General features: G+C 25.6%; 62 protein-coding genes across 64 annotated transcripts; 18 read left to right on the forward strand and 44 right to left on the reverse strand.

Moving 5' to 3' along the window:
* Nucleotides 1-963: 963 nt before the first annotated feature.
* OCT59_023578 (uncharacterized protein) lies at nt 964-1,930 on the reverse strand (the record flags this gene model as incomplete). Its single annotated transcript, XM_066134806.1, has 9 exons — nt 964-977; nt 1,063-1,131; nt 1,200-1,277; nt 1,357-1,404; nt 1,480-1,545; nt 1,606-1,647; nt 1,721-1,732; nt 1,830-1,843; nt 1,923-1,930. 9 exons carry the CDS (start codon nt 1,928-1,930, stop codon nt 964-966), a joined length of 351 nt encoding a protein of 116 aa, XP_065990892.1.
* A 3,054-nt stretch (nt 1,931-4,984) lies between these two features.
* On the reverse strand, nt 4,985-6,227 carry OCT59_023579 (uncharacterized protein; the record flags this gene model as incomplete). Its single annotated transcript, XM_025323689.2, has 1 exon — nt 4,985-6,227. The coding sequence occupies one exon, from the start codon at nt 6,225-6,227 to the stop codon at nt 5,313-5,315; it is 915 nt and encodes a 304-aa protein (XP_025164744.2). The 3' UTR covers nt 4,985-5,312.
* Nucleotides 6,228-6,852: 625 nt separating this feature from the next.
* OCT59_023580 (uncharacterized protein) lies at nt 6,853-8,044 on the reverse strand (the record flags this gene model as incomplete). Its single annotated transcript, XM_066134807.1, has 1 exon — nt 6,853-8,044. One exon carries the CDS (start codon nt 8,042-8,044, stop codon nt 7,046-7,048), a length of 999 nt encoding a protein of 332 aa, XP_065990893.1. The 3' UTR covers nt 6,853-7,045.
* A 458-nt stretch (nt 8,045-8,502) lies between these two features.
* On the reverse strand, nt 8,503-9,198 carry OCT59_023581 (uncharacterized protein; the record flags this gene model as incomplete). Its single annotated transcript, XM_066134808.1, has 1 exon — nt 8,503-9,198. One exon carries the CDS (start codon nt 9,196-9,198, stop codon nt 8,503-8,505), a length of 696 nt encoding a protein of 231 aa, XP_065990894.1.
* A 9,116-nt stretch (nt 9,199-18,314) lies between these two features.
* On the reverse strand, nt 18,315-19,720 carry OCT59_023582 (uncharacterized protein; the record flags this gene model as incomplete). The annotated part of the gene is made up of 2 exons (XM_025328885.2): nt 18,315-18,808; nt 18,922-19,720. The coding sequence occupies 2 exons, from the start codon at nt 19,718-19,720 to the stop codon at nt 18,315-18,317; spliced, it is 1,293 nt and encodes a 430-aa protein (XP_025164745.2).
* An 8,173-nt stretch (nt 19,721-27,893) lies between these two features.
* Nucleotides 27,894-28,133, forward strand: OCT59_023583 (uncharacterized protein; the record flags this gene model as incomplete). Its single annotated transcript, XM_066134809.1, has 1 exon — nt 27,894-28,133. One exon carries the CDS (start codon nt 27,894-27,896, stop codon nt 28,131-28,133), a length of 240 nt encoding a protein of 79 aa, XP_065990895.1.
* A 3,164-nt stretch (nt 28,134-31,297) lies between these two features.
* OCT59_023584 (uncharacterized protein) lies at nt 31,298-32,281 on the reverse strand (the record flags this gene model as incomplete). Its single annotated transcript, XM_066134810.1, has 1 exon — nt 31,298-32,281. One exon carries the CDS (start codon nt 32,279-32,281, stop codon nt 31,298-31,300), a length of 984 nt encoding a protein of 327 aa, XP_065990896.1.
* Nucleotides 32,282-37,524: 5,243 nt separating this feature from the next.
* On the reverse strand, nt 37,525-38,505 carry OCT59_023585 (uncharacterized protein; the record flags this gene model as incomplete). The annotated part of the gene is made up of 1 exon (XM_066134812.1): nt 37,525-38,505. The coding sequence occupies one exon, from the start codon at nt 38,503-38,505 to the stop codon at nt 37,525-37,527; it is 981 nt and encodes a 326-aa protein (XP_065990897.1).
* Nucleotides 38,506-40,540: 2,035 nt separating this feature from the next.
* OCT59_023586 (uncharacterized protein) lies at nt 40,541-41,329 on the reverse strand (the record flags this gene model as incomplete). Its single annotated transcript, XM_066134813.1, has 1 exon — nt 40,541-41,329. The coding sequence occupies one exon, from the start codon at nt 41,327-41,329 to the stop codon at nt 40,541-40,543; it is 789 nt and encodes a 262-aa protein (XP_065990898.1).
* Nucleotides 41,330-42,149: 820 nt separating this feature from the next.
* Nucleotides 42,150-42,938, reverse strand: OCT59_023587 (uncharacterized protein; the record flags this gene model as incomplete). 2 transcript variants are annotated; one of them, XM_066134814.1, is made up of 3 exons in its annotated part: nt 42,274-42,281; nt 42,377-42,809; nt 42,924-42,938. In XM_066134814.1, the coding sequence occupies 3 exons, from the start codon at nt 42,936-42,938 to the stop codon at nt 42,274-42,276; spliced, it is 456 nt and encodes a 151-aa protein (XP_065990899.1). The 2 variants fall into 2 exon arrangements, with proteins under 2 accessions (XP_065990900.1, XP_065990899.1); XM_066134815.1 differs by having other exon boundaries at nt 42,150-42,809.
* Nucleotides 42,939-44,545: 1,607 nt separating this feature from the next.
* OCT59_023588 (uncharacterized protein) lies at nt 44,546-45,861 on the forward strand (the record flags this gene model as incomplete). Its single annotated transcript, XM_066134816.1, has 10 exons — nt 44,546-44,548; nt 44,644-44,664; nt 44,745-44,785; nt 44,882-44,933; nt 45,015-45,068; nt 45,150-45,163; nt 45,357-45,412; nt 45,494-45,534; nt 45,605-45,650; nt 45,734-45,861. The coding sequence occupies 10 exons, from the start codon at nt 44,546-44,548 to the stop codon at nt 45,859-45,861; spliced, it is 456 nt and encodes a 151-aa protein (XP_065990901.1).
* Nucleotides 45,862-46,450: 589 nt separating this feature from the next.
* OCT59_023589 (uncharacterized protein) lies at nt 46,451-46,657 on the reverse strand (the record flags this gene model as incomplete). The annotated part of the gene is made up of 1 exon (XM_066134817.1): nt 46,451-46,657. The coding sequence occupies one exon, from the start codon at nt 46,655-46,657 to the stop codon at nt 46,451-46,453; it is 207 nt and encodes a 68-aa protein (XP_065990902.1).
* A 412-nt stretch (nt 46,658-47,069) lies between these two features.
* On the reverse strand, nt 47,070-48,059 carry OCT59_023590 (uncharacterized protein; the record flags this gene model as incomplete). The annotated part of the gene is made up of 1 exon (XM_066134818.1): nt 47,070-48,059. The coding sequence occupies one exon, from the start codon at nt 48,057-48,059 to the stop codon at nt 47,070-47,072; it is 990 nt and encodes a 329-aa protein (XP_065990903.1).
* Nucleotides 48,060-54,672: 6,613 nt separating this feature from the next.
* OCT59_023591 (uncharacterized protein) lies at nt 54,673-55,660 on the forward strand (the record flags this gene model as incomplete). The annotated part of the gene is made up of 3 exons (XM_066134819.1): nt 54,673-54,675; nt 54,875-55,468; nt 55,550-55,660. 3 exons carry the CDS (start codon nt 54,673-54,675, stop codon nt 55,658-55,660), a joined length of 708 nt encoding a protein of 235 aa, XP_065990904.1.
* Nucleotides 55,661-56,871: 1,211 nt separating this feature from the next.
* On the forward strand, nt 56,872-57,835 carry OCT59_023592 (uncharacterized protein; the record flags this gene model as incomplete). The annotated part of the gene is made up of 5 exons (XM_066134820.1): nt 56,872-56,927; nt 57,005-57,227; nt 57,306-57,363; nt 57,462-57,560; nt 57,639-57,835. 5 exons carry the CDS (start codon nt 56,872-56,874, stop codon nt 57,833-57,835), a joined length of 633 nt encoding a protein of 210 aa, XP_065990905.1.
* A 511-nt stretch (nt 57,836-58,346) lies between these two features.
* Nucleotides 58,347-59,879, forward strand: OCT59_023593 (uncharacterized protein; the record flags this gene model as incomplete). The annotated part of the gene is made up of 2 exons (XM_025308697.2): nt 58,347-58,850; nt 58,944-59,879. 2 exons carry the CDS (start codon nt 58,347-58,349, stop codon nt 59,877-59,879), a joined length of 1,440 nt encoding a protein of 479 aa, XP_025176038.2.
* Nucleotides 59,880-61,100: 1,221 nt separating this feature from the next.
* Nucleotides 61,101-61,435, forward strand: OCT59_023594 (uncharacterized protein; the record flags this gene model as incomplete). Its single annotated transcript, XM_066134821.1, has 2 exons — nt 61,101-61,248; nt 61,314-61,435. 2 exons carry the CDS (start codon nt 61,101-61,103, stop codon nt 61,433-61,435), a joined length of 270 nt encoding a protein of 89 aa, XP_065990906.1.
* Nucleotides 61,436-65,499: 4,064 nt separating this feature from the next.
* OCT59_023595 (uncharacterized protein) lies at nt 65,500-65,845 on the reverse strand (the record flags this gene model as incomplete). Its single annotated transcript, XM_066134822.1, has 2 exons — nt 65,500-65,747; nt 65,818-65,845. 2 exons carry the CDS (start codon nt 65,843-65,845, stop codon nt 65,500-65,502), a joined length of 276 nt encoding a protein of 91 aa, XP_065990907.1.
* Nucleotides 65,846-66,601: 756 nt separating this feature from the next.
* OCT59_023596 (uncharacterized protein) lies at nt 66,602-68,152 on the reverse strand (the record flags this gene model as incomplete). The annotated part of the gene is made up of 5 exons (XM_066134823.1): nt 66,602-66,922; nt 66,991-67,107; nt 67,184-67,589; nt 67,661-67,783; nt 67,875-68,152. 5 exons carry the CDS (start codon nt 68,150-68,152, stop codon nt 66,602-66,604), a joined length of 1,245 nt encoding a protein of 414 aa, XP_065990908.1.
* Nucleotides 68,153-70,881: 2,729 nt separating this feature from the next.
* Nucleotides 70,882-71,623, reverse strand: OCT59_023597 (uncharacterized protein; the record flags this gene model as incomplete). Its single annotated transcript, XM_066134824.1, has 4 exons — nt 70,882-70,979; nt 71,067-71,237; nt 71,333-71,531; nt 71,594-71,623. The coding sequence occupies 4 exons, from the start codon at nt 71,621-71,623 to the stop codon at nt 70,882-70,884; spliced, it is 498 nt and encodes a 165-aa protein (XP_065990909.1).
* A 2,625-nt stretch (nt 71,624-74,248) lies between these two features.
* Nucleotides 74,249-75,897, forward strand: OCT59_023598 (uncharacterized protein; the record flags this gene model as incomplete). The annotated part of the gene is made up of 8 exons (XM_066134825.1): nt 74,249-74,322; nt 74,405-74,768; nt 74,836-75,069; nt 75,152-75,240; nt 75,307-75,398; nt 75,477-75,583; nt 75,661-75,678; nt 75,748-75,897. 8 exons carry the CDS (start codon nt 74,249-74,251, stop codon nt 75,895-75,897), a joined length of 1,128 nt encoding a protein of 375 aa, XP_065990910.1.
* Nucleotides 75,898-80,453: 4,556 nt separating this feature from the next.
* OCT59_023599 (uncharacterized protein) lies at nt 80,454-81,553 on the reverse strand. The gene has a single exon (XM_066134826.1). The coding sequence runs from the start codon at nt 81,548-81,550 to the stop codon at nt 80,522-80,524; it is 1,029 nt and encodes a 342-aa protein (XP_065990911.1). The 5' UTR covers nt 81,551-81,553; the 3' UTR covers nt 80,454-80,521.
* Nucleotides 81,554-82,510: 957 nt separating this feature from the next.
* On the reverse strand, nt 82,511-83,428 carry OCT59_023600 (uncharacterized protein; the record flags this gene model as incomplete). Its single annotated transcript, XM_066134827.1, has 1 exon — nt 82,511-83,428. The coding sequence occupies one exon, from the start codon at nt 83,426-83,428 to the stop codon at nt 82,511-82,513; it is 918 nt and encodes a 305-aa protein (XP_065990912.1).
* A 3,110-nt stretch (nt 83,429-86,538) lies between these two features.
* Nucleotides 86,539-87,664, reverse strand: OCT59_023601 (uncharacterized protein). Its single transcript, XM_066134828.1, has one exon. It carries the CDS (start codon nt 87,626-87,628, stop codon nt 86,717-86,719), a length of 912 nt encoding a protein of 303 aa, XP_065990913.1. The 5' UTR covers nt 87,629-87,664; the 3' UTR covers nt 86,539-86,716.
* Nucleotides 87,665-92,689: 5,025 nt separating this feature from the next.
* OCT59_023602 (uncharacterized protein) lies at nt 92,690-93,948 on the reverse strand (the record flags this gene model as incomplete). Its single annotated transcript, XM_066134829.1, has 4 exons — nt 92,690-92,887; nt 93,065-93,112; nt 93,197-93,302; nt 93,872-93,948. 4 exons carry the CDS (start codon nt 93,946-93,948, stop codon nt 92,690-92,692), a joined length of 429 nt encoding a protein of 142 aa, XP_065990914.1.
* A 1,668-nt stretch (nt 93,949-95,616) lies between these two features.
* OCT59_023603 (uncharacterized protein) lies at nt 95,617-95,964 on the reverse strand (the record flags this gene model as incomplete). Its single annotated transcript, XM_066134830.1, has 2 exons — nt 95,617-95,675; nt 95,772-95,964. The coding sequence occupies 2 exons, from the start codon at nt 95,962-95,964 to the stop codon at nt 95,617-95,619; spliced, it is 252 nt and encodes an 83-aa protein (XP_065990915.1).
* Nucleotides 95,965-96,788: 824 nt separating this feature from the next.
* OCT59_023604 (uncharacterized protein) lies at nt 96,789-99,036 on the reverse strand (the record flags this gene model as incomplete). The annotated part of the gene is made up of 5 exons (XM_025332174.2): nt 96,789-97,886; nt 97,971-98,307; nt 98,387-98,568; nt 98,646-98,712; nt 98,791-99,036. The coding sequence occupies 5 exons, from the start codon at nt 99,034-99,036 to the stop codon at nt 96,934-96,936; spliced, it is 1,785 nt and encodes a 594-aa protein (XP_025176045.1). The 3' UTR covers nt 96,789-96,933.
* A 1,462-nt stretch (nt 99,037-100,498) lies between these two features.
* On the reverse strand, nt 100,499-101,498 carry OCT59_023605 (uncharacterized protein; the record flags this gene model as incomplete). The annotated part of the gene is made up of 1 exon (XM_066134832.1): nt 100,499-101,498. The coding sequence occupies exon 1, from the start codon at nt 101,399-101,401 to the stop codon at nt 100,499-100,501; it is 903 nt and encodes a 300-aa protein (XP_065990916.1). The 5' UTR covers nt 101,402-101,498.
* A 2,237-nt stretch (nt 101,499-103,735) lies between these two features.
* Nucleotides 103,736-104,320, forward strand: OCT59_023606 (uncharacterized protein; the record flags this gene model as incomplete). Its single annotated transcript, XM_066134833.1, has 5 exons — nt 103,736-103,758; nt 103,820-103,842; nt 103,931-103,984; nt 104,057-104,110; nt 104,190-104,320. 5 exons carry the CDS (start codon nt 103,736-103,738, stop codon nt 104,318-104,320), a joined length of 285 nt encoding a protein of 94 aa, XP_065990917.1.
* Nucleotides 104,321-105,882: 1,562 nt separating this feature from the next.
* OCT59_023607 (uncharacterized protein) lies at nt 105,883-106,176 on the reverse strand (the record flags this gene model as incomplete). The annotated part of the gene is made up of 1 exon (XM_066134834.1): nt 105,883-106,176. The coding sequence occupies one exon, from the start codon at nt 106,174-106,176 to the stop codon at nt 105,883-105,885; it is 294 nt and encodes a 97-aa protein (XP_065990918.1).
* A 3,700-nt stretch (nt 106,177-109,876) lies between these two features.
* Nucleotides 109,877-110,764, reverse strand: OCT59_023608 (uncharacterized protein; the record flags this gene model as incomplete). Its single annotated transcript, XM_066134835.1, has 1 exon — nt 109,877-110,764. The coding sequence occupies one exon, from the start codon at nt 110,762-110,764 to the stop codon at nt 109,877-109,879; it is 888 nt and encodes a 295-aa protein (XP_065990919.1).
* A 1,768-nt stretch (nt 110,765-112,532) lies between these two features.
* OCT59_023609 (uncharacterized protein) lies at nt 112,533-113,495 on the reverse strand (the record flags this gene model as incomplete). Its single annotated transcript, XM_066134836.1, has 1 exon — nt 112,533-113,495. One exon carries the CDS (start codon nt 113,493-113,495, stop codon nt 112,533-112,535), a length of 963 nt encoding a protein of 320 aa, XP_065990920.1.
* A 1,971-nt stretch (nt 113,496-115,466) lies between these two features.
* On the reverse strand, nt 115,467-116,390 carry OCT59_023610 (uncharacterized protein; the record flags this gene model as incomplete). Its single annotated transcript, XM_066134837.1, has 1 exon — nt 115,467-116,390. Exon 1 carries the CDS (start codon nt 116,340-116,342, stop codon nt 115,467-115,469), a length of 876 nt encoding a protein of 291 aa, XP_065990921.1. The 5' UTR covers nt 116,343-116,390.
* Nucleotides 116,391-116,745: 355 nt separating this feature from the next.
* On the reverse strand, nt 116,746-117,834 carry OCT59_023611 (uncharacterized protein). Its single transcript, XM_066134838.1, has one exon. The coding sequence runs from the start codon at nt 117,787-117,789 to the stop codon at nt 116,818-116,820; it is 972 nt and encodes a 323-aa protein (XP_065990922.1). The 5' UTR covers nt 117,790-117,834; the 3' UTR covers nt 116,746-116,817.
* A 3,877-nt stretch (nt 117,835-121,711) lies between these two features.
* OCT59_023612 (uncharacterized protein) lies at nt 121,712-124,310 on the forward strand (the record flags this gene model as incomplete). The annotated part of the gene is made up of 11 exons (XM_025330458.2): nt 121,712-121,716; nt 121,773-121,790; nt 122,192-122,225; nt 122,292-122,370; nt 122,560-122,717; nt 122,785-122,812; nt 123,582-123,692; nt 123,759-123,857; nt 123,938-124,057; nt 124,127-124,177; nt 124,267-124,310. The coding sequence occupies 11 exons, from the start codon at nt 121,712-121,714 to the stop codon at nt 124,308-124,310; spliced, it is 747 nt and encodes a 248-aa protein (XP_025176047.2).
* Nucleotides 124,311-127,151: 2,841 nt separating this feature from the next.
* Nucleotides 127,152-127,637, forward strand: OCT59_023613 (uncharacterized protein; the record flags this gene model as incomplete). The annotated part of the gene is made up of 1 exon (XM_066134839.1): nt 127,152-127,637. The coding sequence occupies one exon, from the start codon at nt 127,152-127,154 to the stop codon at nt 127,635-127,637; it is 486 nt and encodes a 161-aa protein (XP_065990923.1).
* Nucleotides 127,638-130,910: 3,273 nt separating this feature from the next.
* OCT59_023614 (uncharacterized protein) lies at nt 130,911-135,522 on the forward strand (the record flags this gene model as incomplete). Its single annotated transcript, XM_066134840.1, has 13 exons — nt 130,911-131,006; nt 131,075-131,458; nt 131,527-131,883; nt 131,956-132,324; nt 132,393-132,767; nt 132,832-133,206; nt 133,278-133,673; nt 133,741-134,115; nt 134,185-134,225; nt 134,382-134,565; nt 134,662-134,791; nt 134,963-135,079; nt 135,242-135,522. The coding sequence occupies 13 exons, from the start codon at nt 130,911-130,913 to the stop codon at nt 135,520-135,522; spliced, it is 3,480 nt and encodes a 1,159-aa protein (XP_065990924.1).
* Nucleotides 135,523-140,306: 4,784 nt separating this feature from the next.
* On the reverse strand, nt 140,307-140,796 carry OCT59_023615 (uncharacterized protein; the record flags this gene model as incomplete). Its single annotated transcript, XM_066134841.1, has 4 exons — nt 140,307-140,358; nt 140,444-140,543; nt 140,617-140,661; nt 140,748-140,796. 4 exons carry the CDS (start codon nt 140,794-140,796, stop codon nt 140,307-140,309), a joined length of 246 nt encoding a protein of 81 aa, XP_065990925.1.
* Nucleotides 140,797-148,961: 8,165 nt separating this feature from the next.
* OCT59_023616 (uncharacterized protein) lies at nt 148,962-149,845 on the reverse strand (the record flags this gene model as incomplete). The annotated part of the gene is made up of 1 exon (XM_025318464.2): nt 148,962-149,845. Exon 1 carries the CDS (start codon nt 149,568-149,570, stop codon nt 148,962-148,964), a length of 609 nt encoding a protein of 202 aa, XP_025176050.2. The 5' UTR covers nt 149,571-149,845.
* A 3,841-nt stretch (nt 149,846-153,686) lies between these two features.
* On the forward strand, nt 153,687-154,667 carry OCT59_023617 (uncharacterized protein; the record flags this gene model as incomplete). The annotated part of the gene is made up of 1 exon (XM_066134842.1): nt 153,687-154,667. One exon carries the CDS (start codon nt 153,687-153,689, stop codon nt 154,665-154,667), a length of 981 nt encoding a protein of 326 aa, XP_065990926.1.
* A 1,155-nt stretch (nt 154,668-155,822) lies between these two features.
* OCT59_023618 (uncharacterized protein) lies at nt 155,823-156,778 on the reverse strand (the record flags this gene model as incomplete). 2 transcript variants are annotated; one of them, XM_066134844.1, is made up of 8 exons in its annotated part: nt 155,823-155,857; nt 155,938-155,944; nt 156,029-156,073; nt 156,144-156,228; nt 156,405-156,427; nt 156,503-156,538; nt 156,617-156,652; nt 156,734-156,778. In XM_066134844.1, the coding sequence occupies 8 exons, from the start codon at nt 156,776-156,778 to the stop codon at nt 155,823-155,825; spliced, it is 312 nt and encodes a 103-aa protein (XP_065990928.1). The 2 variants fall into 2 exon arrangements, with proteins under 2 accessions (XP_065990928.1, XP_065990927.1); XM_066134843.1 differs by lacking the exons at nt 155,823-155,857; nt 155,938-155,944; nt 156,029-156,073; nt 156,144-156,228 and adding an exon at nt 156,230-156,289 and having other exon boundaries at nt 156,493-156,538.
* Nucleotides 156,779-159,152: 2,374 nt separating this feature from the next.
* On the reverse strand, nt 159,153-160,064 carry OCT59_023619 (uncharacterized protein; the record flags this gene model as incomplete). Its single annotated transcript, XM_066134845.1, has 1 exon — nt 159,153-160,064. One exon carries the CDS (start codon nt 160,062-160,064, stop codon nt 159,153-159,155), a length of 912 nt encoding a protein of 303 aa, XP_065990929.1.
* Nucleotides 160,065-161,462: 1,398 nt separating this feature from the next.
* OCT59_023620 (uncharacterized protein) lies at nt 161,463-162,014 on the reverse strand (the record flags this gene model as incomplete). Its single annotated transcript, XM_066134846.1, has 1 exon — nt 161,463-162,014. The coding sequence occupies one exon, from the start codon at nt 162,012-162,014 to the stop codon at nt 161,463-161,465; it is 552 nt and encodes a 183-aa protein (XP_065990930.1).
* Nucleotides 162,015-163,923: 1,909 nt separating this feature from the next.
* OCT59_023621 (uncharacterized protein) lies at nt 163,924-164,814 on the reverse strand (the record flags this gene model as incomplete). The annotated part of the gene is made up of 1 exon (XM_066134847.1): nt 163,924-164,814. The coding sequence occupies one exon, from the start codon at nt 164,812-164,814 to the stop codon at nt 163,924-163,926; it is 891 nt and encodes a 296-aa protein (XP_065990931.1).
* A 1,689-nt stretch (nt 164,815-166,503) lies between these two features.
* Nucleotides 166,504-167,490, forward strand: OCT59_023622 (uncharacterized protein; the record flags this gene model as incomplete). Its single annotated transcript, XM_066134848.1, has 1 exon — nt 166,504-167,490. The coding sequence occupies one exon, from the start codon at nt 166,504-166,506 to the stop codon at nt 167,488-167,490; it is 987 nt and encodes a 328-aa protein (XP_065990932.1).
* Nucleotides 167,491-169,980: 2,490 nt separating this feature from the next.
* Nucleotides 169,981-171,057, reverse strand: OCT59_023623 (uncharacterized protein; the record flags this gene model as incomplete). Its single annotated transcript, XM_066134849.1, has 5 exons — nt 169,981-170,048; nt 170,129-170,233; nt 170,308-170,349; nt 170,408-170,508; nt 171,002-171,057. 5 exons carry the CDS (start codon nt 171,055-171,057, stop codon nt 169,981-169,983), a joined length of 372 nt encoding a protein of 123 aa, XP_065990933.1.
* Nucleotides 171,058-172,834: 1,777 nt separating this feature from the next.
* OCT59_023624 (uncharacterized protein) lies at nt 172,835-175,533 on the forward strand (the record flags this gene model as incomplete). Its single annotated transcript, XM_025326445.2, has 5 exons — nt 172,835-173,071; nt 173,149-173,215; nt 173,295-173,470; nt 173,553-173,907; nt 173,977-175,533. 5 exons carry the CDS (start codon nt 172,835-172,837, stop codon nt 175,098-175,100), a joined length of 1,959 nt encoding a protein of 652 aa, XP_025176051.2. The 3' UTR covers nt 175,101-175,533.
* A 2,952-nt stretch (nt 175,534-178,485) lies between these two features.
* On the reverse strand, nt 178,486-180,422 carry OCT59_023625 (uncharacterized protein; the record flags this gene model as incomplete). Its single annotated transcript, XM_025332175.2, has 3 exons — nt 178,486-178,557; nt 178,633-178,655; nt 178,967-180,422. The coding sequence occupies 3 exons, from the start codon at nt 180,420-180,422 to the stop codon at nt 178,486-178,488; spliced, it is 1,551 nt and encodes a 516-aa protein (XP_025176052.2).
* A 269-nt stretch (nt 180,423-180,691) lies between these two features.
* Nucleotides 180,692-182,360, reverse strand: OCT59_023626 (uncharacterized protein; the record flags this gene model as incomplete). The annotated part of the gene is made up of 1 exon (XM_025326446.2): nt 180,692-182,360. The coding sequence occupies one exon, from the start codon at nt 182,358-182,360 to the stop codon at nt 180,831-180,833; it is 1,530 nt and encodes a 509-aa protein (XP_025176053.1). The 3' UTR covers nt 180,692-180,830.
* Nucleotides 182,361-186,762: 4,402 nt separating this feature from the next.
* OCT59_023627 (uncharacterized protein) lies at nt 186,763-187,885 on the reverse strand (the record flags this gene model as incomplete). The annotated part of the gene is made up of 1 exon (XM_066134850.1): nt 186,763-187,885. Exon 1 carries the CDS (start codon nt 187,864-187,866, stop codon nt 186,763-186,765), a length of 1,104 nt encoding a protein of 367 aa, XP_065990934.1. The 5' UTR covers nt 187,867-187,885.
* Nucleotides 187,886-191,331: 3,446 nt separating this feature from the next.
* OCT59_023628 (uncharacterized protein) lies at nt 191,332-192,318 on the reverse strand (the record flags this gene model as incomplete). Its single annotated transcript, XM_066134851.1, has 1 exon — nt 191,332-192,318. The coding sequence occupies one exon, from the start codon at nt 192,316-192,318 to the stop codon at nt 191,332-191,334; it is 987 nt and encodes a 328-aa protein (XP_065990935.1).
* Nucleotides 192,319-193,335: 1,017 nt separating this feature from the next.
* Nucleotides 193,336-194,322, reverse strand: OCT59_023629 (uncharacterized protein; the record flags this gene model as incomplete). The annotated part of the gene is made up of 1 exon (XM_066134852.1): nt 193,336-194,322. The coding sequence occupies one exon, from the start codon at nt 194,320-194,322 to the stop codon at nt 193,336-193,338; it is 987 nt and encodes a 328-aa protein (XP_065990936.1).
* A 1,330-nt stretch (nt 194,323-195,652) lies between these two features.
* On the reverse strand, nt 195,653-196,931 carry OCT59_023630 (uncharacterized protein). Its single transcript, XM_066134853.1, has one exon. The coding sequence runs from the start codon at nt 196,884-196,886 to the stop codon at nt 195,792-195,794; it is 1,095 nt and encodes a 364-aa protein (XP_065990937.1). The 5' UTR covers nt 196,887-196,931; the 3' UTR covers nt 195,653-195,791.
* A 946-nt stretch (nt 196,932-197,877) lies between these two features.
* Nucleotides 197,878-198,419, reverse strand: OCT59_023631 (uncharacterized protein; the record flags this gene model as incomplete). The annotated part of the gene is made up of 2 exons (XM_066134854.1): nt 197,878-198,301; nt 198,403-198,419. The coding sequence occupies 2 exons, from the start codon at nt 198,417-198,419 to the stop codon at nt 197,878-197,880; spliced, it is 441 nt and encodes a 146-aa protein (XP_065990938.1).
* Nucleotides 198,420-199,850: 1,431 nt separating this feature from the next.
* On the reverse strand, nt 199,851-200,918 carry OCT59_023632 (uncharacterized protein; the record flags this gene model as incomplete). Its single annotated transcript, XM_025326447.2, has 1 exon — nt 199,851-200,918. The coding sequence occupies one exon, from the start codon at nt 200,916-200,918 to the stop codon at nt 199,851-199,853; it is 1,068 nt and encodes a 355-aa protein (XP_025176054.2).
* Nucleotides 200,919-203,306: 2,388 nt separating this feature from the next.
* On the reverse strand, nt 203,307-204,848 carry OCT59_023633 (uncharacterized protein; the record flags this gene model as incomplete). The annotated part of the gene is made up of 1 exon (XM_025332176.1): nt 203,307-204,848. The coding sequence occupies one exon, from the start codon at nt 204,846-204,848 to the stop codon at nt 203,307-203,309; it is 1,542 nt and encodes a 513-aa protein (XP_025176055.1).
* Nucleotides 204,849-208,719: 3,871 nt separating this feature from the next.
* Nucleotides 208,720-209,583, reverse strand: OCT59_023634 (uncharacterized protein; the record flags this gene model as incomplete). Its single annotated transcript, XM_066134855.1, has 1 exon — nt 208,720-209,583. One exon carries the CDS (start codon nt 209,581-209,583, stop codon nt 208,720-208,722), a length of 864 nt encoding a protein of 287 aa, XP_065990939.1.
* A 7,784-nt stretch (nt 209,584-217,367) lies between these two features.
* OCT59_023635 (uncharacterized protein) lies at nt 217,368-218,732 on the forward strand (the record flags this gene model as incomplete). Its single annotated transcript, XM_025326448.1, has 4 exons — nt 217,368-217,473; nt 217,598-217,754; nt 217,849-217,985; nt 218,083-218,732. 4 exons carry the CDS (start codon nt 217,368-217,370, stop codon nt 218,730-218,732), a joined length of 1,050 nt encoding a protein of 349 aa, XP_025176056.1.
* Nucleotides 218,733-220,383: 1,651 nt separating this feature from the next.
* Nucleotides 220,384-221,312, reverse strand: OCT59_023636 (uncharacterized protein). Its single transcript, XM_066134856.1, has one exon. The coding sequence runs from the start codon at nt 221,289-221,291 to the stop codon at nt 220,530-220,532; it is 762 nt and encodes a 253-aa protein (XP_065990940.1). The 5' UTR covers nt 221,292-221,312; the 3' UTR covers nt 220,384-220,529.
* Nucleotides 221,313-227,902: 6,590 nt separating this feature from the next.
* Nucleotides 227,903-230,037, forward strand: OCT59_023637 (uncharacterized protein; the record flags this gene model as incomplete). The annotated part of the gene is made up of 6 exons (XM_066134857.1): nt 227,903-227,956; nt 228,046-228,373; nt 228,668-229,504; nt 229,576-229,614; nt 229,693-229,728; nt 229,789-230,037. The coding sequence occupies 6 exons, from the start codon at nt 227,903-227,905 to the stop codon at nt 229,830-229,832; spliced, it is 1,338 nt and encodes a 445-aa protein (XP_065990941.1). The 3' UTR covers nt 229,833-230,037.
* Nucleotides 230,038-240,310: 10,273 nt separating this feature from the next.
* OCT59_023638 (uncharacterized protein) lies at nt 240,311-241,241 on the forward strand (the record flags this gene model as incomplete). Its single annotated transcript, XM_066134858.1, has 5 exons — nt 240,311-240,353; nt 240,423-240,503; nt 240,730-240,819; nt 240,893-241,092; nt 241,161-241,241. The coding sequence occupies 5 exons, from the start codon at nt 240,311-240,313 to the stop codon at nt 241,239-241,241; spliced, it is 495 nt and encodes a 164-aa protein (XP_065990942.1).
* A 5,622-nt stretch (nt 241,242-246,863) lies between these two features.
* On the forward strand, nt 246,864-248,911 carry OCT59_023639 (uncharacterized protein; the record flags this gene model as incomplete). The annotated part of the gene is made up of 6 exons (XM_066134859.1): nt 246,864-246,917; nt 247,003-247,333; nt 247,718-248,593; nt 248,662-248,700; nt 248,779-248,814; nt 248,877-248,911. 6 exons carry the CDS (start codon nt 246,864-246,866, stop codon nt 248,909-248,911), a joined length of 1,371 nt encoding a protein of 456 aa, XP_065990943.1.
* Between the last annotated feature and the right edge of the window lie 3,418 nt (nt 248,912-252,329).

The following is a 252,329-nucleotide window of genomic DNA, read 5'->3' on the forward strand; positions in this document are numbered from 1 at the left end:
CGCGCAGCACTTTTAATATAAGCTTAGATTATGCTCTAATACGTATATATATCAACAAATTAAACGCGTTTGTTTAGTAGTATTTCGATCAATACTTAATAATTTTTTTTTATGAAAATAGTAAAGAAAATAACTAAAAATGAAATAAATGATTGATATATTGAATTAATATTTAATAATTTATATTTTCAGCATATTCGACGTTTACATTATTCAAAATAAAAGGCTATATCACAATGAAATTAATGAAAAAAAATAGTATATTGACAAAAAAAGACTCGATAATAACTTACTATTCCCAAAACTGCTTTTACACGTGTTTCTTCATATATTAAAATCTTGATAATATTTAAGAATACTACACTAAATAGTAAATACATTGTTTATATTTTGTTTATCCATATGCCTGAAAATAAAAGACAAAACTCGTATTTAAATATTTGACTAAAGTTATCAAAAATTTTTGAAATTCTAATCGAAATCATTAATTATGCCAGAATTATTAAAATAATCAGGTTAAAAATAAATAGGAAATATTACAATTTCAAATTCTAATAAATTGATAACATTTGCCTTGATCATGATCCTTAATCACATATTATCGGTTATGTGATCAATTAAAGTGATTTCAAATCATTGATCAATGTATAACCATTCTAAAACACATATTTGTTATTTTAGCAATAATTGGGCGTGCTTTATTATTTTATCAACAATTTCATTTCACTTTTACATTTCATTTATCGAGTTTCTACAAATCATAATATGTAATTTGATAATTTATACAATAATTTATTAGTGAAATATAATGTAAAAATAATTATTTAAATTACAAACTAAGAATTTTGAAAGAAGTCTCGTCTTTCTACTCTAGACTTAGTGTTTAAATAATTCATAATAATGATAAGAAATATTGTAGATATAATAATATTGTTATTATTTAATTGAGATAATTTATCTGCATTAAATATTTAAATCTATAATAATAAAAAAAAATCGAGTTAAAAAAAAAAATTGCTGAAATTTTATTTTAACTTTTAAATAAGAAAAAATGTTAATTACCATCAGGAAGTTCAAATTCATTTTGTTCTTCCGAATGAAAATTTGGATTATTATATATTTCATCCTCATCTATAAAAACAAAAGAAAAAAACAATATAAAATTAATTATTGAAATTATATAGTTTAGATAATCTTACATACTGTACCATCAACGTTAATATTATTTTTCTTCACTTTTTGTTGCATTGTTTCTCCTTTATAATCATTTTGAATGTCTTAAAAAATTTAAATATAAATTATGTTTTTAATATTAAATTAATTTTAGATCAATATATTAATTATTATTTTACTTACCATTCTTTGAATTTCTTTTAAATATTTTAGATAATTTCTTACTACCAACTATATAATTTAGTATAAAATTAATCTTTGTATATTTTGATTATCGTAAAACAAATATATTATTAATTAAGTTACCTTTAAATATACTACTTAATTTTGATGTACTATTCTTCTGACTACCCGATTTATCAAATTCATCAACTAAAAAAGTTAAAATAGATAAATATAATGTTTATTTTACAGAAATCCAATAATACTTACTATTATCAGGAATATAAAATTCATATGATTTACTATAAAATGCTAAAATGTCCACGAAACAAACACAATTATTAACTATTTTAAATAAATACTATAAATAAATTTAAATTTATACCTTCTAGTTCTTCTATTGTTTATATAATAAAGCATCATTGATTATATTTAGTATCTTAATACTTTTTCTAAATATTTAACAAAACAATTCATTATAATAAATATAATACCTTCTGTTGCATTTCTGGGTTCAGGAAGATTGTCAAATTGATGAAGTTTACTTGTAAATAAACTATTGTTGCTACTTGTATAATTTTCTATACTTTTCCATTCTAAATTATTATTTACTTCTGGTTGAGTTAATGATTCATTTGATTTACTTTGATAAAATAAATTAATTTCTCCTATTTTATTCAAAAGTGTATCAATATCGGGTCTTTTAAATGGATCAGCATCCCAGCATTGTTTCATTAAATTTTTATATTCTAAAGGAGTTCCTGATACAATTTTTGGTCTTATACCATTAACAATATTCATTGCAAGATCATAATTATGTTCATAATTAATAAATGGTGGTTGTCCAGATGAAATTTCCCACATAAGCATTGCAACACTATAAATATCAGATTTATAAGTCTGTACTTTTCCAATAATAACCTCAGGTGCCATATAAGGAAGATTTCCATATATACTTTTTAATGGTTTATCCGCAGGTCCACAAAACCCAAGATCACTAATATTAAATCTAGAATCTCTAAGCAATAAATTTCCAGAATGCAAATCTCTATGAATTGCATTCTCTTCATGAATTCTTCCAAGTGCCTTAATTATATTATCAGCAATTTGAATTCTTTCTTTCCATGTAAGTTGATTATGATTTTGTTGTAAATATTTTTTTAAATCTACATCCATTTTATTCATTACAAGCATATAATTTCCATTTGATGGATCTTGTGTTAAACCAACACATTGGACGATTTCATTCCATTTATTGCTTATATTTAAATGTGATTTTGCCTATAAAAATAAAAATATTAACATAACTTATAATATTAATAACTTTTTAAATACTTTAAATTACAAACCTCATCAAACCAATTTTGATTTGCATTTTCAACATTTTCTAATCTTTTAAGCACTACACCATGTTCTCCAAGTCTTTTTAATTGTTGTTTTTTAGAATCCCATTCTTCATATCTTCCATTAATCCAATTTGCTGTATATATTTCAGAGCATCCACCCTTTGTTAGATATTTGATATTTTGTAAATTATCATATGGAATCCATTCTGGTATCTTACTTGGTACCTGTGTTTTCACTTGACACTCTTGTAATAAATTATCAATATCAACATTTCTAGATGTCCAATTTGAGAAATTTGCTTTTAAATAATTTCGAACACAAAGTTCACAAAATAATGTAGCTAAACATTCTTGGTTACAATTTTCACAAATTCTTTTTGTTCCTGAATTAAACGTAATTTTTTCATCATCATAAGTTTTAGTTAATATTGTTATTGCTTCAGATTTTTCATTTTCTGTAAGTGATTCATCTGCAAGAACTGTTTGTTTTTTAAATTCAAATTGTTTATGTATATCATTGTAAATATTATAATCTATTAATGCAAATGCTCTCTCAATTGCAATATTAATTTTATCATTATAGGACATAATGAACTGTATTATAGAAGCTTCAAACTTTTAAAAATTAATTTAGAAAAGTTACTCAGAACGGAGTCAAAAATAAATTTATCAAAGTTAGTTGTGCAACCCCAATGATTGTTACAAAAAAAAAAATCGTACTACACGAGTCTGTGGTACGTTTGCACATTGTAAAAGGCGTAAAATTTTATTTTTAGAAAAATGAAAATCATTAAACATTGTAATATGGAATGGTTATTTCTGGTGTAAGAAGTAATGATTTTCATAAGGAAAAAATCATCTCACGAAATTTTTATTGAAGTTTGTAATTTTGAGATTTTATATGAATACTAATTATACTTCGTTATTGGATTAATTTTATCTTATTTATTGTAATTTACAGTAGTTATTATAATATTAACTTTATAAATAATTCGATCAAAGTTTATTTATACAAGCAATATATAAAATATTGGTTGAAACCAAAGACATGTGTCTTGGCTTTTGTAGTTTAATTATTATTTTTTTTTACAAGACAAATTTCTTGCATGTAATCACGTATACGACCGTTTAGGTAAAACACTGTAGTATTATGGCAATAAATAATCATAAACTTTTTTATTTGTGTATGTACGAAACATTTTTATCGTTCATTTCATTTTTAAACTATACCACAAAGTACAATTATATGTGCGGTTAATAGCAAATAACTGTATTATAGAATCAGAACTAAAAGGGATAAATCGATTAAATTGTGTAATGTTGTGTAATGGTCCACTTGAATTTTTTTTTATGCTGATCTTATCATCAGACAGTAAAACTTGTAAAACCGAAAATTACAAGAAAAAACTAAAGGAAACTTTAAAAATGAAATAGAATAAATAATAATATTTTTAGGAAAATTGATTAATAATATTTCATTAAATGTATTCTTTTATGGAAATTTTATAAATAATAATTTGACGCGATACTCATCATCTTGTTCATTATTAAATTTTTTCATCACATTATTATATGTCGCTTGCCAATGTATCTTAAAAACCTAGAGGTAAGAATTCTGCTTCGTGTCTTAATTTATTTATCTCTTTCATAAAATTTCTTGAACTTTCAACTATCAGTCAATTTTCACATATCTTCGTATTGAGTGCAATTTTATTTTGACATCCTAGTATCATTAAACTATCTGCTACTATTTCGTTACCTCTGATACCATCATGAGCTTTAACTTTATTAAAATTAATCTCAACCTTATTTTTTATAATAAACTTAGGTATCCACATATGTATATATTAAATCTGGTAAGATAATATTTTGTTTGTTAATAACTTAACCTTAATCAAAAAAACATATTATTTCAGTATAAATTTGTAACCAAATTGTTTTTGCAAATTTCAATTGTACTATTATAACGTATTTAAACTTAATACCGGCGGCATAATAAAAAAAAATTTATCGTTTGTAAAAAATTCTTTAGTAGACTTTTGAGAAATTAGTTCATATCTTGTTATTCTTTCATACATTGAATTAGAAAGGGAATGGAAAGATACATGTTGCTGATAAATCGATTTTATACTCAATTTAAACTTGATGATGTAAAATTTAAACTATTAAAGTTTAGCTGATTGCAAACTTTTAGTTTTGTCAAATACTTTATGGTTCGGAGTAACTTAATAAGGCCCATATTACTTTATTTAATTTAAAGCAATCTAAATATTGTCACATTTACGTAATATTAATAATGTATTAAAGTTGACTTTGACCAATATGTTCAAAATTTCAAAATTTATTAACATTTATCATAAACAGTACTTCGATGATTTTAGACTAATAAATAATAACGCTAAAAAAGGAAATAAAGGAAAAAGGAATGAAAAAAAGTTCACGATATTAAATATTACATATTTGACAAAAAATAAAGATCAAAAATCTAAAATGAAATGAACTTAATCCATCGTTCATGAATCAAACGGATCAATTTTGTATAATTCAAAATGCCAGCTCAATAAAAAAAAAAATTGTATTAAATCTAGGATACCACAAAAAGATATTTATAAATTATTTATTAATGTTAACTCAAAAATCTTTTAAAAGCTCTTCTAATCTAAGTTGAGCATCCTCATTCCCTTTATTAGCAGATTTTTTATACCAATAAATTGCTTGTTTCATATTTTTTTCAATCCCTTCACCAATTTCATACATTAAAGCAAGATTAAATTGAGCGCAATTGTTATCTAAAATTGCTGCCTCTTGATATAATTCAAATGCTTTTTGCGTATCAGCAATAGTTCCAATTCCATTATTATAACAATATCCTAACATAGAAATTGCGTCCGAATAACCTTTTTCAGCAGATTTTTTAAAAAGCTCAAAAGTTTTATCAAAATCTATTTCAACACCTTCTCCATCTTTATACATATGAGCAAGATTATATTGTGCTAAACAGTTGCCTAAATTTGCTGTCTTATGATATAATTCAAGTGCTTTTTCCTTATCAATATCAGTTCCAATTCCAATATCATAACAATATCCTAACAAATTTATTCCACTAGTACATCCCTTTCCCGCTAATTTTTTACATAACTTAAAAGCTTTATCATAATTTTTATCAACACCATCACCATCGATATACATATTAGCAAGGTTATATTGAGCTGCATCATGTTTTAATTCTGCAGCTTTTTTAAAATATTCGTATGCATTCTGTTTATCACTATTAACTCCAATCCCATAATAATAAAAATATCCGAGCAAATGGATAGAATTTGAATTATGTTGATTATTTGAAAGCCAATAAATAATTTCTTGTAAATTTATTTTGTAATTTTTAATAAAATCAATAATATGTCGCTTTCTTATATCAGATTCTTTTCCTTCATTTAATTCCTTAAAATAAAGATTACTCAATTCATTAATTATAATACTTAAATCTTCTTCAAAAATATTTTCATGAATATAATTAGTTGTAGGTCCAGTTTCAATTATGTTCATTTCATTAAAATTTTGGTTAATATGAAAAAACTCACATGATGAATTATTTATATTTAATAAATCAGAATAAAATTTGTTATTGGGCATTATAAAATAATTATTTAAAAAATAAAGAGAAAAATGTAAAATTTATATAATGGTATGTTTTTTTTTCTTTGTTTCAATGTTTCACGACATTATGATGATATTATTACCCGTTACTGCAGATCATTTGTGTTTCCGCAGTAAGTTTTTGAGGATTACCCCAGCGTACCCTACAAAAATGTCACGAAACGGCCAGCATTACGGCGTTATGCACTAACACGTGAAAATAAACAGTGACAAATAAGGGAGTGACGAATACGTTTTTACTTACTCGAAAAAAACTAAATCCCTCAGATACTTATGAAAAATGGAAACAAGGAAGGGTGTGACGGATGTGACAAAAAACAGTCACGTGTTTTTATATTGTGACATTTTTGTAGGGTACGCTGTGGAAATCGTTTTTGAGTTACCGAGCTAATAAAAAATAAATAATGATCATGTGTTCATAATAGAATAGTAAATGTTTGATAGTTGAACATTTAATTTTTTGCAAAATTATTATTTCACTAAAATCAACAAAGTTATAGTAGTTCAGTAACATATGGCTTATCTTAAAATTTTTATTTATATAAAACTATTTAGAAAACCCCATTTTATCTGACTAATAAATCTAAAAAGTTGCAACCCCTAATAATTTTTAAACAAACAATTAATTTATATTATAATTCAATATTCAATATTAATATAATATTTATGTAATATAAACCTAAAAAACTGTAAACTAAAACCTACTATTACTTTTTTATAAGTTTTTGTAATTTTTTTTTAGCATTATAATATTCTTGTTCGGCCGACTTTTTATACCAGTAAATTGCCTGTTCCATATTTTTTTCAATTCCCTTTCCTTTTTCATACATCAAAGCAAGATTATATTGAGCATATTTATTTTTCAAATTTGCTGCCTTCGAATATAATTCAAATGCCTTTTTCACATTAACATCAGTTCCAAATCCTTCTTCATAACACCATCCTAAATGAGTCATTCCATTCGTACTTCCTAATTCTGTTGCTTTTTGGTATGATTCAAATGCTTTTTGTTTATTAACATTAGTTCCAACTCCACCCTCATAACAAATTCCTAAATTATTTAATCCATTCAAATTTCCTAAATCTGCAGCATTTCGATATAATTCAAATGACTTTTCCTTATCAATATCAGTTCCAATTCCAATATCATAACAATATCCTAACAAATTTATTCCACTAGGACATCCCTTTCCCGCTAATTTTTTACATAACTTAAAAGCTTTATCATAATTTTTATCAACACCATCACCATCGATATACATATTAACAAGGTTATATTGAGCTGTATCATGTTCTAATTCTGCAGCTTTTTTAAAATATTCATATGCATTCTGTTTATCACTATTGACTTCAATCCCATAATAATAAAAATAACCGAGCAAATGGATAGAATTTGAATTATGTTGATTATTTGAAAGCCAATAAATAATTTCTTGTAAATTTATTTTGTAATTTTTAATAAAATCAAGAATATGTTGCTTTCTTATATCAGATTCTTTTCCTTCATTTAATTCCTTAAAATAAAGATTACTCAATTCATTAATTATAATACTTAAATCTTCTTCAAAAATATTTTCATGAATATAATTAGTTGTAGGTCCAGTTTCAATTATGTTCATTTCATTAAAATTTTGGTTAATATGAAAAAACTCACATGATGAATTATTTATATTTAATAAATCAGAATTAAATTTGTTAATGGACATTATGAAACAATTATTTAAAAAATAAAGAGAAAAATGTAAAATTTATATAATGGTATATTTTTTTTTCAATGTTTCACGACATTTATGATGATATTATTACCGGTCACCGCAGATCATTTGTGTTTCCGCAGTAAGTTTTTGAGTTACCGAGCTGCAGTTTTTTTTTTGTAAAATATTGATCATGTGTTCATAATAGAAGACATTTAATTTTTTGTAAAATTATTATTTCATTAAATCAACAAAGTTATAGTAGTTCAGTAACATATGGCTTATCTTAAAATTTTTATTTATATAAAACTATTTAGAAAACCCCATTTTGTCTGACTAAATAAATCTAAAAAGTTGCAACCCCTAATAATTTTTACCCAAACAATTAATTTGTATTATAATTCAATATTCAATATTAATATAATGCTTATGTAATATAAACCTAAAAAACTGTAAACTAAAACCTACTATTACTTTTTTAAAAGTTTTTGTAATTTTTTTTTAGCATTATGATATTCTTGTTCGGCCGACTTTTTATACCAGTAAATTGCCTGTTCCATATTTTTTTCAATTCCCTTTCCTTTTTCGTACATCAAAGCAAGATTATATTGAGCATATTTATATTCCAAATTTGCCGCCATTAAATAAAAATCAAATGCTACTTTCGCATTAACATCGGTTCCAATTCCAATATCATAACAATATCCTAACAAATTTATTCCACTTGAATAACCTTTTCCTGCTAATTTTTCACATAATTCAAAAGCTTTATCATAATTTTTATCAACACCAACACCATCAATATACATATTAGCAAGATTATATTGAGCTGCATCATGTCCTAATTCTGCAGCTTTTTTAAAAAATTTAATTGCTTTTTGCACATCTAAATTAATTCCAATTCCATAATAATAAAAATAACCAAGTAAATGAATAGAATTTGAATCATGTTGATTATTTGAAAGCCAATAAATAATTTCTTGTAAATTTATTTTGTAATTTTTAATAAAATCAAGAATATGTTGCTTTCTTACACTAGATTCTTTTCCTTCATTTAATTCCTTAAAATAAAGTTTACTCAATTCATTAATTACTATACTTAAATCTTCTTCAAAAATATTTTCATGAATATTATTAGTTGTAGGTTCAGTTTCAATTATGTTCATTTCATTAAAATTTTGATTAATTTGAAAAAATTCATATGAATTGTTTGTATTTGAAAAATCAGAATTAATTTTGTTATTGGACATTATAAAATAATAATTATTTTAAAAGTAAGGAGAAAGAAATCGTGGTATTTTTTTTTTCTTTATTTATTAACTTTATGGTGACACAGTTGCCGCAGGACCCAAGCGATATAATATAGAGATCGGCACGTAATGACTCCTGCATTAACCAAAAAAGTGAGAATCTACACTTATTTTGCCTTTTATGTGCTTTATGTGCTCAGGGTCCTGTTACCACAGAATTTGTGTTTCCCGCAGTAAGTTTTTGAGTTACCGAGTTATATTCTTTTTTTTTTTTAAAACACTAAAAGATTACTTGACCGTTAGAGGGGTGCAATGAAGTCAATTTTGTGGCAATGGAAAATGTATTATGTAAGCATGAATAAATGATGAACAAATTTTATTCTTAACTTGTTAACGTTATGTTAACGTTAACGTTAACATTTCGTTCGGTCTGTTCGTTTCTTAACGCTGAATTTAACGCCAAAGTCCACTTACCACACATCATATCAAAGGTCTTTTTATACTTTTTTTTGTTTTTTTTTAATAAAATAAAAAAAGATCGTCTGTGAATTACCATAGGATTATATCATAAAACTGCAGTTTGATCGGTAAATTTATATACTGTAAAATTCTAATCATTACTCCGATATAACGAAATTAATAGTCATTCTCTCGTATTAAATTGTAATATTTTTTAAAATATGTAAAGTATAATTTTGGCTAATTGTTACATAAGAAAATTATATAAAGATAAACAAAATTTGATCATTTTATCAATATTTTTTAAAAAATTGATCTATTTAAAAAGACATTAAAAAATTTAATAACAATGACCAAAAATTAGATTACATAATCGTAAACACCACCACAAGACCAGTTGTCGTTGCTCCATAATGTAACATTTTTTGGAAATTTGATAATCCAAAATTCATGATGAATCTGAATCAACCGACCATCTCCTTAATTTTTCTGGAGGGACAATTAATTTATTACATTTTTTTAATTTTTTTAGTAATTTAAAGTTTTAGATGTATAAATACTAGGAAAGTATTTTAGCTTTTTTTTTTTAATTTTAATTTTTAAATTTTATTTCACTTTCAATTATTTATATAATAATTGTGATTTATTTTAAAATACATGCGATATTGCGATATGGCATATTAAAATAAAATGGTCGATATATTTTTTTTTTTTGGTTTAATTGAATAAAAAACTTGATTTCTTCTACCAGTTCCTATTTGTTATACGTTAATTAAAAATAAATTATTACCGATCATTATTTCAAAAATTTATGAAATCTGCCAAACATGAATACTATGATGTTTAAAATGTCTTTATTCTTTAATAGAGTGAATATATATAAATAACTCGTCATTTAATAATCATGACAAATTGTCTAATATTAAATAGATTTAGATAATAAAGGCTAATAAATCTGATCACTGTAAATAGTGAGTATCGAATTTGTTCAGAATTATGAGATCTCTGGCCGGAATTAAGTTTAAAAATGGTTGCTTAATTTCGGTATTATTCGATTCTGCTCGCGCTATTATTAGTTGTTCACAAATAATTTCTATATGACTAATCCTTAATAATGCTACTATTAAAATACTATTAAAAAATTTTTTTTTTTTTGAAATTGACGTGTTTATAATACATCTTTATATTTTGTATTATTTCTTTTATCTCGATACTCAACGATGGTTTAATTGTAAGCTTTCTTCATTATAGATGATCATTGGCTTAATGACTTCCTGCTAATTTCGAGTCACTATCCATACGACCTTCAAAATTATTAATATCCGTTCAAACAACGGATCCAACCTCTAGAAAAATGTTATAACGTGAGTATATTCGGTCTTGTACTATATAGAGGAATAATATTGTACTGTATAATCTTATATATTCCAAGATAAAGTAAATTACACAATCAATTTTGATAAACCGGATCTTCGATAAACAGGATCCTGGAACGGATTATTATAATACAATAATAAATTTATTTTCGATATATCGAATTTCTTAATATATCAGATTTTCTAATGGAAGGACGAGTCCGGTTTATCGAGGCTGCCAGTGTATATCACACTAACAAAAAGCTACATATATTTTAGGTTTTCTTAAGTATAGAATCAAGAAATTAATGATACTAAAGCTGATGATAAAATTAAAATAGTATGTTGCTAATATAGATCAAAAAGATAAAAAATTAAAACCATATACTAAGAATACAAATTTTTTAAATTTTTATGAAAAAAAAAAAGATCTTTAACGAAATTCTTTATTAAAAAAAAAAAATTCAAGCAAAAATTCTCAATACCCTCATTAAAAAATTGTTTTCAATAAAAATTTTCTATTAAGACTTCTAAACGAAATTCACCATCTCACCTATAAAAACTTTTCAACCAACAGAATTATCAAAAAAATATCTCCTATTAAAGAAACAATTTCTAACGAAAATCTTTCATCAAAAAACACGTTTTCCCTATATAAAAAAAAAAATTCAAAAAAGATTCTTACCCATTAAATATCTCAAAAGAATTTCCATATCAAAAAAACTTCCCTTCTATTAAAAAAAAAAATTCTTTACCGAAGTTTTCTATCAAAAAAAAAAATCTCCCGTTAAAAATTTACTAACGAAATGATTTTTGTTACTTCGGAACAATTGGTTTAGAGGTAATTTCATTTTTAATAAATTTACTTGAGAAAGAATTTTGAGATTAATTTGATTAGTGTTTTTTTTTGGAGATTTTACGAGGCGAATTCATAATAAATCGAACAAACAAGTTTTAGGCGTTTAAAATCTATTATCATCATAGAAAATTAAAATTTTACATTGTTTCCTTATTATGTAATTATTTTTCATTATTGTTTCCTTCCCTATGCATCATAGTTCTTATGCGATTTAATTTATATTTAAAAAGTTGACTAATCGATTGCCCACTCCAATCTCGCGTACCAATCACGTGTATTACGCGATATTCATGATATACTAATTTTTTTTTGATAAACAAACTTTTTTATACATAAAGTTTCGAGAAACTTTTTGTAATTTTTTTAAGAGTTTTGAACCTTCGAAACTTATTTATTTAAATTTTTTTTATACATAAAGTTTCGATTTTTAAAATTTCAGTAGTATGGTAAAGTTTCAACTTTTGAAACTTATTTTTTTAAAATTTTTTTTTATATAATATAAAGTTTCAATTTTTTGAAACTTTTATAATTTTTTTTAGTACTATAGTAGTAAAGTTTTGAAACTTTCGAAACTTATTTTTTAAAAACTTTTTTATACATGAAGTTTCGAATTGAAAATGTCAATGTTGCCGTAATGGGAAACTGTTGTCTTGTGAAATTGCTACTTTATAAATTCGTTGCTATGTCGTATATGTTATTGACTTTACTTTACAGAATGCGAGGAAAAAAGTCAAAGGTAAATAAAATCTTGAAACTTTTTTTTTTTTTTAAAAGAAGTGTTGACTGACCAACGTTTCTTTAATTTTTTTTGTAGGTTTCTTCCAATTTCATACGGAATCATAAGTACTGGTAAGTTTCGTAACTTTGGAACTTTATTTTCTAACTTTTATTTAAAGAAACATAAACTAATGTTATTTTCCTTTTGTGTCTTTTTGTAGGTTTTGGACTTTTGAGTGAATTGGGAGATGGTAGGTTACGCAATATCTGTGTGAAACTTATTAATTAGAAATGTTAGATTACACTGGAAATGCTAGAATCGTAAATTCTGTAATATGCCGCGTTAAGAAACAAAAAAAACAATTTTATTATATTAATTAGAAACATTTGCTAACGTTTCCATATACTTTCTTTTAGATTTCAGGTCCAGAACACGTTGGAAAAACTGGAGTACCTTATCTCTATTGAATGAAAATAAATATTTATGCAAAAAATACTGAATGGTACTGACTATATGTGAGAAATTCCGGTAATTCATTTCTCTGATTATTACAAAACAAATGATTACCACAACAAGGTACAAACAGGAAGACACTATGGAAAACTGAAAAAAAAGAAGATATAAAACTAATTAATAAAAAAATCACCTCCAAGAATTGAACTTGGACACAAAAATTGTGGAACCAACGGTGATGGATAATTGTTGAGTTGATAAGTTATTAAGGAAAGAACTCAACAAAGGAATAAAATAAAGGGTATCACATGTGAAGAAGGAAATCACATGAGATAGATCAAATGATCAAGAAAGGTAAATTTTACAAGACAAAGGATCTCTCTGACACCAATTAGCACAGTGCAATGCTTCATGGGCGATGCAAACGATCCCCTTATAAAATTTATCTATCTAAGAATGGTCAAATGATCAAGAAAGGGTAAATTTTTACAAGACAAAGGATCTCTCTGACACCAATTAGCACAGTGCAATGCTTCATGGGCGATGCAAACGATCCCCTTGTAAAAATTATCTATCTAAGAATGGTCAAGTATTCCCAAGTTGACCAAAGGGTAAAGATTACGTCTCCATGCTATATTTGGTAAGCAATGGACCTAGCTACGTAATATAAAATTATTTAATTTAATTATGTCTAAATTATTGGGAATTTTTAAGGGTATTTTTTAAATCAACTATCAATTCAATTTTACATTTGTAAAAAGAAAGTGAAGATAAAAGAAATAATATTATAGAATTAGTCAATTCATAAAGAAAATCAAGAAAATAAAGAAGAGAATCAAGAAATAAAAGAAGAATTGACATAACAGGAGAATATTGTGATAATAACAAAAGATTTGAAATAAGAAAATGTTTAAAAAGAGAGAGAATTGATAGTAGATTTGATGGATGAAATGGTTGGAGGAGAAGAGAGAGATTTGAGAGAGAGAGGTTCAAGGAAAGGAAAAAGAATATTTTAATGATAGATTTTATTAAAACAAGGATTAAAATGAGTGTATAGTTAAGTAGATTTGTTGATATCAATAAAAGAACAAAAAGAATGTATAAGTAAGTTATGAATAATGGCAAGTATTGGAAGGTAGATGGCCCAGATTGGAGATGATAATGATAGCATTTGTCAATGGGAATATTGTTAAAAGGAGTATTGAAGTTTGGGCACATTTGGTATGACATTTTGAATTATAAAAAATTTAAAGATTTGATTTGGAAAATTTAAAATTTGATTTTGGAAAAAAAAATTGCAATAATATTTGAAAAGAAAATTTGATTTTGTAACAATATTTGTAAAAAATATAATATTTGAATATTTGAAAGAGATTTTGAAATTTCTCAAAGAAAAATTTAAGGGTATATATATATTTTTAAAAACCTTTTGAATATATAGTGACTAATAGTAACTTATTAAAAAAAATTTAGATCATGTATGAGTCACATCTATTATATCAATTAATTTATAGTTATTTAATCTAAAACTAGTAATATTAGTTAGCTTAATGATGACTAATAATGTATAATTGTTAGATTATAATGCATAGTCAATATGATTTACTCCCTTATTGGAATTTACTGACAATAACACTATCAAACCAGTAGTGATTTCTGAAGATGATTAATTTAAATAAAAAATACTTTTTGATTATAGTATTTGGAATAACATGAAAAATGCAATTACATGTTTCTTAACTGGAATAGACACATGTATTATCATTGATTGGTGATAAGCGAAAAATAAAATATAGGGTAAAATAAAAGGTTTTACAAAGTACTGCCTCTCTTGGCGTATTTGTAGCAACCAATTCACAACAAAAACAATTGGCTTTTATTAATGAGTCATAGGACACTATAATCATAATCATCTATAGATCAGTGAAAATCTAGATCTCTAATTGTGGCTTATCAACATTTATCTAAATTCGTCCAACAAAATTTGGTATATAAATACCAAGTCATGATTTACGCGATAGTATATTTTGTATATACAATGACTCATTACAGCACTACAGCTGATATTACAGTTACCCGATCAATCTAAATTCGAAATACATATTACATAGTTGTATACGAGTATACACTATCTAACTAAAAAATAAATGTTACTGGATTATTTGCTTAGCGAATTACTTGTGCTAGTTCTTCTATATGAACTTAATAATGTAGAAACAATAAATATTTATAAGGCAAATTATTATCAATAGTCTATATTATTGGCACGATGTATATAATCTGAATTAATAGAGACGATTTGATTGATCTAGCCAAATTACACAGTGAAGACAATAATCCTGATATTATACACATATCTAATTGCACAGATTACCATTTTGGAAACAATTTAATTTTTACCATCAGTAAAATTTCGACATAGACAGTATATGTTCAACATTGACATCATTGGAGGTACGACACTGATCCAAGATTATATTAATACAAAAAGATTATGTTTATGGACCAACTTACCTTTACGGACAGTAACTATTTGTTAACATGAGACGAAACCAAATGTTCCAACCTCAACAATTTTCAGGTTTTTAAATCAACTAGGAACTTTTCCTTTAAAGATAAATTAAATACTGAGTGAACACCGACGTTTGACACATCCTATTAATGATCCAATTACAATCATCAACCGTTCACATATACCATAACAAGAAATGGGCTTTTCACATCTCAAGTCAGAATGGATCCACTGGATCTGAAGAATGTAATTTTTTGAAAAACCCTCTTACAAGAAACAACTAATAATTACTCTGTATCATATGTAGAACAAATTATTGAACCAATAAGGCAATAAATTCTAATTTAACACCTAGAATATAACACTTAATTTTAATCAAGAGCAACGGATGTCCTCTAAAATCATATTTTCCACATTACCTACGTTCTAAATGCGTTATCACTACCAAAACACAAAGATTAATAGTTTTCAAGACCTACAACAAAAACTTCAATAAACATAAATCGTTAAACAGAAAACTTAACCAAACTTATTTTATAGCTACTACCTTATTTATTTTAAAACACATAGCTTATAAAAATAATTTGTCAGGCTCTCATTTGTAAAGATTGCTTGAAAGATCAATTAGTTGAAATTTCGACACAATTTTCTTCTGCACTTAATTTCACCTTCTATACAGATGTCTCTGTAAAACAATTGGCACCATACACTGCACTAGTGGTTATAGCTGGATATAATGCCACCCAGATTCTCCCAGAATCAAATTCAACGGCTTCACCGTATTTTCCCCTCGCCTACAAAAAGTGAATCAATGGTATATTGACTGCGCTCATCACCCTACCATATAATAGTACCTTTACCATCTACATGGATTCAGCAAATTGTATCTAACCTTTTACAACAGACAAAATCCCTGATCGTCACTCCTAGACAATGTTTAAAACAAAATAATTTTCTCATTTGGGACTTTATTTTTTGGATCATAGATAATCGTCGTTTATACATCAATTTAGTCAAAGCCAAAGCACATATAACATACCTTACAACGAAAGAGCAGAAATACTTGACAATGCTGAATCGCACATACGAGATCCTATAATTAATAATTTTAAATTTTTTCATCCTAAGATTTATGGAACAACATATATGTAACCGATCAAAATGTCCGATAATGGAGCAACAATGTTATTCAACCTTGTATCTTCAATTTGATGATTAATAACTCAGCGCTGAAAAAATACGAGCGTCGTATCCTCGAAGGTGACATAGATTGGGAATTAAGAAAATAGAGCATCGTTAAGAAATAAAAAAATATTGTTTTTGGAGAAATAATAATACAATGTTAATGAAATGGAAAATATATGTAAAGAACGTAATATAACAACAAAAGGAAAGTTACCAAAATGGTACAAAATAATAGAGAAGAATGTTAGATATACTGTATATGGAAAAGAACGAAAATTCTAGATTATTAAATTTCAGAAAAGAAAATGATATCATATTGGGGAATATAATCAAACCATATTAGTATTGGAATGTAAACGAGTTAAAAAAATTATAGACTTATAAAGTTAGCGTTATACTGTAATAGAAAATAAATCGATCCAACAAGAATTATCACAAGACCAAAATAAAACCATATCGCTATCTAGAAAAAGTAGAACTAATAAGTATAATAATTAATTTAATTTAATTAAAGAATATAGTAGAATTACTTTACATTTATATAAGAATACATATAATAATGTTACAATTTTGATCTAGAAAAAAGGCAAACGTAAAAAGTTGAATTATAAATTATATATATTTTTATTTAATTGGACTAAAGTACATTCTCTGGCGATGTTATGGATCAAAAGAAAAGATGAAACTTTAGAGAAAAGTAAAAAAGAGAAAATAGAACCGTTAGATACTAATAAAAGAAACATTATATTATGGTATGTGGAATAGAAGATCAATGTTATAAAAATGTATAATAGAATTAAATACAAACAAGAGACATTGTCAAGAATGTAAGAAAACTTGGTCATTATGCTTTATAATGTCTAAATAAATAAAATCTATATAAAATGAAATGAATAATAACACAAATTTTTTTTTCTGAAAGATTGATGTAAATATAAATTTTAAGGGGTTGATTTAACCCAGGTTATTTAACCCAGGATTTTCGAGCAGAATGGTGAAATTTTTTTGGTGTTTTTTTTTCAAAACCGTTTTTTCTTGTTATTAATATATATATTTTTTTTAACCCAACTTTTTTGTATTATTAATAATTTTGTTCTTTTTTTTCAAATAAAATAAAATTTTTAATTTATTATTTTTTGTTTTTTTTTAATCTTTTTTTTTTCAGTTATACCGAATAATAATTTTTTTTTTGATTCAGTTTTTTAAAATACCGAAATAATTTTTCTTGGGTTTACCTCCATAGTATTTTTTATTCATTGGAATGATATTAAACTTATCAGACTGATTAAATTTCAATAGAGTCTAGATTTACGATCATTCGACCCATACGGAATCCTTTCCTTAATTATTATTTTACAATATTTATTTAAAAACTTTCTTTAAGCAATTAACAATTGTTTAACTATACTTTAAAAATAATTATAAATAAATGAATATCATAAGATAAGTATAAAATTTAAAAATATTTCTATCTAATATTTTAAATAACAACTAATAATCAATTTCATTTAAAAATCTATAAATATAAATACATAAATTAGTATAACTAAGTACTTTAATATTATGTAACTTAAATTCCTTCACTTCGTCTTTTAAATCAAATAAATCCATTTTCATATCAACACATCCTTGAATTGTATTCTTAATAGCCAAATATTTAACTCTTTTCTTCTTCATAACATATTCTTTTATATAAGGTAAAATATCAATATAATTAATATCATCTTGTTTTCTATTTTCAATTACCAATTTATTAAAGAAATTATCTTGAGAATTTTTTAAAAATATTTCAATATCATTTGCTTTAATGCGAGAAACCAAATTTAAATATTCAAGTTTAGAAGGAAGTATTTGTCCTAAATTTTGTAATATTAACTTGATATTACTATCTTCATTATCTTTATAATTACTTAAATTGATTGAAAGATAATTAAAATTTTGTTTAATATTTTCAATTAAACTGAATATTAAAGAAGTAATATCATCTTTAATTCTATTACGTAAATCAAGTAATCTGATATTTTACAATAATTTATAATTAATTGAAGTAATTGTTGATCTGATGATAAATAATTGCCAAAATTTTCTAAATAATTACCAGATTTTTGTAATAATAATTGTAATGAATCAATTTCTAATATCATGGTTAAAAATAAAGATTTTAATTTAAATGGTTTGGTTAATTTAATAATTTGTTGAATAAAACTATCTAAAGAATAACAATAAATGATATGAACAGATTCTAAAACATTTAATTGTTCAAATATTTTATCTAAATTATTTATACGTTTAAAATCGATATTACTGAAAATGATTGTATTTAAGGTATTTGAACAATTAGATTCTTTTGATAATAATAATGATTGATATAAAGAAAGGGAACTAAGACCAAACAATATTTGTTTGAGATTTTGATTTGAATTAATTATTTGTGTTACATGATTTTTAATCATAGAATTACAATTTGAAATAGAAAATTTTAAATTTCTAATATTATTACTAATGAAATTTGGATTTTGTAAAATTATCTCAAGAATATTGTCAGTATATGTGTTATAATGAGTATCAGAAGCATCAAGTTCAAGGGTATATAAATTTACTTCATTTTCAATAAATAATTTAATTAGAGACATATTAATACATTTTTTAAATTCAGATACTGAATCCATATTTAAGGTTATATCGTTAGCTTTTAACCACATGTCAATAGAAGGTTTAATTTTATTTATATTTAAATATCTTATAAAACTAGGATAATTGAAAAGTGTATTTGAAGTTAATAAAGAATCAATAATTTGATATTCATTTAATATTGCTTTTAAATGTTTACTCAAATTATATAAGTAAATTTCAATAAATTGTAATTTCCGGTAGAGATTGAAAATGGATTTTCCCATAATAATGGAATTGTTAAACGACACCATAATCTATTAATTAAAACACATGAATGTAAGGTTGAATAATCATTCTGAAAATTTTTGATGATTTTATATATTAATTCAGGTAAATCTCCTGAAAATACTTTCGAACATGACATATTTGTTAAACGAAAAGAAGAATAAAGGTGTATCATTTTTATTATAAGTCCAAACTGAGTAAATTTATATTCAATTTTCGGAGTTGATGATTCCGATATTGTCGCACAAACAATGTCAATAATAAATTGTGTGTAACATGTTACAATAATTAGGCGCAATTTTTATCTGTTAACTAGAACTGTACCACTATGGCCGCCTGGCGGCAGCCTTCAAAATAAAATTAGGTGTAACATGAGCATAAATGCATAGTCAAATAAACATTTTTTTTAAAGAACCCCTAATTGCTTTATTATACTTATATGATAACTGATAACATGATAATCTAGGTTTGTTTATGAAATAGGAAGCGGTTGTGATGCTACTTGTTCCAAGCGAGAATATTCTTTAATCACATTTGGATCTACTTTGAATGCATCTCTATTTAAATTCATTGTTTGAATTTGATCCCATTTAGGACATCTGATTCAGTTTTATTGATTTAATGTTAGTAATAAATTATTAAAAAAATTATTAGTAATCAAATTATTATGAAAGTTTTAATAGTTCGTATATATATGATCAGTGATCTATAACATATATTTGTAATATTATTATTAAGGATCAACAATTAAATTTTACAATAACTTCAATTTTTTTTTTTAATAAAAAATAAATAAATATAATGTTTATTACATATAAGATATAAAAAATACCAGATAATAAAAATGAATTTTAAAAACAGTTCGTATTTGTCAGGTGATCAGTTGTAATGCCGTAGTATACCTAGTAAATTTATTAATTGTGGGGCGCAGTATTACATTTAGTCTTAGTGTATAAAATTTTAACTTATTTTTATTTTTATTTTAAATGGACCGAAAAGTCGTTAAACTATTAGTCATGAGAATCAAGGATAATTGGTCCGTGATGACCTTAAACTATTAGTCACGTGATTTAAGGATAAATGAAGATCCGGAAGATACTAAATTGGATGAAATCAAGTGATCTGAGGTGTCAAGTGATTAATTTGTTGATCACTACGTTAATATTATAAATCATAATTCAGGAGTTCATGATGATCAAATGGATACAAAATTAAGATAATGGAAATACTTTAGGATAATGGAAATACTTTAAAATAATGGAAATACTTTAATAATTTAAATCCATGAATCGAAATTATGAATTTGGTTACACAAAGACAAACATAAAAGGGCGTGAAGATCAACTTTTGAAAAAGGGAGAAAATTAGACGAATTTTGTTATGAATTATTTATTTTGTTATTTAATGTTATTAAACCAAGCATATTATTGTATTTATTTATATTATTAATAAAGAGTCATTTTGTTAATACCTGAGGTGGCAAACATAATTCTCTATGGGCTCAGGTGTTACAAGTGGTGCATGCTCCGAGAAAGGAAAAGTGATCATCCTCACATGATCACTACAGGTTATAAGTACAGGATCTCTGGGAAAAGAAAATGATCACCCCCACGTGATCATTAGAAGTTACAAATAAAGGATCGATGAAGTTAAGGAATTATAAAATTAAAAGTTCTAAGTCTTGGTTAAAAAAGAATTTAAGGTGTATTAACGTTAAATTTTAATAAAATAAAGTTAAATATTTTAAAGGATACGTGAAAATAATGGTTACCAAGGTAAAAGGTATTAATTTGGGTGAGTATGACCATAAATGTATAAAGAGATAATGTTAAAAATTAAATTTTTGATCTAACTTGACCACCGGCTGATAAGTCAATGAAAAATTATTATTATAATAATTTTCATACATATGAACCAAATATGTATGGTAGTAATTGATTATCAAGGGAAATGCGAGGCTAATCAAGTTAGAAGGGGTTTTAATAGAATATTGTAAATAAGTTCCATGAATTAAGGATTAAAAATAATTTTTTATAAATAATTAAGGTTAAGTTAAGGATAAAAAGTGTACCCAAAAACCGACACTATAAATACGATGGTAGGGTAATTCTGTGTGAACTCAATTGAGGTTTTCTGTGTGATCAATTGAGAATAGTTCTGTGTGAGCTTTTTCTGTGTGAACTCAATTGAGGTATTCTGTGTGATCAATTGAGAATAGTTCTGTGTGAACTTCCAAAAACAATTCTGTGTGAGGGTACCCAAGAAGAATCATGATTAACGTTAACAAAAATTAAAAATAATATTTGCTGGACAAATATGAGAAGATTACAGGAAAGAGATAAATCAAATATGGAAACACATCCAAATCTTAGGATGAAAAATTGTATGGAATATAAATTTATTTGTACAAACCTGTAAACTACCATACTCAGTAATGAACAAATGAGGTAAAGGCAAGCCCAGTATAGGTCAAATAAAATATAAAAGAAGGATAAAAAGTAAAAGACGTGAAAATTTTTAGAGAATTTTATTAAAAATGGAATGGTACCATATTTGGAACGCTGAATACATAAACCATAAACAAGAACATGACCTAGGAGTGATAGAACCAGAGGAATGTTTAGCATGTGAAATATGTAATCCAATAGAAAGAGAAGTATCAGCAGCATTCAAGAAATTTTGGGATGCTTTATTTAAATTTGAGGATACAATACTAATGTACAATAATGTAACACATAAAGAATTATTGAATTTATTAAGTATGGACAATAGAGAAAGGGAGGATACAATACATAAGGGAAAATGTAGGAATATAGTAGATAGAATAATTGAATCAATAAGGTACAGACAACAACCAAAAATGAAAGAAAAAGGTTTAAGGATAATAATTGTAGTAATTGTAAGGGATTGTATTGAAGGAAATTTGGAAAATGAAGTATTTGACCGGTTAATTGGATGTCCAGAAATAATGGAACATGGATATATTTTGGAAGATTGGGATATTGAAAACAGATTTCAAAAATTTTGGGAATGGTACGGTTCAATATTAGAATTTGGGGTGGAAGTAATCCATGCGACACCAGAAACGATAGTAATATTCAGGAAATTATTATACATGGAAGAAACCATAACTAAAAAAATAAGAGAAGTAATTGATTTAACGAATACAATTGTTTACAGAAACTCATTAGGAAAAAAAAAATCAAAACAACAAGAATGGGAAAGATTGATACAGAAAGTGTTACAAAGATTTATTGACACCAAACAATTTACAAGGGAACCTGAAGACCCAGAAAGTGCTAGTCCTGAAAGTTATGAATTAGAGGACAGTGATAGTAGTATACATTATGAAATAAAAATAGAGGATGATGTCGAATGGACAGTGGAATCATTAAAAAGAAAAATTGAAGAAATGGGTGGAAGGTTCACCGACAAAGATATACAAAGAATGTGGGACCTAAGGATAAGGATAGAATTGATATTAACAGAGGACTTTTTAGGTACATTTTTCGAATTAATGGGACTAAGTGATGAAAAATTAAAAGATGAAATAAATGAATGGTTAACAAAAGAAACATTAAGATGTGGAAATTGTAGAAATAGAAAGTTACCTGATATGATAACAGACATTGGACAATGTAAAAATTGTGAACAAAAAGAGTTATTAGAATTAAAGGATGACTTAGAAAAACTAGGATACGAATTAAATGTGTCAGAAATAGAGAGAATAAGAAAATTCAGGATAAGCAATAGTATAATATTAACAATGGAATTTATGGAAAAATATTTCCAGGAAATTAATACGAATGACAAAGAATTAAGGATAAAATTATATGAATGGATAAATGAAAATACCACATTTTGTGATGAATGTGGAATAAGATGGATGAACAATAAATTTGACGAAGGAAAAACCAAGTGTAGGGATTGTGAGAATGACGAAAATGAAATTGATATCAGAATCAAAAGATTAAAACAAATATGTGATGATAATAAAATAGAAATAACTGATGGAGAGTTATTAAGGTTAATCAGTATGGGATATACTGATGGAGAAATATTGGATCAAGAATTTATTGAAATATTCCAAGGAAATAAAAATGATTTGGAGAAAAATTTAAAACGGATATTGGATAAATTTCTAAAACAACAAGCTGGAAGTGAGGATAGTGAAGGTAGTGGAAATGAATCTGATAATGAAAAATCTGATGGATCTGAAAAAGAATCAGATGGATCTGAAAAAAATGGAGAAGTTCTAAATCCAAATGATACCGATAGCAATGAAAATTTTGAAGAACCTTATAAAGAAAACATTATAAATAGACCTGGTTTTGACTCAAGTGAAAGTTCAGAATCAAATTCTGAAAATAAAAGCGAAATATCTGATTATAATATAGAAAATTTATTTGAAACACCTTTAACACCACCGATACCACCAATCCCACCAATAGTACCAATAATTATGGGAGCAACAAGAGCTGAAGTAAGGGAAGATTTTAGAGCGGCTTTACTAGCAGCAACAGGACATGATATAGGAGGTAATTGGGCTGGATTAGTCGTAGCCAACCCATTAGCAAATGCAATTGAGGATGCAGGAAATGTAGCTGGAGGAATAATTGGTATGCCACAATTTTATGGAAAGGAAGAAGAAGATGTTAATGATTGGGTAAGACAATTCGAAACAGCATTTACTGCTATAGGAAAAGCAGCAGGAGTAAATGGAGCTAGACAAGCAGCAATGGCAGCTACCTGTTTGAAAGGTGCAGCAGCACAATGGTATAATGAAAAGAAGGAAGCAAACAATGGTCATTTGGTAAATTGGCAAGATAACGATAATGATAATGATTTAAAACATAGGATTAAACAAAGATTTACCAGGGAAGATGTTAGAAAAAGGAAAATGTTAGAATTAAGGAAAATAACACAAGGAGTAAATGAAAATGTTGAGGCATATACGATAAGGTTTAGACAAATATTAAGGATAGCTACCAGAGGCCATGCATTAGATGATGAATTACAAGTGGATAATTATATCGAAGGATTAACACCAACATTGGGATATCAAGTCAGAAGACAAAACCCAGCAAATTTAAATGATGCAGTGAATACAGCAAGAAGAGAGGAGGAAGCTACTAATGAATTAATAAGAAAGACACGTGGTATATCAGTTAGTACCCAAAGAAAAGGAATCGATATACAAGATGACAAACCAAAGAATATATTTGAAAAACCATTGGAGAAAAATTATGAGGATGACCTTGCCGACATGTTTAAAAAATTAGAGGTAAAACTAGTAAATCAACTTGGAGGGCAAAAGAGACCACCAAACAATAATAATAGACAAGGACCACCACCTCGAGCATGTTATAATTGTAAACAACCAGGACATTATGCAAATGAATGTAGGGTAAATAATGGTCAAAGAAACTATGGAAGACCAAATAATCAAAATTATAATAGAAGATCAAATAACTATAATGGAAGACCAAATAACTATAACAGACCACCAAACCACCAAAACAATAATCGAGGATTCAATGTAGTGGAATATGATAATTATAATGACCAATATGACCAATATGATTATGATAGTCAGGATTATCAGGATAATTATGACCAAGGATATAGTTATGACGACCCGTATTATCAAGATAATGATGTAACATTTAACCATGTTGATCAAGATTTTTATATTGGTGAAAGACAAACGAGAAGTAACATAAAAAATAGGTCAAGTAATCGAGATATAAATATGGAAATTGATCAAGAACAAACACGAAGAAGGAATGATAAATATGCAAGCCAAGAGGAAAGGGCAGCAGCATTACCAAAAAGAGGATTCACTGACGAAAGTCTGAGGAAAGCACAAGAAGCAAGGAGAAATAATAATACATGTGGAAATTGTGGACAAAGAGGTCACTATGCAAAACAATGTAAAAATGAACGTGTTGAAGGTATTCATAGGACAAGCGCATTTCAAAGAAATATACCAAAATATAACGTATTAGAGGATATGAAAAGTACCAGAGCAAATGCAACTTTTTCACAAATTATAGATATGAGCCCAGAACAAAGAAAAATATATTATGATGGTATGAGAAGGTATCCACAAACAGATTGACTACAAGAATCAATGAACAACATTGAAGCAGAACATTTAACTGCATTAAGAGGTAAATTAATAATAAACCAAGAATTAAAGGACGTAATGTTTGATACAGGAGCAGCAGTAAATGTAATAACTAGTCAGATAATGGATGAAATGGACCTAAAAATTGAGGAATCAAGTACAGTAAGATGTGTGATGATAAATGAGGATAAATTAGCATCTAGGGGTACCACGACAATATACATACAATTTGGGGATAAGGAAATACCCATTAAGGTTGAAGTAATTGATTCAGGAAAAAATGAAATTGTGTTAGGAAATGGAGTATTAGATATGTTTAAGGCGAATATAGATTACACAGATAAAACAATAATAATTAGAATGAATGATGAAACTATGGATATACCAGTAAAATACACACAAAGGACCATTAAAGGGTTTGAAGAAACATTTGATGAAGAGGAAATATTAGAAGAATTATACCAGGATGAATTGTATAACATATATGAAGATGACCATGAAGGTCAGGAAGATGAAAATTTTAAAGTATAAGTCTTGGTCAGAATGATACTGAAGAGACGATAAAGAAGCACAAAAGTGACCATGAAAAATTTACTGAAAAATTTAAAGTAGGGGACATAACCAATGAACAAAAAGGTAAATTAAAAGTATTAGTAGAAAAATATAAGGATATATTTGAGTACGATGGTGAAAAATATAATAGGACAAACCTAGTAAAACATGAAATCAGATTAAAAGGGGGTACTGAACCAATAGCCCAAAAGAGGTACAAAGAAAATGATGAAAAAGGTAAATTCATCAGAAAAGAGGTTGACGAGATGTTAAAATTGGGAAAAATTAGAGAATCTAGAAGTCCATGGTCTTCACCAGTGACTTTAGCAGGGAAAAAGTCGGGAAATTATAGATTTTGCATCGACTATAGAAAATTAAATAAAGTTACAATAACAGATGCATATCCATTACCGAGGATTGATGAACAATTAGAAAGGATAAGTTCAGGAAAATGGTTTACCAGTCTAGATTTAGCATCAGGGTTTAATCAGATAGAAATGGCTGAGGAAGATATTGAGAAAACAGCATTCATATGCTCAGCAGGATTATATGAATATAATGTCATGCCATTTGGGTTAACAAATGCGCCTGCAAGTTTTCAAAGGTTAATGGATAAAGTATTAAAGGAGTACCTAAATGAATTTGTGATAGTATACATTGATGATATAATGATATATTCGGAAAATTTTGAAGACCACCTAAAACACATAAAGTTAGTGTTAGAAAAATTAAAGGAAGCCAGTTTAATACTAAAATTAAAGAAATGTATATTTGGAAAAACAGAAATAGAATTTTTAGGACATGTAGTTGGTAAAAATGGATTAAAACCAAGTCCAGGAAAGGTTGAAAAGATACAAAAATTAACAGCACCTATAAATATAAAAGGTGTAAGGTCAATATTAGGGTTATGTACGTATTATAGAAAATTTATTAAAGATTTTTCAAAAATAGTAAAACCAATAACATCTTTATTGAGAAAAGATGAAAAGTTTGAATGGGGCATCAAACAACATGAAGCATTAGAAATATTAAAAAGGAAATTAACCGAAGAACCGGTGTTAAGACAACCAGATTGGTTAAGGAAATTTATATTAATTACAGATGCTTCAGGAATAGGATTAGGGGCAGTGTTAGCTCAAAAAGATGATAAAGGTCAAGAATATGTAATAGAATATGCCAGTAAAAGTTTAAACAGGACAGAACAAAGATGGCCAATAACCGAACAAGAATGTTATGCAATTGTATGGGGAATACAACATTTCCATAAATACTTGATCAATAGAAAATTTGAGGTAGTAACAGACCATGCAGCTTTGAAGGGATTAATGACTGCAAAAGTACCAAAAGGAAAGAGATCAAGATGGGTCATGGAATTGGAACAGTATGATTTTGAAATAACCCATAGACCAGGAAAAGAAAATAAAAATGCAGATGCCTTATCAAGAATAATATAAATAGATGGGTAAAAGAGTCACTTTTCAAAAATAAAAATGGAACAAGTGGTAAGAAATACAAATCATAAAATAAAGGATATAATCGAAAATTTAGAAGGTATAACAAAGGAATTAAACAGGATAAATTATAACTATAAATTCAAAGCCAAAAATTTTGAAGATAGTGAAGAAAGACCATTAATATTGGAAACTCAAGAGGAAATATTACAAATAGAGGTGATATTAAGTAAAGTAAACAAGCTAAAATTATCAGAATTATGTAAAAATGGGACCTAAAATAATAATCATATGTGGAGTTGATGGTACTGGAAAAACATTCATTGTAAATAAACTTATAAAAGAATTTGAAAAAGTAGGACAAAGTGTGAGGTTTAACACCTTTAAAAGGAGAAGAGAGGACAATGATAAGTATAAAATACCAAAGAAAGGTATAGAATGGGAATTCAGGAAGGAAGTTGTCGAACAAATCAACAGGAGAATGGAAGAACATGATAATGAGGATTGGTTAATATTAGATAAAAGTCCCTATAGTGAGTACTTTTATCAACAAACACCATCATTCGACAGAGGATACATAACAAGATATGAGAACCACCTATTAGAAAAGGAAGTATTTAGGAACAAAAGGATAATTGATGAATCAATAGTGATATTTTTAGAAAATGAAAAATGTTGGGAAAATTACAAAGGTAGAGAATATTCGAAAAAGGATCAAGGACATAAAACATCATATCCATTATTAGATGAAGAAAGATATATGGAGATGGTGAAATCATTTAAAGAATGTCAAGATATTTACGAAGGAGAAAAATATGCTAATATTAAAATATCGAATAATGACACAGATTGGGAAAGAGTATATAATAAAGTAATAGAATTAGATGGAGATAAACCACCAATAGAGGTTAAAAATGTTGAGATTAAGGATAACATCAGAGTAACTGATGGTAAAAAGCATATTGAAAAAGATGGTAAAAACATCAGAATAATAGAAGACTTTGAAAAGATGGGAGCACTATATTTAGCTCACAGTCATGAATTATCGGCACATATGGGAATCAAAAGTACTTATGATAATTTAAAAGATAAATATTATTGGGAAAATATGCTGAATGATGTTGAAAGATATGTAAGGACATGTGATGAATGTCAAAGAAGAGGAAAACCACAAGGGAAAAATGAATTACACCCAATTAAAGTAGTAGAACCATGGTATCAAATCGGGATTGACTTTGTTGGACCATTGAACACGACAACAAATGGTAATAAATACATCATAGTAGCAATGGATTATTTTACAAAATGGCCAGAAGCCAAAGCAGTAAAGGAAGCAACTGCCAAAGAAGTATCAAAATTTATTTATGAAGACATCATCTGTAGACATGGATGTCCAATGAAAATATTGAGTGATAGAGGAAGTCATTTCAATAATGAAATGATTAAAGAATTAATGGAAAAATTCAAAATTAAATGGAATTTTTCTACAAGTTATCATCCAGAGACAAATGGACTTGTTGAAAGATTCAACCGAACATTAGGTCAAGCATTAGCGAAATTATCAACCAAAGATGATTGGGACCAAAGGATAGCACCCATATTATTTGCTTACCGAAATAAAAAGCATAGTTCAACAAAAATTCGACCATTTTATTTAACATACGGAAGAAATGTACGGACAATAATGGATGAAAATATCAAAGAAATTAACCTAAGTGATAGAATAGTTGGATTATTAGAAGAACTACCAAAAATCTGACATGAAGCCAAAGAACAAATACTGAAATCTCAAACAAAACAAAAAGAGTATCATGACAGAAAAATAATCAAGGAACACACCTTTGGAATTGGAGATAAAATACTACTCTATGATAAAGCCAAAGCACAACAACTATCGGGAAAATTAGAATCAAAATGGTTGGGACCATTTTACATTCATGAAATACTACCGAATGGAGCTTATAGAATTAAAAATATTAAAGGTGTCATCAAGAAGATACCTGTAAATGGAGAATTATTAAAGACTTACCATACACCGATGAGTAAATGATAACTATCATCAACGGACTTAGAAAAATAAAGATAATTTATAATCATGTGAAATAAAATCACATGACATAAAAATAATTTTCGAAAATAGGAAAAACTAATGAAAATTTCCTAAGAAAGACCGAAGTGAAATCCGGTACAGGAAAACCGTAAACTTAACAAACACATGATAAACCGCAGATGTAGACGCAGCAAAAGGGAATATTTAAAACGCAACTGAGTCAAGTAACAATGCATGTTTGATTTAGTGGTATAATTCGCACCTACCACTTCGAGACACGAGTTCGATTCTTAGAATAAATTTAATGTGGGCATTAAATTTTTATGCGGGGGATAGTTGTAATGCCGTAGTATACCTAGTAAATTTATTAATTGTGGGGCGCAGTATTACATTTAGTCTTAGTGTATAAAATTTTAACTTATTTTTATTTTTATTTTAAATGGACCGAAAAGTCGTTAAACTATTAGTCATGAGAATCAAGGATAATTGGTCCGTGATGACCTTAAACTATTAGTCACGTGATTTAAGGATAAATGAAGATCCGGAAGATACTAAATTGGATGAAATCAAGTGATCTGAGGTGTCAAGTGATTAATTTGTTGATCACTACGTTAATATTATAAATCATAATTCAGGAGTTCATGATGATCAAATGGATACAAAATTAAGATAATGGAAATACTTTAGGATAATGGAAATACTTTAAAATAATGGAAATACTTTAATAATTTAAATCCATGAATCGAAATTATGAATTTGGTTACACAAAGACAAACATAAAAGGGCGTGAAGATCAACTTTTGAAAAAGGGAGAAAATTAGACGAATTTTGTTATGAATTATTTATTTTGTTATTTAATGTTATTAAACCAAGCATATTATTGTATTTATTTATATTATTAATAAAGAGTCATTTTGTTAATACCTGAGGTGGCAAACATAATTCTCTATGGGCTCAGGTGTTACACTATGACATGCATAATAGTACGATCAGCAATTAAATTTTACGTTGACTTCGTTGACTTCAAATTTTTTTTTTTTTTTGAACTAATTATACTTTGATATAAAAATAAAATAAATGCAACTTCTTTTATTTCATTTATTTCATTGAAAAATAAATAAAGTACTTATTACATATAAAATATAAAAAACAATAGATAATAAAAAAAGAATTTTAAAAACAGTTCGTATTTGTCAGGTGATCTATGACATGTGTAACATGATCAGCAATTAAATTTTACGTAGACTTCAAATTTTTTTTTAAACCACTTTTCTTTGACATAAAAAATAAAATACGTTTTTTATTTCATTAAAAAAAATAAATATAGCACTTATTACATATAAAATATAAAGAACAGATAATAAAAAAAATTAAAGAAAAGATTATTACTGGGTTACGTTAGTTCATAAACATTATTTAGTTTTTGTTTTTTTCTACCTCTTGTTGAATTTGAAATTTTTGGTGTATTATTTTTTTTTTTAATATTTTCGTTTCTCTCTTCATTTCTTATATTTTCATTTCTTTTTTCATTTTCTTCAATATTTTCATTAATTCTTTCTTCATTTTCTTCATTTGTAATAGAAATTTCACTATCATGAATTTCATCACTTTGTTGATTTTGTAATAGCAAAGATCTTGAAATATCTGTTATTTTAGTCATATTTGTTTTATGTTTATTTTTAGTTGGTGTCATTGACAATGATGGTTGTGTTGTTGAATTCTGTTGTATGAGAGAAATTCTTTGTTCTATAACAGATTTTGAAGATCCTTCATTACGTGAATCAGATTTTGATTTCCATGGAACTACAATACTGTTATCTGATTCTATTTTTGCTGATACAAACTGAAATTCCAAAATTTCACAGTATAATTGATCTTTTGCAAAAAAAAATACTCCTGTTGTATGAACTGTTGAATTTTTTCTGGCTTTTGTTAACGCGTTCTTAAATCGCCCATTTGGTGGGTGAGTTAAATTTACAGTAAATGGAGTAAATTGATCCTTAGATAAATATGGCTTTACTTGTATTTGTAAAGTATATCCACTTTCTGTTAATTCTGCATACCCCAAAGTCTTTCCAAGAAGATGTACAGTTGGTTTTATTATAGGAATATCTTCCTTATCGATAAGGAGTTGTACATTAGTTGTAATAGAGACGTTTATTGAACCATCTTGAGTTGTTGAAAATTTTCCTGTAATTAAGTATACATTTTCTGCCTTAAGTGGCGAAGTTACTTCAGATCCATCATCTGAATCAAGGTCTGTGTTATTTATTAAGGTCATATAATTGTAAAATTTATATATTTGAAATGCAACTTCATTATCAATTCGGGAAATAGACATGCCTTTCTGCAAGACACCATTATTAATAAGTTTCATCAGTCACAGAGAGTATATACACGATGGTTGTAATGTTTGCAATCATATTTCGAAATTTTTTTTAAATCTGATTATTATTAAAATGAAAAATGAATAAAAGTAAAAAAAAGTAAATGAATTACTTATATTTATAAAAAAAATTATGACTTTAATATATTTATAATATATTTTATTTTTTAAAAAAAAGTAATAATATTACAATTATTTATTATTATTTATGATTTATGATTATTAAAAAAATGTGATTTTATTACAATTTATTACAAAATTATGATACATTTTATTTAAAACTTAAAAAAGTGGTTCATTGAAAAAATTACGATTTTATTATTTATTAATATATGAAAAATTTTGATTTTTATCAAATTTATTAAAAAAAATGCAATTTTATTGAAAAAATTACGATTTTATTACAATTTATTTCAAAATTATGATGATTTTATTACATTTATTTAAATTTTAAAAAAAGTAGTTTTCATTGAAAAATTGCGATTTTATTATTTATTTACATTGAAAAAAATTGATTTTATCAAAAATTTATTACAATTTATATAATAAAATTAATTTATTAATTTATATAATAGTTTATGATTGAAATAACATAATCTCATTAACTGTTAAATATTACTTTATTAATTAAATAAATGATAAAAAAAAGGGTAATTTTATTAGAACTAATTTGTTTATAGTTACTATATGCGGCTTTAAATTTTCTAACCTGTGAATTCAATTTTAGTTTATTTTCTTGTAACGTAAATGATGATCATCTTTCAATTTTTCAATTTGTAAATTTATTTATTTTTTATTATTAAAAAAGTGTAATAATCTGTTGAAAAAAACCACACTTTTATAATTATAGCTATAAAAAAAGGGTGGTTTCATTGTAACTAATTTATTTATAGTTATTAATTGCGGCTTTAGTTCTTTTAACTAATAATAACATGTGAATTTAATTGTAGATTATTTTCATTGTGACGTAAATGATGATCATCTTTCAATTTTCAATTTGTAAATTTATTTTTTTATTATTAATTAAAAAAACAAATAAAAAAATACAATTTTATTAATAAAAAAAGGTAGCTTCATTATAACTAATTTATTTATAGTCATTAATTGCGGGCTTTAGTTCTTTTAACTAATAATAACATGTGAATTTAATTGTAGATTATTTTCATTGTGACGTAAATGATGATCATCTTTCAATTTTCAATTTGTAAATTTATTTTTTTATTATTAATTAAAAAAACAAATAAAAAAATACAATTTTATTAATAAAAAAAGGTAGCTTCATTATAACTAATTTATTTATAGTCATTAATTGCGGGCTTTAGTTCTTTTAACTAATATTAACATGTGAATTTAATTGTAGATTATTTTCATTGTGACGTAAATCTTTCGATTTTCAATTTGTAAATTTATTTATTTTTTTTATTATTAATTAAAAAAATGTGTAATTTATGGGAAAAATCACAATTTTTAATTTAATTAACAAACAAATAAAAAAATACAATTTTATTAATAAAAAAAAGTACCTTCATTATAACTAATTTATTTATAGTTACTATATACAAGTTTCAATTTTTATAACATGTGAATCCAATTTTAGATTATTTTTACTTACTGTGACGTAAATGATGATCAACTTCAATTCACGAAATTTATTTAAACAACTGCTGTCCAAAAAACAATCAATTGATATATTGAAATTGAAATTGAAATTGAAATTCATTGCAATGAAACGAAATTTCAATTATGTTTATATATATTTTATATAAAAACGGACCCTGTTTTGCCATATTTGCTAACCAAATTAGGACCTACTTCCTTCCTTTTTTGGAATACAACTTATTATTACAACGGCCAATCACAATAAACAACACTATGAAATTTAGATCATCTGATTGCTAACAACTTTGTATCATGATCTGTATATATTGATAAAGTAATACAAATATTACGCAGTAGTCAGCCACAAAATAGTACTAATTTTTTTTAAGATTTTTTTTTTAAAAAAAAAATAATGTTTACTGCGCAATTAAAATATAAATAGGCTACAAATACGTTGTGATATTTATATATTGATTCTTGCATTGTATACTGAAATTTATGTATTAAAAAAATGAAACCTTAAAATTTGTGTACCACAATAAATCACGCTTGATTAATTATTAAATATTGTATAACTAGTTCTGATCGTATAAATTAATTAATAATTAGACATGTCAAAAAATTATAGTAAATAATAAAAAAATTTTAAACTTTATTTATAAAAAATGAATGTTCATACAGTATATAATAATTTTAAAATTACTACTAAATAATTAATTAATCAAGTTCTAAGAAGATTAAAAATTAAATCATAATAATATTTTAATTTAATATTATAAAATTCAAATTCCTTTACTTCATTTTCAAAATAAGGCAAACCTCCATATTTAGAATTCTAAATAGTGTTAGAGGTCAGTTCTTATAAGCTTAAAAATAAGCTATACATTAAAAAATGTTTATTATTTAATAAAGCAGAAGGTAATTTTAAGGATCAACGTATATGTTAAAATCAATCCAATCAGATGCGAATAGAGTATCGCTTCACACTGGCGCATACAATCAGACACAAATAAGGGAAAGCAGATTAACCATATAAAACTAAACTTAAAATTAAGGTGATATTAAGGGATAAACATTTTATTAATTAAATTCTTCACACATGTTCCTATCTTAAAATTCAGGTCTAATTACAGGTCTATATATACATAAATTTCCAAACTAAAAATGTTTAACATATGCTACATATGCTATATATCCTATATATCCTATATATTCTATATATACTATATGTTCCATATATACTACATGTTCTATATATCCCATATATGCTACATGTTCTATATATTCTATATATCGGACATATGCAACATATCGAACATGTCAAACATATTCGACATTGATCGGCATCACTGGTCCAGTTATATCACATGATTGCTGCGCAACATTTTACTGCGTAACAATAGCCAAATATTTGATATTATGACATATTTGAGATAATTGATGAAAAAATTCTGAATAAATATTTAAACAACACTATAATTCTGTAAGATTTGTTAAACAGACTTTCGCTTTAGGTGGATAGATAGACTCAAGTTATTTATTGACGCCGCATTCTGAATAATAAATAATCCACAGATCTCAATGTTGAAACTTGATTAATAATCATTTTTAATAATTCTTTTAATAATAAGCTTTCGTTATATCCAAAACCTCTTAAATCTGGAGGAAATCTTTGAATCATTGATAGAATCCATAGATTGTAATATCTTTGATAAATGATGGGCAATTAAACAATGGAGGTTTCGAGTTTGAGTTAGATTGATAATGAAAAAGTTTTTCAGATCCTTTGATTCCTTAGAAAGTAATTAACGTACTAATAATTGATAATGATACATGTGATTTAAAGTCATAATCATAATCTTGAAAATTCCAAACATATTTCTACAAAATTCTGACGGCAATTTCACAAACTAATGATCATTAATGTAACTTATATAAGGTATTTTTATCTTCTTCTAAATATTCAAATATACAATTAAGACAATCAGCAATGAGTTGACAAGGCATTTTTTTTTCCAAAAAGAAATGAAAAATGTATTTCCGCGTTACAGGTTAACGTTTATATATAGAAAGGGTAACTATTTTAACATGAGGGCTGTGATATTTATTACATAATATCCATTTATTATAAGCTATTAACTCCATGTAATATAATAGTTATATACAACAAATTTCTATTACTTACTACAACAGAACATCAATAGCAATGCTTAATTGCACTAAAAAAAATCAAAGTGGAGGTTGCAGAATTGTAAATCTTGACAAGGGTCCTAATATCAAAGAATATATCAGTGTTAAAAAAATACTTAAAAGTTATAATACTCGAGATTAAGCAATTCTTGCCATGTTTACTTCATTAAAACACTACTAATTATCTGAAGCGTAAGCGTAGTACACTTCCATTCTACTGCAAACCATACATGTGTTGTCTGGCTGCACGCGTGTATGACCAATAAAATATTGAGATCAGACGTAACTTTAGATTTGTTTACGTGTAACACTTTTTGTTTATGTCCCTGATTTAAAATTTCTTAAAAATTTTTTATGGCATTTAAAAAATAACAAATACATTTTCATTTTTAATTTCTCAAAAATTTTACATGCTTTATGTATGATAATAAAAAAACTTTTATTTTAGTGACATTTTTTAGTGTTACTAGTGTTATATTTTTTTTTTGTTACATTTTTTAGCATTACACATTTTATAGTTTAATTTTTATGAGCATGTGATTTATTACGCTTCGGATGCATCAACAGTTACCGTTTCCTAGTTTTGATATATTTCAACATCCAAAGAGAAGAGACATGATTGTTGTCAATGTTATGGTGAAAAAGTTTGTTAAAAATGTGCTGTGTAAGTATTTCTTAAATTTATCTTTACTAATTTTATTCAATATAATATGATTAACCGCATAGTTCCAATGTATTCATTATATTTATTTTTATAAAATAAATTAAAGTTGGAAACTTTCTCTAATAGAATCAGATATTGTATTGATCCAAGTTTGGGCGAATGACAAGATCGAATATTAGGATCCGATGAATCATCAGCGCAATTTGTCAGATAGAAAATTGGTTATCTTGTTTTTTAATAAAATAAGTTAATAAAACATCAATAGACAACGATGCTCATAGTTGACAATTAACTTTCGTAAATTATTAGTTCACTAAAATCAAAGAAGTTATAGTTCAGTAACATATAACATTTTAGAATTTTTTATTTATTGTAAGAATAAACCATTTTATCTGATAAATCCAACCCCATAAAAAATGTTTGTCCGATAAATATTCGGAATGAGTCAATTTTCCGGACACTCACACGCTATTATACAATATTTGTTACAATTTAATACAAGATGCGGAGATTGAGAATTTTTAACCACATAAAAAATGTACAATATCATGACGAATGTCCAAGAAATGTCAAGTAAATAAATGTTCGGAATGGGGTTAATTTTCCAGACGAAAAACCGAACAGTGTTTGGACAATATTTTTATAGGGCAAAAATTTCAGAAAAATATCTAATATCAGTGAATTATAAATTTACATTTTGTTGTAGTCAATAGTAAATCAGGAACCCCTTTTTTATTTCGTTGTTATAAAAGAGTTATTTTAATTATATAAACTAAACCTATTATTTCTTTGAAAATTCTTGTAATTTTTTTTGAGCATTGTAATATTCTTGTTCGGCTGACTTTTTGTACCAGTAAATTGCCTGTCCTACATTTTTTTCAATTCCATTTCCATTTTCATACATCAAAGCAAGATTATATTGAGCATATTTATTTTTCAAATTTGCTGCCTTCGAATATAATTCAAATGCCTTTTTCACATTAACATCAGTTCCAAATCCTTCTTCATAACACCATCCTAAATAAGTTATTCCATTCGTACTTCCTAATTCTGTTGCTTTTTGGTATGATTCAAATGCTTTTTGTTTATCAACATTAGTTCCAACTCCATCTTCATAACAAATTCCTAAATTATTTAATCCATTTAAATTTCCTAAATCTGCAGCATTTTGATATAATTCAAATGCCTTTTCCTTATCAATATCAGTTCCAACTCCAATATCATAACAATAACCTAAAAGATTCATTCCACTTGAGTATCCTTTTTCTACTAATTTACTAGAAAATTCAAAAGCTTTTTCATAATTTTTATCACAACCCTCTCCATCAATATACATAACAGCAAGATCAAGTTGCGCTGCATTATTTCCCAAATTCGCCGCTTTTTGATATAATTCAAATGTTTTTTGTATATCAATATTAACTTCAATTCCATTATAATTAAAATATCCAAGAAAATAAATAGAATTTGAATTATTTTGATTATTTAATAGCCATTCATAAATTTCTTGTAAATTTATTTTAAGATTATTAATATAATCAAGAAGATGTCGTTTTATTATAATTTCTTCTTTTCCTTCATTTACTTCTTTAAAGTAAAGATTAAATAATTCGTTAATTACAATATTTAAATCTTCTTCAAAAATATTTCCATGAATATTTTGTGTTGTAGGTTCTATTTCTTTTATATTCATTTTATTAAAATTTTGAATAATTTGAAATAATTCTTCATTTAATAATTTGTTATTATCAATATTATCCATATTATCCGTATTAAATTTCTTGTCTTACAATGCAAAATAATAAAAAATTAAAAGCACAAAATTTATTTGTGTAAAAACATGTATATATTTTTCGCAACATATTTATTTACTTAGTGTACGGTAACACTACAGTGAATTATTATTAATGCAGATCAAAAAGCCGTTTATCCAGAAATTCTTTCAACCTTATTTCGTAATTTTGTTGGTAATACGGCATAAAAAATTTTTTATTTCACGAATAATATTATGGAAAAAATACTAAATTAATAAATTTGGAAAATATTTCATGATTGCGAATAAAAAAGAAAAATTTAGTTTCTTCGAAGGTTTTGTCAAATAAAAGATATTTCGAAACATTTGGAAATAAGTTTTAATTATTAAGTATTGTTAATTATTATTACAGTATTGAAATAAGGATTATAAAAACGTGAGCAAGGACAATGCAAAAACATTTTTAATAATGGGCGTTCGCGCTCAATAGCGCAGAAAGGAAAACTATCAATTTTAGAAGTGAACATGAGAAAACGATGAAATAATGAATGTAAAAAATAATAATGTGATGAAGAAGAGAAGATTAATGAAAAATAATAACAATTTTAGAAATTCAGACAGTCACGGGATTTTATTTAAATCCGGCGCAAGAAAGAGTAATGACATATAGAATATTTATCAAAGATGATCCTCCTCCGATCATCATCGTGAGCGACATCAATTGTTCAAAATTTTACGATTATGACTTATTTGATATACTACAATATATTTTCTTGTTCGTAAAAAAGCGATATAGTCAAACTTGTATTTAACCTATTTAAAATTTTTTTTGGTACTATATCTGCTTTTATAGCATATTTTGTCGTCGAAGTGTATTTCTATGTATTATTAAAAACAAAAAAATTTTTTTTTCAAAAAGATAACGTATTTTTCAAAAAATTTTTTTTTTTTTTTTTTAAGAAAAAAAAGAATGTTTTGTAGATTTTTATCGGGCAAGATCATGATTTATGAATTTTTATTAAATTTAATCAATAAAATATTTTCTTTTTAAAAAATATAGTCAGTCACAGGAGGGAATGTAAGAAAGAAAATTATTAGAATATTAAAAATTGTAAAATAAAGGAGAAATACGAAAATAAAAAAAAAGGCAAGAAAAAAGAGAGAAAACTAGTAACTTGAATTTAATAATGTCCAGACATCTCTTCAGTATATTTTGAGGATTTATTTGAGATGTTTTCAGATTTTATAATACATAGGAACAGTATGAATAAAATTTTCAAATGCATTAAATGGTCCAGTTTCACGGAATTCTTTTCTGATAAAAGAGCTTTAAAGAGCGTATCAGATAGTTAATTATTGCAATCAGGATGATAATAAATATATCCTACAAAAAATTTGTAATGGCAAACAGCGATTCGATTAGTTTTTATAGGATTAAGCATTAATATAAATATAATTCTATTGAACATTTTCTATCTGGATATTCATTCAGGTAATAAAACTCGTGTTATCTGGAATTTTAGAAATATAGAGTATATCCGATAGTATCTACACTGTGATTGGCAAATACGCGAGCAAATTACCTCTTAGAAGTGAGTTTGTAGTATTCATTAATCGTTGTTAGATATGCTGTAATTACAATTGCACAATGGCAGTCTAATTAGAAAATAGTATAAATTCAACTTTCACAATAGTCCACAACATGAAAACTCAATGTTCATGTTTTTATAATTTCACTTAAGTTGTAATGATAGAATAGTAGTAATGATGATAATAATGATAATGATATAATTATTCTCATAATACTAATTATAGTCAACTTAAAAATTTTTAAAAAAAAATTACTTTATTATTAAATCCAAAGTTTTGTTACAAATAAAAATAAATCTAATATAATAATGATCCTTTTTATAACGTGATTATCGATTAAATAAGGGAGAATTCTTATGTTATTTTCCTATTGTAGTGAGAAGGTTATTTTACTAATCTATTTTCGTTATGTAATAATTCCAATATTATTAAACAAATTTGATATATATACATTTCATTCAGTTGAAAGTTCTTTTAATTTATCTTGAGCAAATTTATCCCCTTGTTCAGCAGATTTTTTATACCAATGAATTGCCTGATATATATCTTTATCAGTTCCTTTTCCAAATTCATACATTAAAGCAAGATTATATTGAGCCAAATTATTCTTCAAATTTGCTGCTTTTTGAAATAACTTAACTGCCTTTTCATTATCAATACCAGCTCCAATTCCTTTATCATAACAATATCCTAAAAGATTCATTCCACTTGAGTATCCCTTTTCCGCTAATTTTTTAGATAATTCAAAAGCTTTATCATAATTTTTTTCAACACCTTCTCCATCAATATACATATTTGCGATATTATATTGGGCCATAATATTTCCTAAATTTGTTGCTTTTTGGTATAATTTGAGTGCTTGTTTTCTATTAACATTGACTTGAATTCCATAATAATTTAAATATCCAAGTAAATAAATAGAATTTGAATCGTTTTGATTGTTTAAAAGCCATTTATAGAATTCATGTGAATCTAATTTATGATTATTAATATAATCAATAACATGTTGTTTTATTACAATTTCTTCCTTTCCTTCATTTATTTCCTTAAAACAAAGATTAACCAAATTATCAACTACAATACCTAATTCTTCTTCAAAAATAATTTCATTAATATTTTGTGTTGTAGGTTGCTTCTCTTTTATGTTAGTTTTATAAAAATTTTGAATAATTTGAGATAATGAAATTTGAATATTTGATGAATCAACATTATTTGAATTCGAATTAAGTTGTTTATCAGACATCATAAAATAATAATTTTAAATAAGAGGTGAAGAACAATATATTTTTTTTCACAACATATTTATTTAACTGTATGGTGACACTGCAGTTAAATTACGTAGATCATCCTTTTGTACCTCCGCTATTGTATTTTTATTTGTAGGTCAAGTGTCGATCTTTATAACGAATAAATTTGTTAAAATTCATTAATAAAATGCTATTATTATTACAAAGGAATGACGCTCAATAATTAATATTTAATTTTTGTAAAATCACTACTCACTAAAATCTAGTGAGCCTATTTAAATTTTTTACATGATGTTATAAAAAACTTTTTCAGAGGAAAGGAAAAGTCTACCATTTATCTGATAATGATAATAAAGCTAATAAAAGAAATTCAAACAATTATATAAAAAATCCACTACAACTAAGTTTATTATAATAAATAAAGTTCATAAAAAAATAAATTGTATCTCAATCATAAAATAATCATGTAAACTTGATAGATTAAGTGCTTAAAATTTTGATAAATGGAAAATTTTTTATAATATTAGTAAAATTATCATAATTTGTATCTTATTGTATTCAATAAAATGAGAAGCTCTTACTATTTTTTTTTCTTATAAAGTTAATAATTGTAGTAAATTAAAATACTGCTGTAGTTACAGTATACACTAAATAAACCATTGAATTTATTATTTCTTTGAGAATTCTTCCAATTTAATTTGAGCACTACTATAAAATCCTTGCACAGCTGATTTTTCTGTACCAATAAATTGTTTGTTCCATACTTTCTACAATCCCATTTCATTCTTAATTCATTAAACCAAGATTATGTTAAGCTCAAGAATTTCCCAAATTTGCTGCCAATTGATAAAATTCAAATGCCTCTTGCATATTTAATTTTATTCCAATTTCATGATTATGACAATATTCTAACAAAGAAATTGCATTCATATTTCCTTTTTCAGCAGACTTTTCAATAAGCTCAAAAGATTTCTTATAATTTACTCCAACACCTTCTCCATAACTATACATATATGCAAGATTATACAGCGCTAAACAATTACCTAAATTTGCTGCTTTTTGATAAAATTCAAATGCTTTTTCCTTATCTTCATCAGTTCCAATTCCAATATCATAACAATAACCTAACAGATTTATTCCACTTGAGTATCCCTTTTCTGCCAATTTTTCAGATAATTCAAAACCTTCTTCATGATAATTACTATCCCCTCCCTCAATATACACATTAGCAAGTTCAAACAGAGCTAAGTTATTGTCTAATTTTGCTGCTTTTTGATACAATTCAAGTGCTTTTTCTATATTGATATCAATTCCAATTCCATAATAATTAAAATATCCAAGTAAATAAATAGATTTTGAATCATTTTGATTATTTAAAAGCCAGTTATGAAATTCATGTAAATCTAACTTATGATTATTAATATAATCAAAAACATGTTGATTTATTACAATTTCTTCCTTTCCTTCATCTGATTCCTTAAAACAAAGCACTGGTCGAAATTAGGGATGGCAACGGTCGGTCATGGTCGGTCATCGGTCGGTCATGACCGGTCAAGAACCTTTGACCGACCGACCGACCGTTTGACCGACCATTTGACCGATCATTTTTTTTATATTTTCGCAGTGTTTTTATTAAGGCAATTGAAAAAACGTGCGAAAACGTTTATTTTTTATTAAATTATTAATAAAAAACGTTTTCGCAACGTTTCTATTAAAATAATTAAAAAAACGTTGCGAAAACGTTTTATTTTAATTATATTATTAATAAAAACGTTTTCGCAACGTTTTTTGTTAAAATGATTAAAACGTTTGCAAAAAACATTTTTTTTTAATTAATTATTAATAAAAAACGTTTTCGCGACGTTTTTTATTAAATTTTTCATAAAAAAATTTGGTCGGTCAAACGGTCGGTCAAACGGTCAGTCAAACGGTCGGTCAGAAGTCTTGACCGACCGATATCGGTCACGGTCATGACCGGTCATAATCGGTTAATGACCGTGACCGTTGCCATCCCTAGTCGAAATGAAATGATCTGCATGATGTTTATCGCTTATAAATAGCTTATACATTTGGCAATCTTAATTGCAATTAAGAAATCTCCATTAAATTTAATTTATAGATTTGAAATTGTAAAATTTATTGTAAATTTTATGATCTTAAATTTAATTCGCTAATTTATAACGTATAAATTCCAAATAAATTTTAATATCAATGTAAGTACTAAAATAAAGGCCCGCACCTTCTATCATGATATTCCTCCGTAGTAGGTCTTATTGACCCCTTCTCCTCAGACTGGTGCTATTTACCATATTCATTTTTTATGCATGATCGACACTGCGCAAATTTAAAATTGATACATACGTTTATAACAATACTTCCTAAATGTACTTTGTATTTAGTGATTTACGTACGAAGGATCATAGAATAGTTTATTTACATGATCTGCAAGCTGCATTTTGATTATTAAAGACACTCGCTCTTTCTCCTTTCTCTTCCCATTTCCCTTTTCCCTTGTTCTTTCCTTTTCCCTTTCCTTCATTCTTCCTCTTTACTTTTACGCATTCTTTTTCTTTCACTTTTACTTGCTCTTTCCCTTCACTTTTATACCAAGTTGATCAGATAAAATATAATTTACAAAAAATGATTGAATATCTTCCATTGTTACTTGATCAATGATATCGGGAACTTGAGCTTTATATGACATAGGTTCCATGTTCTTTTTCTAGGAATTAGGCGTCTATCATAAATTATACTAAAAAAAATTTTTTTTTCAACGCTAACTTCACTTAATTTTCTTTTCTCTCTTTTCTAATTTCTTTTTTTATATAGACTTTACCTTCATTTGGCCTTTGGGCACTTAGGAGTTTGGTAAGAGAGTTTCTTAAAATTAAAAGAATAAATTTATTAAAAAGATTGGTTTTTTTTAACGAAAAGTTATTTTTCTTTTTTTATATTTTTAACCTTTAGGGTTACACGTTCTTTTAGACTTAAACAGCTGATACTTTAGATCTTTGGAACACAAGGGACGAAAAAATTTTGGTAATTTTTTTTGTTTTTTTTTAATTTAACAAACAGTTTTAACAGTTCATTTTTTTTTCTTTGTGGTTTTGTTTTCAGGTATTCAAAATTATTTCGATTAATAATCATATTCCAAATATTGAATATGCATAATTTTGATTAATAAATTTGTATACTTATTTTTGTATAGATTAATGGTAATGATTTTTTTAGTTATTTACTATTAACGAGACAATGAAATGGCTACTAATGTTTTGTTTTCTTCCTTTTTTTTAGATGGCTTGCTTTTCAGGTCTTGACGCGTTGGAGAAAGGTAAGCTATTTTTTTTTTTCATTATTTGTTTAACAAAATGAGCAAAACGATTACCAATATTTTTTTTGTTTATTCTTTAGACGGATGATTTTTTGGAGTATTCAGATCCGTGGAAAACTTGGTAAGAGGGGGAGAAGGTTACTTTTTTAATTCATTAGCAAATAAAATATTTGCTAATGTTTCATTATGTCTCTTTTATTTTTTTTTTATTCTGTAGGATCCAGGTCCACAGTTCCCTTCAGTTAGAAAATTTGAATTTCAAATTCCAGGCAAGTATTTGGAATGTTTAAAGTATATTAAACCTTTTTCTTTATAAAATAATGTTATCTAACATTTTCTTTATTCTGCAGGAACTTGATTCTAAAAGTAATCTGATGATTTCGTCTTTTATTCTCTTTAGACAGGTCTTCAGCTCTTTAGATACATGAATAGTGTTCTTTTAAGTAGGTTTTTTTATTTTTATTGATTTTTGATTTTTTTACTAGTTTCTTTTTTTTAGGTTTTTCAGACACGTGATAATTTGGATTTAATTAATATATTTCTTTTGATGAAACATTTTTGTAAGCTTGATTTTTTGTTGAATTTTCTAGAGTATATTCAGTGGATTTCTTATTTACCTTTATTTTGACGAAACTTACTAATGTTGTGTTTATTCTTTTTTATATATGGCTTAACTCTTCAACTATTTAAAGGCATTTCAGTTTTTTAGGTGGATTCTTCTTTGGGGACTTTGAATGTGCAGATTATGGTGTGATTTTTTTATTTGCTTAAACTTCTTAACAGTTAATTATGCTAACCTATTAACAATTTCATTTTTATTCTTTTTTAGATGGATCTTCTGTTCTTTGGATGTTTAAATGCAGAATTTCGGTAATATATTTTTTATTTAGGTTATTTACTTTAACAAATGGATACTAACTTTCTTTTTCCTTTTTTTTAGATAACTGGCTCTTCGGTCTTTTTGAATGTCTTTGGACGCGAATTTTGTAAGTTATTAACTTTTTTTTCTTTATTTTTCTTCTAACGAATAGTCACTAATATTTATCATTTATCATCTTTCTTTTTTCAGATGGTTGGTTTCAGACACATGGAAAACTCAGTGGGATTCTGTTCCTAATTATGCATTTCAACAAAGCATTTTACCAACGTTACAATAATTTTCTCTTTTTTATATGGTCTAAGTCTCTGAATGTTTAGTGATCTGGTAGAAAAAGGAGTTTGAGGTTAGAGGTCATAAGCTATCCCACCAGCTGGCAAAGTGTATGAATTTTCTTTTAATTCACAAAGAAAGCCTTTCTAAAGTCATATTTAGTGTAGGTCTAGTAATACATTGCCTTAATTGAGCGTGGCTACGAAGTTTATGATTCTTAAACAGAATTTATGCATAATTTATTTTACTATTTAAATTACAATGCATGTATATACATATATATATTAATAAATTAATAATATAATGATTTATAATGTTAATAGTATTAAATCAATTATATTTATACTGTATTTTTTTATGATATACACAAAATTTACATAAAATTCATAGCACATTTATAAAAATACCATAAATTTAAATGACATGTAAAGTGATTTTATTGCAATTTAAAACACATTTATATAACAGAAATTTGTTAGTTTCAAGAGACATGTATACTTCATGGAAATTGGACAAGTTTACAACTAATTTCCGTAATATACATTTTAATCAGATTAAATTGAAATTACTGGTAAACCAATATGAAATGCGACATGTGCACAAAATTTCTCTAATGCAAATGTATTGCACATCACCTCACTTCGACCAGTGAAGATTAACTAAATCATCAACTACAATACCTAAATCTTCCTCAAAAATAATTTCATTAATATATTGAGTTGTAGGTTGTTTTTCCTTTATGTCAGTTTTATAAAAATCTTGAATAATTTGAGATAATGAAATTTGAGTATTTGATAAATCAACATTTATATTTGTATTCGAATTAAGTTGTTTATTAGACATCATAAAGTATTAATTTTAAATAAGAGGTGAAGAACAATATTACAATAGTATATTTTTTTTCACAACATATTTATTTAAATGTATGGTGACACTGCAGTTAAATTACGTAGATCATCCTTTTGTGTATGTGTAGTTTTATTTGTAAATCAAAGTGTCGATTTTATTATAACTAAAAAATTTGTTAAAAATTCATATTATTATTACAAAGGAATGACATTCAATAATTAATATTTAATTTTTATAAAATCACTACTCACTAAAATCTAGTTTATTTAAATTTTTACATATTATAAAAACTTTCAGAAGAAAGGAAAAGTCTACCATTTATCTGACATAAAGTTAATAACTACAGTAAAACAAAATACTGTAGTTACAGTATCTACTAAATAAACAACTATTAAATTTATTATTTTTATGAGAATTCTTCCAATTTAATTTGAGCACTACAAAATCCTTGTCCAGCTGATTTTTTATACCAATAAATCGCTTGTTCTATATTTTTTACAACCCCATTTCCATCTTCATACATTAAACCAAGATTATATTGAGCACAAGAATTTCCCAAATTTGCTGCTATTTGATATAATTCAAATGCCTTTTGCATATTTACTTTTGTACCAACTCCATGATTATGACAATATCCTAACATAGAAATTGCATTCAGATGTCCTTTTTCAGCAGACATTTCAAGAAGTTCAAAAGATTTATTATAATTTATTCCAATACCTTCTCCATCACTATACATATATGCAAGATTATACAGTGCTAAACAATTACCTAAATTTGCTGCATTTTGATATAATTCAAATGCTTTTTCCTTATCAACATCAGTTCCAATTCCAATATCATAACAATAACCTAACAGATTTATTCCCCCTGAGTATCCCTTTTTTGCCAATTTTTTAGATAATTCAAAAGCTTTATCATAATTTTTATCAACATCCTCTCCCTCAATATATACATTAGCAAGGTTAAACAGAGCTATATTATTTTCTAATTTTGCTGCTTTTTGATATAATTCAAGTGCTTTTTGTATATTGATATTAATTTCAATTCCATGATAATTAAAATATCCAAGTAAATAAATGGAATTTGAATCATTTTGATTATTTAAAAGCCAGTTATAGAATTCATGTAAATCTAACTTATGATTATTAATATAATCAATGACATGTTGTTTTATTACAATTTCTTCCTTTCCTTCATTTTCTTCCTTAAGACAAAGATTAACCAAATCATCCACTACAATACCTAAATCTTCTTCAAGAATAATTTCTTTAATATTTTGAGTTGTAGGTTCTTTTTCCTTTATATCTATTTTATAGAAATTTTGAATAATTTGAGATAATAAAATTTGAGTATTTGATGAATCAAAATTATTTGAATTTGAATTATCAGACATTATAAAGCAATGATTTTAAATAAGGGGGAAGAACAATAGTATATTTTTTTCACAACATATTTATTTAACTGTATGGTGACACTGCAGTTAAATTACGTAGATCATCCTTTTGTGCTTCCGCCATTGTATTTTTATTTGTAGGTCAAGTGTCAATCTTATTATAACGTATAAAATGCTATTATTACAAAGGAATAACATTCAATATTAAATTAATATTTAATTCACTATTCACTAAAATATAGTGAGCTTATTTAAATTTTTACATATTATAAAAAACTTTTTCAGAAGAAAGGAAAAGTCTACCATTTATCTGACATAAAGTACATAAAGTTAATAACTATAGTAAAAAAAATACTGTAGCTACAGTATCTACTAAATAAACTATTAAATTTATTATTTTTATGAAAATTCTTCCAATTAATTTGAGCACTATAAAATCTTGTCCAGACAATAAATTGCTTGTTCTATACTTTTTATAATCCCATTTCCATCTTCATACATTAAACCAAGATTATATTGAGCACAATAATTTCCCAATTTGCTGCCATTTTATATAGTAATTCCAATGCCTTTTGCATATTTACTTTTATACCAACTCCATGATTATAACAATATCACATAAAAATTGCATTAAGATGTTCTTTTCCAGACTTTTCAAGAAGTTCAAAAGATTTACTATAATTTACTCCAATACCTTTTCCATTATCATCAGGAGTTTAAATAGGGTGTGAATTTGCAAAAATATACACATATAAAACAACACGTTGAATCACACCTATGACGGGTATATATGAAGCTGCAAATTTGCGAATATTAACACAAAGATAAGATTTTCTGGCAATTTTTATCTTTAATGGGAAAATTTTTTAGTCGATCATCTCATTTTGGCCAGATTTTTGCCAAAATTTTCCCATTCCATTTTTAAAAATCACCACATGCACAGTTGCCGTGGATACAAAAAAAATTGCCTTTTTGGTAAAAAAGTCTTCAGTTAATCTTTTATATTATTATTGTCATGTACATGTACATGTTCATGTTCATGTTCATGTTCATGTTATTGTTTATGACATGTACATGTTAATGTTAATGAACACATTCTAAGAGCAATTTTTCGCAAAACTTTCTCCTGTGTTACTGAAAACTACTATTAACTAAGGAGATCACAAGTTAATTACATAATTTTGTCAATCCAAATTAGACTTTACACACGAAAAATTTTTCATTATTTTTAGCTTATTTATTTGTCTAAAATAATTTATCTAAACTAATAAAATATACACATTAAAAAAAAAAGTTATTTTCTCTCTAATTTCTATTTTTTTTTCTTTTTTTCTTTTTTACAAAAAATATAAATTCACCCATAAAAATAGTGGCGCAATTATAATATTAAAAAAAAATCTAAAATTATACGTCATTAAAGTAATGGCGTAGTTGTAATAATGATTTTATATCAAAAAATCTAAAATTATACAAATTAAATAAATTAGGAAAGTACGTATTTAATTATTCCTTTTTTAAACAAACCGAAATGCTAATTCACATATATGGATAACTGCCAGATGGAATGTCTTTTCTCCTTATTTTAACCAGTGTGAATTTTCAAAAACTCATTTCTTCTCTCTTTCGCTAACGAAGAAATTTCAAATAAAAATAATGATATCAACACTATCGGTAATTGCTCTTGTCATCTGGTTGAGATCAACAACCTATACTGTAAACGGAGATGCACTGTACAGGGAAAAAATATCAAACCAGACTCACACTTTCACCTTCAAACAGTTTGTTAATGCTTATCACGAATATAATGAGCAGTTCAGAGAGGGAGATTTAGTTCTTTTCAGTGGGAAGTTTACGCTAGATGAAAAAAAATTAATGGTCAGTAACATTGCATTTTTTGTAGCTAAAACAACCATAAAAATTAAAAAAAATACTTATTTTTTTGCGTGTGGGTAGCTTGTCATCGAGATGGCTTGTGTAATGGATCCGAAAGTAGGGCCAAACAGTGAAAATCTGAAGTGGGAACTGACGCAAATTCCTTCAATGAAGCCGTTCGTAAAAATCTCAACGTCCGCAGAAGAGCCCTTAACTTTTTACGAGGATATGAATTTTGTTAAGACTAGGGATAGGAATCGATTCTAAAATTGAGAATCGATTCTAGAATCGACTAATCGCGATTAATCGTTTCTCAAGATTCGATTCGTAGATTCGATTTTCAGTTTCAATTAACTGATTCTAATCGATTTTCTGCATCATAAAAATATGATTTGTGGCGCTGTAAGTCATCACATATCTTCTATTTATTATTATTATTATTATTTTATAACTCTTTATTAGTATTATAGTCATCCAAAATACAAATACAACTAGTCCCACTAATAATTATCCTATCTAAAAACAACCTAAATCTAAACTCCTACCCTATAATGATAATAAAACAACCAAAATAAAAAAATTATTTAATTAATCACATGACACCCTCCGATCAATTTTCTCTTTAACGTTAAGATTTTTGAAAAAAAAATATTTCTATCTACAGTATTATAGTTATCCAAAATACAAATACAACTAGGGAAATTACACTCCCACTAATAATTATCCTATCTAAAAATAACCTAAATCTAAAACTCCTACCCTATAATGATAATAAAACAACCGAAATAAAAAAAATTATTTAATTAATCACATGACACCCTCCGATCAATTTTCTTTTACCATTAACGTTAAGATTTTTGAAAAAGAAAATATTTCTATTTACAACTACGGAGAGAAAAAGACTTTACAAACAAAATACACTAATAATTTTACCCCTCAATCATCCTTGCCCTAATGTATTAAATTTATACCTGTCTGGACAATCCTCGCTAAAGATAATTCTTTTGCTTTTATCATCAGTATTTAAACGATCCCTATACAATTTGTTATTTTTATTTATCATCAAATATTATTAATTATTTATTTTAAAGATATTTATTTATTTTATTTATTTATCAAGAATACATAATACAAAAAAATGTCATTGTTAAAAATATATATCAGATATGTTTTTGTCAAAACAAAAAACAATAAAAATTATAAATTTTGAAAAAATATTTGTCAAAAAAATAAAACTGAAGCTTACTCAGCTTCCCTAAATATATCAACATAGTTTCTATTTCTTTTTAAAAACATAAGCTGGTTGATTAAAAATGAATCTAAACGAGTTCTTTGAGGAGTAATCAAATTTTTAGCATCTGAAAAGAGCCTTTCTGAAGTAACTGAAGTAGCTGGTATAGAAAGGTATTTCATTGCTATTTGATGTAAAATTGGATATTGATTTTTATTTGTAGACCACCATGAAAAGGAATCATATTCTTCAAGAGCAGGTAACTCTGTCACATTGAGATAATGCTGAAATTTGTCCTTTATTGGTGCAGTAATTTTAGCATTTTTCTTTTTCCAAAAATTTCCCATTGTTGTTGATTCATTTGTATCATTATGATCAGGCAATCTAGCTGTGTTATCTTGTTTGAGAATCTCATATTCTTCTTTTAATTGATTAATAATTTGATTACATGTTTCTTGAGAATTAATGAAATCTAAACTTTTAAAACGAGGGTCAAAAAATGATCCCTTTAAGCACAAAATTTGAGGAAAATCCCATCTTGCTATTATATTTTCTAAAATAGCATTTTGATACTCTGATGCCTCACTAGTTTCCAATAAATTAAACTCAGTTTCAAGTCTTTCTCTTAAATTATACATAATTGGATATGTAAATCCAATTGTTGGATAATTTATGCCACTTAATAAACGTGTTGCTTCTTCAAAAGGGTTTAATAATTCTACTATTTTTCTAATTACTTTCCATTCATAAATTGTTGGACACAATACTTCTAGTTTTTCACCTTCTTTACGAGTAATTGAATTTGTATTACTCATTAATGAGGCTTTTAGCATTTGAATTGCTGGTTTAAGAATGATAAGTCTTTGAAAAGCATATAAAGTTGAATTCCATCTGGTATTATTTGCTTTTATCACATCAAGACAAATAATATTTTCTGCTTTTCCTTTTAAATCTTTATCTTCAGTTTCCTGCATTGCTTGTTGTCGATACAAATAAATTTGTGATTCTTTCAATTGCTGCTTTTTCTTATCTGCTGATAAAAAACTAATAAGATGTTTACATTTCCCAATTAATTCCTTTATAATATCTAATCCTTTTCCAATACTTAATTGGAGGGTATGAGCAGCACATGGAATTCTTTTACCAATACTTATATTATTACATGCTTTTCTTACATTGGAGCCATTGTCAGTTACAATAGCAATAATTTTTGAATCAATTCCCCATTCATAAAATAAATCAAACAAATGTTCTTGTATTTCAATCGCACCATGTAGATTAGGGATGGCAACGGTCACGGTCATTAACCGGTTATGACCAGTCATGACCGTGACTGATATCGGTCGGTCAAAGACCTCTGACCGACCGTTTGACCGACCATTTGACCGACCGTTTAACCGATCCTGAAAATGTTTGCGAAACGTAATTTAATAAAAAAATGTTTTGCAAACTTTTTTTAATTATTTTAATAGAAAACGTTGCGAAAACGTTTTTTATTAAGTATTTCAAACGTTTTTTTATTAAATTACGTTTCGCAAACGTTTTCAAGATCGGTTAAACGGTCGGTTAAACGGTCGGTCAAACGGTCAGTCGGTCGGTCAAAGGTTCTTGACCGGTTATGACCGACCGATGACCGACCATGACTATGGATGGCAACGGTTATAATCATAACCGTTTAACCGACCGTTTAACCACATTTAACTGACCGTTTGACCGACCATTTAAACATTTGACCGACCATTTTTAACCGTTTAACCGACCATTTGACTAATTATTTAAGTAAAATGGTATAACCGACCGTTTAACTGACCGTTTAACCGACCGTTTAACCGATTTTTTAACCGACCATAACCGACTGTTTAAATTTCTATAACTGATTATAACCGACCATAACCGACTATAACCGACCGTTGCCATCCCTAACCATGACCGACCGTTGCCATCCCTAATGTGGATATGGCAACTCCTCCATACTGAGAAGTACTTCTTGTGGTTCAAATTTTGATGTCAGCCAGTGTGCTGTAATACCTAAATAAAGTAAATGTGCTGGTGAACTCCAGGCATCTAATGTTAAAGAAATATCCTGAACTTGCATAAACTGACTTTTAAGTGTATTTTTTCCTATTTCATATGCTGTAAAAATTTGATCCTTAAGAGTTTTTATACATGGAACTTTATAGCGTTCAACAAATCCATTTATCATATTAATAAAATCTGGATCTTCTACTATACTTAGGGGTTGTACTGTACCAATAACAAAACCTATGACATTTTTAGTTAAAGATTCTTGTTTAGAAGAATCATGCGGGTTAATAATATTATCAGGTTTCTTAAGATTTTCTAATTCTTCTTCCTCATATCTCATTGCAATAGCTTTTGTAATTTTATGCATTCCTGATAAATGTGTTTTCATTGAACTTGGAGAACCACACCATGCAAGCATTTTTTCACAACCATTAATCTGACAAATAGTTTTAGTATTATTATCATTAAATTGAAAAAATTTCCAAACCCAGCTAGTTTTAGGTTTCGTGATTTTAGATGGAGGCTTTCTTTCTTTCATTAATAAAGAATGTTTATTGACTTCTACTTCATCATTAATAATTATATTAAGGTCTGATATAGATGCATCAGATATTGTGTTATCATTAATTTCTTGTATTGTTATAAAACTTTTCCCTAATAAAATTTCTGACTCATATAAATAACTAGAATCATTTTCACTTTCATCTGCAATTTCTTGTACTGAACTTCTTTCTTTTGCTGCTGCTTCTTCTGCTTCTTTAAGTATTTGCTTATGTTTATTTCTTGTAGTGGTCGCCATTTTTAATAGTTTAAAATGGGTAAATATTTATGTGAATGTTTAATATTTTATTTAATATTTATTAATTAATAAATTGGTAAATTATATAATATAATATTAATGATGGTATTGTTACCAGTAAATTTGGTAAGCTAATGATTAAATATATTGTTTTGATATTATAATTATATAAGGATTAACGAAAATTGATGAGGCTGTTTGTTGGGCACAGGAAGAACAATTAATAATAATTATTAGAAAAATCTAGGATGATTTTCTTGTAATTTTAACAAAGAGCAAAGTGTCTATATATAAAAAAATTCCATCTTTTTTTCAATAAATATTCAGAAGTAAAATCTAATCTCAAATCTATTCTAATGTATCACAGTTATTAATTAATTATTAATTAATTTTGTGCAATAGCAGTTATTTTCATTGTCAAATCAAATAAAGTAAATTAATACCATTGAATTAATCAACTCAATAATATTTATAATCATTATAAAGAAATCCATATAAAGAAAATAAATATATAAATAATAATTTATTAAATAATCATATAATAACTAAAATAAGAAATTAAATAAAATAAATCCGATCATAACATGTTGATCATTCAACCAAAATTTGCTTCGGAATATCAGCAATTTCATTGTATATCGGATTTAGCTAAATTTGCGTAACAGTAAAATAATCAGCCAAATCACATGGTTAATTTTAAAGAAACTAATGGCAATGATCTGCAACAATTACAATAGATTCGATTTTTTTATGTGATTTTCAATTAATCGATTTTGAATCGAGTTTCGATTAATTCGATTATCGCAGATTCGATACCTATCCCTAGTTAAGACCCATTCGTTAATCTATTTACCATTTCACCAAACCACTCGCTATATTAATTTCAAGGTAGGTTACTCAAAAGACGTGAGATGGTTAGATTCTCTCAATGACAAGTGGAATGATTACGCCAATTTTTTCGTTGGTGGCTTTCTCGAAGTTATCTATTCAATAAATGATAGGACATATGCCCAAATTGACGCTAAGCTAATTGATTACGATGTAAGGTTTCGCCATCTGAATCACCAAACTTCTATAACAACAACTCCAAGGAAACAAGTTAATACATTTGCACTGAGAAGAAATGAATCGGCTTCAAAATCTGTTTTTAGCCCAAGAACAAGTTTGATAATTATAGATGATACACAAGAATTTGACGACTCTAACAAGAGAAATTTGATCATTATTGATGATGATGAATCAGCCATCCAACCTACTACTGATAACGATGAACTATCCAAGTTCGTCTCTTATTACAAAAAATTTAAAGAATCTGAGAAGCAAGATCAATCATCAAGAACGACCTCTTCTACAACTCATTCATCTCCCACTCCTACCTATAGATTACAAAAACGCAAATTATCGGATTTATGTAATTTAGAAGAATCCGATAATGATCCTGATAACGATCCTAATGATCTTGCTAACAATCCTGCGATCCTGGTAATGATCCTGGTAATGATCCTAGTAACGATCCTGGTAATGATCCTGGTAACGATCCTGGTAATAATCCTTTCAGATTAGAATGTACATATTATAGAAAAGGAAGTGGTAGAGGCGGGAGAGGCGGAAGAGGCGGAAGTGGTGGAAGAGGTCAAAAGGCCAAAAAATAAAGCTTCCATTAATCACAATTAAGGTTGCTTGTCTAAACCTCTTCAAAATCCTACGATTAGTTTCGTCAAAATTTTACTATAGATTTATTATAGTTTCGGCAGAGTTTCGGCAGTATCGGCATTTATAATAAGTTTCAGCAGTTTCGCCATTCTCCAAAGTTTCACCAGTTTTTTAATATAACTTTAATATAGTTTCAGCAGAATTTCGCTTTTCGGTGAAACGCCATCTTGCCTAAACCCCTAGGTTTCGGCAAGCAACCTTAATCACAATACTGCTATTTTGCGTAAAAAATTCCATTATCTCTAATAAACCTATATGATATTACTAGCGTTCTAAAAAAATAATAATAATTTTTTCGAAATTTCTTTTTTTCTCTAAAAAAAATAATAAATTTTTTCGAAATTTCTTTTTTTCTCTACAAAAAATAATAAAATTTTTTTCCTTTTTTTTTTCTGAAAAAAATATCGAAAATAAAAATCTAAATAGTTAAAATCTGATTATTCAGCAAATATTATGTTATAATGGCACAGCCAAATTATGTCATCATTATCTAATTTCATTTGGCTGCGCCATCATTACTATATTATTAATTGATTTTTTGGCTGCGCTATCGTTACTTCATTATTTTTCGGCTGCGCTATTGTTACTTCATTATTATCTAATTTTTTTGGCTGCGCCATCATTACATCATTATTTAAGCTTCGCCATTATTCTCTAATTTCACTTGGTTTTATTATTTATAATAATAAAATAAATAAATTTCTACGCACAATTTATAATAAAAAAAAAAATTTCTACTCAATAAACTGAAAAAAAAGAACTGAGGTAAATTACTCTTTAGGATGCTTTTGTTTATTGTGGCAAACCCATTCGTGACGCTAGCAATGCCCAGCCTTTGACGCAGTCTTGGTCCTTTTGTGGCATGTAGAGCAGTGGTGGATGGACGGAAATATGACTGCCATGGTTTAGAACGTTCGGGTATATAGTAAATCAGTATAGTATGATTCATAAATTTAGTATGTATGATAAGACAAATTACCATACTAAGATAATATACATGAATATTATACTATGTGACACAATAAATATTATACTAAAATATTTTATGTGATACAATGAAACACGTGCAATAAACAATAACATCAGATATAACCTCTCTATTGTGGCTTATAATTACATGAAAAAAATTTTTTCTCTATGGGCAAAAAATATTTCTATCCAAAATAATAAAAATGAGTGAGAAAATAGATCTTTCAGATATAAAAGAACTTGATATTAATTATATTGAGTTAGATCCTGTAAGTAAAATATGTGAGGCTAAGTTTTTTAATTTAATAAATTAATTTTCTTTTGGATTTCTTAAAGGAATATCAAGTTGAAAGTAAGTGATAGTAATACTATTGAAAGTGATAAAGATACTGATATAATAAGCGATGAAGAAGAAGACTCAATTGCAATATTTTCAAGAAAGACACATGTACAAGAAGTTCATTATGCCACTGTACCAATTGAAAAAACTTCAGAATATGGTGTTGCCACAGTATATAATATTACAGGTTGGAAGAATCCAAGAGACTGTTGGAAAAATGTAAGTAATTATCATTTATTAATCTGCAGCTTTATTAATTCTATTAAAATTATTAAATACAAATAAATTTTTCTCCAGATTCAATATTCCTTAGGTGGAGGTGGTCAAAGTTCAATTAAGAACTGTCCATTCTTTGGTAATATTAGCATTAAAAAAGAAGAAAGAAACTGCATTTTAATCAATTATTTTCTTTATTTTTTAATATCATTAGAGGACATAAAGTTGATTAAAAAGCTTTAAAAACAATGGAAACTGAAAATAAATTTGGAGTTCCCTATTCAAGGCGTGATAATGGAGAAGTCAAAAAAATTTCTAAGGCAATTACACGTAAAGGTATTTTTGCATTTGATAAGCTTAATATATTAAAAAAAAGTTAAAAATTAATAATGGTATTATCATTAATAAATTTAGGTACAAGAAATGGTAAAAATAAGCGAATTTTGGTTGATTCAACCAATATTAAAACTGAAAGCTCACAACCAAAAAGAAAAGGACAATTTGCATCAACTAGAAATTCTAAACAATGCAAAATTACTGAAAATAATACTGAAAATATTGATTTTGATATAGAAGAGAGAAAAATAGCCCTTAAGGAGTGTGAACTTTAGATTTGTGTTCAAGAGGCTGCAGCCAGAAAGGCACTTGCTAAAGCTGAAGCAATGGAGCTAATTAATTTAGAAAAAAAGAAGTCATTAGGATTACTTTAAATAATAACATCAAATATAATTTGTATTAAAGTAATATAAATAAAGTTATAATTTTTTAAAATTTAAATTTTAGTAGTATAGAATAATAATAAAAAAATGAATCATACATACTATGATTTTTTTTTATATAGTAATCTAAGTATGTATGTATAAATATGAATCATACATACTACTTTAAAATCATACATACATAGATCATTTTAACCATACTATACAAAAATTCTCAATCATACTACATAACTTTCTGAAATACTGGAACGTTCTGTGGTAAACTTTTTTTTACTTCAACTGCTTTTATAGTACTAGGAAGGGTGATACAAAATGCTGATTGGCTTCTGCTATTGCACACAAATCTTAGTAAAAGCAAATATCCATGTGAATTATGATTCCGTTCTCTGTTCACAATTCAATCATGGATAACGAAAATAACATTTTTTACTCTAGTTCGTTGGATGATGACGAACCTACATTGGACTTGGATTTCAATGCTCTACGACAGCTTGCTTCCAGTCGCTTAGACAGACATTGTGTTCACACTCGTAGACTAACAAAAGGACTCTATAATGAAATTTATTTATTACAATTCGAGGGTGGCCCAGACTGCATCGCCCGACTTTCGCGTGATCTAACCCACCCTGCAGCAAAATTCGCTAGTGAAGTTGCGACTATGAAGTATGTCGCTCAAAATACCAGTATCAAAGTGCCGGAAGTATATGATTGGGATTGCACCGTGCATAATCCCATAAAAATCCCTTACATTCTCATGGAACGGATACCTGGACAACACTTATATCGAGTTTGGGATGAGTTAACAGTTGAAAAAAAGAAGTGTGTTTTAAGCCAAATCATCGACACGTTGCTCGAATTATGGACGAAATGCCAGTTTGAAGAGATCGGATGTCTTTACATGGACTTTGTGAGTACAGTAACAACTTTTTACTTGTAGTATTATGCAAGGCACATAATTAATATTTATTGAATGTCTCATATAATAATATTATAAAATTAGATGGAGTCAACTTTTCGAATAGGACCTATTGTGGATCCTGTATTTTATATTGAGGGAAGAAATGCCATTCCTAGTTTCACCGGCCCTTTTAGAAGCATGCAGGAATTATTTGACGTCTTGATTCAAAAAGAAAAAAAATTCTTTGAGATTCATGTTGTGCAAGAACTTATGAAAAAGAAGAAGATAAATCAGATAACGAAAGTGGTAAATCTAATAAAACAAATGGCCTTACTTCAATTCAAGTTATTCAAACCTTTTGATAAATCGATAGATCAAAAACCCTTTGTTCTTCTTCATGGTGATTTTGATGCACAAAACATACTCGTTGAGCGTTCAGTTAATGATGAAATCAAAATTGTAGGTATCATTGATTGGGAGTTTTCTCGTACAGGAACTTTATGGAATTTATGCCAGTATCCAATATGGATCCAAGAAGTGGAAGAACCGTTCAGAGTTCTCAACGATTTGGAGTTGCAAGAGAGTCGTGAAAAGCAGAAGCTAAGAGAATTTTTCCATGGTGAAATGGTAGCAAAATTGGGGAGCAGAAGCAGACAAATACTGGAAATGAAAAAACGAGATTTGAGGATCAAAAAATTAGAGGATATGTTTACTTATATGGTTCACAGTTTTGCAGGTTTACAAGGCTTGCTAGAATCGTTCTTCTATCGTTATGGGCCAGAGTTAACCAATGCTCATTTTGATGATCCTATTCCATCTAAAAGAGTTATTACGTATTTGTTATCAAAGGATGAATTATTATTAGATAGAATCATGGAAGAAGTTCCTATTGATTACATAGCATCTGTCTATTACAAACTTAAATCTAACGATTATAATTTTTCTTGGCAACAAGCTTCTACCATAGCATTTCATATGTGGAATAATGAAAGCAAGGATGATCCCACAATTTATGAATATGGCAACATGAATATTTAATATAATAATGTCAGTTTCGGTGATTGTGAAATATCAAATGTTTAATGAAAAGAAATTTATATCTGGAGTTTGCAGTACCTAATTTTTTTAAGAAATATATGTATATTTTTACCTATAAAACATACATTCACAATTTAAAAATCAATCGAAAACATATTTTTATTATTATGTAATTATATGAAAAAGTGGCCAGCTGACTAATAAATAAATGTAAAAAACGATAGAGAAGCAGGGTTTCAAGGGAGGAAATTTGCCGAGCCCTAACCCAATTTAGTTGCAGTTTCTTTTCCGCTACTCAGTATTATTATCTAAACTGCTAATATTTTCTTTACTATCTAACCATTTGCTAATTAACTTTACTGTACTATATTTCGAATCACTGTACCCATAATAAAAACTTTTTATAGTAGCCTCTCCAATCTTTTTTCCCGTAAGTTGATGAATCTCACGAGCTACCATTTCACACATATAGTCAACAGAATCACTCCCTCTAAGCGAATTAAAAATTTGCTTAAAACGGGTCATCAAAAAAAGATGAATTGGATGATGAACTTCCAGAATAAGAGCTTGCATGTGAAGTTCACTCTGATTGACTTGAAGCTTCGGAATTGTTGGCCACACTGTGTTGATCAGATTCATCAAATTCATCAGAGACTGACTGAGTTCTTTGAGCAAGTATGCTATCTACATCGTGTCTAACCATATCTTACAAGAACTTGGATAGTAGCATTGATTGTAATAAATCCAGATTAAAATTGGTTTGATATTCTCGTTCGATTTCATCAAGTCTTGTAGTCACGTTGCTGATTATTGATCTTATTTTCTGTGCCTTTGCAGAGTAATTATTCTGCAGTAAGTTTACCGTTAATCTTATGCTTAATTTTGTTGATCTCCGCAGTGAGTTGGGAATAGATTTCATTCTTAATTTTGCTAATCTCCGCAGTGGAATTAATGTTAACTTCAGAAATATGTGCGCTAAGCTTTTTGTTCATTTCAATAAAGGTCTTTTCGATTTCCTCTGGTGTGTTATTTTTTGTATCAAGATCATTGATGATTCTAGTGACACGTGCAGAAAGTTCATCAGAAATTTTTTGTTTGAAATAATGAGAATCTATTATAGATGATAACAAAGGGGAAATTCTAAGTGATATAACCAATATATTGTATGACAGATAAAAAGAAAAAGTTATAAATTTAGTATTGCTTAAAAAGAAAAATCTGATGTTTGCAAACCCAAATAGTGATGTAAAGGCATTTCCTTTACTATGTGGTTGGGCGTTAAAGCATAATCAAAAATATGGTAAAAAGGGTTCAGAAAAAAGAATTGCACCACAAGTTATAGCTCTGTTAGAACGTTTCTTCTTAGAGGGTAATGTTCACAAAAACAGAAAAATAAATGGGTACAATATGTGAGACAACTGGTTGAAAAACAAGAAAGTGGTGAATTGGCACGAGACATTGAAATTCCAGAAGTGTCTTCTATTAATAATTGGATAGCAAGATTTGCTGCGAAGTCAAAAAAGAACTTGTCTGAACAAGCTATAGCTAGTTTTTAAGCAGTTTTAAAGCAAAATTGTTATTTTTTGCCATTCTTAATAATTAATAAAATACCTGGAATCTCACATTCCGTAAAAGCCCAAGCCAAAAGTTTTTTTTAAATCATTTTGATTAAATTAGTAAAATAAAAATTCAAGATTTGCCACGTTGAAATAAGGGGTTTTTTTTGTATTACGCATTGTAAGTTGTACATCAATTTTTATTATTCAGAACGTTTAATTATATGATTAACATAAAATTCACCAAATTTGTCTAATTAATTTTTATGGTTTATTGGCGGATCATGAATTAATTTCTTTTTTTATCTTTTTTTTAGACAGCCTGGACACATAGGATCTCAGTAAGAAATCAGCCTTGGTTTTTCATATTTTTAGTCAAGTCTGGACGTGTAGGATAAGTAAGTTTTGGAAGACAGAAATTTGAAACTTTAAAAAAAAAGTTTTTAACTTTTTTTTTCATTTTTGTAGGAAATCGGCTCTGAATTAGAAACCAAATCCAGATAAGTTTCTAAAAAAGAATCTGAAGCTCAAAAAGTAGTTTTTTTAAATTTATTCTTGTTTAATTTTTGTAGGAAAATCAACTCTGATGTGGATACCAGATTCCCAAGTGAGTATCGAAAAAATATTATTGAAAATTAATTAAAAAAAGTTTTTATTAATCTTTTTTATTTCTTTTTTAGGACTCCTGTCTCCAGAACCCTTGTGAAAAGATGTTTAATTACAGTAATATCTTCTTTTATTTTGTAGTTTTCCTTTGACTTAATTATCAGGATTTTCAGTATGATAACTGGTTTTTGTATTGTTCAGGTTGTGTGAAATTAGTAGGTTGAAGGTAAGTTTTTTGGAAAAAAATTTTAAAACGATAAAAAATTTTGATTAACATTTTTTTTCTTTTATTTATAGGATGAATTTCTGATTTATGAATGGATCGGATGATAAGTTTTGAAATTTTAAAATTAAATTATTTCAAAATTAAATTTTTTAAAAAAAATATTAATATACTTTTCCTCTCTTTTTTATAGGAAACGGATTTCTGGTTTTTTGGTGGATTGGATAGTAAGTTTTGATTTTAAAAACTTAATTTATTTAGCGATTTTTTTATTAATAATATTTTATTTTAATTTATTTTTATTTTACAGAAATCTAAAGAATTACTACAGTAGTTTGTTGATCACATTCCATATTTATTTTTCATACACAATTGTAGGAATGCATAAATCGATGTTATATTTTATTACTAGGAAACGGGAACCGTTGTAAGTCCGGAGCGAGGTATGATAAATAAAGATGTAGCGATATTCTACTAATTAGCAGCATAACGCCTTGGAATTCCTGGACAGAGAAACTCACGTGATTGAAAATTTACATGTTATTTCCATAGATCATCATAGTGCGTAAACATATATAGTCCTTCGCTTCGCTCCAGACAATAATGTGGTATTGATATGATAATAATATTATTAAGAATTATATAGTATTTTAAATTTTTTGATAGATGAGAGAAACATTTGTGCTATATATTGTATATATGTAAATAAATTTTTGATTATTTTAATAAATTGATTTATTATATTTCCAACATATTTTTGACACCATATACAGATAGATCACACTATATAGTTAATGATATCAGGTGATCTTCATTTTAATAGTGATATTCCTTGTGATTGGTTGTTCTGCTAATTGTGCTATCCTGGAAAGAAAGGAAAATTTTACTAATTTAATTAGCTCTTATGCGCTAAGTATAGGGTACGTTTTTTATATTATTAATATTGATATTGATATTGATATTGATATTGATATTGAATTGAAATTGAATTGATATTGATATTGATATTGAGTTGATATTGAGTTCAATATTACGAACAATGGTCGTTTATATAAAAAAAAAAATTGATCATGATCTGCAGCATGATCAAAATCCAAGAGCTAACCATATATTGACATCAAGGATATATATATATATAAATAGGGAAAATGTAATTGGCAACCTGGGTCAGCATGATGACCCCTGATTATGTAATAAATTTATATTTTTTTATTGGCTACACAAATATGATCATTGTGTCATCTGATAAATGTTTATTTGTTTATCAGATAACGATAATTTTTTTTTCCTTTTTTTTTATTGCAGTGCTATTTCAGCTTGAAAATGACTTTTTTTCAAGGCAATTTTTTTTGTTTTTTTTTTGTTATTTTATTGTATTTAATGACTCTTTACTTTATTATTAACGCTAACTTTATTTTTTCTTTAGATAATGGGATGGCTTCTTTCCCAGTAAGAAAAATTGTATACTGAAAATATACTGAAAATATACTGAATTTTAATAATATATAAAGTTTAATAAATGTATTATTTAAGTATAATTTGGGTATATTTTTTATAAGTTAATTATATACATAATTAATACTGAAAATATGTTTAAATATATTGTTTTTGATATGGAAATAACTTACAAAACATCCTTAAATTTTGCCCGTTTAAATATATTTTAAGTGTAAATATTTTATATTTATTTTATTATTAATTTCTACTTTAGTTTAAGTATAATAAACGGATATATTATATATTAATAAGGTTGCTTGTCTAAACCTCTTCAAAATTCTATAATTAGTTTCGTCAAAATTTTACTATAGATTTATTATAGTTTGGCAGAGTTTTGGCAGTTTCAGCATTTATAATAAGTTTCAGCAGTTTTGCCTTTCTCCAAAGTTTCGCCAGTTTTTTAATATAACTTTAATATAGTTTCAGCAGAATTTCGCTTTTCAGTGAAATGCCATCTTGCCTAAACCCCTAGGTTTTGGCAAGCAACCTTATATATTAAAAAGTATATTTGAATATATTAAAATGCATTTTCAGTATACTTTACATACATTTTAATAATATATTAATTATGATTCAAATCGAAACAATGTATATTTTTAGTTGAATTAAAGGTTATTTAATTTATAATAAACTAATATTTATTGTACATTTTGATAATAAAAAGATTATTATGCAATGAGTATTTAATATACATGTTATAAATATGGTTTAATTATATTTTAATTATTTTCAGTGCGTTAAAAAAGGTTATTTTAATTACAATAAATTAATTTTTTGTGTATATTTTAATAACATCAAGAATTTATTTTTAAGATAATATGGTTTGAATAAATGCATAAATAATATTGAACATAATTACGAAAAGAAAGACAGTTACAAAAGACTTATTCTGTACCTTATTATAATAATAACTTGAGATCTACTTACCCAAAAGAACATCATATGAAAAAATACATATGGTATATTATTCTAATATATATATTCAAAAGTAAAAAATATAAAAAGATAGTTATGGAATAGCAATAATTTATAAAGACTGATACATACCTACTAAATTATCTTTTGCTTAATTTTTGTAATATTGCGCTGCGAAATATAAAAAAAATACGTTACTACAACTGATGCAATTATAACATGAGATTTGGCAAATACCTTCTACATACTCCCTTAAGTAACATCATAGTCTAGTAAGCCTCAACCACACCCTGTTGTAAAGAAGGTACGTAACCGACTCTTTAGACTTCACAATAGGATATTGTGTGGTAGAGAATTTGAAAATATAAATATATTCTATTTTCATACCTATTTAACAGCTTTAAAAACCTTTTATCGATAAATATAAACACAATATTAATGTAACTTTTTAACAAAAAATAAACACATAAGCAAAGTATTAAAGTATTTTTTAATAAAAGTTTAATAAAAGAAAGAAAAATAAATACTAAAGATAAAAAAGTCAAACGGTAATAAATAAACAAAAGATCTTAATAAATAATGCAATATTTACTATTTTTAACTACGCTAATTATAATAGATAATCCACGTTTAACTATTTTTAGAGAGAATTAATAAATTTACCAAATAACGGGTTATCTGATTTATTCAATTCTACCAGCATTATAACCATAATTTTATTAGGAATAATAAAGTAAAATTTACTTTTTATTATTTAAACACGTTTAAATTGCAAATAACGGGTTATCTGACTAATATAGATCATATTTAATATCTATATTTTTCATTTTCTACCTCTTCCACGTCTTCCTTTTTTTTGGCTATTTTGTGGTGCTTCTAAAGGAGATTCTTGTTGCAGAGAAAGTACTGGAGATTCTTCTTGTGTTCTTCGTATTTCTTCTTGTCGTGCTACTTCTTCTTGCACTACTTGTGCCGCTTCTTCTTGCACTTCTTGTGCTGCTTCTTCTTGCATTCTTTTGCTGCCTCTTCTTGCACTGGAAGAGATCAATTTTTTTTTGTTTAAATAGTATCCTAAAAATAAAATAACAAATGATTAATAACAAAAATAAAACAAATAATTTACAAAATTATTATAACTCACGTTTTCTTTGAATGGTACTGATTAACATTTCTTTAATAGCCCAGTCACCCAGTTACAGGAAAATCAGGAGCTTTCTTTTTAAACTACAATGAAAAGTTAGTTGGCTATCAATAAACTTTTTGATAAAAAATAATAATAATGAAAGACAATATTTACAGCACAAACAACTTGGGATGTTACCAAGGTCTTTTGGATTCTATAACTTAAAGCAAAATCCACATTTTTCTCATAAAGTCACTCTCTCATTATATCCTATTATAAAAATAATGAGTAAAATAATAAAATATAAATTTAACTTTTTATTAAAAAGCTAAAATAATTAATTACTAAATAGCTGAGCCAGCGCTACTTTTGATCTTTTAAGCCGATAGCGTCCTGTAATTTATATTTATGCGTGAGTCTATAGATTGGCTTAACCTATGATATTAAAATAATGAGCGATAGAACATTAGCAATATGATATTCTTAATACTTTATACCTCAGACGGAAGAACATTCAAATCAATAGGAGATAAAACAGTGTTAGAGTTGTTAGAGAAAGACATGTCAAAAATAAGAAAAAGAGTTTAAGTTTAAGTTTGGAATAATACAAGTGTGAATTTATCTTTTTATAGAGAAATACGTGTTATCGAGAAATGTCCCATGCCAATTTATGTGCGTGTCAATTTGATATACACGTTATTATTAATTACTGATACATTGTCATACTTTACTTTTTTCTGGGACTATAATATCAACGATTAGAAATCATTTTTATTACTATTAAATAATAATTTATTACATTTTATTCAAGATTTTCCCAATTAGCATCATCAAATGCATTTTCTTTATCAATTATAAAATACTTTTTATCTATTTTTGCAAATCCTATGCAATGGTCTACACACTTTACATCAATAAATTCTTTTGATTTAAATTGAGTAAAATATTTACATTCATATTCATCATCTATTATTTTTGATGTTAATTGTACATAAGCACGCATGTAAATTTTATCATTAAATTTATGTACAAAAAAATAATCTACTATCCCATAAATATCTACAATCATGAGTTGAGGAAGTGCATTTGGTCTATGAGAAACTTTATCTATTGTACGTCTTATCTAAATTACAAGCAATAATAAATCAATAATATAATTGATGATGATGATGATGATAAATGATTTCTTACCTGAACACAATAATTATTTCTTGTGATCTTATTCTTTTTTTTTATCCAATGACTGCTAATATAATGCCCATCCAATGTTCTTAGTCTTCCATATTGCATGCCATAATTATTAATGTTCTAATAAATTTAAAAAAAAACTAAATATATCTTGAATAATTTGATTAATCTAACAAAAAAATTTTTTTACATTTACTGAGTTTGATCCTTCATAAAATTTAATCAGATGTTTGTACTCTTGTCCTGATAAAGAATATTGTATGGAAGGCCAATAAAATTCTTCTTCATATTCTTCGATATCACAAAATACCTGTTTACTATTCCATTGTTTTGGTAGTTTTTCTTTAAAAATGGATTTAGAAATAGAAAAGAATGGCAACAAATAAAATTGTTGTAATAAGGTAAGCATGTTTGATAGATTACTATAAGGATTAAGTCTTGATTTAATAAGTAGTTGTAAAATACCACAAATTCTTTTCATTGGAAATTGCCAGTGGGTCCAACTAGGACCACAATATTTAATACAGTTTGCCACATGTAAAAGATAGTGAAAACTTATCTGACATGCTGCTAAACGTTGACTATTATGCTGATAATATTCTCTAAAATAAACAACAAATCTTTATAAAAAAATGAAAGATGATAAATGAAAAATTAAATTAAACATTATTACTTCTCATAATAATCCAAGAATTTTTTAAGTAATTGTTGAACATCATCTACTTGATCTTCTGATATTACAGGCTCTAAACAAAGCTTTACAGCTTTTACAATATTTGACCATTCTTGAAGATGCCTATTTAACAAATAAAAAAGTAAATTTTACTTTTCATTAATGTAGATTGATAGATAATAGTTATAATACATATATACTTTTTGATAAATACCTTTTATCTAAATATTTCCTTAATAATAGTAATGAAAATAAAATAATCCAGTTTCTCCACTCTACTGCTTTATTACCATTATGATATTTAAGTATATCTCGTGGAGGGCGTCCTATTTCATTAGGCATATTTTTTTTGATTTTTTCCATTTGTGCGCCAATAATTTCCCATTGTGATTTTGATAATTCATAATCATTAGACATTGGGATATTATTGAAAAAATTACCAGTCCAATGTGCATACATTTGTGCGGCCATAGTTTCAAAAAATAAATGCATAATGTCTGTTGGAAAAGACCATGGAAATAAGATTGTTTTTAGTTTGAGCAACTCACTTGACCCTTTAATTCCTATAAATATAAAATAATTTTTAATATATAATTTTTATTTAATGTAATTGGTTTTAAAAATAAAAATATACCTGCCTGTTTCTTTTATCATATTATTTTTTTGAATTTTAATTGTTTCACTGTCAATTAATTTAGCCATATTGACAGTATCATCATAATTTTGTATATTATAAACAGTATCAGATGATGGATAGTATATGTAATAGTTTGATGGATGACAGATTCCTTCTATCATACAAAAGCGGCAGGCCTTATATATGAGTTATGCCCAGTTAAGTTTAAGCTTTTGCTTAATGCTGGGATATCTCCCGTTCATGTTAATAAATGTGCACGCAAAATAAATTGTTCATTTGTACGTCCATCTATACAAGGAACTCCTTCTAAAATTTTTAATAACAATTTAATAAAAAATTTTTAATAAAATCATTTTTTGTTATGTTAGAATAAGTTTACCTTCAAGTTCCTGTAATTCTTTTACTAAAGGATGTAAAAAAGAATTGAAATCTTTTGGCGAACGGGGTCCTGGTATTATTATCGTTACTAAAAGATTTTCTTTTTTTACACGAATGTGAGGGGGTGAATTATTATTTATTAATAATATAATCCAACAATCATCGGTCTTCTGTTCAAAAATTTGATATCCGTCACATGACCCAGATAACGTGATATCTCTTTCATCTTTAAATAATCCCTTTGTAATAAGTCTTGATATAACCTATTTAATCCAGACAATATATTAGTATCCTATAACTATTATTAAAATATATATTACATAAATTGATTTATTAAAAAAAAATATATATATTACACAAATAAAAAAAAATGTGGACATAGAATCATCCAAATTTGATTCATGTGAAATAAATTTTATTGAATAATTTTATTTTGAATATGAATATAAATTATAATGGGTCTGATACAAAATCCCGAATGTCAAAATCCCAAAAATCCTGAACCAGGCAGCATTATGCTTAGTAATGTTGGCCAATATTTCGGGATTTTGTACCATTCAGGATTTTGACATTCAGGATTTTGTACGGAACCTATTATAATATACGGTTTAAAAATTTTTTTAAAAAAAAATTGTTAAATGTTTTTTATAAATTAAAAAATTCATAATATTTCTTCTTTTAAAGCCAATTACAAGATTATTAAATCAAAATGCAAAAAACAATAAATTAAATTATTTTAGATGGAAAAAAAAATAAAATAAATTATTTATTTATTTCAAATAAAAATTAAATTATATAATGTATTTATTACCAATATTATTGTTTTTGCAAATAAGTGTTAAAATTTATGGTATATATTCTACTCTTAGTAAGGGCTGGTCACCGGCCCTAGAGTATGACTCTAGTTGATATACAGTATAATAAAAACATTCCTATTACATATTTTCATTATATTTTTGATTGATGTTAAGCATATGTCAAAAATACAAAATAAAAATATGTCTAGAATTATTTAAACATATTGCTGTTATCGAGTTACAACAGAGTTAACAGAAATACATATGCAATATGGTGATCATATTTTAAAAATGTTTCTACCATATTTTTTAAAATTGATAGGTTTCAGCAAAGTATGTAATTTTAAGAATCCAACATAGATTTTATGTAAATCTGATTTTATGTGAAAAATATATTTATGTAGATTTGTATGGTTTTTTTATTTACAATTCAAATAAAATTTATATATGTTTAAATAAATATTATATTTATGTTATATAGATTTATATTTATTGTTAAAAGTATATAATTAAATTTATTATCATTATACAAATATATTTTCTTTATTAATGCTACTAAACTACTGAACTAATCAGAGCTATAAATATCTTTCTCAATGTTTAATTCATTATTCTAGTATAAAAAATATATATATACACATTATATATTATATAAAAATATTGTATTAATATTAAATTAAAATATACTCAACTGCATATTGGTTTAATTTTGTAATTATGTAATCTTCATCCATTTCGATTTTTACATGTTCAGAATCCAACATATTTTGAACACATGCTTTTATCACAAAAGCATTATTTTTGGTTGCATTTTTACCAAACACTTGGCAACAATTTGGGAAAGTAGTGACTCATCTTCTTCATCGATACACGTCTCTAGATTTTCAAACCACCATCGAACTTTATCATTTGATTTCCATTTGGAAAGATCTGCCTGACTAGTAGACGTATCAACTTTTCCAATTGACCTTTTAAACATGACCATGTATGTTTACGTATTGTTCCAAATAAACTTCCACGATATGAACAACAATATGATCCAACCTAATTCAAATATATGATTATTAGTATATAAAATATTATGAGAAATACAAATAAATAAAAAAAATTATTTAAAAATCACCTTTTCTTCAATTCTCTGCCATAATATATTCCATTTAGTAGTTTGTTCATTTCTTTCCATTTTTTCAGGAGCCATTATCTTTAGATGCTTCTTTATATGTAATGAAAGAGATTCCTCTTTCGGGTATAGACATTCATTTATTATTTCTTTAACTCCATCTTCCACGTATTGCTATATAAATAAAATTAAAAATATGAAATAAAAACACATATTACAGATGCTTTCCTTCTATAACACATTTCAGTTTTTTGACTGTAGATTTAATTTGTTTGATTTGTGATTGCATTTAATTCATAGTTTTTTCTTGCTTCTGAAACATAGCTATGGTATGATCGTACATTTGTTTATGAAGATCAAAAAGCTTTTTCATTTGGCTTTCAATAACTATATTAAAAATTAAATTATCAAGAAAATCATTGAATACTAGTAATTACTAAGTTGTTAATAATATTTAATAAAATCAAAACATACCATCAGAATTTTGATTGGTAGTATTAGTAAGTATTTGACTTGAATTTTTGATGTCAATCAATGGTAAGCGAGAGATATTGTTACTTTCATCTTTAATGGTAATTGGTACTTGAGACGCAATTTTATTGGATGAGTTTTTTAATAGATTATCTGTAGTATCAATTGTATTATCTGTTAATAATGATGTATTGAGTGTAATTTTCAGATTTTTTGAAAATAACTTATTTACAAATATTACCATTAGTTAAAGCAGTAATAGGCATAACATTTAAAGTGAATGGAGAACAAGTTATCATCAAATAAAGTGGTATCATTTGAAGTAGATGGTCTCAAATTATTACCAACTGAAGTTTTATTGATTGTAGGTTTTGTAACAAGTGATTTAACTTTTTGTGTAGTAGTTTTCCATTTTTTCTTTCCATTATTTGGTGTAGAGTTCGTATTTACTTCAAAGCCATCAATAATCTAAATAAAAAAAATGTGGTTATTTTGTACCATGTAAAAATCATAAATGTTGTAGTACTTACAGGATCCCGGACATCACATATATAACTCATAACTGATCTGCATGAATTTAAGTACTGCTAAAATAGACCTAATTTGCTAAAAATCAAATTATCACATTTCAAATCTATACTAATTTGCTAAAACTCAAAATATGAGTTAATAATCTTTTTTTTTATTATCAATAAAAAAATAAATGATTAATATAAATTAAACTGCCAATTTTTATAATTAAAATATGTAGATTATAGATAAAATAATAATTAATAAAAATAATAAATTAAATAAATAATTATTAAAAAATAAAATGTTGCGAAACTAAACGGATGGTTTTTGGCCCGCATTATGCTTAATTTTGGCCAAAATATGACCCGGACCCCGAAACTAATATTTTTAAAAATATTATTTATAAAGTTAAAAACAAAGGATAAGTTAAATTTTAAAAAAAGTACCAATTTGCTCAAATATAAAATATGACTTTGTAAAATCAATACAATTTGCTAAAACTCATAATTATGACTATTAATTAATTTTCAATCAATTTGCTCTTTCTAAAATTATGAGTTTAACCTAATTTTGATTGAATTTGCTAAAACTCAAATGTGAGTTATATACTGTATGTGATGTCCAGGGTCCTGTACTTACAGCTTCAATATCTTGCTGGTCATTTATTTTACGCTTTGATTTAAGATTTCTCATAGACTTCATAGCTAAATAATTAATAAAACAATGAAAAAATGGAAAGTTGAAAAGAACATGAAATAAAATCAGTTTAAATTATTTAAACTATTTAAACTATTTATATAAAATGATAATTAACAATATGATCGTTACATTATTAATCGCATAATTTATAATAATGGATATATAAACATATTATTGTAATACAAACTAATACTGGTAATATATTATTTTCATTTTTCACAAGTTTCATTTTATAAAATTATTATTATTGATAATATATTTAATAGTATTTCATAATTACTTCATATCAGAACATCATTAATTAGATAAAATATTCAAAGAATTTTGGTTAAATTTACACTGGCAATCTCTTATTCAATTGATTTTCATTTCGTAATTACATATCACATTAATAATAATTAGTTTTTACAAGTATAACATTACAGTACTTCATCCCTTTTTCATATTATATTCATTGTAGCCTTAAATTGGATTTAAATATTTTAAATTTTTTAAAATCATTATGATACACTATATTTTATATCATCATTTTTTATTGAAAGGGTATCTCAATTTTTAAAATGTGGACATGTAATATTTGCTTTAAAACTTTTAATCGTTCAACAAGTTATTATAATCATCGACGAAGCCACAAATTCAATTATGAAATAAGTAGTAGTGAACATGAATCAAGTTCAGATGAAGAGTCTTCAAAAGAAATTTCTTCAGATCAATTATTTTCAAAGAGGGATGATGTTTATAATCGTAATGATGGTGATGATGGTAAAGAATCAAATGAAAGTGACGAAAATACTAGAATTGCATTTGATGACTTATCTGTTCCTATTATTGAACATTCAGTTTTAGCAACAAATATAAACGAAATGGCAATTCCTATTTTTTCTAAAGATGATGATCAAACCTTTTCTGATGATCAATCTGATGAATAAAATTTTCCAAATGAGATTTATCGTGATTTTGTTAAGCTTGTTAAGTATCTCAAAGCATTTTTTTTTGTTAAGACTAGACGATTCATTTTAAATACTAATTTTTTTAATGTATTAGGTAGTACATTACAAACTATCAAATAATGTTGGTGATGCATTTTTTAAATTTCTTCACATTCATGCAAATTTTCCTAAAAGAACATTACCACCTTCCACTCGTATTGGCCTTCAATTCTTAGATAATTTAAAGAAAAAACATACTTTATTTAACTCAATACCTATAATCAATATTAACAATATTCAATACAATTTTGAATATCGGCCAATTTTATCAGGAATTGAGGAAATTGTAAGTAATGCTGAAATTGCAGAAGAATTGGTATTTGATTATAATGAAATTTGGATTAATCAAGAAGTGATATTTAAATATTTATACAAGATATTTTCTTTCTATGTGTATATTAATAATATTAATTCACCAATTTTAGGATGGTCAAAAATGTTCTTATAGTGAAATGTTTAATTGCAATTGGTGGAAGCAAGCAGTCAATCATGCGCCTTATAGTAGTAAGATTGTACCAATTATATTTTATTCAGATGCAACTACGCTTGATCATTTTGGAAAAAGTTCACGCCACCCAATATTTGTTACTATTGGAAATATTCCAACCAATCTTTGTAATAAACCTGAATCAAAAGTACTTGTTGGACTAATACCAATTTTAGAAAGTTCTAAACAAATGAAAGAAACTAAAGAATTTCATAAAGCAATTAGAATTACTTTCCATAACTGTTTTTAGATTCTTCTTGCTCCAATCTGAGTTCAACATCAAACAGGTATACAGCTGAAAGTTGGCAATAGTTATGTATGGTGTATGATGATAGTGGTAATGATATTAGGAGATTGGCCAGAAAATGGAAAATATTGCTTAACATATGATGGATCAAAATGTAAAAATCCATGTCATAATTGTCTTGTTGATTGGAATAATTTAAATAAAATTAAACTTGACAACTGAAGAAATATTACCAAGAACACAACAGAATATGCAAACTGCCATCAATTCTGGTTTGACAAAGCATTCTATTCATGAACAAAATAATGCCTTTTGGAATTTACTGTATGTATTTTTAATAAATGTTTTTGATAATAATATTAAATATTTTACTGACATTTTATTTAAGGAATTTTAACATTTATAGTGCAACAGTACCAGAAAAAATGCATCACCTTGATCTTGGACTTTTTCCTTACATGATTGAATTTACACGTAATTTATTAAAGAATCAGGGAGGAAATGCATTAGTTGAAAAAATGGATACAAGACTTGCAGCTATTCCACGACATCATGGACTTAAAATTTTCCATAATGGATTAGCAAATCTTGCTCGTTTTGCTGCACTTGAGTATCGAAATATGATGCGAGTTATGCCATTTGTACTTGATGGATTATTAGATAATGGAGGATTGGATAGCAAATTAATAGGTTTATATTTAAAATGGAATGATATGTATAGAAAAACAAGAAAATTAGCATTTACCAAAAAAGAGTTGGATAATTTTGAGGTATTAATTACTATTATATGAACCTATTTATATATTATTAATATAATCTAACTTATTAATAATGTAGAAATTAATGAAGAGTTGGGCAAAAGACTTTGTTTTAATTGGTTCTTATTCTAATAATCAATGTCAGTATCCAAAGCTTCATCATTTTCTTTATCATATGATTCCTGCTATTAAAGATTATGGCTCACCTAATGGTTGGAATGCTGAAACATTTGAATTTTTATATAAAGCCTATATCAAAGATCCTTATCATATATCAAATAAGCGTAATGTTAATCCTCAGATTTTAGGAACTGTAAATATCAATTTACAAAAAAAATATAATTTTATTTAATTTTGAATGTATCTTTTAATATTTCTTTTTAATGTTAAAACAGGTTATGCGAAAATTAACTTTACAAGAAGTATACAAGACAATATTTCTCAATAAACCACATCATTTTTACCAATCTAATGAAGTAATTTTGTATAAAAATTACAATAATATACCATTCTGACTCATTGAAACTACAGTTAATGAATTGAAAGTAAGAGAAGGCCTACCAGAAATTATTGATGGATTAGAACATTTTTTAGAAGCATTGAGTGAATATTTGAAAATAATGCCTTATTTAAATAATGAGGGTAATATTATTGACATGGAAACAGCTATAATTTCACTTTATGAATCAGTATGTTTAACTAACGGCAAATTTGTTTGAGCAACATTATCTTTTAATAATTTACCAATGTTTAATGATATATCAATTGAAATTGATGAAAGCCAATTAGAAGAATTTGTAACATATGATAATTCATGCTTTGCTAAGGTAAAAATATAGAAATTTTTATTATAAAATTAATTAATAACAACTGAATGAATTAACAAACAATTGTTAAATTGTAGGTTCTTTTGCTTGTACAGGTATTTTTAAATAATAATCATGAAGGTTTAAAATTGGCTTTAATTCGGTGGTATGATTTGAAAATTTAGTCTAAACATTTTAGATTAGATTGTCCATATATGAAAATGACTAATTTGTATAATTTGATTCCGATTGAATCAATTAATGAAATAGTTCATGTTATTCCACAATTTGAAAAAGTTGATTCATATTATATAAATACATTTGTAAATCTTTAGAACAGTTATATATGTTATCTATTGATGCAAATTATATATATTATATATAGGTAATTATTATAATTTTATACTTATTTGAAAATTAAATAAAACATATAAATATTTTTTAAACCTATACAAATTTATATAAAAATTTTATATAAAATATGTATCTAATTATATACATATATAGTTAGTATATAATAAAATACTTGCATAATTTTTATTTAACTATAAACTAGTTGTAGCCCGTCGCGCTGCGCCGGGGAATGGAGGGTGCATAATGATTAAAGCAAGAGAGTAATATAACAATATATTGGCAGCATACCCGATTTGCAATGCAGATTTTTATTGTTATCATATCATTACAATTGTATTAGTATAAGGCAAAAATATGTAAATAATTTTATGTCTCTATGACCAATAGAAGGCGAGTTATCCCATATTTTTCTTCAGAATCGCAGATTCTAAATTATTGATAAAATACATATGAGCTTATCACCGCCTTTTAATAGTCAAATTTTATGGTTCACTGGTGGATTACGAATTAATTGTTTCCAGAAGTCCATTTTGCCTCCAGGTGGTGTTCCTATAAAACCATCAATAAAATGTTAGGAAATGTTCTTAAACAAAATTAGCAAAAGAAAACAAAAAACCTTTTGTCTCCAAGAATCTCTGGAAGGTGTTCCTATAAAAAAAATTATTAAAAGAACATTAGGAACATTCTTGAACAAAATTAACAAAAGAAATAAACGAAAACTTACTTTTTATTTCCAAGAGTCTCCAGGGGGCATTCCTATAAAAAAAATTATTGAAAGAACATTAGAAACATTCTTAAATGGAATTAAGAAAAGAGACGAAAAAAAAAACTTACCTTTCGTCTAGGGTGTTCCTACAAAAAAAATTATCAAAAGAACATTAGGAAATGTTCTTAAACAAAATTAGCAAAAGAAAATGAAAACCTTTTGTCTCCAAGAGTTTCTGGGAGGGGTTCCTATAAAAAAATTATTCAAAGAATGTTAGGGAACATTCTTAAATGAAATTAACAAAAGAAAACAAAAAAAAAACTTACCTTTCATTTCCAAGAGTCACCAGGAGGCGTTCCTACAAAAAAATTATTAAAAGAATGTTAGGAAACGTTCTTAAATGAAATTAACAAAAGAAAACAAAAAAGAAACATTACTTTTCATCTCCAAGAGTCACCAGGAGGCGTTCCTATAAAAAAAATTATTAAAGAACGTTAGGAAATATTCTTAAATGACATTTAACAAAAGAAACAAAAAAGAAACATTACCTTTCATCTCCAAGAGTCACCAGGAGGCGTTCCTACAAAAAAATTATTGAAAGAACGTTAGGAAACGTTCTTAAATGACATTAACAAAAGAAAACAAAAAAGAAACATTACCTTTCATCTCCAAGAGTCACCAGGAGGCGTTCCTACAAAAAAATTACTGAAAGAACGTTAGGAATGTTCTTGAACGAAATGAATGGGAAAAAATGAAAAAAAACACCTTTTATTTTTAGGAGTCCATTTTGTCTTCAGGGTATTCCTACAAAAAAAGGGTAATGAAAAAAAAACATTATAAAACGAAGTAAAAATAAAAATAAAAAATAAAAAATAGATTGATTATCTAAATACACAACCAATAAAATTTTAAAATCACATCACGTGATAGGGTGCATTTGAACGCCAGGTGCGTTTAAATTTTAAACCCTTTTATCTATTATTTATATCTATATATCTATATAACTAAAAGGTCATATAAAATTGTATAACGATATAATGTGTATTTATCTGTATTATTGATTTATTATCTGTTATTTTTTAGTTAAATTTTTGGATCGGTAAATCAATATCATGAATACCGATCAATCTGATCATTTATATCATCATTTTATCATTACAAATGCCGATCATTTTATATAATAAATCATTAAATCATACTATGAACACCGATCATTTCTGTTGACTGAAATTATCATAGCTTTATTACCAAATTACCAAAATTTAGATATTTTAAAAAAAGCTATTATAAAATTAAAATTATCTATAATATTATAATTTCGTATGATTTAACATAAAATATATTTTTGATCCCTGTTTCATATGATACATCTACATAATATATTATAAATTAATTTTTTCATTATATAGGACATATTAAAGTAAGTTAAATAAAAAAATTCTATAATATTTAGATTACCCTGTATAAATAATTTGAATTGTGTAATGGGTGGTTTGTCTGCTCCCGAAATATTTGATCTATATTATTATGGTAAAATCCATTAATCAGTAAATTATAGTATTAATACCAAATTGCTATTTTATTGCTGAAATTTAAAAAAAAATTAATTAGCCCGTTTATTGATTACAAATACTTATTATTATAACTATGTACTCTTTTCATGATTAGATTGAAGGTCCTGAAAGTGTGATCCAAAGTATTCATGTCGGATATTTACTAATTAGATTCCAATTTTTTTAAAATAAAATGCAATTAAATGTTTTTTTGATTTTTTTTCTTATAACAATGGGACACAATTATTTTTTTTTTAAAATTATATTTATTTCGTCAATAACAATATTTTTTTCGTCAATAACAATAGGATACAATGTAATTTTTTTTGATATTAATAATGATAACTTTCAATATTATTCATTCAATATTAAAATTTTTCGATAACAATAAATTCCACAAATACATTATTTTTATCAAAATGTTCTTTTGATAAATCATAAATCATCAACATATATTTTATTTTTGTGATAATATATATAAAACATCAATTTTCCATCAACATAATATGTAATATTTTGTTAATACTAAATTAATATGGCTTCACTTCAGGAAACATTTGAAGATAAAACGCCTGAACAATGTAAAAAAAGATCAAATAATGAAAGTCAAACCTGTACAGACATGCATAAATCTCATAGATATCAGTGAATTAAAATTCTCATATTACATCAAGAGAACTGTCAGACAAAAAACATTGTATATAATGAAATTTTTCAAAATATTTAACACTCATTTATTGTAAATATAATTTAAATTACTCTAATGCACTATAATTATATCATTCTAATATATAGCTACATTATTGTAAATATGATTCATATCATTTCTAAATATAATTTATATTATTCTAATACTGTAAATATCATTCCAATAATATGATTTAATATATCTTATTTTAATATTTTTTTGTTAACTAATTATTAACTATATATCAAGTTTTAATTAATAAACAAAAAACTGTAACCATTTTTAATTTACATTATAATACCAAATTGTTCTATTTAAACAAACTCATTAGGTCCAGTGCGAAGCAACAGGTAACTGCTAGTATATATATAAAATAATTAGTACTGTTAGGCGCAGATGAATCATGTGAATCATGCGATACAATTCAAAGATTATTTATACAGGCTAATCTAAACGTTAGAAGATCGACATGTATTTTTTTATTATATTAATATATAGATTACAAATAAACTTATATTTAAGTAATTCTATATCTATATAATTTTATATATAATACTTGCATATTATTTATTCGACTATAAATTACAAATAAACTTATATTTAAATGGTTTTATATTTACACAAATTTATATAAAATATTTATAATATTTCTATATTTAAATAAAAAGCAAATAAAATGTATATGCGTATTATAGACTTATAAAAATTTATATTGGATATATATAGGATTATAGATATTACATAAATTCTATAAAAAATATAACTGCTGATGAGGTAGATCTGCTTCCGCAGTCTATCTTAAAATATTTTCTCTGCAAGGAAGAACATTCATGAAAGATTGTGATAGAGCTTCAAGCGGTAACTCAGTAAACAACTAACAACCATGCTAGGAAATCATGGAGCAGATTCCGGAAAAAAAGTCAATTAAATTAAAATCCCAATTCTATATTCCCTTGTATTCCCATTGAAATCTACCATGAGTTATTACCATATAAAAAATTGGCTTTTTTTTTAAAAAGAAAATGTGAATAATTTAATAACTAGGCGATATCTCTTTTATAACATAATTCAAACATTTGATTAACAGCAGCACCATCTAAAGGCTTTCATTTTAAATAAACGTATCTCCCACCTTATTATCATTATATTTAGTAATTAATATTCTGTAAATTTGAGCCAATCATGATCAAGTCCAAATACAGTGAATGAGCGAAGTTCAGCTAAGTATAATTATCAAGCACGTATCTTTTGGCCTTCTGCTTTTATGTACGCACGCTATAAATTTTTGGCTACCGTTTCAATAACAAATGCAGTATACGTTATTATAAACAAAATATTTCAATACTTTTGATGTATCAAACGATACTTTGAAAAAATAATTTCTATTGAAAGTCTTCATCTATATGTTTCACCTCACAATCAAATATATTACTATTGATTAATTAATCCAACTACTTGTCTATAATATAATTTGTAAAATAAATTGAATTTAAATACTATATGTAAAAATGATTTGTGATGTGTAACAGTTAAAAAAATTTCTGTATAACGTTAGTGATAAATAGAAACTTTACATATTTACAAACCTTATTTTAAAGGGATATAAAATTAAATATTTATTTGATAGGTATATATACAAACAATAAGTATAGTCTTAATTATACATGGGTGATATCTAAAAGATCATCTAATTTATGTACAGCATTTTCATGACCTTGTTTAGCAGATTTTTTATACCAATAAATCGCTTGATTCTTATTTTTTTCAATTCCATTTCCAATTTCATACATTACACCAAGATTAAATTGAGCAAATTTATTTTCTAAATTTGCAGCCATTAAATATAATTCAAATGCTTTTTGAGTATTAACATTAGTTCCAATACCACTATCATAACAACATCCCAAGTTATTCAACCCATAAGAATTTTCTGAATCAGCAGCTTTTTGATATAATTCAAATGCCTTTGGTATATTAATGTCAGTTCCAATACCTTCTTCATAACACCAACCTAAATTATTTATTCCACTCGAATTTCCTAAATCTGCAGCTTTTTGATATAATTCAAATGCTTTTTGTAAATTAATATCAATTCCAATACCTTCTTCATAACAATAACCTAATTTATCTATTGCATTTGGAATTCCTTTATCTGCTAATTTTTTAGATAATTCAAAAGCTAAAATACAATTTTTATTAATACCTTTTCCATGAACATACATTTCAGCAAGATATAATTGGGCTATATTATTCTCTAATTCTGCCGCTTTTTGATATAATTCAATTGCTTTTTTCTTATCAATATTAGTTTCAATTCCATAATAATTAAAATATCCTAGTAAACAAATATTATTTGAATAATCATATTGATTATTTAAAAGCCAATTATAAATTTCTTTTGGAATTAATTTGTAATTATTAATAAAATTATGAACATGTCGTTTTATTATTCCTTCATCTTTTCCTTCGTTTAATTCCTTAAAAATAAGATTAATTAATTCATCAATTACGATACTTAAATCTTCTTCAAAAATATTTTCATGAATATTTTGAATTGTAGGTTTTATTTCTTTTATGTTAATTTTATCAAAATTTTGTAAATATTCATTTAATAAATTATTTTCAATTAATAAATTATTTGTATTTGATAAGTAAAAATTATCCGAATAAATTTTAATAACAGACATTGCAAAATGAAAATAAAAAAAGGGGGAGGTAAATAATTTTTTTTTTTCACGACTATTTTAATTAAGCATATGGTGACACTGCGGCCTAATTTGTCAATGATCACCCTTAGCAAATTTTTGAGCTACTGTAAATTTTGATAAGCGTAACGTAACGTCAACTAAAATAACCTTATAAAATACTTGAAGGTTTTTAAATTACATTATCTAATTTAACGCGCTAATTAACAATCTCATTATATTATCTGATTCAATAAGGAAAGGCTGTCGATAGGTAGGTTAAGCCCGTGGGTAGGTTTTTTGCTAGGTTTTTTTTTCAAAAAAAATAATTTCTAATAAAATTTTATTGTGTTAAGTAATTTACAAAATATACAATATATTTGGTTAATCAAGTTTAATAATATAAAAATTACTTAATTCTAACTGACTTTTACAGTTTTACCCTAGTGGCTTAGAATAAAGCATGAAGGTGTGGCGCATTATGATTTATTGACAACTTGAATAACAATCCTGTGATTCTACCCAATTACCTGTGTAGTTGCTTTCTTTGTACAAACAAATATTTTTGTTATTAAATCGCACATGACCGCGTCAATTATACAAAACGTTTTATCGTCTGTACGAACACTGTGATTTAAAATAACTAAAATCATGTGAGTATATTAAACGTATTAAATTCTTAAACTTGCCAAACATTATTGAGTCGTTAAAATTTAAAATCCTATTTAGCTCTCTTATACCAATCTAAAAAATTTTGTCAATACTAGTAACAAGATATAAAAATTCAATTTAGGAAAAATGGTTAGATTTATTATAATCGGTTTCAATATATTAATTGGTGGATGAATTTTTCCTTTTTCTCTCTCAAATTGCGAAACTGTAATTATATTAATAAATTTTAGTTAAAATTTGATGAATAAATTATTTAATAGATATTTAATAATAAAAGAAAAAAATATATTATTATAAATAACATGAAAGTTTTTTTAATTTGTTCAGAGCATCTTCATCTCCTTGTTCAGCAGATTTTTTGTACCAGTAAATTGCTTTATCCATATCTTTCTCGGTCCCATTTCCCTTTTCATACATTAAAGCAAGATTATATTGAGCGAAATCATCTCCCAAATTTGCCGCCATTTGATATAATTCAAATGCCTTATTTTTATCAACACTAGTTCCAACTCCATTCTCATAACAATATCCTAAGTTAAACATTCCATATGAACTTCCAAAATCTGCTACCTTTTTATATAATTCAAATGCTTTTCCCATATTAGCATCAGTTCCAATTCCATGATAATAACAATATCCTAACATATTTATACCGCTTATATATTCTTTTTCTGCTAATTTTTCAGATAATTCAAATGCTTTACCATAATTTTTATCAACACCTTCTCCATCTATATACATGCTAGAAAGATTATGTTGTGCTATAATATTGCCTAAATTTGCTGCTTTCTGATAAAATTCAAGTGCTCTTTGTTTATTAACTTTTACTTCAATTCCATGATAATTAAAATATCCGAGAAAATAAATAGAATTTGAATCATTTTGATTATTTAAAAGCCATTTATAAATTTCATTTAATTTTAATTTGTGATTATTAATATAATCGAAAACATGTTGTTTCCTTACTCTTTCCACTTTTCCTTCATTTACTTCTTTAAAATAAAAATCAACTAAATCATCAATTACTATACTTAAATCTTCTTCAAAAAAATTTTCATTAATATTTTGAGTTGTAGGTTCTATCTCTTTTAAAATATTCAATTTATTAAAATTTTGAATAATTTGAGAAATTTTATGTAATGAATTATTATTAGTATTATTAATATTTATCAATTTAATATTATCTAAATTAAGTTGTTTATCGGACATTTTTTTAAAGGGAGAACTGATAAGGGGAAAGAAAGTAAATAATTTTTGTGTAATTTTTTTTTTTTTCACTTAATATAATTTTATGGTGATACTGCAGGCGCAGATCGACAATTAGAAAGTTGGCTTTGTGTTTCCGCAGCAAATTTGAGTTACCGCAGTTTTTATTGACCGCAGCGAATATTTTAATCAAAAAATGGAAAAAATGGCCTAAAGATTCGCATTATACGTTACATACGAGCTTTTTTTCTTTATTTTCAAAAAGGGATAGACGGGATAAAACCAATAAATCACGTGAATATTTAAGCACATGTACATAAGCGAAAAATTAAAAAAAAAATTGTTCTAACTAAAATAACTAACTCAGCCGACAAGACTTTCATATATCTGGAAGAATCTGGTAACGTCCGCAGTTTTTTATAAAAATTTACTTCTTTATTTTCATACAAGTGATAGCGACGGCTTTTCTGCAACACCGCAGTTATATTATGAACGGGAATTGGTGAAATTTGGCTTAGAGTAATGATTTGGTAGATGATGTCCAATTTGGTAAACATTAACAAATCCAACTTTGTTTTTATATGTTCTTTTGAACATTGAACCTGTTCTTTTATTGTAAATGAACCGCCGTCATAAGTTAATAAATCTAGTGTCACGAAATACTAATAATAATGAGTTCACAGACTCCTCATATGACTTTCCAGACAAAATGAAGAAATTATGAATAATATATTTATTTATTTTATTTATTTTATTCATCAAGAGTGAAATCCGGACTACTAGAGGTAAAAGATACATAGTAAGAAAGACTAACTAAAGCAAGTTAACGGACGTGTTCCTCATATAAGGGGATCACCCTTCGTTAAAGGAAAAGAAAAAGAAAGCAGCTACCCACAGAGAAACTAGTCAAACTACGCCGCTGGGATAATTATTATGAATGATATAAGTCGTTATCGACAACCTTTACTCAGCGGATCACGTGCCAATTTATTTTGACAACTTAAGACATCTCTGAAAATCTATTGGTTAATCATTGTTCTGGAAGTATGTCTGGAATCGCCGTAACACAGGACTTATTTAAAGATTTTACAAAATTTATTGAGTAAAAACATTCCGCGAATACAGCTTTACTAATTTTGTATACTTTTACCGTATTTTGCGGTATATAAGCACCCTTTTTTGCACTTAATGCCGGCCAAGATCCTCATAATTCTGGTCAAAATAGCCATAATTCCGGCCAGGGGTGCTTATTTTCGGGAGGTGCTTATTAACAACAAAATACGGTATATTTAACGAAAAATAAACGTCCTTCTTTACAAATCCTGCTATAACGTAATGAGAAAAAATTGTAAATTTTTAAAAGTATTTTACATTAATAATTCGTTTCAACTTTTAATTAAAATAATAATTTGCTAAATATATTAATGAATTGACAAGACAAAAGATTAATTTCAAAATATGAACGTAGTTTCTGCAAAGACTTTAATTGATCAATTATAATAGGTGATTCTGATGAACAATTTCCATAACAACTTGTTGTAAAGTAGTCTTCTTGACATTAAATGATTCAATTGATAGTTTACAGGTTTCTTTAATGGATGATCCATTTTTATATCTGGTCTCATTGTCGTTAAGTCACTTAAGTGATGCAATTGATAATTCACAGGTTTCTCTAATGGGTGATTCATTTTATTGCAGATCTCTTAAAAGAGAGTTTCATTCTATTAACAGTTAAATAATAATTATAAATAGCAATTAATTATTAAATTGTGATAGTGCAAAATTTTTATAATTTGAATCTACCTCAAACTTGAGTCTTTTTATTTATAGTTTAAGTGTTCTCCAGTTGCTTGTCATGATTTTTCTAAATAAATTAGACGATTAATTAATAAATAACTACTAATTATTATAAAAGTATCGATTATTTTCACAGACTTGGCATTTCAGATACTATTAAGATGTAATATAATTCTTTTTTTTTTGCTATGATTTTTAATATTAAACATTAATCATTCCATACTTAACACAGAAATAAATGGAATAACAAATACGCAGGCACAGAATGACTACAAACTTTTACGCGCTTTACATAATCAAAAAAAATCACATGGTACACTGATTAATCAAAAAAGGGGATATTTTGATTTATTATAAAATTATAACGAGAAAAAAAGTAGCCTGTCGTTAATTTAACACTAAAATGTGTCTAATATTATTACTATTATATATACATTGTGTTGTCATATTTCAAATCTATATAAAATTAATGTAGAAGGTTTAACGCTATATTCTTTATTAATTTCATATTTTATTTATTTTCTAAGTAAGCTAATAAATCGTTCAAAAAATAAATAGAATCAATAGTAATTTGCAAATTATATGGTAATTGATGTAATTAGGTATATATAGACAAGTTTATTCAAGAATCACAATTAAATGCAAGAAATAAATTTGAATTTAATGAATAATTGATTAAGATATTCTCATACTTTTTCTTAATTTTAATATTTATTAATTTTCTCTCCACCCTCCTCAAAGATTTGTCATAGTAATAATAAACGAACGAACCAAATACGTATGTAATCTTTTAAATTTATCCATAAGCTATGATTCCTATCTTCATTTTAAAGAATCCAAACATTATCATATCTCAAAAATTATTCTTTCATATTTATTGACGATTCTTTTTTGAGCATTTTTTACATATTCAGTTGGTATACCTCGTTTTTTCCGTCGTTTGTCAAAAATAATTGATGTAAAAAGGTTTTTCGTATACATTTCTTTCAAATTTCTCCAAATCTTTCTATTCTAGTAATTTTTTAAATTTAAAATTTTCCGAGCTTGTTCGCTGCGCCACATTCATTTATTCCGCTGAAGAGTTTTTGACGTAGAGAATCAAAAAAAATCATTCTTGTATTGGATGTATTAAATAATTTAATTAAAATAATAAAATCACAATTGTTTGTAACTTTGTATAATAAGTCAGAGTGGATAAAAAACATTCGTTAATTTAAATATTAATTCAACCGTTTTAAGATGGTTTAATAAAGTGGAAATTAACAATATATTTGCGCATTTTAGAGAATTAAATTTATCATACAAATTTAAATTATTATTAAGAGGAAGTCGTGAACTCATGATGGATTTATTAAAGTTTCATGAATTTGTACAATTTTTTTTAAAATAATGTACTAAAAATAAAAATTATACTTTTATTAGCTAAATATACAAATTGATACTACAGGCTACTAATCTTTTGTGAATTAAACCTTGTAAATCATATATAATAATTTATTCATTTAAAATATGATTCAATTTATTTTGAGCATATTGGTATCCTTGTTTAGCAGATTTTTTGTACCAATAGATTGCTTGATTCTTATCTTTTTTAATTACATTTCCTTTTTCATACATCAAAGCTAGATTACATTGTGCAAAACGATTTCCCAAATTTGCTGCCTTTTGATATAATTCAAATGCTTTTTGTTTATTAGCATCGACTCCAATTCCTTTTTCATAACAACGCCCTAAATTACTTATTCCGTGTGAATTTTCTAAATCTGCTGCTTTTTGATATAATTCAAATGCTTTTTGCTTATTAATTCCAGTTACAAATTCGTTTTCATAATACCACCCCAAATTATTTACACCATGAGAATTTCCTAAATCTGCTGCTTTTTGGTATAATTCAAATGCTTTTTGTTTATAAACATTAGTTCCAATTCCACAATCATGACAAAATCCCAACAAATTTATTCCACTTGAATAATTTTTATCTGCTAATTTTTTAGATAATTCAAAAGCTTTTTCATAATTTTTATCAATACCATCACCATCCATATACATATTAGCAAGATTATATTGAGCTATACCAATTCCCAAATTTGTTGCTTTTTGATATAATTCAAATGCTTTTTGCATATTAATATTTATTTCTATTCCATGATAATTAAAATATCCAAGTAAGTAAATAGAATTTAAATCATTTTGATTATTTAAAAGCCAAGTATAAATTTCTTGTAATTTTATCTTAAGATTGTTAATATAATCAAAAAAGTATTTCTTTCTAATATTCGCTTCTTTTCCTTTATTTACTTCTTTAAAATCAAGTTTAACAAGTTCATCAACTACGATACTTAAATCTTCTTCAAAAATACTTTCATTAATGCTTTGAGTCGTGGGTTCCAATTCTTTTATATTCATTTTATAAAAATCCTAGAATAAAAATAATTTGAATATGATCTAAATTATTTAAATATTTAAAAATTTTATTGTTAAAAAAAATTTTTAATCAGGCTAAATTACTTTGTGTAATTAATTTTCATAATTGTTTATTCGTTTGTGTACGGGTACCCGGAGTTTTTGATTAATTTGTCAATCTTGTCACACAAATGTATAAATATTGCAAATTTCACTTTCCCCAAACGGGAAAATAAATACGTTGCGCCAATCTCTTAAAAATATTTTAACGTTATAGACATTTAACACATTTTTTTCAGATAGTGCTACCCCCCGAAATCATCCTTAAGTGGATCTACTGCTACTGAATCTTCGTGAATTTTCCATTTGTAGATCGTCAAACAAAGAATGATTTCGATGCTTTATAGGCTTTTTTGTTTTTATTATTAACAAATAATAATTTTGGATCTTTTGTTAGTATATTAATCGTTATTATATTCATAAAAAAATTTTTTGTTTGTTTATTAATGCCTTAACAGTTTACCAATACTTTTTTTTTAATTTGATTAGTCACATAATGATGATTGATGATTTACGTTGTGCAAAATTGATATGGTTCACATGGTGACACACATGAGTTCAACCTGAAAAAAAATGCGCATCTGTATTTTCTTTTTCAAAAAAAAGGGGCGAACAAAAATGTCACAACTTCCCGCCAACTGTATTAACGAAATTTTCGAATATTTAGAGAAATATAAGAAAACTTTATATTCATGTTTATCAATCAGTCATCTTGTGAAATTTCCGTTAGAATCTTATGGAGAAACGTTTGGAATTATAGTAATCGAACTTATAATACTTTAATTATATGTCTTCCTAACGAATCAAAAGAATTATTATTTCATCAACAACAACAAATCACCAATGTTAAAATTAATTATCGTTTAAAAAAATTTTAAGATATTTAGGTAAAATAGAAGTAATTATCATGCGATCATATATTTATTAGAATAAAGTTAAAAAAGAAATATTATGAACGCCAGTTTTACTAAATTTGTGATACATGTCCATCCAAAATCGAGAGGATTAGATCAAATAAATTGCTTGATTCTTATTGTCACTTACCTTAATCCCTAGTCATCTTAAGAAATGCAAACGAAGAAAAATATATAATATGGAAAGTACATATCCAGAGTCGTTTATTTGCCAAATATTCGGATATTCTTAACAATAACAGCTGTATTATTTCCTCCGTTGATATATCCTTATAAATTTAATTACGTTCCCAAGATAGTTTACATTGACCATAATTTTTAATGAGAGAATTGATTGTAATTGTCCACAACTTTGAAACTGTCTCACTAGATATTGTCTCTTTCAAAAGCGTAGATTTACATGGGACTTGTTTTCTAAGGAACGAACGTAATCCATTTCTCGTTAGTTCTGTGAGACATTCTTCTCCGCTCACTACTTCAGTGATATTATATATCAACATAAATGTTCGTAGCTTGCAGGATATGTGATCTCTGGTTTTTTGCTTAATCGCATTCTCCAATGAAACCTTTCTTTTGCAGCATATGAAGACTAGCTGTTGTGTTAAGAGAGATACAAACCGGTTTAAATTTCCAGCGCAAACAATAGTATTTCAATTCTAATCATTTTAACTCTCGTCTTATGCATGATGTATTACCATTTTAGAAAAAATAAATTTGACATACATACCATCTGTACGGATTATCCAATCATCTTGTAACGGTATGGAACACCCATTACACTTCCAAAAAATGATATATATGTGAAATAGAATTCAGTAGACTTATTGTGGATTCTTCGTTCGTGGAATAAAGCAGTTTATTATTTAAATCTACCCTTATTTACAGACTGATTTTTATTAACGCAAAATAATGTACAATCGTGTTAAATAAAACTACATCAAAAGAAAAAATACTACTCATATATACACGTTATAAATTATATCGGACAAGGTTATGATATACTATTTACAAATGAAATGTTTATACAAAGTAATGATCACATAACTTCTTGTTAATCAAGCCAAAATAGTTTCTTTTGTTTTCGACTGAGGAACCGTAACATGACGATAAATTTGACAACGTTTGCCTGGTTGTTTAAATCCAATTTTATTGATATCGATTTGTACGTAAACTTATATCCAGAATGCGCTTTCTCGTAATCAAATAATTTAACAAATAACACCCACAACATTTATTTTTGATAAATAGGCGTATTGATTATTTCTTTGCAGGATACAGATTTTTCTCTTGTCTGCTGATGTTGAACTAATTTATTGACTGATGACACGGCGGAAGTTTCTCCTGTGATCCTGTCTGCCGATGTTCGATTAATTTGTTGACCGAAGAGGACACAGAATTTCCTCTTATTTGTTTATGCTCGATTGACTTGTCAAATGAGGACACTTTGACGACAATGCCAACAACATATCTCCCACTTTTGCAACCAAGTAAATTTTATTGGTAACTTTACTTCTTTTCTGTACCCAAGGCACGAGAACTTTTTTAAACATTATTACATTATACAAGTACTGGATGCTTACAGCATCGGACGCTTCTCTATTAGTACCACTTGAAACCATAAGGTAACAAAATGCCAGTTGAAGAACGTAGAATTATTTTTTGTTTTACTCGGTCTTTAAAAGTATCTCTGTATTTATCATCACATGGATCGTTGAAAGCAGTAGGGTCAGCTTCTGTTAATAGCGAAACCTTGCCCCGAATTATTAATTCAAAAACTTGGTGCATTATTTTACGCCATGGTTCATCGAAATAATAGTCAGTTCTATCGACAATTACTATTAATAATACATTATTGTCAGCAGTACCTTCATGTCGTTTAAACGAAAACTATATTAGCAATAGTGTTTAATTTTTATTAACCATGTTATTAATGAAAAAGATTCTCGTGGAATTGATTCTGGCTAGAGTGATATAAAATAATAACGACTTATGACGAATCGTTATGTCATATTTGCATCTGGGTCAGATATGTTCCTCGAAAACAAAGATTTTTGTAAATTTTTTGATGTGGTCAACTTATTCAGAAAATCCTAACTATGAGATCGTACGGTTGCTTTGTTTTAGAAGAACTGCGCATACCTCACGTAGTACAATGACGTTTAGCTTCGAAGACTATATTGTTATTACATACACAGTATATACTGCGGAGTGGATTAACATGACTCCTTAACATACAGTGGATTTTTTTAATTAGCCTAATTTACTATATTATACTCTACAAATGACAATTCATGACGTATTACATTATAGGGACGAATTATTATATATAGATAACGATATTGTTTGAAATTTCAGGGTTTCATTATTTAATGTTAAGATCATCATCTTAACGACCCCATTTGATAATACAATATCATCACAATATCACTTATCGTTACGATATAGATATAAATATAATACAGATGGTTTACATAATAAAGTATTTTTGTATAATGTCAAATTGACGGGATTTTTGATTTTACCTTACGTTAAGACAAAAAAATTTAATATAAAAACCCGTTTTAACCCATTTAACAGTTAACAACCTTACGGTAGGTCGTTTTATAAGTTGTATGAATAGTTATAGTTTTCATTTTCTATTTCTTTCTTTTCGGTTACTTTTTTTGAGTTTTGCTAACTTTTTTGCCGATTATTTTTTTTTAAAAAAATTTTCAAAAAAAAAATTATTTGTTATTCATTTCACTTTACATAGATTTTATTTATTTGGACATTTTTTGACAATGACTCTTACGTTTAAAATTATATAATTATATAAAATTTACTAGTAGGTTAAATCGCCCAGGCTAAATCACCCCGGGTTAAAATTAGTCTTATACATTTTTTTTCTTCTCAAAATCTTGTTCTAACGTCTTTTTTTATATAATTATATAAAATTTACTAGTAGGTTAAATCGCCCAGGTTAAATCACCCCGGGTTAAAATTAGTCTTATACATTTTTTTTCTTCTCAAAATCTTGTTCTAACGTCTTTTTTTTCTTTTGTAGTTTCAATGTTTATCTTCGAAAATGTCTTTGTAAATAAGAAAGAAGCTAAAATTGGCTTCTTTTACTCTTTATTTTTTATTAGAGGATTGTTTAAATAATTTTTAATTAGGGTGGCTTAGAATTGGCACGTGATATTACGGATGCACCAATATCCACTGCTTATCATAGAGCAAAATTTAAACCACAGGGTTAACCAAAATGGTGCTCATTCTAAAGACGCATGCATTAGTTGCCAGTATGGTTGATTTCTCTGATTTTATTTTACTGAGTAATCATAATGATATTAAAATTATACTTAGAAAATTGATCACATATCGGAGTTTTTTTGATATTGAAATGATATCATTTAAAATAATGAGATTTCTGTAAAGAATAACTTTTCACATAATGATTGAAGTCTTTTTGCAAAAGCTGAGAAGTACTGTTTTTAAAAAATAAATCGACCAAGAAACACAAATGAAGTCACGATTTATATTAAGACAAGAGAACAAGAAGTTAATGAGTTATTATCCGAAAATCATCTGGTTATTATCAAAAGTAAGTAAGTATCCCTCTCTCTATTTGTATTAAATCAATTATTCTTGCTGAACTTGTTCTTAATTACCAATAAAGATAGTGTAAATGAGTGCTTTGGAGAAACAGCACGAGATTCCATTGACGACGTCTCGAAAAATAGCATAAAAGAGTCTTGGTCACGTATAATCTAGGACTTAAATTGATATAAATCATTCACACAACTTTTCATTGATACACAAAGAAGGAGTAATAATGGTGATCATGGGTAAAAATTCGCCTCGCAGAGAAGGCCAAAAGGAATCATGACAGGTTTCCAAAAGTATCACAATGATATTGACATAAACCAATTGGAATCCAGGGAGAAAGAATGATGAACAATGAATAGAGATACGTGAACGTATAACAATTGGTACCGAAAAATTTAATATCAATCAATGGCAACAATTGCGCTCTTCTCTTCAAAAATGTGTCAGAAATTTGTATAATTAATCACAAGAATTTAAATTTATTGGAGTTGTCAATAAAAGCTGGCTACAATTGATTATATTTTTTAATCATCATGTTCATTTCTTCAACTAACGGATCATTTCCGTTCGCTTCACAAAAAACTTTCCACGCAAGTGTATCGTAATCCACACGAGGATCATATTCTGATTCTTCAGGTAAATAATCATTATCATCATCCAGCACCTCAGCTGAATCATTAGGGTTAGAATTTCCATCAGTTTTCTTTTTTGATGAAGAACGAAAATATGTTAATACGAGCAATGAAAATTTCGAAACAATTCATAATAAATAATATTTGTTATACGGAGGAAAATACTGATTCCAATATCTCACCAGAATCCTTCAGCTCATTTTCACATGTTTCGTTTTCATCAGTCCCCTGGCCTCGTGAGATATAACCATGAATAATAGTATAATCATCCTTAGCGTAATTTCGAGAAACGTATACTGCACAAATATCATAATAATTAATGATAATTTTTTAGGTTTCAAGAGGTCCCTAATGATACGTTTAATGTTTGGAATACCCACAAATGCCGAGATAATAATGAATGGTAATTTATTGGAATTTAAGACATCCCTATAAATACTTTTAATATTTGGAATATCTGGTTGATTTTTTTCATTTGTGTAATCGCTAGGAAGTTTGAACCCCGGTGTTTGTCACTGCATTATTTCAGCTAATTATCCGGACAGATTCTATTTAACATTTGCAAATTACATAAAACTATTTTGTTATTTTATATGATTAGTAGTGTCGTCACATTAATAAAATCTAAACTGGATTTTTTGGTTAGAAGATCAAATAAAAGACAATTGTTCGGGTATGTCGTTTGTTCGTAATATAAATATTTGGCAGTCAAATCATTAGAAATATTAGAAATTACGTAATAATTATATATCCGAATTACGCAATGGATAAAGACGATGATGATTCATTCGCAATTAATTGGACTTTTAAAAAAAATTTTACCTTTCTTCACATTGCAAAACAATGCCTTTCAGGCGTGCCCATTCACTTCACTACAATAGATTTCCAATATTATTGAAAAACGTAAACAATCTACTTAACCTAGCATAAAATATCAGATATTATAGTATTGCGTTACTCTTAACTTGTAATAAAGATGTAAAGTAAATTCTTCTGAAATAAGAAGACCATTAACGACAAAAAGGGCACCTGAATAGTGCACTTCGAGCGGTTACCAAGTAGTCATACATAATAGTTCTTCGATAAAAGTTGCCCTTCTTTGTAAAATAAAATATGTCCTTTTGTCCACCATAGTAAAAGGGCTTTAGTCGAACACTTCACTTCCTCTAAAAACGGGCAGTCTAACTATTATCTAGATTCTACCAAGAAGTTTCCAAGGAAAGCAACGAAGAAGTACCAATTACTTCATGGCAACGGTTCCGATGTAACAAAATTAAACAATTAAGACACGATGCATTTGGTCTTATGGTATCATGAATATTGTTTTAAACGATTATCTCGTATTGTAACATTCTTATTTATTTTTAACAGCGTACACATATATCGAAATTAATGAATATAAACTACCACAATATTGTTAACAGTACTATCTAACTAAATTCTGCTATCGGTACACGTATTTTTTTAGGTGACGAATTTGACTTTCGACACTATGGGTGGCGGAATGATGGTTTAGTTGGTAATGATAGTACTTTCCTAATAGTACTTTCCTAAATAATAAAAAAATGAGATTAAACTGCGGAATGACATGTTTGAAGATTATGATGTAGGTTCCTACCAATAATGAATATAGGGTAGATACTACAGTGATGATGTTTAAAAAAATTCGCATTTTCCGTTGGGAGCGGTATAGGCCATCATAAGTCAAATCTGTGCTAAATATTTAATTTCGCTCCCTATTGGTTTTACATGATTAGCAGGGTAAACGCACATCAGTTAAGTTATAACAGTGATACCTACCACAAATTAATATACCGTATGTTTCCAGACCAGCTACATAACCGTAAATACTAATAAAATAGTCTATTGACCCTTTCATGAATTCTGCTAACTTTATTATACGTTGATTTATGGTTATATTGCAATAAGGTGGCTTTATCTCGCCAAATATGAGTTCCCTGTCGGTGTCATCAATATTTGCGAGGATCCAAAAGTGGGTTTTCTACCATGGTTGTGACCATTTAATAAGCATCTTTCCTTAGAACTTTCAGATTTGCCATTTGCCCTTTATTCAATAATGAGATGAACTTACCCTATTGTATTCAATTATTGTTAAGTCCGTAAGACGAACTTGGTTCCATATCTTTTCGGAACATTTGACGTATTCTGGTTTAAGTCAATTGCAATACATAATCGACGATAAATACCTGTATTAATGTACAAATATATTAAAGTCAAATTTTGCGATTTTTGCATAAAAAATATTTAAAGTATCATATCGATCTCTTTCGCATATGATAAAGTTTGGAATGATTTTCAATTTGTTGATTCTAACAAAAATCGATGGAGATCCTGTGTTGTCCACTATACAAAAGAGAACAGGATTAGATTATACCAGGATAAAGAAATCAAGAAATCTCAAACCGATATTTTTTAATACTTACGTCATTTTCAGAGGCATTATTTATAACAACACTATCAATCGCATGACTCCACCTTGAATAATAAGAACAAGATCAACTATGCTTATTTTTGAAAGAATCATCAAGACATCAACCTTATATTTTCCCCTGTCTGTCCTATAAAAGGATTATTATCATCCTCACGTGTTATCCTTACATCAGAACAATTGTTGTCGCTTGGCTTTGAGAGGAATGATGCAGATTAGAAATGCCTGGCTTTGCAATGTAATATAGAACGCATATCAAGATTCCTGGAGTGAAATCACTGAAAAAAGAGATAGATCAGTTTCCTAGATAGATCAGTTTCCTTCTCATCAGCTGAGCTAGATGATTCGTCTTTAATATACTCTTCTTTGTCGTTCTGGAGTTCGTCTTCGATAGTAGTAGTAGTTTTGACCTACATACCAAATTCATTTTCGTTTGTATAAGCCTCAAATTATCGGTTAAAGAATAAAGAAGATTTACAGCCTTATGTTTTTTGTTTCTTCATTGCCTGATTGTTTACAATTTTCATAGGATCGTTTATTCCCTCGAATCACATTGGAAGATCCACCGATTTGTATTCCATCACAAGTCAAATCACAAGACAAAAATACGTTTTCTGCGTTTATCTTTTTATTCACCGCCACATTATGATGTTTCAATCTAAGTAACGACTTCAACCAAAAGTTATCGATACGCCCCATCTTTTTAGATTCAACCTTGGATAGATAGATTATACATTAACATGTGTCAAGATATTGGAAAACAAAAAATTCCTGATCGTGGCTTGTCACAAGCTGGCTACAGCAGAGACTAGTCCATAACCATACGAAGATGCAGTTCTATGGTTAGCTGTAGTATTTTGTGTTTGAGAAACAATGAAATATTCAATAAACTAACTTTAGGATTAAATATTAAAGTCATAGTATTAAGTGGCGTGGCGAAAAACTTAAATTAGAAATTTGAAATTAAATTTACAATTATAGTAAAAATTTACAATTATGGTAATAAAAAACATTGTATAGTACAATTTGCGTTTCTCCGAAGTATGATGCTATAAATACAATCATTTTATTCAAAATGTGAAATTTGAAATATCAAAAAAAAAAACAAAATCTAAAGTAGAAATAGATGAGCACAAAAATTTGGCACATTTTTATTGGATACAAAAATCGATCCCAGTCCGGATCGGTCCTCAAATTTCAGACCAAAGACCAGGAAGACCGGTCCCAAGTCCGATCCAACCTATAAATTAACCTTGATTTTCAAGACGTGTCGCACTTTTCCTTTCCTCTTCCGTGCCATTTTTTTTTGAAAAAACATACGTACGTATATAAAAAATAAAAATATTAGGTTAAACCCGCAAAAATCATCTAATTTAATAATTTTCAAATTTATTTTCATTCACCCAGATGAGTTTAATTATTAGAATAGTTCAATCGATTTTTTAGCGTCGTAACTAAAAAAAAAAATCAAAGCATCGAAATTTCAGACTACTTTCGCCACCCGTAAATGTCACATTGACGTTGAATGAATAAATAATCTTATGAATGTTGTTTATTAATATAATAAAATTGATATAAACATATACAAATGTTATAAATACAATAAAATGTTAAATTTACAATAATTGTTATAATAAATACTAATTTACATTATCATAAAAAATTGAATTATATATAAATCATTCTCTCCGAAAATTCTTTAAGTTTATCTTGTGCATCTTGATCTCCTTGTTCAGCAGATTTTTTGTACCAAGAAATTGCTTGATTCATATCTTTTTGAATCCCCATTCCATTTTCATACATCAAAGCAAGATTATATTGAGCATAACTACTTCCTAAATTTGCTGCTTTTTGATATGATTCAAATGCCATTTGCATATTAACATCAGTTCCAATTCCATTTTCATAAAAATAACCTAATTTATTTATTCCCATTGCGTCTCCTCTCTCTGCTAACATTTTAGAGAATTCAAATGCTTTGTTAAGATCTTTGTCAACGCCCTCTCCATTTTCATATAAAACAAGAAGATTATATTGAGCTATAACGTTCCCTAAATTTGCTGCTTTTTGGAATAACTCAAACGCCTTTTGTTTATTAACATCAGTTCCAATTCCCAAACTATAACAATACCCTAACATACTTATTCCACTTGGATATCTTTTTCCCGCTAATTTCTCGAATAACTTAAAAGCTTTAGTATAATTTTTATGAGTATCTTCTCTATACATATTGGCAAGATCAAATTGAGCTACGATATTTTCTGACTTTGCTGCTTCTTGATATAAATCAAACGCCTTTTGTTTATCGCAATCAATTCCAATTCCGTTATAATATAAATACCCAAGCAAATAATTTGAATTCGAAGTATCTTGATTATATAAAAGCCAATTATAGATCTCATTAGAACTTATGTTGAGATTTTTAATAAAATCAAGAACATGTTTCTTTCTTATTTTTCCTTCTTTTTCTTCGTTTAACTCCTTAGAAATAAAATCAACCAAATTATCAACGCTTTTATTATAATAAGAATTGAGTTTTTGTCTGGTTTCTTTTATCGATTCTAATTTAACGACTACTTGATTCATAAATGGCCTTTTATCTGGATTATCATTCCAACATTCTATATAAAATATAAATAAATTTATTATATTAATGAACATCAATTACGTTAAAATTAGATATTAAAATCACAAATTGTACTTACCGATATAAAGATTCGAATAATCAAGAGGAGTATCTGGAACGATATTTTCTCTATAACCATTTACAATTCTCATAATTAAGCTAGCATCATATAATTCATTTTTAAATGGTGGTTGACCGCTCGATATCTCCCATAGAAGCACTCCAACACTGTAAACATCACATTTTTCATTTGGTTTCATGTGATTATCATTACTGATGAACTTTTTTGGATCGATATAAGGCGCGATACCAAATAAGTCTGCTCGTTGTTTTTTGGTTGCCTCCTTGATTCTTTTTGATAAACCAAAGTCGGCTAATTTAACAGTACCTTGATGAACTAAAACATTTCCGGAATGCTATTATAGAATATAAAAACAATATATAATTAAGTCTTAAATTATCAAAATCAAATAATTTAATGAATTTATAAATTACCAAGTTACAATGTACAATTCCTTTCTCATGTAAGCAAGATACAGCATTGGCTAACTGGTAAGCTAGCTTGTATTTATGTTCTAGAGTAAGATTTTTAAAGTTTTCTTTTAAATAATTTCGAAGAGGACTATCAGCATACTCCATTACTAATAAATATTTCTTTAAATGATCGGGTTGACATTCTAATTAAGAGAAATAATTATAATTAACTTAAATTATTAAAAAATCAATGAAATATATATTTAAATATATTCTATACCTTTTTCTGTAATCCCACATAAACGAATAACATTGTTATTTAAGTCCTTTTCACGTTGTAGTTCAAGCTAATATAACGTTATATAAATGTAAATATCGTAGTCCGAGATATAAAATTAATATTATTATTAAAAGTTTTTAATTACCTCATGAATAATTTCTTTTACAGTATCGTTATCAAGGTTAAAAAAAGATTTTAACGCAAAGTATTGATCCGAGTTTTTTTTTTCTGCACGATAAATTTTTCCGAAGGCCCCATTTCCAATTTTTTGAATATTATGAAAATGTTTGTAATCGTAACATTCTAAATTTTTTTTAGAAATAGCATCTTCAATTAAACCAATCCATTCATTTGAATTTTTGACAGCTTGAATTTCAATTTTATTAGACATGGGAAAAAAAATAAGAAGTGAAAAAGTAAAAAAAGTAAAAGAGTTCAAAGGGGTAACGATTAAAGAATTTAAATAAGTTTCATTTTCCCAATTAGTAATATTGTTGACGTTTTTGGCTTAGACGATTAATTAAAGTTTGAAATTACGTATATCACGTGTTATAATGATGGTACCTGACCTGGAGACTGGATCCCGGTACTGTATTGTCACGTGAGAGCATCTCCAAATGGCAAGATTTTCAAAATCGTCAAACTCCAAAAGGTAATCCATGTTCATTATCTAATTCCGGAATTTTTTACGGACGTGACGCAGTAAATTTCCAGTAAATTTTATAAACATCAGAAAAAATTGTCTTTTTTGATTATTCCAAATAGTATATGCACGATTATAATCAAACTTTTAAATTTTCTGGCCCTTTTAAAATACATGCATTAACGTTAACGTATCTAATATATCCGGTCACATGTTCCGATGCAAGAAATGAATTTCCGTAATTTTTAAAACTTTTTCGGAGTACCAACGTGGAATTATTTTTCTACTAGGGTGCAGACTTTTTCTTTTTTTTAGCTACGTCACTCATTAACTTTTAGAAAATTAATTATTATGGCCATTTAACGGTTTTAACCATATTTTTATATTTTATTTGTAACGTTTAAATTATACAAATGGTTACGAAAATGTTATTTCATTGTATTTACAAAATCGATCATGCGACTCTGAAGATCGAAGCTTACGTGAATAACGGGATTATTGTATCTATTAACGGTTTATTACTTATTTCTTAATTCTTTTATTAATTTTATTTCATTAGTTTTACTTCTTTTTCTTACTTCAAGTGCATATATATTTTTTTCTGGTACTCCAGTTGGCCAATTTTTCATACTCAATTTTATATATTAATTTTTCGTTCTTTGAATCTTCATTTTCTTTGCATTCAATATTGATTCTTCGTTTTTTCATTAGTAGATTTATTTATATGGGATGTAATTATTTTGTTTATATACATATATATATATATTTCATTTTTTGATTTTGATTTTTGTTGTTTGTTTATTAATTTGTATAATTGATAGTTTAATATTAAGTAAACCCAATAGCATGACTTTGTTGTTCACTGATAGTCAAAGTGATCTAGAAATTCATAAATTGCAAATACTTATATTTATTTCACGCTATGTACGTATTTTATAAAAAACATGTCACAACGATGAGATGCAGCAATGTTGATCAGGACCTCGAGGAAGGGGAAAAAGGGAAGGAGAAAAGACGAGAGAGGGAAAGGGAAGAGGAAGGATGAGAGAAAAGGAAAGGGAAGGAAAGAGCAAGGAAATATACGTAAATATTCACACACCCGCACACCCACTGATGACTGACCCACACACACCCACACCCACACCTACACAACAACGTGTAGAACGCTTATTATTGTATAATTATCGATTCGGATACTCCTATTCTAATATTATTTCCCTGAAAGTAAATTAAACTTACTTTGTGCATAATTGTATCCTTGTTCAGCAGACTTTTTATACCAATAAATTGCTTGATCTATATCTTTTATAATTCCATTTCCATTTTCATACATTGAAGCTAAATTATATTGAGCTATATAATTATTCAAATTTGCACCTTTTTGATATAACTCAAAACCCTTTTGTTTATTAACATCAGTTCCAATTCCATTATAATGACAATAACCAGTATTATTTATTCCAGTTGAATTTCCTAATTCTGCTGCTTTTTGATAAAATTCAAATGCTTTTTGCCAATCAGCATAAGTTCCAATTCCTTTTTCATAACAATATCCTAACTTGTTTATAGCATTCGGAATTCCTTTTTCTGCTAATTTATTTGATAATTCAAAAGCTTTATTATGATTTGTTTTAATACCATTTCCATGAATATATATTTCAGTTAGATCTAATTGTGCCACACAATTATTATTATTCATTTCCATCGCTTTTTGATATAATTCAAATGCTTTTTGCATATTAATATTTGTTTCAATTCCATTATAATTAAAATATCCAAGTAAATAAATAGAATTTGATGATTCATTTTGATTATTTAAAAGATAATTATAAATTTCTTGTGAGATTATTCCTTGATTAATAATAAAGTTAATAACATGTTTCTTTATTACTTCTTTATATACTCCCTCATTTAATTTTTTAAAAATCATATCAATTAATTCATCTATTATCATATTTAAATTTCCATCAAAAATATTTTTATTGATATTTTTAATTGTAGGTTCTATTTCTTTTGTACTATCTATTTTATTGAAATTTTGAATAATTTGAGAATATTCATTTGATAAATTATTGATATTCAAAAGGTTATTATTAATTTGATTATCAAACATTTGTAAAAGATAAAGTGTAAGAAAGAAACTAAAATAACGTTAAAATATATAAATTTTTTTTTTTGTTTTACTTTGGTGGTACTGTAGGTGCAGTTGCACAAAATCTTTTAAATCATTCTTAGTTGTATCTGCGGCTTTATTGATAGTCCCGTGTAACATCATCGGCCAATCTCGGAAAAAGGCTAATTTTTGAATGAAATTTTTAATGATTCCATTTTTAGCAGGTTATGCCATATTACGGTGTCCCGGTCCGATGATCTTTCCGAGTCCAGTCGAATATTTTTATTATACGCTAGTAACGCTACACAGAAAAATAATAATAAAACTCATGCAAATAATGTTATTTGTTTGTATCGTGTTAAGATATACAAAAAAAAATTAAATAATTACTCATACTCGTACGAAGGAAATCACATGATGTGACATAATCTAGTTTGTTATCAGTATGTAAATATTTACTTTTATTGCTTTTTCTTTAGATCTACTCCCTGTTTATGTGTTTGTGGATTTGTGAATCTATCTCTTATCATAGAATCAAATTAATAAACAGTACTAATATAATTCTTTTATTTATAGAATCTCCTATGTTGTCCTTAGAATTTCTTTATCATTGTAGTAAGTCGCATATTTCGATTAATAATTAATATTGTATTCCTAAAATTTTCTATTGAAAAATGAATTGTTTATTTGTATTATAAATTTTCATATTTGGATTAGATATTTAAGGTTTGAATCTTGTAACTCATTCAATTAATGATTTCTTAATAAAATTATCCAAAAGTCAATACGAGATCCATTAATCATGAGATTCTTTCATTTGTAGATATTTTATTTTATGTACAAGAAAATACAAGAAAATATATTATGAAGAAAATAGAATAAAATAATAGCTATTCAAAAGTTCAACGGTTAAATGCTACCTATGGGATGTATCTTGGAATAATTGTTGAATACCTTGAATGCTTGAGACGACTTAGATGTCAGCGTTTCACCCAGGAAATTTGTATTTGTAATTGCCTGTCTGGGCAAACACATTTTCTTTCAGGAGTGTAACGATTATAGAACTATTACTGCATGAGGTCTCATGTTGTCAACGAATGGCATTATCATTTCGAATTTGTCATACAGACCACTACTGAAAACCTTACACTAGGATATATGTTACTCATAGAGAAAGCAGCAATTTCATTTGCTTGATCTATTTCTTATTATGTCCTGTCATGGATGTTTTAACTGGTCGCTAAAGATGGACACTAGTATCTGTTACTGGTATACAACGGACTTTTTGAAGAAAAGGCAGTGTCAATGGGGGACGTTGTAAGAATCGGTTAATTTCAGGATATGTCTAGTAAGAATAGTCGTTATCTGTCAACTTATAAAACGGCCACTAAATTTATAATTCAAATGAAGGATGAAGTAGAAAGTCAGTACAAACAATATCAGGTAATAAAAAATTTTTTTATCTTATAATAATTAAATTTAATCATTTATTAATTATTACTATCATAGAAAATAAATCATATCTGTTATACAAGTAGAAGTGATGTAATATTTGCCTATTACTATTAAATGATAGTGTGTCGCCAACGATCTAACGTCATGCCAATTGGGAGAATATTTACTGAAGAGATTTTTCTTATTCAAACATTAGGGGGTTTTGTGCCATGTAAAATAGTACGTTTATATTTTTTTGTCACATAATTCATATTCATTAGAAAAAAGAACAGGATATAAAATTACTACTTCACTTTTAACCGCAATCAAATATAGAGTTACATAATATCATTGAACTGTGTATTACACATATTAAACGTGTTAGTTTTTATTTTTTTTTCTTTTAAATTCATGGATTTTTTAAACAAAAAAAAAATGATAAACGAAAATTTATTTCGAATTCATTTTATAAAAACAATAAATAAATTAACCATATAATATTCAACCAATTTTTATTTTAAAATGATTTTTGAGAGATTCTTTTTGTTTTATAACAACTAAAACAAATATTTTTTTTTTGTTTCGTAACAATTAAAACAAATATTTTTTTTTGATTCGTGACAATTAACAATAACTGTAATTTGGCGTAGTTGCAATTAAAACAAACAAAAAACGGATTAAGGGGTCCATTATGTGATAATCACATGATTTACGCAGAATTACCGTTTATCACCACCCCCTAAAAAAATATGTAAAGGGGTTTCGCAAATAAAGCGATGAAAAAAAAAATTTTTTTTTTTATAACATAAGGAAGCAAGGAGCTTTGTAAATAACATTACAATTGGTAATTTTTTTATTTAAATCAATGATTTTTTTTTGTTTTAGAACTTACAAGAAAATATGTTAACCGTGTTAAAGCCTGTGTAGCTTTTCACAGGAGTTTACATACAGGTGAATCTATCGACCAAAGTCATAATCGCATAGATCAACAAGTTTGGATACGAAAGGTATTGACAAGTAATTTAGCAGATCATTTAAATTTTGATTAAATAGCAAAACTTAATTTAAAAATTATTATTTTTTTTGTACATTAAGAGCGTATTTCGCGACTTGAAAGGGGAATGACATCCATACAAGAACAAATGAGCAGTGGGTTCGGCCAGATAATAAGAATGTTAGAACGTTTCCTAAATTCGCAAGAGCATTCCACGACAAAATAAGTGGTCGAATGGTCACCTAACACTACTCAAGCTCAAAGGCTTGCTGTCAAGAATTGTATGTTTGTACTACTCTTTTTTTTTATATATATACAGTATATTGACTATATTGTCTAACTTTGTTTTTTTTGGATCAGTATTGCAAATAAACTATACCATAACTTGCCATCCAAACAATAATCTGACGGTTCTGACCACCTCCATCTTTCATGTTACTAATCGTGATATCAGCGATAGTGCACAAACTATTGAAGACGCTGTACTATAGACAACCTGGTGCCGGTATATTGGGAAGAATTTTTTCAATCAGGGCAGGGAGAAAGGATCACTTTTTGATACTTGAACATCGTGATGTTTTTCTTTAATTTTTTAATTTTTTTTCTTGTCAAAAAGTTTCAATTATTTCCATTTTAGCATTGATTTATCTTCGTTGTAAATCATCTTGTGCTAGACTTCTTATTATTTTATCAATTTGAGTTTATTTTATATTTTTCAACACTCTAAGTCTCTAATAAAAATATAACGCTTTTGATTTTATGTTGATTATTGACTAAATAGAAACATGTCATATTTTTCTTATTCGATTTTATCGAATATTCCGTTATTCTAGTTATTTCTGTCACGATAGTATTAATAACTCGCGTTACATATATTTCATTGAAAACTTAAATTCCTTTTGTTTGAGATAACACTTCCACTAGCATGTGAATTTCTGAGTATTTTTTTCTAGTAATCACGACTCTCACAAATTTTTGGCTTGTCTATAAGTGAAAATTTTTGCCAGAAACTTTTGGAATACCCAAACTTCCAGGACGCAATGGACTTTCCAGAATATATTTAAATTTCAATTTTTCCCAGGAATTTTTCAGTGAACCACATTTTAGTGATCACTATAAGGTTTTGCTTGTTCAATTGCCTCTGCCCATTAAAAGTGAAGTGTGGGGCGCCTAACTACTGATAGATATCGTAACACTTATTGTAACACTTATTGGTATCAAAAAGTCAAAATGAAAATATTGTGTTTTACCAACTAGTGATTATGCACTTATAACTTCAATCCATTTCGATAATTTATTAAATAAATTATAATTTTTTACAATTAAATAATTTATTTTATAAATTATTAGACAATTTATTATATTAACAACTTTTTTAATCGCTTTTTTAATAAAATAAATAAAATTAATCAGCGTAATAATGAAATTTTTTGAGTTGTATTATATAAAATTATGTTTATTGAAAAATTATTGTCATACACGGCTTAATAAAAAAAACTCAGTTCATAATTTTGGAAATTTAAGAATTAAGGTTATTACTGAAATTTCTTAATAAAAAATCATTTTTTTTTTTAAAGAAAAACGAAAATAATATTTAATTTTATATAAAAAATTTTATTAAAAATTTAATAAAAATATTCATCAATACCTTGTATACTGCATTTATTCAACGATTCATACTCTCGACAAGTTTTTGATACATCTCACATTGAATTTGTGACCAGCACTCCTGAATAAATGACTCTATTTCTCCCAAATTCTTTGGACTATTTGTTCTCGCTCGAATACGACGTTCAAGCTCATCCCACATGTGTTCAATCGGATTAAGGTCGGGACTTTGTCTCGGCCATGGGAGTTGAGCCGTGTCATTAAACTTGTATGTATTGGCGCGTTGTCTTGCTGAAAAAAATACTCCCCATTTCTTCTTCAAATTGCTCCAAAAATGGTACTACATGATAGCCAAGGATCTTTTGTATGTATCTTTCACTATTAACACGACCATCAATTCTTACCGGAGGGCCAAATCATACCAACTAAAACACCTATACCACCTCTACCATGTTTTATGGTCGGAACAAGGCAATTTACAGCAAGACTTTCTTTTGGAAGGCTGCCATACATGAATTTTTTTATCGCTTTGAAACAAAGTGAACCTAGACTCGTCACTCCACACAAATTTCTTCCAGTCATTTATTGTCCAAAAACGACTTTCACGAGCCCAAAATAAACGAATTTTTCGCTTATGAGAGGTTTTCTGTACGTCTATGGTACCCATTTCATACCGTGTACGCCTTACAGTGCCTTTACTCACTTCTTTTCCGATTGATTCAATAAAATCTTTTTGCATTTTTTCTGCTGATATACGACGATTTTGGTAAGGACAACTTAAAGATGACGTTTATCACGTTCATTTGATTTTTTTGGACGTCCGCTCCGTGAAGCAACAGTTAAAGCACTTGTTTTATGATATTTTATTAGAAAGAACTATTCAAGGAAAACTGACTATGGAAAGACTACTGTTCATAATATTATGAGTCTCCAGCTTCATAAAGACCGATAATCCCTCCACGTTCGAGATTTGATAGTTCTTTTGTTTTGACCATTTTATCGCACTTAACAGAGAAATGAAGAAAAATAAATATCACGCATGATGATTTTTTTTTATTTATTATTATTGTACTACAAAATCCCTCATTTTTATTGCACAAAATCCATTTTTGTCGCATACTTTGCAAATCATTAGGGTAGTCCTAAACTTTTGAGTAGGTAGTGACTGTATCATGATGCCATTCGATACATGTAAGAAGAAGGTATTTCTTGTCCCGAATAAATGTTCCATCGGAACAAAGTAGGTTGTAGTAATTTAATACGTCCATTTTTCTCCCTGCATCAATATTATTCTGATTCCTAAGTTGTTGGACGAATTCCAAAATAGAATCTGCCGCATTTTAATCCATACTAAAAAGCTGCGAAAGTTTATTTTGGGTTAATCATAAAAATGAGTTTTCATTTAGGATTTTTTTTTTCATAATTTTTTCAATGTGAAATCAGAGTTCTTTTTTAGACTCCAAAAAGACTTTAACGTGGAGAGCTGACTATTTTTTAACGTTGGAAGGAATTTCGACAGACATTATTTTGTAAATTAAACCCATTTTTCGATAAAGTTCCACTATTTTATTTCCATGCTAATCCTAAAGGAGTAAATATGTGCCGATACTTCGGTACATCGTAAAACAGAAATATATAATATATTGTTGTTTTATTCTACTCCGCTAAACAAACAAGTGCTTTTCCAGTTACAGTAAACCAATTTTTGTATTAGCTTCACTGATATTGTATAAATGGCGACCCGAGATCTAGATCTGATTGATCTGATTGATGACTCTGATCTATAATTTTATATCAAAGTATTCAAGTAAAAAAAAAGATTACTGGTAATCATATTGGTAATCGTCCGATAATAACTTGTTTATAGGGATGTAAATCATATTGTCTATGTATTATAAGTAACAATTGTATATTATTAGTCACCATTAACACCATTAAGCTATTTCATATTACTAGTTTAGGTGATATAATAAATGTGACTCATACATGATCTTGATTTTTTTTACTGATCAAATGTATTAGTCACTGTGTATTCAAAAGATTTTACAAATATATATATACCCTTAAACTTCCTTAAGAAAAAATCAAAAATCAAATTTCATATTATTTTTCAACTTCAAATATTATTTGTCTCAATTCAATTATAAATTTCAATCCAATATTTCAAACTATAATTCAAGATGTCTTATCAATTGTGCCCAAACATTATCAGTACTATTCTTAATGAAATTCCCATCAATAAATGTTACCATAATCCTCAACTCATTGAAACTTCTCAAACTTCTCAATATTTACCATTGCTTGCTGGATTCTTTTATGTTCTTTTGATCATTCTTCTAATATACACCAATATTCTTAATAATATTATTGTCTTAATTTTTCGTTTATTGAAATTCATGTGTACTATAATCTTTTCTCTTTCCCATCTCCCTACTCTTTATTTCTCTAATATATTTCATCCTTTTGAAAATTTATTATTATCTATATTATTACCAAATCTTCTTTATTTATTGTATATATTATTATCAATTCTTTTTCATTTTCTTTATTTACTTAACTGTATAATTCATATTCTCATCTTTTCTTATTCTTTACTTTATAGAGTAATCTATTTAGTAAATATTATTATCCTTTTAATTTCTCAATAATTTAATTAAATAATCTTATATTACGTAGCTTGGCCCATTGCTTACCAAATATAGCATGGAGATGTAATCTTTCCCCTTTGGTCAACTTGGGATTATTTGACCATTCTTAGATAGATAATTTTTACAAGGGGATCGTTTGCATCGCCCATGAAGCATTGCACCATGCTAATTGGTGTCAGAGAGATCCTTTGTCTTGTAAAAATTTACCCTTTCTTGATCATTTGACCATTCTTAGATAGATAAATTTTATAAGGGGATCGTTTGCATCGCCCATGAAGCATTGCACTGTGCTAATTGGTGTCAGAGAGATCCTTTGTCTTGTAAAATTTACCTTTCTTGATCATTTGATCTATCTCATGTGATTTCCTTCTTCACATGTGATACCCTTTATTTTGTTCCTTTGTTGAGTTCTTTCCTTAATAACTTATTAACTCAACAATATCCATCACCGTTGGTTCCACGATTTCTGTGTCCAAGTTCAATTCTTGGAGGTGATTTGCTTTACTAATTAGTTTATCCTTTTTTTCAATTTTCCATTCCAAATATTCTTAATCACTGACAAACTGAACTTATACAAGAGGTGAATGGGTGGTGTGATGTATGTTAAGTAAGAGACATTTCTAATGTTTCTACTTTTATAGGAGTTCCAGACGAAATTATGAACTGGATTTTTTAGGTAGAAAATATTTTTTTTATTTATTTTTTTAGTAACATTTTTAGCATTACTTATTTTTATTTTCTTGTAGGGATTACTGAGACAAACTGTACTCCTGTGTTACAAAACAAATGATCACACATCAAAGTTTGTGCAACAGTTGAATTTAATGCCCTTCAGTATTTTTTGCGCAAATAAAATTTTTATCACATTATCTTTGTATACAATATTTATTTAATCCATAAATTTTTATCACGTTACTCTGTCTTGTCAAAGGAAACATGACTGCAAATACTTTCTGACGCCTAAAACATTAAGCTATGGACGCTGGCGATTATGACTATCGCAAATCTCCTCCTTGAACAGGAAAGTTTATTATTTTAATACTAGTCCATGTTCTGATATATAGCTTTTCCATACAAACTGACTGATGATTTCCATTACTAGCATTCAGTTAAAGAATCTCTCACTCCAAGACAATGATGACTGTCATCAATAAATGATATTGGAGACTACTGGTCTGATAAATCGCCTAAGAAGAGTATTCATGTCATAGTTAAGCCACCCGTGTCAACTGACACTTCGAGTTATGAACAGGAATTAACAAGTCTGTCTATGGTATGTATAAAGTAGTGGGGATAAACTGTGAGAGCTTTTCGTTGCTTTACAGTATATGACGTTGTTGTTAGCACTAAATAGTAAATATCAAGCACATGACCCTTGAAGGACTAAAAAATTCCATATGTGCAAAGTATCAGATGAGAATAACTTTGTGAAATGCTCCAGCTATTCGTATCAAAATACAATTTCAAGTCTACCATGTTTATAGAGACTCCCTTGAAAGCTCTATCAAATTTGACCTACTACAATATATTGAAAATGACGATAAACTAATAAAATGATGGTTTCTATTATTACAAAATATTATTTATATTAAAAACTAATTTATAAAAGAAACCAACTTATAAAATGAAGATGGTTTCTATTATTACAAAATATTATTTATATTAAAAACTAATTTATAAAAGAAACCAACTCATTCAAATTCATTTTATTAAAATAAATAATTATAAGGTACAATTTAAGTATCTATATAAAATAAATATAATAGAGTTAGTTGATACATTGATATTTCTTTATGCTGTAAGTTCCTTTAATTTATTTTGAGCATATTGGTATCCTTGTTTTGCAGATTTATTATACCAATAAATTGCTTGATTTATATTTTTTCCTATACCATTTCCATATTCATACATTAAAGCAAGATTACATTGAGCCAAATAATTGTCTAAATTTGCTGCCTTTTGATATAATTCAAACGCTTTATAATCATTAATATCAATCCCAATTCCATTATAATAACAATTACCTAAGTTATTCATTCCATTCGCATTTCCTAAATCTGCTGCTTTTTGGAATAATTCAAATGCCCTTTGCCAATTAGTAACAGTTCCAATTCCCATTTCATAACAATATCCTAACTTATCTATCGCATTTGGAATTTCTTTGTCTGCTAATTCTTCATACAATTCAAAAGCTAAATCATTATTTATATCAACACCTTCTCCATGAATATACATTTCAGCAAGATTTAATTGAGCTACGCTATTTTCTAATATTGTTGCTTCATGATATAATTCAATTACCTTTTGCTTATTAATAATAGTTCCAATTCCATAATAATTAAAATATCCAAGTAAACAAATTGAATTTGAATTATATTGATTATTTAAAAGCCAATTATAAATTTCTGGTGTTAATATCTTGTGATTATTAATATAATTTATTATATTATTTTTTAGTATTTCTTCATCTTTCCCTTCATTTAGTCCTTTAAAAATAAGATTGATCATTTCATCAATTATGATACTTAAGTCTTCTTCAAATATATTTTCATGAATATTTTGAGTTATAGGTTCTATTTCATTTATATTAATTTTATCAAAATTTTGAATAATTTGAGAAAATCCTTTTAATGAATTATTGGTATTTGATGAATCAATATTATCTAAATTTAGTTGCATATTGGATATTATAAATTAATTTAAATAACAAGGGAAAGGAGAAGGCAATAATTTTTGTGTAATTATTTTTGCAGCACATTTATTTATATGTGTGGTGGTACTGCATTGTAAATCACTAGAACTATTGTAATTTTACTGATATTCAGTTGTGTAATGTTAATCAATAATACTCGGGATTGAACTCAATTTTATTTTATTTCCATTATTGGAGTATATCCAAATTTAGAAGGTTATCGAATTTATTTTACCTTTATATGTTATATAATATGCATCAATTAATTAGTGAGAAATTATGATAATAATAAAAGATGAATTTGTAATAAATGTATTTTTAATAAATGTAAATACTTATTTTAACGTATTATATGTATTTGATATTTATAATTCGAATATCATTGTGATAGCTCCCCTTTAAACGCTCTTTAAACATATTTGTGATTTTACAAAAAAAAAAAAGTTCGTCGCTAAACATTGCATATTTTATCATTCCTATCATTTGAGCATCTATTTGTAATTTTACTTCTCGTAATCTTACAAAATTTCTTTTGATTTGTGTAAAGAATTCCTAAGATCCGCTCGCCTAAAAAAAAAGTGAAAAATCGAAACGTTAGCTAGTAAGGCATTTCGTTAAAGGAAATGCAATCAAATACCTACCGAAATCCTTACATCCAAGATGCGGTCTCTAAAAAAAAAAGTGAAAAATCGAAATGTTAGTAAGTTCTTTATAATTTTTGCATGTGTTTCAGACTCATTTATTTACCCGGACAACATGGTCTTGTTAAATTGGGAATAAGGAACTTTTTAAATAAATATTATGAAACGTCCTTAATAATATTGTTTATATCATGAACCAAAAAAGCTCATGAATCCTAAAATATGATTAAGCGCTTTTATATCCTCATTATATTTGCCAATATGTAAGCAATTTATATTTCAATTATTTCTGTAATTGAAATTAATAAATTACTGTGCATAGCGATCGTCGTGTAGATGATATTAAGTATTCCTTTGCGAAAAATTAAGGCGGGAGCAGAAAACTGTTATCAATGTCAACATTCTAATAACACGATACATTCCATACACAAAATGGTCTTGTTTGGATTAAATTCTGCTCACCTAATAAGATATCGTCTTTTCTTTTTACAATATTTAAGAATATCCAATATGTAAAACCAATTATATTACTAAAATAAATTTTCGTTTTATGTGAAAAAAATACACATTTAAATGCTACCACATATTTCAAAGGACATGTGATATTCTTTGAATATGAATGGAACGAAGATATTCCATCGTTAATCTATATCCAAATACAATAGACGTACATGTAAAATATATGATAATTCATGTAATTAATTCTTTATTTAATAAATACTATAAAGTAAATTTTCATAGTATTAACTGGAATTTTAATCATTGATATCATTAATCCTTAATATTTTTAATTTGATCAAAATTATATACATGCTCAAACTCTTAACAGAAAATTAACAAACTAAATTCAAATAACAAATATATCACTTCATTTTGGACCTAAATTTTTATTGTAATATCATATCTTACATGTATACGTGCAAAAAAAAAATAAAAAATAAGTCACAATATTTGATATATTGAATAGCTATAAAAATGAAGTTAAAAAATTTAAAATAATGACGTATAAGTTATTTACATCATAAATATGGAACAACTTGTTTCACATATTTAATAGTAGTAAAAACAATTGATAAAAAATAATAAGAAAAATAAAATAAGAATAATAAATAATTTACTTCTTTGTAAGCTCCATTAATTTATTATCAGCATAGAAGTATCCTTGTTCAGAAGACTTATTGTACCAATAAATTGCCTGGTCTAGGTCTCCTTTAGTTTCATACATTTTAGCAAGATTGTATTGAGAATATTTATATCCCATATTTGCTGCTATACAATATAATTCAAAAGCCTTCTGACTATTAACATTAGTTCCACTTCCCATCTCATAACACCATCCTAAGTTATTTATTCCATCTAAACTTCCCAAATCTGCTGCCTTCTGATACAATTCAAATGCTTTTAGCTTATTAACATTAGTTCCAATTCCTTTATCATAACATAATCCTAAATTACTTATTCCATCTGAACTTCCTAAATCAGCCGCTTTTTGATATAATTCAAATGCTTTTTCTCCATTTGCGTCAACTCCAATCCCATGTTCATAACACCACCCTAAGTTATTTATTGCGTTCGGAATTCCCTTTTCTGCTAATTTATTTGATAATTTAAAAGCTTCATTATAGTTTTTAAAAGCAGATTTTCCATAAATATATATGTTAACAAGATGTAATTGAGCGACATTATTTTCTAGTTCTGCTGCTTTTTGAAATAATTCTAATGCTCTTTGTTTATTAACACCAACTTCAATTCCATGATAATTAAAATATCCAAGTAAACAAATAGAATTTGAATTATGCTGATTGTTTAAAAGCCAATTATAAATTTTTTGCATATTTATTTTTTGATTGTAAATATAATTTAGTACATGAAACTTCAATAATTCTTCGTCGTCATTTAATTCATTAAAAATAAAATTAATCAATTCATCAGTTATAATATTTAAATCTCCTTCAAAAATATTTGTAGGTTCTACTTCTTTTATATTGATTTTATCAAAATTCTGAACAATATCATTTAATAAATTATTGGTATTTAAGGAACTAATATTATCCGAGTTAAGTTGCTTATCACACATTGTAAATTGATTTAATAAATGTAACGAACAACAAGGGAAAAGAAGCAAATAAATAACTTGTGTAGTAAAACAACGTTTTATGGTAATACTGCAGTGCAGATCAGTTTTGTGCACCTGCAGTTTCATTGTATGATTGCTAATTTAAAATTAGTAATGCGCCAAGAACTGGGAGTTCATAACATTATACAATAAAACTGCAGGTAGTGAAACGACGAATACAATATTATAAGCGGATATCCGTCAGCTGAAATAATCTGAATAATTATTACATATCCGCAGTAGATCGAATAAATAATTCGCGGATATTTTGCCAAATTATTTACAAATGATCTGCAAATTACATGGCTAACATGAAATCCGGAAATTATCCGTATTACCATATATCCGTGGATAAAACTAATATAATTTTTTATTCACATTTTTTTTTAATTCAACAGTTCAAAAAAACCTCGGTCATCATTGAATTTTCATAGAAGTTAAAAAAAAAAAAATTTATAAATATTCACACAATCATATCAGATATGTTTCAGTTTTTGGATGGCGAAGTGTTTCTTAAACAGGTTAAAAGTATGACAAAATCAATCCTAAAAATGCAAGTATATTACAATAAATTATATCCATATCGTTGTTTATGAAAAAGAAGAAAATCATCATTAATTTATTTAATTTCGATTTATTACAGTTGAACTTACGAATATTCATGAATATTTGCAAATTATCCGTGTGGATTGTTCTACAGATTGCTCATTAATCCGTAAATTATCCATATTATTCGCATAAATCTGTAATGCATCATATGATCTAAATTAAGAAATTTTCAAATCAAACTCTGTTTGTCATACATGTAATGCTTGTTGTACTCATGAGTCAGATCACCGTTTGATAGTGCATTTTGCATAAATATTATTACAATACTAATAAAGGTTTTTTTTAAAAAAAAAGAAAAAAAAATATTTACTTTATTTTTTCAAGTTAGGGAGAATTTGATATAATTATATGGTAATGGCTCACAGTAATGATAAAGGTAATAATTTATATATGACATGAACATTTAATATAACTAGAATTCTAAAATTTTTAACTAAATTTGCCGCAATATAATAAAATAGTTCCCAGTAGTATTTGAAGAATTTGAAGGAAGTAGTAAGTAAAAATCCAAAGGTAAATCAAACTGAAATATTAAATTTTTATTTATAAATAATTTGAATACTACTTTTTTTGTTAATATACAATGTAATTTAAACTAACTTTTTTAATATTATTTAAAGCCTGCAAAATATTCTTTATCCCCCGGCCCCTAAGAAATTATATTATTAAAGATAAGACATTAATGACATTATACATAATTATACATAATTATTTTGACTTTATGTAAATAAGCATTGACTAATAGGAATTCAAATGGTCAAATTGAAAATATTTTTCAAAACTTTTTTGTTGTAATAATTAGTAGTCATTTACGAATTTATCGATCATTGAATTTTTTTTCCAGGTCATATAAGATGCATATAAAGAATATCCAGCATATTCAGGAAAGCGACAAAAAAGCAGTCAATTTATATTTGCCTATTCGATTTGGAAGATTATCTTTTTCTTGTAACATAATTTCAAATAACTCATTCTAATAACCTTAAGTCCTTGATACTTTCACATTTGGTAATTATCAAATTTTTACTTGAAAGATATTTGCACAAAATACGATTTTTTTTTATTTAAAAATTTCTTGGAGTTAAACACATATACAAGTTTTTTGGCAGACCATGGAAAAAATATTATTTGTAAATAATGATTTTATTAGAACTATTTTACGCATTGAAGTGTTTAATATTTACATAACCACCAATTTTATAATACATTATACAAAATATTTTAAATATATGATGAACACTTAATTTTTTTTAAAAAAAATGAATAGATTTTATTTAATAATGCAAAAATAAAAGTACAACAAATTAATTAATATATAAAAGATTATTCTTCTAAAAGCTCATTTAATTTATCTTGCGCAGATTGGTTTCCTTGTTCAGCAGATTTTTTGTACCAATAAATTGCTTGATCAATATCTACATTAATTCCATCTCCATCTTTATACATTTTAGCAATACAGTATTGAGCAAAATCATTTTCAAAGTTTGCTGCCATGAGATACAATTCAAATGCTTTTTGTTTGTCAACATAAGTTCCAATTCCCTCAGAATAACACCAACCAAAGTTAATTATTCCATTGATATTTCCTAAATCTGCCGCTTTTTGATATAAATCAAATGCTTTTTGGTCATAAGCATCAGTTCCAATTCCATTTTCATAACACCATCCTAAGTTATTCAGTCCACCTGCATATTCTTTTTTTGCTAAATTCTTAGATAAGTTGAAAGCTAAATCATCATCACTTTCTGTTACATGGATATATATTTCAGTAAGGTCCAATTGAGCCACTATATTTTGTAATTTTGCCGCTTTTTGATATAATTTAATTGCCCTTTGTTTATTTAGTTTGGTCTCGATTCCATTATAATTAAAATAACCAAGTAAATAAATAGAATTTGAATTATTTTGATTATTTAAAAGGTAATTATAAATTTCTTGAATTATCACCTTATTATTAATATGATTTAAAACACATTGTTTTATAGTTTTTCTACATTTTCCTTCATTTAATTTATTAAAAATAAGTTCAACTAATTTAACAATCACATTATTTAAATCTCCTTCAAAAATACCTTCGTTGATATTTTCTGTTGCAGGCTCTATTTCGATTATGTTAATTTTATCAAAATTCTTAATAATTTGAGAAAACTCATGTAATGAATTATTATTTGAGTTAAGATTAATCGAATTATCTGACATTATAAAGTAATCTAATAATAAGAAGGAAAGAGGAAAAAAAGTAAATATGATTGTTTTTTTTTAGCAAGTTATATTTAAGTATATGGTGATACTGCAGCGATGATCTTTTGTGACATGTTACAAAGAAAAATGATGTCATGAGCCATGTGATTTCCAGTTGCTCAGATAGATTATACGGTATATATTTTGGTATTTACATTGGTTAAAATCACTTCATGACGTCAGTAAATAAAAATACAACACCGTACAATATTTATATTACCATACATGCTTGTACTAGCATAATAATAAAATCATTGGATACTAGTAATGGGATATTGTAAAAATTGCACGTACGGTCTCGTTAATCAATAATATATAAATACAAAATATTTCAAAATATATGATGCACACTTAAATTTAATGAATAAAAAAAAAATAAATTTTATTTAATAACTGAATGTAAAAAATTGACAATTAAACAAATTAATTAAATTTACTCTTCTAAAAGTTCATTTAATTTATCTTGAGCGGGTAGGTATCCATGTTCAGCAGATTTTTTGTACCAATAACTTGCTTGATCCATATCTTTTTTAGTTCCATAACCATTTTCATACATTTTAGCAATATTATATTGGGCACAATCATTTTCCAAATTTGCTGCCATTAAATATAATTCAAATGCCTTTTGTTCATTAACATTAGTTCCAACTCCATTGTGATAACAATTTCCTAAACTAGATATTCCATGTGTGTTTCCTAAATATGCTGCTATTTGAAATAATTCAAATGCTTCTTGTACATTAATATAAGTTCCAATCCCATAATTATAACACCAACCTAAATTATTTATTCCATTTGAATTTCCCAAATCTGCCGCTTTTTGATATAGTTCAAATGCTTTTTCTTCATTTGCGTCAACTCCAATCCCATGTTCATAACACCACCCTAAGTTATTTAATCCACCTGGATATCCTTTATCCGCTAATTTTTTAGATAATTTAAAAGCTAAACCATCATTATTCTCAGCATCTGCTACACAGATAATTATTTCAGAAAGATTTAATTGAGCTACTTTATTTTCTAACTCTGATGCTTTTTTATACAGTTCAATTGCCTTTTGAATGTTAAAAACAGTTCCAATTCCATGATAATTAAAATATCCGAGTAAATAAATAGAATTTGAATTATTTTGACTATTTAAAAGGTAATTATAAAATTCTTGTGAAATTATCTTGTTTTTAGTAATATGCTCTAAAACATATTGTTTTATAATTCTTTCATTTTCTCCTTCATTATGATTATTGAAAATAAGAATAATTAATTCTTCAACCACAATATTCAAATCTCCTTCAAAAATATCTTTTTTGATATTTCCTGTTGTAGGCTCTATTTCTTCTATATTTACTTTATCAAAATTTTTAATAATTTGAGAAAACTCATGTAACGAATTATTGATATCAAACATTGTAAAGTAATATAATTATAAGGAGAGAGAAGAAAGAAATTAAATAAAGTGTACCTTTTTTTTCACAACTTTATTTATAATGAAGTGTATGGTGATACTGCAGTGTAGATCATTTATGGCAATTTATCGAATTTGTCTTTGTGTAATGTCAATTACTTTATAGAAGATTAAAATGATGACAATGAGTAGTTATTTATTTCGGTAAACAGTAGTATATTTATCATAAAGATGAAAAATATTTGTAAAAATGGGAGAGCGATGATATAAATAATAAAGTACACATTAAATAATTTTTAAATAATATTCACTATCATTTAAATTTTCAGAAAGGGTAATTTAACATAATTAAAAGAACAAAAGTATAAAATCATAGAATTACAGTATAAGTTAAATATAGGGTAATTAAGCTAAATTAGTATCAAACTGCATTATTTATTATAATTATGTTGATATGAGTTTGGCTCTATTTTGTATGTAATGAGTCTGCGACCGTATGTGTTTTATGTGTTGTTACTTTTTGTTAATGATTATTGTCTAAAAGATTTTTTTCCTTTAAACAACTAATATTTCTGCACGCTTAAGTTTTGTCCTTTTATTTTATCATGCATTAATATTAAAAAATAATTGAATTAATTGAATTAATTAAACTATTATTAACATTTCTCTCGTTTTCTTTTTTTTTTTAGGGATGGTTTGGCAGTAGAAAATTGAGGGTAAAAAAAAAAACTTATATTTTTATAAATAAACTAACTAAAGCTTTTAAACAAATCTTATTTAATTTTAACATACTATCGGATTTAAATGGTCGGGCAAATACTACAGCTTTATCTTGTAATTTATTTAGGGAGCGAAATATTTTTGATTGTTAATTCTTCGTTTTTTCCTTTTTTGTTTTCGGACATGGATTTCTACAATACAAAGAATTGTATTAGTTTGTTTACAAATATTATGTGTTTGCCAATTGATTTCATCGTTTTTTATGAGAAAATCTGCGAAATTTCGAAAATGTTATGTAAAGATGCTTTAATTGATGATGTCATTGGCGCTTGTACGTTAACATAATTATTATGACTAATGACTTAATATATACAAGGATTATGTGATATTTACATACAAATTCGATTTATTGAATATATACTACTAGTTTTTTGAATTTTATTTATTGATAAAGAATTTTGAAATCATTAATAAATAGTATTTTATAAAATAAAAAAGTAATTTTTTAATTTCTATTACATAAAGTTATAAATAAATATTACATAAAGTCCAAAAACGAAATAATATGACATTTAAAAATTAGTGATTTTCCTATTTATAAAACTGCGGTTAAATACAGAACACCAAAAACTGAGCTGCAGTATCACCACACACAATAAATATGAAAATAATTACACAATTAACACAAATTAATACATTTACTTTTCTTCCTTCTTTAATCTCACTGTTTAGTTAGTTACTGTACGTTACAATGTCAAATAAAATGATAACATTGACATTTCAAATACTAATCATTTATCACAAAATGGAACCTACAACCAAAAATATCGATGGATATATTTTTGAATTCTTATATTGTAATTGATGAGTTAGTTAATCTTATTTTCAAAAGAATGAATGAAGTAAAAGATTATATTGATTATATTAATACTCACACTATACTTTCACATGAAATTTATAATTAGTTATTAAATAATCAAAATAATTCAAATTTGATTTATTTACTTTGATGTTTTAATTATTATGGAATTGGAACCAATTCTAATAAACAAAGAGCAATTGAATTATATCCAAAAGCTGCAGAATTAGAAAATAAAGTAGCTCAATTATATCTTGTTGATGAATGCATTTATGGGGATGTTACAATAATTACAATTTAGCTTTTTTTGAGTTATCTAAAAATTAGCAGATGAAGGATATGCGAGTGGAATAAATAACTTAGGATGGTGATAAAAAAAAATAATAATAGTTTTGCACATTAAATAGGTTATTTAATAGATAGATTACTTTATTGATTAGATTTTTTACGTCTTTATTTATATTAAATTAGATTTGCACCAAATTTCTTACAATACTAATAAAGAGTGTTACTAGAAAAAAAAACAATACATATTCGCCGATCTGCAGAATGCATGTAATAATTTAGGCGCAGTTAGATTTATATATTTTTTTTTAGGTAATTTTTTTCTTGAAATTCTTATGGGTGGTTTATTTAAAAAGATGGAATAAAAAGACTAATTATTAGTCAAAATAATTATATTAAAAGGCTTTATGGCAAGGATGCCGTGATATAAACCAGTTATTTCACGTCTATGATTTTCATGCTGCGCTATGAAAATCATAGTTCCCATGAAATAACTATTACAGATTGGGATCGGCGTGATTAACTGACCAATTTATATGATCTTCGCCCTAAATACTTAAATAATATTTTTTCCGGAGTTTTTTTTCACTTTCTATTGAAATTTTTCTTTTTAATTCAGAACAAAATTGTTTTATTAATCCGAATTCGTTTATTATTTAAATGGATTTTATTCAAATAATTGATGCCTTCTTCTTCATACTCATCATTATTATTATATATACTAAGTCAAATGAGATATGTATAAAATGTAATAAAATTTGGTTTGAAAAACGGTTCAAGCAAAAATTTAAAAACTGGACTAGTGGTAATAATGATATTGATAAATTTATCCAAAATACTCAACTATTAACTCATAATGATGCGGAAAAAGTATTAGAATGGATACCTTATGATAAATTTAATAATATTAAGTCATTAAGTGCATTGTAAAAGACCAAGTATATAAAGCAAATTGGATTGATAGATATTGATATAAATAAATGGGATGACAAAAATCAAAATTGGGAAAGAATAGAACAAAATATATTTGTAATTTTAAAAAGTTTAAATATTTCAAATATTAGTGAATTAAATGAGGTATAATTAATACTATTATTTAATAAAATATTTTGAATATTTTGATTTTTATTAATATATTCAATACATCTATTTTTTTTGTAGACTATAGAAGTTTATGGAATAACCCAAAATCCAGAAACAGAAAAATACATGGTAGTTTTAACATGTAAACAATGTAATAATATATGTAATACAGTACACTTTCAACTAAATTTTGGAAATTGGACTAGTGGTAATAATGATATTAATAGATTTATTCGAGATACTCAGCTATTTTTTCATGAAACCAATCAAATATCATATGTATTAGAATGGATTCCTTTTGATAGATTTTATGATATTAAACATATTATTGCAAAAGGAGAAGTGTATATAGCAAATTGGATTGATGGATATATGAATAAATGGAATAATGAAAATCAAAATTGGGAAAGAAAAAATCAAAATATGTTCGTAATCCTGAAAAATTTAAACAATTTAGAAATTTTGAAGTTAGAATATATAGGAACGGTATACTATCTGATTTATTCTTTACTAACGATAACATTAAAACATTTATTTTACTAATGCATTTTGTGTATATACTATATTTGTAGTTTGAACCTCATCGAGTTTATGGCGTAACCCAAAATCCTGTAACAAAAGATTATATGATGATTCAGAAAGATATATGTGAAAAATGTAGTTATATATGTAATGCAGTATATTTTCAACGAAATTTCAAAATTTGGACAAGTGGTAATAATAATGTTGATAAATTTATCCAAAATACTCAGCTATTAGCTCATAATGATGCGGAAAAAGCACTAGAATGGATACCTTATGATAAAGTTCGTGGTATTAAATGTATTGTGAAGGATGAAATATATAAAGCAAATTGGATTGATGGGTATATAAATAAGTGGGATGATGAGAATCAAAAGTGGAAAAGAAAAAATCATGATATGATTGTAATTTTGAGAAGATTCAATAGTCCAGAAAATAATTTATTAAAATTTATTAATGAGGTATGAATTAATGAATTTTTAAATATTTAATTTTTGTTAATTTATCATATTTATAGATTGCAAAATATCACAGAGTTTATGGAATAACTCAGGATCCAAAGACAAAACATTATATGGTAATTTTTAGCAAAATGTGTAAAAAACACAACGATATGTGTAACGCACTATATTTTCAACAAAATTTCAAAAATTGGACTAGTGGTAATAATGATATTGATGAATTTATTCAGATTACTCAGCTATTGTCACATAATACCTATCAGATATCAAAAGCATTAGAATGGATTCCTTATGATAGATTTTATAACATTAAATGTACTGCAAAAGTATGCGGAGATTTGCATCCCCAAAATTTTACTGATAAATTATATAGAGCTAATTGGATTGATGGATATATAAATAAATGGGATGATGCGAATCAAAATTGGAAAAGAAAAAATCAAGATATGATTATAATTTTGAAAATCTTTAATAGCCCGGAAAACGTTTTGTTAAAATTTATTAGCGAGGTATGATTTATTATTTTTAATGAAATTCTGAAAATTTTGATTTTCGTTAATATTTTATTTTTATAGTTTATAGGTTTTCATGAAGTTTATGGGATAACTAAGGATCCAGAGACAAAAAACTTTATAGTAGCTTTTAATGAAGAATGTAAAAAATACAAGCATGTGTGTAATGCATTACATTTTCAACAAAATTTCAAAAATTGGACAAGTGGTAATAGCGATATTGATGGATTTGTTCAATATATTCAGCTATCAAGTCATAGTTATAATGCATGTCATGCATTGGAATGGATACCTTACAATAAATTTTATGATATTGAATATATTGCAAAAGGTGGATTTGGCAAAGTTTATAAGGCTAATTGGAAAGATGGATGTATAGATAAATGGGATGATGAAAATCAAAATTGGAGAAGAAAGAATCAAAATATGTTGGTGGCTTTAAAAAGTTTGAATAATTCAAAAAATGTTACATTGGAGTTTATGAATGAGGTAACTAATTTTATTATTTGAAATTAGTAAATATTTTAATTTTGCTAATATATACATTTTATTTTAGATTACATCACATTGTAAAGTAAATTTGGGTAGGTGCATTGTTAAACTTTATGGAATAACTCAAGATCCAGAAACAGAAAATTATGCTATGGTTTTAGATTTTGCAGAGGATGGAGATTTACGAAATTATTTAAATAAAAATCATAACAAATTATATCTTAACGATAAAATTAATTATTTACATAGCATTACACGAGGGCTTGCAGATATTCATAAAAACGAATTAATTCATCGAGATTTACATATTGGTAATATACTAAGGTTCAAAGATCTCACTTGTATAACTGACATGGGATTATGTAAACCTGCAGATTATAATCCATCAGAAAATACAAAAAATAGTACATATGGTATTTTACCTTATATTGCTCCTGAAATATTACGAGGACAAAATTATACCAAAGCCTCAGATATTTATAGTTTTGGTATTATTATGTATGAAGTAATTTCTGAATTACCTCCATATCATGATGTAAATCATGATTATAATTTAGCAATAAGAATTTGTAAAGGACTTAGACCAAGGTTTAATATCAAAGTACCACAATTAATTGTCCATTTAATTAAAAGATGCTTAAGATTTTTTTGATTTCTTCTGCTTCTGGTCAACTTAACGGATTTGAATCTAAGTCAATGGTCTAAAGAATTATTTACTACGTTGAAAAATCATCATGTAGCTGATAATTATGCAGAAATACAGAAACAAATTAGAGAAGCAGAAAATATCAATAAGAATTTGGCGGTCAGTAGTGCACCTTCAACCAACTTAGGATTATTGATCGTATAAAACACGTTCAGAAGACATTTATACCAGTAGATTGCTTAATTTTAATAATCTTCCTGAACCAAAAAATTCTGTCGATTATTATGATAATCAAAATGATGATATAATTAGCATGGAATCTTCAGGTATCAACTAATTTTATTAAATCAACATAAAATTAATTATTAATAATATTTTAAATTATTAAATAGAATACTTACAGATTGATTTCCATAAATTGAAAAATGATGATGATAATATTCCTGAACAAAAAATTTCTGATGATTATTATGAAAAAAATGATAATAGTGGTATAAATTTCTGATACTTTTTTTTATGAAAAAATATTCAAATTAATTAAAGTATTAATAAGTTTTAATTTACTAAATAGAATCTTTAGAAATTGATATTTCTCAATTGAAAATTACTGATAATATATTTTTCGTAGAAAAAAATTCTGACGAATATGATGATAAACAAAATGATAATATGATTAAAATGGAATTTACAGGTATTGCTTGATAAAAGAAAAATATAAATTAATTATAAAAAGGCTAATAAAATTTTATCTATTAAATAGCATCTTTATCTTTACAAATTGATGTTTCTCAATTGAATATTAATGAAGATGGTAAATTTTAAGTTTATATTTATAATTTTCTTTTTTATTCATATTTATATCTAAATTTCTACTTTCTTTTTCTTCTACTTTTTTTTTAGATCAAAGTAACAAATCTAAAGGAGTAATTATCCAAAACGATTAAGTAACCAAGTACTCCTTAAATTTTAGTTACTGTAAATTTTATATTTTTATACTTTATTTCCCACCATTATAGTTTATAGCAGAAGAAGGGAGTGAGAGTCAAATGTACACTTGTTATATTACTGTATATTTATTTATTTATTTTATATTTATTAAAATCATTGATTATATCCTTAAACCTTGATAAATTTATAATTTGACCCTAATACAAAAAGGATTTAAATAAATAAAAAAAAATTATTTATTATTTCGAGTATACAATCATATTTCACAATTGATGAGTAAATCGAGGAATTTCAATTGAAGGGAAAAAATGTATCAAATTTCAGATTCAAAGTGGCTAATAAAATAAAAATATATCATAGAATTATCAAAAGTATGATAAGAGTCATAAATTAATATAAGCTAATTTCCTAAATTTCCTTACATGGAGTGCAGAGATCTTATCGTGAAACAAAAAAGCGAAGGTTTTGTCACTGATAATCATGACCAGGCATTTTTTTACACGTCTCTATAAACAGAACCTAGAAATATATATAAGAGGGTCAGGTTTGAGTTTGCATATTTTGAACTAGAAAAATCATGAAAATCCTTCCTTTTTTAGATAATTTTGATAATGCCAGTCAGAATTTTATTTCCTATTATAGTAACCGACTGGCATTATCATAATTCCGGCCCTGAAAAAATGCGTACATCTCATATACGTAGTAAAAAATTTTTTTCATCACCTGACCACTATATATATATTTCTGGGTCCTCTATAAACCATAAACTTCAATTTCTCATTATTCAACTTAAAAACATTTATTTTTTTTATATAAAAAATTGATTACTTGACGATATATACACTTAGTATACAAGTTTTAGCGAGTCTTTCATTCTGTAGAGGGTTTTACCAAGTGCTGATTTTTTTTAAAGCTAACTTTAAATAGATTAGCTTTAATAAATTTTATCAACCAAAATGCATAATATATTGATAATATACCGCACGCAATAATTTCAATTATTTAGTGGGAAATAACTAAAGAATCCATACATCTTATATCAACGTGCGATAATTATCAAATACTTTATTTTCCTGTACTCTCATATGCATTATACTGTATATCAATTACAGGACCGATAAAATGATAAAATATCAAAAAAAATAGGGAAGGTGGCTTTTTGTGGAAGGCGTGCGGGGTGAAAAGAGTTTTCAGTAAGAAGGTAGACTTCGAAGTAGTGTGTGATTTTGGTAGTGCGGACATGTGCGCTTGCACATGACTATCTTTTTTTTTTCTTTTTTTTTCTTTTTAATGTCGTCTGGTTTCTTTGGCAAGGTAAGCTTATCCCTTTTGTTTGCTTCTTTTCATTTCTTTTCATTTGTTATTTATTTTTGCTAACATCTTTTTTTACTTCATTTCTCTTTTATTTTCGGTCATTATCGTAGTCAGTTCTTTTTTTTTTAGGCGTTTTTGGTGTTTTAATGTCATCTGGTTCCTTAGATAAGGTTGGTTTATCCCTTTTTGTTTATAAATTTTATAGAGGAGCATATTAGTAAATTAATCCTTTTGTAACGCAACAGGCTACTGCTAGTAAATACTAAATTTATTGATTATATACTCAAAATAAAATGAGGTGTGTGACAAAAAAATAATTTATTATTTCGAGATTTGACGACATTATTAATAGAATGATAAACCAAGGACTTGCAGTTATGATTACAACTGAAGAGTAAAAGATACATGAACATAAAATTTTTAAATTTTATAAAAATTAAGCACAATCCACGTAAACAAATCAAATAAATTAAATAAATTATATTATAATATTATTAAGTAAAAAGATTTAAATAAAATAAATGAATCTATAAAATTTCTTAATTAATTACCTAAATTATTTAGCATAATTTTCCAAAAAGTTTGTTTAACCTCTAATAATTATCTAACGCCACTAAATAATTCATTAGACGATTATCTAAAAAAAAATAAATATAAACTCATAATTAAACAATGGCAACCTCGTATCACTATTGTTTGATTCATTATTTATTTACCCTATAAATCTATCAATTTTGTAGAGAAATATGAAATAATCATTTCAAAATATCCATTATATCACTTATAAATAGGTTAAAGAGCAACTTGCATTATGAAAACTTGTTATTAAAGAGTTAATATATGAAAAAGAATAAATAAATACAACTCGATTGTATTTGTAATAGTTATTTCACAAATATTAATGAAAATGTTATCAATTCTGAATTAGTTATTTTATGCCACTGTTCCGCTCATTTCCGAATACTAATTAATATAGAGTAATTTTTATAATTATTAACTCTTCGTGATGGAATTTATGCATATATGTGTAAGCTTGGTTATATGAAAATTTACGTTTAAACTATTGGTAAAATTGCAGTAATACAAAAATTTGCCGTGTTATTATAATAAATACTAGTGTTCACCTGTTGTCTACGACAACAGTTAATATGTAATTCCGGCCAGAATTAAAAGATCTGCAAAGAATTTCCTTTTTTGGAAATTTGAGCAACACAATTTTTTTAATTTCTCTGAAAAGTAACAGAAGACAAAATTTCCTTTTTTGGAAATTTGCGTAACCGACAATTTCCTTTTATGGAATCCTGTGTAACCCAAAATTTCAGTTTTTCGACAGAAATAAAATTTCCTTTTTGGTCTTGTGTAACATTGGCGACGAATAGGAGTAGGGTTACACAATTCAAATGACTTATTTATATGGTTAATCTAAACATAACGCCCACGTGATTGCAGTGTTTTTAAATATATAGATGCTGAACAAAACAATAAATATGATATTTCTTTCTTTCTCTTTAAATTAATCCACAATGTCTAATAAACAGATTTATTCAGATAATTCAGATAACAATAACTTTTCAAATACTCAAATTACAAATAATTTTGTTAAAATAAATATAAGGGAAGTGGAGCCCACAATCAAAAATATTAATGATGATTTAAATATTATAATTGATGAGTTAGTTAATCTTATTTTTAAAGAAATAAATGAAGGAAGACGTGTTATTAAAATAAGGCAACACGTCATTGACAATATTGATAGTTACAATATATTTTTAAAAAAAGTTTATGTTGACCTTTTAAATAACCAAAATAATTCAAATTTTATTTATTTGCTTGGATATTTTAATTTTTATGGAATTGGAACTGATTTAAATCAGGAAAAAGGATTTAAATTATATCAAAAAGCTGCAGAATTACAAAATAGAGCGGCTCAATTAAATCTCATTAGGGAATATTTTCATGAAAACATTTGTTTAGATCCCAAATTAGCTTTGAACTATGTGAAAAATTAGCAAAAGAAGAATATGCAGATGGATTGTATGATTTAGGTTATTGTTATGAAGTAGGAGTTGGAACTAATGTTGATAAATAAAAAGCATTTGAATCATATCAAAAGGCGGCAAATTTAGGAAATATTAACGGAATAAATAACTTTATTGGTGTTATAAAAATGGATTTGGAACTAATGTTAATGAACTAAAAGCATATGAATTATATCGAAAAGCCAAGAAAATACAATTGCAATATTTAGCTTAATAGATTGTTATTAGTATAAAGGAATTGGAACTAATATTAATAAAGAGAAGGGATTTGAATTAAATTAAAAAGCAGTAAAATGGAAGTGAAGTTAAAAAAGATATTAATAATGCAATTTATTGGTACAAAAAATCTGCTAAACAAAGAAATAAATAAACTTTAAAGTAATAAATTAAATTTTGTTATTGAAATATTTTTTCTTTTGCTGAGAATAATTGGAATTGGTTATTCCTTTTTATACAGTATATATATTAAGCTAAATTTCAAATTTCACCCTTTTAGTTTTACACGAATTTATGTTATAAATATTTATTGGTACTCGAAAAGATACCATCTTTCCTTTATATAAGTTTAGGACTTAATTTTTTTTATTATTCTTGTTTTCTACATTGAAAATCTCTTCGTAAAATTAAAAATAAATTTCCCACATTGTATATAATAATTATTGTTTTTTTTAAATAAAATAACAAGTAGTGCGCATTACCAAAAAAAAATAGTTCATAGTTGCTGCGCCACAAGAAAATTTAGAATTTTTTGTATACGATATATTAAATTAGTTTAAAAAGATTTCGTAAGTCAACATGAAATTTGTTTTCTGGGAATCTTTATAGAACTTTTTGAACAAACTTTTAGTAACTGGTATTTTTAATAAAATTTTGTATGAAAGTTTCATTTACCAAATTTATTTTGAAAGAATTTATATTGTTATATTAGCCGCAGGTACATATTATATTAATAATAAATATTTTATTACTAATTTTTTATTTGTTGCAGGAAACGTACGCCAACATGATGATACTCATGCAATTATTTATACACTAACCTTATTAGTTATAGTACACAAACCACATTAGCAGCATATCTTTTAGTGTATCTATTAACAAAATTAATATCCATAGTTATAGTGCGAGATAATATTTTTCGCGTGAAACAATGAACAAAGATAATATTTTAATAACTTTTATAAGTAGGAAATATCATTTTTCGTGTAAAACAAATGGAGATAATATTTTTCTTTTGGGTGAGTAATTTCAGAATTTTATAAGCGAAATATTATTCTATATACACGAAAATAATATTTCTTTTATGTGGAACGAGAAAGACTGATTTTATTATCGATTATCATATCAGTTGTACTACTGCGCAGAAGATTTTAATAAATTATACTATTATACATACGCAGTAGTAGTATTACAAATCATATGGTTGAGTAGATATTTCACGTGACATACTATACCGAACCGACACCACTCCTTTTCGTATTACTCCTATAGTCAGTCCTATTATATGATTTTTATTTCTGTTATAAACAATATAGCTAGTATATAAGGGAAACAGGAATTTTACTTTTCTTGTACGTATGCTTTTTTATTATTACAGGTTGTGAATGTATCTGGACAGCATTTATCAAAGGAAGGTTACAATGCGGAGCGCACCCTAGATATAGTCCCCTCTTATAAGCACATTTAAGTTGCTAGTCACACCATAGTATTTTTATAATCACACTATTTTTTTCAGTCCCGAGGGTGTGACTATACAGAGACTTGACCATATATAATTTTCTAAAAATAGTTATTCATTTTTTTTTTTTTGATTTATACATTTATAATATTTTTATTATACTTTTGTAATACGAACATTATTTTGTAATAAATCAATTTATTACAACAAATAATTAATTAAATATATTCAAATATATTTACCAATATAATCTTTTTGGTGCATTAGGAACAGATGTAAAATATTACTATTTGGTCTATCAAAAACAGATAGATCAGTGATCACTAGTAGTAGATAAATACACACCACTCCGTCATTTCATTTTATGAATAAGTTTGGATTGTTGAAGGGTGACGATGTAAAATCAGATAATTTCGACATTATTGGAGTAATATTTTCAAATATAAATAAAAATTTATTATAATATCGTAATGAATATTTATTGACGAATAAAAAATAGTGGCTTTGACTGGTTACACTAATAAAAGTCAGATTGCGCATGTGCCGTTGAGGTGATCGGACTGTAGCGTACGGTGAGCTATGTATGTACGTATAGTGGTCAATGTATGGCAACGTCCGTATACATTACCCTACAGTATACATCACCCACCCTACAGTATGGTAGAAATGACCATACATACCGTACGTTGATCACTATACAGACATACATAGGCCTCTATACATGACATGTTTCCGTCGTACCCGAATTTTTTTATATGTAACTTTTTGTGCTACAGTACATGATTGACATCGATTTCAACCATTTTGCGTAAAGGTCACGTGATAGTAATAGAAATACTTTAACGAATAGTTTAAAATTTAGTGTATGTGTGGAAATTAAAGCGTATACTTTATTTAAATTTATAATAAATGTATATCAATAAGTACGAAAAGTAAATGCTAAACAAAATGCAATCACAAATAAATCATATCAAAATATAATTAACAATATTGCTGCCTCGCTATCGGCGATCTGCAATATTACAATATGAATAAACCAAAAATTTATATATTAATCCTTAACTTACACTTAGTATAACTTGCACTAAGTGTAAGTTATCCAAAGTGTAAGTTATACAAAACACCAACAAATTGTTGATCATTTCAATTATGTCAGCGGTATGCCGAATTTTTGCCGAATTTTGCATATATGCTGATCTGCGTAACAATATTACTAACATAAAATTTCTTTTTTGGAATTTATTAACGTCCAAATTTCTTACATGCAAATAGTTTATTATTTTAAAAGAAATTTTTTGAGCATTTGCAAAATGTTTTTCAAAAAAAAACCTTTAGAGATACATAACATTCTGGAATATTTAAAAAATAATTTTACAAATTGGACCAGTAGAAATGAAAAAATTGATAACTTCATTCAGGAAATGCAATTGAACATCAATAATGAAAATGATGTAGTATTTGAATGGATACCATATAAACAATTTAATAAAATCAAAGAGATAGGCAAAAATGATTCTATAACAGTGTATTCATCAATATGGAAGGATGGTCCATTATGTAAAATGAATATGTTGAGTGGGTATTATGCAAGGGATCCAAATATAAATGTCGCCTTAAAATATTTACATAACTCACAAGATTCTGTTGATTTTCTAATAAATGAGGTATACCATTTTAATAAATATTCTTAATACTTTAAGTATAATAAATTTACTCATTTGTTTATATTTAGGCTAAAAAATATTCAAGAAAGATCTTTGATAGAGCAATTTGTGACATATATGGAATATCTCAAAATCCAAAAACAAATAACTATATTTTAGTTCTTGCATGGGCGAGTGGAAGCGAAAAAATTGATAACTTCATTCAGGAAAAGCAATTGAACATCAATAATGAAAATGATGTGGTATTTGAATGGATACCATATAAACAATTTAATAAAATCAAAGAGATAGGCAAAAATGATTCTATAACAGTGTATTCATCAATATGGAAGGATGGTCCATTATGTAAAATGAATATGTTGAGTGGGTATTATGCAAGGGATCCAAATATAAATGTCGCCTTAAAATATTTACATAACTCACAAGATTCTGTTGATTTTCTAATAAATGAGGTATAACATTTTAATAAATATTCTTAATACTTTAAGTATAATAAATTTACTCATTTGTTTATATTTAGGCTAAAAAATATTCAACAAAGATCTTTGATAGAGTAATTTGTGACATATATGGAATATCTCAAAATCCAAAAACAAATAACTATATTTTAGTTCTTGCATGGGCGAGTGGAAGTGAAAAAATTGATAAATTCATTCAAGAAATGCGATTAAAAATTAAATGGATACCATATAATCAGCTTCATTACATTAAAGAGGCAGACAAAAATGACCTTATAACATTGTATTCAGCAATATGGAAAGCTGGCCCATTATATAAGAGATATGGTTTGAGTAATTATACAAGAAATCCATGTAAAGAAGTTGCCTTAAAATGTTTACATAATTCACAAGAATCCATTGATTCTTTAATAAATAAGGTATGAATTTCTTTAAAGATTTAAATACTTTTTTTATTTATTATATTAACAATAGTTTTTACTTATATTTAGGCTAAAAAGTATCTAACAATACATAATGCATTTCAAGTATTGTATGGAATATCTCAAAATCCAGATACAGGAGATTATATTTTAATTCTTAACCAGACGAGTGGAAATGTAAAAATTGATGATTTCATTCAAGAAAAGCAATTAGAAATAAATGACTATGATGATATAGTGTTTGAATGGGTTCCATACAATCAGTTTAATAAAATTGAAAAGACAGGCAAAAATGGCCCTGTAACAGCATATTCAGCAATATGGAAAGATGATTTACTACATTATCAGTATTATGGATATACAAGACATTCAAATAACAAAATTGCTTTAAAATGTTTTCATAATTCACAAAAATCCATTGATTCTTTAATAAATGAGGTATGAAATTCTTTAATTATTTAAATGTTTATTTTAATATATTTACAATCTCTTTTATTTATATTCAGGCAAATAAATATCAAACAAAGCATAAAGCATTTCAAGTATTATATGGAATATCTCAAAATCCATTTACAGGAGATTATATTTTAATTCTTAACTTGATGAGTGGAAATGAAAAAATTGATGATTTCATTCTGGAAAGGCAATTGAAAATTAGTAACTATGATGATATTGTGCTTGAATGGATACCATATAATCAGTTTAATGAAATTAAAGAAACAGGCAAAAATAACCTTATAAAAGTATATTCAGCAACATGGAAAGATGGTCCATTATACAAGAAGAATAGACAGAGTAATTATACAAGAAATTCAAATAAAGAAGTTGCTTTAAAATGTTTACATAATTCACAAGTATTCATTGATTCTTTAATAAATAAGGTAAGGAATTTCTTTAAATATTTAAATACTTTTTTTAATTAACATATTCTAATATTTATATTAGGCTAAAAAATATCCAACAAAATATAAAGCATTTCAAGTATTGTATGGGATATCTCAAAATCCAGATACAGGAAATTACATTTTTGTTATTAACTGGACAAGTGGAAATGAAAAAATTGATGATTTCATTCAAGAAAGGCAGTTAGAAGTTAATGATTATTATGATATAGTGCTTGAATGGATACCATACAATCAATTTAATGAAATTAAAAAGACAGGCAAAAATGACCTTATAACAGTATATTCAGCAATATGGAATAATGGTCCAATATACAAATTGTTTGATAATGATAATTATAAAAGAGATTCAAATATAAAAGTTGTTTTAAAATGTTCACATAATTTACAAGTTTCTATTGATTCTTTAATATATGAGGTATGAAATTTCTTCAAATATTTAATAAATACTTATTTTAATTAATATATTTACCTTTTATTTATATTTAGGCTAAAAAATATTCAATAAAACATGAAGCATTTCAAGTATTATATGGAATAACTCAAGATCCATATACAAGAAATTATATTTTTGTTCAAAATAATTCTATAAACTTAACAAATTGGATCAGTGGAAATGAAAAAATTGACGATTTCATTCAAGAAATGCAATTGAAAATTAGTAACTATGATGATATTGTGCTTGAATGGATACCATACAATCAGTTTAATGAAATTAAAGAAACAAACAAAAATAACCTTATAACAGTATATTTAGCAATATGGAAGGATGGTCCATTATACAAGAAGAATAGACAGAGTAATTATACAAGAAATTCAAATAAAGAAGTTGCTTTAAAATATTTACATAATTCACAAATATTCATTGATTCTTTAATAAATAAGGTATGAAATTTCTTTAAATCCTATTTAAATACTTTTTTTAATTAACATATTCTAATATTTATATTAGGCTAAAAAATATCCAATAAAACATAAAGCATTTCAAGTATTGTATGGGATATCTCAAAATCCAGATACAGGAGATTATATTTTTGTTCTTAACTGGACAAGTGGAAATGAAAAAATTGATGATTTCATTCAAGAAAGGCAGTTAGAAGTTAATGATTATAATGATATAGTACTTGAATGGATACCATACAATCAATTTAATGAAATTAAAAAGACAGGCAAAAATAACCAAATAACAGTATATTCAGCAATATGGACAAATGGTCCATTATACAAATTGCTTGATGATTATGATTATAAAAGAAATTTAAATATAGAAGTTGTTTTAAAATGTTTACATAATTCACAAGAATCTATTGATTCATTAATAAATGAGGTATAATTTTCTTTAAATGTTTATGTATTTTTTCAATTAATATTTACAATCTCCTTTATTTATATTTAGGCTAAAAAATACCCAACAAAACATAAAGCATTTCAAGCATTGTATGGAATATCTCAAAATCCAGATACAGAAGATTATATTTTAGTTCTTATGTGGACAAGTGGAAATGACAAAATTGATTATTTCATTCAAGAAATGCAATTAAAAATAAATGAACATGGCTATGATGATATAATACTTGAATGGATACCATACAGTCAGTTTAATAATATTAAGGAAATAGGTAAAGGTGGTTTTTCTACAGTATATTCAGCAGAATGGAAGAATGGTCCATTAGAATATAATGTGGATAAAGAAATCTACAAAAGGAATTCAAATAAAGTAATTGCTTTGAAATGTTTGCATAATTCCCAAATTATTACTGATAAATTTTTAAATGAGGTATGAAACTTTTTTAAAAGAATCACTATAATAGAATAATCTTTTATTTAAGCACAATGTAATTACTTATTTTTTGATATCAATGTATTTTAATAGGTTAAAGAGTACTCAATAAGTAAAAGCAGTAATATTCTTAATATATATGGAATATCTCAAAATCCAGATACAAAAGAATATATTATGGTTCTCCAATATGCAAAAGAAGGCAATTTTAATCATTGGATAAGTAGAAACTATGAATATTTCAATTGGAAGGACAAAATATCTGTATTACTTAATATTGTTAATGGTCTTAAGGAAATACATCAAAGAAATTTAGTTCATCGTGATTTTCATACAGGAAATATATTAATTTTAAATTACATAAGTTATTTTAGTAACTGTGTATTAATTTCAGATATGGGATTATGTGGAGAAGTAGATGAAACTAAAATTTATGGAGTTATGCCTTATATGGCTCCTGAAGTATTAAGAGGAAAGCTTTATACTCAAGCAGCAGATATTTATAGTTTCGGTATGATAATGTACTTTGTAGCAACTGGAAAACAACCTTTTGGCGATCATGCACATGATCATCTTCTTGCATTAGATATTTGCAAAGGAATTAGACCTGAAATAAGTGAGCCAGAAGCACCAAAATATTATATTGATTTAATGAAAAAGTGTTGGGATTTAGATAAAAATAATAGACCAGATATTTTTGAGATAAATAAATTAATCACATCATTTTATGAGTTATATGTGGAGAATTTTGTTACTGTAGAAAATGAAGAAATTGTAATACAATTTAAGGAGGCAGAAGAATATAGAAAAGCAAATCTTACTTCCATTGAAAATTACCAAACAGCTACCCATTCACAAGCTATTTATACATCTCGATTACTTAATCCTATTACAAAAGATCTTCCAAAAAATGATGATGATTATAATTCTCAATGTTTAGATCAAGTAATCTGACTCCAGATGAAATCCAAACAAAGTATATTATAATAATATTGTGTTTAATTAAGATGTGCTAAAAATTATTCACTTGATATATATTTATATAGCTATTATTTTATAGTAATTTGCAATTAACATACAATTTTGTCCAACACTGTATATAGAATAACATTTATTCATGAATAAAATCAGTTTGTAATTGGACATTTTAAATATATTATTATTTTTTCTGATATGATAAACAAATGTTGGTAGCATTAACACTTCAATGAAATAATTCTTCAATGCATGAATTTGTTGATATATTTGTTGATATATTTGCAAAATAAAACATTCCATCCTTTCCTTTATATTCGTAAAATAACAAAAATAATACAATTTTTAAAATATTAAATATTTCATTTACACTGAGTTTAGGAACAAACTGAATTTTATTAGTTATCAAATTAAGACCAACTGGCTTAAATAAGTAAAAAATAAGCAATAATATTTATTTAATAAAAAATAAATCAACTGAAATAACATATTATAGTAGAAATTTATTTTTATAATTTTATCAAAGGCTTCTAGATATGTTATACTACAATACAGTAAGTACAACTAGTGCCTCGACCCGTATCCGGATCAATCCGGATTGATCCGGATTTTTTTTTTTTTCGGATATCCGGATTTTCACGGTTTTCATCCAGATTATAAATCGGATGAAAAATATCCGGTTTGACCCGGAATCCGGATGAAATTTTTATTATTTTTTTTTTTAATTAATAATGATTTTGCTGATCCATAAAGATCTATATCTAAATTATATTATGGCTAATTATTTTTGCGCCTAATACCAATTTTTTTATTAAAATTTATTAAATTTATATTTGTTATATTAAACTTTTTAATACAGTAAGTTTAAGAAGATTTTTCAATTATAATTTATTTATTGAAGTTTGTATCAGATTTGTTTATTTAAATTTATACATTAACAAATAACAAATAATTTTAGATTTCACATTCAAACGTTCAAAAGAAAAAAAACTTTATATTATTTTTGTTACAACAAAATAATAATTATTGTTTTAAATGAAAAATTGTTCAATATTATAAATTTATATAATTATAACAACTTTTTTTAAAAATTAAAACTAGTGTTATATAATTTGATTCAAATGATTCTTTAATTTTTGAAAGAAGAAACAAATCCTTAAAAAATTGCCTTACTAACCCAACACATCTATTTATAGTAATCTTTAGCTGTATATAAAAATATCTTGTTTAAAATTTCATAATTAGTTAATTTACAAAGAAATGTTAAACAATATTCTGAGACAATGCTGAAATAATATGAAATTGTTTTAAAGAAAAGTATTTAATGAAATTGGAATTATGTAAATTTCGTGGTCTTGAATAATTTTGGCCAAATTTGTAATTCTGGCCGAAATTAACATCACGTGACACCGGAAAATAGTTTAGCCACCGGGCAAAAAATTTTTTATCGGCTGGCATGAAAATTTAATGTTACACAATTTGTAATTCTGGCCGGCGTTATGAATTCTGGCCAGAATTATTGCCGATCATTTGTAAATCCAATCCGGTTTCCGGTTTCTATCCGGATTATCTGATCCGGATTCAAAATCCGGGTCAATCCGGATATAATCCGGATTTTTTTTTTGTGTAATCCGGATGACGGTTTTCATCCGGGTCGAAGCACTAAGTACAACAACAAAATTATGAAATTTACTAATAAAGGACTGTTATGTTAGTTTCTACTTGCGTAGGAAAAATGGCCAATCGATAGTGCACATATGGGATCTAAATTGTGTTGTTTCTTATTTATAGTAAAAGCTTGGATATATTGCAAAAAGAACATGAATATAGGTCAATTCTGATGGTTACAAAAATTTTAAGAGGAGGTAGAAGAGGGAATGTAACTTTACCTAATAGTAAATACTACTTTACAGTAACAATATATACAGTATATATTCCATACCAAATGTATGACATTACAATTTGAAGTTCATTGATAGATAATTTTTTGAATACTATTATCCTTGGGTACATTTAGTGCCAAATTGTTTTTCTACTTGGCATTTTCTGTTAACAACAATATTGCTGGCATTCAATTCGACCTAAAGATGGTCAATGGTCCTACTCGGTCCTACTCAGTCCGGTCTAAGCCAGTCCTAGTCTTTGTAAGACTGGACTGCAGGCCTTATTCATTTGTGGCACACTGGACTGAACCAGAGACTGACCAAGAGACCATCAGCCCGTCTTACAAAATTGATTTTTTCACAACATTTCCTTTTATTTTCTTTTTAGGAATGGTTTGAGACTTGGTCTTACTTAAAATATTTTTTTTTTTATTTTTTTCAAATATTCCTAAAAAATGTAAAATCTGCTCTTGATGATGATTTAAATAAATAAAAAAATTCCATAAATAAGTGTTTATTATTTAATATTATAACATAATTTATAATATATATTGATATGTCTTTAGAAGGCCATGATCCTGGTTTTATTGATTTATCATGCAATTGAAAAGAACTATAGGAGACTGCGTCCTATGTGGTCCAGTCTTTTTGCCACATAGGACCAAAGGTGACTATGGTCTTTAGGACCATTGTTCATCTTTAATTCAATCTGCATTTTCTGATATTTTTTTAGTACCACTATTCATATATGTTATGAAAAATTTCATAACAAAATTATAGAAACAAATTAATACTTTAGCCTTTAGGTTTTTACCAGAAACTTCAAATGAAATGAACTGCCAGTAATAGTGATAATTCAAAATCAAATTTTTTTTAGCTAAAAAAGTTTAACACTGAACTATGAATTTAAATCTCATATTATTTTATTTTAAAACTAGGGTAATTTGGTATTGTTAGTGAGTTATAATATAATTATTGCATTATTCAGTAATTATTTATATATATTTTAAGTAATATAATAGGGTTTATATTAAAAAGTTGATTTGTATTTTGTATATTTATCAAATAATAAATTTTATGGTTTATTTTGAGTTTATTAGTTTTATTAAAGAAATATTATATTTAATGATCAAAATGAATTAATCCTGTAACATGTTAAATGGTAATAATATAAAGATAAATATAAATATAATAGTTTGTATTGATTTTAATAAAATATTAGATATGATGATAATGTTAAGTATACGTCAAGGTTGCATGGGATGATCTCCCTCCTGAATATTATCGAAAATTAATTGATAGTATGCCTCAGAGGGTCAATGCTGTTATTTTCACGAATGGATATAGAATTAATTATTAAATTTTTGTAAAATTCAATAAAGGAAGGCGTAATGAACATGTTAAATTTTTATTTTCATTTTATAAAACATATAAAAATTTTTTAATTTTGAAAGTGGCCGGATCATTTAGGCCACCATCTGTATGTAACATGATCTGTCCATGTTATTTGATTGGCGGTCAGGTCATATTATACACAATTCTTTATTGCTAATATAATTTTCCGGTTAATGAAATTTTAATCACTTTTTTTACAAAAAAACTTAGTTTGTATTAATAATAATTTTTCTATTCCCATCCTCTTGGAATGAATGATGCAGCTATCCAGTTATTTTCAGTTTTTGTAATTACAAATTTTTTTTAAATGAATATTATTCCTTTTTCAGTCAAAGCCAATTTTTTTCCATCATTGTAATTCTTTTATTTATTTAGTGTTTTTAATAATTTTTTTATCACTATAAAAATTTGTTTTTAAATTTTCTATTAATAAAATAGTGGCAAAAAAAAAAATAATAAAAATTGATATGAAAATATAGAAACATAATATGGACGAAATTATATTTATTTTGTAAAAGATATTTTGCGATGTGATTTTAACATGATTTATATAAAGAAAAAAACTCCATTAATCCATTTATATTTTGAAACAATAAAATGATATATCTTTTTTTATACTGTATATTCATACTGTATGCTTATAAAAAAATAAAATCTCCATATTTTTTAATATTCCACATTTTAAAGTACTTAATTAAATTCATATATTTATTATTAAATTCAAATAATAGAATAGCATCTGTTTTTTAATACTAATATATTTCATTAATTTATAATGTTTCATACATTGCATTTATTTATTAAGTTTCATTTATTCACATTTATTGTTAACCTTTTGTATACATGCAATTTACTTTATATATACTGCCTATTATCAGAATAAGTATGTTAATTATGTAATCATTTATGAACTTAATAAATAAACGTGTTAAAAAAAGAATCAGAATAAGTAAAAATTGGCAAAAAATCGGATAGCCAATTTTTGGCTACATCTGTCCAATTTGTGACTTTTACAGCCGATTTCATAGATCGTTAGTGTATTACCAATATAAAAATGTAGATTCCATAATCCATATACAATTTTTTTGTATGGTAAAAAATAAAGAAAAATTTATATTGTAATATTAAATTTAATTTTAAATAATAATGCTTTATTAAGTAATATTAAATAAAAATTTAAATTTTAAAAATACATTAAAGAATGTAAATTTATTTGCAATTCAGTATAGTATGATCATAAAAAATATAAATTACTCCACTGCATTTTCATGAAAATTGGATTTTGACTGCTAAACAACTTTTAATTAATAAAAGAAGTCGATTTCCTTTGACCAAAATGTTCAAAATACGTTCTGAAGTGACAAAACAGAAAAAATAAAATTCATGAATGAGTACCGTTGTGAAAAACGTGAATAACCCTTCAAGTATTAACTGTACCTTCATGAAAATTAATATCCAAGCAGATTATGACCCGCTGAACAACTTTCAATTAATATAAGAAGTCGATTTACTTTGACTAAAGTGCTCAAAATACGCTCTGAAGTGACAAAACGGAAAAAATAAAATTCGTGAATGAGTACCGTTGTGAAAAACGTGAATAACTCTTCAAATATTAACTGTACCTTCGTGAAAACCAATATTCGAACAGATTATTACTCGCTGAACAACTTTCAATTAATATAAGAAGTCGATTTACATTGACTAAAGTGCCGAAAATACGCTCTAAAGTGATAAAACAGAAAAAATAAAATTCCATTGTGAAAAACGTGAATAACCCTTCAAGTATTAACTGTACCTTCATGAAAATTAATATCCAAGCAGATTTTGACCCGCCAAAAAACTTTCAATTAACATAAGAAGTCGATTTACTTTGACTAAACTGCCCAAAATACGCTCTGAAGGTAAAAAAAATTTGTAACTTAGTACTATCATGTAAAAATGTAAATAACTCCAAAAATATTAACTGTGCTTTCATGTAGATTAATATCTTAACAGCTTCAAACTTGCTGAACTACTTTTAATTAAAGAGCAAGATTTACTTTGGCCAAAATGCTCAAACCATAATTTGAAATATGTGTAAACAAACTATAATATTTGTTTATATTTAAATTCTGAGTTATTTAATTTAAATATGTTTGTGTTTATATTTAAGGAAAAAAAATAAAATTTTACTTCTATTTTATTAGGTTTTTGTAAATAAAAGACAAAAAAATAATCAGCTGAAAAAATAAAAAAATTCTTTGTTAATAACCGTAATACATGATCACATGTTGCAATATTAAAATCGGAAATCCTATATTTAAATTGGTAATACGTATTACATATATGACCGATAGGCCAAATTATATCTCCTGCTATTACAATTGTAAAATAATATTAAAATTATGAATAAATTAAAAGTTTTTCTAATTTGAAAAATGCAAATCTTTCTGAATTACTCAAATTTTCAAATCTGTTTATTATAGTATAATCAATAGTTAATTTTCACTGCAAAATCTCCTAGGAATGGATAAATAAATACATATAAAATTTACTACCCAGTAAGGTTTTTTTGGATGGTTCTAACCTCTACTTATTATTTATTTTATTTATTTTATTTTTTTTATAGAGAGAAATTGTCATAATACATGTATTATTTTAAAATTAACATTTTAAAAATTAAATTGAAAAACTATAATTTATTAATTAACAATAAAATGTTTTTTGTTAAAATTATTTAAAAATTTTTTAAATTATAGCGAAAATGCTATAACAGTAAATAATATTATAATAGCAAAATTGATCAGCAAACAAATGAAAACATGCAAATATTGAATGATGTCTCAATTTAACAGGTATTTTCAGTGGCACAGGAAGAGTTTTTGCGAAAAGTTGGCATTAGAAGTTTTTTTCATTGTCATTGTCATTGACATTGACATTGACATTGACATTGTCACTGACATTGACATTGTCATTGTCATTTACATAAAGTTATATAAGATTAATTTGAGAGTTTTTTACCAAAAAGGAAATTTTTTTATAAAAAAAGAAATGATTTTCAATTTCGAGGCAATTCAGCAGGTGTTTTAATAACAAATTGAGAAATGATTTCCATAGAAAATCTCGTGACAAAATTTATAATAAATTTAAAAATAAATGATCAACAAATGATCAACAAAATTGTTACTAGTTTTATAAAAAACGCCCAATAATATCTTTTTATTGTTTTAAAATATAAAAAACATATGCTCAGATTAGTGATTTGTTTGATATACCTCATGTCGAATTTTATTCTACTATTGATAAATGGCCTTCTGCATATAGAGGAGAATTGTTAGCTGTTCTTTTAGCATTAAGCGTTGTTCCAAAAAATAGTAAAGTTAGAATTAACACAGACTCGCTTAACGTGATTACTCAATTTGAAAAATTGAAGAAGTCAAGATTTTCTCAAACCTCACGTGAATACTTTAAGGCTAATAATAATTTCTTATGGGCTATTTTATGTAGAATCATATTAACATTGAACTTGCATGTGGAAATGTTTAAGGTTGTTGCTCATGGTGATGATATGGGTAATAATTATGTAGATAATTTGGCGAAAATTGCACATACTGATCAAGATCGCTATATAGTTTTACGACAGAACGCTTGTATGATGAAAGTTCTTCCTTGTTGGAATGGAATTATTATTGAAAATAAGCTGCGCTCATTTTTGAAAAATATATGCAACTACAAAGGTTTAGAAAAATTTATTAATTTGAATAGAAATTCTAAATATCGCACGCTAGAAGTCAACTGGACATCCACATTTAGTTGTTTAAATTGTGACATAAATAACAATGAAACTTCTGTTTCTTCTTCTAAAACGAAAGCTCAAAAAGTTCACTTGTTAATTGAAGAAATTCCTACAATTGAACAGATGAAGAAATCATTGTTTGACTTATATGATGGTTGGATGTGCCCTATATGTGGTCTACAAGACGAAACCTTTAATCATGTCTGGACGTGTAGTGGTCATTATGATATTATTAACAACATTCGAGATAAGACTATTAATCATCTCTTAACTTGGATATTAGAATATAATGATAATATACAAGATTTTAATGCTCTTATGGCACTTGATATATGGGATATATCTTATGATCCTAACATGTTTACTTTTATTGACTTGATTAAAGGTATTATACCTATGTCGCTTTCAGAATTATTGAATTCCTGGACTACAAAGAAAAATGTTGTTGATGTTTTGGTTCAAATGAGACAGTTTATTTTTAATGCTATATTCGAAGAAGTTTGGATTCCAAGGTGTTCGCATTTGAAGGAATTTGAACATTCTATAGGATTAACTAAAAAGAAAAAATTAGAATTCAAAAGCGTTCGTTCATTACCTAGTAATAATAGTAGTTATACTAATAATATTCATTATGATTCTTTAGATAGTGTTAGGAATTACATTTATTTTGGTAAAAATATAATAGAATTTTATACTAATCTTACTTCGTAGCGCCATCGTAGATTTTAGTAGTTTGATTTATATAATTTTATAGGGTCAATTTTACTTTTTTCTGCAGGGCGGGCTTCAACTTACCAAGTTTCGGCTAGTGTATGGGAGGTAGTGGGTTAATTAAAGAAATGGTTTTTAGGTGTAGTTGGTTATATCTTTAATAGTTTCGTATTTAATTGCCCCATCGTCGAAGTAGATTCTTCTGATAGTTTAGTTCATTTTTTTTATTTTACTTCTTCATTTCTGATATGTTTATAAAATTTGTATTCGCTAACTATTACTGTTCAATAAAAATAAAAATAAAAATATAAAAAACATATAAATTCATCATTCAATATATTGAGAATGGACAATCTGAAGTATATCAAATGACTTCACTCAAAACATGTTTGATAATAACTCGGGTACTGATATTTATTTTTAAATGATACTTGATACTTGAATAAGTAGAAATTAAATTCACATTAAAACCCACTCTTGAACAGTACCATCATAGCAAGACATAACTATTAGAAAAATTTATTGGATGATGAAATCCATGGAAGATTTAATTTATGGATTACTTTTCTGAAAATTCAAATTTAAATAATAATAATATCTTTATTAATAACAAAAGAGAGAAGTTAACAGCTGCATAAAAAAATTGTATTAGCAATTAATAAAGCACATTTCATTTTTTCCTTAGTTTTTCCACTTTCTTTCGTAAGTTATTTTTTTTTATATAGTATTTTTAATATTTCCTTTATAATAATATAGAATTTTAATATTAAAAAAGTAATATTATTTTCATTTACTTTTTATTAATTTCCCATTTTTCTAATTGATTCTCATCTTCATACTGACAAATATTTTCTATCTTCTAATCCAATAACTATAAATATCTAAATAAAAAAATTCATAACATTACATCAATTTACAAAGGAATTCAACAATTATAGTTGCATAATCAACTATTTTAATAAATTTTAAAAACCCAACAAGAATTTAATATGAATCTAATTTTATATGTAAAATAAATTTATATAAAATCATTTAGATTTTTTATTATAAATTAAATAAAATTTTATAATAAATATTGCATTTAATAATGTAAATTTATAAATAGGCTTTTATTTTAAAATATTGCAAAATATATTCTACTAACTAATTATCTGATGATATGCAAGGCAAATAAATCTATTTAGAATTTGGAGGACATCTAAACTTTAATAAGTAAGGTTGATATTTTGGTTGTTTAACAATGCGAACATTAGGAAAAATATTGTGATAACATATCACCTAACGAATCTATTCAACCATATTGTGCTCAATCTTCTTGTAATATGAACTGTCAAAATTTACGAAATGGAGGCAAAAAATTTAGTAGTGTTTCCTTTTAAAACAAAAAAAGGAAGTTTTTCAGTAAAATTTACTTTTCTTATTACTGATTCAGTTAGCTAGATTTCATCCGAATCTATAAAAAAAAAATAATACTTCAATAAAAAAATACAAACAAGTTAAACAAGTTAAAAAAAGAAAGTTAGTAAAAACCGTCTGATAATCCCTCGTAATACTTCTGATATTTAATTCCAATCATATCTCACATTTTGATCTAAGCCGTGTAGTCCGAATAAAAAAAAGTTGAAAAAAGTTTTCGTTTAATGCCCTTGGTTCTTCTGATCTTTAATTTCCAGCTCATACTACCTTCCAATTTCGGTTTCTAAACTCCAAGGCCAAAAATTCGCGCCTAGCAGGTACTGTATATATCTAAAAAAAGACAAGGAACGTTAGTAAGATCTTACTAATGTTCCTTAACTCCCAATTCTCAACCTACCTTTTCATTCTGAAGTCCAAGGCTGCCTATAAGAAAAAAAAAAGGAGCATTAATAAGCCTTGCTAATGTTTCTTAAATCCCCTTATTCCTAATCCTTCCATAGTTTACTTCCATAGTTTATTTTCAATTTCCAAAATTCAATAATTAATGACAACCGGGATTCTAAAAACTATATAAATAAAAATATTAGTAAGTTTTTATTATATTTCTTAAAATCTCTACTCCCTAATTCCCACACCCAATCTTTACCTTATTCTAAACAAAATGAATTCTACTCGTTCATAGTCCATAGTATCTAAAATAAGCTTTTTTTAATAAAAAATATACCAGTTTATAAAAAAAAAGAGTAAAAAAAAAGAATGTCGTTTTTTTTTACCGAGTTTAAAAAAGTATTAAAAAGTATTAAAATATATAAAATGAAGATTTATACAAAATGATTATTAAATAAATCAAGTTTAAGAAAAAAGTTTTAAAAAAAATACGAAAAAAATGTTTGAAAACACGAAATTAGATTAAATAAAAGTTTAAAACCAAATTTTATCAACAATCGTAGAGTAGTGATTGACATTGCAGATCACGATTTTTTATTTGCAATGTTTTCAAGTTTAGAACTATAAACTTAATTTCTTAATAAAAGATATGTAATAGTTCAAGTTAAATATTAGCTAAATTTCTAGTTAGTAAACGTTTTCTTAAGAGTACGAATTATAGTTATTCATTTGGTACTAGATCAATATTAAATTTAATCAGATTTTTTTAATCTTAAAGGTCGATTAAATAAGAGCTTTTTTCCAACTTTAAAGATTAGCCAAATGTCAAATGTTTGATACATTATTTGATTGATTTGGCCAAAAAAATCTTATGATCAAAAGAAATAGTTTCTTAAATTTATTGCAATTATATAAATAAATATTTTTAAAACCCATACAAATTTATATGGAAATTTATATAAATTATAAAATAGGTATTATATATATAATTAGAATATAAAATATTTGTTTGTTATATATTATACATAATTATAATTAATGTAATGTAGGACTATTCTAATATGAATTTATATCTAATCTATAGTCAAATAATATTGTGTGAATATTTTATATAAAATTATAAATATGAAACTATTTGAATATAAATTTATATATAATCTATATTCTATAGCCAAATAAATACTATGTATGAATTAATTATATATTTACGAATTTCAATACGTGTTTTAATTGTTTTATAAAAATTGTTAAGTAAACTGTATGGGATTAAAATATTCATACTTAATTTTTAAATGTTATTATTCTATATAAAATCATAATAATTTTGAAATTTTAGTTTATATCAATCATGATCGCCAACATTTATTCATCATGTGATTTTGTAAAATATTTTGATTGGTAATTTTAATCAAAAAATAATCAAATAAACGAAAAATTAACTAGATGATTGGTAAGATGCAAAAGCAAAAGGATTCATTAAAATTTAAGATATAAAATTAACGAAAATAATTTTAACTAAATAAAAATACGTGGTTATTAATGTAATTTGTGATTGGCGTTTCGATAAGAAATACCGACAAAAATACAAATATCAATAAGTTATAATATAAATATGTCTCAAATAATAATAATTACAAAATGGATTATTATGGAAGAATATTAAGTAAATTATGTAACATTTTTTCGTTAAGAGTAAAGAAAGTTTATTTTTTAAAGGAAGATTTTAAACACCAAATTAATAAGCATATAAGAACCAATAAAGAAGTTAAAAAAACCTTTTTGAAGTTAGACACAGTGGAATCATTTAGCCGGGCCCTGTAAAAAATCTGATCCGTGTTTTATCTTTCCATGTTTTTTCCGTGAATGTATCATTTTCATGGAATTTATAGCCTTAAATCATGGAAATTTTCATCTCGCTAACACGGATATCCGTGAATGTATCATTTTCACGGAATTTTTACGGAAGACACGGAGAAATAATGGAAATATTCGGATAAAAATTTTTTATAGGGGGGGTCATTTAGAATCGCTTGGAAAATACTAAGAAAATATTTAAGTATTCCGGGATATGAAGCTTAATAAAAGTTAAAAGTTGTGAAGAAAATGACTGAAAATTTTTATACTTTTATATCACACTATTTCTTTTATAATTGATACTAATTCGAAAATAGCTATTTTTAAATAAACCTTTCATTTCATTCAATCCCTTTTGTTATTTAATTATATTTACCCTTTATAATTTACCTTTTTATTTTACTCATTACCCTTCTTTTTTTCAAATAATTTCTTTATTGAACGTCAATCCTTACATAGATAGTCGTACCCGAGTTGGTATTTTTCTTAGATTAAAAGATGTCCTTGAAATCTTGAACTTCTAGCCATTTATACACCAATTAACTGTTAAACTTTTTTTAATGCTCTAAAACTTTTATATTTATATTATAAATAATTTTTATTTATAGCTTTATTTTATTTAGCATTTACCGTTTTAGTTTTAGCCAGTTATTATGATTGTTAAAAGTTATAATAAAGTTTAATTCGTGATCCGGGAGTGATTTTCATTCCTTAAATAATGCTCTTTATGTGAACCATTCAACACCAACATATTTTAATACATAATATTTATCCCAAAGTTTCAAATAGTTTGATTTTTACAATAATTTTTTCACATAATTTTTTACTTTTATTTTATTTTTTTTATTTTTTTTTTTATTACAAAGGAAAAATTTATTATAAAAGAAAAATATACAAAATTGAACTAATCTAGTTTAAATACAAGATCAAATAAAAACTAATAAAAAACTTGGTGACTTAAGAATATGTGTTCAAAAGAACTTTCTACCATCATGCCTGCCCAAATACTTTCACATGCATAAAGCATCCTACTGGTATTCGTACATCCTTTAGTGACTAGCTCAAAGATATTTCTCTACAAAAAAAAAAATAAAACAAAAAAAAATAAAACAATTCTAAAACCTAAAAAAATCTAGTATATCCTAAATTAATTTACATAAAACATCTAAAATTTCCACTAAGACCTTAGATCATGATGTTTTACGGGACTTATCTTTCTTCTGCTTTTTATGCTTCTCAGATTTTGTCTCTTGTGGTTTCTTTTTAGAATTCTTAGAATTCTTTTGACTTTTATCAGTCTGTCAACTTCCTGAAGTTCTTTTTTGATCCTTGTTGGCATTATTGCCAAATGCTGTTGCTCCCAATCATATTGATTATCTAATGCTGTATGCATATCAACCCACTTTTCAAAATAACCAATAAGCTTACGATCTCCTTTTGCTGTCTGTACAATTTTAAAGCTTTTCAAACCATTAATCGCAGTAAGTAATGAATGTAGGCGATGGTCTTTCCATAAGGTTGCTAATGTCATCGAATCTGGAATTTTTCAAATTGTAGCTTGAAACTTCTTACATTGTTTTCTTTCTTTGAGTATCCACCTTGCTGGAAACTACTGAACTGGTATCCCCTAAATCTGTAGTCCAAACTGGACCATCATTACCTTTGAACTGGGCTAGATGAAAGGAAGTTAATTCTATCTTCAAATGAACTGTCTGGTATTTCTTTTGTTGTTTCATTTGTAACGAGATAGTCTTTTCCCACAGAGTTAACTGTTGCAGAATTTCTTCTGGTGTCAAGGATACTGGAACATCATAAACCAATATATCTCTAATCTGTAATATACCATTATCATCTGGTTTAATACCTGTAATAACTTGTTGAATAATATTTTTATTTGACTTCATTTTTTTATTTGAAGATTTTGTCAAATTAGATGAATTGTCAACTGGTTGTTTTACAAGCTGCGGCTGTGGTATTACATCCAGTTCAGAAATAGGTTATACTGTTGAGATTTCCATATCAATAGGTTGATCAACATGTGATTGTGATTTAGAGGCATCTGCAATCGACCGATTTATAATTACATCTTGATCAACACCCAATTTATCATCATCATTATCAGTATTTCTCATTATTCCACTAGTACTTACATCTGTAAGCACATCAGAATCAGAATCTTCAGATTGGTGTTTTTTCTTATTTTTTTTAGCCTTCTTGCCCTTTTTAGACTTTTCCTCATGCTTTCTCACTAAACGTAACATTTGCTTTCTTCCTTCACTGTGCTCCTTTATTCCAGAGTATACTGCGTTAAAACCCTGAGAAGCAGAGTACATAGCAACATGTAAAAAAAAAGAAAAACTTTGAAGTATCATTTTATAGCAAGCAGCTCTATTCTCCCAACTGAGTATTTCTTCATTTGTTAGACCAAAATTTGCTTTTAAAATATTATTTTGAACTTCTACTTGAGGTCCAGAAAAAAATGAAGTAAAAAGACTTTCACAATATTGAAAATAATGTGTATATGTAAAATGTAAAAATCTATGTTCTTCGCCAGTTCCATAAGGAAACTTATTTTTGGCTAATTGTATATTTCTACTATCTTCCATATTAATAAAAATGAGAGTAAAAAAAATTTTTATTTTTTACTGTGGAATTATTATGTTTTTAAGAAATTGAGGAAGAAGTTTTTTTTTAAAAAAAAATTTTTACTTTTATTTGACGCCACGCCAGATTCCCATTTTCTGCAGATCATTTGCAGTTGACTTATACTTGTGGATCACAAATTAAATGATAAAACCTACATTTTTAACTTTTGTATACAATATGAAATACAAAATTGTCTTTATTACATAATAATAATAAAATAAAGAATTTTGAATAAAAATTTCTCTATATTGTGAAGTTAAATTTTTATATCATTAAAAAAGTAATATATAAGTAGTAACAAAGAGTAGAGCTGTGACCCGTTACCTATCTATGAGTATCCAGGTTATGGAATAGCAAATGTGTAAAAATGGGTAATACCCATTTTGTATCCATTTTATGTTGACATTTATATACCCAGGTATTACTCGGGTAATTGCCCATAAATTTTGCCAGAATTGAGATGTTAACTCAGGCCAGAATTTTAATGCCGGCCAGAATTAATGTTTATAAATCACTTGGTGATCGTCACTAATAAGTACGGTTACAAGCTTTAATATTTGAACGAGAAAGTTACCACAAAAAATAACTTTTGTCCCATTTTATTAATTCTGGCTAAAATTGTAATTTTTGGCTAGAATTAAATGTTTACCACTGGTGAGTTTTAGCAATGCTAGATTTCTTTATTTTGTTTTATATATTTGATAATTATCTTAATTTATAGATTTATTGAGAAAAAAACAGGTTTTTATCCGGGTAATACCTGGGTATACTCGGGTCATATCTAACAAAAAGATAAATGGGTATAAACGGTATAATCAGGTAATACCCGTTTTGGAGTCGGGTAACACATTTTTTGATTTGAGTATGATCTGGATACAGAAATTCTGATGGGTCGCAGTCTAACAAAGAGGACTACCCCTGCGTACCCTTCAAAAATGTCACGAAACGGCCGGCATTACGGCGTTATGCACTAACACGTGAAAATAAACAGTGACGAATAAGGGTGTGACGAATACGTTTTTACTTACTCGAAAAAAACTAAGTCCCTCAGATACTTATGAAAAATGGAAACAAGGAAGGGTGTGACGGATGTGACAAAAAAACAGTCACGTGAATTTTCGTGACATTTTTGAAGGGTACGCAGGGGAAATCAACAAAGAGATCAGCACTCGCTTACTATTAGCTCTACACGTCTCTTCAGGGCCAGAATTACATAATTCCGCCTGGCATTATTCAAAAAAGGAAGGAGCTACACGTTATTTTGGCTTTATATATTTTAAATATTAAAATAATTATGATTAACTCACCTTTGTTACTTTGTTATGGAGACTATTGTTGTGATGTCTAAAGTGCAAGAAATTTTGTCAAATTTTGTTACATTAATTTATCGAGTATTTTAACTTATATGATAAAATAAATTAAAAAAAAATTGACATAAGAAAAGAACAATAATTACAATAATTTATTAACAGACAGGCTGAATAAACTGTACTATTACCTGTAAAAAAATAATTACGTTAAAATGAAAAAAACTTTTATTGATTTGAAATCAAAGGTATAATGTTTTATTAAAATAATTAAGAGATATTAGCTTATTTTACGTTAGAAATCGTGAAGTTAATCAAATTTACAATGAAAAAATATATATATTAAATTTCTTTTCTTACATTTCTACCATTAAATTCTTTTTTATATTTTACATATATAATTGACATTCAAAAGTCAATACGAATTTCCCACTATGTTTTTTTATTAAAAAGTTTCTTTTTAATAAGAAATTATCAAAAAAACCTTAAACATAATTTTCCTTACTTCTACTATGATCAAAGATGTAGTGTTTTTATTACAAATAAAATATCCTATACACATTTTTTATTGGATGGGAACGAAACTTCTGTGCTACGAATTTCGTGATTTTCTTCAAGAAACAAAATTATGAAACGCAACAAATTGTGAAACTAAAGTCCTCTTATTAGTATGGTTGCAATAACAGTTAGTTAGAAATGTTACACTACATTTATTATATCCACACATGAAAACTCTGACTAACTTTATATATTAGGCTTGTTCAATTCTGATCGTTCGGGTTTTTTGATCGAAAATCCATTAACCAATCCTATCATGTGATCAAAATAAAAATTGATCGGGCTTATTAAACGGTTAACCTTGGTCACCTTATTTTTCGTATAATAAAACATTTTTCTTTTTTAAAATGGCAAATAAGCAATACATAAATGTATATTAAACTTTTTGAGGGCGCGTATTAAAACTTTACTAGACACCAGACACGTTAAAAAAAAGCGATCAAAATGATACCATATTTTGTTGTTCGGAAAGTTCGAGTTGTTGATCAGGTCACACAATTTCATCAGCCAATATTATCAATTCGAATAGGCCCTATTGGTAATTAAAGTGATACAGCATAAAAAAAGAACCAATAAAATGAGACATAGCACATATTAACTCTTGCTACTAATACTCCAATGCGGTGCATGATACTATAAAATTCAAGATATTTAAAAGATTTATGTTAAGTTTTGTAACAAGAAATATAAAAAATAATAAAGTTTCATAATAACATAAACAGATTATGTAAGACCCTTTTATATTATTAAAAAAAAAATAGCTAAGAATTTTCTTACGTTAATAATTGTATTGATAAGAATTTATGTATTATTTAACAAAGAGTTTTTCTTTTCTCAATTTTAGAGACATTTCAACCAATCAGAGGACCAATGTCGAAATGCCAAAAATAATGAAAATTTCTTTCCAGTGTTAAATATGAAATGACTGATCGGTCAACTATGTAAATCAAAACTATATCAGGTAGCTTAATTAAACTATTAATCAAAGATTTTTTAAATCATAATAGATACTTAATAGAGAGTCTCTTTTACATAGGCCATAATATTAAAAGAATAGTTCGCGAATTTTTAGATGTCTAGAGTGAACCTTCTTATTATTTATTACTTTTTTTTATAAATATCCATTCTCATACACATCTCTGACAAAGTTACGTTGATTATTTTTGTATTAATATTCAACTTTCAAATCAATACCCTGCAAAACCTCTCTCTATACTAATATTAAGTAAAAGGAAGGTTATTTTTTCATTAATTGGTAAAATATTTCAAATTTAACAACGTAACTCTGTTATTCTGGAATTAAAATTAACTTTAACATCTAAATTTAGCATTGGTATTTACAATTCATATAAACGAAAGTATCAAGCTCGGAAAGCAGCCAAAAGAGTCTAAAAAAATGACCATAATGGAAATAACAAGTCAATTAATTACCCATGGCAGGGGAAGTATTGCGTCAAACCTTTTTAATTGTATCATAGGCAATAAATAAAATAGTGATTATTATTACTTATAGCCAAAAAATATCTTTTTATTTTATATAAAAAAATTTCTTCAATAAAAAAAAAATATCACGTATCACAGTCTAATAGTAAATATTTAGGACTCGAGCACTGTAATAGGTAAACACAGAATAGGCCAAAATAGCTATGAAAATCTTACCTTTTTTAAATATTTTTCGGTAATGTTGGTCAGAATTTATTATTTATTTTAGTAACTGACTGACATTATTATAATTCCGGCCCTGAAAAAATGTGTAGATAATAGTAATATTTTGCTAATTTTCTATGACCTATTTATATAGTGCTCGGGTCCTAAATACTTATCATGAAATCAAAAGTATCATGAAATCAAAAGGTTTAATCTAGATCCTAAAAATAGAAAAAATTTGACCTAAAAAAATTCATCATAAGCTATTTCTTCAGATTCATAAACATATATAGCCCTTCGCTTCGCTCCGGACATAAGATTTAAAACAACAATTTTTTTTTTAAACAATATTTAATTATTTATATTATGCAATAATTGAACAATTGTTAGATATGCACAGTTATTATTACCACAACTGATCGGCATAGTTGCACCGGCTTCATATAGTATTTAACTGCAGTACAGAAAGTGATCAACAAAACAGTATTACTAATATAAATACGTTTGTGAAAAAAAAAAAAAAAATTTAAACTCTATTTTTTTTCTTGTTTAAATTATTCTAAAATGTCTAATAAGCAAGTTAATTTCAAAACTAAAAATTTATTATATGAATTTTCTCAAATTATTCAAAATTTTGATAAAATTAATATAAAAGAAACTGAACCTATTATAAATGATTATATTTTTGAAGGAGATTTAAGTATCATGATTGATGATTTGGTTGATCTTATTTTTATGAAATTAAATGAAGGGAAAGACGCAATAATAATAAAGCAACATGTTTTTAACTATCTTAATAATCACAAAATTATTTTACAAGAAATTCATAGTTGGCTTTCAAACAACCAAAATAATTCAAATTCTAATTATTTGTTTGGATATGTTAATTATCATGGAATTGGAACTAATTCTGACAGGAAAAAGGCAATTGAATTATATAAAAAAGCAGCAGAGTTAGAAAATAATGTAGCTCAATTAGATCTTATTCATATATATATTCATGGAAAAGATAATGAGATAAATTATAATTTAGCATTTAAGTTATCTAAAAAATTAGCAGAAAAAGAAATTCCAAGTGCAATATATAGTCTAGGCTATTGTTATTTCAGGGGAATTGGTACTGTTTATGATACAAAAAAAGCATTTGAATTATATCAAAAGGCAGCAGATTTAGGAAATTCAAATGGAATAAACAACTTAGGTTGGTGTTATTATGGTGGAATTGTAATTAAGTCTGATGATCAAAAAGCATTTGAATTGTTTCAGAAAGCAGCAGATTTAGAAAATTTAAGTGGAATAAATGGTTTAGGATGTTGCTATGAAAAAGGAGTTGGGACTGATATTAATAAACAAAAAGCATTTGAATTATATAAAAAAGCAGCAGAGTTGGGAAGTAATTCAGCTCAATATAATCTTGCTAAGATGTATGAAATTGGAAGTGGAGTTGAAAAGGATATGGATCAAGCAGTATATTGGTACCAAAAATCTGCTGAGCAGGGATACAAATATGCTCAAATAAAAGTAAATCAACTTTTAAAAAAATAAATTATATTTATTACTACAGTCAAACCTTTATATAACGATATGTCGGGACATATATGAAATTTTTAGAAAATATCGTTATATCAAAGTTATGCCGATATTTATATGTCCTCACATATAGTAGGAAAATAAAATTTTATCGGTATAACAAGTTTTTAATAGTATCGGTATATCGAATATCGGTATATCGAGGTTAGACTGTATATTATAAATTAAGAGTAAAAATAAAGTAATTCGCTATTCAAATATTCTTTACTAATTTGAATTAATAAGAATCTATAACTGCAAAACTCAAATTATTAATACAAAATACATATGAAAAATATATGAAGTCAGTGATTTATTAGCTAAAAATAAATAACCATAAATAAATATATTGTAAAAATTTTTTATAATGGCCTCTTATAATTATATTATAAGGTTTAAGCAAATAATTTTTTTTTTTCAGAAAAAAAATTTAAAATTTCTTTTATTATACTACTATTTCATAAAATAATAATATATTTAAAATACTTTTTATTTGTTTTTGTAATATTATAACATAATTTAAATAAATAATTTATTTATTAAAAATCCAACTGGTTATATTGGTTGTTGGTTCTAAAATATTACACAAAATTAAAGTTATCAACCAAAGTTAAGGAATTTATCAAGGTGTTGGAACTATAACTACTTTATTAAATTATTTTGGTTTATTTAGTTTGATGTCTGAATATTTTTACAATATGTGCATATACATACTTTACTGAAATCCGTAAAATTGGGGCTATGTAGTAGCTATATTGCCGCTATTTATATAGTAGGCGTATGGCTACTTTATATTCGATGCAGTTGAATTGATTCAATATAAACGGATGTATAGACAGTTGTAAAGCAACTATATAGAAAATAAACATTATTATGAAGTACAGTAAATATAGTAAATATTGCTAATTTGAAGTAAATTTATAATGACATATGGTGCTGTTATAGTAAATATATGGTAAATATATTAGGTAAAATCATTATGTTTCCAAAAGTAAACATTTTCAACATCGAAGATCCAAGCTGACTGCCTAAAAAAAAAAAAGAAAGAAACAACAAACATAGTAAAGTTCTGTTAAAACGAAAGTATTAAAAGGAACCATCGAAAACTTACCAAATCAAAAAATTATCGAGTTAAAGTTCCAACCAAAAAATCCATGCTTGAACATCTAAAAAAAGGAGGAGAACAAACTGTTAGAAAACGTTTCATTAAATCAGTTATAGAAAAAAGCCTCTTTGGTTTCCGTACCGAAATCCTGCACTAACAAAGATTTGAAGTATCAGTCGTCTAAAAAAAAGGGAAAACAAAATAAACTTAAAAAAAAATAAAAAAAAGAAACCATAAAAGTTAGTTTCCACCAAAATTCCGCGCGATCTTTAGCCGTCTAAGAAAGAAGTAAATGAGATGTTAGTGAGCATTTCGTTAAAAAAATGAAAAAAAATGCAAGTTCTCACCGAAATTAATGTTCCAAAATCATTTAAAAAATCCCCGGTTTGCATTTTGCCGTCAAAAGGGAACGAATTTTTATTTTTCTGTTTCCTTAAAATCCGTAAATTTCATGGTTTACTTTTTCAACCAGAATCACATTTTCCGAACTCGTCTAAAAAAAAAAAGAACGAAACGTTAACGTTAAAGACTGTTTCGTTAAAAGAAATATATTGAAAAAATTGCTGTGTTCCTAAGTTCAAAAAAAAGAAAATTTTCCGAATTCCTACCAAAATCCACATCCTAGTTCCGACTAAAATAAAAAGATGAAATGTTAAATTCGTTAAAATTAACAAATCAAAAAAAAAAACATCTTACAATTTCTCACCAAGAAAAATAAGAAAATCTTTGATTTTCTAGCGTCCTGATTGAAAAAGAAGAAAAAGATAAAACGTTAGAAGATGTTTCATTAAAATAAATAGTTGAGAAAAAAAAAGCCTACCGAAATCTGTATCCAAAAGTTCAAAAAATAAGTCACCTAAAAAAGAGAAAGAAACGTTAATAGACGTCTCATCAAATAATACTTCAAAAAAATATTTCCATCCTATCGAAATCTTACACATCCAATGACTTGGTCGACTAATAAAAGAAAAAATTGAAGCATTGGTACTAAACTACTAATCTTTCTCTTTTTAGGTTTTGTCCCTTCAAATGCGTGGGATTTTGGTGAGAAATTGGACAGTGTTTATGTTTCTATATATTTCTTTAAGGAAACGTATACTAAAGGCAAAAGAGACATTGAATGATTGAAACATAAAAAAAAGAAATATCGAAACCTAAAAGAAGTAAGTTAATTGATTTAGTAGTGAAGATAAATAGATAAAATGAAAATAAAATTGCACATCCAGAAAATCGGCAATACCTAAAAAAGAAAGATAACACCAAAACGTAAAAAGAAGCTGAAATCTACAAAAAAAGAGAATCAAAAGTCAATAACAAATACGAACTAGGAAGAAATAAAAAAAACGAAAAAAATGGACGGTCACTTCCATTTCCAGAAAGAATCAAAAGAGAAAAACTAATGTTAATAAAGTTCGTTAATATAAAGTAATTAATGAAAAAAAAATTACCACCGGAATCCCAAAGAGAACCGCCTAGATAAAAGAAAGTAAATGACCTGTTGGAAACTGTTCGCTGAAATAAAAGCAAAAATTGAATAATTTAGTTACCAAATTCGTGTTTAAGGAGACTGAAAGAACCACCTAAAAAAAAATCAAAACGTTAGAAAACGTTTTGTTAAAATAGATAATTAAGAAATAAAATTCTCACCGTATTCCCACACGTCAAATTCGTCACAATAGCCAAAGAACCAAGTTATCTAAAAAAAGTAAGAAAAAACAACTATTAAAAATCGTTTGTTAAAATAAAACAATTAAAAAAGACAAGCTTACCAAAATTCGCATCTAAGGAGACTGGAAAAAACCACCTAAAAAAAAGAAAAAAAGTGAAACGCTAGAAACGTTTTATTAACTTCGTTTTTTCAAACAAATAGTGCAAGAGAAGCAGAAAAGAGGAAGGGAAATGTAAAAGTAAGGGATAAGGGAAGGAAAAGGAAAAGGAAAACGATGTAGAGATGAAGGAAAGGCATGAAGGGAAGTGAAATGGCAAGCAAAGGAAAAGGAAAGAGTGAAAAAAGTTTTTAAAAGAGTTTAAAAGTTAGTTGATCAAACTGCGGATTATATCACGTGATACACGTGATACATAATTTTATATAAATAGAGCTTTTCCCCGAAATTTGAATTTTTTTTATTTTAATGATGTGTATATATGTGCTCATATACATATATATATATATATATATCTATTATAAACTTTACGAAAAGCCCTCAGGTAGAGGTCATTAGTACCTATAGGGGGGAGAGTCTTCACTATCCTTTTTCTGTGTTAAAGCCGATTTCAATTCCATAATAATTAAAATATCTAAGTAAATAAATAGACTTTGAATTAGTTTGGTTATTTAGAAGGTAATTAAAAATATCTTGTGAAATTATCTTATAATTTAAAACATATCGTTTTATTACGATTTCATCTTCTCCTTCATTTGATTTCTTAAAAATAAGTTCACCTAATTCATCAATAATAATACTTAAATCTCCTTCAAAAATATTTTTATTAATATTTCTCCTGTTGTAGGTTCTATTTCTTTTATACTAATTTTATCAAAAGTTTGTATAATTTGAGAAAGTTTAAGTAATGAATTATAGTTAGACATTATGAGGTAGTTTAACGAAATAGAAATAAGAAATATATAGAAATATACAGAAATATTTTATTTTACAACATTTTTATTTAAATGTTTTTTAACACTGCAGTTTTTGTACATCCGCAGCAAAGTTTATTGTACTTTACTATTAGCCGCTGGTCACACGGGCTCACGGCTCAGGCGTGGAATTTAACCGAGTCATATCCCTATAAAAAATTTTTATCCGAATATTTCCATTATTTCTCCGTGTCTTCCGTAAAAATTCCGTGAAAATGATACATTCACGGATATCCGTGTTAGCGAGATGAAAATTTCCATGATTTAAGGCTATAAATTCCATGAAAATGATACATTCATGGAAAAAACATGGAAAGATAAAACACGGATCAGATTTTTTACAGGGTATGATTGTCAAACTAAAATATTACGATAATGAACATGATATAGCCACTGTTCAATTATGTTCATAAATTTTTGTGCATTATCTATATTCTTAATGTTGATTTTTGATCAATATTATACTTTATAGGAAATGTAGCAGCTACGTCATATTTATAATGGTTTATGATAGGAGGTGTAAATCACTAAACCTTTTATATAGTATCAATTATCATAGATTTTATTTGATAAAGATTTAATAAATGATTATCACAGAATTGTTTTTCCACCATAAAATGACTACCATCCAATAAATTATCCCATTTATTGTTATATTAAAGGTAATTATAATAAAAAAGATTGTTTATTGCTAATGACCAAGAAAAAAAGTAAATGATTATTTTTCTAAAAGAACTTTCAACTTATTTTTCGCATATTGGTATTCTTGTTCAGCAGATTTTTTGTACCAATATATTGCTTGATCTATATCTTTTTTAACTCCAATTCCATATTCATACATATAAGCAATATTATATTGGGCTGTATCATTTCCAAAATTTGCTGCCTTCTGATATAATTCAAAGGCCATTTGCTTATCAATATCAGTTCCAATTCCTTTATAATAACACCATCCTAAGTTACTTATCCCAGTTGAATTTTCTAAATCTGCTGCTTTTTGAAATAATTCAAATGCCTTTTGTTTATTAACAGCAGTTCCAATTCCTTTAAAATAACACTGTCCTAAGTTTTTAATTCCAGCCGAATTTCCCAAATCTGCTGCTTTTTGATATAATTCAAATGCTTTTTGCTCATTAAGATCAGTACCAATTCCATTGTTATAACAATAACCTAAGTTATTTATTCCACTTGCGTACTCTTCTTTTGCCAACTTTTCAGATAATTGAAAAGCCAAATTATAATCATTATCAATATTTTTTCCATAAATATGCATATTTGCAATATCTATTTGAGCTACTATATTTTCCAACTCTGCCGCTTTTTGACATAATTCAATTGCTTTTTGTTTATTAGAATTAGTTCCAATTCCATGATAATTAAGATATCCAAATAAATAAATAGAATTTGAAGTATCTTGATTATTTAAAAGCCAGTTATAAATTTGTTGTAAAGTTATCATTTGATAATTAATATAATTAATAACATGTTTCTTCATTGATTCTTTACTTTTTCCTTCATTTATTTCCTTAAAAATAAGATTAACCAATTCATTAATTACAATATTTAAGTCTCCTTCAAACACGTATTCATTAATATTTTCAGTTGTAGGTTCTATTTCTTTTATATCCATTTTGTCAAAGTTTTTAATATTTTGAAAGAAATCATGTAATAAATTTATATTATTATTAGAATCTAAATTTGGTTTGTTATTGGACATTATAAAGTTATTTTATTGCAAAAAATTTTATGAAATAAGGAGAAAGAAAATCACGTAATTTTAAATTTTTTTTTTTTTTTGTTCTACAACATATTTAACACTGCAGTGCTGATCAGTTCTTGTGTTTCCACAACGATTTTTGAGCTACCTTAGCTTCATTGTATCGACAACCTTTCGTGTAACATCAATTATCTTGTCAACGGCAAAAAAATTCATATATATGATTTCGGTGCAAATTTATCGTCGATCATTAGTAATTTTTTACTGATACCCGATTTTCATTTCTTAAATAATTCTTTTTATGTGAACTCATTCAAACAACAACATATTTTTAATTTAATATAACGAAGTTTTAAATAGTTACATAATTTTTTACTTTTATTTGACGCCACTCCAGATTCCCTCTACAGATCATTGCAGCTGACCCGTGGATAACGAATTAAGTAAAAATAAATAAATAAATAAAGATTTAATTTAATTATTGTCTTGTCAACTATAAATATAATTAAGAACATGTTAATATATTGATTCTTCATCTTTTCCTTTATAAAATTATGATTAGCTGATTCATCCACCAAAATTCATCAAAGATACGAATGTCTCATCTGATTTTTTTGGCTGTTTCTTTAATATTTATTTTATTATTAAAATAGAATAAGATATATTATTGAATTATTATGATATAGTATTTAAATGAATACCAATACCCTGCCTATCTTTCCTTTCACTTTCGGAGGGAATATTTATTATGTTACGACTTTGATCATATATTTGATGAGGTTAATAAAATTGAAAATAATAGTTTAGAAATATCACATTTAACATTATGGACATTAAATTATAACAAATGTAACAAATGTATACTATAAGAATTAATAATAGGAGGATTAATTTTAAAATGTATACATAGCTCTAGTAATTGAAATCTCTGGAATTGTAAATCATATATTGTAATTTATTATTTTTTACACAATATATTTTTAAGTGCAATGACAAATTTTAATAATCATAATATGAATTGCTTATTACGTCTGTCACTCTGTTACGCATAATATGTATTTATTTTGATAATCATGTGATTATGACGTACAAAAGAATAAAAAGAATAAAAAGAATAAAAAGATAAAAAAGAGTAATTATTTAAAACTAAGTTGCAAAAGAATTAAAAAATTAAATGGTAAGTTGACAATAAATTAATTGACTCCTACACAAACATAATATAAAGGTCCTATGCTTTTCATTCCAGATAAACATCCTAAAACTGCTGCTTCATGAAATAATTCAAATGCTTTAGTATAATTAATATCAGTTCTAAAAACAAACATCAAAATCATCATCGTCTAAATAATCATATTCTTCTTCTGCTAATTTTTTAGATAATTCAAAAGTTGGATAATGATAATTAGTATCATACTTGTATATATTAGTGATATTTAATTGAACCATGCTATCTTTCAACCCTATTGCTTTTTGACATAATTCAATTCCCTTCTGCTTGTTAGATTTAGACCCGATTCCGTAATAACTAAAACATCCAAGTAAATAAACATTATTTGAAATATTTTGATTATTTAAAAGGTAACAATTAATTTCTTGCAAAGTTATCTCTTGATTATTAATATAATCGAGAACGTGTTCCTTTATTGGTTCTTCATATTCCCCTTCATTTAGTTTCTTAGAAATAAGATTAATTAAATCATCAATCACATCATCTAAATCTTCGGAAATATATTTATTGATATTTTCGGTTGTAGGTTCTATTTCTTTTATGTTTATTTTATTAAAATTGAGTAAAATTTGAGAAAGTCCATTATGTAAATTATTAGTATTTGCAATATCTGAATTAAATTGTATATCAAACATTGTAAATTTAATAATGAGAGGAAAAGAAGAAAAGAATGTACTGTAAATAATGCGTAACTTTTCACGACATATTTATTTATTTATTTGTATGGTATATTAAATGTAGATCTCCTGCGGCAATTTTTTACGCTAATTGTGTGACCAAACGGGCCGCTTTTATAAAAAGAATCGTTACATTCATAAAAATATCATTTACTATTGTAATATAATTAGTCCGGAGTGTAACGATAATTGATATTATATTTTTAGCTAAATAATTTTTTCCGTTTTTATATTTTTTGATAAAAAGTTTTTAAATAGATAAATTTTTGTAAAATTTTAATAACAAATATGAAAAATAAATTACATTAGTTAAAACTATTACTTTTTTAGTAAGATTTTCACAATAATGTGAGGTTATCCCGTGTAACTTGGTTTATTATTTGTTAAAAAAAAAATAATTGGCCATTTGATATAAACGCCTAAATAAAACAAAAATAAACAAATTCATTGTTCAAAATTGATATCAGTCAGCGGTCATTTCAGATCACTTGCTGATCATTAATTAAAATAATTTTGTGTAACCATAATTGAATATTTCATCATGTAGCTAAAAAAAGAATAATTTTTTTTTTTTGCATATACAAGAAAGTTCGTCTCAAAAATGAAGTTTTCCTCCAGATGCAACTTAAAAGTAGATGTAAAATACAGTTTAAACGATAATAATATATGTAATTTTACGAGAAGAAAAAGATTTACTAAGTTGAAAAAGGTAGTTATTTAGGTAGTTTTTGTGTAAACCACAAAAAGTCAATTTTTATAATAAAAAAAAAAATTTTTGATTTCAATAAAACTTTTAGCAAAAGCTTTTTTTAACCATTAATTATTTTATTTCTAGCCATAATTTGGCGAAACAAACAACTTTTGTTAAGCTTAGAAGGATGATTATTATACCAGATTTTTTGTTATTTATAAATTTTGTTAAAATATTTTAATTAATACGCTAATAAGAATTTTTTTTTTTATTAGAATAATATTATTAGGTCTATTTTGGTGTTATAGATAATTTTAAATAGCAAAAATAGTCAAAATATAATGTTTTTTTGTTTATCTATATTAGACCTTTAATACTTAAATCTCGGTATTGTAGTAATCATGTAAATTTTATAACTTATTAAAAAAAAACTTTAAAATTTTTAAATTTTAGTTCATTTAAAGCAAAAATTATTTATTTATAGAAAGATTCATATTGGATATTAGGTTTGCTTACCTTGTTAAGCCATGAAATACAAATAGTATAATATAAATAAGTAAAATGTTTTTTTTTATATCTAAAGTGACGTTAAAATAAAAGACATTTATAATATATTTAAAAAAAATAAGCAAAAGAAAAAAGTTAAAAAAGTTTTCTTAATACTTTATTAGTTTGCTATATCAAAATAACCATATAATTGACAACCTTCACTGGCCAGATGCAACTGAATAAAGTGAAGTTTTTGACTTTTAAAAGGTTTAAAAATATTTTCAAACCTTGAACGAACATGTTTACTATTGTTGGAAAAAGTGTTACATTCATAAATATGGAGTTACCTTTAACCTGAAAATTCCGATTTTAACGAAATTTAGGCCGGCATTATGAATCTGGCCGGAATTAAGAAAATTTTGGCCAGAATTATAATTCAAAAATTAATGAATTTTAACTAATCAAACTAATTTAGCCAAATTTAAATATTATATAAATATTATATACCTAAAGACTGTATCATATTAAGAATTTGTATTATAATATCATAGTACAAAAAATCTCACCACTCGCTTAAAATGGTTGATTGTTTATTTAAACTGTACTATAGTATAAATCTAACGTGATCGTCTTACAATCTTAAATAAAATAAATAATAAAGCTAATTGATATAGAACGATGACACAATTATTTCTCTAAAAGTTCTTCTAATTTACTTTGGGCAATTTCATCTCCTTGTTCAGCAGATTTTTTGTACCAATATATTGCTTTATCCATATCTTTTTTAATTCCATCTCCAATTTCATACATATAAGCAAGATTATATTGAGCTATATCACTTCCTAAATTTGCCGCTTTTTGATATAGTTCAAATGTCTTCTGCTTATCAACATTAGTTCCAATTCCCTTTTCATAACACCATCCTAAGTTATTTATTCCAGTCAAATTTTCTAAATCTGCCGCCTTTTGATATAATTCGAATGCTTTTTGTTTATTAACATCGGTTCCAATTCCCCAATTATAACAATAACCCAAGTTATTTATTCCGCTAACAAATTCTCCATCTGCTAATTTTTTAGATAATTCAAAAGCTAATTTATAATTTTTATCAACACCTTTTCCAAGAAGATATACATTTGCAAGATCTATTTGAGCTACTCTATTGTCTAAGTCCGCAGCTTTTTGACATAATTGAATCGCCTTTTGTTTGTTTAAATCAGTCCCAATTCCATTATAATAAAAATATCCAAGTAAATAAATAGAATTTGAATTATTTTGGTTATTTAATAGCCAATTATGAATTTCTTGTGAAATTATCTCATTACTATTAATATAATTTAAAACAAATAGTTTTATCATTTTTTCATTTTTTCCTTCATTTATTTTCACAAAAATAAGATTAACCAATTCATCGATCACGATACTTAAATCTCCTTCATAAATATATTCACTAATATTTTCAATTGTAGGCTTTATTTCTTTTATATTTATTTTATCAAAATTTTTAATAATGTGAAAAAATTCATTATTCGTATTTGATGTATCAATATAATCTAAATTAAATTGCTTATCTAACATTTGTAAAAAGAGAAAAAAAAAGAAAGAAAATGCAATAATTAAGTTCTGTGTAATTTTTGAAGACATATTTATTATTTATTATTATGGTAGTACTACAGTGCAGATCAGTATTTTTTTTGATCATTAATTCTTGATCCGGTGATATCCTTTTTTTTCGGATATTCGGATAAATTTTAATCCGCACGTAGATAGCCTTACATAAAATTAATCAAGTTAGGTTCCCCTGCATCGGATATTAATTTGTGTACCCTTTGCGAAGCAACGTTATCACTAGTTGTCAATTATATTATTGTTTTGTCCGAAGTGTAAGCACAAGGTGATACAAATGTCTCTGATGTCCGTCCGGCACGTGACTATGCACAACAATGTAATCTTATATATAAACAGTACCTCGGACTTAATAACGGTTTCTGTTTCTTATCTTATCAAAATCATTATTATGATATCATTAATGAAATATTAAAGCTTCAAATTTTTATGATGCCAGCCCGAATTTTACATAATTGTACATCGAACGCTAATTTTTTATTTTTGATCGACGTTATAATTTGACCCGAATTTCTGCAGATCGGCAATTTATGTTAATGAATTTCTTTTTTTATAATCTTATCCGGATTTCTATCTGCTTGATATTATCGCCGTTTTCAAAATGGTTTACGCAGTTTATTTGTGATTGTATATTCGAATACCAATATTCGCCCGTTTTTTTTGTCAATATTTCGTCCGGTTTTCGGTTTTCTTTTTTTTTTATTCAAATTTAACTGCGTACATCATTTTGAAAACGGCGATAATATCCGAATCTGATGATCCGAATAGAAACCGGATTTATTTCACCTGGATACCGGCTTATTAAAAAAGAAATTTGTTTAAAAATTTTTTTTAACCAATAATTTTATTAAATAATTTTATCAACTAATAATTTTGTGTAAAAGTTTGTAAACAATTATTTTTAATATTAATGATTTATACAAAACATTATAATGATAAATAAAAAATAATTGATCTAAAAAACCTTTTAATAAGCTAATATTAACACTGTTTTCAATTCATTGTGCTCATTGCAAATAAAATCTCTAATAAAAAATCGGAATTTTCCTAAACTATTATAAGCCGATTATAAAAATAAATAGTGGGAAGACTATAAAAAGAATTTTTTCAAAATTATGAATTAAAATTTCATTTTCTTTATTAAGAGCAAATTTTATTTTATGATTATATATTCATAATTAGATCGGTGATAACATTACACTCGCCCAATCATTTCCTCATTAAATTATGGAATTTAGTCAATAATTATTCTCCGGTCAGGTAGACATAATTTTATATGAAATTATGACGTAAATGATATATTAAATGTAACGAAATATTGATAATCGTTCCTTTCAACATTTCATCGGATTACTGCATCATTAGCCTTTGCTATATAAAACTTTGTCGACTATTAATAAGCTCGCAGATTAGTAAAGCTATCACTAGATGAAAATGATTTAAAGAATAATTTGTTAATATACTGTTTTGTGACTATGATTCCAACAAATAAGACCGCGATCTGCACCATGGAAACACAAAAAATGATCGGCGGTAATTTAAACTGCAGTATCACCATGCACTTAAATAAATATGTTCCTTGAAAAAAAAAACTTACATAAGTTGTTCAACTTCCCTTTTTTTCATTTAAACTACTTTACAATGTCTGATAAGCAATTTAATTTTAATAATATAGACTCTTTAAATATTTACAATAAAATTATTCAAAATTTTAATAAAATAAATATAAAAGAAATAAAACCCACAACCAAAAATATTAATGAATATATTTTTGAAGGTGATTTAAATATTTTAGTTGATGAATTAGTTTATAATATTTTTAAAGAATTTAATGAAGGAAAGAATAGAGAAATTATAAAACAGCATGTACTTGATTATGTTAATAATCATAGAATAATTTCACAAGAAATTTGTAGTTGGCTTTCAAATAATCAAAATAATTCAAATTCTACTTATTTACTTGGATATTTTAATTATAATGGAATTGGAACTGATCCTAACAAACAAAAGGCAATTGAATTATATCAAAAAGCAGCAAAATTAGAAAATAGAGTGGCACAACTAAATCTTGCTAATATGCATATTTATGGAAAAGAAATTGATAGTGATTATGATTTAGCTTTTGAATTATCAAAAAAGTTAGCAGAAGTGGAATGTGCAAGTGGAATGAATAATTTAGGATATTGTTATAATAATGGGATTGGAACTGATATTAATAATGACAAAGCGTTTGAATTATTTAAGAAAGCAGCAGATTTGGGGAATTCATATGGAATAAATAGCTTAGGATGTTGTTATGAAGAAGGAATTGGAACTGATGCTAATAAACAAAAAGCATTTGAATTATATAAAAAAGCAGCAGATTTAGGAAATTCAACTGGAATGAGTAACTTAGGCTATTGTTATTATGGTGGAATTGGAACTGATATTAATGAACAAAAAGCATTTGAATTATTTCAAGAAGCAGCAGATTTAGGAAGTGATGCAGCTCAATATAATCTTGCCTGGATATATGAAAATGGAGATGGAATTAAAGATATGAACCAAGCAATTTATTGGTACAAAAAATCTGCCGAACAAGAATATGAAATTGCTCAAAATAAATTGAAAGAACTTTTAAAAATATAAATTAATATTTGTATACATATGGGAAAATTTTTTACTATGTGTCAAAGACTATGTGTTAAAGGTGTTGAAGAGCAAAATCAAAATAATCTATTGCTAAATTGTTGATATTATTGATTAAATTGATTAAATACAACTCAACGTGTTAATATAGAATAGATACAACCCTACTTTATACCTGTATGATAATTTTATTATGTATCATTAAAAAAATAAAACAAAAATAAAGATAAAAATTTAATAGTTTAAATTCTTAAAATAAACTTGTATTCGATATATATTTTGCGCCATTTATTATATTTAACGAAATTAAAAATTGATTAATAAGGATTGCGAAAAAATAGTTCATACATAAGTTATTGTTAATATTATATCATACATTTTTTGTATTACGGTATGCATCTTTGAAGAGGGATTATGAAAAAATGGCATTTGCTTTTATTTTCTCGTTTTATATAAGGTCGTTCCAAATTAGTAATAATTAGTCTAACATAAAGTATATTATTTTTTAGTTTTTAGTAAAGCAATATACTAATTATTATTTCTTAGAAAATTAATTCTATTTAAAAAATTAGATGGCTTTAAATCTTTATTATTAATAATTAATAACAATAGCCTTTATTAAATAAATATCAATAAATTCATTTTGAAAAAATGTAAACCTCAAATACATGTGCTTATATATATTTTATATTAATGTGATAATTTGAGTCTTGCAAATGTAAATTAAAATTATTTATAATTATTATTAATTGTTAAATAATGAATTGATTTTCACACGTCATTAAAATTTTGTGCTACATCAAATAAAAATAAATTTATGATACAACAGATAAACTCTTAATTTTATAATAGAAATAACAAAATAGAATTTATTTCTTTAAAAGTTCTTTTAATTTTATTTTGTGATATTAATAAATTGCTTGATTCATACCTTTTTTAATTTCATTTTCATTTTCGAATACCCAAGCAAGATTATTAAAACGTACTATTTCCTGCTTCATAGTAATACAATATTAAGTTACTTATTCCACCGCCGGTATTTTCCTAAATATGCCGCCTTTTGATATAATTCAAGTACTTTTTTCATTTAATATTAATTTCAATTCTATTTTTGTAATAATAGCCTAAGTAAATTTCAAGGTTTCATTAACAAACATTTTCTTCAAATTCTAAGAACAGTAGTGATGATAAAGATATCCCTTCATCTACAAAGGATAAGATACAAGTCTGGACCAAGGTATAAGAGAAGGTATTAACAAAATTAATACTAAAGAAATAGTTTGTGATGAATCTTTTTAGGTCATTAATAAATGCAAAAATGAACCTTTTGATTTTCATGATAAGTATTTAGGACCCGAGCAATATAAAATAGGTCACAGGAAATTAGCAAATATTTATTATTATCTACGCATTTTTTTCAGGGCCGGAATTATAATAGTGTCAAAATAATAAATTCTGACCAACATTATCGAAAATTATCTAAAAAGAAAGGTTTTCATGGTTATTTTGGCCTATTCTACACATTTATTTCTTGTTACCTATATCAGTATTGCTTGCAGTAGTGTTCCAATCCGTTAAACCGTTATTCGTCGGATTATGGATATCCGCCAAAAAATTCAGATTATTTGGATAACAGATAATGGATAATACCGGATTGGATTTCTCGGATAATTGAATAATGGACAATAACGCATCATTCAGACGTTGTTTATCAATAATATCACATAAATTTGTTTTTATCCGGTCCAATTATTCTTCGGATATCCGACGGATATCCGGAATCTGGCAGATTTTTTGGATGACGGATGATGATCGGATCGGATAAACGGATGACGGATATCCTCGGATTGGAACACTAGCTCGGAGTCCTAAATATTTATTATTTTAAGACTGTGATATGGTGAATTTTTTTTTCGATGTAAAGAAATTTTTGTATATAAATTATAAAATAAACTTAGATGATATTTTTCTAAAAAAAATGCTATTATAATTAAATTTTATCCTGATAACCCTGATCGTGGCTTATATTTAAATAACAGAAATCTAGAGGAAATAATATTAATAGTATAAACTGTGTTGCGACTCAATAAAGTTAATAGTCAATACTCAGCTAAACTAAGTATGTAGGATTTTTCATGCAATCATAGTGATTTAAGATGAATATATTTTTAAACAGTTAAAGATTAGAATAATTCATTTTATTCCCTTAATAAGACCCTATAAAAAAATTGGATACGTTTTTTATATAGTTTTTATACGATTTTTTTTTCCTTAGAAATAACGTATCATAATAGGATACGGAAAAATGCACAATTCCGTATCACTAAAAATATGGTTTGGATACGGAATTTGCACGGAATTCATATGGAATTTACATGATTTGATCACTGACTTTATCACGAAATTTATACGATTTGGTCACTGAATTTACTATTTGTATTGCAGTTTACTATAATTATATTTACATAAATCTAATTTTACTTTATTAAATTAAATAAAAAATAAAAAATAAACAAAATACAAATACATTATGAAAATTCCCTCCTTATTAAGGCCACCTATTGCAACCAAAATTATCTATAAGTTCAGGTTCATTTGGAGTCAAACAACCTAAAAAAAACAAAAAAGAACGTCTAACTTAATTGGAAACAAAACCCCCCCTTCATATAGTATCTGCAATCGTCCAAGTCACCAAAGGTCAGCATTCCTACAAAAAAAGAAAGAGAACTCCAGAATGTCTGACCTACATAAATGAAAAGAATTATGAAGTATCTGATGAAAAAGAAACTAAAACAACAAAATAAATCCAAAACTAACCTACAAAAAAAGAAGACTCTGAAGCAACAAAACTGAAACAACCTACAAAAAGAAAAGAATCTGAACCCAACTTACAAAAAAAAAGAAAATTTGAACTGACCTAAAAAAAGAAAAAAATCCTGAACAATCCTACAAAAAGGAAAGGACTCCCAAACTGATCTACAAAAAAACTGAATCTTCTCACAAAAAAAATCTGCTGGCCTATGAAATAAAAAAAGGGATAAATATAAATAAAAAAGAAAGGGGAATAAAGAATAAATCAAAAAAAAATATTTTTTTAAAAAGAGGGTAACGAAGTTAGGAAAGTTAAAAAAAATTTTTTTTTTAAAGGGAGGACGTCAAAGTTAGAAAAATAAAAAATTTTTCATAAAGAGGAAATAGAAATAGAAAGAAGAAAATTTTTAGAAGAGTGGGAATAAAAGAATAAAATCAAAAAAATTTTTTTTTTTTAAAGGAGAGTGATGAAAAAGAAAAATTTTTAAAGTGAGGTACGAAAAAAAAAATTTTTTTTTAAAAGGGGGGTGCCGAAAAAAGAAGAAAAATTTAGAAAAAATAACAAAAATAAGACAAGAGAAAAGAGAAGAAAAGGAAAGACAGAAAGGAAGATCGGAAGATCAAACTCATCAAAGTAAAGGTTACAAAAAACGTATCATAACAAAACAATAAACAATCACGTGATCTCGTGTTATGATACGAGATTTTTGTAAAATTATTTTCTAAAAATATTAAGTTTAAAAATTCCGTATACATTCCGTATGATTAATTTTTTCCGTATACATTTCGTATACATTAGTTTTTTAAAAAATGTTCAAAAATGAATTGCTTATTAAATATACGGAATTTGTGTACGGAATCTATAGAAACGTACATAAAATGTATACAAAACGTATCCTTTCCGTATACATATTTCTTATAGGGAGATTTTATTGCAAGTTATAACCAAAGCGCGGGATATTTTTTAACTTAAAATACAGTTGTTCGATAAGTTCAGGATATAAAGTTTCTTTAACCGTCTATATATTTTAACCACCGATCTGATATTTTACAAACAAACTGAATACTTTTGTTTTTTGATTAATTAAAATAAAATAAGGCAAGTAAGCTTGCTACTTTGCTACGTGTTATAGTCTAGCATTAATAAATATGTTTTTTTCTTGCTAATAAAATAAATACGTTATGTTGGTTATAATTTATTAATAAATATTTATACATAATATCTTATTAATATAATAACAATTATATTCTTTCTTTTTTGCGTTTTAAGCAGATATCTCTACTGTTCTATAGAGCTACTATTGCAGCAGATGATATGTATACAAACAAATTATCTTTTTCAATGGCTTTACCGACCAGATAAGAAATTATTACCGGTTCTATTTTGTAAAATAATCTCCGCTAAAAATTTTATTACTTCACCATAATCATACAAGACGTTAATTTAATTTCTTTTTTTTAATAAAATGCATTCTCTAGTAAAAAAAATATACAATGTTTGTTAAATTATTTATCTACTTTCGATTGTTCAAAAAAACTGAGAATCTAAACATGTTCTGAAGCATGATTAACATGATTGAACCAAAATTTGTTGATGAGAAATATTTTAAATGAATTTTATATACAAGAAATCGATAAATGAATTGTATATATTTTAATTTAACAGAAAACAGATTTAACAATTTCTTGGAAATAATAAAATTTTTTGTATTTACTTATTGTATACAAAGATTCTGTTAAATGATTAAAGTTACTAAATCTTTATCTTTAAAATGAGGAAATAATAATTTACGAATAGTAGACAAATACAAATTTCTAAAACTTTTATTTAGTTGACGCATCTAAATCTCTAACATCCATATATCAAAGAAAATCATTTTAATAATACGATACAAAATAAATATTTAATTGGCAAAACTTGGAAATATTTTAATAATTTTTTTTATTTTTTTATTTTTAAATAGTAAACATCCATTATTTAAATTTTATGTTAATATGGTAAAAGACCTATATTATTGTTTTTTTTTACAAAAAAAACATTATAGTTTTGTGAAACTTTCCCACTTACTAAATTTATCCTGGAATTACTATTTTCCTCAAATTTCGTGCCGATCTTTTGTACAATCTTAGTCCCACAGAAATGCATAGAAGATCAGCGGACTTTCGACATGGAAATGTCTGGTGATACTATAGGACCCCGAAAAATACATATGGAAGTCATAAATGATCGGCAAGATTTTGGCCTAAAATAAGCAACTTTTCAGGGCCGGAATTATGATAATGCTAGCCAGTATCAAAACGGACAATAAAATTTAGGCCAGCACTATCTAAAAAAGGCAAGATTTTCATGAAAATTTAGGTTCTTTTTAAGCAAACTCAAATGTGACCTTTTTATGTATTTTTCGGGGTCCTGATACTATCCTATCTATAAATAGTTAATAATATTTTGTATTTTCTTTTTTAAATTCTTACCTTTATATTAATAAAACCGTAAAATTAACTTCCGCAGTAAAAAATTTTTTTGCACTTAACAATGTCTAATAACACTGAACTTATTAACAATTCAAATGAATGTAATTGGATAGAAGAAGCCATTTCTAAAAAACTTATTAAATTTTATGAATTTGGCCAATTTTATAATCTTCAAGAAATTGGTTCTGGAGGCTTCGGAAAAGTTTATCGTGCAGATTGGAAGGATTCCCACAAATGTTGTGCACTTAAATCTTTTTATAATTTAAATGGTGCTACAATTGAAGCAATTGTTCGTGAGGTAATTATAATATAAAAAAAAATTTTCAATTATTATAATGTTTACATTTCTAATATAATTTTTTTTTTATCATTTAGATTCAACATCATCGTGAAGTTGATTTTTATGATAATGTTATCCGTTTTTATGGCGTCACAACTTTCAGTAGGGATACGATAAGTTTTCAATAATCATTTTTTAACATATAATCATTAATTAACTTATGGATTTTTCTTTTTATAAGAAAATCAAATCAAAGAATATTCGTTGGTGATAGAATATGCGGACGGTGGTACACTTCGAGATTATTTGAAAGAAAATTTTGAAAATCTTACGTGGAACAATAAATTTAGTCTTGCATTTCAACTGGTTTATGCAGTATCATGCTTACATGGTGAAGGAATCGTGCATCGTGATTTGGTAATTAATCAATTTATGATTTATTATAATTGTTTTTATTTAATGCTCATCTTTAGTTTAATCTATTTAAACTTAATAATAGCACTCCAAAAATATATTGGTCCATCAGAATATTGTTAAGTTAGCCGATTTTGGACTTTCTAAAAGGATTGAGGAATCATCCAATCTTCAATCAAAAGTATTTGGAATGATTACTCATGTTGATCCGAAAATATTCAATAGAAAAAGAAATATTAACAATAACCAGCTAGAAGTATACTCATTAAACGAGAAGAGTGATGTTTACAGTATTGGCATACTCTTATGGGAAATTTCTAGCGGACGACCACCCTTTTGTAACGAATTGAACGATCTCGGTTTGGCCATGGAAATTTTACAAGGTCTTAGAGAGATACCCATTCCTGATACACCTGGAGAATATATAAAAATTTATACTGGTAAATACTATTTAAACCTATGATTTAAAAATAGTAATATAAATTTCAATTAATATATATTTTTTATAGATTGTTGGAATATTGAACCTGATGATCGTCCATTTATCAACCAAGTGTTTGATAAATTAAAAGAAATTATAAAAAAAAGAAATATAATTATCAACGACTTTCACTTATTTAATGGTAATAAAATTACACAATCACCTAATAATCAGCAGCCAATTTTGGATAGTGAAATTTCAGAAAATATTGATTCATTACATGGAGATATGTCTCAAGTCATTCAAAACTTCAATATGATGAATACAAAAGAAATAGAATCTTCGATGTCATCAAGTAACCAATTTGAGAATAACTTTGATACAATGGTTAATGAAATATTAACTATTATTTTTAATGATTATAATGAAGTAATAAAGCGAAATGTCCTAAATTATCTTAATAATCATAATATAACTTTGCAAGAATTTAATAATTTATTATTAGATAATCAAAATAATTCAAATTCTCTTGCCTTACTTGGAGAATGTAATCTTTATGGAATTGGAACTGACATTGATAGGAAAAAAGCATTTGAATCATATCAAAAAGCAGCAGATTTAGGAAATTCATTTGGAATAATCTGTTTAGGATATTGTTACCGGAATGGAACTGGAACTGATATTGATAATAAAAAAGCATTTGAATTATATCAAAAGGCAGCAGATTTAGGAAGTTCACCTGGAATAAATAGTTTAGGACATTGTTACCGGAATGGAACTGGAACTGACATTGACAGGAAAAAAGCATTTGAATCATATCAAAAAGCAGCAGATTTAGGAAATTCATTTGGAATAATCTGTTTAGGATATTGTTACCAGAATGGAACTGGAACTGATATTGATAATAAAAAAGCATTTGAATTATATCAAAAGGCAGTAGATTTAGGAAGTTCACCTGGAATAAATAGTTTAGGACATTGTTACCAGAATGGAATTGGAACTGATATTGATAATAAAAAAGCATTTGAATTATATCAAAAGGCAGCGGATTTAGGAAACAGTTCAGCTCAATATAATCTTGCTTTTATGTATGAATATGGAAAAGGAATTGTTAAAAATATAGATAAAGCTATTTATTGGTACAAAAAATCAGCTGAACAAGGGCTTCAAGTAGCTCAAGATAAATTGGAAAAACTTATAAATGGGAAATAAAAGAACAATCAATCCATCAGGATAAATTAAAATAATTGTTTAAATATTTAAATAAAATCACTGCTACCAAATACTGAAAACAGTTATTTATTTTCTGTTTTTTAAATATTTATTAAAATTGGCCACTCATAATTTTAAATATTAATTAATAATTTCTAATAGCTAAAAAAATTCATGCGCTGATATTTATTTATGTAAAATTCATGATGAATTTATTTAAATAAAATCAATACATTATTAGTTTTTACCATATCAATACTTGTGTATATTATAAACTTTATATTCCTTATTTAAACTTTATAGACTTTACAAATATATTGTAGTTTATATTATAGATGTAAATTCAATACATTTATTTATTTGTATTATATCCTTTTTTGAATTCAAATTTTGAAAAAATAATATAGCTTGAAATCTTAATATTTTTCTTCAACTATCACCTGAAAGGTATATGTTTATTTTATATTAAATAAATTTAATAGCTCAAGTAGGGGTGGCAATGGTTGGTCACAGTCAATATTGGTCAGTCATAACCGGTTAAGGGCCTTTGACCGACCGACCATTACCATTTAACTGACCATTTAACCGATTACTTTTTTCTTTTTAACGAATTTTAATCAAGAAAAAATGTTAAAAAGTGTAATTCAATCAAAAAAAAACGTTATTTAACTTTGTTTATTGATTAAGCTCATAAAAAAAGTGTTAAATAAAAAATTTGGCTAAATAATCAGTCAAATGGTTGGTAAAACGGTCAGTCAAACGGTTGGTCAAACCAGTCAGTTAAACGGTCAGTCAGGAGCCTTTAACTGACCGATATCGGTCACGGTCATAACCGGTCATGACCGGTTAATAACTGTGACCGTTGCCATCCCTAATGTCAAGTCAAATTAATAAAGAATATTCAAACCAAAAATTTTTTGTTAATACTTTATGATTCTTATTAATATTTCTTTAGAAATTTAAAATTAATTTCATTCATTCAAAATTAACATATATTTATTATAATACAGTATCGAATTAATTGGCATAAATTTTATTTATGATTATTAATTAAACTAATAAATTAGTCAAGGGACTATTTTAATATTGTTGTTAATTAAGTAATTATAAATAATGGTCATTTTCTACTTGACTGTATTCATGAGACTTAAAACGTAATATTAATTAACCATCAGCATGAAATATATTTATATTTAGATATTTTGATTTTCTGGAAAAATATCGATATTACATAAGACCTGATTTGAAAATAATTACTATTTACATATGAAATGAATAAATAATTAAATAAAAAGGTTACTCAATATTTAAATGTAATCTTTAGAATACAGTACCTCGCGTAAAAGTGTCTTACTCAACGTATAAATACTTGTTCTTTCTCTTTTATTAAATATTTTTTAAAAGTATTTTCGGATTAGAACAATTGTGTGATTTTATATAGAGCTTACTTTAAATTAATGGTATTATTTATATTATTAAATACTGTATTTTATTTTTATATGGTTACAACGCTTGATCAAAGTGAAGTTCTTTATATACTATAGGTAAAATTGTTTTGACAGGGATGGAATTGAAAATATTCATCATGTTAACTTTATATACACGGAGATCATAGAGATGTAACTTATCTTTTAGTATTGCCTGTATTTGTATAATTTAGAAATACTTAGTATAATTAAAACATCTTTTAATAACTTCTAAAATGTGTTCCTAAAATTCAAATTGATTATGAATAAAACCAAAATTATTATTAATTACAAATAATCACATAATTTCACAATTTGAAATTTGGAAGCTTTCTTTTTGATAAAAATATCATAACATTACTATTTAATAAAATATGCGTTTGAAATTTGTAAAAAATTCATCTAAGGAACAATTTTGACAAAATTGGTACAAATTTACAAATAATCACATAATAAAATCACTATTATCTTACTTCCTTCGTATGTTTATTACATTAATTTTAAACTCCAACAAGGATCCTGAAATATATAAAAAGGTCGCGACATCCAAAAAATTTTACTATTAGCCGCTCTTTGTCAGGACTGAAATTATGATAATTTTGGTTAATGTTCAAAAAAGATAATAGCTTCTCACCCGGAGAGGAAAGATTTTCATGATTTTTTTTGACTGGTTGTAAACCATGTATATTAAAGGTTAGAGGCCTGTAAACGGACCCCTTGTCATAATAATTTGCATAATATAGGTAATAACATTGTATTTCTCTGAAAATTAAGCACTAACGAAAATAAACACCACTGGCCAGAATTATGGATTTTAGTCTAAATTATGTTATTTCTGGCGGGAATTATGTGCAAAATTGAGGTGCCTAATTTCGTAGGAATGCGTTAGTTATAAAATATTAAATTACAAAGCAATTATATGTAGCCAAACTGAATTGGTAAATATATTGCTAATAACCATATAAAAGTGGTATGGTATATAGTACGGATAATCTTGATCAGAATTATGTCTTCAGTCTGTTATTAACCGAATAAATTATTTAGTTAAACTGGTATCAATATTTTTATTGGTAAAATTAAGGAAACTCTGATTTTAAATTGTGTAAAATTATTAATTTATTAAATAAACTAAAAACTGATAAAACATTTGGCGGCCGAAAAAGGGCCAATTTTTTTTTTCTGATTTCAAAGTTAATAATTGAATGATCAACTTTACCAGAAATTAATTTATTTTCGACAATTATTCTATTTCACGCCACAGAAAAGTTTCATCGTTATAATATACTATTTTTCTAATACAGTAATAGATCATAGAAGATAAAAAATGATACAAGATTACAAGATTATTGGAGTAACATTCAAAGCGATGATTAATATTAGGTAATATTATTAAGACGCAAAAGATGCAGAAACAAATTAAAAAATTTTTTCACTTTATAACGAACTTGAACATTTTTAAAGATGATTTAAATAATGTGATATTTACATCATAAAATCAATTTCTAAATATATATATAGAACGTTCATTATACAGTATAATTTGATTATATTATTGGGATGAAAAACTCCTTTAAATAATATAAAAAGAGTTACGTAATTGATAGAAAATTGCTATGGATTAACACTTGATTTCATTAGGTTTAGATTAAAACATGCATAGATTATATTGGTAAATACAGTATAGTATAAAGCTGAAGAATTAAAAAGGAGACAAAAAGATGAACATAAATATGGATTAAGAAACCCAACTGTTTGTACCATAATCTTGGATCGAAACTCACTGACCTATTCTCACGATGCACAGATGCCAGTTGTTGTGGACCGCCCAGAGCCAAAGAAGCCATGGACTTTCCTTATAATGGCTTCATACCGCCAACAACTAAAGCTAAAGATGGTCAGTTTGCAAATCCAATACATCTTCAATATGGAGCTTCTTTTAAAAATACCGGGTCAGGCTTACCTTCGCCGCCTTTTTTTCTAGGACCTAGATTCTACAAATCGGAAAAATTAAGGTTAGTACCATATATATATTTTTTTAATGTTTGCATTACATTTCTTTTACTTACCCTTTCCTTATTTTTCTTTAGATCTGAAGTCTACAAATCAGAAAACAATAAAGTTAGTAATTTTTTTTTTTAATATTTGTCGTATTACATTTCGTCCAACTTACCCTTTTTTTTGTTTATCTTTAGGCTCGGAATTCTATAGTATTAAAAGTAATACTACATCAAATTCTGATATATTTAAAATGACAAATATACATACTAAAAATTTTAAAAATTTTATTTTAACGCATTAAAATAATTATAGAACTTTATTCATGTTATCGCTTAACGTCGTGGTTACAAATACAAGAATTAAATTAGCCATCCTTTAATTATTATAAAATAGTGTCAGAACCTTTTTTTTGAATCCATTCAAAATCATCATAACTGATATTATTAGGATTTTCAAGGTCATATTTTTTAATTATACCTTTTTCTTTATATATTTGAAAAAGATCTTCTAATTGCTGTTGTTGTTGTCGTTCAATGTATGTATGTTCAGTTGAAATTATTTGCAATAAAATAGGATTTCTATCATTCCAATTATTGAGAAATAATTTTAAAGCTTTCAATTTATATTGCCAACTAAAAGAAAATTTAAATTTAAACTTAAACAAACTAAATGGTGAAAATTTTGCCAAAGTTTCGAATAATTTATCCCAATCAATAAAACAACCATATATACCAATAATTTGTAAACCAATTAAAGATTGACAATTAATTAATAAATTTTCAAAATCTAAAGTATTACTATTAAATGAAGATAATTTAAGGTAACAAAGTTTCGGACAATTTTGGGAAATTGCCTTTAAAAGTCTTCCATCATCAACATCTTGATAATGAATATTGATTTCAATGAGATTTCCTTTTGTATTTTTAATTAAACATGCCAAAATCCAAGATGAAATTTGATGAGTTTTTAAAAATTTTAAAAGTGGTAAAGAAACTTTTTCCAAATGATTCCAATTTGTATAATCATAACATGAATTTATTATATATAAACTTACTAAATTAATGAGATTTGAAAGAAAATTTGTGATAGGTTTCCAATCTATTCTCAAATATTGGATAGTATTTTCACAATTAATTAATGATTCTTCAAGTGATTTATGACATAATTCATTACTAATACGTAAATGATTATAGATGAAATTGACTTCTTTCAGGTTTTTTTGAACTTTAATTAATTTAATGATTCCAAGATAATTATTGGTATGTACCATAATATTAAAACCCAATTTTTTAATTGATGTATTTGTTAAGGCCAAACCTCCTAAAAAGTTGCTATTAGTATTACTATCACAATAAAAATGATCAAGTTTTGAAAAGTAAAGTTCAGTTCCTGAAATAAGATAAGATAATTTTGGTATAGATTTAATAGAAAGTGAATTAAATGTTGTATTTAAATTAAATAGATTCAATATTTCGTCTCTTATAATAGAAATTTTTGATAATTCAATATTTTTATCTTTCACAAATACGTTCATTATGAATTCTAAAAATTTTGAATCTAAATGTTTCCAAAAACTAATATAATTAAATAAAGGTCGTTGATATGTTTCAGTAAAAATATCAATTCCTTGATTCATCATATTATCCTTTGACTCTCCTGATAAATGTGAAAGTATTACACTAAGTAAAATTTTACATGCATTTTCGGTTAACTGATGTCGACTAGGATTCTTCCATAAAATCGGTACCACGGTTTCACACCAAATTCTGTTTATTAAAAGACATGAATAAAAAGATTTACTATCATTTTGCAAATTTTTCAATATTAGAAAAATCACGTCTTTATTAAGTTCAGACATTTTTAAGGTTGAAAAAAAAATTTAAAAATTTGCACCTTATTAATTAATTTGGATGGCGTAAAATGTGTAACGATATTAAATTTCTAATTTGTAATCCAAGTGAAGATCTACATTCGGAGTTAGTGATTTCGGAGTTAGTGATCTGCAATGTTTATTACCGTGCCTGCGGTTGTTCGTTCATTATATTGTAACAAGAAAAAAAATTATAACTTATTCTTTTATTAGTATTTTACAAATAATTTATAATAAGTACTATTTAAAATTTTTAAAAAAGAAAGAAAATTTTATTAATATAAATTTTAAGACCAATTAATAAATCAATATTAACGTACAAAATCTCAAGTTAATTTTCAACTTTTCATTCATAAAGTTGATAAAAACATTTCTAATCTATAACAAACCAAATAATTAATCAATTTCATTTACATATCTATAAATATCAAAGTATAAATTATCATAATTTAGAACTTTAATATTATATAAATTAAATTCCTTCACTTCATCTTTTTTATTAAACAAATTTATACTTTTCCCATTGAAATTATCTTTAATAGCCAAATATTTTACTCTCTTCTTCTTCATGATATGTTCTTTTATATAAGGTAAAATATCACCATTTTCTTCCAAATTATTAATTACTAATTTCTTAGAGAAAGTATCATGAGAATTTTTTAAGAATACTTCAAAGTCATTTGCTTTAACGTAAATAAACAAACCTAAATATTCAAGTTTAGAAGGAAGTGCTTTTCCTAAATTTTGTAATATTAATAACTTGACATTATAATCTGCTCGAAAACCTTTTATATCAATTGAAAGATAATTGAGATTTTGTTTAACATTTTCAATTAAATCAAATAATGTAGGAATAATGTGAGCTTCAACCCCAAATAAACTAAGAACTTTGATATTTCTGCAATATTTTGTAATTAATTCTAATAATTGTCTTAATGACGGACTATAATTAAAATTACATCCTAAATTTTCTAAATAATTACCACATTTTTGTAATAATTGTAATAATAATTGTAATGGATTAATATTCCATTTTCTGTATAGATATAAAGATTTCAATTTAAATGGTTTTGTTAAGTTAATAATTTGTTGAATAAAACTATCTAAAGAAATACAATAAATGATATGAACAGATTCTAAAACATTTAATTTTTCAAATATTTCAACTAAATTATTTATACCTTTAAAATCGACATAATAGAAAATGATTGTATTTAAGGTATTTGAACAATTAAATTCTTTTGATAATAATAATGATTGATATAAATATAAATTATAATAACCTAATAAAATTCTTTTAAGATTTTGTTGTGAACTAGTTATTTGTGATATATGTTCAATTAACGTATTAGAACTTAAAATAGAAAATTTTAAATTTTTAATATTGTTAATGAAATTTGAATCTTGTAAAATTATCTCAAGAATATTATCATAAATTTTATCATCATAATTATTATAACAGATTATCTCAATTTCAAAAGTATGTAAATTTACTTTATTTTCAATAAATGATTTAATTAATGAGATATTAATTAATATTTTGAATTCGGGTGTTGTTGAAGTTTTATAATTAGATTTTAACCATCTCTCAATAGAAATAATGATTTTATATATATTCAAATATCTTATAAAACTAGGGTAATTGAAAAGTACTTTATTCGAAGGTAATAAATAATCAATAATTTGATATTCATTTATTTTTGTTTTTAAATCATCGTTCAAATTTTGTAAGTAAACTTCAATAAAATTATAATTATTGGTAAAATATGAAAATGGATTTTCCCATAATAATGGAATCGCTAAACGACACCATAATCTATTAATTAAAACGCATGAATATAAGGTTGAATAATCATTCTGAAAATTTTTGATGATTTCATATATTAATTCAGGTAAATCTCCTGAAAATATTTTTGAACATGACATTTTGTAAACGGAAGGAAGAAAGGAAAAAAAAAAAATTGTGGCGTTCATTTGCCAAACTGAGTAAATTTATATTTCCATTTTTTGGGGGTGGTGAGTCCGATATTGTCTCACAATTAATGTCTGTGCGACATGTTTTAATAATTATATGTATTGTGCAGATCATTAGATGACAATCAATAAACGTCAAGTTATATAAAAGTTATTGAAGTTTTTTTTTTGTAAAAAGCTAACTTTAATAAAAAATTTGTCTACCAGTTTTTTTTAATAAAAAAAAATTCCGATATTATGAAAATATAAAAAATTGGTATATATCAATTTTTCTTATTCAAAAGAATGTTGCGAAGTCGCGGTGACTGGTTGATCATTTCGCCTAATCTTCTATATAATTAAAAAAAAAAGATTGTGTAACCGAGTAACCTGTATAAATAATTTTGAATTGCGCGACATGCGTCTGATCTATTCTAAATAGTTATTGGATGTGGGAATAGAGATATCGGTCGAAGACCGATATCCCCATCCAATAACTGAGTTCAGTCATTATGATTAAATAGGAATTAATGATACTAATACTGATTTCAAAATTGGATGTCTTATAAAAATATCGGTCAGTACAATCCCGCATATTCCTAATCGACTGAAAAATAAAATAACATGTTTTATAGTTTTCCCGGTAACTAGCATTTTGCTAATACTAAAAAGTAATAGACAATTAACTTTTTTTGGATAATAATAATAATAATAATATAGAAAAAATTATTTTTATAGTAATAAGATCGCTATAATGTGATTTTGGAGAATTTTTTTTTTCGGTTGCAAATTAAACAACAAAATCGTTATAATGTTATTTTTTGGGAATATTTTTTTTTAACAATAGAATATGCAAATTTTATTTTTTTTAATGAATTTATAAATATATAAATAAATCATATTATCCCACGGTTCCTAGTTAAAATTTGTGATTTTTTTTCTTGATATTCTCACGGGTGGGTTTATTTAAAAAGATGGATAAAGAGTCTATCAATATTGGAACAAAAAGTCTATCATTATTAGTCAAAATAAGTATATTAAAGGGCTTTATGGTACGATACCGTGAGATAAATCAGTTATTTTACGGAGTCACTTTCACGGCTGTGCCGTGAAAATCATTGATATCTATTACTTCTATATCTGATGTTTGGATTAGTCTTCGTATAAATAATTTGAATTGTGTAACTTGAAGCCCATGCCGCTTGATCTATTTCCAGTCAACCAATCCAATTTCAGTTAATAAAATTTTACCTTAATCGGAATTTTTTTTTTCAGTTTAGTTTTTTTTTTCAACCGAAAAATTTGTTTTTTTTCATTCTTTTCCCGTTTAGGTTTAATTTTTTTCCCAAACTGATTAAATAATCCCTATTATTTTTTTTCGATCTTTTTTTTTTTTAGACCGTATTGTTATTTTCTTTAAAAATTTTTTTTTTCGCTCTTTTTGGATCGGATTATTGTCCTTTTTTTTTCAGAATTTTTTTTTGTACTTATTTTTTATTTTCAGATTCCTTTTTTTCGGAATTTACCTTTTTTTTAAACTGATTTCTTTCTCCTTTTTCTTCCCCCCAAATTTTTTTTAAAATTTTTTTTTCTTTCTTTCAATTTTTTTTATTATTAAAATTTATATTAAATATATTTACAGAATTATTATTTTTTTTTAAAAAAATCAATATAACATGTAGGAAAATTGGCTGACGTTGATAGAAAGATGAGTAAGATTTTTTCAATTAAATTAAACGCTGGATAAATAGTTTTATTTTCAAATTCATTAAAAATCCAAAAAAAAAAATTGATATTTTTATATACTACTTTATAATTAATTAATTGAAGAAATTGTTGATTTAATAATAGATTATTATTAACCAAATCCATATCCGAAATTCTCTAATTCAAATGGTTTAGTTAAATTAATAATTTATCAAGTAAAATGAGTACCAAAAGAATAATAATAAATGAAATGAATAGATTCTAATACCTAAGTTGGTTATAAGTTTAAGATTGATGTAATATAAAATAAGAAATAATTATAAAATTTATAATTAATTAATAAAAATATTTGTAGTATTAAAAGTTTTTTCGAAAATACTTCTAAAAAATTAATCAAAAAAATGAGGGTGAATGAAAAAATAGGGAGAGTAAAAGGGAATAAAAGAAATGAAGGGGGAGTGAGGGAGGAACGAAATGGAGCAAAGGGGGAGCGAAAGAAACAAAAGGAACGAAAAAGATCAAGTGGGAATGAAAAAAAAATGAAAAGAATGAAGAGGGACTAAATGGAGCAAAGGGGAATAAAAAAATGAAAGGAACAAAGGATAGTGTAAAGAGAAGTGGGAATGGAAAAAAATGAAAATAACAAAGGATAGTGTAAAGGAACGAAAAAGATGAAGTGAGAATGGAATAAAAATGAAAGGAACGAAGGATAGTGTAAAGGAATGAAAAAGATGTAAGGAACGAAGGAGAAAAACAACAGAAAAAATGAAGGAAGGGAAGAATAAAAAGAGCAAAAGAAATGAAGAGACAAGAAGAAAACAAAAAAATGGAGAAGAGACGAAAATAGATAAACAGGGGACCAAGTAAACATTAAATAAAAGTAGAAATAAAGTTAGTAGGGAACGGAAATTACATGTAATAAATATACAAAAACAGAAAAATAAAAACATACAGAGTAGAACCGAAAGACCTAAAAGGAATGAAATACAAAATGTAATAAACGAAATATTAAGAATGGAATAAAAAATAACTAAGAAGAAACGACCATATAGTGCTGGTCATATCTTAATTGCAAAATCGAAAGAGCCAAAGGATCTAAAAAAATGAAACAAAGTTAGTAGGAAACAAAATGCAAGAAACAAAAATGAAAAAAAAGAAAGAAACCGTATCTTGAGTGCCGTACAAAGAAGTGAAAGGACCTAAAGAAAATAAGATTATCCGAGTACGTTTAAAAAGGTTAAAAAAAATAAACATAAGAAATACAAATTTAATAATGAGGTAAAAATTGTTCCTTAATTAATCCAAATTTCATTCTACACTCAAACGTCAAATCATTAATATAAGCTATTATTGTAAATATTATAAATATAATTTATTATTTTATTATTTTTTGTTAACTAATTATTACCATATTAAATTCCTAAAAATTACTGTAACCATCTTTAATTTACTTAGTATTACATTTTAATACTAAATTCTTCTATTTAAACAAACTCATTGGTCCCGGTGCGAAGCAACGGTGACTGCTAGTATTATTTTAATTTAATTGTCAGAAGAATTTTTTTAGTTAAAATTGGTAATTATTATGTGAAATATTTAATATAGTAATAATATATACTGAAATTTTATATAATAATACTTTGCAATAATGTAATTCTTTACAGTTATTATATATTAATTTTTACCATAATCAAGAAATACTTTTACTGGTAACAACTTTTTATACTTAGTCCAATTATTAAACTTAATAATGCTGTATATAATTATTATTTCATTATAATATGTAATTTATATCCAAAATTCTTTTAATAGGGAGTGGACGATTTAGTAGAAGATAATGATCGTAAAATGAAAATAAAGATTTCAAGCTACTTACAACGGTTGTTGATACAATACAAAAGTTCAAATTAGGGTTGTTAGAAAAAGAAAACCAGTTATTGTATAAAGACCAATCAGTAATTACATCAGAGGAAGCTATTTGAAGAAACGAAAAAAAGATTTAAATGAAATAGGTGGTGGTATTTCAAGCTCATGTGTTAATATCACTGAGGAATGTACCGTACCTTTAGAACTTGGAAGAAATAAAAAAAAGGATGATCTGGTTAGTGGCCTTAAAAAATGTAATAAGGAATAAATAGCAAATAATGACGATGTTTTGGGGGATAGATATACAAATAATCAGCGTAATTTTCAGTTAGAAGTGATTAAACATTAACGTAAATAGTTAATTTATAAGTTTAGTATCATAGATAATGACAGAAAACGATATATAAAGTTTAGATGGTGTATTTTATATGCACTTAAGTGTAAGTAGTCAAGAATTTGTTCTTTTTTTTTTGAGAAAATTTATTAAATATTTAGTTATTAAAATTTATATTATATTTATTTTGTTTTAAAAATTGAAAACTATAGAACTTGTTAAACATACATTAAATAAAAAAATTGCTATAAGATACTGTATCCATGATAACTTAAATACTTTCTATACTAAATATTCATGGATATTATAATATACTTTCATATATTTTCATATATTTTATACTAATTTGAGTTTTGCAACTATAGGATTTTATTTAAATTCCTATTTAATATAATAATAATTACAAAAATATTTAGATAAAAAATTACTTAATTTTACTCTTAATTTTATAGAAATAAATTATATAATTTATTCCTTTAAAAGTTGCTTTAATTTTTTTTGAGCATATTTATATCCCTGTTCAGCAGATTTTTGGTACCAATAAATTGCTTGGTCCATATCTTTTTTAACATCACTTCCACTTTCATACATTTTAGCAAGATTATATTGAGCTGTACTACTTCCTAAATGCGCTGCTTTTTGATATAATTCAAATACCTTCTTTTTATCAACATTAGTTCCAATTCCATTTTCATAACACCACACTAAGTTTTTTATTGCAATTAAATTCTCTAAATCAGCCGCTTTTTTATATAATTCAAATGCTTTTTGATTATTAATATTAGTCCCAATTCCTTCTTTAAAGCAATATCCCAAACTACTCATTCCATATGAATTTCCCAAATCTGCTGCTTTCTGGAACAATTCAAAGCACTTCAGTGTATTAATATCAGTTCCAATCCCTTCATAATAACACCAACCCAAATTATTAATTCCGTTAATATTTCCTAAATCTACTGCCTTTTGATAAAATTCAAATGCTTTATCTTCATTAACATTAGTTCCGATTCCAACTTCATAGCAATAACCTAAATTATTGATTCCACATGCATATTCTTCTTCTGCTAATTTTTTAGTTAATTCAAAAGCTATATCGCCATTTTTGTAACCACCTTTTCCATAAATATATTCATTAACAAGATTTAATTGAGCTACTCTATTTTCTAAATTTGCAGCTTTTAGATACAATTCGATTGCTCTTTGTTCATTAACTTCAGTTTCAATTCCATAATTATTAAAATATCCAAGTAAATAAATTGAATTTGATTCATTTTGGTTATTTAAAAGGTAAATATAAATTTCCTGTAAAATTATTTTACAATTATTAATATAATCAAAAACATGTTGCTTTATTACTATTGAATCCTTTCCTTTATTCAGTTCCACACATATAAGATTAACCAATTTATCAATCACAATACTTAAATCTTCTTCAAAAATACTTTTATTGATAACTTTAGTTGTAGGTTCTATTTCTTTTATATTTATTTTATTAAAATTTTGAGTCAGAGAAATTTCATGCGAAAAATCATTATTGATCAAAGAATTGTTGATTTTAGAATTATTAGACATTGTAAAATAATTTGAGAATAAGGAGAAAAGATAACAAATAGAATTTTATTTTTATTTTTTTTCACAACATATTTATATTAGTAATGGTGTTTGTCGATCACTTCTTGTGTATTTATAGCAAGATATATAAGGTTAGTGCAATTTGCTGATCATTTGTGATAATACATTCGAAGTAATAAAAAATTCAGATCGCCAGTTGTTATTACTATGTAACTATGCTTATATTTAATAATTATTGTAATTTTTTATAATTGCTTTATTTAGGTAAATTGAATGATTATAGATAGATTTTTCAATTTTTCAATTATAAAAACTTTGTTTTATCCTTTTGTAATGGTTAGATGTATTAGATGATAAGTAATATTTACCTTAAGTAAAAAGTAATTAAATTTTTTTATACTGAGAAATTAGTATGTTTTATATACTAAGAAATATAGGAAAAATGAAGTATAACTTTATTAAAATACAAATGATTCAAATGACAAATACTACAAATAACCTAAGTCATTTTAAAATAATGTTGGTCAAAACTTGGCCTATATTTAATTCAACAAAAATTATGACATGATATCAACCAATCAAATCAAAAGACAAAATCCTTTAGATGGTCAGATGATCATGTCTTTTTCAACACTGTTATTCGAAATACAGAATTGTGCATTTTTTCGCATCTCTTATTATAAAAAGATATCTTTTAATTATAAACTCAATATAAAAAACGTATTTACTTTTTTTATAGATAACAAAACAATTTATCAATTTCAATGTTGAAATAATTTTAGTATTCGATTAATTCCTTAATAGATAACTTACTCAACAATAAATATATTAGTGTTAAAAGAGTTTTGATTTTTTAAATCAATAATTGACTTCTCTATTTAAATATTTAAATATTTACATCATATAGAATAAACTGGTATCTAGTAAGTTAGTATAATAAAGCAATTTATTTATTCTAAAATTAATTTTTATTTCAAAAAAAATTTGAACCTTAATTACCCAAACCTTTTAAGTGAATGGAAATAAACATAATATATTTGATAAAAAATTGTTAAATAATATTTACTGAATTTTAACTACTTTTTGTACTAAATGTTCATGATAAATATTTTTCAACTAATAATATATTTCATAAAGCTTTCAAATAGGCCAATAAAGTATAGATTTTTATTCAATTTATTATCTAATAAATAAAGTAAAATTTAGATAGTAAATTTTAAAAGCTTTTATTTTTACTTCTAATTCTACCAATAATAGAAATAACAAAGTATAATTTATTTCTTCAAAAGTTCTTTTAATTGTAATTGGGCTCCTATATGTCCTTGTTTAGCAGATTTTTTGTACCAATAAATTGCATTATTAATATCCTTTTTAACTTCACTTCCATTTTCATACATCCAAGCAAGACTATATTGAGCTGTACTATTTCCTAAATTTTCTGCTTTTTGATATAATTCAAATACCTTCTGTTTATTAATATTAGTTCCAATTCCTTCATAATACTAATTTATTAAGTTAAATTTCAAAATCTGCTGCTTTTTGATATAATTCAAATGCTTTTTATTCATTAACATTAGTCTATAACAACAAGCTAAGCCATTTATTCCGTTAATATTCCCAAAATCTGCTGCTTTTTGGTCATTGATATTAGTTCCAATTCCATTTTCACAACAATAACCCAAGTTATTGTTCAGCCCAATATATAGGATCATGCAAATTTTCATAGACTGATATTTTTATTAGCCATAACAAATTAACAATAACACATGATTGATATAATTAAGTGGAGTAAAAAATGGCATAAATGAATATTTTGTAGGAAAAGTTTAAATAAAGCTTATAAAGTGGATTAAAAATGAAATTTATAGAAAGCTTATTTATAATGTTATTAATTAATACATGATTAAAAATGTCAAAACGATAACACACTTATTGGATGTGTCGCAGAGACCTTCATTAATTGGTGAAAATGGCCACTACGTGGCCCATTTCCATCCAATCATTCGGTCCTGTGACCGATATAGCTACTCCCACATCCAATAATATGTATTTATTACATCCATATGCATAGTAATCATTATCTGCTAATTTTTGATAACTCAAAAGCTAAATTGTAGTAACTTTTTCCATAAATATATTCATCAACAAGATTAAATTGAGCTATAATATTTCTAATTCTGCAGCTTTTTGATATAATTCAATTGCTCTTTGTTTATTAACTTCAGTTTCAATTCCATAATAATAAAAATATCCAAGTAAGCAAACAGTTGATTTACTTTGGTGACTTAAGAGGTAATTATATAAAACTATTTTATGATTATTAATAAAATTGAGTACATGTTATTTTATTACTATTGGACCTTCTCATTTATTAAGTTCCTTAAAAATAAGATCAACTAATCCATCAATTATAATACTAAATCTCCTTCAAAAATATGATCATTTATAATAGGTTCAACTTTTTATAATAGGTTCGATTTCTTTTATTAAAATTTTATTGAAATTTTGAATTATTTGAGAAAATTCATGTAATAAATTATTAGTGATCGAAAAATTATTAGTTTCAGAATCAATTTGTTTATTAGACATTGTAAAATAATTTGAGAATAAGGAGAAGAGATAACAAAAAGAATTTTATTTTTATTTTTTTTTTACATATTTATATTAGTAATAGTGTTTTGCTGATCATTTTTGTGTATTTATAGCAGATATTTAAAGTTAGTGCAGTAATTTGCTGATCATTTGTGGTAATACGATTCAAAGTAATAATAAAATCAGTTTTTGGGAAATAAGGAAAATGAAGTATAATATTGCTTAATAATTAGTGTTCAGCAAATTCACATGACAAGTATAAATAATCTAGAATAATGACTATAATCTGGCTTAGATTACACTTTATTTTTCAGCAAAAATTATGTGACAAGATATAAACCAATCAAAAATCAAAAAATAAATATCCTTTAAATAGTCAAATTGGCAGGTCTTTCCCAAGCACTGTTATTCAAAATACAGATTTTATATTTTTCCATGTCTTTCATTATTAAAATGTCTTTTGTTATATAATTCAGTATAAAAAAAATGTATTTACTTTTTTTTATAGATAACAAACAATTTATTGATCTTTATACTAATAAGTAGCTTTAATTTTGTGTAATATTTTGTAATCCAATTGATTTTTTTAAATTAATAATTGGTTTCTTTATTTAAATATTTTACAATCTTATATTGAATAAATATAGTAAAATAGTGTAATAAGAGCAATTTATAATTTTTCTAAAATTAACTTTTAATTTTCAGTAAACATATATCAGTCAAAAAATTGTTATTGAATCTTAACTACTTTTTGTACTAAATGTATATGGTATTTATTTTTAGCTACATAAAGTTGCAAATAAAGTAATATAGAATAGAACCTTTTATTTTTTACTCTTAATTCTATCAATAATAGAAATAATAAAATATAATTTATTCCTTTAAAAGTTCATTTAAACTTAGTTGAGCTTCTGTGAATCCTTGTTCAGCAGATTTTTTGTACCAGTAAATTGCATTATTAATATCCTTTTTAATTTCACTTCCGTTTTCATACATCCATGCAAGAGTGTATTGAGCTGCACTATCTCCTAAATTTGCTGCTTTTTGATATAGTTCGAATGTTTTCTGCTTATCAACATTAGTTCCAATTCCCTTTTCATAACACAAACCTAAGTTATTCATTCCAGTCAAATTTCCTAAATCTGCTGCCTTTTGATATAATTCGAATGCTTTTTGTTTATTAACATCAGTACCAATTCCCCAATTATAACAACAACCTAAGCTATTTATTCCATATGAATTCCCTAAATCTGCTGCTTTTTGATATGATTCAAATGCTTTTTGGTCATTGACATCGGTTCCAATTCCATCTTCATAACAATAACCTAAGTTATTACATCCAAATGCATAATCATCATCTGCTAATTTTTTTGATAATTCAAAAGCTAAATTGTAATTTTGAAAACTTTTTCCAAAAATATATTCATTAACAAGATTAAATTGAGCTACAATATTTTTTAATTCTGCAGCTTTTTGATATAATTCAATTGCTCTTTGTTTATTAACTTCATTTTCAATTCCATAATAATAAAAATATCCAAGTAAACAAATAGAATTAGAATTACTTTGGTCATTTAAAAGGTAATTATATAAAGTTATCTTATGATTATCAATAAAATCAAGAACAATTTTTTTCACTACTATATTATCTTCTCCTTTATTTAGTTCCTTAAAAATAATATCAACCAATTCATCAATTAAAATACTCAAATCTCCTTCAAAAATATAATCATATATAATAGGTTCGATTTCTTTTAAATTCATTTTATCAAAATTTTGAATTATTTGAGAAAATTCATGTAATAAATTATTAGTGTTCGAAAAATTATTATTTTCAGAATAAATTTGTTTATTAGACATTGTAAAATAATTCAAGAATAAGGAAAAGAATTTTATTTTTATTTCTCTTTCACAACATATTTATATTAGTAATAGTGTTTGTTGATCATTTTTTGTGTATTTATAATCAGGTATTTAAAGTTAGTGCAGTAATTTGCTGATCATTTGTGGTAATATGATTCAAAGTAATAAAAAATCAGTTGTTGGGAAATATAAGAAATAAGGAATATGAAGTATAATATCGCTTAATAAATCAGTATTTGGTAAATTCACATGAAAAATATAAATAATCTAGAATAATGTTGGTAAGCACTATAATCTGATCTACATTACTTCATTTTTCGGCAAAAAATTATGTGATAAGATATAAACCCAATCAAAAATCAAAAAATAAAAATCCTTCAAATAGTCAAATTGGCAGGTTTTTCCCAAACACTGTTATTCAAAATACAGATTTTGCATTTTCCATGTCTTTCATTATAAATATGTCTTTTGTTATTAAATTCAGTATAAAAAAAAATGTATTCACTTTTATTTATAGATAACAATACAATTTATTGATCTCAATGCTGAAATAATTTCAGTGTTCAATTAATTCCTTAATAGTTAACTTTAATTTTATGTAATATTTTGTAATCCAACAATAAATATATATGTTAGTGTTAAAAGAGTTTTTATTTTTTTTAAATTAATAATTGATTTCTCTATTTAAATATTTTACAATATTATATAGAATAAATTTAGTGAAATAGTATAATAAGAGCAATTTATAATTTTTCTAAAATTAATTTTTATTTCAAGCTGGTTTGAATATTTATTACTCAATTATATATAGGAAACCTTTTTAAGTAAACATATATCAGACAAAAAATTGTTGTTATAATTTAACTACTTTTTTGTACTAAATGTTTATGGTATATATTTTTAGCTAATAATATACTTCATAAAGTTTTCATATGTGCAAATAAAGTAATATAGATTAAAACCTTTTATTTTTTGCTCCTAATTCTTCCAATAATAGAAATAATAAAATATATTTTATTCCTTTAAAAGTTTATTTAAATTTTGTTGAGAATCTGTATATCCTTGTTTAGCAGATTTTTTGTACCAATAAATTGCATTATTAATATCCTTTTTAACTTCACTTCCATTTTCATACATCCAGGCAAGACTATATTGAGCTGTACTATTTCCTAAATTTGCCGCTTTTTGATATAATTCAAATCCCTTCTGCTTATTAATATTAGTTCCAATTCCATCATAATAGCATCCTATTAAGTTAAGCATTGCAGTTGTATTTTCTAAATCTGCTGCTTTTTGATATAATTCAAATGCTTTTTGTTTATTAACATTGGTTCCAATTCCCCATTTATAACAATAACCTAAGTTATTTATTCCATATGAATTCCCTAAATCTGCTGCTTTTTGATATAATTCAAATGCCTTTTGGTCATTGACATCGGTTCCAATTCCATTTTCATAACAATAACCTAAATTATTGTATCCATATGCATAATTATCATCTGCTAATTTTTTTGATAATTCAAAAGCTAAATTTTTGTTTTGAAAACTTTTTCCAAAAATATATTCATTAGAAAGATTAAATTGAGCTACAATATTTTCTAATTCTGCAGCTTGTTGATATAATTCAATTGCTCTTTGTTCATTAACTTCAGTTTCAATTCCATAATAATAAAAATATCCAAGTAAACAAATAGAATTTGATTTATTTTGGTCATTTAAGAGGTAGTTGTATAAAACTATTTTATGATTATTAATAAAATCAAGAATATGTTTCTTTATTACTATTTTATCTTCTCCTTTATTTAGTTCCTTAAAAATAAGGTCAACCAATTCATCAATTAAAATACTTAAATCTCCTTCAAAAATATAATCAATCATAATAGGTTCGATTTCTTTTAAATTCATTTTATCAAAATTTTGAATTATATAAGAAAATTCATGTAATAAATTATTAGTGATTGAAAAATTGTTAGTTTTAGAATCAATTTGTTTATTAGACATTGTAAAATAATTCAAGAATAAGGAAAAAGAATTTTATTTTTATTTTTTTTTTCACAACATATTTATATTAGTAATAGTGTTTTGTTGATCAATTTTTATGTATTTATATCAAGTATTTAAAGTTAGTGCAATTGCTGATCATTTGTTTCAAAGTAATAAGAAATTCAGATCACCAGTTGTAATAACTATGTAGTAATAAATGCTATTTTTACTTACCTAAATGCTTTATTCTATCTACTTGTTAGAAGTGTTAAATGATAAATGATAAGTAACTTATTTACACCTATAAAAAAAGTATTTATATTTTTAGTAAGAATTATATTAAATTCTGATTTATTATGTAATATTATATTTCATTTTTCTTTATTTTTTATATTTCCCTTCCTAGTGTATAAGACAAATGTCTTAAAAATACAAATGGTTCAAATGACAAAATATAAATAATCTGGATCATTTGAAAACAATGTAAATAATGTTGGTCAGCATACTAATTCTGGCTTACATTACACTTTATTTTCAACAAAAATTATGTAATAAGATATTGATCAAAAGATAAAAATCCTTTAAATAGTCAAATGGCCAAGTTTTTTCTAAATTCTGTTATTTAAAATACAGATTTTATATTTTCTCATGTCCCTCATTATAACAAAGATGTCTTTTATTATATAAACTCTGTATTTGTAACTTAAAAACAGTATGTTAGTCTTAAAAGAATTTTGATTTTTGGTAAAGATTTATTTAATTAAATATTTTAAATATTATATAGAATAAATCGGGATTTAGTAAGATAATGTGATAAAAGCAAATAAGCAATCATAATTTTCTAAAAATAAGTATTTTTAAATAAATTTGCTGGTTTAGATTTATATTGCTTACTTATATGAAACTTTTTAATTTAATGGAAATAAGCATGTCTTGGATATTAGACAAAAGCCTGTTAAATAATATTTGTTATCCAGCCAAGTAGGATCATGTCATTTTATCAAATTGATATCTTTTAGATAAACCATTATAGCAGACATTTTTGATGCATTACTATATTATTTAGATCAAATATCACATATAATAGTTTTATAGGCAAAATACCTAACTATTATTTACTATGCTAATTAATAAGCTTGTAGAGTTCATTTAATATTTTACTAATTTTGAACATCTGTATAATAATACAGTTATTTATATGGCAGCTGAAATATCATCCATAATGCTTCAAAGTTCAGTGATATGTTAACTTCCCTACCAATATATTATTTATTGAAATTTAATGCTTTTTGTACCAAATGTTCATGATATTTATTTAATAATATACTTTTTAAAGTTTTACATGTGCAATAATAAAGTATAGATTTTTATTCAATTTATTATCTAATGAAGTAATAATTACAAAATAATTTAGATTATGAATTATTTTAAGACCCCCTTATTTTTTACTTCTCATTCTACAAATAATAGAAATAATAAAATATATTTTATTCTTTTAAAAGTTCTTTTAATTTTAGTTGAGCTTCTGTATGTCCTTGTTTAGCAGATTTTTTGTACCAATAAATTGCATTATTAATATCCTTTTTAACTTCACTTCCATTTTCATACATCCAAGCAAGACTATATTGAGCTGTACTATTTCCTAAATTTGCTGCTTTTTGATATAATTCAAATACCTTCTGCTTATCAATATTAGTTCCAATTCCTTCATAATAGCATTCTATTAAATTAAATATTGCAGTTATATTTTCCAAATCTGCTGCTTTTTGATATAATTCAAATGCTTTTTGTTCATTAACATTAGTTCCAATTCCTTCTCTATAACACCAAGCTAAGTTATTTATTCCAATTGTATTTCCAAAATCTGCTGCTTTCTGAAATGATTCAAAGACCTTCTGTGTATTAATATCAGTTCCAATTCCATCATAATAACACCAACCTAAGTTATTTATTCCACCAACATTTCCTAAATCTGCTGCTTTTTGATATAATTCAATTGCTCGTTGTTCATTAACTTCAGTTTCAATACCATTTTCATAACAATAACCTAAGTTATTACATCCATATGCATAATCATCATATGCTAATTTTTTTGATAATTCAAAAGCTAAATTATAGTTTTGAAAACTTTTTCCAAAAATATATTCATTGACAAGATTAAATTGAGCTACAATATTTCCTAATACTGCAGCTTCTTGATATAATTCAATTGCTCTTTGTTCATTAACTTCAGTTTCAATTCCATAATAATAAAAATATCCAAGTAAACAAATAGAATTTGATTTACTTTGGTCATTTAAGAGGTAATTATATAAAACTATTTTATGATTATTAATAAATTCAAGAACATGTTTTTTTATTACTATTCTATCTTCTCCTTTATTTAGTTCTTTAAAAATAAGGTCAACCAATCCGTCAATTACAATACTTAAATCTCCTTCAAAAATATAATCATTTATAATAGGTTCGATTTCTTTTAAATTCAATTTATCAAAGTTTTGAATTATTTGAGAAAATTCTTGTAATAAACTATTAGTAATTGAAGAATTGTTAGATTTTGAATCAATTTGTTTATTTGACATTGTAAAATAATTTAAGAATAAGGAAAAGATAACAAAAAGAATTTCATTTTTTATTTTTTTTTTCACAACATATTTATATTAGTAATAGTGTTTTGTTGATCATTTTTTGTGTATTTATGACAGATATTTAAAGTTAGTGCAGTGATTTTGCTGATCATTTGTCATAGTACGATTCAAAGTAATAAAAATCAGTTGTTTGGAAATATAAGAAATAAGAAAAATGAAGTATAATACTATTTAATAAATCAATGTTTGGCAAATTCACGACAGATATAAATAATCTAGAATAATGATAATAAGCACTATAATCTGACCTACATTACACTTTATTTTTCAGAAAAAATTATGTGATAAGATATAAACCCAATCAAAAATCAAAAAATAAATCCTTTAAATAGTCGTATGGTCTGGTCTTTCCCAAACACTGTTATTCAAAATACAGATTTACATTTTTCCATGTCTTTCATCATAGAAATATGTATAAAAAAAACCGTATTTACTTATTTTTATAGATAACAAAACAATTTATTGATTTCAATGCTGGAATAATTTCAGTATTCAATTAATTCCTTAATGGGTAATTTTTATTTTATGTAATATTTTGTAACCCAACAATAAGTATATATGTTAGTGTAAAAAGAGTTTTGATTTTTTAAATTAATAATTGATTTTTTATTTAAATATTTTAGAAAAACTGGTATTTAATAAACTAGTGTAATAAAGTAATTTATAATTTTCCTAAAATTAATTTTATTTCAAAGAAAATTTGCTGGTTGACAAATCTTTATTACTCAATTATATATAGGAAACCTTTTGAATGGAAATAAATAAACATAATTTGTTAAGTAATATTTATTGAATTTTAACTACTTTTTATACTAAATGTTCATGATCTATTTTTAGCTAATAATATACTTCATAAAGTTTCATAGATTAAAACCTTTTATTTTTTACTCATAATTGTACAAATAATAGAAATAATAAATATATTTTATTCCTTTAAAAGTTCATTTAAACTTAATTGAGCTTCTGTATATCCTTGTTCAGCAGATTTTTTGTACCAATAAATTGCATTATTAATATCCTTTACAACTTCACTTCCATTTTCATACATCCAAGCAAGACTATATTGAGCTGTACTATTTCCTAAATTTGCTGCTTTTTTATATAATTCAAATACCTTCTGCTTATTAATATTAGTTCCAATTCCTTCATAATAGCATTCTATTAAGTTAAATATTGCAGTTATACTTTCAAAATCTGCTGCTTTTTGATATGATTCAAATGCTTTTTGACTATTGATATCAGTTCCAATTCCATTTTCATAACAATAACCTAAATTATTGCATCCATATGCATAATCATCATCTGCTAATTTTTTTGATAATTCAAAAGCTAAATATTGATTTTGAAAACTTTTTCCAAAAATATATTCATTAGCAAGATTAAATTGAGCTACAATATTTTCTAATTCTGCAGCTTCTTGATATAATTCAATTGCTCTTTGTTCATTAACTTCAGTTTCAATTCCATAATAATAAAAATATCCAAGTAAACAAATAGAATTTGATTTACTTTGGTCATTTAAGAGGTAATTGTATAAAACTATTTTATGATTATTAATAAATTCAAGAACATGTTTTTTTATTATTATTTTGTCTTCTCCTTTATTTAGTTCTTTAAAAATAAGGTCAACCAATCCGTCAATTACAATACTTAAATCTCCTTCAAAAATATAATCATTTATAATAGGTTCGATTTCTTTTAAATTCAATTTATCAAAGTTTTGAATTATTTGAGAAAATTCAAGTAATAAATTATTAGTGATTAAAGAATTATCAGTTTTAGAATCAAATTTGTTTATCAGACATTGCAAAATAATTTAAGAATAAGGAGAAAAGATAACAAAAAGAATTTTTTTTTTTTCACAACATATTTATATTAGTAAGTGTTTTGCTGATCATTTTTGTGTATTTATAGCAGATATTTAAAGTTAATGTGGCAATTTGTTGATCATTGACCCAAGTTGTAATTATTTAATAGACGCTTATATTGTCTACCTAAATGAAGCAGCAATTATAACATACTTTATTTTTCCATTTATAATTGTTAGATATACTAGATAAATAATTTAACCCTATAAAAAAAAACAAGTACATAAAACATAATTCTCAGTGTAATTAATATAGTAAGAAATATAAGAGATAAAGAGAAATGAAATATAATTTAGATTAATATTGATTAGAAACAATTCTGGCTTATATTACACTTTAATTTTTTTTTGTTTTTCAAATAAAATTATGGGATAAATTATTAACTAATTGAAATCAATAGACAAAATTTAAAATTTCTTTAAATGAACAAAATTACCACACAAATCCTGTTATTCAAAATATAAGATTAGTATGCATTTTCCATATTTCTTATTATAAAAAGATGCTTTCAGTATACAAACCCAGTATAAAAAATGCATTAACTTTTTTATAGGGTAATAAAAATTACAACAAAAGTGTCAAAATAACTTCAGTATTTTGATTAATTTCTTAATAGGTAACTTTAATTCTGCTTAAGATTTGTAATCCAACAATTAATATGTTAGAGAGATTTGATTTTTTGGTAAATAAATTAAATAAATTTAATAAATGTATTGCGTTCTTTATTTAAATATTTCAGTTTTAATAAGGTGGTTAAAAGCAATTTATAATTTTCCTAAAAATATTTTTTTTAAAAAAAAAAAAAATTCTGGCTTAAATCTTTTACCCAATAATATAGAAGACTTTTTAAAGTGAATGGAAATAAGCATATTTTAGACATGTTTTTTAGCTAATAATATACTTTATAGTTTCACATATGGTAATAAGGCATAGGTTTTATTTAAATAAAGTAATAAATACAAAATAATTTGTATAAATAAATAATTATAAAACCATTTATTTTTAATCCCAATTCTTCCAACAATATAATTTATTTCTTTGAAAGTACTTTTAATTTTAATTGAGCACCTGTATTTTCTTGTTTAGCAGATTTTTTGTACCAATAAATTGCATTATTAATATCCTTTTTAACTTCATTTCCATTTTCGTACATCTTAGCAAGATAATATTGAGCTGCACTATTTCCTAAATTTGCTGCTTTATGATATAATTCAAATACTTTCTGTTTATTAATATTAGTTCCAATTCCTCCATTATAACAACTTATTAAGTTAAATATTGCAGTTATATTTCCTAAATCTGCTGCTTTTTGATGCAATTCAAATGCTTTTTGTTCATTAATATTAGTTCCAATTCCTTCTCTATAACACCAACCTAAGTTATTTATTCCATATGAATTCCTTAAATCCGCCGCTTTCTGAAATGATTCAAAAACTTTTTGTATATTAACATCAGTTCCAATTCCATCATAATAACACCAACCCAAGTTATTTAATCCGTTAATATTTCCTAGATCTGCTGCTTTTTGATATAATTCAAATGCTTTTTGGTTATTAATATCAGTTCCAATTCCATTTTCATAACAATAACCTAAGTTATTACATCCATATGCATAATTATCATCTGCTAATTTTTTCGATAATTCAAAAGCAACGCGACTGTAATAGGTTTCAAGGACTTTTCTAGAAGTATATTCATTAACAAGATTAAATTGAGCTACTCTATTTTCTAAATTTGCAGCTTTTTGATATAATTCAATTGCTCTTTGCTCATTAACTTCATTTTCAATTCCATAACAATAAAAATATCCAAGTAAACAAATAGAATTTGAATTACTTTGGTCATTTAAAAGGTAATTATATAAAGTTATCTTATGGTTTTTAATAAAATCAAGAACAATTTTTTTTACCACTATATTATCTTCTCCTTGATTTAGTTCCTTAAAAATAAGGTCAACTAATACATCAATTACAATACTTAACTCTCCTTCAAAAATATGATCGTTTATAATAGGTTCGATTTCTTTTAAATTCATTTTATCAAAATTTTGAATTATTTGAGGATTGTTAGTTTTCGAATCAATTTGATTATTTGGCATTGTGAAATAATTTAAATTTGAGGAATTAAAAAAAGTTTTAATATTTCACAACATATTTATTTATATAATACCGGTTTGTTGATCACTTTTTGTGCCTCCATAGTAAATATATAAAGCTAGTATAATTTGCCGATCAGTGGTGATTAAGCAGGAAAAAATTCTTTGAAATAAATCCAATAAAAATTTCAGTTAACCATTCTAACCAAACAATTATGAATAGTGGAAAAAATTTTTATTTTATAGATTAAACATTTATTTAAAAAAAAATTGCTAGGGAGCATAAAGCACGTACAGTATATAAACATAAAATAAGCATAGAATAAAATAACACATAGTAGAAACAAGATGGTATAATCTCGGAAATTTCTTCATTATACTAAAAAACTAAATGACCATTCAATTATTTTACTGATACTAAAATATTATTAACAATAACTTACCCTGATTTATATTACAAAAAGCCATATTTACTTTCTGGATTCCTACAGACCCTGAGCAATATATAAATAGGTCATAGGAAATTAGCAAAAATTAATTTACTATTAGCTCTACGCATTTTTTCAGGGCCAGAATTATGATAATGTCAGTCAGATATTAAAATAAGTAATAAAATTTTGACCAACATTATCGAAAATTATCCGTTACCTATTTCAGTGTTGCTCGTCCTACTCCTTTAGCTCTTTTAAAGTAAGAAAAATGATCACGTGTCTGAGTTTCCTCGGAATAAAAACTAGAAAAATGATCATTTACCGGAATTTTTTCCAGAATTTTTTTGCATTTTAATTCGGTAAAACGTAAACGATAGGAATTGGAAATAATTTTATGATACTAATAACACATTTGACTATAGGAAAAAGTTAATTTTATTTTACATTTAAAGTTAATAGATTGACTTCTTAAGTACATTGCAGATTTAATCATGCAACTTAAAGGTCTGCTCATAATGAATGGCACCAGGGTCATTTATTCTTACTGGTCCGATGTCTGGTGATTTCATAATTTTTGTTGGATACTATAATTGGAATTTTGCCATTTATTAGTTCTCATTTATCAATTATTTCAAATATGAAGTATCAGCAGCTGTCTTGCCAACAATCTTTCATTAACTCAATATATCCTTCAAGTGCATTAGTCTACATATGATGAGGATTTACTTATTTCACCCTTGTTTACCAGACAAATTTCACAGAAATTTATGGATATCTCTTACCAGCTAGATTCCCCATGGAATCAAGTTAATCACCATATCATGAAATAATCATCGCAATCTTATCAAAGCTTCTTAATCGTAAATTGATGATGAAATGGAAAAATTGAAAAACAATGACAGTTCACTTTTGGTTAGCTATTTGAACCGATTGCAAACTGAATTAAAATAATAAAGAATTATTAAATTTATTGTAGTAAAATCAGAATTTTCTTTGATTAATGAGACTTAGACATTTTACTTCATTCTTTTTTTTCATAAAATTTATTCCATTTAATAGAAAAGAATTAACTTCGTTTGTTGTTTCCCTTTGATGAATGTGCAAATAATATGATTGCAATATTACTACATTTTTATCTTAAGAAAACGCTCATTTACTAGACACAATGTTGAATAAATTAACAGACCATGCAATAATTTCTATTGTTGAAATCAAAATATAAAAGTTTATTTATTTTTTATAATATAATAATTGTTTATTAATAATAAAACATATTTATCATAAAACAGCTGAAAATTACTTATAATGTAACGATATAATTACCCATCCAATAACATAATCACATAGACCGCCTATCACTCTATAAATTAAAACAACATACGATTTGCAATAATGCTTGCATCACAAACCTCTTAATGGAAATAATGGAAATCCTTATGTTGAAAATGATGACACCGTATATAAATCTTTGCTTCTGATTGTGCGCAGAATTATAAATATTTGAAGAAATTAAATGATTCAATTTTGGATGTACATAGTTAGTAGTTGATTAAGAAAGTTATCGTTATCCAATGTATACTAAATATCTAAGTAGTAGAATAGTGCGACAAATTTAACGAATTCCTTCTTTGAACAACTCGAAAGATTCTACATGTAGAAGATTCTAATCAGAAATATTAAGTAGTCAATTTAAAACTGTATCTTAGAAGTTAGAAATAAATTCTTTAACAAGAAGGATATAGTTAGACTCTCTTCGACCGGCGTAGAATTATTATTCCATCAAATAGAAAATTTATTAACCGTTTAGTTAAATTTTAATCGTACACTTTTGGGGACATCAAAAAAAAATTGCAGACAAAAAAAAACAGGAAAGGATAACAAATTTATTAATAATTATTCGAAAAACTTCATCTATTAATTTTAAAACAATAAAACGTTTATAGATTAGAATCTATAAATATTAATAAGGTATTAAAACCTTCAACATATCTTTTGCTTCTTCAATTCCATTATCTAAAGCTTTTTTATACCAATAAATTGCTTTATCATTATTACTATCAGCTCCAATACCAAAATAATAACATGCTCCTACATAATTTTGTGCTATTGCATAACCACCTCCAGCTGCTTTCAGGTACCATTCAAAAGATTTTTTTATATCCTTATCTGTTCCTATTGCATTATAATAACAATAACCCAAATTGCATTGCCCATTCACACATCCAGCAATTGCCGATTTTGAGAACCATTCAAATGCTTTTGGTTTATTTTTATCTGTTCCTTTACCATGCTGATAAAATAATCCCAAATTGTTTTGTCCCATCGCATTTCCATTTTCAGCAGATTTAATATACCATTCAAACGCTTTTATTTCATTTTTATCCGTTCCTACACCATTTTCATAACAAAGCCCTAAGCTAACTTCTCCTTCAGCACATCCACTAATAACTGATTTCGAATACCATTCAAATGCTTTTGTTTCGTTTTTCTTTGTTCCCGTGCCAATTTCATAACAACGTCCCAAATTATTTTGTGCTATTGCATATCCATTACTCGCAGATTTAAAATACCATTCAAATGCTTTCTTTTCATTCTTATTTATTCCTTTACCATTTCTATAGCAACATCCCAAATGATCTTGTGCTTTTGAATTGTTTGATATCGCTAATTTTAAGGTCTTTTCAAACTCTAACCTTTCATCTTCACTACATTGAGTAGTCTCATTTTTACATTTTTCAGATTTTAAAAACCAGTCAAATGCCTTTTTCCCGTCCCTTTGCGTTCCTATTCCATCCATATAACATACTGCTAAATTATATTGAGCATCAGAATTTTCTCTTTCAGCTAAATTTAAAAATAATTCAAAAGCTTTTTTATAATTAGATTTTGTACCTTTTCCATTTTTATAACAGATGGCTAAATTATACTTTGCTTCTAAATTGTCATTTTCAGCTAATTTTAAGAGATTTGATAATTCATTTTGTTTAAAATTAATATCTAAAATAATATCTTTATAATAAAATAAAGATAATAAATATTTTCCTATAATAATATTTTTATATCTTAAAACATTAAATAAATCATTATCATCATCATATTCTTCAATAAAATTTAATTCATTAAAATAATAATTACTTAAATAATTTTTACCTTTTATATTATCAATAGATAAATAATATGATTCAATAGATTTTTTCTTATCAAGATTACAACCAATACCAAATTGATAAAAAAATCCTATAGAACTTGTGAACCAAATGATATTATTATCATGATTTTCCATTAACTTAAGAATTTTTTCAGGATTTTTATTATTATTTTTAATATAATTATTTATCCATTCATTTGTAATATTTTCAAAATTATTGATATCATTTATTTCAATAATTCTTTGATAAAACTCTTTTAAAAAATTCTTTAGAAAATTCTCATCATCATCTTTAATAATAATATTTGTTTTTGCTTCGTTAACAGATAATGAGTTGGATGAGTTGAACGACATTTTTTATTTTACTTTTTTTTTTAAAAAAAAAAAATTTCGTTAAAGTGATAAACTTTTATTTACGTCATGCATATAATTACACTTGTGAAACAATAATTTAATTTATCACGTGATGTGTGTAAAGTGGGTCTGGTACGAGACCGACAGGTACAAAAGACTGACACATCTAGGCAGGATTATCCATAATGCGGGCCAGCATGTCGGTCTTTCGTACCTGTCGGTTTTTTGATTGTTGGTCTTTTGATCGGGTCTCGTGTAAAGTACGCCAGATAGCAGTAAATAATAATTTAGACTACTCATTGCTTGAAAATATAAGAAGTGTCTAGTAAATAGAAAAATTTATTTTTATTTCTGTTTATTAAATTTTGGTCAATAAATAATCATAATTTATTAGTAACTTAATGATCTCAAATTCCTTGATATTGTTCAATAATATTATTAAAATATCTTAAACTAAAAGAAAAAAATAAATAAAATAAAACAGTAAAAAAAAAAATAATTGATCATAACCAGTTAACGTCAACCACCTACTTTCCATATTGATAAGAAATATTATTTGAAACGATGATGTATATAAATTAAATTTCGAAATTTTTATCTGTTTTGGCTCTGCTGTCACGTACAATTTATTAAAAAATATGATTGGTTCTTATCATCAGTATAATTGCCAATTATTAATAGATCAACATTATTTTAACAAAGAAATTGATAATCCTGATGCATTAGTCCATAAAATCGGATTAACACGGACCCCCTGCTGTACTACAATCCTGCACCTATTAAAATATAGGAAATTACGCCAATTATTTGCTTCAATTGTTTGATTTTTCCATTTTCCATAAGGGGTTTTATTTTTCTATAATACGTTACCATCTTTAGCATTGTGTACATATGAAAAACATATATACATACTACATAAATTTGCCATTCTTAGTCAAATATAGTTAAAAATATGACCTAGTAATTTGTAATATTCGTATTTTTTTCAACTAATTTATATAATTAATTGTTTCGTTTTTTTTTTCAGATCAATTTATTTTAAATAAATATTTTTTACATTTAATATGCTGATTCTATATAATTTTTTTTTGACGAGACACCAATCTATAAATTAATTATTAAAAATTTCTTATATATACTCATTTCTGCAAAAGCTTCTTCCTTCACATTCACAAGTTTTAGCATTAATAAATTCTCTTTTTATGAATATTTTAATGAATACTACTAAAAATTTAATAAGCTAAAGAACAGCCAAAATTGATACAGTACTTTGTTTAGAAATCAAATTTTTCAAGCCTTTCAAAAAATGTTCAGTTAACTCTGATATGATATTTATCTTCGTATCGTATTAGACCTAGAGCTTAATGAAACAGTAAAAAAAAAATTGCAAGAAACAATGTAACAACCACATTGATGAAACTCCATCTGATTAGAATGGACCTTTTGTAATAAGCTGTGAAGTGCTTGAAAAAACTAAGGCATAATTTCCACACAGTAAATTTTAATATGTTGACAAGTATAAAGAATCTAAAATAATAGAACTTATCAAGACTGAAATAAAAACTACAGAGAGCAGAAATAATTCCATTAACATAATAATAAGATTATTAAAATAATATGATCAAAAAATTTTTTCAAAATCTTATAGAAACAACAAAAATAATAATGAGATTTTGTTAATTTGGTCAATTTGTTTACTTTACAATCAATAAGCTCATGTAGAAAGGATAATCTGTGAGAATTAGAAGATTAGAAAGAAAATTAGATATTGCAACATATTATCAACTACTAAAGTTGCTACTTAAATATTTAATAGTATTATGTAATAATACTTTCAGTGATGAACTTTTATCTGTATCACGTAATTTGATATTTTTGCAAAATTATTGCTTCATTAAATAAAGTATTGATGTATGGTAATGTGACACAGTTCAGTTATTAATTTTTTACATGTCTTCAAAATATAAAATGGGTGAAATAATTTGTCCATTTAATTAATCCATAATCTGCTTTCTATATTTCAGTGATGAGATCAAAAAATTATGATAGATGTAACATATTTTGAATTCTGTCTACTAATAAACTGCTCTTAATAAATAAAATAGAAGAAATAGAAGAAATGTTAGTAATTATTAAATTTTCTGAGTTAATTTACACGTTCCCAAACTCTTCAAGTCTTAGTCCAAAATAAACCCTAAAAAGAAACATTTATTCAGCAGTTTAAACATTCCTTCTTTGCAATTGCTAAAGTCAATGGTCATTCCACTTTAAATTTAACATCCGTCTTAAACAAAAATAGTCATGTGAAAACCTTGTCACATGATCACCTTTGATTTTACTATTTTGATTTGATCCTCAGTTCTCAATGAACCTTAATTAGTTTCACGTTGAAAATAAAATAAAAACAAAATCAATGAACCTTAACCTGTAAATACATGCGAGTACTACAAAATGTTGCCTTCGATTTGTAATTTTGTATCAACTTTAAAATTATCAAAGACGCCAATTGGAACAATTTAGGCCCAAGTGATAAAGATTTATCAAAAGTGGGCAAAAATCATACTCGATTCCTACACTTTTCTTCAACTCTAGGTAATACTTCACTACTCCCTTTCAATTCTCATTTTAATCATACTGATACCACCTGATATTAGTAAAATCTTTGTCAAAGGTTCGCGAGTAAATGTTTAGATCATCAAGGTAGACTACAACGAATTTTCCAAATTCGTAGTGGATCACTTCATCCATAAGGCGTTGAAAAGTTGCGGGCGCCCAAAGGGTTTCAAAATCAAAGTTTCTGCTAACAACTCCCTACAAACTGACAAATCTGTATAAATAAATCATATCATTTTTATATAATGACAAGATTAAATGTTTATAATCTGTTTGTTGCTTTTTTATTGCACATCATGTAATAATATAATTTATCTACAAATTCTTAAAGTCTGCTGCATCATTAAAAAAATTCACATATACATTGCTTTATATTTCCAGTTATGTGACGAAACCAATGCTAATAATGACAATAAAATTTTCAAATACTCCTAATGTTTAACAGTAAACTATCTATATATATTAACTAGGCAATCTGCCAAAAAATTTTGGAATATGGAATCTAAGCATGTATTAGCCCCTATAAAAAAAGAAAATTCGGAATTTGTCCTGAAAAGTATGGAAAATGTCCGGAAATTTTCCGTGCGTCCGGAAAACATTCGGAAACGGTCACGTTTTGGAACACTTTCCGGACGCACAAATGCCAGACATTTTCTTGACACTCCAGAATTTGTCCAGAATTTGTCCAGAATCGAGCGTCCGGAAAATGTTCCAAAACATGACCGTTTCCGAATGTTTTCCGGACGCACGGAAAATTTCCGGACATTTTCCATACTTTTCAGGACAAATTCCGAATTTTCTTTTTTTATAGGGTTAGTAAAGATATAAAACAATTAATTTATAAATTATTTAAATAATTTGATTACTACTATTTAGGTAATACTTCAAACTAAATATATTTTAATTGCATAAAATTTATAAGAAATATAAGACAAATATTGGCATCTGTTTATGATATCACATTAGTAAATAAATAAAATGCATTAATAATTAAATTCACATTTAAAGCAGCAATAAAATAAGTTTATTATAGTTAACTGTCAAACAAAAAACCTACATAACATAGATCAAGTAAATTTAGCTAAATTATACTCTCTTCTAAAATATTCAATAAACCTCAAAATTTGATAACCTTTAATAGAAAATTTGTATTACAAATTGTTTATTATACTGAGTTTGCTATAAAGTTTATTATAATTCATTGCTCTTAAATTTTTTTTTCAATTTGTCTTCACCACATTGTATCCTTACACAGCAGTCATACATTAAGCCAAAACAGTTGGGCTTCTAAATTTTCTGCTTTTTGATATAATTCAAAAGCCTTCTGTTTATCAATATTAGTTCCAATTCCCTTTTCATAACACCATCCTAAACTATTTATTCCGTCTAAGCTTTCTAAATCTGCTGCCTTCTGATATAATTCAAAGACCTTCTGTTTATTGGTATCAGTTCCAATTCCTTCATAATAACACCAACTTAAGTTATTTATTCCACTAACATTTCCTAAATCTGCCGCCTTTTGATACATTTCAAATGCTTTTTCTTCATTAACGTTAGTTCCAATTCCATTCTCATAACAAATACCTAAGTTATTTATTCCAAATGCATATTCTTTATTTGCTAATTTATTGGATAATTTAAAAGATAAATTACCATCTATTTCGATATATATTTCAGCAAGACATAATTGTGCCACTTTATTTTCCAATTCTGCTGCTCTTTTATATAATTCAATTGCCCTATGTTCATTAAATTTAGTTTCAATTCCATAATAATTGAAATATCCAAGCAGATAAATAGAATTTGAATCATTTTGATTCTCTATAAGCCAATTATAGATTTGTTGTTTGAATATCATCTGATTATAAATATAATCAAGAACTTGCTGTTTTATTACATTTGCTTCTTTCCCTTTATTTAGTTCCTCAAAAATAAGATCAACCAATTTATCAATAACATTATTTAAATTTTCTTCAATAACATTTTTGTTAAAATTTTTTATTGTAGGTTCCATTTCTTTTATATTTATTTTATTAAAATTTTGAATAATTTTAGAAAATTCATTTAATGAATTATTATCAGTATTTGATAAGTCTAGTACATTATCTGAATTATCAAACATTTTAAAATAATTTAATTATCAGGAAAGAAATCAAATAAACTATTTGTGTAATTTTTTCTATAACATATTGAATTTATAAGGTTTATGGTAATACAGTACACTGCATTAAATTTTGAGTCACCGCGGTTTGATATGCATTATGCAGGTAGTACAAGCCTACTGTATATTTATCTTAGTTCGTTAAAATCTAAGTTGTTTTGTTTTAAATGAAAAAAATGAGTTTTATATAATTCGCAGGATTAACATTTTTTTAATAAGTTATTAATATCTTGAAGGAAATTTAAGGAAATTTTACATATGTGCTTGCAAAAAATTAGTTCTTGACCATGATAATGATTTGGTGGATTGTTGTGGTGTGGCGTAATGAAGCAAATGACACAGATACTATAATCTAAAGATATTAAATCTTATGTACTATAGCAAGTTAAATACTATAATCACAGCCATTCTCAAGGTCCTCCTAAATTAACATTCAAATTCGAAATCTAGAATTTTTCTTTTAATTTTTATATAAAAATAATAAACATTAATCAAACCCTATAAAAAAAGAAAATTCGGAATTTGTCCTGAAAAGTATGGAAAATGTCCGGAAACTTTCCGTGCGTCCGGAAAACATTCGGAAACGGTCATGTTTTGGAACATTTTCTGGACGCTCGATTCTGGACAAATTCTGGACAAATTCTGGAGTGTCAAGAAAATGTCTGGAATTTGTGCGTCCGGAAAGTGTTCCAAAACGTGACCGTTTCCGAATGTTTTCTGGACGCACGGAAAATTTCCGGACATTTTCCATACTTTTCAGGACAAATTCCGAATTTTCTTTTTTTATAGGGTAAATTATTAAAATGATTATTGGATGAATGTTATTTATAAACTAATTTCTTGAGTGGATCAGATATTTGATTAAATTTTTTACTACGGTATATAATAGGTAACATTTATGATTTTTATTGTTAGGTATATATCATATATTGACTGTAACTTATAAGTTGGGTAACTATACATATATAAAAATGAAATTTAATATAAATAATACTTAATTTACATTTTCATTATTATTAAGTATCTACATCAAATTACAAAGCAAGTTTCTGATATCATAGATAAATATTCTTGAAAGTAATTTATTTTATATATAAAATAATCATCAATGAGGTAAAGCTCAATACCTGCTGATGATAATAGATCACACACAGATATTAAATATTACTTATCTAAATGTATTTTTACTTTTATATTTATTCTTACATATCATAATATAGTTCACTGAATTTTTGGCACTCCAAATTTCGTAAATGATTGTGGTTATGATGAAGTAGTAGTCAAAATTGAATGAACAGTCCTACTAAACCTATTAAACAAATAATATAAAATTTGTAATGATATGTGATATCAAATGAAACTGATTTTCATAATAATCAATAATAACATTCTTTTTTTTTTTGATACTGAATACAGTTTAGCTAAACAATTACTACCCTCTTTCCGAAGAAAGGTGAAATAAACTATCTAAAATTGTCTTAGCTACAAAAAATACAACTAAACTATATTAATAGTAATACGATTGAGTATCGTGTCCATATTGTTACTACTATTAATTATTTTAATTATTTTAAACTTTTTTTTCCTATTTTGTACTTTTTTTGACGGTTGGCTCATAATCGAAATTCTATTATTTACTCTTCATCCTATGTAGTCACTATTCGTTTTTTGTTATCGTTAATTATATCCGTTTCATTCGTTTCTCCTTTGCTTTCTTTCTCTATGCCTGATGGTTTTTCTTGTAGAACTCCGATTAATAAAATGATTAATTTTAATTCGGGTCAAAATTAACCATATCGGCTGGAGTTAAGCATTTTTTTAAAATTACAATAATATAAAGGTATGCTAAAAAAGGATATATTAACGCCAAATTTGGATTTTTTTGATACAACTGATATAGATATCGCGACTTTGGCGACCTTACTAATAAAATCCAGTATCGCGATTGTTTTAATATGGATTTGATTCGGGGAGAAAAATCCAAAATAAGAAGAATCCGATTCGCCTGTGTAAATCATGTCCATATCACGTGATTATATCCGAAATTCTTATCACCTAATTAAAATAAACGATAAAATAAATTGACAATAAATTAATTCTATATCAACACTAATCAATTTATTTAAATATCATCAAACTTATCACATGAATTCATATCATACTGAATTACTGATGCCCGTCCAATAATAGAGTTATAATTCGGTCATTAGGAATACTGCGGTGAACCAAACAATATAATTTTTTAGAATTTCTATTTAAAATTATTTTTATATTAATAAAGATAATAAATTTTTTATATTATAGTTTAATTGTTTACAGTAAATGTATACAAATATTGCATACAATTTACCAGTCTTTTTTATTTTAATATTTTAATAAAAGATCATATAAAACCCGGTATAAGAAGATTTTTGATATATCGGATATCTTGATAAATAAAGTTTTCTAGTCAAATGAAACTAGGTTCAAACACACTTCATCATAAAAAATAACATACTAGTAATTAATTTTAAATTTTTACAATACAGATCGTAAACTTGGAAAATTCACAATATACCGTACGGTTCCGAAATTACGCAACCATTTTTTGCACTTAATTCTGGCCAAAGTCCTCATAATTCCGGCCGAAATCGGCTTAATGCGGGCCAGGGTTGCTTATTTTCGGGGGTTGCTTAATTTCGGAACCGTATGGTACATTAATCTATGTATTTTTTTTTTTGTACTCATTATTTCATTATATAATACATGATTTTTAATAAAGAAATTCGTTACCGAAAAAAAACAATACAGGTTCGCAAAAAATGTAAAATTTCCTTTTTCGAATCCTTACTATTTCTTTTAGTCGGCAATAATAATTTGACATTATTGACCGAAACGTCATTTCTTTGCAGTAATTTACCTCTTAACAACAATATAGGACCCGGAAATATATATTTTTTTTTTTTTTTTAACGAAGTCAACTTTATTTAGAAATAAGAAAAATTACAAAAAAGGAAAAGATCTACATTATATAACATTTAGTAAAGAACACGATCGAACTAATACTATAATATTATTAGGGACTTAAGATTTTATGTTCAAAAGAACTATCTACCATCCTGCTCACCCAAATAGGTTCACTAAACTATCCGCATAACTACTACTATTCGTATGGACTTCGGTAATGTTATATAAAAACTCACCACAACTCCTTTAATTACTACTACAACATCAAAAGATAATAAAAATAATACTACGAAACACTACCGTAATCAACAATATTATAGTAATCTATTGTATTACCCCAAAATAAATATGACTTTGAAGACTTTGTAGATTAAAGTATTTCTTATTTTTTGATTTACGCGTTTTGTCAATAAACTGCTCTTTACCAAAATGTTGTTTTTTAACATTTTTATCAATTCCCAAACTTCTATCAATTTCATTAAGTTTATTACACCTCACTTTCCAAAAAATCATAGATTTATCCAAAATTTCATTCCTAAAATTATATGACAAAATTTCAACTTTTGATTTTGTAGATAATAATTGTTTAAAAAAATTAATTAACGAACTAGGAAAGAAACCTTTAATTAAATCTATGAAAGTTATGTGATCCTCTGATACTTCAAGTTTCCAAATATCATTGAGATTTTTAATATGTTCAAGAGTAATATGATTAATAGGATCTAAAATTTTATTAATTTCTAAAAGAAGCCAATTTTGTACTCCTGAAATTAAATCATCCATATCCTCTCGTCTTTCTTCACAAAACCAAATATGATTGAAATCTTCTTCATCCTCTTCACACATAGGACAAAACCTTTCTTTATATAATGAAAATAAAGTTCTTTTAATTTGTTCAATGCAAGGAAGTTCTTCAATCATCAACTGAATTTTGTGTCTTCTAATTTTTGATTCTTTGAAATCAGTGTATAATTTTTGTTTTTCTCCCAAAAAATTATTAAAAAAAATTGACCAATCTATTTCACATTTTCTATACTTATCATTTCTATTTAAATTTAAAAACCTTTCCAAATTTTTCGTATTGGTTGTTAATGTAATTAACTTTCTTAAAGATTTTTCTATAACTATGCCATTCCATTTGGGAATCCAAGGAAGATCATAAAAATTATTATAATTTAAATTAATTCCTAAATTTTGATCATTATGTGCCAAAGAAACAATATTGTCAACATAATTATTTAAAGAATCATCTGTATGAGCATTAACTTTAAATATATTAACAGATAAATTATTTTCTTTAATAATATCCATAATTATTTTCCAAAGAATGTTGTTATTACTAATTTTAAAAATTTGTCTAGTAACTAAAGTAAAATTATAAAATTTAAATTTTTCAAAATTACTAATAGCGCTAGCACTATCTGTATAAACTGTTAAATTACTATTAGAAGGTGCTATTAGCAAAGTAATTAATAAAGCAAAAATTTCTGCACGTGTTGATGAAATCCAATTATTATAAGATGATATTAATTCCAAAATTTTTTGCAAGGACAAATTATAAAAAGTTGTTCCAAAAGTAGCTGATACATATTCTTTGGTAATATCTTTAATTGAACCATCTGTATAGCAAACAAAATCTTTAACATTTGAATCATATAAAATTTTTCTTGAATCAAATAATTTCTGTTTATCTAATGATAAATCTATATATTTTTCAATAATATCTAAACTATTTTCATCAAAACGTAATTGATAATTATCATATGAAGAGTAATATAAAGGGTTTCGTTTAAAAAATTGATCATATCTTATAATATTTTCCATATAATTATGTTGTGCTTCCTTTAGAAGATATGCCTTATATCCCTTCCATTTAATAAGTCTTTTATATCTCACTTCATATATTTCAGTTTTCATTGATTCTATTATACATTTACCCTCTATTTGACCAATATTATATTCACAACCATTACATACTTTAATAAACAAATTAATTTCACTTGTGTTTGATATTCTTTTAAAATGTTCAAAAATATATGTAAAGGGCTTTTCTTCAATTATTTTTCCATAAATATTTTCAAAATGAAACATATTAAAAGATGTTATAATATTATTAATATGAATATTAATTGGTAAAAATTCATAACCACCCAAATTTGTCACTACATTATTATCTATATATTCCTCTTTAACATTATAATTTTTTCCATTAGTTGTAACTAAAGACTGAATTTTTTTATATATATTTGGCGTATTAACTACATTACTATTTCTATTATTACTAAGAGCAAATATCTTATTTTTTATATTCCACCATGTCAGAAGAGTTTTGTTATCAGGAGATAAAAATTGGTCCAAAAAGTATAAATTATTCATACATAAAATTTTTATATTTTTCAAAAAACTTTCAGTTCCAACAATTTCCATAATATGACGACCCCTTCCTAATACAGTACTATTTTTCCCGATATTGTGTTTATTAAATTCTATACTAAAATTATAACTTTTCATTAATAATAACAGATAAATTATTAATAATAAAATTATTTCGCAAATGTTGACCCATAAAGATTAAATCTTTATTAGAAAAAGGAAAATTAATTAAAGGATTGAAAGGTAAAAGTAGTTTATTTTGAATATCTACTAAACGAATCTCCATTATTTTTCCTAGAATTCCTTGATCATTAATTTGAATTATAAAATTATTAACCTTAGCTTGCAATTGATTATCAAAAATTGAACGAATATTATATAATAAATTCAATTCCATAATTATATTTGGTGCAGTTGAAGCTAACTTTAATTTATTTTTAAAATTTTTTCTATAAGGAACCATGATTTTTTCACAATCTTTTTCTGATAGTATTATCGTTTGTGTCCTATATTCGATACGTGGTAATATTACAGCATTAAAAATATAGGAACTAATTTTATCTGTTATGCATTTGTTCTTCAGCAGGTTATTACTTAAATTTTTGACTTCATCAAAGGCTTGTTGTTTGATAAAATTGTTATCATTATATATATTGAACCAAACACCCAAGATTCTAAGACTTTCTGTTTTTCCTTTAGGTTTGATTTTGATTTTCTGATGGACCCGGAAATATATATATTAGGGTCGCGTATTTTGAACTAAAAAAAAAATAATGAAAATCTTTCTTTTTTTAGATAATTTTGATAATGCTGGTCAGAATTTTATTTCCTATTATAGTAACCGACTGACATTATCATAATTCCGGCCCTGAAAAAAATGCGTACAGCTAGTGAAAAATTTTTTCAATCACCTGACCTCTATATATATATTTCTGGTTAACAATATGTGTATAAGATAAATATTATTTAAAACCTTTTCACTCTAATAATTCTTACATGCAAAGACTGTAGAGACCTGCAACGGTGTAAATCCGGATTTTTGTTAATTCTTCCACTTATCATTCACGGAACATATTTTTTCAATTCGGATGACAGTTTTTATCCGGATCGAAACACTAATTTATATAGACCATATTCATAAATATGTAGGAAGTATACGTATCAGTTCAAGCATAAAAAGTTCCTATATTGTGTAATTAAATTAGAGGTTGTGAACTCAATCGATTAAATGTGAAAAAATAGATTAATCCATTAAAATTATCTTAAACAAAATTCTAATCAAATGTGAAATTTCAGTTCTTATGATTAAAATACTTCTCTACAGCTAAATATATGAGTAAAAAATTTGGAATTTTTTTTAATATTAATCAATTAGTTAGTCAGATTAAGGTTTCGGTTCATCAGTTTTTAATCGGTTAAAATTTTTTGGTCTGTTCCAACCTCTAAATTGAATAAATTTAATAATTCAAATTCTATTTTAAAAAGGAAAATTATACAAATTTAGAGATTAAGATTTAATCAAATTTTGCTTTATATTTGGAATGTTGCACAAATTCATGCTGTCCACTTCAACAAAAAGGTATAATGTATATAGTTGAAAATAAAATAAGTGAATACCAAAGGAACATAGATTATCAAAATTGAAAATAACTAGAGATTGAAATACTGGTTGGATCTAAAATCAATTATCCTTTAAGTAAACTAAAAAAAAAATGGATACAATTTCAACATACAGTACAATTATAGTATTTATAAGTGATAAATGAACCATGTCATAAGGTTAATAAATTTAGATACCTTCATTCATTGTCTATTTGATTTTATTAAAGTCAAGTTTGTAATCTCTTAATTCCTTTTTGCTGGTTATAATTTATTACTTGGTATATGACCAAGTTATTTCTAAATGTTTCTTCATCTCAAAATATATAACTTTATTAAATCATCACGACCACTAAGAATTAAACTTTTCATAAAGTTGTATCGATCTTAACAATCTAAATTTTGTAGCTCATGCTAACAAAACTCCGTAATGGGAAAAAAGTATGAATTTTCCCATGAAAATAAGCTCCATTTGATTATTGATGGTATACAGACTTGATAAATATTTAATAGTATCATATATTTCATAGGTAATAGGGTTTTTATAAACTCAGCTAATCACCCGTAACTTTCATAAAGGAAATCATAAACGACACTTAGTGCCACAGGGATTACTAATTATATCTATACCATCAACTTATTAAACTTTTCTATTATTTATACTCAGATCTATTAAACTTTCATTTGACTATGAAACTACTATAAATAATTGCTATTTATTTTTATTTTTATATTTTTTTTTTCTAAAAAAAATAATTAATAATTAAAAGTTAGTCAATTTATTTACAACAAAACTTATATTTTCTTTCCTTTCTATTGAACTAACTATGGACGAAGCACTCACAAAACCAAGAAACGGTACTCATACCATTTACAAGTTATATAGTTGGTTACAAAATGGTATGATTGACTTGAATCCTGATTATCAAAGAGGTATGTATGAAGTAAATATTTTATGGTTTCTCTTTATTTAAATAAGAAAAAAGTATGTACATATAATTAATGAACAAATTTATATATTCTTAACTTTTATTTATTTACTTTATTTGTATAATAGATATAGTATGGTCAGATAAAAGGCAGTCATACTTAATTGATTCCTTGTTTAATAACTTTTATGTCCCACCTGTAATTTTCTCCTGTAAAATGTTGGATAGTAAAAGAATAATGCGTGTATGTATTGATGGTAAACAACGTCTCACATCAATAAGAAAGTAAGTAATTATACGAACTTTACAAGATTTTAGCTTATGATTAGTTTTCTATACAATAAATGCAACAAAACGTATTTATTAATCTGAATTATAGGTTCATTGATAATGAAATCCCCCATCTTAATCCTTCTGATGGTTGTGCAAGTAAACGTTATTATAAAAATCTCAATAATAAATATTATTTAACAGAACCAGAACGTGAAAAGTTTGAATGTACCGAGCTTTTTTGTGGTAAGTTGTTAAAGAAATATAATTCAGGTGATAGTGACCTGCGAAAATAATCAGTTCATTATAAAGATATCTAATAATCTTTCATATTATTTAATAGTTGAATACTATGATCTTACTTTTCAACAAGAACAAGAAATCTTCAGTCGTGTGCAACTGGGAGTTGCATTGACCCCTGCAGAAAAGCTCCAAGCTATTGGCAGTCCATTAGCTGATTTTGTTCATGAAATTCATAATCAATATTCATCACTTTCTTTAATAATGGATAATAAGCGTGCTCAACCTTTTCAACTTATTACACAATCTTTACACATGATTGAAACTGAACCTGAAAAATTTAATGCCTCCCACACCAATATTTCTAAATATTTGAAAGAAGATCGTGAAGTTCCTGAAAATCTCAAGACATTATCCAGACAAGTTTATTCAATTATTGATAAGATGATCAATGTCAATGTTGAATTATTCTGGCAAGATCATAAATTATCTCCTGTGGAATTTATCTTCTTAACATATATAATTGCAAAATTACCCAAGTTACCAATTTTTCAATATCAAAGTTGTCTTTTAAATATGAAAAAATATGTTTGGGATAGACATGATGAAGTCAGACTTAATTCTAAAGTCTTTAACACATTGAAAGAATTTGTTGATAATATGAAATATGAATTTGCTTCAAATCAAACTTCATCATCTATTTATGGTTCACAATCTACTAAAGGAAAAAAGAGAGCAAGAAACACTAATTAGATAAGATAATAGTAACTGATGATTAACTAGTGCAGGAGATATTGATGGAAAAGTATTTTTATGATTAAATGTTATAATTGTTACGAAGTGTAAATGTTATATTCAATTATATTCAATTGCTTAGTTATGACTAATTATTATATATCAGATATGTAATCACCCTATATGGTTTCTTTAGAAATAAGTCAGCAAAGGTTATACATGTCACGCGGCGTAATTGACAAATGAAAATGTAGCATGATGCGTCAATCAATCAAACACTTTGCGAAAATGTGTTGTTACAATGGTTACCTACCTACCGCAAATCAATTTTGCGGCTTAATGTATAATTTCAACGTAAATTAATAAGAAATATTTATAAAAGGCAAAAAAATAAAAGTTTCAATCATGTGATTCAGATTTGCTTTACGGCTTCCCGGACGGTGAATTTGAAGAAACTTTAAAATTATTATTATTATTATTTGCTTTTTTTTAACGAAGCATTAGCTAACGTTTATTTATGTTGTTTTTTTTCAGGACACTCATTTTGACATTTCGATAGTCATCTTTAATGGTATAATTACCAAATTTTTGTTGAAGTTACATTCTTTGTATCGATCATTCATAATTATTACATTCAGTATAAAGTATTGTATGACTCAACGCAAATTGAGTTTGATCTAACGCACATGTGTATGTGTATGACGAATAGATTTTTTACTGGATAAAAATTGTCCTATACGCAAGATAATAAATTTAATTATAGACAGTTTTGATTTGAGATACTCGTTATGGCCAAAATCAGTTATTGCGAATCCTTAAAAAATATAGCTTTACTTCTTTGGTAACAGGTAACTATTGGTTAATAAACATTGCAAGGAAATTAGTTAAAATGTAACAATCTAAATAATTTAATGGTATAATACAATATAATATTTGATATACTAATATCATTTCAATGTTTGTACTAAAAAATTTTTGGATCCCGTGCTTTCGCAGCAAATTTTATTAAAGATAATGGTGTATAATTATAAAAGATATCTGACGATAAAAGTCAAATGATTTACTTCTATTAATTGTTACATGATAGATAATGTATAGTCTCCCACTCAGTGTTTAGTATAAAATTCTCCAACGAAGAGTTTGATTGTAATCGACTTTGGATGTGGTTTCCATCATGATTCATTATGCATTACCAATTTAACAGAATATGTTAGCATTATGATAACAATGATTTTGTAAAACCTTCAGAATTATTGTCTTGAGTGACGCAGGGATAACATATTTTTATGCAAATTGATGATAACCACTGACAATCCCAAAGTTTTGCAATGATAAAGCTTCAGATTTACATCTTCTGGAACCATTTCTTAGTAATAAATATCAACTTAGTATTCAAATATCTAAATAGAAACATAAAATTTGAAACGATATAAAATGTTTCAGTATGAGACGGAAATTTTAATCATCTATTATTCATTTTGATAATATATATAATATATTTCTTATATACCAAAATACATTTATTCTATAGTCACGAAATATAGTAAATAGAAATTAGGAAATTATGTTAATAATAAAAACTTACTATTTTAAATTAAATATATCTCCTTTTGAAATACAACGGTCTTAAATTTTGTTATATATGAAGAAAATATAAATATGATGGTTTGAAATTAGTCACAAAAAAAAAATTTTTTTTATTTTAAAAATGTTTAAAAATATAAATAATAAACGATAAAAAAATTCCGTATGTTTGATATAAAGAAAATAAATTTTTAGGGCAATCTCTAATTTATTGAATTTGGCTTAGATATTTCAACTCAACGCTTCTAATTTGTTTTGAGAAAATTTGTATCCTTGTTCAGCAGATTTTTTGTACCAATAAATTGCTTGAGTCACATCTTTTTTAATTCCTTTCCCATATTCATACATCCAAGCAACATTATATTGAGCTATACTATTTCCTAACTTTGCTGCCTTTTGATATAATTCAACTGCTTTTTCCTTATTAACATAAGTTCCAACTCCAAAATCATAACAATAACCCAACCCATTTATTCCAACTGAATAACCTTTTTTCGCTAATTCTTTGGATAATTCAAAAACCATAAAATTATTCTTATTTACACCATCTCCATCTAAATACATTTTAGCAAGACTATATTGAGCTACATTATTTTCTAATTTTACTGCTTTTTGATATAACTTAAGAGCTTTTTGTTTATTAATGTTGGTTCCAATACCATTAAAATTAAAATATCCAAGTAAATAAATAGAATTTGAATCATTTTGATTATTTATAAGATAATAGTAAATTTCTCGTAAATTTATTTCTTGATTATTAATAAAATCAAGAATATGTTGCTTTCTTATATTTTCTTCTTTTCCTTCATTTGTCATCTTAAAATAAAAACTAACCAATTCATCAATTATAATGCTTAAATATTCTTCATATATGTCTTCATTAATAACTTGAGTTGTAGGTTCTATTTCTTTCATATCCATTTTATTAAAATTTTGAATAACTTGATTACTAATATTTAGGATATTATTTACTGAATTGTTTACAGACTGCATTTTAATTTTATGAAACTTTTGAATAATAAAACTTTGTGAAATAATAAAAAAAAAAATAATTTTTCTTTCAAGGATGAAAAGGGAGATTTTTTAATTTATTGTAATTTATTACAACATATTTGTTTGTAGTACTTGTTTAACCATAACAGCTGAATGAGCTGATCAATTTTGTTTCTGGGCTTCCGCAGTAAAATTTTAAAGCAATTACGTTTCGAAATCTTCCCACCACAAGTAAGTTATTTAATCTATGATTTTACTGTATATTAATCTGCTAATATCTACTAAAAAAATTTACTGCGCCTAGCGTTGTGAAAGAAATGAGTTTCTCCAGAGGTCTAGCGAAATTAATTTCGGCAAATCTACAAATTTCCAAAACCTTAAAAATTCTTAACAGAACCAATCAAAACTTTTTAAATGAATTAAATATTTTGAGTAAAGATTTGGGTAAATAATTATCTTCAGTATTTGCAACTAATTCTTTACTATTAATAATATTATTTTAATATTATTTTGTTTGGAAGATTGGAAGATATCAAGCTCAAATTTGCATGGTGATTATTATTATTCTTATTTTCAAAGATGAATTATTGATCCATATAATTTATTATTATTATTATTATTATTATTAAAAAAATCAAAATTGATATTACCCAAAATGAAATATCATATTAGTAACATAAAAGTTATACAATATGGCGATACTTAGAATAATCGTATAGGTCTTTCCTTTTTTTGCCTATGCAAAATATTCATCCTACTCGCGCTCTAGTCATGATATTATTGGAAAATATTTCATATACATGAATTCGTTTTAAATGCTTATACTAGCACCTTCAGATCATGTTTTCGTTCTAAGTGTCTACGGTCTAAATTAACAAATGATTCTGCTGAATAAAATAAAATGGAAATCATTGAGACATGCGATGACAGAAATAAATTAACCATAATAAGTTATGATTTCTGTTCGTGTCGTTAATTAATTTCTCGAAAATTCTATAAAAAAAAAATAGTCGACTCCAAAAGTTGCTTCACATTGCAAATGTACAACCACAGACGAAGTAATCGCTAGCTTTCTCGGTGTGCTTTTTTTAAACTAGTCCATAATGATTTTGTTTAGACTCGTTATGATTATGTCATAAATATAGTCCAAAAACTACAATCGTACAGACAGTCGTGATTTTCCCACCTAAATTGAATAAACATTTTAATAAATACTTTTTCTGCAATAAATGACGCAAAACCACATTAATCATTTTTACATTTTTTTTTTTATCGATTAATTGTGTACTCTTTTTTATTATAATGATAAATTTTTTAAGTATGTATCAACGATTAGTGAATTAATAATCGAAGTTTATATAATTCTTACTCGATCAAATCACATTTTTGTAAATAAGTTTAACATTAAAAACTTTGATAATCGGCATCATTATAAAAAAAGTAATTGTATATTATAAATATTCTTAATTTAAAAAATCATTTTTTGCAAATGTTAAATTACCTCTTTTAACTAAAAAGCACATAGAGAGATTGACTATGAACTTGTGAATTAAATTATCTGAGGCATCATCACATTATCGCAATGAGAGCTTCGTATTTTGAATTTCTCCTAATGGTAGGTGACTTTTATATTTAGGGAGAGAGTAGCATAGTACACGCTTTAAAGAGGTTCCCGGTTAAGCTGACTGCGGTTGATTTGAATTTTTTTTTTTTGTGGGAATCATCAATCATCATTCCTGTTGTATAGGACTGATAGACTGTCAACGACCTATGGAACAACGAATTTTGATTCAGGGTATTATAATGATATTTTAAATATTTTAATACTTTATTTTTTTCAGTTTAAAAAAAAAAAAGTTTTAAATCGAAATTTCTTTCTTTATTTTATTTAACTTTTTTCGATCTTTGAACGAAATATTTTTTTAGTTTATTTTCTTATTTTTTTTCAGTTTTTTGAACCCAAAAATTCTTTTAATTTTTTTTATTTTTTTGTATATTTCTTATTAAACCGAAATTTTTATTTATTGAAGACAAAGTAAAGTTTATAAGATATTTGGAAAGGAAAGAAAGAAGAAAATCAAAAAAAAGTCTTTTTTTTTGAAAAAAAAGACGAAAATAGATTACAAGACTATGATTAATTACTATTAATAAATCTTTATAATAATTATAGTAATTGAAACATATTGAACATATTATTAATTGAAATAATTTATGCCGTAAAACCCGATGATCTGGAGCAAAACTTCAAATAGACAATCCCGTTTCAAACCAAAACTAGTCAGCCAACCACAAAGAAATCGAAGAAAGATATAGAAAAAGAGTGAAAAATGTGAGATTTTAAGATAATAGTAACTATCAACACGCAATACTAAAACGATTTAAAGAATGAAAGAAAAAATGGGTTAAATAAAAAATGCCGTATACGACTTAAAAGTGACAAGTATGATCATATTTCAAAAATAGATAAATTTTTTAACATTTTATCTGATAATTTTTTTAATATAAATTCTTCGTCTTTATGATAAATATTTAATCACGAAATAAGGAAAATTCCGAGAGGAATCACATGAATTACAGTTAATACTTATTATTTTTTTACATACATTTATTTAAATTTTATTACCATTTTTTATGTATAGGAAATAATTTTCTTATGTAAACGAAATTTTTTTTTTAAAAAAAAAATTCTAATAGTATTAATAGTATTGTAAAAATCAAAAAATTAAGCAGTCACTCTCTTCTAATAATCACCACTGTAGAAAACTTTTTAACATAAATTTATATCAAATAACCTTTTCTGACATATAAAGCAATTGAATTTATTTAAAAAATGGAGATGTATTTAGTAATTATTTTTTAATTACTTGAAATACTTCATATTTTTCCACTTTAAACCATTCTGGAATTCCTATTTTAGGATAAGCATAAATAATATCATTAATATAATTATGAAATATCCAATTGTTAATACCGCTACAATAGAAATTACCCATGTGTGGGCCATGATCACTACTGCAATAAATAGCATAATTTGCATTGTTATTATTAACATAACCTAATTTTGCATTAAAAGCATTTTTTTAATCTGCAATATGAAATAAAAAACTATCCGTAGTTTTTTTTCCAACATTATTTCCATTCCAATCAAATGGATTATATCCTCCAATTAATTGTGTTGTACCTTGAATTTTTGCCATCCAAATAGTAGCTCCTTTATTGTCACAATTTCTATGAAATGATTTAGCATCAAATCCATCTCTACTTGAATGATATAATAACTTAAATTCATAAGGATTATCATTTTTTTTATAAGAATCTTTTCTATCAATTCATGAAGCAAACAGTGGGATATGATTTGATTCAATTTAGGCTGAATCGAGTTTAAATTTTAAGTTTGGCTTTCTTGAAGGTGCTACATTAGTTTTAGGTTTCATATTAGGAACTATATGAAATTCTAAAAGATTATGAATTAAATCTTGAGGCAATATTTCTTTATAACAATGAACTTTATAAAAGAAATCTGCAGAATTAATATCATAAAATCTAATTAAAGGAATAAATCTGTGTAATGATCTCTCAATTTTTATAGCATCATCTTTACTTCATTTGGTTGGATCATTTATCATATTTTGTTGAGCAAAACACCATTTTAATAAACCTTCCCAAATCTCAATTTTTTTCATATTTAAATCATCTCGTTTAACCAACATTTCCAATAATGGAGCCTTTAAATCAATAAATTTATCTGAATTAAATAACACTTTAGGTTCTTCACAAATTTTTTCAAGACAAAAATTCCATAAATCCGTAAATGTTTCATATTGATAAATAGTTTCAAGAATATCAGTTGGATTTTGATGCAAAAATTCGGTTTGATGTACAATTAAATATTCTTGAATATAAGAAATCAATTGTTGAATATTAAGTTCATCCACTGCAATCAAAAGTTTCAATACTTCAGGACCTTGTAAAATTTTCAACCACAATATATAAATCTAATAAATTATTATTATTAATAAAATATATAGTGTTAATTAAATACAATAAAATTTTCATTGTTAATATTTATACATTACCTGAAAATGATATTAAATAAGCGAGGAGAAATATTTGGCTTTCTTAAAATAAATTTTCTTTCTTTTTTCTCAGCCATTCATTAATAGAAAATGCAGAACGAAAATATTGAGACCTGATACACAAAATATTAAGCATGTATTTCTTTAACGTTTGACTCCTCTCCAGCATAAATGATAACATCATATCCTAATTCTGTTTCAAAAAGTTTTTCATAATCACTTGATAATTCTGCCAAAAATTTTGAAGACATCATTTTAAAATGTTTTTAAAAAAAAAAAATATTTAATTATCCATAATCAAAAGTAACCCGCTTAAAAATCCCACCCCATCATATTATATCATCTTTGATAAATGTAAGGATGATTACTTATTGAATTTTTGAAAATATTTTTTATTAGAATATTTAAATTTCTGTTCAAAATATTCAGATTAACTAAATCAAACCTACTTATTAGATCAAATCAATTAATACATGTTTCTTTATTTAGATATTTATAAAAATATAAAATATTATTATAAACGATCACTATCCATTCCTATGCGGATATCAAATTTGGATTTTACTTTTTTTTTAATTTTCTAAAATTTCTATATTATCCCGACTATTTATCAAAAAAAAGTTCCCAAATCCATAATTATGTATATACAGTATGTATTGTATTTATAAGATAAAAGTAGAAAAGCGTATGAAATATTAAAAATAAAGCATTTTTATAAATAAAGATTCAAATTGTTATTAATAATTGCTTGAATGTAAAGCTAATATATACATTAATCTAAAAATTGTTAATACTCTTGAATCTTGAAACATTTGATCTTTTTATACGTATATAAAAGAGACTATGCAAATTTTAATAATAAGATATGTAAATAAATCGAGACAAATGTTGAACTTGTATAAAAAAATTTAAATAACTTCTTTCTATAATCATAATTGATTGTAACTCATCATTCAAATTTATATTTTGAAAAAGTAATGATCTTTTATCGAATAATGTTACTTACCTATTCCTCCAAGACCTATAAAATAAATTAAATTAGAAGTACTAATACTAAACATGTATTTTATTTTTTTGATTCAAGCTACCTGACGCACCAATATTAATCAAAATCTCGGACAAGTATTTCATAAGAAAAATCGCCATATAATTTTTAACAGGTCACGAACTCCAAAATCACTTATATACTAGGAATTATGATATTGTGAATATAAAATATTTCCTGTGTAAAATCTCGATGAATTTCATGAATTCTATAAAGTGACTCAATTATGTTATAATAGTTTTATGCTTGATATGAGTTAATAGAAATGTAATTTTGTAAATAAATTTAAAACATGCACCTATCAAACCAACTGAATTTCTATTAGCATTCTCACTTTTTAGCATTACTTCATATGTTCCTAAATCCTGATCTTTCCAATTATTGCTCTTTAGGTTCTCAAATTATTCGTTCTGTGTGAAGTATTTGACATTTTTTGCATTAATTTGAAAAATTCTCTATAAAATACAATATTCAAAATATGATGTATTTATCTTCATGAAACCTGTAGTCCGTTATATTGTCCTTTTAAAAAACATTTATTAATATTTTTATCGTAGAAATGGATCTGTTAAGACAAGAGCTATTTACTACTTGACCATAATTTTCACACTTTATTAATTCTCAATTTTTTTACGCCTCATCAAAAGGTTAGTAAGATTAGTGCAAAGATAATATGGAAGATATGGTCTCAATTCAAAAAATATATCTCCCAATATATAATTAAATAAATATCATTTAAGATAAAAGATAAACAAATTTTCTTTTTGTTTTAAAATTTACTCAATTTAAATTGCATAATAAACTTTTCAAAATTATTATTGATTTACGTATATACAACAAAATTTTCGATCCTTCAATGTTTGATCATATATTATCTTCTTCATACGGATAATAGCATGAAATACCTTACATTTCTTTCATTTACCATATTTACTAGACAAGGTTCATTTAACCAATCGTACAATATTATTATTTATTTTCCTAGCGTAAAGACAAAAAAAGCTCATGTGTGAAGTGCAAATTATAATCTGTATCCACCTTGATTTTCGTTAATTAAAAATATATTAATTGAAATTTTTATTCCAAACTAATTTATTTTTGATTATAATTTGGCAATGATTTTTCTCTTATAGACTTATTGCTATTTATTTTCTTGAAAATACAGAAAAAAAAAAATTATATGATCTACATTACCGAAAATAATTTTACTTTCGCATTTCTCATTTTAACCATTTCGGGTTAGATTTATTTTTTATGATGATCAGCTGCTGCTTACGAATTTTCTTTGTTACAAAAATAGTAATTTTTGTATACAATAGTAGTACAAATAGTAATACAAATAAGTAATACAAATGTGCGCAATTTATTGAATTTCGTTCAATTTATAATTTTTTTCTTTTTCCCATAATAATTCTGAAATTTATTTTGAGTAACGTAGTTATTTATTTATATTAACTAAAATTAAAATTATAATATACAGCTCAATTAATATGGATGAAACCCCAAAAAATTTATGGGAGGATACTGATACAAATAAATATCAGGTAATAGCAATTTAATATTTTTAATAATTATAATTATTTTATTGAATTTTTGTAGTTAAAAATATTAATAATTTTTTGTCTATTAAAAGTACCATGTTACAATTCCTACTATTGATTCAACTATTGAATCAGAAAATGTAGATGAAAGAGTAGTTTATATAGGAGATTTAGAAAAAAGAAAACAAGCGTATGGAATATGTGGAGAATGTAAAGAACCTGGCATAGGATGGCAATGGTGTCAATCTTGTAATGCTAAAAGATTTAAAGATAACTTTAAAAATTGGACTAGTGGAAATAAAGATATTGATGAATTTATACAGCAATCACAACTTAATGCTGTATATTATAAAAAATATCTTGAATGGATACCTTTTGAAAAATTTCAAAATATCACTTATATTGCGGAAGGTGGTTTTGGTAAGATTTATTCAGCTGAATGGCCTGAAGGACATATTCACCATTGGGATATTAAAAATCAAAAATGGTATAGGTTGCAAAATGACAAATATGCATTGAAAAGTTTGAATAATTCTTCTGATATATGTTCAGATTTTTTAAATGAGGTAATTTAAACTTATTTTGTCTTATATATAAAGATTGTAATTTGCATTTATTTATTAATAAAATTTTTCCTTTTTGATGATAATTAGATTAAATCTCATCTTCAGATTTATCTTGTTGATGTTGTTCAATGTTTTGGAATTACTCAAGATCCAAATAATAAAGAGTATATGATGGTTATAGAATATTGTAAAGATGGAAATTTGAGAAATTATTTAAATAAATCTGAAAATTATTTAGATTATGAATCAAAAATTAATAAATTACAAGAAATTGCAAGAGGACTTTTAGATATTCATAATGCTGAAAAAGTTCACAAAGATTTTCATTCAGGCAATATATTATTTAAAGGTTTACCATTTATAAGTGATTTAGGAATGTGTCAACCAGCAAATATAAAGCAAACAGTTAAAGAAGAAGGAATTTATGGAGTATTACCATATATGGCACCAGAAGTTTTACGTGGACAACAATATACAAAAGCAGCAGATATTTACTCATTTGGAATAATAATGAACGAATTTCTTTCTGAAGAAATTCCTTTTAATGATATTCCTCATAATGAATTTTTAGCTATTAAAATATGTAAAGGATTTAGACCAACAATTTCTAAAGACATACCAAAGTTACTTACAGATTTGATAATAAAATGTTGGGATGCTGAAATAAAAAATAGACCAACCACTAAAGAATTGTATCAACTATTGAAGAAATGGTATGTTGAGATTAAAAATATTAAAAATAGTGAAAATAGTGAAGACGAAGATAGTAAAAATGGTAGCAATAGTCAAAATAGTGAAATATATTTTCAAATAAAAGAATGTGATAAAATTAGAAAAGAAAAATTCAAAAACAGGTCAAATGATGATAAATCAAAAAGTTTCAAACCGCATCCACAAGCAATTTATACTAGCAGACTTTTAAATTTCAAAAATCTTCCAAAACCAGTAAATTCTTCAGATTTATCATCTTTTCAATTCAGTTCAGGTAATTAAATTAATTTTGTTTTATCATATAATCCATTTTACATTATTAATATTATTTTTATTTTTTAATAGACACTAATTATACTATTCAATCAACATCAGCAAATCCAAGTAAGTATTCCCTTAATTACTATAATTATTTTATTTAAATTTATTAATATTTAAATACTATAAATACATAATATACAGTTTCAGAATGCTTAGATGTTCAATTAAGTGAATTAGGTAAGTTATTATTATTTGTAATTTTATTAATATTTTATATCTAATTATTTTTTTATATAGAACTAAATGAAATTTGTCAAGATGGTGAAGATAATATTGAATGAAGTTTCTTTTTTTGTGAAAGTTGAAGTCAGATAGTTTATGTATTGAAGTTATTGAAGTTCTATTTTTCTTTCATTTATTTGTTATACTTTATCTTAGTTTTTATATTTACATATAGATTTATTGGATTTTATGTTTATTTAATATTATTTATATAGAATATTCTTAAAGATTTTGGTTAATTTGTCCTAAAGAGTTTAAATAAAATTGACAAATTAATTATCCCCTAAATGGCTTTTGAGCTAATTTTCCCAGAATTTTTTTTTTTAAAGCATTATAGAACAATGTTCCGAAGTGTATTGAATGATAAATTTGCACCATCATATATTTATAGTTTCACAAATTTGATAAACATACTTGTAATTTAAGGTTACGACATTATACAAATTGGTGATATTTCCTAAAAAATAACCAGCCAAATTTATATTACAACCCCGGTGAAAAAATCAAGCATGGATTGACAAAATGTTACACCGTGCCTGACATTTTACCTGATTTTCATCTGTCCGTGCTTGATATTTTTATCTGTTGTGCTTGATGTTTTATCTGTATGTGCTTGATGGTTTTATCTGTATGTGCTTGATGGTTTTATCTGTACGTGCTTGATGGATTTATCCGACCATGCTTGACATTTTATCTGTCCGTGCTCCATCTGTGCTTGATATTTTTGTCCGTCTGTGCTTGATGTTTTTGTCCAACTGTGTTTGATTTAATTCAACTATACTCGATAATATTATCTTTGTCAAAAATTAGTTTCTTTGTCAGCACAGGGTTGATATTTTGTCGATCACATGTTTTTAAGTTTAGTGTAGTTTTTAAAATTTTACACGAATTTTTTTTTTTTATAAACAAATTTTGTAGAGAATTTTATTTTAATATAAGCAAATGCTTTGTTTGATAGAATTTCTTTGAGAATTTTTTTTAATAAAAAGATTTTTTTTGATAAAAAATTTCGTTAGAGAATGTTTTTCATTGATAGGGACATTTCTGAGTTTTTTTTTTTGATAATTTTGTTCAAAACTTTTATTTATAGAAATTTCATTGGAGAATTTTTTTTTAATAAGATTTTTTTTTTTTGACATATACTTATTTTTTTTTGATAGAGAATTAATTCATTGAGAATTTTTTTTTTTTTGTAGAAAATTATTTGAAGAATTTTTTAATAAGGAAGATTTTTTTGATAGATAATTTCGTTAGAAAATTTTTTTAACAAGTGAGATTTTTTTTTTGATAGAGAATTTCGTTAAGAATTTTTTTTTAATAGGAGAGAGTTTTCCTTAATAAAGAATTTCTTTTGGGAATTTTTTTTAATAGGTGAAAGTATTTTTTGACGGAGAAATTTATTAGAGAATTTTTTTTAATAGGGGATTGAAGAATTTCATTAAAGAATTTTTCTTTAATAGATCATTTCGTTAGTGTAAATTTTTTTAACAGGGGAGATTTTTTTTTGATAGAGAATTTTGGTAAAGATTTTTTTTTTTTAACAGGAGAGGAGTTTTTTTTTGATATAGAAATACTTTTGAGAATTTTTTTTAATAGGTGGTAAGAATCTTTGAATTTTTTTTAATAGGGAAAATGTGTTTTTTGATGGAAGATTATCGTTAGAAAATTTTCTTTAATCGGGGATATTTTTTTTGATTGAGAATTTCATTAGAGAATTGTTTGTTGAAAAATTTTTTATTTTTTTTGATGGAAAATTTTGTTTAGAAATCTTAATAAAAAATTTTATTGAAAATAGTTTTTTTTTAATAAGTGTATCGAGAATTTAGAGATCTTTTTTTTTATAAAAAATTGATTGAAAATTTATTGGAAAATTTTTTATTAAATTTTACAATTTTAATAAATTTTTACTCCTCTTCATCTTCCCATCATTTCTCTTCATCTCCCACTCCTCTTCGTCTCCCATCACTTCTTTTTGTCTTGTTTCCTATCACTTTTCATTACTCCTTTTTACTCCCTTTCATCTTCTATTACTTTTGTTATTTCATTTTTTATTAGCATCTTTCTCCTTGATCATTGTAATTTACTTATCTTTTTTATTTATTGTTATTGTTTCTTTTATTTGTACACTTCAATAAAAATAAATATGGTGATTTTTTTCTTTAAAATTGTAAATGTGTGACTTAAATTTTAATATTTGCAAACAAAATTTCATTAAATAAGATTATTTTGAATAAATATGTTTGCAAAAAAATTTTTTTTAAAAATATCTTTTGCAATAATAACCGATCAAAAATTAGATACTGTACATCATACGACATATTTGAAAAAAAACAGGCGATGATCACCCAGGCGATGTTTAGCAAATAGCAATCCCAATTTTTATTTATATATATTAACTAGAGTAACTTGGTAATTATTAGTGAGTTATAATCATTATACTGTCAGATTGACTCGAAAATTTTGGGTCGGGTCATCAAACGTTTTTATAATTAAATATAAAAAAAATTGATTTTTTTATTAAAAACGTCAGACTTGACGTTTTTATGATTAAAAAATCATTTTTTACATTAGATTTGATTAAAAATCAAAAAAATTGATTTTTTTGGTTAAAAACGTAAGACTTGGCGTTTTTGTAATTAAAAAATCAAAAAAAATGATTTTATTAATTAAAAATGTCAGACTCAACGTTTTTGTAATTAAAAAATCAAAAAAATGTTTTTTTTAGTTAAAAACGTCAGACATGACATTTTTGTGATTAAAAATAAAAAAAAAATGATTTTTTTAGTTAAAAAATGTCAGACTTGACGTTTTTGTAATTAAAAAATCAAAAAAATGACTTTTTTAGTTGAAAAACGTCAGGCTTGACGTTTTTGTAATTAAAAAATCAAAAAAATGACTTTTTTAGTTGAAAAACGTCAGGCTTGACGTTTTTGTAATTAAAAAATCAAAAAAATGACTTTTTTAGTTAAAAAACGTCAGGCTTGACGTTTTTGTAATTAAAAAATCAAAAAAATGACTTTTTTAGTTAAAAAATGTCAGGCTTGACATTTTTGTAATTAAAAAATCAAAAAAAAAATGACTTTTTTAGTTAAAAAACGTCAGACATGACATTTTTGTGATTAAAAATAAAAAAAATGATTTTTTTAATTAAAAACGTCAGATTTGACGTTTTTGTAATTAAAAAATCAAAAAAATGACTTTTTTAGTTAAAAAACGTCAGACTTGACGTTTTTTAATTAAAAAATCAAAAAAAAAATGATTTTTTTAGTTAAAAACGTCAGACATGACATTTTTGTGATTAAAAATAAAAAAAATGATTTTTTAATTAAAAACGTCAGATTTGACATTTTTATGATTCAAAAAATTATTTTTTACGTTAGATTTGACAATTTTGTAATTAAAAATCAAAAAAATTGATTTTTTTAGTTAAAAACGTCAGACTTGACGTTTTTGTAATTAAAAAATCAAAAAAAAATGATTTTTTAATTAAAAATGTCAGACTCGACGTTTTTGTAATTAAAAAATCAAAAAAATGATTTTTTTAATTAAAAACGTCAGACTTGACGTTTTTGTGATTAAAAATCAAAAAAAATATTGGTTTTTTTTAATTAAAAATGTCAGACTTGATGTTTTTGTGATTAAAAATCAAAAAAAATATTGATTTTTTAATTAAAAACGTCAGACTTGGCATTTTGTAATTAAAAATCAAAAAAATATTGTTTTTTTTGATTAAAAATGTCAGACTTGATGTTTTTGTAATTAAAAAATCAAAAAAAAATGATTTTTTTGATTAAAAACGTTAGACTTGACATTATTGTAATTAAAAAATCAAAAAAAAAATGATTTTTTTGATTAAAAACGTCAGACTTGACATTTTTGTTATTAAAAAATCAAAAAAATGATTTTTTTAATTAAAAAACGTCAGACTTGACATTTTTGTGATTAAAAAATAAAAATCAAAAAAATATTGGTTTTTTTTAATTAAAAACGTCAGACTTGACGTTTTTGTTATTAAAAAATCAAAAAAAAATGATTTTTTAATTAAAAACGTCAGACTTTGACATTTTTGTGATTAAAAATCAAAAAAATATTGGTTTTTTTAATTAAAAACGTCAGACTTGGCATTTTGTAATTAAAAATCAAAAAAATATTGTTTTTTTTAATTAAAAATGTCAGACTTGACGTTTTTGTAATTAAAAAATCAAAAAAAATGATTTTTTTGATTAAAAATGTCAGACTTGATGTTTTTGTAATTAAAAAATCAAAAAAAATGATTTTTTTGATTAAAAACGTTAGATTTGACATTATTGTAATTAAAAAATAAAAAAAAATGATTTTTTTGATTAAAAACGTCAAACTTGACATTTTTGTTATTAAAAAATCAAAAAAATGATTTTTTTAATTAAAAAACGTCAGACTTGACATTTTTGTGATTAAAAAATAAAAATCAAAAAAATATTGGTTTTTTTTAATTAAAAACGTCAGACTTGACGTTTTTGTTATTAAAAAATCAAAAAAAAAAATGATTTTTTTAATTAAAAACGTCATACTTTGACATTTTTGTGATTAAAAATCAAAAAAATATTGGTTTTTTTAATTAAAAACGTCAGTCTTGACATTTTTTGTTAAAAAAATAAAAAATGAAGAAAAAACGTTTTTGCGTTATTTTTTTTATAATTTTATATGGAAAAATGCCAAAAGTTTTTGGCATTTTTTTTAATAATATTATATGAAAAAACGCTGAAACATTTTTTTTACAATTTTTTTATTTTTTTGCAATATTTTATGAAATTTTAATGATCAACAAAAAAATGAAATTATGCAAATATTGAATGATGCAACAATTTAACAGGGACTTTTAGTGGCACAGGAAGAGTTTTTGCGAAAAGTTGGCATTAGAAGTTTTTTTCATTGTCATTGTCATTGACATTGACATTGACATTGACATTGACATTGACATTGACATTGACATTGACATTGTCACTGACATTGACATTGTCATTGACATTTACATAAAGTTATATAAGATTAATCTGAGAGTTTTTTACCAAAAAGGAAATTTTTTTATAAAAAGGGAAATGATTTTCAATTTCGAGGCAATTCAGCAGGTGTTTTAATAACAAATTGAGAAATGATTTCCATAGAAAATCTCGTGACAAAATTTATAATAAATTTAAAATAAATGATCAACAAAAATGATCAACAAAATCGTTACTAGTTTTATAAAAAACACCCAATAATATCTTTTTATTGTTTTAAAGTATTTAAAATAGTTTTGTATTCGCTAACTATTACTGTTCAATAAAAATAAAAATAAAAGTATTTAAAATAGTAGATTTTCAAAAAATGTTTTTATGCCAATTATTTAATATTATTAATGATAAAAAAAGAAAACACTTCAAACAAATTTTTGCTATATACTTTTTTTAAAGTTAACAATATTTTAAAAACTTTTTAATTTATGTTATATATGAATAATATGATTATATAATAAGAAATTGTAAAAAAAAATTTTTATGAAATTAAAAAATATTAAAAATAAAGTTAAAAATGGAATCAAAAAATACTAAACTAAAGAAAATTATTAAATAAAGTAAGATAAATTTTTAAAAAATACCATAAAAATAAATACTAGTAGAAACCTGAAATTATTAAAATGAAACAAATAAAACAAAAAGAAAAAAAAAGTACTAAAAAGAATTAAAATTAAATATTAAATAAAAATGAAATTAAAGAAATACCAAGACTAAAAACTAACAATATATTTAAGAAAATAATTATAAAGATAAAATATATTAATTATATTAATTAAACAAAGAAATACAGTACTATAAAATAAAATAAAAATTAAAAAAAAGCTGAATCATATACTAAGAATAAAATTAAAAAAAACTATGATAGAATCCTAAATAGCATAGTAAATTAAGCAAATTCTATATACTAGTAAAGCTCCTCATGAGCCCGAGCCAGCTTGCAAGCTAAGCCATACTTAAATTGGCTTGATGCTTGACAAGCCAGCTCGAAAAAGCTTGAGTTGGCTTGCCTACAAAGTAATAAAATAAAAATTAATCATATGACTTCCTGATATTCTGATTTGCCGATGATTGATAATCAGCTTTTTGTATAAAAAAATAATTTTTTTTTTTTTACCGATCTTTTTAAATAATAATTTATTCATTATTATTATTTAAAAAGAAGACGGAAATTTAAGTTAAGGGAAGGGTACTTGGTTTTTTTTTAATTTGGGAACGTTACTAATGTTCCCTTTCTTTTTTTCTTTAGGGTTATTATTCTAGACATGAATTCCGTCAAAATGAAGCAAGAACAGCCTTTCCTTGGAGTTATGCGGTGAGTAGTGTAATGTATGGACAGTATGGTTATGAAATTGCATTATGGAACAATACTAACGCAAATTTTTTTTTATTTTTAGTTCTTCAGCCTTTCTTCGGTAAGTAGTGTAATGTATAGATAGTATGGTGCATTATGGAACCCCGCTAACACATTTTTTTTTTGTTTTTCAGGTTTCTGGCTAGTGGAATAATTAACCTTTACTCTCTCACGAGGATTTTTTGGATATAAATTCGGAGCACCTTCACCTTTCTTATAATCAGCAAGAATTGCCTCACATAGGTTGGTATAGTTTGGGGAGTGTATGGTTGTATAATGGCATTTGAAACAATACTAATGCCATTTTTTTTTATTTTTTTAGGTTCCCGGCTATGGAATATGCGGTTGGTGAGTGTGTGGCTGTGCAATGGTGTTATAAAACATCATTAATGCCATTTCTCTTTTTTTTTTTAGATAAAACTCGGCTTGAGCCAGGATTCCAAAAAATTTTCGGTAACGTGACTTTGTACTACTAACCTAAAAATAGTAGATATATTGATGAAAAGTAATATTTTTCACAGTTCTTACTTCTCACCCAACTGTTTTGTATTTGCCAGTAATTTCACCTTGAAATATATAATATTCTTTTTTATTATAGTTTATTCTATTCTATTTTCTTAACCATATTGTGTTTTATTTTGTTGTGAAATAAAAACGCGTTTTTTATATTAAATACAAAATTTATTTACAACCTTGGGAGTATAAAGGTGAACTACCAAGTTTGAATAAGAACAAGACTTTTCCATTTAATACATTATAAAAATTATCTTTACATTACTATTACTTATTGTTAAATTTCTAAAATAATAAATAATTTATTCACTTATTTTAATAAAAAAAATTTTTATAAAGTGAAAAGGACTATACTTGATAAGAATTAAACGTTTCTTTTTTTTATAAAATTACACTTATTTTTTTTCTTAAAAAAAGCTTCGAAAATTTTTCTAAGATAATGTTGTACAAAATAAATCTGACCAATAAAACTCGCCAAGTCACGTTACCGAAAATTTTTTGGTGGTGTTCTTTGGGGTAGTTGGATTTATTATGGCTTGGCTTAGCTCAAAAAGCTTGAGCCAATATTTGCCGTGGCTCAGTTCATTGCAGACTCAGCTGAGCTTGAGCTATGCCCTGGCTCAGCTCAAGCCATCTCATGCGGAGCTTTAACTACAAGAAAACCATTTATTTTATAATATCCATTAAAAAAAAAAAAATTTCAAGCCAAAATTCTTGATACCCTCATTAAAAAAAAACTATTTTCAATAAAATTTTCTATCGAGACTTCTAACAAAATTCTCTATCAAAAAATAAAAAACTTTTCAACCAACAATTCTCTAATGAAATTCTCAATCAAAAAAATATCCCCGATTAAGAAAAATTTCTAACGAAAATCTTCCATCAAACAACACATTTTCCCTATTAAAAAAAAAGTTCTCAAAAGAATTTCTATCAAAAAAAAAAACTTCCCTCCTATTAAAAAAAAATAAATTTTCCATCAAAAAAAAAACCTCCCCTGTTAAAAAATTTACTAACGACATCAGGAAATTTAAAGATCGATAAAATTATATAAATTTATAACTTTTATATAAAGTTAAATAATTTTTTATATAAAATTTATATATTTATAAAAATATATAAATAATAATATTTTTTAATATAAAAGTTACTTATTTTTTTATGTAAAATTGCATATTTATAAACCTATATAAAGAATATAATAATTCATAATTTTATTTTGAAGAATAAGTAGAAAATTACATAATTTTACATAAAAATGTATGCAATATTTTACATATTTTTAACTAGTTATTAATTTATAAAATTATTCTTACCAGCTGATATATCTGTTTACAAAATATGCATTATTATGGTCAAATCATTGAACAATATGTACAGTTTCTATCAGTACTTCAATTGGCACAATATAAAATTCATTAATAAATTTAATATATGGACATCCAAATCTCAAAAACTTGCTTTCAGTTTGGTATTTATAATCATACAAACAATAAACTCTTTCTCACCAAACCAAATTTTTTGATATATATTTCCCACATACTAAAGACACATTTTCGCCTTAGGGCATTGCTGAAAGACCTTTTACACTTCCTCTATACACGTTAAAGAGTTTCTTTCAAGGTTTCAAGCACTTTTTTAGAAATTTAATTACCAACTTTTTTCTTCGCTTGTTGCACTATACTCAAACACTTTTCTTTAACTGATAACTCAAATAAATTTTTTAATATATTACACCTAGTCAAGAAAAAATTTCTCCCCTCTTCCGACATTATAGCTCTATCCAAAACCTTGCAAAAAATCGTAGAAAAAAATTTTCTTATTGCTGTCCAATCAGAGAAATTCCACGTGAGAAACTGGATACACGCAGTTCAACAAAGTGTACGTTGTAAAACATACTTAAAATTCCACAAACAAAGTTTCCGAAGAAAAAAATTTGTATCTCAATTTTACTCAGCCAATTACAAAAAGTCATACCTAGCAAACAGTTCAGGAAAATTTACGGGAAAAATTACTCAATCGCATTCCAAAGATCTGCTCCTTCATAATCGTATCACTAAATATGTTAAATTCTCATACAAAAAATACAGATTTTATTTTAACTATACTTCCCAGCGTAATTAATTTAATTACGCCATTATACTCGACACAATTTACGGTTATAGATTTTAAAAAATTAAATTGAGTTGGCGTAGTATATCATATGATATACATGTAAGTTTCAAATTTTCTATTTATGATGCTGATCTACTGATCTGATCGGTTGATAAATTCGATCTTTTTTTTAAAATTATTCTTTTTAAATAAAATAATAAATTACATTTAATATTAATAATATAACCAAATTAGATTTGAACTTCGGCCAGAAATTCCAGGATTGTAAGTTAGACTGGAGAGTATTTGGTTCTTTAATTTGAGAATGTTACTAACATTCTTATCTTTTTTTTCTTTAGGGACATTCTTCTGGTTGTGGATTCCGTTGGAATGAAGTAAAGACGGCCTTCTGGACTTATATTTCAGCAAAATTAGGTAAGCTGAGTTTGTTCTTTATTGTTTTTATCTGGAAACGTTATTGACGTTCCTTTTTTTTATATTTTTTAGGTTTTTGGCCCCTCAGAGTAGTGTAATATATGATAAGAGGAGTTTACGTGAATGTATGGTTATGAAATGGCATTATGAAACAAAACTAACGCCATTTTTCTTTTATTTTTTAGATTTTCAGAATTCTCTTGAAGTGGAATATGGTAAGTGTTGTTTGGGTGGATAGTTGTGTAATGGCATTATGAAACAACAACTAACGGCATTCTTCTTGCATTTTTTAGATTTCTGGCTTTCTCTTGAAATGGAGTGTGCAGTATTTTATTTTCAGGTAAAGATGTGTTGCTGACTGTTACGTATTTTAATCTATAAAGAAACATACTAACTTCTCTTTTATTTTTTTTCCTTTAGGCTAAGATGAACTGGACTTTGAATGTAAATTAAAGAGAGGGGAACTATTTCTTAATATTTTTTCAGGTTGCCAGACTTTTGAATGAACCAAAACCTTCGAGAGAAGATTGAAGCAGGCAGATGATGGCAAAACCAATAACAAGAAAGGTTGAATTCAAGCCCAGGTACCCGAAGGACATGCGAGATCAAAAGAAATTTTTGTAGGATATGTAATTCATGTTAAGAAGGCGTAGTAATAAGTAGGAAATTTATAACATTGTTGATAAAATTAGGTCCAACTAAATTAGCTATAGAATTTTTACTCATTTTTTACATCCATGTATATATAATTTTTATTTTTATTCTTTATATTTTTTAGTATGATAGCATATCATAAAGTGAGACGTACTGTTTAGATAATGATGTAGATATTAATGACGTAAATATTCAAGAGTCTGCCGAATAATTTAATGGATGATCTGCAACACACTAAATTATCTGGCAGTTACTAAACTTTTAAAGCTTAATTTCAGTTAGACTTTAGTGTAACTTTATAGACTAAAAGTTTAAATATGACCATTATTAACTGATCGTGTTTATATTTTTCTTTTTTTTTTACTTCATAAAAGTTTTACTGCTTGTATATATATTAATATTCTTCAATATAATCTCTTTAATTTATATATCATAATATATAATAAATTTTTACATGGCTAGTCGAAATCAAGGTCGAGGCAGAAGTAGAGGCCAAAGTTGAAATAAAAATTCCAGTAAAGTTCAGTGTAAAGGTCATAGTCAAAGTAAAAATCCTGATTTAATAGAGGTAGTGGATAAAACAATAAATGATGAGACTTTGAATGATAAACATAAAAGGTCAATAGCATCAAGTTCAGATGATAGTAGTAAGGATGAGAAAACCAAAAAGAAAAATCATCATGATTACCATTATTAGAGCGAAATAATACTGGACCTTTTCATTTGTCACTTTCTACTCCTACTTTACAAAAAAATACATTAATTTTCACTCCAAAATCAACTTCTTTCCCTAAGTTACTTTTTTCATCAATTCAATGTAAAAATACTACTAAAAAAACTTTAATTCATTATGTTCTAATGATAAGTTTGAAGAGAATGATGGTAACCAAACTGATGATTCCAACAAATCTTCTCAAGTTTCTGCAAATGAAAATGATTCAACCTTATTACACACAAATACAAGTATTTTTATTTACAACTCTTTATTTTTTTTATATTTGTGTATATGTATTATATTAGAAATTAATTTTTTTAGCATCAGATTCTCGCATATTAACGAAAATCCTTGAAGTTGTGATGCAGAACCAAAAAGATCTTAAATTTCTATCAACCAAGGTAACGGAATTAGAAAATGATAACAAAACTTTCCAAAAAGAATTAAGTGAAATTAAAGATGCTATTGGGTCAAGTGATAAAGCAGTATCATCAAACAAAAAAGGGCACGGTTGGATTGATGTAAGTAATACTAAATGATTATCATAATGCATATATGTTTTCTCATTAATAAACATTTTATTCGTTAGGTTTATATTTCATATATTACTGAAGACTATACAAATATCCAACAAAAGAACAAGTTAAAAAGGCTTCCTTGCGTATATTAACAAAATTTCAAAAATTAAACTAATAATGATATCTAACGAGTGGGATTTATTATTTGAGAACGGTATACTTTCAGCAGTAAGTTATCTATTTATAAGTTAAGTTGGTCTGAATGAAAATTCAAGTGGAATCAAAATAGAAAAGAAGTCTATTGTAATCAACTTCAGGTATCTTATTTAATATTTTAATAAATATTGTATTTTGAATTTGCGCTTAATTCTTAACTTATTTCATTATTGTTATATTATCATAGAATGGTATGCAGAAAGATTAGGTATAATAGAAAATTATTATATAAGAATATATAGAAAAATATATAGTGGTGCTAATTAAATTTGTATTTTTAAATAAAATTATTAGCGATTTTATATATTTTTAAATAAAAATAGGATTAATTTTATATTCACCAGTGGTTAATTTAAAATTAATTCACCAGGGGTGAATTTACCTCTGGTGAAATTCACCAGTAATATGATAATTTTAGTTTTATATTAATTTTGTTTGTATTACGTTTTACAATTTCATACACGTAAATAAAAATTTTTTTATGAATTTTTTTAAACTGTAACTTTTTTTCCAAACATACTATTAAACCCATACAACTCAATTTCATAAATTAGAAATGAAATTTATAGAGAAATTTGTGTTTTTATAACACTACTAACTGTTTAACTCCTAAAGTTTTATATTTTTTATTTAATAACTTTAGAGTGTAATTTCACTACTTGAGTCAAATGAAATCGACTTACTAAATTAATTGAAAATTGTTCAGCAAGGTCGAAACTACTTGTATATTAATTTTCATGGGTGTAGGTATAATACATATGGAGAAATCTACATTTTTCATAACGGTACTAACTTTCGAATTTTTATTTTTCTGTTTATTGACTTCAGCGCGTAATTTCACCACTTTAGTCAAATGAAATCGACTTTCTAACTTAATTGAAAATTGTTCAGCAAGGTTGAAACTACTTATATATTAATTTTTATGGGTATAGGTATAATACATATGGAGAAATCTACGTTTTTCATCATGGTACTAACTTTCAAATTTTTCTTTTTTCCATTTACTAACTTTAGAGTGTAATTTCACCACTTTAGTCAAATGAAATTTACTTCCTTTATTAATTGAAAGTTGTTTAGCAGTATAAAATCTACTTAATACTTATAGGATTTATCCATTTTTTATAATAATACTAAATTATAAATTATTGTATAATATATTATTATATTTAAACTATATATTTTATATAAATATTTTTATTAATAAAATTATTATTTTTTTCAAAACAAAACAATTTAAATTTTAATAAATTATGTAATATAGGTGAACTTTACCTTGGGTGAATTTCACCACTGGTGAGCGTTAAAATGATCCATAAAAATATTATAATTGAAAGTGTAATTTTACGTATTTTAAAATGAAATATTTAGTGATTAAAAGTGTAATTTTGTGTATTTTGAAATAAAATATTTTATAATTAAAAGTGTAAATTTATATTATTTTTAATATATAAATATATACAATATTCTTAAGTTTTGCACAATATTTTACATAATTTTATATTGTTCATGGTCCCTATGGACTATAAAGATTTTTATGTATGGCTATATAATATAATAAATATTTATTATATAAAAAAAAATTCCCGATGGAAATGATCTATCAAAAAAAAAATCTTACCTATTAAAAAAAAATTCTATGATGAAATTTCTATCAAAAAAAAAAATTCTCAGCGAAATTATTTATCTTCCTATTAATGAAATTCTTTAATAAAATCCTCTATCAAAAACAATCCCCCTATTAAAAAAAATTCTCTAATAAAATTCTCCATCAAAAAATACTTTCTCCAAAGAATTAATATTAGTATTATATAATTTAATATTTTAATAATTAATATTCAAAATAATAATTTTTTATTGTAAAAAAAAGTTCTCAATGAATTTTCTATCAAAAAAAAAAAATCCTGTTAAAAAAAATTGTTCCAACAAATTAGGCATATGTCCACGAAATTATCAATCGAAAAAAAAACTCAGAAATGTCCCTATTGTAATGCCGTAACCATAGTAACTTAGTAAATTTATCAATTATGAGGCGCAGTATTATATTTAAAATTAGTATATAAATTTATAGTAGTTTAAAATTGTATTTTAATTGGTCCGCAATGACGTTAAACTATGAAATAGATAGAACTAGTCGCTAAGATAATGTAATTGATTACTAAATGACTTTACGTTTAAGGAAATAGATCGTAAATTAGTAATGATAAACATTGTTTGGTTAACTTTTAAAAATAAAAAGAGATTTTAGGATAAATATTTAACCGTTATTTAACGTTATTTAACCAAGCACATTATTGTATTTATTTATATTATTAATAAAGTTTTATTTTTCAATATCTAAGGTGGCAACGTGATTTATCACGGGCTTATTAGGTATTACGCTATCAATAAAAAAATTCTCTAACAAAATTTTTATCAAAAAAAGTCTTTTTATTAAAAAAAAATTCCAAAGAATTTTATCAAAAAAAGCCTTTGCCTATATTAAAAATAAAAATTCTCTACAAAATTGTTTTATAAAAAAAAAGCCAATAAAATAAAAAAAATTCTTCGTGTAAAAACTATGCTATACTTAAAAAACATGTGATTGACAAAATATCACCCCTGTGCTGACAAAGAAACTAATTTTTGTCAAGATAAAATTAAAATCAAGTACAGATAAGATAAACCTCAAGCACGGACAGATAAAAATACCAAGCACAAACAGATAAAATTAAAATATCAAGCATCATCTTACTTATTAATAGACCTTACCAGGGTACATGGGGTTCTGTCGGTGAAATGAACGGTTCCCAAAATGATCAATTACAGGCTGTCTAGCTTGCCCTATGAAAAAAAAAGCCTTTAAAATATACTTAAAATGTACTTATATATTTTAAAATATATCTAAAATGTACTTAAAATTTTTAAATGTACTTAAAATATACTTAAAATTGCAATTTTAAGTATATTTAAAGTATGAAATTTTATACTTAAATTATATTTAAAATATACTTAATTGCAATTTAAATATAATTTAAGTATAATTTAAGTACAAAATTTTACACTTTAAATATACTTAAAATTGCAATTTTAAGTATATTTTAAGTATATTTTAAAAATGTTAAGTATATTTTAGATATATTTTAAAAATATATAAGTATATTTTAAGTACATTTTAAAGAAATTTTTTTTTATAGGGTTGTTATGCCATATTTTGCTTATATTGAGCGGTATACTAATTTTGAATAATTAACACTTTTGGAATGGCAGTTTCTTCTAAACTATTAATAGTTTTCACTGGTATTACGATTCGCAAATTTTTTTTCAGTTGGCGCAGCAATAATATAACACACGGATTGACTCCAAAAGTGGTAATGGAAAGCTCAGCAGGGAACCAATGGGATTGATAGGAAATGAGGTGATTTACTTGCGGCATCAAATTTATCCAAGGCCATATCCACAGCCCTATAAAAAAAGAAAATTCAGAATTTGTCCTGAAAAGTATGGAAAATGTCCGGAAATTTTCTGTGCGTCCGGAAAACATTCGGAAACGGTCATGTTTTGGAACATTTTCCGGACGCTCGATTCTGGACAAATTCCGGACAAATTCTGGAGTGTCAAGAAAATGTCTGGAATTTGTGCGTCCGGAAAATGTTCCAAAACGTGACCGTTTCCGAATGTTTTCCGGACGCACAGAAAATTTCCGGACATTTTCCATACTTTTCAGGACAAATTCCGAATTTTCTTTTTTTATAGGGCAGTAAACACGTGACAGAAGACTATGACGGAGGGAACAAGTCTCTATAGTCTCATGCTTGCATGAAAAAAAATTTTCGAGAAACAAAGTTAAAAAGGTTTCTTTGACAGTAGACTAACTCTTTAGTTTTGTAGGATGAGTAGGGTCGCAGAGACTTGATGTGGGGAAAAGGTTGCTAGGCCATTCTTGCCTTTGTGCCTTTATCTAGACTTAGTCAGTGTTTCTTCTAGTCATTAGTTTTTGTGATATTGTTCTTCCAGTGTTATTAGAGATAGAGTTAGTAGTTAGTAGTGTAGAAGGGTCAGCTAATAAGGGTTTGTTTATTAATTTTTCGTTTTTGTTTGTTTTTTGTTTTAGGATAGATCAATGTTTTTTTTATAGAGTCATATCATGTTGCACATATGATTCTAGCCCAGTAAATAGTTTTTGTATAAATTTATACCAAATGGGCTCATTGGCTCGAAATTAGCTCAAATTTATGCAAAAAATAAGCCAATCTAGAGCCAATTATATATGGATGAGCCCATTTGGTACAAATTTATACAAAAACTATTTACTGTGTAGGTATTTCTATGTATGGATATCTATCCTTAATAAAGAAAAATGCATTACAAAAAAAAGATGTACCACGAATTAATTTTGAAAATTCACTATAAAATACAATATTCAAAATATGATGTATTTATCTTCATGAAACCTGCAGTCCGTTAGATTGTCCTTTTTAAAAACATTTATTAATATTTTTATCGTAGAAATAGATTTTTAATACAAGAGCTATTTAATACTTAACCATAATTTCACACTTTATTCATTCTCAATTTTTTTACGCCTCATCAAATATTAGTAAGATTAGTGCAAAGGTAATATGGAAGATATGGTCTCAATTCAAAAATATATCTCTTGATACATAATTAAATAAATATCATTTAAAATAAAAGATAAATAAATTCCCTTTTTGTTTTAAAATTTATCCAATTAAAAATTGCATAATAAACTTTTCAAAATTATTATTGATTTACGTATAGATCCTTCAATGTTTGATCATATATTATCTTCTCCATACGGATAATAGCATGAAATACCTTACATTTCTTTCATTTACCATATTTACTAGACAAGGTTCATTTAACCAATCATACAATATTATTATTTATTTTCCTAGCGTAAAGACAAAAAAAAAAGCTTATGTGTGAAGTGCAAACTATAATCTGTATCCACCTTGATTTTCGTTGATTAAAAATATATTAATTAAAAATTTTATTCCAAACTAATTTATTTTTAATATATAATTTGGCAGGACCCCGAGCAATATATAAATAGGTAACAAGAGATCGGCACAAATTTACTAATAGCTCTACGCATCTCTTCAGGGCCGGCACTATGTAATGCTGGTCAGAATTATCCAAAAAATGAAATGATCTACATACTTTTGGGCTCATTCTACGCAAACTCTCTATTGTTACCTTTTCATATATTGTTCGGGGTCCTAATTTGGCAATGATTTTTTTTTTGCTATTTATGTTTTCAGAAAAAAAATTATATGATCTACATTACCGAAATAATTTTACTTCGCATTTTCATTTTAACCATTTCGGGTTAGATTTATTTTTTTATGATGATCAGCTGCTGCTTACGAATTTTAATTTTTGTATACAATAGTAGTACCAATATAAACAAGTAATACAAATGTGCGCAATTTATTGAACTTCGTTCAATTCATAATTTTTTTTCTTTTGCCCATAATAATTCTGAAATTTATTTTTGAGTAACGTAGTTATTTATTTATATAACTAAAATTAAAATTATAATCTACAGCTCAATTAATATGGATGAAACCCCAAAAAATTTATGGGAGGATACTGATTCAAATAAATATCAGGTAATAGTAATTTAATATTTTTAGTTATAATTATTTTATTGAATTTTTGTAGTTAAAATATTATTAATTTTTTGTCTATTAAAAGTACCATGTTACAATTCCTACTATTGATTCAGTTATTGAATCATCAGAAAATGTAGATGAAAACGTAGTTTATATAGGAGATTTAGAAAAAAGAAAACAAGCGTATGGAATATGTGGAGAATGTAAAGAACCTGGCACAGGATGGAGATGGTGTCAATCTTGTAATGCTAAAAGATTTAAAGATAACTTTAAAAATTGGACTAGTGGAAATAAAGATATTGATGAATTTATACAGCAATCACAACTTAATGCTGTATATCATAGAAAATATCTTGAGTGGATACCTTTTGAAAAATTTCAAAATATCACTTATATTGCAGAAGGTGGTTTTGGTAAGATTTATTCAGCTGAATGGCCTGAAGGATATATTTATCATTGGGATATTGAAAGTCAAAGTTGGTATAGAAATAGAGAGGATAAATGTGCATTGAAAAGTTTGAATAATTCATCTGATATATGTTCAGATTTTTTAAATGAGGTAATTTAAACTTACTTTGTCTTATATATAAAGATTGTTATTTGCATTTATTTATTAATAAAATTTTTCCTTTTTGATGATAATTAGATTAAATCTCATCTTCAGATTTATCTTAGAGATATTGTTCAATGTTTTGGAATTACTCAAGATCCAAATAATAAAGAGTATATGATGGTTATAGAATATTGTGATAATGGAAATTTGAGAAATTATTTATATAAATCTAAAAATTATATAGATTATAAATCAAAAATTGATAAATTACAACAAATTGCAAGAGGACTTTTTGATATTCATAGTGCTGAAAAAGTTCACAAAGATTTTCATTCAGGCAATATATTACATGGTATTTATAATCCATATATAAGTGATTTAGGAATGTGTCGACCAGCAAATATAAAGCAAACAGTTAAAGAAGAAGGAATTTATGGAGTATTACCATATATGGCACCAGAAGTTTTACGTGGACAACAATATACAAAAGCAGCAGATATTTACTCATTTGGAATAATAATGAACGAATTTCTTTCTGAAGAAATTCCTTTTAATGATATTCCTCATAATGAATTTTTAGCTATTAAAATATGTAAAGGACTTAGACCAACAATTTCTAAAGACATACCAAAATTACTTGCAGATTTAATAATAAAATGTTGGGATGCTGAAATAAAGAATAGACCGACCACTAAAGAATTGTATCAACTATTAAAGAAATGGGATGATGAAATTAAAGAAATTGAATATAGTGAATATAGTGAAGATGATGAAGATTGCGAATATAGTGAAGATGATGAAGATGGCAAATATAGTGAAGATGATGAAGATGGTGAAGATGGTGAAGATGGTGGAGATGGTGGAGATAGTAAAGATGTTAAAGATAGTGATGATAAAAATAGTGAAAATTGTGACAATAGTCAAAATAGTGAAATATATTTTCAATTAAAAGAATGTGATAGAATTAAAAAAGAAAAATTTAAAAACAAGTCAAATGAAGATAAATCCAAAAGCTTCAAAACGCATCCACAAGCAATTTATACTAGTAGACTTTTAAATTTCAAAAATCTTCCAAAACCAGTAAATTCTTCAGATTTATCATCTTTTCAATTCAGTTCAGGTAATAAATTTAATTTTGTTTTATTATATCCATTTTACATTATTAATGTTATTTTTATTTTTTAATAGACACTAATTATACTACTCAATCAACATCAGCGAATCCAAGTAAGTATTCCCTTTATTATTATAATTATTCTATTTAAATTTATTAACATTTAAATACTATAAATACATAATATACAGTTTCAGAATGCTTGGATGTTCAATTAAGTGAATTAGGTAAGTTATTATTATTTGTAATTTTATTAATATTCTATATCTAATTTATTATTTTTTTATAGAACTAAATGAAATTTGTCAAGATGATGAACAATAATATTGAATGAAGTTTCTTTTTATGTGAAAGTTGAAGTCAGATAGTTTATTGAAGTTCTATTTTTCTTTCATTTATTTGTTATACTTTATAAATTTTTTATCTTAGTTTTTATATTTACATAATTTATTGGATTTTATATTTAAGAATATTCTGTATAAATTATATAAATAAAGATTTAACATTTGATTATATCATCCCTATGAAAAAAAATCATCCAATTTTTGTACAATATTTGTTCAAGTCCGTGTGGAAATTGTACAATTATTGCAGATTTTTGGATAAAAATAGCTATGAAGTTTTTCAAAGCATATTAAAAGTATGCAATTTTTGTACAACTTAAATTTAAGATATAGAAAATGTTCAATTTTTGTGTGATTTTTATACAACTTAAATTTAGGATACAGAAAACATTCAATTTTTGTACAATAAAAATTGTGATTATTGTACAACTTGAAAATAGACTTAAATTTAGGATACAGAAAGCAATTTTTGGGTAATCCTACTATACTACTTTCCATCTTACCTGTATGGTTACATTTGACCACTTTTAGGGTCGAATAGACCACTTTTAACCATTACAAATAGATTTTCCTAAGTAAAGTGATTTATGCAGTAAGGTTACATAAAATTCAACTGCATATTTGCTTATAAATGGGCATCTTCTGGACCCATTGGTGAAATTTTTGTATCATCTTGTAACTAAAAAAAAGTCAAAAACTTTTTATTAGGTTACACAATTAGTTCTGACCGGAATTATAATTTGGCCAGAATTATGCGGTAAAAATCAACTCTTATGTTGATCACGTGATCTGATCGTCAAAATAAATATGACGACGCGAAATGTTTTTGTTTATGTTTTTTTAACCTTTTAACTTTTTTTCAACTTTCTTTTAAAATATCAGGTAAGAAAAACTTGTGTTCTTTATCTTTTTATTTTCCTAACTTTTTACATTTTAATGTTACTAACTTGCTTTCTTCACTAACTTCATACTTTTTTTTATTACTAATACTAATAATTTACTTTTTAACACTACTAATTTGCTTTCTTCACTAACTTCATACTTTTTTATTACTAACACTAATAATTTAGTACTTTTTAACACTACTAATTTGCTTTCTTCACTAACTTCATACTTTTTTATTTAATACTAATAATTTACTTACACTAATAATTTACTTTCTTCTTTGATAATACTAATTTACTTTCATGTTACTAACATACTTTATTTATTTTATTTTCTTACAAATTTTTATATTTATGATTATATCAAATTTAGTATTTTATTTATGAAATATTGTGTATATTTTTTATATTTTAAGTCAATAAAAAAAATTCATAATTTCACTTTATAAATTGCCTGTTATTACTGTAAAATTTAACCTATAATTCCTAAAATATGGCCTAAAAAAATTTGGCTCAAAAATCACACAATAATTGTATAAATTCAGGTCAAAAATAGGATAATTATTGAATGAATTACCATGCAATAATTGTGTGATTTATTGCAATTTTTAGCACAATTATTGTATGGTCAAATATACAGAAATCGTAGTGAATTTAATTGAATGATTTTTCAACAAAAATCACACAGACTTTTTTTATAGGGCATTTTATGCATAATAAATAGTTTTGGTTAATTTGCCCTAAAGAGTTTAAATAAAATTGATGTATTTATTTTAACTTTAATAGTTAAATTTAAAAGGATAAAAAAGCAATTTTATACTAAATGTCTAAATGTGATTCTTAATATAATTGACAACTGGAAATTTTGATGCAATATTACATACATTATAGTTTAATGGGTTCAAATATTCAATAATTTCGTAATTAATTATTAGATATACTACTATTAAGTCGAATACTTTAATCAAATAACCATAGTACATTATCTAAGGAATTTAAAAAATAATAATCAAACCCTATTTTAAAACATAGCGATAGCCTATTATTTAGGAACTTAAAGGTAGTTAGATCAAGTTAACTAAAATTCATTTTTTTTTCGAGATGAAAAGAATTATCACATGATATTCTATCAAATTATATCAGCGTTAATAAGCAACTTTTTCTTCACTTTGATTTCAGCAATTAACCTGATTGATTTTTATTTCGTAATATAAGACCTAATATTTCACCAATAAATTAAATAATTTACATTTATTTTATCAATGATTATTAAATATCAACTATCTCATTTCACCACAATTTGCTTATATCTAACTTTATTTTATTCATTCTCTCGAAAAAAATTTTTTTTTTTTGAACAGAGATAGCCTTTTAGAAGATGGATATTCTTTAATCTGTAAATAACAACAAATAATATTATTCATAGTATAATACCATAATCATCATTATTAGTGAATAATTCTTTATCGGAGGAAAAGTATTATATACAGTATATACAATATACGTATATATACTTATAAACATTATATATTAAAATAATCATTTTGGTTATCTTCAAGATTTTGTTTATACAATCACACTCATATTTAATAGTAAGTGGTCGTTTTTAAACATTTGTAGTCGCATAATAATTGTGTTATTTGATACATACTTCAAATTATACTATAGCAGAAATTAATTCAATATTTTTTAAGTAAAACAATAGTATTTCAAAGAAAAACTAATTTTTAAATCAATCAATTGATCGATCAATGTTAGTAAATTTAGAATATCAACCTAATTCCGGCCGAAATTAATCATAGTGCAGGAAAAATTTCTACTCGTAGTACAAATTTTCTCGAATCCTATGATTAAGAACATTGATCAATTATTATGTGATAACTAATATTTTTTGTTCAATTAAATTCACTGGTCAATATTTGAGAATTAGCTATCGAATTAGTGTCAATATCAATATCAATAGGCAAAAGTATCAATAGAATCAAAAAATGAACTTATAATTATTTATTATATGGCGAAATAAAATGATCCCGGATTTAAGTTATTAACTAAACGTCCTGTATCCCCGAAAACTTTATCAAAATTAACCAATTTCAGCTGCTGCAAAATAAAAGGTTAAAAAATATTTATTTTAGTTTGTATTAATGGTTTTCATATTTTATATTATATTTTATATTCTTATTATATCCATATTTTGATGGATGAAATTTAGTTCTTAAAGCTTCAGTTTTCATGATTTATTTTTCGTAATTACAATCAGAACTTGATGTAATGTCAATGAATTTCACGATAAGGTCAACCTTACTTATAGAAAGAAAATCTTTTGAAAATATAAATGTAGCGGATCTTTATAGATAGAATCAATACAATAATCTTGTACTGATTTCTTGCAACCAGGAAGGAAGATTAAATACAGTAAAATCAATCCTGCTATTTTGTTTTTCAATTAAATAATCTTGAACGTGACTAAATGATTATTCAAGTAGTAGTTCATCAGCGGCAAACAATAATCCA

The sequence above is a fragment of the Rhizophagus irregularis genome, chromosome 4 (assembly GCF_026210795.1).
Source record: "Rhizophagus irregularis chromosome 4, complete sequence".
Lineage (NCBI taxonomy): Eukaryota > Fungi > Glomeromycota > Glomeromycetes > Glomerales > Glomeraceae > Rhizophagus > Rhizophagus irregularis.

What these genes read in the sequence shown, in the direction of transcription:
- OCT59_023599 (XM_066134826.1), bottom strand. Translation starts at nt 81,550, where the DNA reads ATGTCTGTTATTAAAATTTATTCGGATAATTTTTACTTATCAAATACA.
- OCT59_023601 (XM_066134828.1), bottom strand. Translation starts at nt 87,628, where the DNA reads ATGAATATAAAAGAATTGGAACCCACGACTCAAAGCATTAATGAAAGT.
- OCT59_023611 (XM_066134838.1), bottom strand. Translation starts at nt 117,789, where the DNA reads ATGTTTGATATCAATAATTCGTTACATGAGTTTTCTCAAATTATTAAA.
- OCT59_023630 (XM_066134853.1), bottom strand. Translation starts at nt 196,886, where the DNA reads ATGTCAAATAAACAAATTGATTCAAAATCTAACAATTCTTCAATTACT.
- OCT59_023636 (XM_066134856.1), bottom strand. Translation starts at nt 221,291, where the DNA reads ATGCAGTCTGTAAACAATTCAGTAAATAATATCCTAAATATTAGTAAT.